We start from the raw sequence: 237,803 nt of genomic DNA on the forward strand, positions 1-237,803 counted from the left end.
CGCTTAAATACCATCATCATCATCATTATTATTATTATGTCTGTTGTGTGAACTTGGACAAGTCACTTCTCTGAGCCTCAGTTCCCTCATCTGTCAAATGGGGATGAAGGCTGGGAGCCCCACGGGGGACAATCTGATCACCTTGTATCCTCCCCAGTGCTTAGAAAAGTGCTTGGCACATAGTAAGTGCTTAACAAATACCATCATTATTATTATTATTAATCTGCTGTGTGACCTTGGGCAAGTCACTTCTCTGAGCCTCAGTTCCCTCATCTGTCAAATGGGGATGAAGGCTGGGAGCCCCACGGGGGACAATCCGATCACCTTGTATCCTCCCCAGCGCTTAGAACAGTGCTTGGCGCATAGTAAGCGCTTAACAAATACCATCATTATTATTATTATATCTGCTTGTGTCACCTGGGGCATGTCACTCCTCTTAGCCTCAGTTCCCTCATCTGTCAAATGGGGATGAAGGCTGGGAGCCCCTTGTGGGACAACCTGATCACCTTGTATCCTCCCCAGCGCTTAGAACAGTGCTTGGCACATAGTAAGCGCTTAACAAATGCCATCATTATGATGATGATGATGATGATGACGATGGGATTTGTGAGGCCATTGTTTCCTCCCATGGGCCTGGACAGTTAGTAATCAAACTTCCCTTCAAAGCCCTACTAAGAGCTCCCCTCCTCCAGGAGGCCTTCCCACACTGAGCCCCCTCCTGCCCCCGCCTTACCTCCTTCCCCTCCCCACAGCACCTGGATATATGTATGGATGTTTGTACGGATTTATTACTCTATTTATTTTATTTGTACATATTTATTCTATTTATTTTATTTTAATATGTTTTGTTTTGTTGTCTGTCTCCCCCTTCTAGACCGTGAGCCCGCTGTTGGGTAGGGACCGGCTCCAGATGTTGCCAACTTGTGCTTCCCAAGCGCTTAGTACAGTGCTCTGCACACAGTAAGCGCTTAATTAATACGACTGAATGAATGAATGAATAATCAATGGCATCTCGCGCATGCGCCGGAGCCCTTGGCAGCTCGTGCCTGCGCCTCGACGGGGCCCGGGCTGGGGAAGGGGGGGATCGATCTGCGCCTGCTCATGGGCGGTGGCGTGGGTCCTGCGCATGCGCCGCAAGGGTGCCCCCTCCCGCCGGAGTGGGGGACGACCCTCGTTCTGCGCCTGCGCGCGGGTGCCGGGGCGGAGTTCGCGCCTGCGCCGAAGGAGGGGAGGCCCCTCGTTCTGCGCCTGCGCCGAAGGAGGGGCGGCCCCTCGTTTTGCGCCTGCGCCGAAGGAGGGGCGGCCCCCTCGTTCTGCGCCTGCGCCGAAGGAGGGGAGGGCCCCCCTCCTCGCTCTGCGCCTGTGCGCGGGTGCTGGGGCGGAGTTCGCGCCTGCGCCGAAGGAGGGGCGGCCCCTCGCTCTGCGCCTGCGCGCGGGCGGCGGGGCGGGGCGGGGAGGGGAGCCCCGCTCGGCCATCGCTTCTGCGCCTGCGCGCGCGAGGACCCGGATTTAAAGGGCCCGCGGCCCCCGGAGGCGCGTGCGGTGGGGCCCGTCGACGCGCGGCCTGCAGAGGTCACGACCCCCCGGTGACCCCCCGGTGACCCCGGGACCCCCCCAGGACCCCGGACAAGGTGGGCGGGATGGGTGGGGGAAGGGTGGTCCTCCTGCCCCCCCCCCCAAGCTGGGGGGTTGCCCCTGACAACGGGGCTTTTGTTGTTATTGTTGTTGTTGTTATTGTTATAACTAATATAATGATGGCATCTATTTATGTTTTTTCTAATGGCATTTATTAAGCGCTTACTATGTGCAGAGCACTGTGCTAAGCGCTGGGGAGGTTACAAAGTGATCAGGTTGTCCCACGTGGGGCTCCCAGTCTTCATCCCCATTTTCCAGATGAGGGAACTGAGGCCCAGAGAAGTTAAGTGACCCAGTCACCCAGCTGACAAGTGGCGGAGCTGGGATTTGAACCCATGACCTCCGACTCCAAAGCCCGGGCTCTTTCCACTGAGCCACGCTGCTTCTCCTTTATTTAAGCGCTTACTCTGTGCAGAGCACTGTTCTAAGCGCTGGGGCAGATACAAGGTGATGAGGTTGTCCCACGTGGGGCTCCCAGTCTTCATCCCCATCTTCCAGATGAGGTCACTGAGGCCCAGAGAAGTGTAGCGGCTCGCCCAAAGTCACCCAGCTGACCATTGGCGGAGGCGGGATTCGAACCCACGGCCTCTGACTCCGAAGCCCGGGCTCTTGCCACTGAGCCACGAGGCTTCTCTATTGTTGGGGAAAGGGAGGGGTCCCGGGGGTCCGGCCCAGAGGCCCGCCAGCCCGTTGTTGGGCAGCGCCTGTCCCTATCTTCACTTCTCTGGGCCTCAGTGACCTCATCTGGAAAATGGGGATGAAGACTGTGAGCCCCACGTGGGACAACCTCAGCACCTTGTATCCCCCCAGCGCTTAGAACAGTGCTTAATAAATGCCATCTTTATTATTGTTGTTATTCTCTGGGCCTCAGTTCCCTCATCTGTAAAATGGGGATGAAGCCTGTGAGCCCACGTGGGACACCTTGATCACCTTTTAGCCCCCCAGCGCATAGAACAGTGCCTTACACATAGTAAGCGCTTAATAAATGCCATCATTATTATTATTATTGTTCTCTGGGCCTCAGTTCCCTCATCTGGAAAATGGGGATGAAGACTGTGAGCCCCACGTGGTATACCCTGATCACCTTGCATCCCCCCAGCGCTTAGAACAGTGCCTTGCACATAGTAAGCGCTTAATAAATGCCATCATTATTATTATTATTGTTCTCTGGGCCTCAGTTCCCTCATCTGTAAAATGGGGATGAAGCCTGTGAGCCCCACGTGGGACAACCTCAGCACCTTGTATCCCCCCACCGCTTAGAACAGTGCTTTGCACATAGTAAGCGCATAATAAATGCCATCTTTATTATTATTGTTATTCTCTGGGCCTCAGTTCCCTCATCTGTAAAACGGGGATTAAGACTGTGAGCCCCACGTGGGACACCCTGATCACCTTGTATCCCCCCAGCGCATAGAACAGTGCTTTGCACATAGTAAGCGCTTAATAAATGCCATCCTTATTATTATTATTATCCTCTGGGCCTCAGTTCCCTCATCTGTAAAATGGGGATGAAGCCTGTGAGACCCCCGTAGGATAGCCTGACCACCTTGTATCCCTCCAGCGCTTAGAACAGTGCCTTGCACATAGTAAGCGCTTAATAAATGCCATCATTACTATTATTATTGTTCTCTGGGCCTCAGTTCCCTCATCTGGAACATGGGGGTGAAGCCTGTGAGCCCCCCGTGGGACAACCTCAGCACCTTGTATCCCCCCACCGCTTAGAACAGTGCTTTGCACATAGCGCTTAATAAATGCCATCCTTATCATTATTATTATTACTTTCTGGGCCTCAGTTCCCTCATCTGTAAAGTGGGGATGAAGCCTGTGAGCCCCCCGTGGGACACCCTGATCACCTTGTATCCCCCCCAGAGCTTAGAACAGTGCTTTGCACATAGTAACCGCTTAATAAATGCCATCCTTATTATTATTATTATTCTCTGGGCCTCAGTTCCCTCATCCGTAAAATGGGGATGAAGCCTGTGAGCCCCATGTGGGACAACCTCATCACCTTGTACCCCCCCTCAGCGCTTAGAACAGCGCTTTGCACATAATAAGCGCTTAATAAATGCCCTCGTGATTATCTGTTGCCCAATTGGACTTTCCCAGCGTTTAGTCCAGTGCTGGGCACATAGTAAGCGCCCAGTAAGTAGGATGGCATGCCTGAATGACCTATCTTAACTTCTCTGGGCCTCGGTGACCTCATCTGGAAAATGGGGGTGAAGATTGTGAGCCCCACGTGGGACCACCTCATCACCTTGTATCCCCCCCCATCGCTTTGCACATAGTAAGCGCTTAACAAATGCCATCCTTATTATTATTATTCTGTGGGCCTCAGTTCCCTCATCTGGAAAATGGGGGTGAAGCCTGTGAGCCCACCGTGGGACAACCTGATCACCTTGTATATCCCCCCAGCGCTTAGAGCAGCGCTTGGCACATAATAAGCGCCTAATAAATGCCATCATTCTTATTATCTGTTGCCCAATTGGACTTTCCCAGCGTTTAGTCCAGTGCTGGGCACACAGTAGGCGCTCAATAAGTAGGATGGCATGCCTGAATGACCCTCCCCTCCCCTGTTCTCTCGAAAGCGTAGGAGGAAGTGAGAGGGAGGGGAGGGGAAGCCCCGGCGGCCCTCCAGGTTTCCTGGTTACTAACAATCAGATTGATGGCCTTTGTTAAGCGCTCAAACCATGTGCCAAGCACTGTGCTAGACGCCCCGGGGGGATCCGAGGTGATCAGGTTGTCCCACGTGGGGCTCCCAGTCTTCATCCTCCATTTCACGGATGAGGGCACTGAGGCCCAGCGAAGGGACTCGCCCCAAGTCACCCAGCTGACAATAATCGTCATCATAATGGTGGCATTTGTTAAGCGCTTACTCTGTGCTAAGCGCTGGGGGGGGTCAGTACAGTGCTCGGCACACAGTAAGCGCCCAATAAATACGATTGGTGATGATGATGATGATCCAGGGTGCTCAGGTTGTCCCACGGTGGGGGGGGGGCTCCCAGTCTTCATCCCCATTTTACAGACGAGGGAATGGAGGCCCAGGGAAGCGAAGTGATTTGCCCAAGGTCACACAGCTGACGATTGGCGGAGGCGGGATTAGAACCCAGGACCTCTGATTCCCAAGCCCGTGATCTTTCCGCGGAGCCACGCCGCTTCTCTCAACATGGAGGCACTGGGAAGCGCTTACTGTGGCGCCGGGCACTGGACTAAGCGCTCTTCAATAATAATAGTAACGATGGTATTTGTTTGGCGCTTACTATGTGCCAAGCACTGATCTAAGCATTGGGGGGGATACGAGGTGATCAGGGTGTCCCACGGGGGGCTCACAGTCTTCATCCCCATTCTACCGATGAGGGAAGTGAGGCCCAGAGAAGTGAAGGGGCTTGCCCAGAGTCACACAGGGGACAAGTGACGCAGCCGGGATTTGAACCCGTGACCTGCAGCTTCTCCCGGGTTGCAGTAGTGTGGCTCATTGGAGTCAGAGGTCATGGGTTCAAATCCCGGCTCCGTCAATTGTCAGCTGGGTGACTTTGGGCAGGTCACTTCACTTCTCTGTGTCTCAGTGACCTCATCTGGAAAATGGGGATGAAGACTGTGAGCCCCCTGTGGGACAACCTGATCACCTTGTAATCTCCCCAGCGCTTAGAACAGTGCTTTGCACATAGTAAGCGCTTAATAAATGCTGTCATTATTATTATTATTATTATGTAGCGGGCTCCCCGCCCCCACTTTGCTCTGATTTTGCATCCCCCTCTCCAACCCCCCCACCATAAGTCCATTTGGTTGTATCCACCCCAGCGCTTAGTACAGTGCCTGGCACTTAGCGCTAAACCAATCCCGTCATCATCATCATTATTATTATTAGGAGGGGGTTGTATAATAATGGTAACGAGGGTATTTGTTAAGCGCTTACTATGTGCCAAGCACTGTTCTAAGCACTGGGGTGGATACAAGGTAATTGGGTTATCCCACGTGGGGGTCACAGTCTTCGTCCCCATTTTAGGGATGATGATGATGGCATTTATTAAGCGCTTAATATGTGCCAAGCACTGTTCTAAGCGCCGGGGAGGGTACAAGGTGATCAGGTTGTCCCACGGGGGGCTCACAGTCTCCATCCCCGTTTTCCAGATGAGGTCACTGAGGCCTAGAGAATAATGATAATGGCATTTGTTAAGCGCTTACTATGTGCCAAGCACTGTTCTAAGCCCTGGAGGAGATACAAGGTGATGATAATGATAATAATGATGATGGCATTTATTAAGCGCTTACTATGTGCCGAGCACTGTTCTAAGTACTAGGGTAGATACAAGGAGATGAGGTTGTCCCCCGTGGGGCTCACAGGCTTCATCCCCATTTGACAGATGAGGCAACCGAGGCCCAGAGAAGTTAAGTAATAAGGAGAAGGTAAGTGAGGCCCAGACAGGTCACACAGCAGCGTCGTGGCGGAGGTGGGATTAGAACCCACGACCTCGGCTCCCGGGCCCGGGCTCTTTCCATTCATTCATTCGTATTGATTGAGAGCTTACTATGTGCCAAGCACTGTTCTAAGCCCTGGGGGAGATACAAGGTGATTAATAATAATAGTGATGATGGCATTTATTAAGTGCTTACTATATGCCGAGCACTGTTCTAAGTACTAGGGTAGATACAAGGAGATGAGGTTGTCCCCCGTGGGGCTCACAGGCTTCATCCCCATTTGACAGATGAGGCAACCGAGGCCCAGAGAAGTTAAGTAATAAGGAGAAGGTAAGTGAGGCCCAGACAGGTCACACAGCAGAGTCGTGGCGGAGGTGGGATTAGAACCCAAGACCTCGGCTCCCGAGCCCGGGCTCTTTCCATTCATTCATTCGTATTGATTGAGCGCATACTATGTGCCAAGCACTGTTCTAAGCCCTGGGGGAGATACAAGGTGATAATAATAATAATGACGATGGCATGTATTAAGCGCTTACTATGTGCCAAGCACTGTTCTAAGCACTAGGGTAGATACAAGGAGATCGGGTTGTCCCCCGTGGGGCTCACAGGCTTCATCCCCATTTGACAGATGAGACAACCGAGGCCCAGAGAAGTTAAGTAATAAGGAGAAGGTAAGTGAGGCCCAGACAGGTCACACAGCAGCGTCGTGGCGGAGGTGGGATTAGAACCCACGACCTTGGCTCCCGGGCCCGGGCTCTTTCCATTCATTCATTCATATTGATTGAGCGCTTACTATGTGCCAAGCACTGTTCTAAGCCCTGGGGGAGATGCAAGGTGATAATAATAATAATGACGATGGCATTTATTAAGCGCTTACTATGTGCCGAGCACTGTTCTAAGCACTAGGGTAGATACAAGGAGATCGGGTTGTCCCCCGTGGGGCTCACAGGCTTCATCCCCATTTGACAGATGAGGCAACCGAGGCCCAGAGAAGTTAAATAATAAGGAGAAGGTAAGTGAGGCCCAGACAGGTCACACAGCAGCGTCGTGGCGGAGGTGGGATTAGAACCCACGACCTCGGCTTCCGGGCCCGGGCTCTTTCCAGTCATTCATTCAGTCGGTCAGTCGTATTTATTGAGCGCTTCCTGTGTGCAGAGCACTGTACTAAGCGCTTGGGAAGTACAAGTTGGCAACACCTAGAGCCGGTCCCTACCCGACAGTGGGCTCACAGCCTAGAAGGGGGAGCCCTGCTGCTTCTCTGCTTAGAGAAGCAGTGTGGCTCAGTGGAAAGTGTATGGGCTTTGGAGTCAGAGGTCATGGGTTCAAATCCTGGCTCCGCCACTTGGGCAAGTCACTTCACTTCTCTGGGCCTCAGTCCCCTCATCTGGAAAATGGGGATTAAGATTGCGAGCCCCCCGTGGGACAACCTGATCACCTTGTAGCCTCCCAGCGCTTAGAACAGTGCTTGGCACATAGTAAGCGCTTAACAAATACCATTATTATTATTATTATTATTATCCCTCCGTTCGTGGGGATCCCCCCCCTGCGTGGGCAGGGCAGGGTGGTGAGTTGGCATCCGGGGCACCTCCCACGTCGTCGGCCTGGGAGCTGCCCGGGGGCATCGCCGGCGTCCCTGCGGGCGGACCCCCGTGGGACCCTCCTGTCGGGGCGAGGGCCCTTATCATCAATCGTATTTATTGAGCGCTTACTATGTGCAGAGCACTGTACTGAGCGCTTGGGAAGTACAGCTTGGCAACATATAGAGACAGTCCCTACCCAACAGTGGGCTCATCATCATCATCATCATCATCAATCGTATTTATTGAGCGCTTACTATGTGCAGAGCACCGTACTGAGCGCTTGGGAAGTACAACTTGGCAACATCTAGAGACAGTCCCTACCCAACAGTGGGCTCATCATCATCATCATCATCATCAATCGTATTTATTGAGTGCTTACTATGTGCAGAGCACTGTACTGAGCGCTTGGGAAGTACAACTTGGCAACATCGAGAGACAGTCCCTGCCCAACAGTGGGCTCACAGTCTCAAAGGGGGAGACAGAGAACAAAACCAAACGTACTAACAAAATAAAATAAATAGAATAGATATGTACAAATAAGTAGAGTAAAAAAATATGTGCAAGCATATATACATATATCCAGGTGCTGTGGGGAAGGGAAGGAGGTAAGATGGGGGGGATGGAGAGGGGGATGAGGGGGAGAGGGAGGAAGGGGCTCAGTGTGGGAAGGCCTCCTGGAGGAGGTGAGCTCTCAGCAGGGCATAATAAATAGAGTAAAAAAATATGTGCAAACATATATCCATATATCCAGGTGCTGTGGGGAAGGGAAGGAGGTAAGATGGGGGGGATGGAGAGGGGGACGAGGGGGGAGAGGAAGGAAGGGGCTCAGTGTGGGAAGGCCTCCTGGAGGAGGTGAGCTTTCAGCAGGGCAAAATAAATAGAGTAAAAAAATATGTGCAAACATCTACCCATATATCCAGGTGCTGTGGGGAAGGGAAGGAGGCAAGATGGGGGGGATGGAGAGGGGGACGAGGGGGAGAGGAAGGAAGGGGCTCAGTGTGGGAAGGCCTCCTGGAGGAGGTGAGCTCTCAGCAGGGCCTTGAAGGCTCGCAGTCTAAACCTCCGCCCCTCCGCCCCGCGTCTCTCCCCGCTTCTCCCAGCTGCATGCGACGGGCGTTCCCGGCCCTCCTCCTCCTCGTCGTCCGGCCGACGGCCCGCGGCAGCCCCGGCGCCATGGCGGAGCAGCGCTACTGCGTGGACTACGCCAAGCGGGGCACGGCCGGCTGCAAGAAGTGCAAGGACAAGATCGCCAAGGGCGCCTGCCGCATCGGCAAGGTGGTGCCCAACCCCTTCTCCGAGTCGGGCGGGGACATGAAGGAGTGGTACCACGTCGGGTGCGTCTTCGAGAAGCTGGAGCGCGCCCGGGCCGCCACCAAGAAGATCGAGGACCTGACGGAGCTGGAGGGCTGGGAGGAGCTGCGCGGGCCCGAGAGGGAGCACATCCAGCGGCTGGTCGCAGGTGGGGGGGACCACCCGGGGACCCCCGGGGCGGCCCAAGGGCGAGGGGAGGGCCCCCGCCGCCCACGGTCTCTCTCCGCCCCCCCAGGTCTCGCCTCCAAGGTCGCGGGCACCCCCAAAAAGAAGGCGGCCACGGTCCAGGCCAAGCTGACGGCCTCCGGCGGGGTGGTGTCCCCGCAGAAGGGAGTCGCCCCCGTGACCAACAGCAACCCCCGCAAGTTCTCCGGCTTTACAGGTGAGGCTGCGGGATCGTGGGCCCAATAATAATAATGGCATTTATTAAGCTCTTACTATGTGCAAAGCGCTGGGGAGGTTGCAAGGTTGTCCCCCGGGGGGTTCACGGTCTTCATCCCCGTTTCACAGGTGAGGTCACTGAGGCACAGAGGGCCTAACTAGGATGGCATCTGTTAAGCGCTCGCTACGGTAAGCGGCGGGGCTCAGTGGCAGGAGAATCAATCAGTCGTATTTGTTGAGCGCTTCCTGTGTGCACTGGACTAAGCGCTTGGGAAGTCCAAGTTGGCAGCGTAGAGAGACGGTCCCTACCCAACAGTGGGCTCGCAGTCTAGAAGGGGGAGACAAAACCATCATCATCATCATCAATTGTATTTATTGAGCGCTTACTATGTGCAGAGCACTGGACTAAGCGCTTGGGAAGTCCAAGTTGGCGACGTAGAGAGACAGTCCCTACCCAACAGTGGGCTCACAGTCTAAAAGTCTAAAACCAAACGTACTAACAAAATAAAATAAATAGAATAGATAGGTACAAGTAAAATAAATAAATAAATAGAGTAATAAATGTGTACATACATATATACAGGAGAAGCAGTGTGGTTCAGTGGGAAGAGCCCAGGCTTCGGAGTCAGAGGGTTCAAATCCTGGCTCTGCCAACCGTCAGCTGTGGGGCTTTGGGCAAGGCACTTCTCTGGGCCTCAGTCACCTCATCTGTCAAATGGGGATTAAGACTGTGAGCCCCCCTGTGGGACAACCTGATCACCTTGTATCCTCCCCAGTGCTTAGAACAGTGCTTTGCACATAGTAAGCGCTGAGTAAATGCCATTATTATTATTATAAGAGCCCGGGCTTGGGAGTCAGAGGTCGTGGGTTCTAATCCTGGCTCCGCCACTTGTCAGCTGGATGACTTCGGGCAAGTCACTTAAATTCTCCATGCCTCAGTTCCCTCATCTGTAAAATGGGGGTGAAGACTGTGAGCCCCCTGTGGGACAACCTGATTACCTTGTATCTACCTCAGCACTTAGAACAGTGCTTGGCAAATAGAAAGCGCTTAACAAATACTGCAATTATTATTATTATTCTCTGGGCCTTAGTGACCTCATCTGTAAAATGGGGATGAAGACTGAGAACCCCACGTGGGACAATCTGATTACCTTGTATGTACCTCAGTGCTTGGCACATAGTAAGCGCTTAACAAATATGAACATTATTATTATTACATGCCAGGCATTATAGTAAGCGCTGGGGTGGATCCAAGCAAGTCCGGTTGGATAATAATAATACTAATGATGGCATTTGTTAAGCGCTTACTATGTGCAAAGCACTGTTCTAGGCGCTGGGGAGGTTACAAGGTGATCAGGTTGTCCCACGGGGGGCTCACAGTCTTCATCCCCATTTTACAGACGAGGGAACTGAGGCCCGGAGATGTGAAGTGACTTGCCCAAAGTCACACAGCTGACAGTTGGCAGAGTGTCGCGCTGCTCCATTCCCTGTCCCACGTGGGGCTCACATTTTGCCGATCCCCATTTGCAGATGAGGGAACCGAGGCCCAGAGAAGTGAAGTGACTTGCCCAAAGTCACCCAGCTGACAAGTGGCGATGCACATCTAGCTTTATTTCTATTTATTCTGACGACTTGACACCCGTCCACGTGTTTTGTTTTGTTGTCTGTCTCTCGCTTCTAGACTGTGAGCCCGTTGTCGGGTAGGGACCGTCTCTAGATGTTGCCAACTCGGACTTCCCAAGTGCTTAGAGAAGCCAGCGTGGCTCAGTGGCAAGAGCCCGGGCTTTGGAGTCAGAGGTCATGGGTTCAAATCCCGGCTCTGCCACTTGTCAGCTGGGTGACTTTGGGCAAGTCACTTCACTTCACCTGTATATATGTATATATACCTGTATATATGTATACATGTTTGTACATACTGTACATATCTATTCTATTTATTTTATTTTGTTAGTATGTTTGGTTTTGTTCTCTGTCTCCCCTTTTTAGACTGTGAGCCCACTGTTGGGTAGGGACTGTCTCTAGATGTTGCCAATTTGTACTTCCCAAGCGCTTAGTACAGTGCTCTGCACATAGTAAGCGCTCAATAAATACGATTGATGATGATGATGATGATGATTACTCTATTTATTTATTTATTTTACTTGTACATATCTATTCTATTTATTTTATTTTGTTAGTAGGTTTGGTTTTGTTCTCCGTCTCCCCCTTTTAGACTGTGAGCCCACTGTTGGGTAGGGACCGTCTCTATATGTTGCCACTCGTACTTCCCAAGCGCTTAGTACAGTGCTCTGCACACCGTAAGCGCTCAATAAATACGATTGATTGAGCGCTTAGTACAGTGCTCTGCACACCGTAAGTGCTCAATAAATACGATTGATTGATTGATTCACTTCTCTGTGCCTCAGTTCCCTCATCTGTCAAATGGGGATTAGGACTGTGAGCCCCACGTGGGACAACCCGATCACCTTGTAACCTCCCCGGCGCTTAGAGCGGTGCTTTGCACATAGTAAGCACTTAATAAATGCCATTATTATTATTAGTCCAGTGCTCTGCACACATCCTCATCATCATCATCAATCGTATTTATTGAGCGCTTACTATGTGCAGAGCACTGTACTGAGCGCTTGGGAAGTACAAATTGGCAACATCTAGAGACGGTCCCTACTCAACAGCGGGCTCACAGTCTAGAAGGGGGAGACAGAGAACAAAACCAAACATACTAACAAAATAAAATAAATAGGATAGATATGTACAAGTAAAATAAATAAATAAATAGAGTAATAAATATGTACAAACATATATACACACAGTAAGCGCTCAGTACGTACGATTGAATGAGTGAATGAATGACTTGCCCAAGGTCACCCAGCAGACGGGTGGCAGAGCCGGGATTAGAACCCATGACCGCCTGAGGCCCAGGCCCGGTCTCTAGTCCCTACGCCACGCTGGGAGGGTATGACTGTGTTTTAGACTGTGAGCCCACTGTTGGGTAGGGACTGTCTCTTTCTGTTGCCAATTTGTACTTCCCAAGCGCTTAGTCCAGTGCTCTGCACACAGTAAGCGCTCAATAAATACGATTGATGATGATGATGACGATGATGAAGCCGGGCGGGCGCCGCTGGTGACTCGGTGGGGGTCCCGTGACCGCTGTCTTTCTGTCTCTCTCTCTCTGTGTGTCTCTCTGCGGCCCCTCGGCCAGCCAAGCCCGGCCCGGCGCCCGCCGGCCCGGCCGGCTCGGATGCCCCCGGCCTGTCGGCCCAGCGCTGCGACGCCACCCACAAGGACTGCCTGCTGCGCGAGTTCCGCAAGCTGTGCGCCATGGTGGCCGACAAGCCCAGCTACAACGCCAAGACGCAGATCATCCAGCAGTTCCTGCAGAAGGGGGCGGGCGGAGGTGAGCCGCCGGGCCCGGGGCCCCCACGGCCTCCCCCAAAGCCGGCCGTCACCGACGGGGTCAGGCCAGACTCTTGGCGGGGCTGGGGGGGGGGGGGGGGGCCCGGCTGCCAAACGGTGCCACCGGGCAGAGAACCTCGCCGGCTCGGAAACGCTCTCGTCCCTAACCGCTGCGCGGCCTCTGCCCTCCCCAACTCTGAAATCCCCCTCTCTGACCACAGCCTCCTCACTCGCCTCCTGTCCCCCACACCTCCTCCCCGTAAATCTCTACCGTTCCCCCCCGGAGACCTCCGATCCCCGGACCCCCTCCAGTTTTCTCAACCCATCACGCCCCACTTAGCCTCCGTACCCAAACTACCCACCCTCGATGACCAAACGGCCGTCCTCGACACCACCCTCTCTGCCGAACTCACCTCCCTCGCTCCCCTCTCCCTCCGTGGATCCCGTACCACCGACCCACGGGGTGCTGCCGCCGGCGGAGATCTAAACATCAGGCCGACTTTGTCCGCTTCCAGTTCATCCTTACGTGCTGCCCGGCAAAACTATTTCTCCATCCTTACTGGCCCCCGTGCCCATCGCCCTCACCAGTTGTCCCTCCTCAGGGCCCTGGTCCACCCGCCCAGTCACCCAACCCCCTATTTTATTAAGAAAATTGACACCACCAGGCGTGAGCTCCCCTAAAATCGCTCCACAGAAACCGCCCTCTCCAACGTCACCAGTGATCTCCTTCTTGCCAAATCCATCCTGATCCTCCTCGACCTCTCGGCGACTTTCGACACCGTGGCCCGCCCCCTTCTCCTGACAACATTATCCAACCTCGGCTTCACCGAGTTTGTCCTTTCCTGGTTCTCTTCCTAACTTTCAGGCCGCCCCGTCTCCTTCGCGGGCTCCTCCTCTGCCTCCCACCCCCTAACTGTTGTGGGGGTCCCTCAAGGTTCAGTTCTGGGTCCCCTTCTATTCTCCCTCGACACTCACTCCCTTGGAGAACTCATTCGCTCCCACCTGTCTGCGGGTGATCCCCAAATCTCCCTCTCCAGCCCTGCTCGCTCTCGCCCTTTGCAGCCGCACATTTCCTCCTGCCTTCAAGACATCTCTACTTCATCATCAATCGTATTTATTGAGCGCTTACTATGTCCTCCCGTCACCTCGAGCTTAACGTGTCCAAAACAGAGCTCCTTATCTTTCCAGCCCAACCCTGTCCCCCCCCCGTGACTTTCCCATCACTGTAGACGGCACCACCAACCTTCCCGTCTCACAAGCCCGTAATCTTGGCATTATCCTGGACTCCTCTCTCTCGTTCAACCCACGTATTGAATCCACCACTCAGTCCTATCGGTCCCACCTTCACAGCATCGATTAAAACCGCTCCGCCCTTTCCTCTCCAATCAGTCGTATTTATTGAGCGCTTACTGTGTGCAGAGCACTGTACTAAGCGCTTGGGAAGTACAAGCTGGCAACATATAGAGACAGTCCCTACCCAACAGTGGGCTCACAGTCTAGAAGACTAGTTTCTAGGCCAAAGTGTGTTAACATGGTAATAATAATAATAATAATAATGATGGCATTTGTTAAGTGCTTACTATGTGCTAAGCACTATTCTAAGCGCTGGGGGGGGGATACAAGGTAAGCAGGTTGTCCCACACGGGGCTCACAGTCTTAAACCCCATTTTCCAGATGAGGGAACTGAGGCACAGAGAAGTGACTTGCAATCGCTCATGCATGGAGGCCACTGCATCAGCCTCCTGGCTGACCTCCCCGCCTCCTGTCTCGCCCCACTCCAGTCCAGGCTTCACTCCCGCTGCCCGGATCGTTTTCCTTCAGAAACGTTCAGGACGTGTCACACCGCTCTTCCCAAAACTCCAGTGGTTGCCCACACACCTCCGCAGCGAACAAAAACTCGTCACCGTTGGCCTTAAAGCAGTCCGGGACCTTGCCCCCTCTTACTTCACCTCGCCACTCTCTCGTCTTCTAACGCTAACCCTCTCCCTGGGCCTGGATCTCATCCATCTCACCGCCGACCCCTCGCCCAAGTCCCGTCTCCGGCCCGGACCGCCCTCCCTCCTCAAATCCGACAGACGATGACTCTCCCCGACTTCAAAGCCTTATTGAGGGCCCATCTCTTCCATTTCTTCCACCCTAAGCCTCCATTTCTTCCGCTCCCTCTGCGTCGCCCCGACTTCCTCCCTTTGTTCTTCCCCCCTCCCAGCCCCACAGCACCCGTGTACGTATCGGTCATTTATTCCTCCTCATCATCATCAATCGTATTTATTGAGTGCTTACTATGTGCAGAGCACTGTACTAAGCGCTTGGGAAGTACAAATTGGCAACATATAGAGACAGTCCCTACCCAATAGCGGGCTCACAGTCTAAAAGGGGGAGACAGAGAACAAAACCAAACATAGTAGAAAAATAAAATAAATAGAATAGATATCATCATCATCATCATCAATCGTATTTATTGAGCGCTTACTATGTGCAGAGCACTGGACTAAGCGCTTGGGAAGTACAAATTGGCAACATCTAGAGACAGTCCCTACCCAATAGCGGGCTCACAGTCTAAAAGGGGGAGACAGAGAACAAAACCAAACATACTAGCAAAATAAAATCAATAGAATAGATATGTACAAGTAAAACAAATAAATAGAGTAATAAATATGTACATACATATATACAGGTGCTGTGGGGAAGGGAAGGAGGTAAGATGGGGGGGATGGAGAGGGGGATGAGGGGGAGAGGAAGGAAGGGGCTCAGTGTGGGAAGGCCTCCTGGAGGAGGTGAGCTCTCAGCAGGGCCTTGAAGGGAGGAAGAGAGCGAGCTTGGCGGATGGGCAGAGGGAGGGCATTCCAGGCCCAGGGGCCTGATTTCTTTATTTACATTGTTTATTTGTTTTATTGATTTGTCGCCCCGACTTCCCCCCTTTGTTCTTCCCCCCTCCCAGCCCCACAGCCCCCGCGCACGCATCGGTCATTTATTGATTTGTATCATGTCCGTTTCCCTCCCTTAAGACCGCAAGCTCGCGGAGGGCAGGGAATGCGGCTGCTTATCGTCGCACCGGCCTCTCCCAAGCCCCTGCTTTGTGCAGAGCGTACGATTGAAAGGATGAGGGAGCAATCAATCAATCGTATTTATTGAGCGCTTACTGTGTGCAGAGCACTGTACTAAGCGCTTGGGAAGTCCAAGTTGGCAACATATAGAGACGGTCCCTACCCACCAGTGGGCTCACAGTCTAAAAGGGGGAGACAGGGAACAAAACCAAGCATACTAATAAAATAGAATAGATAGGTACAAGTAAAACAAAGGACCCGGGGTCGCCTGACGGGTCCCCCCCCCTCCCCTCCCGCAGACGGATTCCACGGCGACATGTACCTGACGGTGAAGCTCTTACTGCCGGGCGTCATCAAGAGCGTTTACAACCTGAACGACAAGCAGATCGTGAAGCTGTTCAGCCGCATTTTCCAGTGCAGCCAGGAGGACATGCTGCGCGACCTGGAGCAGGTCGGTGCTCCAAGAATCCCGCCCCGGAGCCCCGTTCCCCCAGCGAGGGGACTGGACGGAGACGATTCCCCTCGGCTCTCTGGCCCTCTTTGGGGGAGGAGGCGAAAAGTGGACTCATCCCCGAGCGCGAGAGAGAGGGGGCCGGAGCGGCCCCGCGGGCGTCCGGCCCCCGCCCTGACGGCCGGGTCCGCGTGTGGCCGGCAGGGAGACGTCTCGGAGACGGTGCGCATCTTCTTCGAGCAGAGCCGCGCCTTCCCGCCGGCGGCCAAGAGCCTCCTGACGCTGCAGGAGGTGGACGCGGGGCTGCAGCAGCTGTCCAGGCTGACCAAGGAGGATGACCAGCAGACCCTGCTGAGGGACCTCGCCTCCAGGTGGGAACCGGCCGGGGCCCCACGGCGGAGCCGGCCGGGGGCCGGGGGGAGCGGGCTGACCCTCGCTCCCTCCCCGTCCCGCCAGGTGCACGGCCAACGACCTCAAATGCATCGTGCGGCTCATCAAACACGACCTGAAGATGAACTCGGGGGCGAAGCACGTGTAAGTGGCGTCGCGGGTGGCCGAGGACGTCGGGGAGCCCCCTGCGCCGCCCCCACACCCGGCGAGGGCGGTCGCCACGGTCCACTCATTAATTAGTGATGGCATTATTAAGCGCTTATAATGTGCAAAGCACTGTTCTAAGCGCTGGGGAGGTTGCAAGGTGATCGGGTTGTCCCACGGGGGGCTCCCAGTCTTAATCCCCGTTTTACAGATGAGGTAACTGAGGCACAGAGAAATTAGTGACTTGCCCAGAGTCACACAGCCGGCAATCGGCGGAGCCGGGATTTGAACCCATGACCTCTGACTCCAAAGCCCGGCCTCTTTCCACTGAGCCACGCTGCTTCTCTAGGGCCTCAGTGGCTGAGGCTGGGCCTCATTCATTCATTCATTCAATCGTATTTATTGAGCACTTACTGTGTGCAGAGCACTGTACTAAGCGCTTGGGAAGTCCAAGTTGGCAACATATAGAGACGGTCCCTACCCGACAGTGGGCTCACACTCTAGAAGGCCTTACCCGCGTCCCTTCGTCGATGAGGTCCAAGACAGAACTTCGACTGTGAGCCCACTGTCGGGTAGGGACTGTCTCTGTATGTTGCCAATTTGTCCTTCCCAAGCGCTTAGTACAGTGCTCTGCACATAGTGAGCGCTCAATAAATACGATTGATGATGAGGAGGTTGGCTCTCGCCTCGGGTCACGCGGCCGGCCGCCTCGTTACGGTGAGGACGAAGTGACGGCGGGCACGGCCGGTTACGCGGCGGCTCGGGCGCTTCCCCCACCCCTTGGGCGGTCCGTTGGCCTTCCCGCCGGGCGGGAGGGAGCTGAGAGACCGCGGCCCCCGGCAGGCTGGACGCCCTGGACCCCAACGCCTACGAGGCCTTCAAGGCGTCCCGCGACCTCCGCGACGTGGTGGAGCGCGTCCTGCACAACCAACAGGAGGCCGAGAAGGGGCCGGGCCTCCGGCGGACCCTCAGCGTGCAGGCCTCGCTCCTCACCCCCGTGCAGCCCATGCTGGTGAGCCGCGGGCTCCCGGGGCGGGGGGCGGCGGGAAGGGCCCCTCCGCCGACCCGATCGGTCCCCCCCCAACCCACCAGGCCGAGGCTTGCAAGTCCATCGAGTACGCCATGAAGAAGTGCCCCAACGGCATGTACTCGGAGATCAAATACGATGGCGAGCGCGTCCAGGTGCACAAGAGCGGCGACCGCTTCAGCTACTTCAGCCGCAGCCTCAAGCCCGTCCTCCCTCACAAGGTGAGAGCCGCCCCGGGTCCCTCCCGCTCCCCTCCGCCCCTTCCCGCTTCCGCGGCCTCCCCCCGATCGGGATCGGGACACTCTCTCTCGGCTCATTCCTTCGTTCAGTCGTGTTGATTGAGCGCTTAGCGCGTGCAGAGCGCTTGGGAAGCCCAAATCACCAACGTCTAGAGGCGGCCCCTGCCCGACAGCGGGCTCACAGTCTAGAAGGGGGAGACAGACCACGAGACCAAACATGTGGACGGGTGTCCAGTCGTCAGAACAAATAGAGTTAAAGCTAGATGCACCTCGTTAACAAAATACATAGAATAGGAAATATGTACAGGGAAAATGGAGTGGTAAATCTGTAGAAATATATATCCAGGGGCTGTGGGGAGGGGAAGGAGGTAAGGCGCGAGGGGTGGGGAGGAGAGGAAAAAGGGGGCTCAGTGTGGGAAGGCCTCCTGGAGGAGGTGAGCTCTCAGTAGGGCTTTGAAGGGGGGAAGAGAGCGAGCTTGGCGGATGTGCGGAGGGATTGGGGGCATTCCGGGCCGGGGAGGACGTGGGCCGGGGGTCGACGGCGGGACGGGCGAGGACGAGGTACAGTGAGGAGGTGAGCGGAGGGCGCGGGCTGCGATGGAGAAGGACAGAAAGGAGGTGACGTAGGAGGGGGCAAGGGGACGAGAGTGAGGAGTTTAACGTCGCTGCCTCCTCCCGTGCCCGAGAGACGCCAGGGTGAGAAGACCAGTGTCATCCCCGCTCCTTTGAATCCCCTTATTCCTGCTCCCTTCCCGGCCCCCACTCATCTCCCCCATCCTGCTCGCTTCCCCACCGGCGGGCCTTAATCCTCCTCACCCAGCTTGTCCCGGCCCCATTCGCTCTCCCGTGCCCATTCGTTTATTCAGTGTTACTTATCGAGCGCTTACTGTGGGCAGACCGCTGTGCTAAGCACTTGGGAGAGCACAACAGAACAGTAAATGGGCGCATTCCCTGCCCACAACGAGCTCGTGGAGGCGGACGCGAATAGAAGTAAAGGACAGATCCGGTTGGGAGGGGGGGATGAATGAAGGGAACAAGTCGGGGCGACGCAGAAGGGAGGGGGAGAAGAGGAAGGCTTCTTAGAAGCCGTCACTAAATTCAGAGAGGGGAAGAAAAATAATTGTCCGATATGAGGAGGGAGGGCGTACCGGGCCAGGGGCAGGATGCGGGCGAGATGGACGGGATTGAGGTACGGCGAGGAGGTTGGCATTAAGAGGAACGAAGCGTGCGGGCAGGGTTGGAGCAGAAGAGCAGCGAGGCGAGGTAGGAGGGGGCGAGGTGACCGAGTGCCTCGAAGCCAACGGCAATGCGGAGGCGGCTGGGCAACCGCCGGGCTCCCTCGAGGAGCGGGGAGACACGGTCTGAATGTTTCCGTAGGAAAAGGATGCGGTCCGCAGAGCGGAGACCGACGGGAGGCGGGGAGGTCAGCAAGGACCTCCTGTCCCGCCTTGATTAGTGTAAGTGCTTGTGTGAGCGGGGCGGCAGTCTGGGTGGAGAGAAAGGGGCTGGTGTTAGCGACGCTGCGAAGGTGGAACTGACCGCGTTTGGTGACGGCTCGAGGGCGTGGGTTGAACCGAGAGAGAGAAGTCAAGGGCGATGCCAAGGTTACGGGCTGGTGAGATGGGAAGGATTAAGTCTCCGCCCTTACTGACACGCTGTGTCCATCTGCCTCGCCAGTTGTTCCACACATTTAACTCTGGCCTCGGGCTCCCTGTCCCCCGCCGCCTCCCCCAGTCACCTGGCCACCAGATTGTCTCGATAAAGTGACATTGTCAAGCGCGAGCTCCCGAAAATCTCCTCCGCCCCCTCTTCAACTCTGCCATCCTTCCCAGCAGTGTCTGTGGAGGAGATCTGCCTCCTCACAAAAGCTAATCCCTCCACCTGCGCGGCGGACCCCAGTCCTTCGCACCTTATCAAAACTCTCTCCCCCCTCCCTGACAGCCATCTTCAACCGTTCGCTCTCCAATGACTTCTTCCCCACGGCTTCCTTGTCTCCCCATCCTAAAAATACCCTCCCTTGACCCCAAGGCTCCTTCTGGCTATTGGCCCATCTCCCTCCTACCGTTGCCGTCCAAACTCTTTGACCAAGTTGTCTACACCTGCCGTCTCAGTTGGAGAGGAATTTCTCTCCTTGACCCCCCCCAATCTGGCTCCCCTCCCCTTCGCTGCACAAAAGCCGCCCTCTCAACGGTCCCCCGTGATCTGCTTGCCAGATCCAACGGCCTCTACTCCATCCTGATCCTCCTTGACCTCTCAGCTGCTTTGGACACTGTGGCCCACCCCCTTCTCCTGGAAACGTTATCCAACCTCGGCTTCACAGACCCCGTCCTCTCCTGGTTCTCCTCTCATCTCTCTGGCTGCACACTCTCAGTCTCCGCTGGCTCCTCCTTTGCCTCCCACCCCCTAACTGGAGGGGTCCCTCAAGGCTCCATTCCTGGTCCCCCTCTATTCTCCATCTCCACCCACTCCCTTGGAGGACTTATTCGCTCCCACGGCTTCAACTCCCAATTCCCAATTCTCCCCCTCCAGCCCTGATCCCTCACCCCCTCCGCAGTCTCGCGTCTGCCTTCAGGAGATCTCTACTTGGATATCCTCCCGTCACCTCAGACATGTCCAAAACAGAACTCCTTATCTTCCCACCCAAACCCCGTCCGCCCCCCCGTGACTTTCCCATCACTGTAGGCGGCACCCCCAGCCTTCCCGTCTCACAAGCCCGTAACCTTGGCATTATCCTAGACTCCTCTCCCTCGTTCAACCCACGTATTGAATCCAGCACTCAATCCTGTCGGTCCCACCTTGACAGCATCGCTAAAATCCGCCCTTTCCTCTCCATCCAAACTGCTACCGCGTTAATACGATCACTCATCCTCTCCCGCCTGGGTCACTGCGTCAGCCTCCTTGCTGACCTCCCAGCCTCTGGTCTCACTCTAGTCCAGGCTTCACGCTGCTGCCCGGATCATTTTTCTACAAAAAACATTCAGGACGCGTCTCCTCGGGCCTCAAAAAACTCAACCTCCTTATCAGACAAAAACTCCTCCCTGTTGGCTTTAAAGCAGTCCACCACCTCACCCCCTCCGACCTCACCTCGTTACTCTCCTACTCCAACCCGGCCCGCACGCTTCGTTCCCCTAATTCTGACCTTCTCGCCGCACCTCAGTCGAGTCCATCTCACCGGCGACCTCTCGCCCACGTCCCGCCTCTGGCCTTGAATGCCCTCCCTCCTCCAACCCTACAGACAGTTACTCTCCCCCTCTTGAAATAATAATAATAATGATGATGATGGCATTTATTAAGCACTTACTATGTGCAAAGCACTGTTCTAAGCGCTGGGGAGGTTACAAGGTGATCGGGTCGCCCGCCCGTGGGGCTTACCGTCTTAATCCCCTTTTTACAGATGAGGTAACTGAGGCACAGAGAAGTTAAAAGTGACTTGTCCAAAGTCACACAGCTAATCGGCGGAGCCGGGATTTGAACCCGTGACCTCTGACTCCAAAGCCCGGGCTCTTTCCACTGAGGCTGCTTCTCAAATTGAAAGTCATCATCATCATCAATCGTATTTATTGAGCGCTTACTATGTGCAGAGCACTGCACTAAGCGCTCAAAGGCACGCCTCCTCCAAGGAGCCGTCCCAGACTAGGCCTCCCCCCTTTCCTCTTTTCCCACTCCCTTCTTCGTCACCCTGACGTGCTCCATTTGCTCCCCCCCAACCCCACAGCACTTATTAATAGAAATAAATGACAGATGAGGACATGCCTGTCTCCCCTCTAGACTGTGAGCCCACTGTGGGCAGGGAATGTGCCTGTTCATTGTTATATTGTGATCTCCCAAGTGTTTAGTACAGTGCATTTTGCCCGCAGAAAGCGCTCAGGAAACGGGAATGGAGGAATGGCACCGTCTACAGCGACGGGAAAGCCAGCGGGACGACGGGGTTCGGGTGGGAAGACGAGGAGCTCCGTCTTATCCCTAAGTTTGAGGTGACGGGAGGACATCCAGGTGGAGATGTGAGACTGCAGAGAGGGAGAGAGATCCGGGCTGGAGATCAATCAATTGTCTTTATTGAGCGCTTACTGTGTGCGGAGCACTGTACTAAGCGCTTGGGAAGTACAAGTCGGCAACGCCTTGGAGATGGAGATTTGGGGATCATAAAGAGCCCTGAAGGCTCCCACAGTTAGGTGGTGGGAGACAGTTCAATTCCCCGCCCTGCTCGCTCTCCTCAATCCTTCCCAATCCCCTTCATCCCGGCCCCGCTTGCTCCCCCGTGGCCCTTGTACCTTGTATAGAGAAGCAGCGTGGCTCAGTGGAAAGAGCCCGGGCTTTGGAGTCAGAGGTCCTGGGTTCAAATCCCGGCTCCGTCCCTTGCCAGCTGGGTGACTTTGGGCAAGTCACTTCACTTCTCTGGGCCTCAGTCACCCGTTGCCGCCCCGATTCCCGTCAGCCTCTCGCCTCGCCCTCCGCTCAGCGCCCTTCAATCAGTCAATCAATCAATCGTATTTATGGAGCGCTTCCTGTGTGCAGAGCACTGTACTAAGCGCTTCATTTCCCTCCCTGGCCTCTCCTCCCGCTTCCGACGTGCCCCTCGCTTCTGCTCCCTCCTCCGTGGCCTGGTCACATAGAGCACGGTCATGGCTTCTCATCCTGGCCCCACCACCCGTCTGCCCTCGGGCGAGTCACTTCACTTCTCCGTACCTCAGTTCCCTCGTCGGGAAAATGGGGAGACTGCGAGCCCCGTGTGGGACAGGAACGGTGTCCAACCCGATTATCTTGTATAGAGAAGCCGCGTGGCTCAGTGGAAAGAGCCCGGGCTTTGGAGTCAGAGGTCGTGGGTTCAAATCCCGGCTCCGTCACTTGCCAGCTGGGTGACTTTGGGCAAGTCACTTCTCTGGGCCTCAGTCACCTCATCTGCAAAATGGGGATGAAGACTGAGCCCCACGTGGGACAACCTGATCACCTTGGAACCTCCCCAGCGCTTTGCACATAGTGAGCGCCTAATAAATGCTATCATTATTATTATTATCATCTCCCCCAGGGCTTAGAACGGCGCCTGGCACACGATAAGCGCTTAACGAATACCATTATTATCATTGTTGTTATACTACCGGGCCCCACTCTTGTCTCCACTGGGCACAGTTGCTCTTCCCAGCCCAAATCGCTGCCCCTCTCCCCGATTCCCCCTTGTCCTGATTCATTCAATCGTATTTATCGAGCGCTTACTGTGTGCAGAGCACTGTACTAAGCGCTTGATTGCTCCCCTGAGCCTAGCCCTTCTCCAGTTACTCCCCTCCAACCTTTCCGATTCATCCCTTTCCCCCCGCCCCGACTCTATCGGCTGGGGGAGAGTCTATTCCTCCAGGAGGCCTTCCCAGACTGAGCCCCTTCCTTCCTCTCCCCCTCGTCCCCCTCTCCATCCCCCCCTTCTTACCTCCTTCCCTTCCTGTATATATGTTTGTACATATTTATTACTCTATTTAACTTGTACATATCTATGCTATTTATTTTATGTTGTTAGTATGTTTGGTTTTGTTCTCCGTCTTCCCCTTTTAGACTGTGAGCCCGCTGTTGGGTAGGGACTGTATATGTTGCCAATTTGTACTTCCCAAGCGCTTAGTCCAGTGCTCTGCACATAGTAAGCGCTCAGTAAATACGATTGATGACGACTGATGATGATGATGATGGGTCCCCCCGGCCCGCCTCGCTCTGTCCGAGCCTCCCGCGGCTCCCGGGTGCTCAGGGCTGTTCCCGTCGCAGGTGGCCCACTTCAAGGACTACATCCCCCAGGCCTTCCCCGGGGGCCAAAGCATGATCCTCGATGCCGAAGTCCTGCTCATCGACACCAACACGGGCAAGCCCCTGCCCTTCGGCACCCTCGGGGTGCACAAGGTGAGGCCCGTCCGGGGGGCGGGGGCGGATTTGGGGTCGGTTGTCGAGGCGGCAGGCCCGCCGCCTCGTCCCGGGCCCGATTGCCTTCCAGAAAGCCGCCTTCCAGGACGCCAAAGTGTGCCTGTTTGTGTTTGACTGCATCTACTTCAATGACGTCAGCTTGATGGACAGGTGGGATCGCACGGGGGTCCGTCCGTCCCGCCCCCCCCAAAACCGGGCATTTCCCGTGAACGGTTGACCGGGGCGTGAGGGAGCCTCTAGGGAGGGCGGCACCAGGGGCCCGCGGCGCATCCCGGGACTCCGGCCCCCGTGTCCTCGCTCCGCCACCTGCCCACCGCCCGGGCGACCCGGGGAAGGGGGACGGGGACCCGCCCGGGCCGAGGGACGAGCCGGGGGCGGCCGTCCCCAGCCTCCTCTCCCCACAGACCCCTGCGAGAGCGGCGGAGATTCCTCCAAGACAACATGGTGGAGATCCCCAACCGCATCCTCTTCTCGGAAATGAAGCACGTCACGGTGAGCCGGGGCGGGGGCGCGCCCGGCCCCACGGGACCCCGCGGGCGGCGAGGGGCGTGGGCGTCCTTGGGGGGCCGGCCCGGGATGGGGAGCCCACCTCCGGCCCGTCTGCCCTCGTCCAGAGAGCGTCGGACCTGGCCGACATGATCAACAGAGTCATCCGGGAGGGGCTGGAGGGGCTCGTGCTCAAGGACGTCAAGGTGAGGGGGCTGCCGGAGCGACCGAGGCGGGTGGGCGGCCGCGAGACCCCTCCGTCCTCCTCACGAGGGGGGCGCGGGGGCCCGCTAACGCCCGCCCTCCCGCTCCCAGAGCACGTACGAGCCCGGAAAGCGGCACTGGCTGAAAGTGAAGAAGGACTATCTGAACCAGGGCGCCATGGCCGACACGGCCGACCTGGTGGTCCTCGGCGCCTTCTACGGCCAGGGCAATAAAGGTCGGTGGGCCGGGGCAGACTCTCCCCGGGGGAACGTGGGCTGCTTGTTTCCTTCCCGAGGCGATCCCGACCCCCCCCGTTCCCTCCCTGTGCCCGTCCAGGCGGCATGATGTCCATCTTCCTCATGGGCTGCTACGACCCCCAGGCCCAGCGATGGTGCACGGTCACCAAGTGCGCCGGGGGCCACGACGACGCCACCCTCGCCCGCCTCCAGACGGAGCTGGACGTGGTCAAGATCAGCAAGGTGAGGGGCCCGGCGGGGTCCCCCCCAACCCCAGCGTAGACTAGTCCGTGACCGCTGCTCCTCCCGCCCCCTCTCCCTGGCCCGAGTCCTCCGCCTGCGGAGGTCCGCGGGACCCCGAACGGCTACGCTCTGACCCCAGAGAAGCAGCGGGGCTCAGTGGAAAGAGCCCGGGCTTTGGAGTCGGAGGTCGTGGGTTCCAATCCCGACTCCCCACTTAGCTGGGTGACTTGGGGCAAGTCACCTCACTTCCCTGGGCCTCAGTTCCCTCATCTGGAAAATGGGGATTAAGATCGTGAGCCCCCCTGTGGGACAACCTGATCGCTTTGTAACCTCCCCAGCGCTTAGACCGGCGCTGTGCACGTAGTAAGCGCTTAATAAATGCCATTATTATTATTATTAAGATAACGGGGGTCGGCCTGAGGGACCGGGAAGCGCCCCGTCCGACGCCAGGCCAGGGCCGTCCCCCTGCCCGGTCACCTGTAGACGGTGACCACCCCCGTGAGGTGACGAGCCGACCCGTCATCCGAGCCCCGCCTCACGGGCTGCCGTGCTCTGGCTTGCCAGGACCCCGCTAAGATCCCCGCCTGGCTGAAGATCAACAAGATCTACTACCCCGACTTCATCGTTCCCGATCCCAAGGTACCCGCCGCTCTCGGGGCGGCTCTCGGGTCTCCCTGCCCTCCTCCTCCCGGTGGGGGGCCGGGCGAGGGGAGACCCTCATCCCCAGCGCCCGCCTGCGCCCGCAGAAAGCACCCGTGTGGGAGATCACCGGCGCCGAGTTCTCCAGGTCGGAAGCCCACACGGCCGACGGCATCTCCATCCGCTTCCCGCGCTGCACCCGCATCCGCGACGACAAGGATTGGGAGTCGGCCACCAACCTCCAGCAACTCAAGGTGCCCGCCGGGCCCCCGCGCCCCGAGGGGGAGGACGTCCCGGCCCCGGGTCTCGGGTGGGAACGGGGAAGGGAAGCCCACCTCACGGGGCCGGGGGGTCTCTCCTTGGGCACCAGGAGCTGTACCAGCTCTCCAAGGAGAAGGCCGACTTCACCGTAACGGCCCCGGAGGACGGCGGCTCGGGCAGCGGCGGGGAGGGGGATTCGGGACCCTCCCCGCCCCCCCGGGCCGCCGAGACGGCGGCTGGCGAGCCCCCCGTCCGGACCCAGAAAACTGCCAGGAGACCGGGCCCCGCCCGGAGCAGAGAGGGTGAGGACGGCGCCTATCGCCTTGGGACCACCCAAGGCGGGATGGGGGGGGCTGTGGCCAGACTTGTTCTGTGGGATGACATCTTGGGGGGGAGACCCGGGCACTAGGCCACCTCGAGCCCGTGCCCCTTCCCCCCAGGCGCCGCCGTGAAATCCTCCGCCAAGGCGGCGCCGGAACCGCGAGGGGAGAAGCGAAAAGCCCCCGAGGACGAGGAAGGTGGGGTCGAGGTAAGGGTCCCGCGGGCGGCTCGCCCCCGCCTCATTTCTGGGTGTCGGGTTCCTGGGTCTGCGAGCGGAGAGGAAGGCGGCCCGGGGTTGGGGGGCGGATGGATGTGAGCCCACTGTTGGGTAGGGACTGTCCCTAAATGTTGCCAACTTGTACTTCCCAAGCGGTTAGTACAGTGCTCTGCACACAGTAATCGCTCAATAAATACGATTGATGATGATGATGATGATGGAGGACAGCCAGGCGGCCGTTAAATGGGCCCTGCCCAGAGAGGTGGGGGGCCAACGGCAAATAGTGGTTCCTCATGGGGGGCGGCGGGGCAGTCTGGAAGCAGCCAGAACCCCCCCGGGAGCGGTGGCGGCTCTCGCCCCGACCCGGCCGGCACGTGGCTCTGAGGTTCTGGGCCGGGCCTCGCGGTCCGGAGGAGGAGGATGCTACCAAGTCCAACTCGCCTCACCGGGCATCGACCGGGTGGGAGTGGGGAGGGCGGCACCTCCCTAGCCGCGTGCTAGCCCACCCACCTGCTGAGGCGACGGGGAGACGGGGACCCTCCCCAGAGCGGCCCAAGGCAGCATCTCCGCCACCAAGCCGAGCGCCCTCGGTCTCCCTCGCTTTCCCCGCCCAGAAAAATCAACCTGGAGGGGGTGGGATCCCGGCGTCGGCTTTCCGAGACCCCCGCCCGACTCGGTCCCGGGGGTGTGGGGCCTCCGGGTGGTCCGCGGAGGTGGCTGGGGTGGAGAGGGAGGCGCGGCCCTGCCCGAACCTGGGGGAGAGCCCCCCGGGAAATGACGGGAATGGGGCCTCCCGCTCCTCTCTGTGCGTCCGCAGACGTTACTGGACATCTTCACGGGGGTCCGGCTCTACTTGCCCCTGTCCACCCCGGACTTCGGACGGCTCCGGCGCTACTTCGTGGCCTACGACGGGGACCTGGTCCGGGAGGCGGACGCGGCGTCGGCCACGCACGCGGTGGGCGCCGGGGACGGGAGCCCCGGGGCCCGGCGCGTCTCTCCCGAGTGGATCTGGGCCTGCGTCCGCCAGCGCAGGCTGGTGGCCCCCCGCTGAGGCCGGGGTCCCGTCCGGCTCTGACCGCCCCCGGGGGGGCCGGTGGTCTGCACCTCACCCCGGGGGAGGGGGCAGCGGGGTTGGGGAGGGACCCGTTCCCACCTGGATGGGTTGGGAGTTTTTTTGAGACGGACGAGAGCCCGCTCCTGCCATGAATTGAAGCTGTTTTCTACAAGGACGGGGCTCTGTGGCCCACCCGGGGGCTCGTCCCAGGACAAAATAAACTCCCCCTGAAGAAGCCGGGCGACCCCCGTTTCTGGTTTGTCCACCGGGTCTTTTGGGGGTGGGAGGGCCAGTTGGCACCCGGCCTGTGGAGGCCCGGAATCGGCCCGCGTCGACAGGGATGTGGGGGATGGCCCGGGACCCTCCACCGGTCAAGATCCCGTCCCCCCCCGACCGTTTCCACCGGTCCCCTGGTGCCGCGTCCCCCCCACCCCCAGGCCGAGGTCGGACCCCGGGTCAGCAGGCGAGGCGGGCGGAGGCCGGACCTCTGAGGCGGAAATCGCCAACTTTATTCCAAAATCAGAGCGCGGGACCCCCCCCCCCCCCCACCAAAAACGCCCGTCGGGCGGCCGGCCGCTGCGGGTCGGGGGCCCGCCCCGTCCGAAGCCACAGCGCTCCCCGCCTGGCCCCCCAAAAGGAGCGGGGGCCGGAACCACAAAACCCAGCGTGAGAAAGGCACGGACTCGTGGACGACGGGACTCCCGAGGTCCCGCGGCCCGATCTGGCCCCGCCGGGCCGGCCGCGGGCAGAGGGGCGGGGGAGGTTGCCTTTGCGCCCATGAGGTAGGGGGGCTTGCTTGCATAGTCAGGGCCCGTGGCGGTGGGCTGCTCTAGGCCCAGGCGGGGAATCGGACCCTCGGCAGGCGGTCACATCCCACCGGACCCAGGGGAAAAGGAGCGGAGCGGCCGGACGCGGGCGTGCCTCTCCGGGACTCCGCGAGGAAAAGGGCCAGGGCCGGCAAGCAGGGGAGGCCGCGGGAATCCTCGGGGCCGGGGGAGAGGACCTTCTCCCTTCCCAACTGCCGCCCTTCCCCGAGAAAGGCCGGGAGGGTGGGGGGGGACGCTCCCCGCCCCCCGCCCCGAGTCTGTCCGGTCACGGCGCCGCCCGTGCCGTCAGGAGCGGAAGACGTGGACGGCGCGGATGACGTACTGGCGGCAGATGGGGCATTCGCTCATGCGCTTACCGCACTTGGTGCAGGTGACCATGTGGCCGCACTCGAGCAGGACGCAGTCGATGGGCGAGTCCATGCAGATCTTGCACAGGTTCTCCTCCAGGCCCAGCGCGGCCACCCTCCCTACGCGCGCCGGACGCAAGGGACGGGGGTCGGGCCGGGGTCCGGATCCTCCCCGCCCCGTTGGCCCGCGGGCTCTGGCCGTCGCCGGGGGCGGGGGGGGGGGCGGTCCCGGCCAGGGGCCCAGCCGGCCGTACGTACCGTTCTGGAAAGGGAGAGAGGCTGGGCGCCGGGGGGCCGCGGGTCCCCCCCCCTTACCCAGGTGCTGGAGTTCCCTGTGCCGGTCCTGGAACAGGCGGGTGACCCTCTCCATCAGCTCCCGCTTCTCGCAGCAGCCCTTGTAGTTGACGAAGTTGCGGGCCAGGATCTCCTTCAGCTGGCGCACGCTCAGGGCCTCGACGTCCTCCTCGCGGCCCAGGTCCGACAGGGAGGCCCGGCGTCCGGCCGCCGGGGCCTCGTCCGAGTCCGCGGACTGCGGGAGAGCCGGGGCCGTGAGGACGCCCGCCGGGCCCGCCGGCCGTCCCCCCGCCCGTCCCGACGTACCGAAGCGTCCACCTCCGGCTCCGCGCCCGCCTCGCGGGGCTCGTCCTCCTCGGCCGCCGCCGGACGCTCGGTCTCGTCTCCGTCCCGGGGTACGTGCCCGGCGGGCCGAACCGGGCCGGGGGAGGCGGGGGGCACGGCCTGCCGGGAGAAGGCGGTGGACGCTGGGGCGGGGGTCCCGGCTCCCCCTTTTCCCCGCCTACGTCCGTGAGACCGGCGTCGTCCAGCCTCCCCACGTCCGCGCTGGAAGCGAGGACCTCTAACCGGCCCCGGGTCGGGAAACTCCCTTCTCTTGGGAAACCGGGCCCTGGGGGACGGGTCCGGGATGCGTGGCCCGAATCCGGCCCCCCCACCCGCAGCTGAGGAGCCTGTGGTTCCGTCGAGAAGCAGCGTGGCTCGGTGGAAAGAGCCCGGGCTTTGGAGTCAGAGGTCGGGGGTTCAAATCCCAGCTCCGCCACTTGTCGGCTGGGGGACTTTGGGCAAGTCACTTCTCTGGGCCTCAGTTTACCTCAACTGTAAAATGGGGATTAAGACCGGAGCCCCCCGTGGGACAACCTGATCACCTTGTAACCTCCCCAGCGCTTAGAACAGTGCTTTGCACATAGTAAGCGCTTAATAAATGCCATCATTGTTATTATTATTCTCTGGGCCTCAGTTTACCTCATCTGTAAAATGGGGATTAAGACTGAGAGCCCCCCCGTGGGACAACCTGATCACCTTGTAACCTCCCCAGCGCTTAGAACAGCGCTTTGCACATAGTAAGCGCTTAATAAATGCCATCATTGTTATTATTATTCTCTGGGCCTCAGTTTACCTCATCTGTAAAATGGGGATTAAGACCGTGAGCCCCCCGTGGGACAACCTGGTCACCTTGTAACCTCCCCAGCGCTTAGAACAGTGTTTTGCACATAGTAAGCGCTTAATAAATGCCATCATTATTCTTATTATTCTCTGGGCCTCAGTTTACCTCATCTGTAAAATGGGGATGAAGACTGGGAGCCCCCCGTGGGACAACCTGATCACCTTGTAGCCTCCCCAGCGCTTAGAACAGTGCTTTGCACATAGTAAGCGCTTAATAAATGCCATCATTATTATTATTATTATTATTATTCTCTGGGCCTCAGTTTACCTCATCTGTAAAATGGGGATTAAGACTGGGAGCCCCCCCCCCATGGGGCAACCTGATCACCTTGTAACCTCCCCAGCGCTTAGAACAGTGCTTTGCACCAAGTAAGCGCTTAATAAATGCCATCATTATTATTATTATTCTCTGGGCCTCAGCTTACCTCATCTGTAAAATGGGGATTAAGACTGGGAGCCCCCCGTGGGACAACCTGATCACCTTGTAACCTCCCCAGTGCTTAGAACAGCGCTTTGCACATAGTAAGCGCTTAATAAATGCCATCATTGTTATTATTATTATTATTATTATTATTATTATTATTATTATTATTCGGTTGGTTCTATTTACTGAGCGCTTACTGGGGCCAAAACGCTTTCCTAAGTACGTGGGAGAGCGTGTTGTAGACGCATTCCCTGCCCACAATGTAACAACAAAGGGGCGCAGTTTGGGCCACTAGCTGATGTTTGAGACGCCGCGTGGCTTAGCGGAAAGAGCCCGGGCTTGGGAGTCGGAGGTCGTGGGTTCTAATCCTGCCTCCGCCACTTGTCATCTAGGTGACTTTGGGCAACTCGCTCAGTAATAATGTTGGTATTGGTTAAGCGCTTACTATGTGCCAAGCACTATTCTACGCGCTGGGGGTGGGGGATACAAGGTTGTCCCACGTGGGGCTCACAGTCTTAAACCCCATTTGACAGATGAGGCAACTGAGGCCCAGAGAAGCAAAGCGACCTGCCCCAAGTCACCCAGCTGACAAGGTGGCGGAGCCGGGATTAGAACCCACGACCTCCGACTCCCAAACCCGGGCTCCTTCCACTGAGCCACGCTGCTTCTCAACTCCTCAGTGCCTCAGTCACCTCATCTGTGAAACGGGGATTAAGGCTGCAAGCCTCACGCGGGACAACCTGAGAAGCTCGTATGTCCCCCAGCGCTTAGCACCTAGTAAGCGCTTAGCAGAGACCGTCATTATTACGTTTCCCGTCATCGTCGTCATCATCAATCGTGTTTATTGAGCGCTTACTATGTGCAGAGCACTGGACTAAGCGCTTGGGAAGTACAAATTGGCAACATCTAGAGACAGTCCCTACCCAACAGTGGGCTCACAGTCTAAAAGGGGGAGACAGAACAAAAACCAAACATACTAACAAAATAAAATAAATAGAATAGATATATACAAATAAAATAAATAGAGTAAAAAAAAATATGTACAAACATATATACAATATTCCCATTTTGTCAGTCCTCAGCTGGGATGGAGTATTTCATCGCGGGCGCCCCAGGCCGGGCTCGCTCTTCACCCCGTCCCGCCCGCCGTGGCCTCCCGTGGGGCGAGTCTGGACTGCGAGCCCGCTGTTGGGTAGGGATCGTCTATGTTGCCAACTTGGACTTCCCGAGCGCTTAGTACAGTGCTCTGCACAGAGTAAGCGCTCAATAAATACGATTGAATGAATGAATGGGTGAGTCCGACCTCCACCAGGCCACCGCGCCGGGTCAGCGCGGTCCCCAGATGGGGGTTCGGCGGAGGATCCGTGCCAGTCCCGTTCTCCGTCGGCCCTCGGACCGGGCATCGGGTGCCCTGCTCTCTATACGTTGCCAACTTGTACGTCCCAAGCGCTTAGTACAGTGCTCTGCACACAGTAAGCGCTCAATAAATACGATTGATTGATTGAATGATTGATTTCCGGCCCAGGCCCGCGTGTGTCCGCCGGCCCCCGAGACGCCCGTGCCCGCCGCTGAGAGAGAGCGGTCGTACCTGGGGGTCTTCCTGAGTCCGGGGGAGAGGCCCGGGGGCGGTGGGCGGGCCGGCGGCGGGCCGCTGGGCGGTCACCAGGTGGACCAAATCCTCCTTCTCGCGGCAGGTCTCGGAGGAGACGCCGTGGCGGGCCAGGTAATCCCGCAGCTCCTTCACCTTCATCTTCATCAGCTCGTCGCGCCGGAAGGCCGTGGCCCGGACCCGCCGGCACGGGGGGCAGAGGAGGGGCCCGGCCTCGGCCGGCCCGCAGCAGGACGGGCACAACGTCTGTCTGCAGTCCAGGCACACGAGCTGGCCGGGAGGCGGAGCGGGGGCGAGGCGGAGGGTGGGGTGGGGAGGGGTCCCCCACCCTCCTTCCCTCGCCTCCGCGGCCGGGAGTCGTCCCAAGGGGCGGCTCGGCTCATTCCCACCTCCGCCTCGGATGCCACCTCTGGCCCGGGGCTCTCGTGCTCAACGGGAAGGGCAGGTGCCCGGGCAGAGACCCCAAGGGACCGTCCTCTGATGGATCCCTTCCATCGCGCCGGCGAGCTCTCCGAGCCAGAAGGGCCCCCGCGCCCTCTCCGATATCGGGGTACCCTGTCCCGGTCTCAATTCGGGCCGAGCTGGGGCGGGAAGGGCCTAGGCCTGCTGGGACTCCCCCGTCATCCCGTGAGGCCCGTACCCCGCGGGGCCAGGACGCCTCAAATCGGCAGCGTGCTCGGCCCCCGGACTTCGGTCTCCTCCCCGTCTCCCAGCCGAGGATTCCCGCACTCGGGAGGTTGGGCTGCGGGGGGTCTACCGTGCTGAAGATTAACGGGCCACCCCTGACCCTAGGGTCATCCGGTCCCGCTGCCCGGCCGCTGGGGTCCGGCAGACGGTACGACCTCGCCGACGCCATCCTCGGGCCGGGTCGTGGCCGTCTCGGACGCCCACGGTCCCTTCTGGCCTGTCGCACGGGGCCGCCCCCGGGGATTTGGAGGCTCACGCCCCCGGCCCACCTGAGGCCGGGGCGTCCGAGCGAGCGCCGGGCCTCACCGGGTGGCTTCCACCCTCCCCTCCCGCTTACCTCCAGCGCTTCGCCTCCACGGGGCCGTCCGCAGGCCCGGCAGGCCGGCTCGGCCTCGGTCGGGGACGGGTGGGCGCTGAAGCCGGGGTTGGAGTAAGCCCGGGCCCGGGCTCCCAGGGGCTGCGGGGGCGGCTCCGGCTGCCCGTCCAGGCAGAACCAGTTGCAGCAGGCTGCCCACATGGTCCGAAGCCTGGCCGCGGGACAGAGAGAGAGAGAGAGAGAGGGAGAGAGAGAGGAATCCAGTTAAGACCCGCCTCCCCCAGGGCTCGCCGGCTGCGGATGGGGCCTCCCCCGTTACATCTCGCCCTCCCCGCTTCCCGACCCAGGGGCACGAGTGGCACGGGCACAGACGGCCCAGTTCCCAGGCAGATGCAGCAGGAGGGGGCAACGTAGACGGGGATGTTCCGTCGGGGCTAGCGATTGAGGTTTTGGCCATTCGGGCCCCCGGGGCCCGGCGGTCCGCTTCTTGACCGCTCGGGAGAAGTCGGCCCCGGGCACCCGCGGCGAGCAGAGCACCGTGCCTTCTCTTGTCGGGGCTGAGGGATGACAAACCGGCAGGGGAGGATTGGGGTCCCGCCGGCGGAGGGTGAGAGGGACCCGATCGAGCTCTCCGGCCTTCGGGTACCTTCTCGAGCCGACGAGGCGGCTCGGCTCTCCGGGCCGGTGTGGGGAGAGGGGACACCGAGGCCTTTGAGATGCCCGAGGTGGGCTCTGCGGGGTCCCCGAACCTCCAGAGGGGTTGAGGTTCCATACGAGACCGCTCCCCACCCCTGATCGGGCCTGGAGGGCATCGCCCCCATCCCGGGGTTGCCACCTTCCCGTTTTCCCCCCGAGACGTGAGCGTTTAACAAATACCATCATCCCCCCTCCGTCTCTGGTATAGTCCCGTGTGATTCGAGGACAACCCGAGTCCACCGTGAGAGCGGGCCGGAGGAGGCCGGACCGCTCATGGAGAGATGGACCCGGGCCTTCCCGGTGATCCCGGGGCCTCCGGCCGCCCGCCCCTCCCGAAGGCCCCTACGTCTCGCCAGAGGGACGGGATGTAGCCACCTGTTTCTACGGCAGAGGACTGGGAAGAGCGTAAGGAGTGGGTCGCGGGGGGCGGCGAGGCCGGATCAACGGAAGGACACAACTTGTTTTTCCCATCGCCGCCGAGGCCCGGAGGTCACGTGAACCCAGAGCGCACTCTGATCAGTGACTCGCTTCCTCTTTTGTGGGGCTTTCGGCGACGGAGGCCGAGTCCTCAGGAAATAGCCCCGAGTGCGGGACGGCACCATTTAGCTCCCGACTGCCTTCCTGCAGAGTCGGGCTCCAGGACGGGGATTTGGCCAGTCAACGTAAAGGCCCACCCTGGGGGAGGCCGGAGAATCGGGGCTGAGATGCGTGAAAGGTTTCAGAGGCATCTGGGATGGAGAAGGAAGGGTGGTCCTCCCATCCCATGGACTTGTGCGACGAGAGGACGGCGGGAGCGGCCCCACCCCCGGTGACGGACTTCCATTCGGAAACTTGGATGAGCGGGCAGACGTTCCCTCTGTGGCCCGAGTGGTTCAACTTGGACAAGACAACTGGCCGCGTGTCTGGTTCACGCGTAGTAGAGCCATGGTGGAGGAGGAGAGAAGACCCGGGAGACAGTCAACTTATGTCTCTGGCCCGGGAATCCCGGATCTATCGGGCAGCACGGCCCAGCTGCTCCCGATCAATCGGGGAAGGCTCCGTCTGCCTCCTCCCCCGGAGCCGACCCCAGTCGGACTCACTCTAGCTGTCCCTGCCCGCTCTGGCCCTGAAAAATCACCGTCATCACAAAGTCTTCGGCTTCTGGGAACGGTTTCCCGCTGCCAAGCGGGAAAGGCGGTCACCTGCCGCCGTGACAAGCCACCCTTGTCGTCCACCCGGGAGGCCAAGGATCCCGGGGCCCGACGGAGCCCGTCCAGCCCACCGCCGATCTCTGGGAGATCCCGGGAGGACGGAGCGGCCGGACAAACAGAAGACCCCGTCAGAAGCCCGCGAGCCACCCATCTTAGGTCCCCGCTCTCCTCCGAGCCGGCCGGGAAGGATCCGCTGCTTTCCGGACATCCCCGTCCAGTCGGGAAACGGGTCTTGCCTATCCCACCCTACGTTCTCTCCCGCAACTGATGGTCCGGGCCTTCTCACATCCATCTCCTCCCTGCCCGAAACGGATGGGTGATGGGAGCCCGGGGGAGACCCGCATCGGCCCACCCTCCGTGTGTCAGGGAGGGACGCCCGCCCGAGAGGCTCAAGCGGTGTCCTCCGCTCGCCGACTTCGGACCGATCCAAGCCGGGTCAGGATTCCCTCGGCGGGATAGAGGCGTTCACCTCTCGCCGTCGACCGGCTGGATATTTTGAAAGCCGAAAAACAGTATCGTCCTGTGGAAAACCTGCCGCGTGACGGCGGAGCCGTCCATCGCGGCCTTGTCTTTAACACTTTTACGGACGCGTGCCGGGCCGTCCCTGAGCTTCACCGCTCTCTTCCCCCCGTTCCTGAAGAGGGGGTTCGTCCGTGAGAAGGCGAGAGGGGAGGGAGAACCCCGCAGAAGCATCCGAGGCCCGGACGGACGCGTGATACAGGAGGGGGCCGCTCGGGGAACGGAGGCCTCTGGGATTGGGGACGTCTTCCCTGGGAGAAGCATTGTCCCAAAAGCCCCAGGTGGAGCGGCCACTTAGGGGGAGGGAAGTAACCCCGTGAGGATGTCAAGGCCGACGGGGAGTGTCCCCCGGATCCTCGATACGTCTGTGACGGGCTCGCCCGCGGGGGAGGCGCGCCCTTATCGTGCCCGGCGGGGAGACGACCGGCCTTGTCTGCAGAGATAAAGAGTCCAAGGGCATCGCCCGGCCCGCTTTGGGAGTCGCTCCGTGCGACGGCCTTCAAGTAGATTAGGCTTCAAAGCCTCCCGGAGCCCGGGGTCTCCCGAACGAGCCCGGGTTAACGACGTTGGACGTTTCCCTGGTGTCTCCCGACAGACGTCCCGAGGCCCGGGGGCTGCCCTTCCTCCCCCGTCCCGCCGCGGTACCATCGTACCGGAGATCTTTTCAAAGTCCGCCGGGGTATCAGCCTTCCCCAACGGACGGGCCCGTGGGGAAGCGGCGTGGCTCACTGGAAAGAGCCCGGGCTTTGGAGTCGGAGGTCATGAGGTCAAATGCCCGCTCTGCCAACTGTCAGCTGTGTGACTTTGGGCAGGTCACTTCACTTCTCTGGGCCTCAGCTCCCTCATCTGTAAAATGGGGATTAAGACTGTGAGCCCCCCCCCCCCCCGGGACAACCTGATCACCTTGTAATTTCCCCAGCGCTTAGAAAAGTGCTTTGCACATAGTAAGCGCTTAATAAATGCCATTATTATTATTATTATTTTACTCGTACATATTTATTCTATCTATTTATTTTATTCTGTTAATATGTTTTGTTTTGTTGTCTGTCTCCCCCGTCTAGATTGTGAGCCCACTGTTGGGTAGGGACCGTCTCTAGATCAATCAATCAATCAATCGTATTTATTGAACGCTTACTATGTTGCCAACCTGGACTTCCCAAGTGCTTAGTACAGTGCTCTGCACACAGTAAGCGTTCAATAAATACGATTGAATGAATGAATTATTATTATTATTATTATTATTATTATTATTATTATTATTATTATTATTATTATTATTATTATTATTTAGGACAATGCTGACGGCCAGGACGGTGCCCGCCGCTCACCCCCACCCCGGCCAATCCTCACCGGGGGCCCCGGGCGTGCCAGCTGGAGGCCGTGGGGTAGTGCCTCCCCCGGGAGATGCCTCTGCGTTTCCATGACCTCCTTCTGGCCGGGGAGATGCCGGGGCCAGGAGGTGGGGAGAGCCCGCCGCTGACCCGAGGCGGAAATCACGGGAAGTCTGCGGCCGGGCCGGCCCGCCGCGGACCCCAACCACCCAGGGCCTCGGCCACCATCACCCCTTCCCGGCCTCCCGCTCCCACCCGCCTCCTCGGGCCCGGGGGGTCTCGGCCTCACGTCCGGCTTCCCGATCGGGTCCGAGGCGCTGACGGTAACCACGCGGAATAGGAACGGAGGCTCAGCCTTGCTCTCGCACCTAGGCCGGCAGGAATTTCCGCCTCCTCATCCTTCTCGGGATTGCCTCACGGCCCCCACCGTCGCCCCGGACCCAGCTTTCATCCCCCAACCCCTTCCCAGATCACTCCCATCTCTCTCCCCGGGAGCCCCGATCTCTCTCCCTCTCTGCAATCTAGAGATTTCCTCCTGCCTTCAAGACATCTCCACCTGGCTGTCCTCCCGTCACCTCAAGCTTAACAAGTCCAAAACAGAGCGCCTTCTCTTCCCACCCAAACCCCGCCCTCCCCTTGACTTGCCATCACTGTAGACATCACCACCAACCTTCCTGTCCCATAAGCCTTGGCGTTACCCTTGACCCCACTCTCTCGCTCAACCCACCCATTCGATCCGTCACTAAACCCTGTCGGTTTCCCCCTTCAGAACATCGCTAAAATCTGCCTTTTCCTCCCCCTCCACACAGTTACCACATTAATACAATCACTCACCCCTCACCAGGAGTACTGTATTGGCCTCCTCCTGGCTGACCTCCCCGCCTCACCCAGTCTATACTTCACTCTGCGGCCTGGATCGTTTCTCTACAAAGACGTTCGGGACACGTCAGCCTGCTCTTCCGAAAAACCCCGGCAGCTGCCCATCATTCATTCAATCGTATTTACTGAGCACTTACTGTGTGCAGAGCACTGTGCTAAGCACTTGGGAAGTCCAAGTCGGCAAGTCCAAGTCGCTCCAGCGCTTAGCACAGTGCTTTGCTAAGCGCTGGGGCGGTTACAAGGTGATCAGGTTGTCCCACGGGGGAGCTCACAGTCTTAATCCCCCTCTTACAGATGGGGGAACTGAGGCACAGAGAAGTTAAGTGACTTGCCCAAAGTCACACAGCTAAGTGGCGGAGCCGGAATTTGAACTCATGACCTCTGACTCCAGAGCCCGGGCTCTTTCCACTGAGCCACGCTGTGTCTCTTCCCCCCTCCACCCCGATCCCAGCCCCACCCCACGTAGGTCCATATCCCCCCCGCCTTACCTCCTTCCCTTCCCCCCAGCACCTGTCTCTATGTACATATGTTTGTACGTATTTATTACTCTATTTATTGATTTATTTTACTTGTACATATCTATTCTATTTATTTTATCCTGTTAATATGTTTGGTTTTGTTCTCTGTCTCCCCCTTCTAGACCGTGAGCCCGCTGTCGGGTAGGGACCGGCTCTAGATGTTGCCAACTTGGACTTCCCAAGTCCAGTGCTCTGCACGCGGTAAGCGCTCAATAAATATGCTTGAATGAATCTGTCATTTTATTTTCATTCATTCGTTCGTTCAATCGTATTTATTGAGCCCTTACTGTGTGCAGAGCACTGGACTAAGCGCTTGGGAAGTACAAGCACCTGTATATATGTATGTACATATTTATTACTCTATTTATTTTCCTTGTACATATCTATTCTATTTATTTTATTTCGTTAGTATGTTTGGTTTTGTTGTCCGTCTCCCCCTTCTAGACTGTGAGCCCGCTGTTGGGTAGGGACTGCCTCTATATGTTGCCAATTTGTACTTCCCAAGCGCTTAGTCCAGTGCTCTGCACACAGTAAGCGCTCAATAAATACGACTGATGATGATGATTTATTTATTTATTTATTTAGCGCTTAGTCCAGTGGTCTGCACCCGGTAAGCGCTCAATAAATACGACTGAATGAATCTGTCATTTTATTTATTTGCATTGACATCCGTCTCCCGCCCTCTAGACCCTGAGCTCGCTGTGGGCCAGGGCACGTCACTGTTTATTGCTGTCATTTCCCAAGCGCTTAGTGCCGTGCTCTGCACACAGTAAGTGCTCAATAAATACAATTGAATGAATGAATGAATGAAAATAAAAGGGTCAGCACTTCGTTCATTCAGTCGTATTTATTAATGAGAGGCGGGGAGGTCGGCGAGGAGGCTGATGCAGTAACCCGGGGGGGACAGGATGAGCGACTGTATTACGGTGGTGGTAGTTTGGACGGAGAGGAAAGGGCGGAAAGTCCTAATGGACCCCCCCAGTCTGGGAAGACACGGGTTTCGGTCCGGAGGCAAGAATGACCGCGATGTTCCCGGAGGGCCGGTCATCATCATCATCAATCGTATTTATTGAGCGCTTACTGTGTGCAGAGCACTGTACTAAGCGCCCGGGAAGTCCAAGTTGGCAACATATAGAGACAGTCCCTACCCAACAGTGGGCTCACGGTCTAAAAATAGGTGGGTTGTCCCAGTGGCGAACAAATAACAGTTAGCGCTCGGCACGGCCGAGGTATCTGAGTCGGACACGGTCTCTGCCCCCGCCGAGGGTGCGATTTGATGGAGTTTGCCCTCCCTGGCACGCCGAGTGCCTACCGAGTACTCGGGACTGTAATAAATGTCATCGGTGGTAAACAGTCGGCCCAGAGAGCCAACCCCCCACCCTTTCCTCCTCTGTAAACGGGGAAGTGAAGCGATCGGCTTGGGGAACTACCGTTCCCCTGACTCCCAGGAGGAAAGGACGTGTGTCCGGGAGTTCAAAGACCTGGGTTCAAATCCCCTGCTTCTCTCAATCAATCGTATTTATTGAGCGCTTACTGTGTGCACAGCACTGGACTAAGCGCTTGGGAAGTCCAAGTTGGCAACATACAGAGACGGTCCCTACCCAACAGCGGGTTCACAGTCTAGAAGGGGGAGACAGACAACAAAACAAAACATATTAACAAAATAAAATAAATTATTGTTAAGCGCTTCCCCTGTGCCAAGCACTGTCCTGAGCGCTGGGGTAGTTAGAAGCAGCGTGGCTTGGTGGCAAGAGCCCGGGCTTGGGAGTCTGGGGTTGTGGGTTCTAATCCCGGCTCGGCCGCTTATCAGCCGTGTAACTTTGGGCGAGTCACTTGAATTCTCTCTCTTAGAACAGTGCTTTGCACATAGTAAGTGCTTAATAAATGCCATCATTATTATTCGTATTATTATTCTGTGTGCCTCAGTCACCTCATCTGTAAAATGAGGATTAAGACCGTGGGACAACCTGATGGCCTTGTATCCACCCCGGCGCTTAGAACAGTGCTTGGCACCTAGTAAGCGCTTAACAAATACCGTCATTATTATTATTACTACAAGGTTATCGGGTTGTCCCACATGGGGCTCACCATCTTCATCCCCATTTTACAGATGAGGTGACTGAGGCCCAGAGAAGTGAAGTAGCTTGCCCCAGGTCACAGGGCAGACAAGTGCGCATTTAAGTCCTCTGTGCCTCAATTCCCTCACTCCCCATTTTACAGCTAAGACCGTTGGGGGGATACGAGGTGATGAGGTTGTCCCATGGGGGGCTCACAATCTTCATCCCCATTTGACAGATGAGGGAACTGAGGCCCAGAGAAGTGAAGTGACTTAATGATGGGATTTATTAAGCGCTTACTATGTGCAAAGCACTGTTCTAAGTGCTGGGGAGGTTACAAGGTGATCAGGTTGTCCCACGGGGGGGCTCACAGTCTTCATCCCCATTTGACAGATGAGGGAACTGAGGCCCAGAGAAGTGAAGTGACTTAATGATGGCATTTATTAAGCGCTTACTATGTGCAAAGCACTGTTCTAAGCGCTGGGGAGGTTACCAGGAGACCAGGTTGTCCCAAGGGGGGGCTCACAGTCTTCATCCCCATTTTACTTTACTTTACTAAGCGCTTAGTACAGTGCTCTGCACACAGTAAGCGCTCAATAAATACGATTGATGATGATGATTTTACAGATGAGGGAACAGAGGCCCAGAGAAGTGAAGTGACTCACCCAAAGTCACCCAGCTGACAAGTGGCAGAGCCGGGATTTGAACCCACGACCTCTGACTCCAAAGCCCGGGCTCTTTCCACTGAGCCATGCTACTTCTCTATAGATGAGGTAACTGAGGCACAGAGAAGTTAACCTGTCATTTATTAAGCACTTACTATGTGCAAAGCACCGTTCTAAGCGCTGAGGAGTTTACAAGGTGATCAGGTTGTCCCACGGGGGGCTCACAGCCTTCATCCCCATTTTACAGATGAGGTCACTGAGGCCCAGAGAAGTGAAGCGACTCGCCCAAAGTCACCCAGCTGACAATTGGCAGAGCAGGAATTTGAACCCATGACCTCTGACTCCAAAGCCCGGGCTCTTTCCACTGAGCCAAGCTGCTTCTCTACAGATGAGGTAACTGAGGTACAGAGAACTTAAGCTGCCATTTATTAAGCGCTTACTATGTGTGAAGCACCGTTCTAAGCGCTGGGGGAAGTTACAAGGTGATCAGGTTGTCCCACGGGGGGCTCACAGTCTTCATCCCCATTTGACAGATGATGGAACTGAGGCCCAGAGAAGTGAAGCGACTCGCCCAAAGTCACCCAGCTGAAAATTGGCGGAGCTGGGATTTGAACCCAGGTCCTGTGACTCCAAAGCCCGGGCTCTTTCCACTGAGCCACGCTGCTTCTCTACAGATGAGGTAACTGAGGCCCAGAGAAGTTAAGCTGGCATTTATTAAGCGCTTACTATGTGCAAAGCACTGTTCTAAGCGCTGGGGAGGTTACCAGCAGATCGGGCTGTCCCACGGGGTGGGGGCTCACAGTCTTCATCCCCATTTTCCAGATGAGGGAACTGAGGCCCAGAGAAGTGAAGCGACTTAATGATGGCATTTATTAAGCGCTGACTATGTGTGAAACACCGTTCTAAGCGCTGAGGAGGTTACAAGGTGATCAGGTTGTCCCACGGGGGGCTCACAGTCTTCATCCCCATTTTCCAGATGAGGGAACTGAGGCCTGGAGAAGTGAAGCGACTCGCCCAAAGTCACCCAGCTGACAATTGGCGGAGCCGGGATTTGAACCCACGACCTCTGACTCCAAAGCCCGGCCTCTTTCCAACTGAGCCACGCTGTTTCTCTACAGATGAGGTAACTGAGGCCCAGAGAAGTGAGGTGACTTGCCCCAAGTCACCCAGCTGACAGTTGGCGGGGGTCGGGATTCGAACCCACGACCTCTGACTCCAAAGCCCGGCCTCTTTCCAACTGAGCCACGCTGCTTCTCTACAGATGAGGTAACTGAGGCCCAGAGAAGTGAGGTGACTTGCCCCAAGTCGCCCAGCTGACAGTTGGCGGGGGTCGGGATTCGAACCCACGACCTCTGACTCCAAAGCCCGGCCTCTTTCCAACTGAGCCACGCTGCTTCTCTACAGATGAGGTAACTGAGGCCCAGAGAAGTGAGGTGACTTGCCCCAAGTCGCCCAGCTGACAGTTGGCGGGGGTCGGGATTCGAACCCACGACCTCTGACTCCAAAGCCCGGCCTCTTTCCAACTGAGCCACGCTGCTTCTCTACAGATGAGGTAACTGAGGCCCAGAGAAGTGAGGTGACTTGCCCCAAGTCACCCAGCTGACAGTTGGCGGGGGTCGGGATTCGAACCCACGACCTGGGACTCCCAAGCCCGGGCTCTTTCCACTGAGCCCCGCTGCTTCTCTAAGTGAAGTTTGGTGGGTTGGCGGTTATTTGTCGAAGTTGTGGCGGGCCACTTCCGGGCCCCCAGAAGCCTTTGGGCGGCTTGCCCAGGTTTGTTCATTCATTCATTCCTTCAATCGTATTTATTGAGCGCTTCCGGTGTGCGGAGCACTGGACTAAGCGCTGGGGAAGGACAAGTTGGCAACAGAGAGAGACGGGCCTGGTCGCCCGAGGGGCTGACAGGTTCTCTGAGGGGGGCAGGGGCGGTTGGCCCTCCCTGACCTCTGACCTCTGACCCCGCGGCGGCCCCCCCCCCACCCACCGTGCTCGCGCTCCTCACCTGCCTCGGCGGGTCGGGGGTCAGGGGTCAGGGGTCAGGAGGGCGGCCCGTCCATCATCCTCCTCATCATCCTCCTCATCGCCATCGCCGCCGCCTCAGGCCAGGAAACCCCCTCCTCTGGCCCCGCCCTCACGGTGGACACGCCCAGGGGCTCGAGACGGCCACGCCCCCTGACGCATGCCCCCCCCTCACTTGACGCACGGCCCCCGACGATGGCCCCGCCCCTCGCACGCTGGCCCCGCCCCCTGACGCACGGCCCCTCCTCATTTGACGCACGCCCCCTCGACGTCGGCCCCGCCCTCGCACGCTGGCCCCGCCCCCTGACGCACGCCCCCCCCTTGACGCACGGCCCCCGGCGTCGGCCCCGCCCGTCGCACGCTGGCCCCACCCCCTAACGCACCCCCCCTTGACGCAGCCCCCCCGACGCTGGACACGCCCCTCGCCACGCTGGACACGCCCCTCCTCTGACCCCCCTCCCCGACGAGGGCCCCGCCCCTCGCACGCTGGCCCCGCCCCCTGACGCACGCCCCGACGTCGGCCCCGACGCTGGCCCCGCCCCTCGCCACGCTGGACACCCCCCTCCTCTGACCCCCTCCCCGACGAGGGCCCCGCCCCTCGCACGCTGGACACGCCCCCTCTGACCCCCCTCCCCGACGTGGCCCCGCCCCTCGGCACGCTGGCCACGCCTCCTGAGGCACGGCCCCCCCGACGCACGCCCCCCCTTGACGCACGCTTCCGACGTTGGCCCCGCCCCTGGTACGCTGTACACTCCCCCTGACGCACGCCCCTCCGACCCATCCCCCACGTTGGCCCCGCCCCTCGCACACTGGACACGCCCCCTACTTCCGGCCCCGCCCCTCGCCTCGAGACGGACACGCCTCTTGCGACTCTGGTCACGCCCCCTGACGCAGCCCCCGACGTCGGCCACGCCCCCTCGTGACGCTGAGCACGCCCTTAGGCGCACGGCCCCCCCCCTTGACGCAGCCCCCACCCCGACGGCGGCCCCGCCCCTCGCCTCGAGACGGACACGCCCCCGCGAAGCCGGCCACGCCCCCTGACGCAGGCCCCTCCCTTCCCGACGCTGGCCACGCCCCCCGGCGCAGTCACGCCCCGACGTAGCCACGCCCCTCACGACGCAGGCCCCGCCTCCTGGAGGCCGCGCCCCGTCGCCTTGGAAACGCGGCCCCTCTGGGCGGCGAGGGCTCGGCGCGCCCCCTGGTGGCTCGGGCCGAGAAGCGCGAAGGCCCCCACCCGCCTTCCCTCAGTCGCTCCGGCCTATTTACTGAGCGCTCCCGGTGGGCACAACAATCAATCAATCAATCAATCGTATTTATTGAGCGCTTACTATGTGCAGAGCACTGTACTAAACGCTTGGGAAGTACAAATTGGCAACACATAGAGACAGTCCCTACCCAACAGTGGGCACTGTACTGAGCGCTTGGGCGAGGACAATAATACATAATGTCTCCGACTTGGACTTCCCAAGCGCTTAGTACAGTGCTCTGCACACAGTCAGCGCTCAATAAATACGATTGAATGAATGAATGAATCCCCCCCGCCTCACCTCCTTCCCCTCCCCACAGCCCCTGTATATATGTTTGTACATCTTTGTTACTCTATTTATTTTACTTGTACATATTGACCATCCTATTTATTATATTTTGTTCATATGTTGTGTTTCGTTGTCCTTAACTTCTCTGGACCTCAGTTCCCTCATCTGTAAAATGGGGATGAAGACTGTGAGCCCCCTGTGGGACAACCTGATTGCCTTGTAACCTCCCCAGCGCTTAGAACAGTTTCATTGCATGTAGTAAGCGCTTAATAAATGCCATCGTTATTATTCCCCCTCGTCCCCCTCTCCATCCCCCCATCTTACCTCCTTCCCTTCCCCACAGCACCTGGATATATGGATGTTTGTACAGATTTATTACTCTATTTTATTTTGTTAGTATGTTTGGTTTTGTTCTCTGTCTCCCCCTTTTAGACTGTGAGCCCACTGTTGGGTAGGGACTGTCTCTATATGTTGCCAACTTGGACTTCCCAAGCGCTTAGTACAGTGCTCTGCACACAGTAAGCGCTCAATAAATACGATGGATTGATTGATTGTCCGTCTCCCCCTTCTAGACTGTTGAGCCCACTGTTAGGTAGGGACCGTCTCTAGATGTTGCCAACTTGGACTTCCCAAGCGCTTAGTACAGTGCTCTGCACACAGTAAGCGCTCAATAAATACGATTGATTGATTGATTGATTGGGACATAGTAAGAACTTAACAAATATCATTATTATCGTTATTATTACTAACTCTCCTGCCCCCCCTCAGCCTTTAGTGGCATCTCCATAGCCTCCCTTGCTTCCCTTATTTTAAGATCTTAGTCAGGAGCAAGATTCCTTTATGCCACTCTGTAAATTCTCTCTAGACCGTGGGCAGGGAAGGTGTCTGTTTATTGTTGTATCGTCGTCTCCCAAGCGCTTAGTACAGTGCTCTGCACTAAGTGCTCAATAAATGACCGAATGAATCCCTTGAAGGCAGGAAGCCAAGACCACAAGGCTGGGCGTCACAGGACTTGGCTTCTAACCCCGGCTCCGTGACCTTGGCCCGGCCACTCGGCTTCTCTGGGCTGCAGCCTTCTCATCTGGATTCCTTCATTCAATCGTATTTATTGAGCGCTTACTGTGTGCAGAGCACTGTACTAAGCACCGTGCTGTACCACCTTCTGGATAAAAGGTATCGCATAATCCCCATCCTCCCTCCCACCCGGGGCTGACAACGGGAAGAAAGACGGGGACCGTGTCCAACCTAAAGCTGGGGTTGATGCTAAATTTTCGGCGCGTAGCGTGCCAGTGAAGTGGACGTTCCTGAGGTCCCCAGTGAATCCCATCCCGTTCCCTTTCATTTGTGTTTCATTGCTATTTATGGAGCCCAAGCTCCTCGTCTCCAAGGCACAAATCACTTCCAAAAAATGAGACCGGGCAGGGGATGGGTCTTTGACGGAGTCCAAGAAATCCCTCGCCTGGAGCCGGCGGGCGATGGGGATGACCGTACGACCCCGGTTGGGACCCCCAGGCCCGCCTCGGGTGGGCCCGAGATCCTTTTTCCAAGTCTGGGCATTCCCGGATCCCGCAGGGCACCCACCGCGCTTGGGGGAGGTCAGCGGGGGCCCGGCCGGTCGGACTAAGTTGGCGCCAAACAAAAAGCGGCGAGAATCGGGGGAGTGAGAACATTGTTATTGGCAGGACCCCGGCCCTTCCCATTCCCACCCCCTCAGCGGGTCGAGGAGGGAACCCGGAGGGAGGACTGACGTCCCGGGAGCTGTCCTTGTGCCCGGCCTCGTCTTCACCACGGGCACGGGGGATGCACTTCTTGGTTCTGGCTTGGTTGCCCCACGCCACAGCGGGCCGGACGTGTACACACCCAGGCACACATCCACCCCAGCCCCGGCCAAGGAGCAGGCCGTAGCCATCCCTCCTGCGGGATTTGACCCTGGAAGCGTGGGAGGATCCCGGCCTTCCACAGGAGGCCCGCTCCCTGTCCACGGGCCTCAGGCGGGGCGGATCCCATTTACCGTAGAGGGAGCCGGGGGAAACCCGTCGGGTCATACCTCGGAGACGCCGGCCCAGCCCATCCAGGAGGCTCCGGCGGCATCCCCCTCCCGACTCGGTTTCAGGGCCGGGGGCTTACGGCAGAGAGCACGTGAGGTCCGAGCCCCCGGGGCCGGGGGCTTCCCCTCCCGGCCCCCCGCCACGCCTCCCCGTTTTCCCTTCTGGAAGGAGTCCAGGGCCAGAGATGGAGATTTGGGTAATTGAAGCTGGAACCAACCCCCACAGTCGACGTGGCCACCGCAGGTGGGAGTCCAGGGCCCCGAGGTTGGGGTGGCTCGGCGGGGACGCGGTCCACCCCCTCGGCCTTCAGGAAGCCTCTGGCGACGGATTCGTTGCCGGGGTCCCCCAGGAGTCCAGATCCAGCGCCTCTTGGATGCCCGTTGGCTGGCGGGGGATGGAGAAGCGGTCAGTGGGGGCCGGGCGTCCCCATCCCCGGATCGGGAAGGGGGAGACCGAGGCCCCGAGAGGAGACGGGGGCAGAGCGGGATGTCACAGAGAGCCCAGGGAGGATGCAGCCGTGACCCTCGGCCTCCTCCGCCCAGGACGTCGCCCGCTCCCCACCTGGATGGCGCCCCAATTCGCGCCAGTGCCTTTTCTCCCAGCGCAAGGCACCGACCGCACGGGTGGGCCGCGATCCCGGGGCCGAGCCGTCCCTCTCCCCGGCCCCGAGCGCGGCCCACCTGGCGTGGCGACTTGGCGAGGCGGGCCGTCCGCCGGGGCCCGGCCCCCTCCAGGACCACCCGGGTGCTGGGCACGAAGCTCCAGGAGCGGCCCAGCCCTGGCCGCGGCCGCCCCGTCTCTCTGTCTCTGGTCACGTGGTTGGTCACCTGAAGCGGCAGGGGGGGGACGGCCCGGCCTCGTCCGCTCGGGACGAAAACTCGCCCCCCGCCTCTCCCCGCCCCGGCCTTCCTTCGCTCCAACGGCGAGGAGTCGGTCCCCGGGGCTGGGGTGGTTGGACCACCCGCCCCACTCACCATCACGGCCACGCCAAACTCCCGGGCCAGGGTCTTCAGCTCCCGGGCCAGCTGCATCATCACGGCCAAACCTAGAGGTCAGGGGCCGTCGGTCAGGGGGTCGGGCCGCCCCGGGGTCCGGGCGACCGCCCGGCCGGCCCCGCTCACCTTCGCTCTGTCGGCCTCCCAGGAGCGGGGAGATGACGGCCGACACCGAATCCACCACCACCATCTTCACCGGGCCCGCGGCGTCCATCCCCTGCGAGAGGGTGGCGACCCATCGACCACCTTGGAGCGCTCAGCACGTGGAGAGCACTCAACTGAGCACTTGAGAGACGCCCCCCTGCCCTCCCTCCCTACCCGGGTAAGGCGTTACTCCCGGAAAGTCTCTGGGACGCGGGGCTGGGACTCATCTCCACCCCCGGCATCTGGGGGCGGGTCATTCATTCATTCATTTAGAGAAGCAGCGTGGCTCAGTGGAAAGAGCCCGGGCTTTGGAGTCGGAGGTCATGGGTTCGTATCCCGACTCCGCCACATGTCTGCTGTGTGACCTTGGGCAAGTCACTTAACTTCTCTGAGCCTCAGTTACCTCGTCTGTAAAATGGGGATTAAGACTGTGAGCCCCACGTGGGACAACCTGATCACTTTGTATCCCCCCAAGCGCTTAGAACAGTGCTTTGCACATAGTAAGCGCTTAACAAATACCAACATTATTATTATTATTCATTCAATCGTATTTATTGAGCGCTTACTGTGTGCAGAGCACTGTACTAAGCGCTTCAGGGATGAGACCCAGATTGACCGTTAAAGGGCGTAAACAGCAGAGAAGCAGCGTGGCTCCGTGGCAAGAGCCCGGGCTTTGGAGTCAGAGGTCATGGGTTCAAATCCGGGCTCCGCCACTTGTCAGCTGTGTGACTTTGGGCGAGTCACTTCTCTGGGCCTCAGTTCCCTCATCGGCAAAATGGGGATGAAGACTGAGCGCCGCGTGGGACAACCTGATCACCTTGTAATCTCCCCAGCGCTTAGACCAGTGCTTTGCACATAGCAAGTCCTTAATAAATGCCATCGTTATTATTATCATTAGAACGGTGCCCCAGTGCTCGGCGTGTAGTAAGCGTGTAACGGATACCGTGATTATTCTATGTTTTATCCATCCACAGCTCTAGCTACTTTCTGCCGCTCGCAGAGGGCGAGAGGGGGGCCACGAAGGGCAGTCGGTTTTGTCCATCCGTCTGTCTCTCTCCCCCGTTTGGGACGGAAGGTCCTCGGCCTTTCGGGGGCCACGGACCACGCCGGCTCTCCCCAAGAGGGTCCCGGGCACGGGGCCGGTGGTGGCCTCCCTCGGCCGATGCCCACCCCGCCTCGCCGGCCCCGGGGGCGGGCCCACCTGCTGAGAGAAGCTGCCCCGCAGGTCCTGGAGGGCGTCCAGTACCCCGAAGGCGTCGAACGACCGCACCACCCGAATCCGCCGCAGTGCCCCGGCCTGAAGGGAAGGCGGGGAGGGGTCTCGACGGTCCCCGGAGAGACCCGACCTCACCCCGCGGACGGAAGCGGGCCCGTGGGGACCCCCCCGTCCCCCCCGCCGCCCGCCTCCGGGACCTGCTCCTCCTCATCCCGGGTCCGGGCCCGCAGCAGCTGGAGGAGCCGGGTGGCCGTGAAGCCGCCCGTCGAGTCCACGAACAGGACGTCCCGGCCGAGGCCGTGGGCCACGCTGGCCGCCGCGCACAGGCACACCTGGGGAGGGGGGCACAGGGGACGTCGGAGACTCCCCCCACCCCGCCGCTCACCGAGAGGCCGAGCGGACCCTCCCGATCCTTAGCCGGCCGGCGGGCGCTCACCTGTGTCTTGCCGCTCCCGGGGGCTCCGGTGAGCTCGGCCACCTCTCCGGTGTACAGGCCCGAGTCCAGAATCTGGTCCAGGCTGGGGACCCGGCGGACAGTCGGTTGGGGGTCGGAGGAGGAGGTGGCCGCCTCTGCCCACCCCGGGCCCGATTCCTGAAATCCACCCGCCCTCGACCCGGCCTCCGACGGGAACGCGCCCGGGAGAGCGGGATGCGTGTCTGCCCGAGGCTAGATGGAGCGATGCGGCCCAGCGGACGGAACCCATTTCTGAGCCATCGGCGTGACCTCGGGTGAGTCCTTCCTTCTGCGGGCCTTACTCTCCTCAGTAAAATGAGGACAAATAATGACAATAATAATGACGGGATTAATAACGATAACAACGACGATGGCATTTGTCAAGCGCTTACTACGTGCCAAGCACTATTCTAAGCCCTGGGGGAGATACAAGGTGAAACACACAGTAAGCGCTCAATAAATACGATTGATGATGATGATGATGATGAGGTTGTCCCACGGGGGGCTCACGGTCTTAATCCCCATTTGACAGATGAGGTCACTGAGGCGCAGAGAAGCAAACCGACTTGCCCGAAGTGACCCAAGCTGACAAGTGGCGGAGGCGGGATAATAATGATAATAGTGGCATTTATTAAGCGCTTACTCTGTGTAAAGCACTGTTCTAAGCGCTGGATTAGACTGGATTAGATTAGCCTTTTAGACTGTGAGCCCACTGTTGGGTAGGGACTGTCTCTATGTGATGCCAATTTGTACTTCCCAAGCGCTTAGTACAGTGCTCTGCACATAGTAAGCGCTCAATAAATACGATTGATTGATTGATTGATTGATTGATTGATTAGAACCCACGGCCTCTTTCGCCCAAGCCCCGGCTCTTTCCACTGAGTCCCGTTGCTTCTCCACAGATCCTCAGAGCAGGTGAACCAGGGGGACGGTTGCCTGGGTTCTGCCCCCGCGCCTACCCCGGTGCCCGGCAGGCGCCCGAGGAGGCGACGTCCGTCCGGCCTGGTCCGGTGGGCACGTACCCGGGGAGGCCCGTGGGCAGGATGGCGGTGGTCTCCGCCAGCTCCTCGTAGACGTCCGCCCCGCTCAGGGGCAGCGCCGAGAACTGGGCCAGCAGCAAGCGCCTCGCCGCCACCAAGGTCTGCGGGCAGACGGGCACCGGCTGAGCGGGCGGGGAGGACGGGGCCGGGATTGACACGGAGCCCCTCGCCCCCCACCCCGGGGGGCAGCAGGGCGACCCCCCGGCTTCCTCACCTTGTAAGACAGGCCGCATTTCTGAGACACCTCCTCCAGGCGGGCCGAGACCAAGTCCACCACTGCCCGCGGGACGGACAGACACACGCGGCCCCTCTCAGGGCGGGGGACGGAGCCCGGAGACCGTCCCCGCTCCGTCGGGGGGGGGTCCGGGCGCCGTCTCCCGACCCCCCGCCCCGTGCCAGCCACCCTCCCGGACCCCCTGGTTTTACCTGTCCTGATCCCATTTTCCCTCAGGAGGTGGACGGAGCGCTCCGTGAGGCCCGGGCACAGCTCCGGCCGGAGGGTCACCATGGTCGCCCTGGAAGGAATGAGGATGGGGGTTAGGTGCCACTCCCATGCCACCGCCCAGCCTCCATCCTCACGCTACTAGGCCCCCCGCCCCCTAGTAGTAGGAGGTGTAGACCCCTCCCGGACCCAGGGGGCCGAGGGGAAGACCCCCCTCAGAAGGGGGCTGCTCTGGAGGCCGTGGTGCGGCCTAGAGAAGCAGCGTGGCTCAGTGGAAAGAGCCCGGGCTTTGGAGTCAGAGGTCATCTGTTCAAATACCGGCTCCGCCAACTGTCGGCTGTGTGACTTTGGGCAGGTCACTTAACTTCTCTGGGCCTCAGTTCCCTCACCTGTAAAATGGGGATTAAAACTGTGAGCCCCCCGGGGGACAACCTGATCACCTTGTCACCTCCCCAGCGCTTAGAACGGTGATTTGCACATAGTAAGCGCTTCATAAATGCCATCATCGTTATTAGCGGATTAGCCGTGGGTGTAAAGGATGGCACGCAGGTGGATGCCACATCCAGCGAAGTGGTCCAGCTGCCCCTCGCCCTCCACCCTGCCCCTTAGGGTGGACTGATCTCTGCCCCACCCCAAAAGGAGGGTGAGGGGGTGAGAAGACCCCTATTTCCTCTCCTCCCACCATGGGGGGGGACTGGTCCAAACAGTCCTGAAGCTCATTTTTGGCCTCTTTCCTCCTGCCCCTCCATCTCCCGTCCCCCTCCAACATCCTCCAGGCCGCAGCCCGGGCCTGCGAGTCGCAAGGCCCTGGGTTCTAATCCCGCCACCTGTCTGCAGAGTGACCTTGGGTAAGTCACTTCATAGTAATAGTAATAAGGCTGGCATCTGTGTGCAATGCACTGCTCTAAGCGCTGGGGAGGTTACAAGGGGATCAGGCTGTCCCACGGGGGCGGCTCACAGTTTTAATCCCCATTTTCCAGATGAGGCAACTGTGAAGTTAAGTGACTTGCCCAGAGTCACCCAGCTGACAGTTGGTGGAGCAGGGATTTGAACCCATGACCTCTGACTCCAAAGCCCGGGCTCTTTCCACTGAGCCACACTGCACTTCACTTCTCCGGCCCCCTCATCTGGAAAATGGGGACCGTCTCTAGATGTTGCCAACTTGTACTTCCCGAGCGCTTTGTACAGTGCTCTGCACACAGTAATCATCATCATCATCAATCGTATTTATTGAGCGCTTACTATGTGCAGAGCACTGTACTGAGCGCTTGGGAAGTACAAATTGGCAACATCTAGAGACAGTCCCTACCCAACAGTGGGCTCACAGTCTAAAAGGGGGAGACGGAGAACAAAACCAAACATACTAACAAAATAAAATAAATAGAATAGATATGTACAAATAAAATAAATAAATAGAGTAATAAATATGTACAAACATATATACATATGTAATATTTATTTATTATTATTATTTATTTATTATTATTATTTATTGAGTAATAGCTCAATAAATACGATTGAAACCCTGATTATTATTATTATTATTGCTATTATTAGCAGCTGTGACGGCCCCAAGTCGGGAGGCCCGAGGGGATCCTCGCCACTGGCTTTTCCCCCCTTTCTCCCTAAACCCATCCTTACCCTCCTGCCCTTTCCCGCCTCTCCAAAGCTTGCTTCACTACGTCACTTCCGCTTCCGGTCCCCCGGACACCCCCCCCCCTCCCTCCCACCATAGAGTTGTCTTTGCCTCTACCTCCCCCTCGCGGACGGGCGGGGCACGCTCCGTCCCCCTTAATTCGATAGCTTGGCTCCATTCATAATAATAATGAATAATAATAATGGTATTTATTAATAATAATCTGTAAAAATGGGGATGAAGACTGTGAGCCTCAAGTGGGCCAGGGACTCTGTCCAGCCTGATTAACTTGTATCTACCCCAGCACTTAGAACAGTGCTTGGCACCTAGTAAGTGCTTAAATACTTTTATCATAATAATTATGAACAACTCCCGCCTGCCCTCTCCAGCCTCCTTCCCAGGTTGGCTCCCGTCACCAGGCCAGGAAAGTGGGAGACAGCCCGGTGGACGGAAGGCGAGTGACGGAAGATAATAATAATAATAATAATAATAATAATAGCATTTATTAAGCATTTACTATGTGCAAAGCACTGTTCTAAGTGCTGGGTAGGCTACAGAATAATGATGATGATGATGGCATTTATTAAGCGCTTACTATGTGCATAATAATGGCATTTATTAAGCACTTACTATGTGCAAAGCACTGTTCTAAGTGCTGGTAGGCTACAGAATGATGATGATGATGGCATTTATTAAGCGCTTACTATGTGCAAAGCACTGTTCTAAGCGCTGAGGAGGTTACAAGGCAATCTGTCTCTCCCCCTCGTCCCCCTCTCCATCCCCCCATCTTACCTCCTTCCCTTCCCCACAGCACCTGTATATATGTATATATGTTTGTAAAGATTTATTACTCTATTTATTTTACTTGTACATATCTATTCTATTTATTTTATTTTGTTAGTATGTTTGGTTATGTTCTCTGTCTCCCCCTTCTAGACTGTGAGCCCACTGTTGGGTAGGGACTGTATATGTTGCCAATTTGTACTGCCCAAGCGCTTAGTACAGTGCTCTGCACACAGTAAGCGCTCAATAAATACGATTGATGATGATGTTGTCCCACAAGGGACCCAGTCTTCATCCCCATTTTCCAGATGAGGGAACTGAGGCCCAGAGAAGTGAAGTGACTTGCCCGAAGTCACCCAGCTGGCAATTGGTGGAGCCGGGATTTGAACCCACGACCCCTGACTCCAAAGCCCGGGCTCTTTCCACTGAGCTATGCTGCTTCTCTAAATGGTAACAGACTGGATCAGAGATCCTGGCGGCCGGAGGCTTAGTGCAGTGCCTGGCACGTAGTAAGCGTGTAGCCCCCTCTTTCCCCTCCCCATAGCACCTGTATATATGTATATATGTTTGTATATATATGTGTATATATATATATATATATTTGTACGGATTTATTACTCTTTATTTATTTTATTTATTTATTTATTTATTTTATTTGTACATACTGATTCTATTTATTTTATTTTGCTGGTATGTTTGGTTTCGTTGTCTGTCTCCCCCTTCTAGACTGTGAGCCCACTGCTGGGTAGGGACCGCCTCTATATGTTGCCAACTTGGAGTTCCCAAGTGCTTAGTACAGTGCTCTGCACACAGTAAGCGCTCAATAAATACGATTGATTGATTGATTGAACATATTTATTACTCTATTTATTTATTTATTTTACTTGTACATATCTAGTCTGTTTATTTTATTTTGTTAACATGTATGGTTTTGTTCTCTGTCTCCCCCTTCTAGACTGTGAGCCCACTGTTGGGAAGGGACTGTCTCTATATGTTGCCAACTTGGACTTCCCAAGCGCTTAGTACAGTGCTCTGCACACAGTAAGTGCTCAATAAATACAATTGATTGATTGCACACAGTAAGCGCTCAATAAATACGATTGATTGATTGATCACTTGGTCCCACTGGTGGCTCACAGTCTTCACAGGCTTAGAGAAGCAGCATGGCTCAGTGGAAAGAGCCCGGGCTTTGGAGTCAGAGGTCATGGGTTCGAATCCCAGCTCCTCCACGTGTCTGCTGTGTGACCTTGGGCAAGTCACTTCACTTCTCTGCGCCTCAGTTACCTCATCTGTAAAATGGGGATTAAGACTGTGAGCCCCATGTGGGATAACCTGATCACCTTGCATCCCCCCAGCGCTTAGAACAGTGCTTTGCACATAGTCAGCGCTTACCAAATGCCATTATTATTATTATTCATCCCCATTTGACAGATGAGGGAACTGAGGCCCAGAGAATAATAATAATGATAGCATTTACTCATTCATTCAGTCATTCGTTCAATCGTATTTATTGAGCACTTACTGTGTGCAGAGCACTGGACTAAGCGCTTGGGAAGGCCAAGTTGGCAACATCTAGAGACGGTCCCTACCCAACAGCGGGCTCACAGTCTAGAAGGGGGAGACGGACTACAAAGCAAAACATATTAACAAAATAAAATACATAGAATAAATATGTACAAATAAAATAGAGTATTTATTAAGTATTATTAAGCGCTTACTATGTGCAAAGCACTGTTCTAAGCGCTGGGGAAGTTACAAGGTGATCAGGTTGTCCCACAAGGGGTTCACAGTCTTAATCCCCATTTTACAGCTGAGGTCACTGAGGCCCAGAGAAGTGAAGTGATTTGCCCAAAGTCACGCAGCTGGCAACTGGCGGTGCTGGGATTTGAACCCATGACCTCTGACTCCAAAGCCCGGGCTCCTTCCACTGAGCCATGCTGCTTCTCCATTTGTCAAGCACTTACTATGTGCCAAGCACTGTTCTAAGCCCTGGGGTAGATACAAGGTAAGCAGGTTGTCCCACGTGGGGCTCACAGTCTTCATCCCCGTAATAATTATAATAATGATGATGGCATTTGTTAAGTGCTTACTATGTGCCAAGCACTGTTCTAAGCGCTGGGGGGATACAAGGTGATCAGGTTGTCCCATGTGACATTCACAATCTTCACCCCCATTTTACAGATGAGGGAACTGAGGCACAGAGAAGTGATTTGCGCAAGGTCACACAGCTGATAATAATAATGATGGTATTTTGTTAAGCGCTTACTAGGTGCCAAGCACTGTTCTAAACGCTGGGGGGATACAAGGTGATCACGTTGTCCCACGGGGGCCTCCCAGTCTTCATCCCCATTGTACAGGTGAGGGAACTGAGGCCCAGAGACGTTAATAGTAATAATGGCTTTTGTTAAGCGCTTACTATGTGCCAAGCACTGTTCTAAGCGCTGGGGGGGATACAAGGTGATCAGGTTGTCCCACGGGGGGCTCACAGTCTTAATCCCCATTTTACAGATGAGGGAACTGAGGCACAGAGAAGTGATTTGCGCAAGGTCACACAGCTGATAATAATGATGATGGTATTTGTTAAGCACTTACTAGGTGCCAAGCACTGTTCTAAGTGCTGGGGGGATACAAGGTGATCAGGTTGTCCCACGGGGGGCTCATAATCTTCACCCCCATTTTACAGATGAGGGAACTGAGGCACAGAGAAGTGATTTGCTTAAGGTCACACAGCTGATAATAATAATGATGGTATTTGTTAATAGTAATGATGGTATTTGTTAAGCGCTATGTACCAAGCACTGTTCTAAGCACTGGGGAGGTTACAAGGTGATCAAGCTGTCCCACGGGGGGCTCACAGTTTTAATCCCCATTTTTCAGATGAGGGAACTGAGGCCCAGAGAAGTGAAGTGACTCGCCCAAAGTCACGCAGCTGACAATTGGCGGAGCGGGATTTGAACCCACGACCTCTGACTCCAAAGCCCGGGCTCTTTCCGTGTTAAGCGCTTCCTAGGTGCCAAGCACTGTTCTAAAGGCTGGGGGGATACAAGGTGATCAGGTTGTCCCACGTGAGGCTCCCAGTCTTCACCCCCATTTTACAGATGAGGGAACTGAGGCCCAGAGAAGTGACTTGCGCAAGGTCACAGAGCTGATAATCATAATGATGGTATTTTATTAAGCGCTTACTAGGTGCCAAGCACTGTTCTAAACGCTGGGGCGATACAAGGTGATCAGGTGGTCCCACGTGGGGCTCACGGTCTTCATCCCCATTTGACAGATGAGGGAACTGAGGCCCAGAGAAGGGACTCGACTTGCCCAAAGACACACAGCCGGTAAGTGGCAAAGGGGGGATTAGAACCCACGACCGGGCTCTTGCTACTAAACCAGGCTGCTTCTCCATTGTGAGCTGAGCACTCATTCCTTCCTTCAGTGCTATTTATTGGGCGCTTACTGTGTGCTGAGCGCTGGGGAGAGGACAATGCAGCAGTAAAGAGGGGCGATCCGATGGGGATTTGTGGGCTTTTCTTTTTTTGTGGACAACAGGAGATACTGGAGGTCAGCCTAAGTTCTTGAAGGGGAGCTTATTCAGTAGTCGTATTTATTGAGCGCTTACTAAGTGTGTACTAGAGGCCAGCCTGAGTTCTTGAAGGGGAGCTCATTCAGTAGTCGTATTTATTGAGCGCTTACTAAGTGCGTACTAGAGGCCAGCCTGAGTTCTTGAAGGGGAGCTCATTCAGTAGTCGTATTTATTGAGCGCTTACTAAGTGCGCTAAGTGCTTGGGAGAGTGTTTATGGTTCCATTGCTATGGACACATATACATAAACTATGTATAGATGTTTGTACAGATTTATTACTCTATTTATTTATTTATTTTACTTGTACCTATCTATTCTATTTATTTTATTTTGTTAGGATGTTTGGTTTTGTTCTCTGTCTCCCCCTTCTACATATTTATTTATTTTACTTGTACCTGTCTATTCTATTTATTTTATTTTGTTAGGATGTTTGGTTTTGTTCTCTGTCTCCCCCTTCTACATATTTATTTATTTTACTTGTACCTATCTATTCTATTTATTTTTTTTTTGTTAATATGTTTGGTTTTGTTCTCTGTCTCCCCCTTCTAGATATTTATTTATTTTACTTGTACCTATCTATTCTATTGATTTTATTTTGTTAGGATGTTTGGTTTTGTTCTCTGTCTCCCCCTTCTACATATTTATTTATTTTACTTGTACCTATCTATTCTATTGATTTTATTTTGTTAGGATGTTTGGTTTTGTTCTCTGTCTCCCCCTTCTACATATTTATTTATTTTACTTGTACCTATCTATTCTATTTATTTTATCTTGTTAGGATGTTTGGTTTTGTTCTCTGTCTCCCCCTTCTAGATATTTATTTATTTTACTTGTGCCTATCTATTCTATTTATTTTATTTTGTTAGGATGTTTGGTTTTGTTCTCTGTCTCCCCCTTCTACGTATTTATTTATTTTACTTGTACCTATCTATTCTATTTATTTTATTTTGTTAGGATGTTTGGTTTTGTTCTCTGTCTCCCCCTTCTAGATACTTATTTATTTTACTTGTACCTATCTATTCTATTGATTTTATTTTGTTAGGATGTTTGGTTTTGTTCTCTGTCTCCCCCTTCTAGATATTTATTTATTTTACTTGTACATAGCTATTCTATTGATTTTATTCTGTTAGTACTTTTGGTTGATGAGCCCCCATTTTAGACTGTGAGCCCACTGTTGGGTAGGGACTGTCTCTAGATGTTGTCAGCTTGGACTTCCCAAGCGCTTAGTCCAGTGCTCTGCGCACAGTAAGCGCTCAATAAATACGATTGATTGATTGATTGCACAAGTATATATCGGTAATTTATTTATATTAATATCCCCCGTCTCGACTGTGAGCCCGTTGTCGGGTAGGGACCATCTCTATATGTTGCCAACTTGGACTTCCCAAGCGCTTAGTCCAGTGCTCTGCACACAGTAAGCGCTCAGTAAATAATAATAATAATGGTATTTGCTAAGCGCTTACTGTGTGCAAAGCACTGTTCTAAGCGCTGGGGAGGTTACAAGGTGATCAGGTTGAATGAATGAATGAATCTATAGATCACCCTCCATCCTCATGGACAGATAACTGCTCTCCCCCACTTCAAAACCTTATCGAAGGCCCGTCTCCTCCAAGAGGCCTTCTCTGACTAAACTCTCCTCTCATAATAATAATAATAATAATAATAATAATGGCATTTATTAAGCGCTTACTATGTGCAAAGCACTGTTCTAAGCGCTGGGGAGGTTACAAGGTGATCAGGTTGTCCCCCGGGGGGCTCACAATCTTAATCCCCTTGTGGGAACTGAGGCACAGAGAAGTGAAGTGACTTGCCCAAAGTCACACAGCTGACAATTGGCAGAGCCAGGATTTGAACCCACAACTCTGACTCCAAAGCCCGGGCTCTTTCCACTGAGCCACGCTGCTTCTCCCACTCCCACCTGCTCCGCTCTTACTTGTGCCTTCATTCATTTAAGTTGCCAACTTGTACTTCCCAAGCGCTTAGTCCAGTGCTCTGCACACAGTAAGCGCTCAATAAATACGATTGAATGAATGAATTTATCCTCCCTCCCAGCCCCACAGCACACATGGATAGGCCTATAATAATAATAATAATGGCATTTATTAAGTATTTACTATGTGCAAAGCACTGTTCTAAGCGCCGGAGGGATACAAGGTGATCAAGTTGCCCCACGGGGGCGCACAGTCAATCCCCATTTTATTCATTCATTCAATCCTATTTATTGAGCGCTTACTGCGTGCAGAGCGCTTGGGAAGTACAAGTTGAGGGAACTGAGGCCCAGAGAAGCGAAGTGACTGGCCCAAACTCACACAGCTGATAGTGGGCAGAGCCGGGATTTGAACCCATGACCACTGACTCCAAAGCCCGGGCTCTTTTCCGCCGAGCCACGCTGCTTCTCTTTTAATAATGATGGCATTTATTAAGCGCTTACTATGTGCAAAGCACTGTTCTAAGCGCTGGGGAGGTTACAAGGTGATCAGGTTGTCCCACATGGGGCTCACAGTCTTTATCCCCATTTTACAGATGCGGTATGCTGTTGGGTAGGGACCGTCTCTAGATGTTGCCAACTTGTATTTTCCAAGGGCTTAGTCCAGTGCTCTGCACACAGTAAGCGCTCAATAAATACGATTGAATGAATGAATGAATGAATGACGTGACTTGCCCCAAGTCACCCTGCTGACAATTGGCGGAGCCGGGATTTGAACCCATGACCTCTGACTCCAAAGCCCGGGCTCTTTCCGCCGAGCCACGCTGCTTCTCTTTTCAATCAATCGTATTTATTGAGCGCTTACTGTGTGCCCCCCCTCCCCTTTTAGACTGTGAGCCCACTGTTGGGTAGGGACTGTCTCCATATGTTGCCAATTTGTACTTCCCAAGCGCTTAGTACAGTGCTCTGCACATAGTAAGCGCTCAATAAATACGATTGATGATGATGATGGTTAAGAACTTACTACATGCCAGGCACTGCACTAAGCGCTGGGGCGGAGACAAGCAAATTGGGTTGGACACAGTCCCTGTCCCACGCGGGGCTCACAGTCTCCAGCCCCATTTTACAGATGGGGTGACTGAGGCTCAGAGAAGCCAAGTGACTTGCCCAAGGCCACACAGCCTATAAGTGGCAGGGCTGGGGTTTGAACCCACGACCTCCGACTCCCAAGCCCGGGCTCTTTCCACTGAGCCACCTTCATTTACCCCACAGAGAATCTTTCATGTGGACATGTCGGCCTCCCCCCTCCTCCGCTTTGTGGTCAGGGACTGTGTTCATAATAATAATAATAATAATAATGGCATTTATTAAGCGCTTACTATGTGCAAAGCACTGTTCTAAGCGCTGGGGAGGCTACAAGGTGATCAGCTTGTCCCACCGGGGGCTCACAATCTCCATCCCCATTTCACAGATGAGGGAACTGAGGCCCAGAGAAGTGCAGTGACTTGCCCAAAGTCCCCCAGCTGACAATTGGCAGAGCTGGGATTTGAACCCATGGCCTCTGACTCCAAAGCCCGGGCTCTTTCCACTGAGCCACGCTGCTTCTCTATAAAAACACAGTGAAGGAGGGCCTAGTGAGATTTGAACTCACGACCCCTGGTTTACAGGACCAGTGCTCTAACCCCTGAGCTTTACGGTCACTTTACATCAGATGTGTGTGCTAATCGTGGCATTTAAGCGCTTCCAACAGGCCAGGCACTGTACTAAGCGCTGGTCACCCTCTTCCAAGCGCTTATTAGCACACACGGTAGCAATTAGTCGTATTTATCATCATCAATCGTATTTATTGAGCGCTTACTATGTGCAAAGCACTGTTCTAAGCGCTGGGGAGGCTACAAGGTGATCAGCTTGTCCCACCGGGGGCTCACAATCTCCATCCCCATTTCACAGATGAGGGAACTGAGGCCCAGAGAAGTGCAGTGACTTGCCCAAAGTCCCCCAGCTGACAATTGGCAGAGCTGGGATTTGAACCCATGGCCTCTGACTCCAAAGCCCGGGCTCTTTCCACTGAGCCACGCTGCTTCTCTATAAAAACACAGTGAAGGAGGGCCTAGTGAGATTTGAACTCACGACCCCTGGTTTACAGGACCAGTGCTCTAACCCCTGAGCTTTACGGTCACTTTACATCAGATGTGTGTGCTAATCGTGGCATTTAAGCGCTTCCAACAGGCCAGGCACTGTACTAAGCGCTGGTCACCCTCTTCCAAGCGCTTATTAGCACACACGGTAGCAATTAGTCGTATTTATCATCATCAATCGTATTTATTGAGCGCTTACTATGTGCAAAGCACTGTTCTAAGCGCTGGGGAGGCTACAAGGTGATCAGGTTGTCCCACCGGGGGCTCACAATCTCCATCCCCATTTCACAGATGAGGGAACTGAGGCCCAGAGAAGTGAAGTGACTTGCCCAACGTCCCCCAGCTGACAATTGGCGGAACCGGGATTTGAACCCATGGCCTCTGACTCCAAAGCCCGGGCTCTTTCCACTGAGCCACACTGCTTCTCTATAAAAACACAGTGAAGGAGGCCCTAGTGAGATTTGAACTCATGACCCCTGGTTTACAGGACCAGTGCTCTAACCCCTGAGCTTTACGGTCACTTTACATCAGATGTGTGTGCTAATCGTGGCATTTAAGCGCTTCCTACAGGCCAGGCACTGTACTAAGCGCTGGTCACCCTCTTCCAAGCGCTTATTAGCACACACGGTAGCAATTAGTCGTATTTATCATCATCAATCGTATTTATTGAGCGCTTACTATGTGCAAAGCACTGTTCTAAGCGCTGGGGAGGCTACAAGGTGATCAGGTTGTCCCACCGGGGGCTCACAATCTCCATCCCCATTTCACAGATGAGGGAACTGAGGCCCAGAGAAGTGAAGTGACTTGCCCAACGTCCCCCAGCTGACAATTGGCGGAACCGGGATTTGAACCCATGGCCTCTGACTCCAAAGCCCGGGCTCTTTCCACTGAGCCACACTGCTTCTCTATAAAAACACAGTGAAGGAGGCCCTAGTGAGATTTGAACTCATGACCCCTGGTTTACAGGACCAGTGCTCTAACCCCTGAGCTTTACGGTCACTTTACATCAGATGTGTGTGCTAATCATGGCATTTGTTAAGCGCTTCGTACAGGCCAGGCACTGTACTAAGCGCTGGTCACCCTCTTCCAAGTGCTTATTAGCACACACGGTAGCGATTAGTTGTATTTAGAGAATACGACTAGAACACGAGAAAAGCAGCATGGCTCAGTGGAAAGAGCCCAGGCTTTGGAGTCCGAGGTCATGGGTTCAAATTCCGGCTCTGCCAATTGTCAGCTGTGTGACTTTGGGAAGTCACTTCCCTTCTCTGGGCCCATTACCTCATGTGTAAAATGGGGATAATAATAATAATAATGGCATTTATTAAGCGCTTACTATGTGCAAAGCACTGTTCTAAGCGCTGGGGAGGTTACAAAGTGATTTCGTTGTCCCACGTGGGGCTCACAGTCTTCATCCCCATTTTACAGATGAGGGAACTGAGGCACAGAGAAGTGAAGTGACTTGCCCAAAGTCACACAACTGACAAGTGGTGGAGCCAGGATTTGAACCCATGACCTCTGACTCCAAAGACCGGGCTTTTTCCACTGAGCCACGCTGATGAAGACTGAGAGCCCCCCGTGGGACAATGCCATCACCTTGTAACCTCCCCAGCGCTTAGAACAGGGCTTTGCACATAGTAAGCGCTTAATGAATGCCATCGTTATTAGCACACATGGTAGCAATTAGTCGTATTTAGAGCATACAACTAGAACACGCTGCTTAGAGAAGCAGCATGGCTCAGTGGAAAGAGCCCGAGCTTTGGAGTCAGGGGTCATGGGTTCAAATCCCACTCCGCCCACTGTCAGCTGGGTGACTTTGGGCAAGTCACTTCTCTGGGCCTCAGTGACCTCATCTGGAAAATAAGGATTGACTGGGAGCCCCCCGTGGGACAACCTGATCGCCTTATAACCCCCCCAGCGCTTAGAACAGTGCGCATAGTGAGCGCTTAATAAATGCCATAATCATCATTATTATTATTTAGCGAGTGCTTAGAGTGTTTCTATCAGTTACCTCCTCTGTAAAATGGGGATTAAGACCGTGAGCCCCCCCGTGGGACAACCTGATCACCTTGTATCATTATTATTATTATTATTATTTAGCGAGTGCTTAGAGTGTTTCTATCAGTTACCTCCTCTGTAAAATGGGGATTAAGACCGTGAGCCCCCCGTGGGACAACCTGATCACCTTGTCAGTTCCCCAGCGCTTAGTACACTGCTCTGCACATAGTAAGTGCTTAATAAATGCCATCATCATCATCATTATTATTATTATTACAATGGTTGTGCCAGGAAATCTCCACTGGGGCCACGGGGCTCATCATCATCAATCGCATTTATTGAGCGCTTACTATGTGCAGAGCACTGGACTAAGCGCTTGGGAAGTACACATTGGCAACGTAGATATTATTGATTTAGCCGCATCCCCATCTGGGATGCTGGAGGGGAGGGACCACCTGGGCCCCCCATCACCATTGTGATATCATCTTCATCGGCCACCAATCAGGAAGGGGGATGCTGCCTTTGTGGCATCCAAGGGGGTGTCACAGTGGCGGTCACTACAGCCCCATCCCACCCCCCCCGGGACCCCTGACCTCGTCGTGGAGGGTCTCCTTGGGTGGGAATGGCCCTGAGAAGCCCGGGGGCACGACCCCGAAGGGCCCCCCGTTCCCCCCATCGGCCCTCGTGGGGGGCGAGGCAAGAAGATGCCCCGGAGGACCGCTGGACCACGAAGGGCCGCGTGGCCCAAGATGCTTTCAGGGAGACCATCTGGGAGGAGGACGACCCCATTATCCTGTAAGAACCACCCCTGTCCCCCCCATTTTAGAGAAGCAGCGTGGCTCAGTGGAAAGAGCCCGGGCTTTGGAGTCAGAGGTCATGGGTTCGAATCCCGGCTCCGCCACATGTCTGCTGTGTGACCTTGGGCAAGTCACTTAACTTCTCTGAGCTTCAGTTCCCTCATCTGTAAAATGGGGATGAAGACTGTGAGCCCCACGTGGGACAACCTGATCACTTTGTATCCCCCCAAGCGCGTAGAACAGTGCTTTGCACATAGTAAGCGCTTAACAAATGCCAACATTATTAGAGAAGCAACGTGGGAAAGAGGCCGGGCTTTGGAGTCGGAGGTCACGGGGTCAAATCCCGGCCCTGCCACTTGTCAGCTGGGTGACTTTGGACAAGCCACTTCACTTCTCTGGGCCTCAGTTCCCTCATCTGGAAAGTGGGGATGAAGACTGGGAGCCCCCGGTGGGACAACCTGCTCACCTTGTATCTCCCCAGCGCCGTGCACAGAGTAAGCGCTTAAGAAATACCGTCGTTATCTTGGAAAGCAGCGTGGCTCAATGGAAAGAGCCCGGGCTTTGGAGTCAGAGGTCATGGGTTCAGATCCCGGCCCCTCCACTTGTCAGCTGGGTGACTTTAGGCAAGCCACTTCACTTCTCTGGGCCTCAGTTCCCTCATCTGTACAATGGGGATGAAGACTGGGAGCCCCCAGTGGGACAACCTGATCACCCTGTATCTCCCCAGCGCTGTACACAGAGTAAGCGCTTAACAAATACCGTCGTTATCTTGGAAAGCAGCGTGGCTCAGTGGAAAGAGTCCGGGCTTTGGAGTCGGAGGTTGTGGGTTCAAACCCCAGCCCCTCCACTTGTCAGCTGGGTGACTTTAGGCAAGCCACTTCACTTCCCTGGGCCTCAGTTCCCTCATCTGTACAATGGGGATGAAGACTGGGAGCCCCCGGTGGGACAACCTGCTCACCTTGTATCTCCCCAGCACTGTGCACAGAGTAAGCGCTTAACAAATACCGTCATTATCTTGGAAAGCAGCGTGGCTCAGTGGAAAGAGGCCGGGCTTTGGAGTCGGAGGTTGTGGGTTCAAATCCCGGCCCCGCCACTTGTCAGCTGGGTGACTTTGGGCAAGCCACTTCACTTCTCTGGGCCTCAGTTCCCTCATCTGGAAAATGGGGATGAATAATAATGATAATGATGGCATTTATAAAGTGCTTACTATGTGCAAAGCACTGTTCTAAGCACTGGGGAGGTTACAAGGTGATCAGGTTGCCCCACAGGGGGCTCACGGTCTTAATCCCCATTTTACAGATGAGGGAACTGAGGCACAGAGAAGTTGGTGACTTGCCCGAAGTCACACAGCTGACAATTGGCAGAGCCAGCATTTGAACCCATGACCTCTGACTCCAAAGCCCGGGCTCTTTCCCACGTTGCTTCTCTAATAATGTTGGCATTTGTTAAGCGCTTACTATGTGCAAAGCACTGTTCTACGCGCTTGGGGGGATACAAAGAGATCAGGTTGTCCCACGTGGAGCTCACGGTCATCATCCCCATTTTACAGATGAGGTAACTGAGGCTCAGAGAAGTTAAGTGACTTGCCCAAGGCCACACAGCAGACGTGTGGCGGAGCCGGGATTCAAACCCATGACCTCTGACTCCAAAGCCCGGGCTCTTTCCACTGAGCCACGCTGCTTTCTGGGATGAAGACTGTGAGCCCCCGGTGGGACAACCTGACCACCTTGTATCTCCCCAGTGCTTAGAACAGTGCTGTGCACAGAGTAAGCGCGTAACAAATACCATCGTTATCTTGGAAAGCAGCCTGGCTCAGTGGAAAGAGCCCGGGCTTTGGAGTCGGAGGTCGTGGGTTCAAATCCCGGCCCTGCCACTTGTCAGCTGGGTGACTTGGGCAAGTCACTTCACTTCTCTGGCCCTCAGTTCCCTCTTCTGGAAAATGGGGATTAAGACTGTGAGCCCCACATGGGACAACCTGATCACCTTGTAACCTCCCCAGCGCTTAGAACAGTGCTTTGCACATAGTAAGCGCTTAATAAATGCCATCATTATTATTATTGGAAAGGCCCGAGCTAGGCCCCAGGGTCCCCGTCCCTCGGGGATCCCTCTATGGGGCAGCAGGTGGCTGTGAGCCCGCGGTTGGGTAGGGACCATCTCTATATGTTGCCAATTTGTACTTCCCAAGCGCTTAGTCCAGTGCTCTGCACACAGTAAGCGCTCGATAAATACAATTGATTGATTATGGTGGACGGGTCAGTGCCCTCCCACCCAGCTCCGCGGAGCCCCCACTCGTGCCCCCTTCTTTTCCGCCGCCGCCCCCAGGAATACGGCTAGCGCCAGCTCGACCGCCAGCTCGGATGCCAGCAGTGCCACCAGGGCCTCGCTGTTGGACGCCCCCTTCCACCAGTACGATCTCAAACTGGCCCCAGCGGGCAGCTGGCCGGACTTGGGTGGGCTGCCCTCCTGCCCCCACCCCCGCCGGGCCCGCCGCCCGCCGCCCCTGGACCTGGACGACGCCGACGTGGATACGGAGACCACCTCCACGCCCTCCGAGTCCACCGTGGCCCTGGAGGTGCCCGACGCGCCCTTCGTCCACAAGCACACCGTCGACGACGTCACGGCCACGGTGCGACCCCCTGACCCGGCGGGGTGGGACGGGGCGCGCGGACCCCCGGCCTCTCCACGGGCCGAAGCCACCCCGGGGAGGTTGGGAGCGGGCAGAGATCGAGGTCACACACGCTAAGGGCGGCCAAAAAAGGCCCGGGTTCTAGTGATAACCATCGTCATTACAGTGTCCGTTAAGCGCTTAATCGGTGCCGAGCGCCGGACAAGTTGTTGCCAACTTGTCCTTCCCAAGCGCTCAGTCCAGTGCTCTGCACACGGTGAGCGCTCAATAAATACGACTGAATGAATGACTGGACTAGACGCTGGGGTGGATACAGGTGAATCGGGCGGGACGCGGTCCCCGTCCCATGTAGGGCTCAGTCTCGAGGTCACGCACAGTAAGGGCGGCCAAAAAGGGCCCGGGTTCTAGTGATAACGGTTGTAATTACGGTGTCCGTTAAGCGCTTAATTGGTGCCGAGGGCTGGACAAGTTGTTGCCAACTTGTCCTTCCCAAGCGCTCAGTCCAGTGCTCTGCACACAGTAAGCGCTCAATAAATACGATTGAATGGACTAAGTGCTGGGGTGGATACAAGTGAATCGGGTGGGATGCGGTCCCCGTCCCATGTTGGGGCTCAGTTTCGAGGTCACGCACAGTAAGGGCGGCCAAAAAGGGCCCGGGTTCTAGTGATAACGACTGTGATTACAGTGTCTGTTAAGCGCTTAATCGGCGCCGAGCGCTGGACAAGTTGTTGCCAACTTGTCCTTCCCAAGCGCTCAGTCCAGTGCTCTGCACACGGTAAGCGCTCAATAAATACGATTGAATGAATGACTGGACTAAGCGCTGGGGTGGATACAGGTGAATCGGGCGGGAGGCGGTCCCCGTCCCACATGGGGCTCAGTCTCGATCCCCGTTTTGCAACGGAGGCCGCTTCTCCGCCGCGTGACCCTGGGCAAGTTGCTTCCCTTCTCCAGGCCTCGGTCTCCTCCATTCCCACTTTACAGCCCCGTGAGGGAGAGGGATCATGTCCCCCTTGATTTAGTTGTATCCGCCTCAGCGCCGAGGGCCTCGGTTTCCTCCATCATTCCCGCTTTACAGCCCCGTGTGGGACGGGGATCGTGTCCCCCTTGATTTAGTTGTATCCGCCTCAGCGCCGAGGGCCTCGGTTTCCTCCATCATTCCCGCTTTACAGCCCCGTGTGGGACGGGGATCGTGTCCCCCTTGATTTAGTTGTATCCGCCTCAGCGCCGAGTCCGGCGCCTGGCGTAGAATACTAGCAGCGGAGCAGTTATCAGGTCCCCCAGCGGGAGGGGAAACCGAGGCCCGCGGGTCCCTCCGCTCTCCCCTAGATCACCTGGAGCGGCCCGGAGGCCAAGCAGCGGGTCAGTTTCTACCAGGTGACGCTGCGGGTGCTGGAGACCCCCGACGGGCTGGGGGCCGTGGACGCCCCGGACCCCTGGGTCTTCAACCAGGTCGCGGGCTCCACTATCAAGCTGACGGACCTGCAGCCCAGCACCAAGTACTGCCTCGGCGTCCGGGCCGCCAACACCGCGGGGGCCGGCGAGTGGTGCCCCCCGTACAAGGTGGGCTTCCCGGAGCGGAGGGGGCCGGCGGGCCAGCTCTCTGGGGGCGGGAACGGGGAGGGCCAAGGCGGCTCCGTTCGCCTCCTTCCCAGTTCGCCACCTTGGCCGGGGCCGAGAAAGGCTTCGGGACCAGCCCCGTCCGGGTCACGGTGCGGAGGGCCAGGGAGACGCCGAGGAGGACCGTCCACTTCGGGGGTGGCGAGGAGGAGGAACCGAGGTGGCAGCCCCCCGAGCTGGAAGACGGGTGGCACCTCCCCCGGGAAAGCCCGCGGTGGTGTCCCCGGCCGCCGTCGGGAACCACGCATTAAACGATAATTCGCTACCCCGACTCCTCCGCCGCCCGCGGGACCCGGGGAGCAATCCGGGAGCCCGGATGCTTCCTCCCTGGGGGTGGCCATTCCACGATCCCCCGGGATGGGCGAGGTGGGGGACACGTGCGGGCCTCCCCAAGGACAGACGGCGGGCCCGGCTTCGGAGCCAATGTGGCCGGGAGCGCGGCCCCTGGCCCGCGGGCGGCCGGCTCGGAGCCTTTTATTGGGGTCGGCAGGACGACGAGAGGGAGGGGACGGCTCCTTCGGGCCGGCCGCGCCTCGGAGTTTTCACGGTCCGGTGTTGGGCGGCCTCCCCCGGCGTGCGGCCCGAGGGGGCCGGAGTCCAGTCTGTCCCCTCTCTACCGCTGGACGGGGGGGTCCCCTCCTCCTCTCACCTCCTCCATCTGCGAGTCAAAGGGACGCGGGCCATCGGGGTGAGGCCACCAGCGGGCACAGGGGCAGACCCGCGGCCTCTCCCGCCCCTTCCCCAAGCGCGGCCGGACCCCCCCGGAGACCACTTACATCCGCAGACACTTGTCCTTCCCGCCACTTGCCACCCTCTGGCCGTCGGGGCTCCAGTCGACGGCAAACACCTGCGCCCGCGACATCTTAGCGAGGACCGCGTCCCCTCCTCGGCGGCCGTGCTCCGCAAATCCTGCGGGATCGCCCCGGGAACCCACCCTGTCGGTCCCCCCCGCCCCCCCGTACCTCGTCGGCGTGCCCGGGGAGGTCCGCGCTCAGCTTCCCGGCCTTCACGTCCCAGACTTTGAGCGTGCTGTCGCTGCTGCCGCTCACGAGCAGCCGGCTGTCGGCGGACCAGGCTACCTGATAGACGGCCGCCACGTGGCCCCGCAGGGATGCCAGGTACCTGGGGACGGAGGGGCGGAGGGAGATGATGGCGAGGGGGCACGCTGCCCCTTCCCCGCCTCCCGCGGGGGCCGGCGTCGGACGGGAGGCGAGGGGACGTGTCCGCTCAACCGGTTAGTTGTGTCTGTTAATTGTTGTATCGTCCTCTCCCGAGCACTTAGTACAGTGCTTTGCACATAGTAAGCGCCCAATAGATACAATTGAATGAACTTGCGGACCCCCCCCCCGGTTCACCCAACCACCCTGACCCCAAACTGCAAGCTCGCTGTCTCTATGTGTACTTCCCAAGCGCTTAGTACAGTGCTCGGCACGCAGTAAGCGCTCAATAAATACGACCAAATGAATGAAGGAGCGTAGCCGAGAAGCAGCGGGGATCAGGGGAAAGAGCCCGGGCTTGGGAGTCAGAGGATGCGGGTTCTAATCCCGGCTCCGCCACCCGTCTGCTGTGTGAGCTTGGGCAAGTCCCTTAGCTTCTCTGGGCCTCAGTGACCTCGTCTGTAAAATGGGGATGAAGACTGTGTGGTTCTGGGCAAGGCGCTTAGCTTCTCTGTGCCTCAGTGTCCTCGTGTGTAAATTGGGGATGAAGGCTGTGTGACTTTGGGCAAGTCGCTTCTCTGTATCTCAGTGACCTCGTCTGTAAAATGGGGATGAAGACTGTGTGACTCTGGGCAAGTTGCTTAGCTTCTCTGTGCCTCAGTGTCCTCGTGTGTAAAATGGGGATGAAGGCTGTGTGACTTTGGGCAAGTCGCTTCTCTGTATCTCAGTGACCTCGTCTGTAAAATGGGGATGAAGACTCTGTAACTCTGGGCAAGTCGCTTAGCTTCTCTGTGCCTCAGTGACCTCGTCTGTCAAATGGGGATTAATACTGACTTTGGGCAAGTCACTTAGCTTTCCTGTGCCTCAGTGACCTCATCCGTAAAATGGGGATTAAGACTGACTTTGGGCAAGTCGCTTAGCTTTCCTGTGCCTCAGTGACCTCGTCTGTAAAATGGGGATGAAGACTGTGTGACTCTGGGCAAGTAGCTTAGCTTCTCTGTACCTCAGTTACCTCGTCTGTCAAATGGGAATTAAGACTGTGTGACTCTGGGCAAGCCACTTAGCTTCTCTGGGCCTCAGTGACCTCGTCTGTCAAATGGGGATTACGACTGTGTGACTCTGGGCAAGCCGCTTAGCTTCTCTGGGCCTCAGTGACCTCGTCCGTAAAATGGGGATTAAGACTGTGTGACCCTGGGCAAGCCGCTTAGCTTCTCTGGGCTTCAGTGACCTCGTCTGTCAAATGGGGATGAAGACTGTGTGACTCTGGGCAAGTCGCTTAGCTTCTCTGTGCCTCAGTGATCTCGTCTGTAAAATGGGGATTAAGACTGACTTCGGGCAAGTCGCTTAGCTTTCTTTCCTGTGCCTCAGTGACCTCATCTGTAAAATGGGGATGAAGACTGTGTGACTTTGGGCAAGTCGCTTAGCTTCTCCGTACCTCAGTGACCTCATCTGTCAAATGGGGATTAAGACTGTGTGACCCTGGGCAAGCCGCTTAGCTTCTCTGGGCTTCAGTGACCTGGTCTGTCAAATGGGGATGAAGACTGTGTGACTCTGGGCAAGTCGCTTAGCTTCTCTGGGCCTCAATGACCTCATCTGTCAAATGGGGATGAAGTCTGTGAGCCCCACGTGGGACAACTTGATCACCCTGTATTTACCCCAGCGCTAAGAACAGTGCCTGGCACATAGTAAGTGCTTAAATACCATCGTCATTATTATTATCATCTGCTAATTCCGCTTTATCACAATCTCTGTGCCGCTTAGTACAGTGCTTTGCACATAGTAAGCGCTCAATAACAACGGTGTTTTGTTAAGCGCTTACTGTTCCAAGCGCTGGAGCAGGTACCAAGTAATCAGGGTGGGCACGGCCCCTGTCCCAAATGGGGCTCCCGGTCTTCACCCCCATTTTACAGATGAGGGAACTGAGGCCCAGAGAAGGGAAGTGACTTGTCCAAGTTCACGCAGGGACCCGTTATATGTTTTGTTGTCCGTCTCCCCCTTCTAGACTGTGAGCCCGCTGTTGGGGAGGGACCAGCTCTATATGTTGCCGACTTGTACTTCCCAAGAGCTTAGTACAGTGCTCTGCGCTCAATAAATACGATTGAATGAATGAATGAATGAAAGGACCCAGGTCCTTCCGGGTCCCAGGCCCGGGCTCTATCCGATCGCCGGATAATAATAATAATAATAATGATGGCATTTATTAAGCGCTTGCTATGTGCCAAGCACTGTTCTAAGCGCTGGGGAGGATACAAGGCAATCAGGTTGTCCCACAGGGGGCTCACAGTCTTCATCCCCATTTTACAGGTGAGGGAACTGAGGCAGAGAGAAGTGAAGTGACTTGCCCAAAGTCACCCAGCTGAACAACTGGCAGAGCCGGGATTTCATTTATTCATTTTACTTGTACATCTCTATTTATTTTATTTTGTTAGTATGTTTGGTTTTGTTCTCTGCCTCCCCCTTTTAGACTGTGAGCCCGCTGTTGGGTAGGGACTGTATATGTTGCCAACTTGGACTTCCCAAGCGCTCAGTCCAGTGCTCGGCACACAGTAAGCGCTCAATAAATACGACTGATGATGATGATGATGTTGGGTAGGGACTGTAGATGTTGCCAACTTGGACTTCCCAAGCGCTCAGTCCAGTGCTCTGCACACAGTAAGTGCTCAATAAATACGATTGATGATGATGACGATGACGATTTGAACCCACGACCTCTGACGCCAAAGCCGGGGCTCCCTCCGCTGAGCCAAGCTGCTTTTCTAACGGCATCAGCGGATCCTTTTTCGGGGGCCCGACACTCACCGGCCCGTGCGGCCGTCCCACAGCTTGACGGACTTGTCGAAGGAGGCACTGGCGAGGAGGCGGGCGTCGGGGGAGAAGAGGACTTGGTTGATGAGGGCCTGGTGTCCCGTCATCCGGCCCCGCGCCTTCTTGTCCTCGCCGGGCGCCCACAGGAACAGCGTGAAGTCGTCCGAGCCGGACACCAGGCGCTCGGGGCCCTGGCCCTGCGGGGCGGAGGGACGGGGCGCGGGCCCGGGTCAGCCCGCGGGCACCCAAGGGGCAGGGCAGGCGGCCCACCCACCGCGCACTCACCCGCACGAGGTTGTAGCGGTCCAGGGCTTTCTGCTTCAACTCCGGCACTGCACGGGGGAGAGGGGGGCTGGAAGTCGCGGCGGACGGGGCCGGACCCCGGGGGAGGCCCGGAGTGGGCCCGCAAAACGGAGCCCCCCGACCCCTCCCTCCCGCCCCGCCGGGCCGCTCACGGGAGCCGCGCAGGTCCTGGGGGTTGACGGAGGCGTCGGCGGGCTCGAAGGCGGCCGTGCGCAGGACGTAGTCGGTGCTGAGAGCCAGGGTGTTCACCCAGTGCGCGTGGCCCTGCAGCGTCCGGCACAGGACGCCCTGGGGGGCGAGGGGAAGGATGGCACGCTGCCCGGCCCCGCGGCCCCCGCGCCCGCCCGCCCGGCCGCCCGGCCGCCCGCCGCTCACGTCGTGCGCCCTCCAGACTTTGACGGTGCGGTCCTGGGAGCCGGAGTAGAGCAGCCCGTCGCCGCCCCAACGGAGGCAGGTGACGGCCTGCGTGTGGCCCGTCAGGATGCGGTGGCAGCGCCCGGACGACGAGTCCCACACGCGGACGCTGCCGTCCTTGGAGGCGCTGGCCAGGTAGCGGGCCTCGGGGTTCCTGCCGGGACGGTCTTTCCCGTCTCCTTCCCTCTTCTCCCACTCCCTTCCGCGTCCCCCACCTCCCAGCCCCACCCTACTGACGTCCGCCTCCCGGATTTATTTCTTTCTATTCACGTCCGTCCCTCCAGACTACAAGCTCGTTGTGGGCGGGGAACGCGTCTGCTTACTGCTGCAGCGGGCCCGGTACGGCGCCCTGCCCGCAGTAAGCGCTCAGTCAATCCGACTGAGCCCCCGAACGTCGCTGTGGGTCCACCCCGTCCCTCCCCGCGACGGGCACCTACAGATGCAGCGGTTCCCAACACAGGGAGGTGATCCACTTGCTGTGCCCGGTCAGGGCTCGGCCCAGCTGTTTGCCCGTCCTCGGGTCCCACAGGAATATCTGCGGAGACGGGGACGTCGGCCCGGTCGCCCGCCGACCCCTCGCGGCCCCCCGTCCCACCCCCCTCCGCTCACCTGGCCGTTCTTGCACCCCGAGGCGAGCTTCTTCCCGTCCGGGGACCAGGCGATGCTGAGGACCCAGTGCCTGTGGCCTGTCGGGGCGAGAGCCGGGGAGGGGACGTCCCGTCACCCGAGGGGCGCCTCGCTCAGAGCCGCGTCCCCGGGGACTGTGCTGGACACACGCAGGTAAAAGGGGAGTTTGGGGACGGTAGCGGGAACCCAGGACTAATCGAGCCTGTCGGGGGCCAAGCTGACTCTCAACTTGTCTGCTGGGTGACCTCGGGGAAGTCACTTCCCTTCCCTGGGCCTCGGTTTCCCCACCTGTAAAACGGGGGCTCACGCGGGCCGGGGACCGTGTCCGACCTCACGAACTTGTATCCACCCCAACGCTTAGCACAGAGTAAGCGCTTAACGAATACCATCATTATTCTATAGAGAAGCAGCGTGGCTCCGTGGAAAGAGCAGGGACTTTGGAGCCAGAGGTCATGGGTTCAAATCCCGACTCCTCCACTTGTCAGCTGTGTGACTGTGGGCAAGTCACTTCACTTCTCTGGGCCTCAGTTCCCTCATCTGTAAAATGGGGATTAAGACTGTGAGCCCCCCGTGGGACAACCTGATCACCTTGTATCTCCCCCAGCGCTTAGAACAGTGCTTTGCACATAGTAAGCGCTTAACAAATACCATCATTATTATTATTATTATTATTACGCTGCCAACTTGGACTTCCCAAGCGCTTAGTGCAGCGCTCCGCACACAGTAAGCGCTCAATAAATACGATTGGATGGATGGATGAATGAATGAACGAGGCGGGGGCCGGGGATAACCGGGAGGGATCCGAGATGGCGCCCGGGACTCACCCCGGGCCGTGTAGAGGGGCGTCTCGGTGCTCAGGTCCCAGAAACGCACGGTGGTGTCCCCGGAGCCGCTGGCCAGGTACCTGGGGATGGAGTGGACGCCCCCGTCAGCCCCGTCCCGGCCCCCCGGCGCCCGCCCCGGCCCGCCCCCGGCCCCGGCCGTACTTTCCGGTGGGGCTGAAGGCCACGGAGATGACGGCTTCGGTGTGGCCCTCGAGCGAGCTCGTGCAGCGGGTGACGGCCCGCACGCGGAAGGCGGCCTGGGGCTGGTAGACGACGTCCAGGACCTTCTCCGTCTCCACCGCCCGCCCCGCCAGCGTCTGCCCCAGGGACGCGACGATCTCCGCGTCGTCCACGTAGAAGGCCAGGGGCAGCGGCTCCTCCTGGGGCGGGAGGTTGCGGGGGGCTGGAGGTCACACCCCGGCCCTCTGGACTGGAAGCTCCTTGAGGGCAGGGAGCGGGCCTGCTGCATTGCTGTGCTACACTCGGGACAGCGCTCTGCGCACAGCGGGTGCTCAATAAATACAACCGACTGACCGTCGACGGGGGCTCACAGGTGCCCGGGGCCCGGCGGGGCGGGGGGCTCCGTCGGCCGGACCCGGATTTCATCTCTAAAATTGAGCCGTAAAACGGGGGTGAGGTCCTCCCTCTTCCTCCCCGCGTCTGACAGATTAAGATCTCCGCTCGCCGCGGAAAGAGCCCGGGCTTGGGGGTCAGAGGTCACGGGTTCAAATCCCGGCTCCGCCACTTGTCAGCTGGGTGACTTTGGGCAAGTCACTTCTCTGGGCCTCAGTTCCCTCATCTGGAAAATGGGGATGAAGACCGTGAGCCCCCCGTGGGACAACCTGATCACCTTGTAACCTCCCCGGCGCTTAGAACAGTGCTTTGCACATAGTAAGCGCTTAATAAATGCCATTATTATTATTATTTGCAGGGGTTCATTCGGCGCAGGCCGGGTGCTGGGGCACAGTTGGCACCTTATGACGGTTGAGGCATCGATAAGCACGTTACGGGGTGCTTAGTTGGGTGTCGATCCTCAACAATCCATGAGCTTTTAACAAATACCATTGTTATTAATTATGATCCCCGCCTTCCCTGACTAAACCCTGGTTTCCTCTTTTCCCGCTCCCTTCTGTGCCGCCCTCCCACTTGGATTTCTAGACTGTGAGCCTGCTGTTGGGTAGGGACCGTCCCTATACGTTGCCAACGTGTACTTCCCAAGCGCTTAGTCCAGTGCTCTGCACACAGTAAGTGCTAAATAAATACGACTGAATGAATGAATGACGAGAGTCTGTTGGGGGCACGAGGCGCTTGGGAGAGGGGGACAGCGAGGGTGGGGAACGTCCGCTGTTTGAGCAGTTGAGGCCGTGTCTCCCCACTCCTCGTGGGACTCCTCATCAAACGATAAACCCTTTTAGACTGTGAGCCCACTGTCGGGTAGGGACTGTCTCTATATGTTGCCAATTTGTGCTTCCCAAGCGCTCAGTACACTGCTCTGCACACAGTAAGCGCTCAATAAATACGATTGATGATGATAAACTCCTCAAAGTTGGCTTTAAGGCCGTCCATCCCCTCGCCACAGCCCACCTTCTCACCGGGCGTCCATCTGGTCCATCTCACCTCCGACCTCTCCCCCGCATCCCGCCTCTGGCCTGGGATGCCCTCCCTCCTCAAACCCGCTTCCCTCCTTCAAATCCTTACCTAAGGCCCATCTCCTCCGAGAGGTCTTCCCTGACTAAGCCCCCCCTTTTCTCCCACTCCCTTCCTGGTCACCCCGACTCTCTCCCTTTGTCCAGCTCCCCCGTCCTTATGTCCTTATTGATAGCGATGTCTGTCTGTCTGTCTGTCTGTCCCTCTAGGCTGGGGGGGCCCGTCCCCCCCACACCTGGTGCAGCAGGAGAGCATTGCAGACGAGCTGCAGGCGTTGGGGGGTGATGTCCAGGGGCACGTCGAACGGGGAGCCCAGGGCCTCGCCCGCCTCATCCTTGAACTGGATCAGCAGCCGCTCCACGTCGTTGCCGGACATCTTCTCCTCGGCCTGTGAGGGAGGCAGGGATGGATGGGTGGATGGATGGAGGGATGGATGGATGGATGGGTGGATGGCTGGAGGGATGGCTGGATGGAGGGCAGGGGGGAAGAGGGATGTGGGGGGGAGAGGATGAGGGGGTCAGAGGGAGGCAGGGGATGGGTGGAGGGATGGAGGGGAGCAGGGGGGTGAGAGAAGAAGGGGTGAGGGGGCAGGGGAGGGATTTGGGGGTGAGGGGAGTAGGGGAGGGATGGAGGGGATGAGGGGGGCAGGGGGTGAGAGGAAGAGGGGGAGGGATGAAGGGGGCAGGGGAGGATGGAGGGGGTGAGGGGGCGAGGGAGTGGGGGGAAGGCAGAGGATGAGGGGGACAGGGGCGGGGGGAGAGAGGAAGGGGGTCAGAGGGAGGCGGGGGGGGAGGGATGGAGGGGAGCAGGGAGGTGAGAGGAAGGGGGTGAGGGCGCAGGAGAGGGATTTGGGGGGTGACGGGAGCAGGGGAGGGAGGGGTGAGGGATGGAGGGGGTGGGGGAAGCAGGGGGTGAGAGGAAAAGGGTGGGGGGGCAGGGGAGGGATTTTGGGGGTGAGGGAGGAAGGAGGCAGGGGAGGGATTTTGGGGGTGAGGAGGGCAGGAGACGGATGGAGGGCGTGAGGGAGGCAGGGGGTGAGAGGAAGAGGCTGAGGGATGGAGGGAGGCAGGGGAGGGATGGAGGGGGACAGGGGGTGAGAGGAAGAGGGGGAGGGATGGAGGGGGTGAGGGGTTGAGGGGGACGGGGGTGAGAGGAGGAGGAATGGAGGGGGTGAGGGGTTGAGGGACGCAGGGGGTGAGAGGAAGATGGGGAGGGATGGAGGGGGGCAGGGGAGAGATGGAGGGGGTGACGGGGACGGGGGTGAGAGGAGGAGGAAAAGGGATGGAGGGGGGCGGGGGGATGGAGGGGGTGAGGGGAGATGGGGAGGGATGGAGGGGATAAGGGGGTGAGAGGGACAGGGGAGGGATGGAGGGGGTGAGGGGAGCAGGGGGGAGAGGGGGAGGGATGGAGGGGGTGAGGGGTTGAGGGGAGGGGGGAGAGAAAGAGGGTGATGGATGTAGGGGGTGAGGGTCCCCTCCAGGCCCTGGCCCCTGCCCCCTGCCCTCTGCCCCCAGCCAGGGGTCCCTGACCCAGGCCGACGCTCCCACCGCAGGCTCCGCCGCCATGTGCGCCCGCCTGCCCGCCCGCCAGGAGCAACGAGAGCCGCGAGGGCTAGAGCGCCGCCCACCCCCCCAGCCCCGCCTCCACCAGCCACGGCCCGACAACGAGCCGCGCGGCCTAGAGCGCCGCCCCCTGGGCCCCGCGGGCCCCGCGCCGCCCCCGACACCGACCCCTGCCGGACAGCGCCCGCTACGGCGGCGCTGCTCCCAGGGGCTCGACGCTAATACTAATGATGGGGGTATTTGTGAAGCGCTCACTAGGTGCCAAGCGCTGTTCTAAGCGCTGGGGGGGGGGGGGGGGGGGGATACAAGGTGATGAGGTTGTCCCACGGGGGGCTCACAGGCTTCATCCCCACTTTACAGATGAGGTCACTGAGGCCCAGAGAAGAAGAATAATAGTAATGATGGCATTTATTAAGCGCTTACTCTGTGCCAAGCACTGTTCTAAGCGCTGGGGGAGATACAAGGTGATCAGGTTGTCCCACGGGGGGCTCACAGGCCTCATCCCCATTTTACAGGTGAGGTCACTGAGGCACAGAGAATAATAATGATAATAATAATAATAATGGCATTTTATAAAGCGCTTACTATGTGCTAAGCACTGTTTTAAGCGCTGGGGAGTTTACAAGGTGATCAGGTTGTCCCACGGGGGGCTCACAGGCTTCATCCCCATTTTCCAGATGAGGCAACTGAGGCCCGGAGAAGTGAAGTGACTTGCCCAAAGTCAAGCGCTGAAGACTGGGAGCCCCCCGTGGGACAGCCTGATCACCTTGTATCTACCCCAGAGCTTAGAACAGTGCTTTGCACATAGTAAGTGCTTAATAAATGACATTATCATTATTATTATTATATTCTGGGCCTCAGTTCCCTCATCTGTAAAATGGGGATGAAGACTGTGAGCCCCCCGTGGGACAACCTGATCACCTTGTAACCTCCCTAGTGCTTAGAACAGTGCTTTGCACATAGTAAGCGCTTAATAAATGACATTATTATTATTATTATATTCTGGGCCTCAATTCCCTCATCTGTAAAATGGGGATGAAGACTGTGAGCCCCCCATGGGACAACCTGATCACCTTGTAACCTCCCCAGTGCTTAGAACAGTGCTTTGCACATAGTAAGCGCTTAATAAATGACATTATTATTATTATTATATTCTGGGCCTCAGTTCCCTCATCTGTAAAATGGGGATTGAGACTGTGAGCCCCACGTGGGGCAACCTGATCACCTTGTATCTACTCCAGCGCTTAGAACAGTGCTTTGCACATAGTAAGCCCTTAATAAATACCAGCATTATTATTATTATATGCCCCGTGGAACAGCGGGTGGAAGGTGGGGTGGGAAATGCTTGGCCTGGCTCTGCCACTTTTCTGCTCAGTGACCTTGGGGCAGTCACTTGACTTCTCTGGGCCTCAGTGACCTCATCTGTAAAACAGGGATGAAGACTATAAGCCCACTGTGGGATAACCTGATCACCTTGTAACCTCCCCAGTGCTTAGAACAGTGCTTGGCACCTAGTAAATGCTGAACAAATGCCATCATTAATTATTATCAAATACCGTAATTATTATCATTTGAGGTCAGATACTCATGGCTCTTCTGGAAGGCTCCACGGAGGAGGTGGTGGTTTATTTCCCAGCTCCGTCAACTGTCAGCTGTGTGACCTTGGGCAAGTCACTCAACTTCTCTGAGCCTCAGTGACCTCAGCTGCCAAATGGGGATGAAGACTGTGAGCCCACCGTGGGACAGCCTGATCACTTTGTATCCCCCCAGCGCATAGAACAGTGCTTTGCACATAGTAAGCACTTAACAGTCTTCTTGACTGTGAGCCCACTGTTGGGTAGGGACCGTCTCTAGATGTTGCCAACTTGGACTTCCCAAGCGCTTAGTCCAGTGCTCTGCACACAGTAAGAGCTCAATAAATGCGATTGAATGAATGAATGAATGAATAAATACGATGGAATGAATGAATGAATGAATAAATACGATTGAATGAATGAACAAATGCCATCATTATTATTATTATTATTGTTATTCTCTGTGCCTCAGTTCCCTCATCTGTAAAATGGGTTAAAACTGGGAGCCTCCCATGGGACAACCTGATCACCTTGTATCCCCCCAGCACTTAGAACAGTGCTTTGCACATAGTAAGCGCTTAACAAATGCCATTATTATTATTATTATTATTATTATTGGTGGGGAGGGGAGGCTGCCGTGGGAGCCGGGACAACCTGATCACCTTGTATCCCCCCAGCGCTTAGAACAGTGCTTCGCACATAGTAAGCACTTAACAAATGCCATTATTATAATTATTTTTGGTGGGCAGGGGGGCTGCCGTGAGAGCTGGGCTGTAGAGGTTGGGGAGAGAGGTGTGTACTGGAAGCGGTGACACCCCTCCGCCCCCCACCAAAGAAGTCATCAGCGCGGTGGTCCAGGGGCTACCACTGGCCTAACCCAGATTTTTCCGGCCCTTTCTAGAAGCTGCTTCCCCGGCCGGTCCTTTCCCATTCCCACCCCCAACCCCGTCTCCCGCCCCCACCCCACCTGCCGAAACCTCAGCTGTCCCGATTCCCAGAATAGCCGCGCTCCCGGCGCGCCTGGGAGAGCCGGGATGGACGCCAGGGCCTTCCCTGCGGCCTGCTCATTGGGCAGGGAGCCCCCGGCCCGTCCTCCGGCCCCGCTCGGGAGGGGAGATGGATTAACCCCAGCCCCCCACTCCCCACCCCCAAACCCTGACCTCTTTCCCCGCTCCGGGGAGCCTGGCGGGGCCAAAGGGGGTGGGAGAGGTGACCCCTCTGGCATCTGGGACCCCACCACCACCGCCCCCCGGCCCAGTTGGCCTGTGGGAGCAGATTGTAACGAATTCGTCGCGCTCGGAGACAAGTGTTGTCGATAACAGGCCCCAGAGACCCCCTCGCCTTCACCAAATATGGTGAGGGAGAGCGGGGCCTGGAGATAAAGGGTCCGGAAAGCGGAGAGGAGACCCCCGTGTCCTCTGCATCTTCAGAAGACCTCCATCCTCCTGCCCTACTGACGACGACGACGACGACGTCCCTGCCGCCGCCACTGAGGTCTCCTGCGCGTCGAGGGTGGGCAGGGGACGGGAGTCGGGGAGCAGGCCGGGGCCGGTTGCTTTTTTCGGGGTGGGGGGACGGGACTGGGTCACCTCATCAATCAATCAATCAATCAATCAATCGTATTTATTGAGCGCTTACTGTGTGCAGAGCACTGGACTAAGCGCTTGGGAAGTACAAGTTGGCAACATCTAGAGACGGTCCCTACACAACAGTGGGCTCACAGTCTAAAAGGTGGGGTCATCAACCTCTGGATAATAATAGTGGTATTTATTAAGCACTTACTATGTGCCAAGCACTGTTCTAACCACTGAGGGGGGAGACAAGGTGATCAGGTGGTCCCACGGGGAGCTCCCGGTCTTCATCCCCATTTGACAGATGAGGGAACTGAGGCCCAGAGAAGTGAAGTGACTTGCCCAAAGTCACCCAGCTGACAAGCGGCGGAGGCAGGAGTTGAACCCACGACCTCTGACTCCAAAGCCCGGGCTCTTGCCACTGAGCCACGCTGCTTCCCTCCCAGTCTTCATCCCCATTTGACAGATGAGGGAGTGAGGCCCAGAGAAGTGAAGTGACTTGCCCAAAGTCACCCAGCTGACAAGTGGCGGGGCAGGGATTTGGACACACACACACACACACACACACACACACACACACACACAGAGACGTCAGGCAACGCTAGGTTTTGAGGGTTTTTATATACAACACTAGGTTTTTATATACACCTGTATATATATATGTTTGTGCATATTTATTACTCTATATGTATATATGTTTGTACGTATTTATTACTCTATTTATTTTATTTGTACATATTTATTCTATTTATTTTATCTTGTTAGTATGTTTTGTTTTGTCGTCCGTCTTCCCCTTCTCGACTGTGAGCCCGCTGTTGGGTAGGGACCGTCTCTCGATGTTGCCAACTTGGACATCCCAAGCGCTTAGCACAGTGCTCTGCACACAGGAAGCGCTCAATAAATGCGATTGAATGAATGAATGAATGAATGTTGCCAACTTGTACTTCCCAAGCGCTTAGTACAGTGCTCTGCACACAGTAAGCGCTCAATAAATACGACTGAATGAATGAACGAACAAGTGGAGGAGCACACACACACACACACACACACACACACACAGAGACACAGACGTCAGACAACGTTAGGTTTCGAGGGTTTTTACATACAACGCTAGGTTTTTATATACACCTGTATATATGTGTATATGTTTGTACGTATTTATTACTCTATTTTATTTGTACATATTTATTCTATTTATTTTATCTTGTTAATATGTTTTGTTTTGTTGTCTGTCTCCCCCTTCTAGACTGTGAGCCCGTAAGCGCTCAATAAATTCCCCTCTCCATCCCCCCCACCTTACCTCCTTCCCCTCCCCACAGTACCTGTATATATGGATATACGTTTGTACGGATTTATTGCTCCATTTATTTTATTTGTGCATATTTATTCTATTTATTTTATCTTGTTAGTATGTTTTGTTTTGTTGTCCGTCTCCCCCTTCTAGACTGTGAGCCCTCTGTTGGGGAGGGACCGGCCCTATATGTTGCCAACTTGGACTTCCCAAGCGCTTAGTACAATAAGAGCTCAATAAATCCCCGTCTCCATCCCCCCGCCTTACCTCCTTCCCCTCCCCACAGCACCTGTATATATGGATAGATGTTTGTACGGATTTATTACTCTATTTTATTTGTACATATTTATTCTATTTATTTTACCTTGTTAGTATGTTTTGTTTTGTTGTCCGTCTCCCCCTTCTCGACTGTGAGCCCACTGTTGGGGAGGGACCGTCTCTGTATGTTGCCAGCTTGGACTTCCCAAGCGCTTAGTCCAGTGCTCTGCACACAGTGAGCGCTCAATAAATACGATTGGATGAATGAATGAATGAATGTTGCCAACTTGTAGTTCCCAAGCGCTTAGTCCAGTGCTCTGCACACAGTAAGTGCTCAATAAATACGATTGAATGAATGAATGAACAAGTGGTGAGCCCACTGTTGGGTAGGGACTGTCTCTATATGTTGCCAATTTGTACTTCCCAAGCGCTTAGTACAGTGCTCTGCACACAGTAAGCGCTCAATAAATACGATTGATGATGATGAAGCCGGGATTTGAACACACACACACAGACACACACACACACACACACACACACACAGACGTCAGACAACCTTAGGTTTCGAGGCTTTTATATACAACGCTAGGTTTTTATATACACCTGTATATACGTATACATGTTTGTACGTATTTATTACTCTATTTTATTTGTACATATTTATTCTACTTATTTTATTTTGTTAATATGTTCTGTTTTGCTCTCCGTCTCCCCCTTCTAGCCTGTGAGCCCACTGTTGGGTAGGGACCGTCTCTAGATGTTGCCAACTTGGACTTCCCAAGCGCTTAGTCCAGTGTTCTGCACACAGTCAGCACTCAATAAATTCCCCTCTCCATCCCCCCTGCCTTACCTCCTTCCCCTCCCCACAGCACCTGCATATATGTATATATGTTTGTACATATTTATAACTCGATTTTATTTGTACATATTCATTCTATTTATTTTATCATGTTAATATGTTTTGTTTTGTTGTCCATCTCCCCCTTCTAGACTGTGAGCCCGCTGTTGGGTAGGGACCGGCTCTCTATGTTGTCAACTTGTACTTCCCAAGCGCTTAGTACAGTGCTCTGCACACAGTAAGCGCTCAATAAATCCCCGTCTCCATCCCCACGCCTTACCTCCTTCCCCTCCCCACAGCACCTGTATATATGGATATATCTTTGTACGGATTTATTACTCTATTTTATTTGTACATATTTATTCTATTTATTTTATCTATTCTATTTATTTTATTTTATTTCGTTAATCTGTTTTGTTTTGTTGTCTGTCTCCCCCTTCTAGACTGTGAGCCCGCTGTTGGGTAGGGACCGTCTCTAGATGTTGCCAACTTGGACTTCCCGAGCGCTTAGTCCAGTGCTCTGCACACAGTAAGCGCTCAATAAATACGATTGAATGAATGAACGAATGGATGAATGTGGCCGACTTGTACTTCCCCGGGGCCTAGTCCAGTGCTCTGCCCACCGTAAGCGCTCAATAAATATGACTGAATGAGTGAATGAGTGAATAGTAAGTGCATGATGATGATGATAATAATAACTGTGGTATTTGTTATTTCCCACCGCCAATCTGGAGCAGGGCGGGGGGGAACTGAGGCAGCAAGGTCAGGCAAGAGGCCTGCGATTCGTTCCCTCAATTGCATTTATTGAGCACTCACTGAGAAGCAGCGTGGCTCAGTGGAAAGAGCCCGGGCTTTGGAGTCAGAGGTCATGGGTTCGAATCCCGGCTCTGCCACATGTCTGCTGTGTGACCTTGGGCAAGTCACTTCACTTCTCTGAGCCTCAGTGACCTCATCTGGAAAATGGGGATTAAGACGATGACTGTGAGCCCCCCGTGGGACAACCTGATCACTTTGTATCCCCCCCAGCGCTTAGAACAGTGCTTTGCACATAGTAAGCGCTTAACAAATGCCAACATTATTATCCCACCCTAGCCCCCCCACGAACTTAGTTATATCTCCTTAATATATATAATACATACTTGTACTTCCCAAGCGCTTAGTACAGTGCTCTGCACACAGTAAGCGCTCAATAAATACGATTGAATGAATGAATGAATATGTATACATATATATGTACACAGAGAGGGAGAGAGAGAGAAGCAAAATGATCTAATTTTAGATCCCTCCTTCCCTTCCCCACAGCACCTGTATATATGTATATATGTTTGTACATATTTATTGCTCTACTTATTTATTTATTTGACTTGTACATATCTATTCTCTTTATTTTATTTTGTTAGTCTGTTTGGTTTTGTTCTCTGTCTCCCCCTTCTAGCCTGTGAGCCCACTGTTGGGTAGGGACCATCTCTACATGTTGCCAACTTGGACTTCGCAAGCGCTTAGTACAGTGCTCTGCACGCAGTAAGCGCTCAATAAATACGATTGAAGGAATGAATGAATACATATACATATATATGTACACAGAGAGGGAGAGAGAGAAGCAAAATGACCCAATTTTAGATCCCTCCTTCCCTTCCCCACAGCACCTGTATATATGTATATATGTTTGTACATATTTAATACTCTATTTATTTGACTTGTACATATCTATTCTATTTATTTTATTCATTCATTCATTCATTCAATCGTATTTATTGAGCGCTTACTGTGTGCGGAGCACTTGTACTAAGCGCTTGGGAAGTCCAAGTTGGCAACGTATAGAGACAGTCCCTACCCAACAGCGGGCTCACTCCTTCTAGACTGTGAGCCCACTGTTGGGTAGGGACCGTCTCTACATGTTGCCAACTTGGACTTCCCAGGCGCTTAGTACAGTGCTCTGCACATAGTAAGCGCTCAATAAATACGATTGATTGATTGATTGATTGTTATTGTTACTCGCTGTGTGCAGGGCGACTCAGACCCGGGCCTCTCGCCCCCTCCCGAGTCTGGCCGCCCTCCCGGGGGACGGGGGGCTAGTAGTAGCCACCGCCCCCCGACTCCAAGCGTCCGTCCGCTGGCAGATGGGGGATCCGCTGCAGCTGAAGGAGGAGGGGAACCAACGCTTCCAGGCCAGAGACTACGATGGCGCCGCGCAGAGCTACTCCAAGGCCTTGGCGTTGGGCCCGGACCGGCCGCTGCGGGCCGTCCTCTACCGCAACCGGGCGGCCTGCCACCTCAGACGGGTCCGTGCCCGGGACGGGGGACGGGAGGGAGGGTCCTGCCCATCACGTTGGCCATCCCCCTGCCCCCGTGGCGGTTCGGGTCATCGGACGGCGGCGGGTGCCCACCTTGGGGAAGACCAAGGGACGGACGCCTCCCCGGCTCCCTGCACATATTTACTATTCTATTTTCATTCATTCAATCGTATTTATTGAGCACTTACTGTGTGCAGAGCACTGGACTAAGCGCTTGGAAAATACAGGTTGGCAACACATAGAGACGGTCCCTATCCAACAGTGGGCTCACAGTCTAGCATTCTATTCTAGGACTGTCTCTATATGTTGCAAACTTGTACTTCCCAAGCGCTTAGTACAGTGCTCTGCACACAGTAAGTGCTCAATAAATACGATTGATGACATAGAGCCCAACTGTGGGCTCCCAGTCTAGAATTCTATTCTATTTTGTCAATCAATCAATCAATCGTATTTATTGAGCGCTTGCTGTGTGCAGAGCACTGGACTAAGCGCTTGGGAAGTACAGGTTGGCAACACATAGAGACGGTCCCTACCCAACAGTGGGCTCACAGTGTAGAATTCTATTCTATTTTGTCAATCAATCAATCAATCGTATTAATTGAGCGCTTACTGTGTGCAGAGCACTGTACTAAGCGCTTGGGAAGTACAAGTTGGCAACAGATAGAGACGGTCCCTACCCAACAGTGGGCTCCCGGTCTAGAATGCTATTCTATCTTGTCAATGCTGTGCATCTAGCTTTATTGCTATTTATTTTGATGACTTGACACCCGTCCACAGGTTTAGTTTTGTCGTCCGTCTCCCCCTTCTAGGCTGCGCCAACTTGTAATAATAATAATAATGGCATTTGTTAAGCGCTTACTATGTGCAGAGCACTGTTCTAAGCGCTGGGGGGGATACAAGGTGATCAAGTTGTCCCACGTGGGGCTCACAGTCTTCATCCCCGTTTTACAGATGAGGGAACTGAGGCTCCGAGAAGTGACTTGCCCAAGGTCACACAGCAGACATGTGGTGGAGTCGGGATTCGAACCCGTGACTTCTGACTCCAAAGCCCGGGCTCTTTCCACTGAGCCACGCTGCTTCCCAAGGAGCAGCTTGTACTTCCCAAGCGCTTGGTACCGGGCTCTGCACACAGTAAGCGCTCAATAAATACGATTGAATGAATGACTGCGAGCCCGCTGTTGGGTAGGGACCGTCTCTATATGTTGCCAACAAGCGCTTAGTCCAGTGCTCGGCACACAGTAAGCGCTCAATAAGTACGGTTGAGCGAGTGAGTGACCCTCGTCCGTCTCCCCCCTGGCAGGAGAGCTACGCCCAGGCCGCCGCTGATGCCTCCCAAGGTGAGTGACGGCGACTTCCGTAGCAACCGGGCTGCCCCACGGCATCCCAAACTTCATTATTCATCCGTTCAATGGTATTTATTGAGCGCTTACTGTGTGCGGAGCGCTGGACTAAGCGCTTGGGAAGTCCAAGTTGGCAGCATATAGAGACAGTCCCGAAAGCGGGCTCACAGTCATCGACGGATCGTATTTACCAAGCGCTTACCGTGGGCAGAGCACCATGTTGAGCGCTTAGAAGAGACAGATTCAGGAGGTCACGGGTTCTAATCCTGGCTCCTCCACTCATCATCATCATCAATCATATTTATTGAGCGCTTGCTGTGTGCAGAGCACTGGACTAAGCGCTTGGGAAGTACAAATTGTCAACATATAGAGACAGTTCCTACCCAACACTCGTCTTCTGCGTGGCCTTAGACAAGTCACTTCACCTCTCTGCGCCTCAACTGCCTCATCTGTAAAATGAGGATTTGAGACTGTGATCCCGGGGACGGGGAATGTGTCCATCCCGATTTGCTTGGATCCAACCCCGGCGCTTAGTACAGTACAGGAGAAGCAGCGTGGCTCAGTGGAAAGAGCCCGGGCTTTGGAGTCAGAGGTCATGGGTTCAAATCCCGACTCCGCCAATTAGCTGGGCGACTTTGGGCAAGTCACTTCACTTCTCTGGGCCTCAGTTCCCTTATCTGTAAAATGGGGATGAAGACTGTGAGCCCCCCATGGGACAACCTGATCACCTTATAACCACCCCAGTGCTTAGAACAGTGCTTTGCACATAGTAAGCGCTTAATAAATGCCATCATTATTATTTATTATTTATTTACAGTGCCCACACATAGTAAGTGCTGAAGGCATACCATTCTTATTATTACTATTAATAATAATAATGGCACTTGTTAAGCGCTTACTATGTGCAAAGCACTGTTCTAAGCGCTGGGGGGATACAAGGTGATCAGGTTGTCCCACGTGGGGCTCACAGTCATAATCCCCATTTTACAGATGAGGCAACTGAGGCTCAGAGAAGTTAAGTGACTTGCCCAAGGTCACACAGCAGACAGGTGGAGAAGCTGGGATTCAAACCCATGACCTCTGACTCCAAAGCCCGGGCTCTTCCCACTGAGCCACGCAGACACATTCCCTGCCACCCAAAGAGATTCTAGACTGTGAGCCCGCTGTTGGGTAGGGACCGTCTCTAGATGTTGCCAACTTGGACTTCCCGAGCGCTCAGTACAGTGCTCTGCACACAGTAAGCGCTCAATAAATACAACTGAATGAATGAATAAATAAATACGATTGAATGAATGAATAAATACGATTGAATGAATGAACGCATTACGGTCCAGACGGAGAGACGGCTGTTAATAGAAATAAATAAATTAGAGCTGCGGACATAAATGCCGTGGGGCCGAGGTGGAGAAAGGGAGTGGATGTTTTGTTGTCCATCTCCCCCTTCTAGACTGTGAGCCCGTTGTCGGGTAGGGACCGTCTCTCTATGTTCTCAAGCGCTTAGTACAGTGCTCTGCCCACGGTAAGCGCTCAATAAATATGATTGAGTGAATGAATGAATTACGGTCCAGATGGAGAGACGGATATTAATAGAAATAAATAAATTAGAGCTGCGGACATAAGTGCCGTGGGGCCGAGGTGGAGAAAGGGAGCGGATGTTTTGTTGTCCGTCTCCCCCTTCTTGACTGTGAGCCCATCGTCGGGTAGGGACCGTCTCTCTATGTTGATGACTAGTACTTCTCAAGTGCTTAGTACAGTGCTCTGCCCACGGTAAGCGCTCAATAAATACGATTGAGTGAATGAATGAATTATGGTCCAGATGGAGAGACGGATATTAATAGAAATAAATAAATTAGAGCTGCGGACATAAGTGCTGTGCGGCCGAGGTGGAGAAAGGGAGCGGATGTTTTGTTGTCCAGCTCCCCCTTCTCGACTGTGAGCCCGTCGTCGGGTAGGGATTGTCTCTCTATGTTGACGACTAATACTTCTCAAGCGCTTAGTACAGTGCTCTGCACACAGTAAGCGTTCAATAAATACAATTGAATGAATGAATGAATTACGGTCCAGACAGAGATATGGATATTAATAGAACTAAATAAATTAGAGCTGCGGACATACATGCCGTGGGGACGAGGTGGAGAAAGGGAGTGGATGTTTTGTTGTCCGTCTCCCCCTTCTAGACTGTGAGCCCATTGTCGGGTAGGGACCGTCTCTCTATTTTGATGACTAGTACTTCTCAAGCGCTTAGTACAGTGCTCTGCCCACAGTAAGCGCTCAATAAATACAATTGAATGAATGAATGAATTATGGTCCAGACGGAGAGGTGGATATTAATAGAAATAAATAAATTAGAGCTGCGGACATAAGTGCTGTGGGGCTGAGGTGGAGAAAGGGAGCGGATGTTTTGTTGTCCGTCTCCCCCTTCTCGACTGTGAGCCCGTCGTCGGTTAGGGACCGTCTCTCTATGTTGATGACTAGTACTTCTCAAGCGCTTAGTTCAGTGCTCTTCCCACGGTAAGCGCTCAATAAATACGATTGAATGAATGAATGAATTATGAATGAATTAATAGAAATTAATAAATTAGAGCTGCGGACATAAGTGCCGTGGGGCCGAGGTGGAGAAAGGGAGCGGATGTTTTGTTGTCCGTCTCCCCCTTCTCGACTGTGAGCCCGTTGTCGGGTAGGGACCGCCGTCTCTCTATGTTGCCGACTTGGACTTCCCAAGCGCTTAGTCCAGTGCTCTGCGCACTGTAAGCGCTCAGTCAATACGATTGAATGAATGAATCAGGGCGATGCGGAAGGGAGCGGGAAAGGAGGGCGCAGTCAGGGCCTTCGGTGTGGCTTCCAAGGTGAGGAGAGTGGTCGTCCGCGGGCTGCGAGGAGGGAGGGCGTCCCGGGCCAGAGGCGATGCCGCGGGTGGGCATCGGAGCCCCCAGCCGCGCCCCGTCCCGTCCCCAGCGATTGACGTGGACGCGTCGGACGTGAAGGCCCTGTTTCGACGCTGCCAGGCCCTGGAGAAGCTGGGCCGCCTGGACCAGGCCTTCAAAGACGTGCAGCGCTGCGCCACCCTGCAGCCGCGCAACGGAGACTTCCAGGAGACCCTCCGGCGCCTCAGCTCCGGCATCCAGGAGAAGGTCTGCACGGAAACTGGGCCCCCGCGTCCCCCACCTCGTGTCTCTCCCCACTTCAATCCATACTTCATGCTGCTGCCTGGATTATCTTTGTCCAGAAACGCTCTGGGCATATCACTCCCCTCCTCAAAAATCTCCAGTGGCTACCAATCAATCTGTGCATCAGGCTGAAACTCCTCACCCTGGGCTTCCAGGCTGTCCATCCCCTGGCCCCCTCCTACCTCACCTCCCTTCTCTCCTTCTACTGCCCAGCCCGCACCCTCCGCTCCTCTGCCACCGCTAATCTCCTCACCGTTAGGCCTCGTTCTCGCCTGTCCCGCCATCGACTCCCGGCCCACGTCATCCCCCGGGCCCGGAATGCCCCCAATCCCTCTGCCCATCCGCCAAGCTAGCTCTCTTCCTCCCTTCAAGGCCCTACTGAGAGCTCACCTCCTCCAGGAGGCCTTCCCACACTGAGCCCCTTCCTTCCTCTCCCCCTCGTCCCCCTCTCCATCCCCCCATCTTACCTCCTTCTCTTCCCCACAGCACCTGTATATATGGATAGATGTTTGTACATATTTATTACTCTATTTATTTATTTTACTTGTACATATCTATTCTATTTATTTTATTTTGTTAGTATGTTTGGTTTTGTTCTCTGTCTCCCCATTCTAGACTGTGAGCCCACTGTTGGGTAGGAACTGTCTCTATATGTTGCCAACTTGTACTTCCCAAGCGCTTAGTCCAGTGCTCTGCACACAGTAAGCGCTCAATAAATACAATTGATGATGATGATGATGATGATGGGGCCACCGGGGGACGGGGCGCATGCCGGAGACCACCCTCAGGACGCCCAGAGCTCTGACCGTGTTCCCTCTTCTCCCAGCTGCACGTCCAGTTCTCCACGGATTCCCGGGTGCAGTCCATGTTCGCCATTCTGCTGGACGAGAACAGCGAGGCGGAGAAGCGTGAGAAGGTGATGCCCCCCATCCCCCTGGGCCCGCTGGGCGGGGGGCTCCAGCCCCTCCGGCCCTTCCACTTCCTCTTCTAGACCGTGAGCCCATTGTGGGGTAGGGACCATCTCTCTATGTTAATAATAATAATAATAATTATGGCATTTATTAAGTGCTTACTATGTGCAAAGCACTGTTCTAAGTGCTGGGGAGGTCACAAGGTGATCAAGTTGTCCCACGGGGGGCTCGTAGTCTTCATCCCCATTTTACAGATGAGGGAACTGAGGCACAGAGAAGTGAAGTGACTTGCCCAGAGTCACCCAGCTGACAGTTGGCAGAGCCGGGATTTGAACCCCTGACCTCTGACTCCAAAGCCCGGGCTCGTTCCACTGAGCCACGCCGCTTCCCCGATTTGCCGATTTGTACTTCCCAAGCACTTAGTACAGCGCTCTGCGCACAGTAAGTGCTCAATAAATACGATTGAATGAATGAATGTTCTCCCCACTCCACAGAGACGCCCCCCCACCAAACCCACCCTCGCCCACCTTCTTGCCGACCCCCCTTGGTACTCATTCATTCAATCGTCTTTACTGAGCGCTTGCTGTGCGGGACTCATTCATTCATTCTTTCAATCGTATTTATTGAGCGCTTCCTGTGTGCAGAGCACTGTACTAAGCGCTTGGGAAGTCCAACTGGGCAACATCTAGAGACGGTCCCCACCCAACAACGGGCTCACAGTCTCGAAGGGGGAGACGTACAACGAAACAAAACATGTTAGAGAAACACTGTGGCTCAGTGGAAAGAGCCCGGGCTTTGGAGTCAGAGGTCATGGGTTCAAATCCCGGCTCCGCCACTTGTCACCTGGGTGACTTTGGGCAAGTCACTTCACTTCTCTGGGCCTCAGTGACCTCATCTGGAAAATGGGAATTAAGACTGTGAGCCCCCTGAGGGACAACCTGATCACCTTGTAACCTCCCCAGCGCTTAGAACAGTGCTAGGCGCATAGTAAGCGCTTAATAAATGCCATCATTATTCTTATGTGGACGGGTGTCAAGTCATCAGAATTGTCCACCCTAATTTGCTTGTGTCCCCCCCCAGCGCTTAGTACAGTGCCCGGCACATAGTAAGTGCTTAATGGATACCGCAATTATTATCAGCTACCACGTCTTACTTAGAAGGGTGCTTTGCACATAGTAAGCGCTTAACAAACGCCCTCATTATTGTTACTATTTGAGCCCGGGACTGGGAGCCAGAAGGACGTGGGTTCTCATTCCGGCTCCGCCGCTTGCCCGTTGTGTGACCTTGGGCGAGTCACTTTACTTCCCTGAGCCTCAGTTACACGTGGGACAGGGACTGGGTACAACCCAACTCGCTTTCAGCCCCCTCAGAGCTTAGTGCGGTGCCTGGCACGTAGTAAGCTCTTAATACATCCATTCAGTCGTATTGATTGATTGATTGATTCATTCAATCGTATTTATTGAGCGCTGACTGGGTGCAGAGCACTGGACTATGCGCTTGGGAAGTACAAGTTGGCACCGTATTCATTCATTCAATCATATTTATTGAGCGCTGACTGGGTGCAGAGCACTGTACTAAGCGCTTGGGAAGTACAAGTTGGCAACATATTCATTCAATCATATTTATTGAGTGCTGACTGGGTGCAGAGCACTGGACTAAGCGCTTGGGAAGTCCAAGTTGGCAACATATTCATTCATTCATTCAATCATATTTATTGAGCGCTGACTGGGTGCAGAGCACTGTACTAAGCGCTTGGGAAGTACAAGTTGGCAACGTATTCATTCACTCAATCATATTTATTGAGCGCTGTGTGCAGAGCACTGTACTAAGCGCTTGGGAAGTACAAGTTGGCAACATATTCATTCATTCATTCAATCATATTTATTGAGCGCTGACTGTGTGCAGAGCACTATACTAAGCACTTGGGAAGTACAAGTTGGCAACATATTCATTCATTCAATCATATTTATTGAGCGCTGACTGTGTGCAGAGCACTGTACTAAGCGCTTGGGAAGTCCAAGTTGGCAACATAGGGAGACGGTCCCTACCCAACAGCGGGCTCACAGTCTAGAAGGGGGAGGCAGAGAACAAAACCAGACATATTAACAAAATACTCATCTGTAAAATGGGAATGAAGACTATGAGCCCCACGTGGGACAACCTGATTCATGGAGATGGAGAATGATTGATGATTGATTGATTCATTCATTCATTCAATCAATCGTATTTATTGAGCGCTTACTGTGTGCAGAGCATTCATTCATTCATTCATTCAATCGTATTTATTGAGCGCTGACTGTGTGCAGAGCACTGTACTAAGCGCTTGGGAAGTACAAGTTGGCAACATATTCATTCAATCATATTTATTGAGCGCTGACTGGGTGCAGAACACTGGACTAAGCGCTTGGGAAGTACAAGTTGGCAACATATTCATTCATTCATTCAATCATATTTATTGAGCGCTGACTGTGTGCAGAGCACTGTACTAAGCGCTTGGGAAGTACAAGTTGGCAACATATTCATTCATTCAATCATATTTATTGAGCGCTTACTGTGTGCAGAGCACTGTACTAAGCGCTTGGGAAGTCCAAGTTGGCAACATGTAAAGACGGTCCCTACCCAACAGCGGGCTCACAGTCTAGAAGGGGGAGGCAGAGAACAAAACCAAACATATTAACAAAATACTCATCTGTAAAATGGGAATGAAGACTGTGAGCCCCACGTGGGACAACCTGATTCATGGAGATGGAGATTGATTGACTGATTGATTGATTCATTCATTCATTCAATCGTATTTATTGAGCGCTTACTGTGTGCAGAGCACTGGACTAAACGCTTGGGAAGTCCAAGTTGGCAACATCTAGAGATGGTCCCTACCCAACAACGGGCTCACAGTCTAGAAGGGGGAGACAGACAACACAACAAAACATATTAACAGAATGAAATAAATAGAATAAATATGTACAAGTAAAATAAATAAATAAGAGCACTGTACTAAGCGCTTGGGAAGTACAAGTTGGCAACATTATAGAGACGGTCCCTAACCAACAGTGGGCTCACAGCCTAGAAGGGGGAGATGGACGACAAAACAAAACGTATTAACAGAATAAAATAAATAGAATAAATACGTACAAGTAAAATAAATAAATAAGAGCACTGTACTAAGCGCTTGGGAAGTACAAGTTGGCAACATTATAGAGATGGTCCCTACCCAACAGCGGGCTCACAGCCTAGAAGGGGGAGACAGACAACACAACAAAACATATTAACAGAATAAAATAAATAGAATAAATATGTACAAGTAAAATAAATCACCATCATCATCAATCGTATTTATTGAGCGCTTCCTGTGTGCAGAGCACTGTACTAAGCGCTTGGGAAGTACAAGTTGGCAACATTATAGAGGCGGTCCCTACCCAACAGTGGGCTCACAGCCTATAAGGGGGAGACAGACAACACAACAAAACATATTAACAGAATAAAATAAATAGAATAAATATGTACAAGTAAAATAAATAAAGCACTGTACTAAGTGCTTGGGAAGTACAAGTTGGCAACATTATAGAGACGGTCCCTACCCAACAGTGGGCTCACAGTCTAGGAGATCACCTTGTATCCTCCCCGGCACTTAGAACGGCGCTTTGCACACAGTAAGCGCTCAACAGATGCCATTGAGCGCCGGCTGTGTGCAGAGCACTGTACTGAGCGCTTGGGAAGTCCAAGTTGGCAACTTATAGAGATGGTCAATAGATCAATCAATCAATCGTATTGATGGAGCGCTTACTGTGTGCAGAGCACTGGACTATGCGCTTGGGAAGTCCAAGTTGGCAACTTCTATAAGTTAGAAGGGGGAGACAGAGAACAAAACAAAACATATTAACAAAATAAAACGAATAGAATAAACATATGCAAATACTTGAATATAGTAATAAATATGTACAAACATATATCCATCTATAGATGGTCAATCGATCAATCAATCAGTCGTATTGATTGAGCGCTTACCGCGTGCAGAGCACTGGACTAAGCGCTTGGGAAGTCCAAGTTGGCAACGTAGAGAGACGGTCCCTACCCAACAGTGGGCTCACAGTCTGGAAATGGGTATTTCCCTCCCTCTCGCCCGTCCTCCGACCCTTCAAGGCCGCCAACAACCTCATCGTCCTGGGCCGGGAGGAGGCGGGGGCCGAGAGGATCTTCCAGAACGACGGGCTGGGCCTGCTGCTCAAACTGGTGGAGACCAAGAGGCCGGAGCTGGTCCTGGCCGCCGTTCGGACGTCGGCGGGCATGTGCGGCGGCCACCGAGCCCGGGTGAGGCCGGCGGGCCCCCGCGCCCAGCCCCGGGAGGGAGGCCAGGGCGGCGGAGGCCGAGGATGAAGGCCGGGTCGGGGCTCGGGGGGGGCGTCTCTCCCAGGCCACCGCCGTCCTCCACGGGATGCGCCCGGACCGGCTGTGCGGCCTGCTGGCGGCGGACGACGGGGAGACCGCGCTGGCCGCCTGCGCCCTCCTCCAGGCCATCACCGACTCCCTGACGGGCGAGGACAAGACGGAGCGGCGGGGCAAGGAGGCGGCCCTGGTTTTGGGTAAGGGGCCGCCGCCGGAGATTTTCCGGGCCTCATCATCATCATCATCATCATTCGTATTTATTGAGCGCTTCCTGCGTGCAGAGCACCGGACTAAGCGCTTGGGAAGTCCAAGTTGGCAACACCGAGAGCCGGTCCCTACCCAACAGCGGGCTCACGGTCTAAAAGGGGGAGACGGAGAATAAAACCAAACATACCGACAAAATAAATAGAATAGATATGTACAAGTAAAATCAGCATCATCATCAATCGTATTTATTGAGCGCTTACTGTGTGCAGAGCACTGGACTAAGCGCTTGGGAAGTCCAAGTTGGCAACACCGAGAGACGGTCCCTACCCAACAGTGGGCTCACAGTCTAAAAGGGGGAGATGGAGAACCAAACCAAACATACTAACAAAATAAAATAAATAGAATAGATATGTACAAGTAAAATCATCATCATCATCATCATCATCAGTCGTATTTATTGAGCGCTTACTGTGTGCAGAGCACTGGACTAAGCGCTTGGGAAGTACAAGTTGGTAACATATAGAGACAGTCCCTACCCAGCAGCAGGCTCACAGTCTAAACGGGGGAGATGGAGAACAAAACCAAACATACTAACAAAATAAAATAAATAGAATAGATATGTACAAGTAAAATCATCATCATCATCATCATCAATCGTATTTATTGAGCGCTTACTGTGTGCAGAGCACTGTCCTAAGCACTTGGGAAGTCCAAGTTGGCAACATCTAGAGACAGTCCCTACCCAACAGTGGGCTCACAGTCTAAAAGGGGGAGACGGAGAACCAAACCAAACATACTAACAAAATAAAATAAATAGACTAGATATGTACAAGTAAAATAAATAAATAAATAGAGTAATAAATCTGTACAAACATATATACATATATCCAGGTGCTGTGGGGAATCAATCAATCATCAATTGTATTTATTGAGCGCTTACTGTGTGCAGAGCACTGGACTAAGCGCTTGGGAAGTCCAAGTTGGCAACATCTAGAGACGGTCCCTACCCAACAGTGGGCTCACAGTCTAAAAGGGGGAGACGGAGAACAAAACCAAACATACTAACAAAATAAAATAAATTGACTAGATATGTACAAGTAAAATAAATAAATAGAGTAATAAATCTGTACAAACATATATACATATATACAGGTGCTGTGGGGAAGGGAAGGAGGTAAGATGGGGGGACAGAGAGGGGGACGAGGGGGAGAGGAAGGAAGGGGCTCAGTGTGGGAAGGCCTCCTGGAGGAGGTGAGCTCTCGGTAGGGCCTTTAAGGGAGGAAGAGAGCTGGCTTGGCGGATGGGCAGAGGGATTGGGGGCATTCCGGGCCCGGGGGATGATGTGGGCCGGGGGTCGATGGCGGGACAGGTGGGAACGAGGTATGGTGAGGAGATTAGCGGCGGAGGAGTGGAGGGTGCGGGTCGGGCTGGAGAAGGACAGAAGGGAGGTGAGGTAGGAGGGGGCCAGGGGATGGACAGCCTGGAAGCCCAGGGTGAGGAGTTTCTGCCTGATGCAAGAAACTCCCGCCTCGGGGCGGGAGACGTCGCGCTTCCCGGGAAGGCCGACCCACGGCGTCCGGGCCCTTCCTCCAGACTCCAAGAAGGACCTCCGGCAGATCACGGACCACCTGCTGGACATGCTGGTCAGCAAGAAGGTGTCGGGCCGCGGGAAGGACCAGGCCCTCAACCTCCTCACCAGGAACGTCCCGAGGAAGGATCTGGCCGTCCAGGACAACTCCCGCACCATCTACGTGGTGGACCACGGTGGGTTGAGGGGACGGCGGGGGCGGCGGGAGGCGGAGAGGGGGAGGACGTCAAGCCCCGCCATCCCCGCTAGGCCTGAGGAAGATCCTGAAGGTGGTGGCGCAGGTGCCCGAGCTGCCGTCCTGCCTGCCGCTGACCGACGACACCCGCGCGCTGGCCTCCGTCCTCCTCAGCAGGCTGTACGACGACCTGCGCTGCGACCCCGAGAGAGACGCCTTCCGCAAGATCTGCGAAGAGTTCATCACGTGAGCCGCGGGGCGGCCTCCCTCCGCCATGCGTTCGGTCGTATTTAATCATTCAGTCATTCAATCGTATTTATTGAGCGCTTACTGCCCTCTGCCCATCCTCCAAGCTCGCTCTCTTCCTCCCTTCAAGGCCCTGCTGAGAGCTCACCTCCTCCAGGAGGCCTTCTCCCCCTCGTCCCCCTCTCCATCCCCCCATCTTACCTCCTTCCCTTCCCCACAGCACCTGTATATATGTATATATGGTTGTACATATTTATTACTCTGTTTATTTATTTATTTTACTTGTACATTTCTATCCTATTTATTTTATTTTGTTGGTATGTTTGGTTCTGTTCTCTGTCTCCCCCTTTTAGACTGTGAGCCCACTGTTGGGTAGGGACTGTCTCTATGTGTTGCCAATTTGTACTTCCCAAGCGCTTAGTACAGTGCTCTGCACATAGTAAGCGCTCAATAAATACGATTGATTGATTGATTGATTGATTGATTACTGTGTGCAGAACACTGGACTAAGCGCTTGGGAAGTCCAAGTTGGCAACATCGAGAGACGGTCCCTACCCAACAGTGGGCTCACAGTCTAGAAGGGGGAGGCAGAGAACAAAACAAAACATATTAACAAAATAAAATGAATAGAATAAACATATACAAATAAAATACATAAATGAATATAGTAATAAATATGTACAAACATATATCCATATATACAGGTGCTGTGGGGAGGGGAAGGAGGTAAGGGAGGGGGAAGAGGGGGAGAGGAAGGAGGGGGCTGAATCTCCATTTTGCAAATGGGGAACTGAGGCAGAGAGAAGTGAATCCAACAAGGATCGATCAACCGATCCGTCGTATTCATTGAACGCTTCCAGTGTGCATAACACTGTGCTAAGCGCTTGGGAGAGTACACTACAACAGAGTTGGTCGATACGTTCCCTGCCCATAACCACCTTACGGTCAGTCCGTCCGTCAGTGGTATTTAGCGCTTACTGTGTGCAGAGCGCTGGGCTAAGCGCTTGGGAAGTACAAGTTTTTTTTATGGCATCTATTAAGCACTTACTATGTGCAAAGCACTGGGGAGGTAACAAGGTAATCAGGTTGTCCCACGGCGGGCTCACAGTCTTCATCCCCGTTTTTACAGATGAGGTAACGGGGGCACGGAGAAGTGAAGTGACTCGCCCAAAGTCACCCAGCTGACAATTGGCAGAGCTGGGATTTGAACCCATGACCTCTGACTCCAAAGCCCGGGCTCTTTCCATTGAGCCAAGTTGCTTCTCTAATGCCTGTTTTGCCGTCTGCCTCCCCACTTCTAGACTGTGAGCCTGCTGTGGGCAGGGAGGGTCTCTCTTGGTTGCTGAATTGTCCAAGAGCCCGGGCTTTGGAGTCAGAGGTCATGGGTTCAAATTCTGGCTTCGCCAGTTGTCAGCTGGGTGACTTTGGGCAAGTCACTTCACTTCTCTGGGCCTCAGTGGCCTCATCTGGAAAATGGGGATGAAGACTGTGAGCCCCCCGTGGGACAACCCGATCACCCTGTAACCTCCCCAGCACTTAGAACAGTGCTTTGCATATAGTAAGTGCTTAATAAGCACTTAATAAGCGCTGTTCCCCTCCTCCCCCTCCCCATTCCCCCCGCCTTACCTCTTTCCCCTCCCCACAACACCTGTATATATGTATATACGTTTGTACGGATTTATTACTCTATTTATTCATTTATTTTATTTGTGCAGATTTATTCTATTTATTTTATTTTGTTAATATGTTTGGTTTTGTTCTCCGTCTCCCCCTTCTAGCCTGTGAGCCCCCTGTTGGGTAGGGACCGTCTCTAGATGTTGCCAACTTGTACTTCCCAAGCGCTTAGTACAGTGCTCTGCACACAGTAAGCGCTCAATAAATACGATTGAATGAATGAATGAATAAATGCCATCATTATTATTATTATTATTATTATTATTACCAAGCGCTTAGTCCGGTGCTCTGCACACGGTAAGCACTCAATAAATATGATTGAATGAATGAATGAATGAATGAATGCCATTATTATTATTATTCCCAAGTGCTTAGTCCAGTGCTCTGCACACGGTAAGTACTCAATAAATACGATTGAATGAATGAATGAATAAATGCCATTATTATTATTATTATTATTACTATTATTATTCCCAAGCACTTAGTCCAGTGCTCTGCACACGGAAAGGCTCAATAAATCCGATTGAATGAATGAATGAATAAATGCCATTATTATTATCATTATTCCCAGATGCTGAGTCCGGTGCTCTGCACACAGTAAGCGCTCAATAAATACGATTGAATGAATGAATGAATGAATGCCGTTATTATTATTATTATTATTATTCCCAGGCGCTTAGTCCGGTGCTCTGCACACGGTAAGCGCTCAATAAATACGATTGAATGAATGAATGAATGAATAAATGCCATTATTATTATAATTCCCAAGCGCTTAGTCCTGTGCCCTGTACACAGTAAGCACTCAATAAATACGATTGAATGGATGAATAAATGAATGAATAAATGCCATTATTATTATTATTCCCAAGCGCTTTGTCCAGTACTCTGTACACGGTAAGCACTCAATAAATATGATTGTATGAATGAATGAATGAATGAATGACTACATACCACTATTATTATTATTATTATTATTCCCAACCGCTCAGTTCGGTGCTCCGCACACGGTAAGCGCTCAATAAATACGATTGAATGAATGAATGAATAAATAAATGCCATTATTAGTATTATTCCCAAGCGCTTAGTCCAGTGCTCTGTACACGGTAAGCGCTCAATAAATACGATTGAATGAATGAATGAATGAATGAATACATGCCTTTATTATTATTATTATTATTCTCAAGCGCTCAGTCCGGTGCTCCGCACACGGTAAGCGCTCAATAAATACGATTGAATGAATGAATGAATGAATGAATGAATACATGCCATTATTATTATTATTATTATTCCCAAGCGCTCAGTCCGGTGCTCCGCACACGGTAAGCGCTCATTGTATACGTTGCCAACTTGTACTTCCCAAGCGCTTAGTCCAGTGCTCTGCACACAGTAAGCGCTCAATAAAGAGTGCTTAGAACAGTGTTTTGCACATAGTAAATGCTTAACAAATGCCAATTATTATTATTATTATTATTGAAGACGATTGAATGAATGAATGAGTGAATGAATAAATAGGATAGAATGAATGAATGAGTGAAATAGCTCTCCAAAAAGGAAGGCAGTGGGGGCGGGGGGGGGGGAATAGGATAGAATGAATGAATGAGTGAAATAGCTCTCCCAAAAGGAAGGCAGTTGGTGGGGAGAGAGGGGGTTTCCCAGCAGGGAAGGCTTCCCCAGGAACCCCCCCTCCGCCCTCCTGCCCACTTCCAGGGGCAGGTTCGACCCCCAGGACCCGGATAAGAGCGTGAGTGCCATCCAGACGGTGTCGGGCATCCTGCAGGGCCCCTTCGACCTGGGCAACAAGCTGCTGGGCCTAAAGGGGGTGATGGAGCTGATGGTGGCCCTGTGCGGGTCGGAGCGCGAGGTGGACCAGCTGGTGGCCGTGGAGGCCCTGATCCACGCCTCCACCAAGCTCAGCCGCGCCACCTTCATCATCGCCAACGGCGTGGCCGCCCTCAAGGACATCTACAAGACCACCAAGAACGAGAAGATCAAGATCCGCGCCCTGGTGGTACGTCCGCCCCTCACCGGGCCTCGTCCTCGCCCGTCCCGCTGTCCCTTCCCCCCGTAATAATACTACTACTAATCTTGGTTCATTCATTCATTTGTACATATTTATTACCTTATTTATGCATTTATTCATTCATTCATTCATTCAATCGTATCTATTGAGCGCTCACTGTGTGCAGAGCACTGGACTAAGCGCTTGGGAAGTCCAAGTTGGCAACATATAAAGACGGTCCCTACCCAACAGCGGGCTCCCAGTCTAGAAGGGGGAGACAGACAACAGAACGAAACATATTAACAAAATAAAATCCTCTTTATTGAGCACCGACTTTTAGACTGTGAGCCCACTGTTGGGTAGGGACTGTCTCTAGATGTTGCCAACTTGGACTTCCCAAGCGCTTAGCACAGTGCTCTGCACACAGTAAGCGCTCAATAAATACAATTGATTGACTGCGTGCAGAGCACTGGACTTGTATCTAGATTACAAGATTAGCTTGTATCTACCCCAGCGCCTAGTACGTTTAACAGACACCACAATTATTATCCCCCTTCTAGCCTGTGAGCCCACTGTTGGGGAGGGACCGTCTCTATGTGTTGCCAACTTGGACTTCCCAAGCGCTTAGTACAGTGCTCGGCACACAGTAAGCGCTCAATAAATACGATTGATTGATTGATCGATTGATTGATTGATTGGACTAAACGCTTGGGAAGTACAAGTTGGCAGCATACTCTCCCAGACTGTGAGATTTATTTATTTATTTTACTTGTACATATCTATTCTCTTTATTTTATTTTGTTAGTATGTTTGGTTTGGTTCTCTGTCTCCCCCTTTTAGACTGTGAGCCCGCTGTTGGGTAGGGACTGTCTCTAGATGTTGCTGACTTGTACTTCCCAAGCGCTTGGTATGGTGCTCTGCACACAGTAAGCGCTCCATAAATACGATTGATTGATTAATTCAATCGTATTTATGGAGCGCTTACTGTGTGCAGAGCACTGGACTAAGCGGCATTCATTCAATTGTATTTATTGCGCGCGGAGCACTGGACTAAGCCCTTGGGAGGTCCAAGTCGGCCACATCTAGAGACGGTCCCCACCCGACAGCGGGCTCGCGGTCTAGAAGGGGGAGACAGACAACACAATCAAATATATTAACAAAATGAAATAAATAGAATAGATATGTACAAGTAAGATAAAAAGATAAATCAATCAATCAATCATATTTATTGAGTGCTTACTGTGTGCAGAGCACTGGACTAAACGCTTGGGAAGTCCAAGTTGGCAACATATAGAAACGGTCTCTACCCAACAGCGGGCTCACAGTCTAGAAGGGGGAGACAGACGACAAAACAAACCATATTAACAAAATAAAATAAATAGAATAAATATGTACAAGTAAAATAAATAGAGTAATAAATCCGTACAAACATATATACATATATACAGGTGCTGTGGGGAGGGGAAGGAGGTAAGGCGGGGGGGATGAGAAGGGGGAAGCTTACTATGTGCCAAGCACTGTTCTAAGTGCTGGGGTAGATACAAGGTCATCAGGTTGTCCCACGGGCTCACAGTCTTCATCCCCATAATAATAATAATGGTGGCATTTATTAAGCGCTTACTATGTGCAAAGCACTGTTCTAAGAGACCCGTCCCAGGGTCTCTGCAAGCTGGGCGCCACTCTGCTTCTCAATCTCGTAGTTACTAATCAATACCATCATTATTATTGTTATTATCCCGCCCCCGCCCCAGGGTCTCTGCAAGCTGGGCGCCACTCTGCTTCTCAATCTCATCTTTACTAATAAATACCATCATTATTATTATTATCCCGCCCCCGCCCCAGGGTCTCTGCAAGCTGGGCGCCACTCTGCTTCTCAATCTCATCGTTACTAATCAATACCATCATTATTATTATTATATTATTATTATAGAGAAGCAGCGTGGCTCAAGGGAAAGAGCCCGGGCTTTGGAGTTCGAATCCCCGCTCCACCACATGTCAGCTGTGTGACCCTGGGCAAGTCACTTAACTTCGCTGAGCCCCAGTTCCCTCATCTGTAAAATGGGGATGAAGACTGTGAGCCCCACGTGGGACAACCTGATCACCTTGTAACTTCCCCAGCGCTTAGAACAGCGCTTTGCACATAGTAAGCGCTTAACAAATGCTGTCATTATTATTATTATTATTATTGTTATTATTATTATTATTATTATTATTATCCCGCCCCCTTCCCAGGGTCTCTGCAAGCTGGGCGCCACTCTGCTTCTCAATCTCATCGTTACTAATAAATACCATCATGATTATTATTATTATTATCCCGCCCCCGCCCCAGGGTCTCTGCAAGATGGGCGCCACTCTGCTTCTCAATCTCATCGTTACTAATAAATGCCATCATGATTATTATTATTATTATCCCACCCCCGCCCCAGGGTCTCTGCAAGCTGGGTGCCACTCTGCTTCTCAATCTCACCGTTACTAATCAATACCATCATTATTATTGTTATTATCCCGCCCCCGCCCCAGGGTCTCTGCAAGCTGGGCACCACTCTGCTTCTCAATCTCATCATTACTAATAAATACCACCATTATTATTATTATATTATTATTATAGAGAAGCAGCGTGGCTCAAGGGAAAGAGTTCCCTCATCTGTAAAATGGGGATTAAGACTGTGAGCCCCACGTGGGACAACCTGATCACCTTGTATCCCCCCAGCACTTAGAACAGTGCTTTGCACATAGAAAGCGCTTAACAAATGCCGTCATTTCTTCTTCTTCTTCTTCTTTTTCTTCTTTTTCTTCTTCTTCTTCTTCTTCTTCTTCTTCTTCTTCTTCTTTTCTTCTTCTTCTTCTTCTTTCTTCTTCTTCTTCTTCTTCTTCTTTCTTCTTCCCACCCTCACCCCAGGGTCTTTGCAAGCTCTGCTTCTCAATCTCATCGTTACTAATAAATACCGTCATCATTATTATTATTATTATTATTATCCCGCTCCCGTCCCAGGGTCTCTGCACGCTGGGCGCCACTCTGCTTCTCAATCTCATCTTTACTAATAAATACCATCATTATTATTATTATTATCCCACCCCCGTCCCAGGGTCTCCGCAAGCTGGGCGCCACTCTGCTTCTCAATCTTATTGTTACTAATAAATACCATCATCATGATTATTATTATTATCCCGCCCCCGTCCCAGGGTCTCTGCAAGCTGGGCTCGGCCGGGGGCACCGACTACGGCCTGCGCCAGTTCGCCGAGGGCTCCACGGAGAAGCTGGCCAAACAGTGCCGCAGGTGAGCGCGGCGGGCAGGGCCCGGGGACCCCGGGGCCGCCCCCCAAACCCGCCCCGTCCGACGCCCCTCGCCCTCCCGCCTGCCCACAGGTGGCTGTGCAACCCCGCCATCGACACCCGCACGCGCAAATGGGCGGTGGAAGGCATGGCCTACCTCAGCCTGGACGCCGATGTGAAGGACGACTTCGTGCAGGACGGGCCGGCCCTGCAGGCCATGTTCCAACTGGCCAAGGTGCGGCCTTCCCCGCGCCCCCAACCCCTTCCTCCTCCTCTTCACCCACTCCCTTTATTCACTCGTTCACTCAATCGTATTTATGGAGCGCTTACTGTGTGCTGGACTAATCAATCAATCCATCAATTGTATTTATTGAGCGCTTACTATGTGCAGAGCGCTTGGGAAGTCCAAGTTGGCAACATCTAGAGACGGTCCCTACCCAACAGTGGGCTCCCAGTCTAGAAGGGGGAGATGGAGAACAAAACCAAACATATTAACAGAATAAAATAAATAGAATAGATATCATCAACATCAATCGTATTTATTGAGCGCTTACTGTGTGCAGAGCACTGGACTAAGTGCTTGGGAAGTACAAATTGGCAACATACGGAGACAGTCCCTACCCAACAGTGGGCTCACAGTCTAGAAGGGGGAGATGGAGAACAAAACCAAACATATTAACAGAATAAAATAAATAGAATAGATATCATCAACATCAATCGTATTTATTGAGCGCTTACTGTGTGCAGAGCACTGGACTGAGCGCTTGGGAAGTACAAATTGGCAACATACAGAGACAGTCCCTACCCAACAGTGGGCTCCCAGTCTGGAAGGGGGAGATGGAGAACAAAACCAAACATATTAACAGAATAAAATAAATAGAATAGATATCATCATCAGCAATCGTATTTATTGAGCGCTTACTGTGTGCAGAGCACTGGACTGAGCGCTTGGGAAGTACAAATTGGCAACATATGGAGACAGTCCCTACCCAACAGTGGGCTCACAGTCTAAAAGGGGGAGACAGAGAACAAAACCAAACATACTAACAGAATAAAATAAATGGAATAGATATGTACAAGTAAAATAAATAAATAAATAAAGAGTAATAAATCTGTACAATCATATATACAATTTGTACTTCCCAAGTGCTTAGTACAGTGCTCTGCACATAGTAAGCGCTCAATAAATATGATTGATTGATTGATATACATATATACAGGTGCTGTGGGGAAGGGAAGGGATCAGACTGTGAGCTCACTGTTGGGTAGGGACCGTCTCCATATGTTGCCAACGTGTACTTCCCAAGCGCTTAGTCCAGTGCTCTGCACACGGTAAGCGCTCAATAAATACGATTGAGTGATTGATTGATTGATCGGATTGTCCCACCGGGGGCTCCCAGTCTTCATCCCCATTTGACAGATGAGGGATCGGAGACGACGACCGCGAGCCCCCCGTGGGACAACCTGATCATCATCATCATCAATCGTATTTATTGAGCGCTTACTATGTGCAGAGCACTGGACTAAGCGCTTGGGAAGTACAAATTGGCAACATATAGAGACGGTCCCTACCCAACAGTGGGCTCACAGTCTAAAACCTGATGACCTTGTATCCCCCCCCAGCGCTTAGAACAGTGCTTGGCACGTAGTAAGCGCCTAAGAACGACCAGACTTGTTATTATTATTATCATTTTCACCTTCCTGGGGCCTACTCCGGCCTCGCCCCCGGACGAGGGGCGAGGGGTGGGCGAAGGTCACTGTTTGGGGCCCTCCTTAGGAGAGCGACAAGACCATCCTCTACTCGGTGGCCAGCACGCTGGTGAACTGCACCAACAGCTACGACGTCCAGGAGATTGTGCCCGAACTGGTGCAGCTGGCACAGTTCTCCAAGCAACACGTGCCCGAGGAGCACCCCAAGGTGGGCAGGGGCCTGGGGGAGACCCCCAATCCACCCAAATCCACCCCAATCCACCCAAATCCACCCAAATCCGCGCCATCAGCGAGGGGCCGCGAGTGCCCGCAGGGCAAGGCCGGGGTTGGCATCGGGCACCGTGCCCTCTCCGGGCAGGTGGCCGCTTGAGAATAAATACAGCCATTGGAATTGGGTTCTGACTAGGTGGTGAGCACTGTCCTAAGGCACTGTACTAAGCGCTGGGGCAGATCCAAGCAAATCCGTTTGGACACAGTCCCTGTTCCACGTGGGGCTCACACAGCTTAGGTAATAATAATAATAATGGTATTTGTTAAGCGCTTACTATGTGCCAAGCACTGTTCTAAGCAATCAATCAATCCATCAGTCGTATTTATTGAGCGCTTACTGCGTGCAGAGCACTGGACTAAGCACTTGGGAAGTCCAAGTTGGCAACATTATAGAGACAATCCCGACCCAACAGTGGGCTCACAGTCTAGAAGGGGGTGACGGAGAACAAAACAAAACATATTAACAAAATAAAATAAATAGAATAAGTATGTACAAGTCAAATAAATAAATAGAGTAATAAATATGTACAAACATATTTCCATATATATACGTCAAATAAATAAATAAATAGAGTAATAAATCTGTACAAACATATATCCATCTATACAGGTGCTGTGGGGAAGGGAAGGAGGTAAGATGGGGGGATGGAGAGGGGGACGAGGGGGAGAGGAAGGAAGGGGCTCAGTCTGGGAAGGCCTCCTGGGGGAGGCACTGTACTAAGCGCTGGGGCAGATCCAAGCAAATTTGTTTGGACACAGTCCCTGTTCCACGTGGGGCTCATACAGTTTAGGTAATAATAATAATAATAATAATAATAATAATAATGATAATAATAATAATATTTGTTAAGCGCTTCCTATGTGCCAAGCACTGTTCTAAGCACTGGGGGAGATACAAGGTGACCAGGTTGTCCCACGGGGGGCTCACGGTCTTCATCCCCATTTGACAGATGAGGGAACTGAGGCACAGAGAAGTCAAGTGACTTGCCCAGGTAGGAGTAGCCTCTCCCTCAGTTTCCCGAGATTGTAAGCGCCTTGAGGGCAGGGACCAACTTGTACTTCCCAAGCGCTCAGTCCAGTGCTCTGCACACAGTAAGCGCTCAATAAATACGATTGAATGAATGAAAGGGACCGTGTCTGCCGACTGTTATATCGTCCTCTCCCTGGTTAGTAGTACAGTGCTCCGCATACGGTCAATGCTCAATAAGTAATCATAATAATAATGGCATTTTAAATCAATCAATCAATCAATCAATCGTATTTATTGAGCGCTTACTGTGTGAAAAGCACTGTACTAAGCGCTTGGGAAGTCCAACCTGGCAACATATAGAGACGGTCCCTACCCAACAGTGGGCTCACAGTCTATTAAGCGCTTACTATGTGCAAAGCACTGTTCTAAGGGCTGATAAATAGAACTGTGCTTTGCACATATTAAGCGCTTAATAAATGCCATCACTATTATAAATAAATACGATTGATAAATCAACAATCATATTTATTGAGTGCTTACTGTGTGCAGAGCACTGTACTAAGCGCTTGGGAAGTCCAAATTGGCAACATATAGAGACAGTCCCTACCCAACAGTGGGCTCACAGTCTAAAAGGGGGAGACAGAGAACAAAACCAAACATACTAACAAAATAAAATAAATAGATATGTACAAGTAAAATAAATAAATAAATAAATAGAGTAATAAATATGTACAAACATATATACATATATACATTTATTTATTTATTTATATAAATAAATAAAACGGGGATGAAAAGGCAGGACCGGGATGAGCCCAACAGTGCGCTCACAATCTATTAAGCGCTTACTATGTGCAAAGCACTGTTCTAAGGGCTGATAAATGGAACAGTGCTTTGCATATAGTAAGCGCTTAATAAATGCCATCACTATTATAAATAAATACGATTGACAAATAAAGAAAACGGGGATGAAAAGGCAGGACCGGGATGAGCCCAACAGTGGGCTCACGGTCTGTTCAGCGCTTACTATGTGCAAAGCACTGTTCTAAGCGCTGATAAATAGAACAGTGCTTTGCACATAGTAAGCGCTTAATAAATGCCATCATTATTATAAATAAATACGATTGACAGATAAATAAAACGGGGATGAAAAGGCAGGACCGGGATGAGCCCAACAGTGGGCTCACAGTCTATTAAGTGCTTACTGTGTGCAAAGCACTGTTCTAAGCGCTGCTAAATAGAACAGTGCTTTGCACATAGTAAGCGCTTAATAAATGCCATCACTATTATAAATAAATACGATTGATAAATAAATTAAACGGGAATGAAAAGGCAGGACCGGGTTGAGCCCAACAGAGGGCTCACAGTCTATTAAGCGCTTACTTTGTGCAAAGCACTGCTCTAAGGGCTGATAAATAGAACAGTGCTTTGCACATAGTAAGCGCTTAATAAATGCCATCACTATTATAAGTAAATACGACTGACAAATAAATAAAACGGGGATGAAAAGGCAGGACCGGGATGAGCCCAACAGTGGGCTCACGGTCTATTAAGCGCTTACTATGTGCAAAGCACTGTTCTAAGCGCTGATAAAGCAATAGTAAGTACAGTAAGCAATAAATGCCATCATTATTATAAGTAAATACGATTGACAAATAAATAAAACGGGGATGAAAAGGTAGGACCGGGATGAGCCCAACAGTGGGCTCACGGTCTATTAAGCGCTTACTATGTGCAAAGCACTGTTCTAAGCGCTGATAAAGCAATAGTAAGTACAGTAAGCAATAAATGCCATCATTATTATAAGTAAATACGATTGACAAATAAATAAAACGGGGATGAAAAGGCAGGACCGGGATGAGCCCAACAGTGGGCTCACGGTCTATTAAGCGCCTACTATGTGCAAAGCACTGTTCTAAGCGCTGATAAAGCAATAGTAAGTACAGTAAGCAATAAATGCCTTCATTGTTATAAGTAAATACGATGGATAAATAAATAAGACGCAGAGCAAGCAGCGTGGCTCAGTGGAAAGAGCCTGGGCTTTGGAGTCAGAGGTCATGGGTTCAAATCCCGGCTCCGCCAATTGTCAGCTGGGTGACTTTGGGCAAGTCACTTCACTTCTCTGTGCCTTAGTTCCCTCATCTGTAAAATGGGGATTAAGACTGTGAGCCCCACGTGGGACAACCTGATCACCTTGTATCCCCCCAGCACTTAGAACAGTGCTTTGCACATAGTAAGCGCTTAACAAATGCCATTAAAAAAAAAAACAAAAAACAAAAAACAAAAACGCAGGACCGGGATGAGAACTCGGCTGCTTCTCCGCCGGGCCTCGGGCCTCGAGCGGGCCTTCTCGGAGGTGAGGTTTCGGGTGGGAAGGAAGGGCAGGCCGGGGCCGGCGGAGGGGCCGATGCCCGTCGTCGCCGCCCGCTTCGGCCCGGACGGGAGGGCAAGGCCTCACCCCCATCTTCTTCATGTCCGGTCCACCCCCAGGACAAGAAGGATTTTGTGGAGATGCGGGTTGTTGTCCACTAGCGGACTTGACATGACTGACTCCATTTTGTGTATGCTGACAGTAGCCCTCCATTTTGCGCAGGCCGAGAGAACAACTCCTTTTTGTATTTTATGCAAGGCTCGGCAACAGATGTCTTCAAGGCCAGTAACAAGTAGCATCTATGCAAGGCCATAGGGCAGATAACAACCTGCACAAGGCGGTGAGAACGGAGAATAACGAGAATTTGTAACATCTTGTCGGTCCTAATCGGATTCCCGAAATTCCTCAATGCACCCCCAGGACAAGAAGGATTTCGTGGAGATGCGGGTGAAGCGGCTTCTGAAGGCGGGCGTGATCTCCACCCTGGCCTGCATGGTGCGGGCGGACAGTGCCATCCTCACCGACCAGACCAAGGAGCTGCTGGCCAGGTGCCCTGGGGACGAGGGCGGCGCGGGGGTGGCGATGGCATCAGCGGGTCAGGGGTCACTTCCACCCATCAATCAGTCGTATTTATTGAGCGCTTACTGTGTGCAGAGCGCTGGACCGAGCGCTTGGGAAGTCCAAGTTGGCAACATAGAGAGACGGTCCCGACCCGACAGCGGGCTTACAGTCGAGAAGGGGGAGACGGACCACAAAACAAATTAATAAGTAATTCCCGAGGAGGGGAACGATGGGTTAGAAATGGGTCGGGGGTCTCCGGGGGTTGAGCGGGCATCTTCGCCCTGTCCCGCCTTGCCCCCGCAGGGTGTTCCTGGCCCTGTGCGATAACCCCAGAGACCGAGGCTCCATCGTGGCCCAGGGCGGCGGCAAGGTGAGGAGGGGGTCGGCCCGCTCTCCGGCCTGGGGATGTCCACTCGTTCACTCATTCATATTATATCATCTATCACATATCACATCATATCGTATCAGGTGTTAATTTTATTCATAATATATCAAGAAAATATTATATGGTACTATGCCATATTTATTAAATCATTATAATATTGCTATGAATACTGTACTGATCAGCATATATTACATAATATTATGATATTATAAAATGTTAATATTGATATGATAATTGGATTTTCGGAGCGCTTACTGTGCGCGGAGCACCGGACTAAACACTTGGGAAGTCCAAGTTGGCAACATCTGGAGCCGGTCCCTACCCGACAGCAGGCTCACAGTCTAGGAGGGGACGTATTCATTCATTCATTCATTCATTCATTCATTCATTCATTCATTCAGATTTATAATAATCAATCAATCAATCGTATTTATTGAGCACTTACTGTGTGCACAGCACTGTACTAAGCGGTTGGGAAGTCTAAGTTGGCAACATATAGAGACAGTCCCTACCCAACAGTGGGCTCACAGTCTAGAAGGGGGAAACAGAGAACAAAACCAAACATACTAACAAAATAAAATAAATAGAATAGATAGGTACAAGTAAAATAAATAAATAAACAACATTTATTTGGCAACATTATATGGCAACATATAGAGACAGTCCCTACCCAACAGTGGGCTCACAGTCTAGAATAATAATAATGATGGTATTTGTTAAGTGCTTACTATGTAACCCTCCCCCTTTCCATCCCCCCCCACCGCCTTACCTCCTTCCCTTCTCCACAGCTCCTGTATATTTGTATATATGTTTGTACGGATTTATTACTCTATTTTACTTGTACATATTTATTCTATTTATTTTATTCTGTTAATATGTTTGGTTTTGTTGTCTGTCTCCCCCTTCTAGCCTGTGAGCCCGCTGTCAGGTAGGGACCGTCTCTATATATTGCCAACTTGGACTTCCCAAGCGCTTAGTCCAGTGCTCTGCACACAGTAAGCGCTCAATCAATACGATTGAATGAATGAATGAATGAGTGAGACCAAACATATTAACAAAATGAAATAAGTAGAATAAATGTGTACAAATAAAATAGAGTAATAAATCTGTACAAACATATATCCAGGTGCTGTGGGGAAGGGAAGGAGGTAAGGCGGGGGGGATGGAGAGGGGGAGGAGGAGGAGAGGAAAGAGGGGGCTCAGTGTGGGAAGGCCTCCTGGAGGAGGTGAGCTCCCAGTAGGGCTTTGAAGGGAGGAAGAGAGCTAGTTTGGCGGATGGGCAGAGGGAGGGCATTTCGGGACGGGGGAGGATGTGGGCCGGGGGTCGACGGCGGGATGGGTGAGGACGAGGCCCGGTGAGGAGATTAGCGGCAGAGGAGCGGAGGGTGCGGGCTGCGATGGAGAAAGAGAGAAGGGAGGTGAGGTAGGAGGGGGCGAGGTGACGGACAGCCTTGAAGCCCAGGGTGAGGAGTTTCTGCCTGACAAGTAGGTTGATTGGTAGCCACTGGAGATTTTTGAGGAGGGGAGTAACATGCCCAGAGCGTTTCTGGACAAAGACAATCCGGGCAGCGGCGTGAAATATGCGTTGGAGTGGGGAGAGACACGAGGATGGGAGATCACAGAGGAGGCTGATACAGGTGGGGGGCCCGGTCCGGCCTGATCCCGGGCGCCCTCGGCCTCTCTGTGCCCACAGGCCCTGGTCCCGCTGGCCCTGGAGGGCACCCACGTGGGTAAGATCAAGGCCGCCCACGCCCTGGCCAAGATCGCGGCCGTCTCCAACCCCGACATCGCCTTCCCCGGAGAGAGGGTGGGTGCCGGGACGTGGGGGGACGGGGCGAGGGGAGGGCGGGAGGGTCCCGAGCCCCCCGTCACCCCCTTGGCACCCCCGCGGCAGGTGTACGAAGTTGTCCGGCCCCTGGTGCGCCTTCTGGACACGGAGCGGGACGGGCTGCAGAACTACGAGGCCCTTCTAGGCCTCACCAACCTGGCCGGGCGGAGCGACAAGCTGAGGTGATGGGCGCAGGCGCCGGGGGACCCCGACCGCCCCTTCCCTGCCCACCCCGTCCGCCCACCGGGATGCAGCGGGAAGGATAATAATAATAATGATGGCATTTATTAAGCGCTTACTATGTGCAAAGCACTGTTCTAAGCGCTGGGGAGGTTACAAGGTGATCAGGTTGTCCCACGGGGGGCTCACAGTCTTCATCCCCATTTTACAGATGAGGGAACTGAGAGAAGTGAAGTGTCTTGCCCAGTCACACAGCTGACAACTGGCAGAGCCAGGATTTGAACCCATGACCTCTGACTTCAAAGCCCGGGCCCTTTCCACTGAGCCACGCTGCTTCTCTGGGATTAGAGGCGTAGCGGGGTCGGAAGGCCCTGGGTTCTAATTCCGGCTCGTCTGCTGTGGGACGTGTCGCTTGGCGGCCCGCCCACCGCCGTGGCTTAAGTGTGGCCTGAAGCAGCATGGCTCAGTGGAAAGAGCCCGGGCTTTGGAGTCAGAGGTCATGGGTTCAAATCCGGGCTCCGCCAATTGTCAGCTGGGTGACTTTGGGCAAGTCACTTCACTTCTCTGGGCCTCACTGACCACAGAGAAGTTACCTTAGAGAAGCAGCGTGGCTCAGTGGAAAGAGCCCGGGCTTTGGAGTCAGAGGTCATGGGTTCAAATCCTGGCTCTGCCAATTGTCAGCTGGGTGACTTTGGGCAAGTCACTTCATTCATTCAGTCATATTTATTGAGCGCTTACTGTGTGCAGAGCACTGTACTAAGCGCTTGGGAAGTCCAAGTTGGCAACAGATAGAGACAGTCCCTACCCAATGGTGGGCTCAGAGGCTAGCAGAATCCGGGGAATCTAGGGATTCATTCATTCATTCATTCATTCATTCATTCAATCGTATTTATTGAGTGCTTACTGTGTGCAGAGCACTGGACTAAGCACTTGGGAAGTCCAAGTTGGCAACATCTAGTGACGGTCCCTACCCAACAGCGGGCTCACAGGCTAGGAGAATCTGGGGATCTAGGGATTCATTCATTCATTCATTCAATTGTATTTATCGAGCGCTTACTGTGTGCAGAGCACTGTACTGAGCGCTTGGGAAGGCCAAGTTGGCAACATATAGAGACGGTCCCTACCCAACGGCGGGCTCACAGGCTAGAAGGGGGAGACAGAGAACAAAACCAAACATACTAACAAAATAAAATAAATAGAATAAATATGTACAAACAGAGTAATAAATCCGTACAAACATATATACATATTCATTCATTCATTCATTCAATCGTATTTATCGAGTGCTTACTGTGTGCAGAGCACTGGACTAAGCACTTGGGAAGTCCAAGTTGGCAACAGACAGAGACGGTCCCTACCCAGTAATTCAATTCAATCGTATTTATCGAGTGCTTACTGTGTGCAGAGCACTGGACTAAGCGCTTGGGAAGTCCAAATTGGCAACAGATAGAGACGGTCCCTACCCAGTAATTTGATTCAATCGCATTTATTGAGCGCTTACTGTGTGCAGAGCACTGTACTGAGCGCTTGGGATGTTCAAGTTGGCAACAGATAGAGACGGTCCCTACCCAACAGCGGGCTCAAAGGCTAGAAGAATCTGGGGATCTAGGGATTCATTCATTCATTCATTCAATCGTATTTATGGAGCGCTTACTGTGTGCAGAGTACTGTACTGAGCGCTTGGGAAGTCCAAGTTGGCAACATCTAGAGACGGTCCCTACCCAACAGCGGGCTCACAGGCTAGAAGCAGCGTGGCTCAGTGGAAAGAGCATGGGCTTTGGAGTCAGAGGTCATGGGTTCGAATCCCTACTCCGCCACATGTCTGCTGTGTGATCTTGGGCAAGTCACTTAACTTCTCTGGGCCTCAGTTCCCTCATCTGTAAAATGGGGGTTAAGACTGTGAGCCCCACGTGGGACAACCTGATCACGCTGTATCCTCCCCAGTGCTTAGAACAGTACTTTGCACATAGTAAGCGCTTAATAAATGCCAATTATTATTATTATTAGAAGAATCTGGGGAGCTAGGGATCCATTCATTCATTCATTCAGTCATATTTATGGAGCGCTTACTGTGTGCAGAGCACTGTACTGAGCGCTTGGGAAGTCCAAGTTGGCAACATCTAGAGACAGTCCCTACCCAACAGCAGGCTCACAGGCTAGAAGGGATCCGTCTTCGGGTGACCCCCGACTCTTGGGTCCCTCTCCATGCCCCCCCCCGGACACCCCCTGTCCTCCTCGCACACCAGGCAGAAGATCATCAAAGAGAAGGCCCTGCCCGACATCGAGAACTACATGTTTGAGAACCACGACCAGCTGCGCCAAGCTGCCACCGAGTGCATGTGTAACCTGGTGGTCAACAAAGAGGTGGGGATTCATTCATCTATTCATTTCATCGTATTTATTGAGCGCTTACTGTGGGCAGAGCGCTGGACTGAGCGCTTGGGAAGTCCAAGCGGGCAACATCTAGAGCCGGTCCCTACCCGACAGCGGGCTCACAGGCTAGAAGGGGGAGACGGACGACAAAACCAAACATATAAACCAAATAAAATAGAATATTCAATCGTATTTATTGAGCGCTTGCTGTGTGCAGAGCACTGGACTAAGCGCTTGGGAAGTCCAAGTGGGCAACACCTAGAGCCGGTCCCTACCCGACAGCGGGCTCACAGGCTAGAAGGGGGAGACGGACGACAAAATGAAACATATAAACCAAATAAAATAGATAGAATATTCAATCGTATTTATTGCGCGCTTACTGTGTGCAGAGCACTGGATTAAGCGCTTGGGAAGTCCAAGTTGGCAACATACAGAGACGGTCCCTACCCAACAGCGGGCTCACAGTCTAGAAGGGGGAGACGGACAACAAAACAGAACATGGAGACGGGTGTCAAAATGGTCATTCATTCATTCATTCATTCAGTCATTCAATCTTATTTATTGAGCACTTACTGTGTGCAGAGCACGGGACTGAGCGCTTGGGAAGTCCAAGTGGGCAACATATAGAGACGGTCCCTACCCAACAGCGGGCTCACAGTCTAGAAGGGGGGAGACGGACAACAAAACAAAACATATAAACCAAATGAAATAGATAGAATATTCAATTGTATTTCTTGAGTGCTTACTGTGTGCAGAGCACTGAACTGAGCGCTTGGGAAGAACAAGTTGGCAACATATAGAGACGGTCCCTACCCAACAGTGGGCTCACAGTCATTCATTCAGTTGTATTTATTGAGCGCTCACTGTGTGCAGAGCACTGGAATAAGCGCTTGGGAAGTCCAAGTTGGCAACAGAGACGGTCCCTACGCAACAGCGGGCTCCCAGTCTAGAATGGGGAGACGGACAACCAAACAAAACAGATGAACAAAATAAAATAAATAGAATAAATATGTACAAGTAAAAGAAATAGAGTAATAAATCTGTACAAACATCTATACATATATACAGGTGCTGTGGGGAAGGGAAGGAGGTAAGGCGGGGGGGATGGAAGGGGGATTTATTGAGCGCTTACTGTGTGCAGAGCACTGGACTAAGCGCTTGGGAAGTCCAAGTTGGCAACAGATAGAGACCGTCCCTACCCAACAGCGGGCTCACAGTCTAGAAAGGGGAGACGGACAATCAATCAATCAATCAATCGTATTTATTGAGCGCTTACTGTGTGCAGAGCACTGGACTAAGCGCTTGGGAAGTCCAAGTTGGCAGCATATAGAGACAGTCCCTACCCAACCAAACAAAACAGATGAACAAAATAAAATAAATAGAATAAATATCAAGTAAAATAAATCAATGTTACTCTATTAAGTAGTATTATTATAGGAGGGCAGGGAGCCCCAGTGTGCTGGCAGAGGGGGGACAGACCCGCACCCCCGACATCCTCTCCCAAGCGGCCCGCACACGGCGGGCGCTCAGTAAGTACCACCGGCCGAGGCCTTCGGTAGAGTCGGTGGGTCCACGACCGGGGCGGCCGCGGGGAGGAGAGGGCAGGGATGACTGTGAGCCGGCTGTTGGGTAGGAACCGTCTCTATATGTTGCCAACTTGGACTTCCTAAGCGCTTAGTACAGTTCTCTGTACACAGTAAGCGCTCAATAAATACGATTGATTGATTGATTGGTGACCCCTGCCCCCCGTCCCTGCCGTAGGTGCAGGGCCGCTTCCTGGCCGACGGCAACGACCGTCTGAAGCTGGTGGTGTTGCTGTGCGGGGAGGACGACCCCAAGGTCCAGACCGCGGCGGCCGGGGCCCTGGCCACACTGACCGCCGCCCACCAGGAGCTCTGCCACAAGATGACCCAAGTGGTGAGGTTCTCCCTTGGCCCGGGAAGCTGGAAGGCCCTGGGTTCGAATCCCGCCTCCGCCGCTCGTCCGCCGTGTCGCCCTGGGTTCGAATCCCGCCTCCGCCGCTCGTCCGCCGTGTCACCCTGGCCCGGTCACTTCACTTCGGGAAAATGGGAGCCCCATGGGGGACCACCTGATCACTTTGTATCTTGTAGAACGGTGCTTGGCACGTAGGAAGCGCTTAACAAATGCCATCATCAATCAATCAATCAATCAATCAATCGTATTTATTGAGCGCTTATTGTGTGCAGAGCACTGGACTAAGCGCTTGGGAAGTCCAAGTTGGCAACATATAGAGATGGTCCCTACCCAACAGTGGGCTCGGAGTCTAGAAATTATTAATTATAATTATATTATATTATTATTTATTACTCTATTTTGCTTGTACATATCTATTCTACTTATTTTATTTTCTTAGTATGTTTGGTTTTCTTCTCTGTCTCCCCCTTTTAGACTGTGAGCCCACTGTTGGGTAGGGACTGTCTCTAGATGTTGCCAACTTGGACTTCCCAAGCCCTTAGTACAGTGCTCTGCACACAGTAAGCACTCAATAAATACGATTGATTGATTGATTCATAGAAATGATGATGATCATCATCATCAAATACCATTATTATTATTACAGTGCCTGGCACATAGTAAGCACTTAACAAATACCATTATTATTATTATTATAGTGCCTGGCACATAGTAAGCACTTAACAAATATTATTATTATTATTATTATTATTATTATTATTATTATTATTATTATTATTACTATTATTACATTGCCTGGCACATAGAAAGTGCTTAACAAGTACCATTTTTAATAATGATGTATTTGTTAAGCGCTTACTACGTGCCAAGAACTGTTCTTCTTCATTATTCTTATTCTTATTACAGTGCCTGACACGTAGTAAGCGCTTAACAAATATGGTTATTTTTGTTATTAATAATAATAATAATAATAATGGCATTTATTAAGCGCTTACTATGTGTGAAACACTGTTCTAAGCGCTGGTGAGATACAAGGTGATCAGGTTGTCCCACGCGGGGGCTCCCAGTCTTCATCCCCATTTTCCAGATTCATTCATTCATTCATTCAATCGTAATCAATCGTAGAGGAGCAACGTGGCTCAGGGAAAGAGCCCGGGCTTTGGAGTCAGAGGTCATGGGTTCAAATCCCGACCCCGCCACTTGTCAGCTGGGTGACTTTGGGCAAGTCGCTTCACTTCTCTGGGCCTCAGTTCCCTCTTCTGTCAAATAGGGATGATGACTGGGAGCCCCACGAGGGACAACCTGATCACCTTGTAACCTCCCCAGCGCTTAGAACAGTGCTTTGTACATAGTAAGCGCTTAACAAATACCAACATTATTATTATTATTAACAGTGCTTTGCACATAGTAAGCGCTTAATAAATGTCACTATTATTATTATTATTATTCATTCATTCATTCATTCAATTCAATCATATTTATTGAGCGCTTACTCATCATCATCATCATCATCAATTGTATTTATTGAGCGCTTACTGTGTGCAGAGCACTGTACTAAGCGCTTGGGAAGTACAAGTTGGCAACCTATAGAGACAGTCCCTACCCAATCAATCGTAGAGGAGCAGCGTGGCTCAGTGGAAAGAGCCCGGGCTTGGGAGTCAGAGGTCATGGGTTCAAATCCCGACCCCGCCACTTGTCAGCTGGGTGACTTTGGGCAAGTCACTTCACTTCTCCGGGCCTCAGTTCCTCATCTGTAAAATGGGGATGACAACTGTGAGCCCCACTTGGGACAACCTGATCACCTTGTAACCTCCCCAGCGCTTAGAACAGTGCTTGGCACATAGTAAGCGCTTAACAAATACCAACATTATTATTATTATTATTATTATTAACAGTGCTTTGCACATAGTAAGCGCTTAATAAATGCCATTATTATTATTATTATTATTTATTCATTCATTCATTCAATTCAATCATATTTATTGAGCGCTTACTCATCATCATCATCAATCGTATTTATTGAGCGCTTACTGTGTGCGGAGCACTGTACTAAGCGCTTGGGAAGTACAAGTTGGCAACATATAGAGACAGCCCCTACCCAACAGTGGGCTCACAGTCTAATCATCAATCGTACTTATTGAGCGCTTACTGTGTGCAGAGCACTGTACTAAGCGCTTGGGAAGTACAAATTGGCAACATATAGAAACAGTCCCTACCCATCAGTGGGCTCACAGTCTAAAAGGGGGAGACAAAACCAAACATACTAACAAAATAAAATAATTTATTTCTAATGGGTGCAGAGCACCGGACTAAGCGCTTGGGAAGTACAAATTGGCAACATCTAGAGACGGTCCCTACCCAACAGTGGGCTCACAGTCTAAAAGGGGGAGACAAAACCAAACATACTAACAAAATAAAATAATTTATTTCTAATGTGTGCAGAGCACTGGACTAAGCGCTTGGGAAGTCCAAATTGGCAACATCTAGAGACAGTCCCTACCCAACAGTGGGCTCACAGTCTAAAAGGGGGAGACACAACCAAACATACTAACAAAATAAAATAATTTATTTCTAATGGGTGCAGAGCACTGGACTAAGCGCTTGGGAAGTACAAATTGGCAACATCTAGAGACGGTCCCTACCCAACAGTGGGCTCACAGTCTAAAACGGGGAGACAAAACCAAACATACTAACAAAATAAAATAATTTATTTCTAATGGGTGCAGAGCACTGGACTAAGCGCTTGGGAAGTACAAATTGGCAACATCTAGAGACAGTCCCTACCCAACAGTGGGCTCACAGTCTAAAACGGGGAGACAAAACCAAACGTACTAACAAAATAAAATCATTTATTTCTAATGGGTGCAGAGCACTGGACTAAGCGCTTGGGAAGTACAAATTGGCAACATCTAGAGACAGTCCCTACCCAACAGTGGGCTCACAGTCTAAAAGGGGGAGACAAAACCAAACATACTAACAAAATAAAATAATTTATTTCTAATGGGTGCAGAGCACTGGACTAAGCGCTTGGGAAGTACAAATTGGCAACATCTAGAGACGGTCCCTACCCAACAGTGGGCTCACAGTCGAAGAGGGGGAGACACAACCAAACGTACTAACAAAATAAAATAATTTATTTCTAATGGGTGCAGAGCACTGGACTAAGCGCTTGGGAAGTATTCATTCATTCATTCAAGTATAAGTTGGCAAGACCAAGGTGAGGCCCAGGGAAGGGAAGGCCTAGAAGCAGCATGGTTCAGTGGAGAAGAGCCCGGGCTTTGGAGTCAGAGGTCATGGGTTCAAACCCCGGCTCCACCAATTGTCAGCTGTGTGACTTTGGGCAAGTCACTTAACTTCTCTGTGCCTCAGTTACCTCATCTGTAAAATGGGGACTGAGACTGTGAGCCCCACGTGGGACAACCTGATCACCTTGTAACCTCCCCAGCGCTTAGAACAGTGCTTTGCACATAGTAAGCGCTTAATAAATGCCATTATTAAGGGAAGCGGCTCGCCCCAGGTCGCGCAGCCGATAAGCGGCGGAGCCGGGATTAGAACCCAGGACCTCGGCCTCCGAAGCCCGGGGCCTTTCCAACCGGGGGGGGCGTCCAGCTGACGTCCGCCCCTCCATCCCGCCGCAGACGCCTCAGTGGCTGGAGATCCTACAACGCCTCTGTCTTCACGACCACCCGCCCGTCCAGCACCGCGGCCTGGTCATCGCCTACAACCTGCTGGCGGCCGACGCGGAGCTGGCCCGGAAGCTGGTGGACAGCGAGCTGCTGGAGATCCTCACCGTCGTGGCCAAACAGGAGCCGGACCCCAAGAGGACGCCCGTCCTGCAGGCCGCACGCGACTGCCTGCTCAAGTGCATGGACTACAAACTCATCAGGCCCCTCTCCTGAGACCGGCCGGGCCCCAGGGGCGTCCAGACCGTCATCATCATCAGTCGTATTGATTGAGCGCTTACTGTGGGCAGAGCACTGGACTAAGCGCTTGGGAAGTACAAGTTGGCAACATATACCGTCCCCTCGGCTAGGCCCCATCCCACCAGGGCCGGTCAAGCCAACTCTTCCGAGGGGGTGATTTTTGGTTTTTAGTCTTTTAACCGCGTTGGGAAAACAGGGTCGCTCATTCACTTTCACTCATTCACTCATTCAATTGTATTTATTGAGCGCTTACTGTGTGCAGAGCACTGTACTAAGCGCTTGGGAAGTACAAGTTGGCAACATATACCGTCCCCTCGGCTAGGCCCCATCCCACCGGGGCCGGTCAAGCCAACCCTTCCGGGGGGCGATTTTTGGTTTTTAGTCTTTTAACCGCGTTGGGGAAACGGGGTCGCTCATTCACTTTCACTCATTCAATCATTCAATCATATTTATTGAGCGCTTACTGTGGGCAGAGCACTGTACTAAGCGCTTGGGAAGTACAAGTTGGCAACATAGACCGTCCCCTCAGCTAGGCCCCATCCCACCAGGGCCGGTCAAGCCAACCCTTCCGGGGGGGCGATTTTTGGTTTTTAGTCTTTTAACCGCGTTGGGGAAACGGGGTCGCTCATTCACTTTCACTCATTCAATCATTCAATCGTATTTATTGAGCGCTTACTGTGTGTGCAGAGCACTGGACTAAGCGCTTGGGAAGTCCAAGTTGGCAACATCTAGAGACGGTCCCTACCCAACAGCGGGCTCACGGGCTAGTAGGGGGGAGACAGAGAACAAAACAAAACGTATCAACAAAATAAAATAAAGAGAATAAATATGTACAAATAAAATAGAGTAATAAATACGTACAAACGTATATACAGATATACAGGTGTTGTGGGGAGGGGAAGGAGGTAAGGGGGGGATTCATTCAATCGTATTTATTGAGCGCTTACTGTGTGCAGAGCACTGGACTAAGCGCTTGGGAAGTCCAAGTTGGCAACATATAGAGACGGTCCCTACTCAACAGCGGGCTCACAGTCTAGTAGGGGGAGACAGAGAACAAAACCAAACATATTAACAAAATAAAATAAAGAGAATAAATATGTACAAATAAAATAGAGTAATAAATACATACAAACATATCTACAGATATACAGGTGCTGTGGGGAGGGAAGGAGGTAAGGGGGGATTCATTCAATCGTATTTATTGAGCGCTTACTGTGTGCAGAGCACTGTACTAAGCGCTTGGGAAGTACAAGTTGGCAACATCTAGAGACGGTCCCTACTCAACAGCGGGCTCACAGTCTAGAAGGGGGAGACAGACAACAAAACAAAACATATTAACAAAATAAAATCCTCTTTATTGAGGCCCGACTTTTAGACTGTGAGCCCCCTTTAGACTGTGAGCCCACTGTTGGGTAGGGACTGTCTCTAGATGTTGCCAACTTGGACTTCCCAAGCGCTTAGTACAGTGCTCTGCACACAGTAAGCGCTCAATAAAAATGATTGATTGACCGCGTGCAGAGCACTGGACTTGTATCTAGATTACAAGATTAGCTTGTATCTACCCCAGCGCTTAGTACGGTTAACAAACACCACAATTATTATCCCCCTTCTAGACTGTGAGCCCACTGTTGGGTAGGGACTGTCTCTAGATGTTGCCAACTTGGACTTCCCAAGCGCTTAGTACGGTGCTCTGCACACAGTAAGCGCTCAATAAATACGATTGATTGATTGACTGATTGACTGCGTGCAGAGCACTGGACTTGTATCTAGATTACAAGATTAGCTTGTATCTACCCCAGCGCTTAGTACGGTTAACAGACACCACAATTATTATCCCCCTTCTAGACTGTGAGCCCACTGTTGGGTAGGGACCGTCTCTATATGTTGCCAACTTGGACTTCCCAAGCGCTTAGTACAGTGCTCAGCACACAGTAAGTGCTCAATAAATACGATTGATTGATTGATTGGACTAAACACTTGGGAAGTATAAGTTGGCAACATACTCTTCTAGACTGTGAGCCCGCTGTTGGGTAGGGACCGTCTTTGTATGTTGCCAACTTGGACTTCCCAAGCGCTTAGTACAGTGCTCAGCACGCAGTAAGCGCTCAATAAATATGATCGATTGATTGATTCATTCATTCATTCAATCGTATTTATTAAGCGCTTACTGCGTGCAGAGCACTGTACTAAGCACTTGGGAAGTCCAAGTTGGCAACATACAAAGACGGTCCCTACCCAACAGCGGGCTCACAGTCTAGAAGGGGGAGACGGACAACAAAACAAAACATGGAGATGGGTGTCAAAATGGTCATTCATTCAGTCAGTCAGTCAGTCAGTCATTCAATCATATTTATTGAGCGCTTACTGCATGCAGAGCACTGGACTAAGCGCTTGGGAAGTCCAAGTTGGCAACATAGAGAGACAGTCCCTACCCAACGACGGGTTTACAGTCTGGAAGACTTCGTTCATTCATTCAATCATATTTATTGAGTGCTCACTATGTGCAGAGCACTGTACTCAGCACTTGGGAAGTCCAAGTTGGCAACATATAGAGACAGTCCCTACCCAGCGACAGGCTCACAGTCTAGAAGGCTTCATTCATTCGTTCAATCGTATTTGTTGAGCGCTTACTGTGTGCAGAGCACTGGACTAAACGCTTGGGAAGTCCAAGTTGGCAACATATAGAGATGGTCCCTACCCAACGACAGGCTCACAGGCTAGAAGACATCATTCAGTCATTCAATCGTATTTATTGAGCGTTTACTATGTGTAAAGCACTGTACTAAGCGCTTGGGAAGTCCAAGCTGGCAACATATAGAGACAGTCTCTACCCAACGACAGGCTCACAGTCTAGAAGGCTTCGTTCATTCATTCATTCAATCGTATTTGTTGAGCGCTTACTGTGTGCAGAGCACTGGACTAAGCGCCTGGGAAGTCCAAGTCGGCAACATAGAGAGACGGTCCCTACCCAACAACGGGCTGACAGTACCTGCCCGAAGTCACATGGCTGACAGGCCGCATGAGCCGTTAAAGATAAGCGGCATGGCTCAGTGGAAAGAGCCCGGGCTTGGGAGTCCGAGGTCGTGGGTTCTAATCCCGGCTCTGCCAATTGTCAGCTGTGTGACTTTGGACGAGTCGCTTCACTTCTCTGGGCCTCAGTTACCTCATTTGTCAAATGGGGATGAAGACTGTGAGCCCCCCAGGGACAACCTGATCACCTTGTGAGCTCCCCAGCTCCCCAGCACTTAGAACAGTGCTTGGCACAAAGTAACCACTTAATAAATGCTATTATTATTATTATTATTAGAGAACCCCGTCGTGAGCTCCAGGGGCACAGGCTGATTCCACCGAATTCATTCATTCATTCGTTCGGTCGTATTTATTGAGCGCTGACTGTGTGGGGAGGACTGTACTAAGCGCTTGGGAGAGGATGATATTCATTCATTCATTCATTCAATCGTACTTATTGAGCGCTTACTGTGTGCAGAGCACTGTACTAAGCGCTTGGGAAGTACAAGTTGGCAACATCTAGAGACGGTCCCTACCCAACAGTGGGCTCACAGTCTAGAAGGGGGATACAACATGATATGATACAACAATAAACAGACACGTTCCCTGTCCGCAATGATTTTACGGCCTAGAGGGTCTTAGAGATGGGAAGGTGGGGTCCCGGTTGGGTGATTTTCCCAAGGATGCCCAGCTGACCGGAAGGGGAGCTGGGATCGGAACCCAGGCTTCCCGATTCCCGGTCCCACGGCCTTCCCACACTAAGTCTGCCGTCTAATTTTACAAGCGTGTCCTAGCGGGAGGGAGTCAGAGGACCCGGGCTTTAAACCCGGCTCCGCCACTTATCTGCTGTGTGACCTTGGGCGAGTCACATTCCTTTCCCACAGCCCCATGCTGCTTTCCTTGCTGCCACCACCCATTCCCGGCCCCACAAGGATGGGGGAGACAGACAGAAAAATGTGACGGATTTTGGGTACCGCAGACGAGGGAAGGAGCGCGGCGTAGTGGATAGAGCCCGGGCCTGGTCGTGGGTTCTAATCCCGGCCCCGTCACTTGTCTGCTGTGTGACCTTGGGCAGGTCGCTTCACTTCTCTGGGCCTCAGTTACCTCGTCTGTGAAACGGGGATGAAGATTGCGAGCCCCATGTGGGACAGGGAACGGGTCCAACCCCTTCTGCTCGGTTAGTAACGGTAACGATGGTATTTGTTAAGCGCTTAACGTGCGTCAAGCGCTGTTCTAAGCGCTGGGGTAGATACAAAGTAATCAGGTTGTCCCACGTGGGGCTCACAGCCTTCATCCCCATTTTCCAGATGAGGGAACTGAGGCCCAGAGGAGTGAAGTGATTTGCCCAAAGTCACCCAGCTGACAAATGAGCCCGATGTTGGGTAGGGACCGTCTCTATATGTTGTCAACTTGTACTTCCCAAGCGCTTAGTACAGTGCTCTGCACACCGTAAGCGCTCAATAAATACGGTTGAATGAATGAATGAATGTACCTCGCTCTCGCCTGTCCCGCCATGGACCCCCGGCCCACGTCATCCCCCGGGCCTGGAATGCCCCCGATCCCTCTGCCCATCCGCCAAGCTCGCTCTCTTCCTCCCTTCAAGGCCCTGCTGAGAGCTCACCTCCTCCAGGAGGCCTTCCCAGACTGAGCCCCTTCCTTCCTCTCCCCCTCGTCCCCCTCTCCATCCGCCCATCTTACCTCCTTCCCTTCCCCACAGCACCTGTATATATGTATATATGGTTGTACATATTTATTACTCCATTTATTTATTTATTTATTTATTTATTTTACTTGTACATTTCTATCCTACTTATTTTATTTTGTTGGTATGTTTGGTTCTGTTCTCTGTCTCCCCCTTTTAGACTGTGAGCCCACTGTTGGGTAGGGACTGTCTCTATGTGATGCCAATTTGTACTTCCCAAGCGCTTAGTACAGTGCTCTGCACATAGTAAGCGCTCAATAAATACGATTGATTGATTGAATGGAGGTGGAGCAGCGCGCGTGCGCACCACTGTCCCGGGAGGATTTCCCCCTCCCGCCGAAAAAGTAGAGCAGCGTGTGCGCCTGCGCACAGTTCCCCCGAGGGACTCTCCGCCCGCCGAGGAAGGTGGAGCAGCGCGCATGCGCACGTCCCTCGGGAAGATGCTCGCCCCCTCCTTCCTCTCCCCCTCCTCCCCACCTTATCTCCTTCCCCTCCCCACATCACCTGTATATATGTACATATATTTGTACGTATTTATTACTCCCCTTCCTTCCTCTCCCCCTCGTCCCTACTCCATCCCCCCCGTCTTATCTCCTTCCCTTCCCCACTGCACCTGTATATATGTATATATGTTTGTACATATTTGTTACTCTATTTATTTTACTTGCACATATCTATTCTATTTATTTTATTTTGTTAGTATGTTTGGTCTTGTTCTCTGTCTCCCCCTTGTAGACTGTGAGCCCACTGTTGGGTAGGGACTGTCTCTATATGTTGCCAACTTGGACTTCCCAAGCGCTTAGTACAGTGCTCTGCACACAGTAAGCGCTCGATAAATACGATTGATGATGATGATGATTACTCCATTTATTTATTTTATTTGTACATATTTATTCTATTTTATCTTGTTAATATGTTTTGTTGTCTGTCTCCTCCTTCTAGACTGTCAGCCGCTGTTGAATAGGGACCGTCTCTAGATGTTGCCAACTTGTACTTCCCAAGCGCTTAGTAATGTGCTCTGCACACCGTAAGCGCTCAATAAATACGATTGAATGAATGAATGAATGAAGGTGGAGCAGCGCGCGTGCGCACCACTCTCCCGGGAGGATTTCCCCCTCCCGCCGAAAAAAATAGAGCAGCATGTGCGCCTGCGCACAGTTCCCCCGGGGGACTCTCCGCCCGCCGAAGAAGGTGGCGCAACGCGCATGCGCACGGCTGTCCCGGGACGATTGCCCCGCCCGCCGAAGGAGGTGGAGCAGGGCACATGCGCACGGCTGTCTAGCGACGATTTCCCCGCCCGCCGAAGGAGGTGGTGCAGCGCGCGTGCGCACCACTCTCCCGGGAGGATTGCCCCCTCCCTCCGAAAAAGTAGAGCAGCGTGTGCGCCTGCGCGCAGTTCCCCCGAGGGACTCCCCGCCCGCCGAGGAAAGTGGCGCAACGCGCAGGCGCACGGCTGTCCCGGGACGATTTCCCCGCCCGCCGAAGGAGGTGGGGCAGCGCGCGTGCGCGCGGATGCCCCGGCCGGGTTCCCGCCCACCGGAGGAGGCGCTGCAGCGCGCATGCGCGAGCGAGGGGCGTCTCGCTCAGAGCCACGTGGCAGGGGACTGTGCTGGACACGTGCAGGTAAAAGGGGGATTTTTGGACGGTAGCGGGGAGGGGAGGGAACCCAGGACTAGTCGAGCATGTCGGGGGCCAAGCTGACTCAAAACTTGTCTGCTGGGTGACCTTGGGCAAGTCACTTCCCTTCTCTGGGCCTCAGTTTCCCCATCTGTAAAATGGGGGCTGAGGGCGTGAGCCCCCACGTGGGCCGGGGGACCGTGCCCAACCTCACAAACTTGTATCCACCCCAACGCTTAGCACAGAGTAAGCGCTTAACAAATAATAATAATAATAATAGCATTTGTTAAGCGCTTACTATGTGCTAAGCGCTGGGGGGAGTACAAGGTGATCAGGCCGTCCCACGTGGGGCTCACAGTCTTCATCCCTGTTTTACAGATGAGGTAGCTGAGGCACAGAGAAGTTAAGTGACTCGCCCAAGGTCACACAGCAGAGGCGGGATTCGAACCCATGGCCCCCTGACCCCCAAGCCCGGGCTCTTTCCACTGAGCCACGCTGCTTCTCGTACCATCATTATTATTACTGTTGCCAACTTGGACTTCCCAAGCGCTTAGTCCAGTGCTCTGCACACAGTAAGCGCTCAATAAATACGATTGAATGAATATTATTATTATTACTAATGATAAAGTCAGTGTGGGCGGGAAGGTGTCCATAATAATAATGGCATTTGTTAATAATAATAATAATAATGATGGCATTTGTTAAGCGCTTACTATGTGCAAAGCACTGTCGCTTACTAGATGCAAAGCACTGTTCTAAGCGCTGATCAACCCTAAGCACTGTGGCTCAGCGGATAGAGCATGGGCTTGGGGAGTCAGAGGTTGTGGGTTCTAATCCCACCTCCGCCCCTTGTCAGCTGGCTGACTTTGGGCAAGTCACTTCACTTCTCTGGGCCTCAGTTCCCTCATCTGTAAAATGGGGATTAAGACTGTGAGCCCCACGTGGGACAACCTGATTACCCTGTATCTACCCCAGCGCTTAGAACAGTGCTTGGCACATAGTAGGCGCTTAACAAATACCAACATTGTTATTATTATTATTATGTGCAAAGCACTGTCGCTTACTATATGCCAAGCACTGTTCTAAGTGCTGATCAACCCTAAGCATTGTGGCTCAGATAATGATGGCATTTGTTAAGCGCTTACTATGTGCAAAGCACTGTTCTAAGCGCTGATCAACCCTAAGCATTGTGGCGCAGCGGATAGAGCATGGGCTTGGGGAGTCAGAGGTTGTGGGTTCTCATCCCACCTCCGTCCCTTGTCAGCTGCTGGCTGACTTTGCGCAAGTCACTTCACTTCTCTGGGCCTCAGTTTACCTCATCTGTAATGATAATAATAATAATGGCATTTATTAATCGCTTACTATGCACCAAGCAGTGTCCTAAGCGCTGGGGAGGTTACATGGTGATCAGGTTGTCCCAAGGGGGGCTCACAGTCTTTATCCCCATTTTACAGATGAGGGAGCTGAGGCCCAGAGTAGTTAAATGACTTGCCCAAAGTCACGCAGCTGACAATTGGCGGAGTCAGGATTAGAACCCATGACCTCTGACTCCAAAGCCCGGGCTCTTTCCACTGAGCCACACTACTTCTCTAATGCCTGTTTTGCTGTCTGTCTCCCCCCTTGGAGATTGTGAGCCCGCTGTGGGCAGGGAGGGTCTCTCTTTGTTGCTGAATTGTCCTTCCCAAGCGCTTAGTACAGTGCTCTGCATACAGTAAACGCTCAATAAATACGATTAAATGAATGAATGATGCCTATTACGTGTTTTGCTGTCTGTCTCCCCACTTCTAGACCGTGAGCCCGCTGTGAGCAGGGAGGGTCTCTCTTTGTTGCTGAATTGTCCTTCCCAAGCGCTTAGTACAGTGCTCTGCACACAGTAAGCACTCAATAAATATGATAGAACGAATGAATGATGCCTGTTACATGTTTTGCTGTCTGTCTCCCCCCTTCTAGACTGTGAGCCCGTTGTTGCTGAATTGGCCTTCCCAAGCGCTTAGTCCAGTGCTCTGCACACAGTAAGCGCTCAATAAATACAATAGAATGAATGAATGATGCCTGTTACATGCTTTCCTGAGACTGAGCCCGCTGTGGGCAGGGAGGATCTCTCTTTGTTGCTGAATTGTCCTTCCCAAGCGCTTAGTCCAGTGCTCTGCACACAGTAAGCGCTCAATAAATACGATTAAATGAATGAATGATGCCTGTTACATGTTTGGCTGTCTGTCTCCCCCCCTTCTAGACTGTGAGCCCGTTGTGGGCAGGGATGGTCTCTCTTTGTTGCTGAATTGTCCTTCCCAAGCGCTTAGTACAGTGCTCTGCACACAGTAAGTGCTCAATAATTACGATAGAATGAATAAATGATGCCTGTTCCATGTTTTGCCGTCCCCTTCTAGAGTGTGAGCCCGCTGTGGGCAGGGAGGCTCTCTCTCTTTGATGCTGAATTGTCCTTCCCAAGCGCTTAGTCCAGTGCTCTGCACGCAGTAAGTGCTCAGTAAATACGATTGAATGAATTGTGAGGGAGCGGGGCTTGACCAGAGAGATTCCCTTCAAGGCCCTACGGAGAGCTCCCCTCCTCCAGGAGGCCTTCCCAGACTGAGCCCCTTCCTTCCTCTCCCCCTCGTCCCCCTCTCCATCCCCCTCATCTTACCTCCTTCCCTTCCCCACAGCACCTGTATATATGTATGTACATATTTATTACTCTATTGATTTATTTTACTTGTCCATATCTATTCTATTTATTTTATTTTGTGAGTATGTTTGGTTTTGTTCTCTGTCTTCCCCCTTTTAGACCGTGAGCCCACCGGTGGGTAGGGACTGTCTCTAGATGTTGCCAACTTGGACTTCCCAAGCGCTCAGTACGGTGCTCTGCACATAGTAAGCGCTCAATAAATACGATTGATTGACTGATTGGGAATCGTACACGCCTAAATGCAGTGATGAGCGGAAGTATAGTTTGACCCGGTAGAGCCACAGTTTCCCACATTTGGCCCTGACCAGGAGATGATCACTTAATCTTCTCTCTGAGCTGGCGTGTGCCACCCTCGAGAAACAATTTTATTGGGGATATTATACCTTATAGAGAAGCAGCGCGGCTCAGTGGAAAGAGCCCGGGCTTTGGAGTCGGAGGTCCTGGGTTCAAATCCCGGCTCCGCCGACTGTCAGCTGGGTGGCTTTGGGCAAGTCACTTTGCTTCTCTGGGCCTCAGTGACCTCACCTGGAAAATGGGGATGGAGACTGAACCTCCTCTGGGACAACCTGATCACCTTGTAATCATAATAATAATTTTGGTATTTGTTAAGCGCTTACTATGTGCTTACTAAGCGCCGGGGTAATAATAATAATAATGATGGTATTTATTAAACGCTTACTATGTGCAAAGGTGATGAGGTTGTCCCACATGGGGCTCACAGTCTTCATCCCCATTTGCCAGATGAGCTGAGGCCCAGAGAATAGTAATAATAATAATAATAATGATGGCATTTATTAAGCGCTTACTATGTGCAAAGCACTGGGGTAGATACAAGGTGATGAGGTTGTCCCACGGGGGGCTCACAGTCTTCATCCCCATTTGACAGATGAGCTGAGGCCCAGAGAATAATAATAATAATAATGGCATTTATTAAGCGCTTACTATGTGCAAAGCACTGGGGTAGATACAAGGTGATCAGGTTGTCCCACGTGGGGCTCACAGTCTTCATCCCCATTTGACAGATGAGCTGAGGCCCAGAGAATAATAATAATAATAATAATGATGGCATTTATTAAGTGCTTACTATGTGCAAAGCACTAGGGTAGATACAAGGTGATGAGGTTGTCCCACGGGGGGGTCACAGTCTTCATCCCCATTTGCCAGATGAGCTGAGGCCCAGAGAATAATAATAATAATAATAATAATAATGATGGCATTTGTTAAGTGCTTACTATGTGCAAAGCACTGTTCTAAGCGCTGGGGAAGATACAAGGTGATCAGGTTGTCCCACGTGGGGCTCACAGTCTTCATCCCCATTTGACAGATGAGGAAACTGAGGCCCAGAGAATAGTAATAATAATATAATAATGGCATTTATTAAGCGCTATGTGCAAAGCGCTGTTCTAAGCGCTGGGAAGGATTCAGGATGATCAGGTTGTCCCACGGGGGGCTCCCAGTCTTCATCCCCATTTTACAGATGAGGCCACCGAGGCACAGGGAAGTGAAGTGACTTGCCCAAAGTCACACAGCTGACAATTGGCGGAGCCGGGATTCAAACCCATGACCTTTGACTCCAAAGCCCGGGCTCTTTCCACTGAGCCGCGCTGCTTCTCCTCGGCGGGGGGTAATAATAATAATAATAATGATGATGGCATTTGTTAAGCGCTTACTATGTGCAAAGCACTGTTCTAAGCGCTGGAGAGGATATAAGGTGATCAGGTTGTCCCATGTGGGGCTCACAGTCTTAATCCCCATTTTACAGATGAGGGAACTGAGGTAGGTGGTAACGACTTTTAAATAGCAGCGTGGCTGCAGCGGAAAGAGCCCGGGCTTTGGAGTCAGATGTCATGGGTTCAAATCCCGGCTCCACCAATTGTCAGCTGTGTGACTTTGGGCGAGTCACTTCACTTCTCTGGGCCTCAGTGACCTCATCTGTAAAATGGGGATGAAGACTGTGAGCCCCCCCGTGGGACAACCTGATCACCCTGAATCCTTCCCAGCGCTTAGAACAGTGCTTTGCACATAGTAAGCGCTTAATAAATGCCATCATTATTATTATTATTATTACTATTCTCTGGGCCTCAGCTCATCTGTGAAATGGGGATGAAGCTGTGAGCCCCACGTGGGACAACCTGATCGTCTTGTATCCTCCCCAGCGCTTAGAACAGTGCTTTGCACATAGGGAAGTGCTTAATAAATGCCATCATTTTTAATTATTATTATTAAATAGCGACCGGCTATCAATGTTGGTTTCCGAAATGTGTCCTCTCGTAGATTTCCGGGCGGGTGCCATCGCCGAGAAGCGTCGTTGAAGAGACGGGAGCGTCCGGTTCAGCGTTCTGGAGTTCCCTCGTTGGGAGTAGGGTCAAACATCCCGACCGTCTACAGTACTTCCAGCGGACTACCACCTAACCGCTGTTGGGATATAACAACAACAATATATCTGATTTATATGATATCAGATTATCTGATATCAGAAAATATATCCGATTTATAGAATAATTCTGGTATTTATTAAGCGCTTATGCCGGATGTTAGACTGTGAGCCCACTGTCGGGTAGGGACTGTCTCTATATGTTGCCAATTTGTACTTCCCAAGCGCTTAGTACAGTGCTCTGCACATAGTAAGCGCTCAATAAATACGATTGATGATGATGATGAGGTTAGAAAGAATGTCAGCGGGAAAGCAGGATATTTACAAGGAACGGATTTGTTCCCCGTTAGAAAGGATGTTAATGGATACGCACAAATATTTGCAAGTAACAGATTCATTCATTCATTCATTCTATCGTATTTATTGAGCGCTTACTGTATGCAGAGCACTGTACTAAGCGCTTGGGACGGACAATTCAGCAACAAAGAGAGACCCTCCCTGCCCACAGCGGGCTCACAGTCTAGAAGGGGGGAGACAGCCGGCAAAACATGTAACAGGCATCATTCATTCATTCTGTCGTATTTATTGAGCGCTTACTGTGTGCAGAGCACTGTATTAAGCGCTTGGGAAGGACAATTCAGCAACAAAGAGAGACCCTCCCTGCCCACAGCAGGCTCACAGTCTAGAAGGGGGGAGACAGGCAGCAAAACATTTAACAGGCATCGTTCATTCATTTAATCGTATTTATTGAGCGCTTACTGTTGCACGTTAGAAAGGATGTTAGCAGGTACGCACAAATGCTTCCAAGTAACAAATTTGTTGCACGTTAGATTTGCAAGTAACAAATTAGTTGCACATTAGGATGTGAACGGATAAGCACTGATATTTCCAAGATACAAATTTGCTTCACGTTAGGACGTTAACAGGTAAGCACAAATATTTGCAAGTAACAGTAGTGTGGCAGACTTGTACTTCCCAAGCGCTTAGTACAGTGCTCTGCACACAGTAAGCGCTCAGGCTAGAATTCGATTTGTTCTGACGATTTTGACACCTGTTTGCATGTTTTGTTTTGTTGTCTGTCTCCCCCTTCTAGACTGTGAGCCCGTGGTTGGGTAGGAACCGGCTCTAGATGTTGCCGATTTGTACTTCCCAAGCGCTTAGTACAGTGCTCTGCACACAGTAAGCGCTCAAATAGGAATGAATGAATAACAAGTTTGTTGCACGTTAGGATGTTAACAGGCACACACATATTCGCAAGTAACAAATTTGTTGCGCATTAGATGGGATGTTAACAGGTAAGCACTGACATCATCATCATCATCAATCGTATTGAGCGCTTACTATGTGCAGAGCACTGTACTAAGCGCTTGGGAAGTACAAATTGGCAACATATAGAGACAGTCCCTACCCACCAGCGGGCTCACAGTCTAAAAGGGGGAGACAGAGAACAAAACCAAACATACTAACAAAATAAAATAAATAGAATAGATATGTACAAGTAAAATAAATAGAGTAATAAATCTGTACAAACATATATCCATATATCCAGGTGCTGTGGGGAGGGGAAGGAGGTAAGATGGGGGGGATGGAGAGGGGGACGAGGGGGAGAGGAAGGAAGGGGCTCAGTCTGGGAATTTCCAAGATACAAATTTGTTTCACGTTAGAAAGGGTGTTAACAGGTAAGCACAAATTTGTTGCCCGTTAGGATGTTAGCAGGTAAGCACAAATGTTTCCAAGTAACAAATTGGTTGCACATTAGATAGGATGTTAGGTAAGCACAGATATTTACAAGGAACAAATTTGTTCCCCATTAGAAAGGATGTTAACCAACCAGTAAGCACAAAATATTTGCAAGTAACAAATTTGTTGCAGTTAGAAAGGATGTTAGCAGGAATGCACAATTATTTGCAATAACAAATTTGTTCCCCATTAGGATGTTAACCAATAAGCACAAATATTTGCAAGCAACAAATCTGTTGCATGTTAGAAAGGATGTTAGCAGGCAAGCACAAATGTTTCCAAGTAACAAATTTGTTGCACATTAGATAGGATGTTAGCAGGTAAGCACAGATATTTACAAGGAACAAATTTGTTCCCCATTAGAAAGGAAGTTAACCAACCAGTAAGCACAAAATATTTGCAAGTAACAAATTTGTTGCAGTTAGAAAGGATGTTAGCAGGAATGCACAATTATTTGCAATAACAAATTTGTTCCCCATTAGGATGTTAACCAATAAGCACAAATATTTGCAAGTAACAACTCTGTTGCATGTTAGAAAGGATGTTAGCAGGTAAGCGCAAATGTTTCCAAGTAACAACTTAGTTGCGCATTAGACAGGATGTTAACAGGTAAGCACGGATGTTTACAAGGAACAAATTTGTTCCCGTTAGAAAGGATGTTAACCAGGAAGCACAAATATTTGCAAGTGACACATTTGTTGCAGTTAGAAAGGATGTTAACAGGTACGCACGGATATTCGCAAGTAACAAATTTGTTGCACATTAGATGGGATGTGAACAGGTAAGCACTGATATTTCCAAGATGCAAATTTGTTTCACGTTAGAAAGGGTGTTAACAGGTAACCACAGATTTGTTGCCTGTTAGGATGTTAGCAGGTAAGCACAAATGTTTCTAAGTAACAAATTGTTTGCACATTAGATAGGATGTTAGCAGGTAAGCACAGATATTTACAAGGAACAAATCTGTACCCCATTAGAAAGGATGTTAACCGGTAAGCACAAATATTTGCAAGTAACAAATCTGTTGCACATTAGAAAGGATGTTAGCAGGTAGGCACAAATATTTGCAAGGAACAAATTTGTTCCCCGTTAGGATGTTAACCGGTAGGCACAAATATTTGCCAGTAATAAATCTGTTGCACATTAGAAAGGATGTTAGCAGGTAAGCACAGATATTTGCAAGTAACAAATCTGTTGCACATTAGAAAGGATGTTAGCAGGTAAGCACAAATATTTGCAAGTAACAAATCTGCTGCACGTTAGAAAGGATGTTAGCAGGTAAGCACAAATGTTTCCAAGTAACAAATTCGTTGCACATTAGATTTGCAAGTAACAAATTAGTTGCACATCAGATGGGATGTTAACAGGGAAGCGCGGATATTTCCAAGATACAAATTTGTTTCACGTTAGAAAAGATGTTAGCAGGCAAGCACAAATATTTGCAAGTAACAAGTTTGCTGCACGTTAGAAAGGACGTTAACAGGTAAGCACAAATGTTTCCAAGTAACAAATTCGTTGCACATTAGATAGGATGTTAGCGAGTAAGCACGGATATTTACAAGGAACAAATTTGTTCCCCATTAGAAAGGATGTTAAGGTAAGCACAAATATTTGCAAGTAACAAATCTTTTGCACCTTAGAAAGGATGTTAGCAGGTAAGCACAAATGTTTCCAAGTAACAAATTTGTTACACATCAGATAGGATGTTAACAGGGAAGCGTGGATATTTCCAAGATACAAATTTGTTTCCCGTTAGAAAAGATGTTAGCAGGCAAGCACAAATATTTGCAAGTAACAAGTTTGCTGCACGTTAGAAAGGATGTTAACAGGGAAGCACAAATTTGTTGCACGTTAGAAAGGATGTTAGCAGGTAAGCACAAATGTTTCCAAGTAACAAATTCGTTGCACATTAGATAGGATGTTAGCAAGTCACATCCTATCTAATTGGGCAGTAATTGTGCTGCCCAATTGTCAGCTGTGTGACTTTGGGCAAGTCACTTCACTTCTCTGGGCCTCAGTGACCTCATCTGTAAAATGGGGATGAAGACTGTGAGCCCCCCGTGGGACAACCTGATCACTCTGTAACCTTTCCAGCGCTTAGAACAGTGCTTTGCACATAGTAAGCACTTAATAAATGCCTTCATTATTATCATTATTATCACAATTCTTAACTTTACGGTCCAGGAATTGGGACTGGCCCACTGATCTCCCTGCAGTGCTTAGTACAGCACCTGGAATATAGTAAGCGCTTAAGTACCACAAGGGTTTATTATGATGGTTATTATTATTGCAGTTATTAACATATGGTCCAGAGATCGGGACTGGCCCGCCGATCTCCCCGCAGCACTTAGTACAGCGCCTGGAACATAGTAAGCGCTTAACAAGTACCACAAGGTTTTATTATGATGGTTATTATTACTGCAATTCTTAACATGCGCTCCAGGGATTGGGACCGGCCCGCTGATCTCCCCGCAGCGCTTAATACAGCGCCTGGAACATAATAAGTGCATAACAAATGCCACAAGGGTTTATTATGATGGTTATTATTATTGCAATTTTTAACATATGGTCCAGGAATTGGGATTGGCCCGCTGATCTCCGCAGTGCTTAGTACAGTGCCTGGAACATAGTAAGCGCTTAGCAAATGCCACAAGGGTTTATTATGATGGTTATTATTACTGCAATTCTTAAGATATGGTCCAGAGATTGGGACTGGCCCGCTGACCACCCTGCAGCGCTTAGTACAGCGCCTGGAACATAATAAGTGCTTAACAAATGCCACAAGGGTTTATTATGATGGTTATTATTATTGCAATTCTTAACATACGGTCCAGGAACATAATAAGCGCTTAACAAATGCCACAAGGGTTTATTATGATGGTTATTATTATTGCCGTTATTAATATACGGTCTAGAGAGCTGGTCTGGCCTGCTGATCTCCCCGCAGCGCTTAGTACAGCGCCTGGAACATAATAAGTGCTTAACAAATGCCACAAGGGTTTATTATGATGGTTATTATTATCGCAATTCTTAACATATGGTCCAGGAACATAATAAGCGCTTAACAAATGCCACAAGGGTTTATTATGATGGTTATTATTATTGCCGTTATTAATATATGGTCCAGAGATCTGGTCTGGCCCGCTGATCTCCCCGCAGCGCTTAGTTCAGTGCCTGGAACATAAGTGCTTAACAAATGCCACAAGGGTTTATTATGATGGTTATCATTACTGCAATTCTTAAGATATGGTCCAGAGATTGGGACTGGCCCGCTGACCACCCTGCAATGCTTAGTACAGCGCCTGGAACATAATAAGTGCTTAACAAATGCCACAAGGGTTTATTATGATGGTTATTATTGCAATTCTTAACATACGGTCCAGGAACATAATAAGTGCTTAACAAATGCCACAAGGGTTTATTATGATGGTTATTATCATTGCAGTTATTAACATATGGTCCAGAGATCGGGTCTGGCCCGCTGATCTCCCCACAGCGCTTAGTACAGTGCCTGGAACATAGTAAGCGCTTAACAAGTACCACAAGGGTTTACTATGATGGTTATTATTATCGCAGTTCTTAAACATACGGTCCAGGAACATAATAAGTGCTTAACAAATGCCACAAGGGTTTATTATGATGGTTATTGTCATTGCAGTTATTAACATACGGTCCAGAGATCGGGTCCGGCCCGCTGATCTCCCCGCAGCGCTTAGTACAGTGCCTGGAACATAATAAGCGCTTAACAAGTACCACAAGGGTTTATTATGGTGGTTATTATTATTGCAGTTATTAACATACGGTCCAGAGATCGGGACTGGCCCGCTGACTGATCTCCCCGCAGCGCTTAGTACGGCGCACTTAGCAAGCGCTTAACGACGGCCATTATCATTGCAGTTATCAGGAGCAGCGTGGTTTAACGGAAAGAGCCCAGGCTTTGGAGTCAGAGAAGGTCACGGGTTCAAATCCCGGCTCCGTCAGCTGTGTGACTTTGGGCAAGTCACTTCTCTGGGCCTCAGTGACCTCATCTGGAAAACGGGGATGGAAACGGTGAGCCCGCCGTGGGGCAACCTGATCATCTTGTCGCCTCCCCAGCGCTTAGAACAGTGCTCTGCACATAGTAAGCGCTTAACAAACGCCATCATTATTATTATTATTAACATACGGCCCAGGGAGCGGGTCTGGCCCGCAACCTGATCATCTTGTCACCTCCCCAGCGCTTAGAACAGTGCTCTGCACATAGTAAGCGCTTAACAAACGCCATCGTTATTATTATTATTATTATTATTATTAACATACGGCCCAGGGAACGGGTCTGGCCCGCAACCTGATCATCTTGTCACCTCCCCAGCGCTTAGAACAGTGCTCTGCACGTAGTAAGCACTTAACAAACGCCATCATTATTATTATTATTCAACCTGATCATCTTGTCACCTCCCCAGCGCTTAGAACAGTGCTCTGCACATAGTAAGCGCTTAACAAACGCCATCATTATTATTATTATTATTAGCATACGGCCCAGGGAACGGGTCTGGCCCACAACCTGATCATCCTGTCACCTCCCCAGTGCTTAGAACAGTGCTCTGCACATAGTAAGCGCTTAACAAACGCCATCGTTATTATTATTATTATTAACATACGGCCCAGGGAACGGGTCTGGCCCACAACCTGGTCATCTTGTCACCTCCCCAGCGCTTAGAACAGTGCTCTGCACATAGTAAACGCTTAACAAATGCCATCATTATTATTAACATACGGGTCTGGCCCGCAACCTGATCATCTTGTCACCTCCCCAGCGCTTAGAACAGTGCTCTGCACATAGTAAGCACTTAACAAACGCCATCGTTATTATTATTATTAACATACGGGTCTGGCCCGCAACCTGATCATCTTGTCACCTCCCCAGCGCTTAGAACAGTGCTCTGCACGAAGTAAGCGCTTAACAAACGCCATCGTTATTATTATTATTATTAACATACGGCCCAGGGAGCGGGTCTGGCCCGCAACCTGGTCATCTTGTCACCTCCCCAGCGCTTAGAACAGTGCTCTGCACATAGTAAGCGCTTAACAAACGCCATCGTTATTATTACTATTATTAACATACGGCCCAGGGAGCGGGTCTGGCCCGCAACCTGATCATCATCATCAATCGTATTTATTGAGCGCTTACTGGGTGCAGAGCACTGTACTAAGCGCTTGGGAAGTACAAATTGGCAACATCTAGAGACAGTCCCTACCCAACAGTGGGCTCACAGTCTAAAAGGGGGAGACAGAGAACAGAACCAAACATACTAACAAAATAAAATAAATAGGATAGATATGTACAAGCAAAATAAATAGAGTAATAAATACGTACATACATATATACAGGTCTTGTATATCTTGTCACCTCCCCAGCGCTTAGAACAGTGCTCTGCACATAGTAAGCGCTTAACAAACGCCATTATTATTATTATTATTATTATTAACATACGGCCCAGGGAACGGGTCTGGCCCGCAACCTGGTCATCTTGTCACCTCCCCAGCGCTTACCTTGTATCTACCCCAGTGCTTTGCACATAGTAAGCACTTAATAAATGCCATCTTTATTATTATTATTGCTATTATATCACTATATTATTATACTATATTAATATTATTATATTAGTATTATATAATAATGTATCACTATATTATACTATATTAATATTATTATGTTATTATTGTATAATAATAATATATACATATTATATGTATATATGCTTGTACATATTTTTACTTTATTTATTTATTTTATTTGTGCATATCTATTCTATTTATTTGATTTTGTTAGTCTGTTTGGCTTTGTTCTCCGTCTCCCCCTTCTAGACTGTGATGCCACCGTCGGGTGGGGACTGTCTCTAGATGTTGCCAACGTGTACTTCCCAAGTGCTTAGTACAGTGCCCTGCAGTAAGCGCTCAATAAATACAATTGATTGATTGATTGATTGATATGATTATTATTCTCTGGGCCTCAGCTCATCTGTCAACTGGGGATGAGGACCGCGAGCCCGCCGTGGGACAACCTCGTCACCTTGTATCCACCCCAGCGCTCAGGACGCCCGCCGGCGTCCAGTCCAGCGTCCCCTGGGCGATAAGGCAGGTGGGAGAAGACCTCACCTTCATCCGTCCGGGGCGTAGAGCCGGACGAGATGCTGCACCTCGGTGGCGTAGCCGGTGACGGGGCAGGCCCGGTGGTGGTGCACGTAGGTGTAGACGCAGCGGTAGCAGAAGACGTAGCCGGAGGTGGCCAGGGCGGTGGCGTTGGCGCGGACCTTGTGGCACAGCGGGCAGGCGGTCCTCAGCTTGGGCAGCAGCGGGGCGTCGGGCCGGTGGGCCAGGTGGACGGGGGGCGGCGGGGCGGGCGGCCCCGCCGCCGGGCCCCCCGCGGCCTCCCGCCCGTCCGACGCGTACCACCAGTCCAGGAACTGGAGGAAGAAGACGGCCGCCGACAGCGAGGCCCCCGCCGCCCGCGCCAGGCCCTGCTGCAGCTTGGCCCGGGCGCTGCGGACAGGTGGGGAAACTGAGTCACGCGCGGGACCGGAGGCGGCACAGAGAAGGCCCTTCCTAGGGAAACCCTAAGCTCCCTGCGGGCAGGGCACGCGGCGGTTTAGAGAAGCAGCGGGGCGCCGGGGGGAAGAGCCCGGGTCAAATCCCGGCTCTGCCAATTGTCAGCTGGGTGACTTCGGGCAGGTCACTTAGAATAATAATGATAATGATGGCATTTATTAAGCGCTTACTATGTGCTAAGCGCTGGGGAGGTTACAAGGACATCAGGTTGTCCCACCGGGGGCTCCCAGTCTTCATCCCCATTTTCCAGGTGAGGGAACTGAGGCCCAGAGAAGTGAAGTGACTTGCCCAGAGTCACCCAGCTGACAATTGGCAGAGCTGGGATTTGAACCCATGACCGCTGACTCCAAAGCCCGGGCTCTTTCCACTGAGCCACTTCACTTCTCTGGGCCTCAGTTCCCTCATCTGGAAAACGGGGAATAAGACTGGGAGCCCCCCGTGGGACCAGCTGATCACCTTGTAACCTCCCCAGTGCTTAGAACAGTGCTTTGCACATAATAAGCGCTTAATAAATGCCATCTTTATTATTACTATTATTGTTATTATTATTATTCTCTGGGCCTCAGCTCATCTGTAAAATGGGGATTAAGACTGCGAGCCCCCCGTGGGACAACCTCATCACCTTGTATCTCCCCCAGCGCTTAGAACAGTGCTTTGCACATAGTAAGCGCCTAATAAATGCCATCATTATTATTATTATTCTCTGGGCCTCAGCTCATCTGTCAAATGGGGATGAAGACCATGAGCCCCCCGTGGGACAACTTGATCACCTTGTATCTACCCCAGTGCTCTGCACATGGTAAGTGCTTAATAAACGCCATCTTTATTATTATTGCCCTGGCACTTAGAACAGTGCTTAGCACATAGTAAGCGCTTAATAAATGCCATCATTATTATTATTATTATTCCCTGGGCCTCAGCTCATCTGTCAAATGGGGATGAAGACCGTGAGCCCCCCGTGGGACAACCTCATCACCTTGTATCTACCCCAGTGCTTTGCACACAGTAAGTGCTTAATAAGCGCCATCTTTATTGTTATTACCCCAGCGCTTAGAACAGTGCTTGGCACATAGTAAGTGTTTAATAAGCGCCATCTTTATTGTTATTACTTTGGCGCTTCGAACAGTGCTTGGCAGTTAGTAAGCGCTTAATAAGCGCCATCTTTATTGTTATTACCCCGGTGCTTCCAACAGTGCTTGGCACATAGTAAGTGATTAATAAACGCCATCTTTATTGTTATTACCCAGCGCTTAGAGCAGTGCTTGGCACATAGTAAGCGCTTAATAAGCACCATCTTTATTGTTATCACTCTGGCACTTCGAGCAGTGCTTGGCACATAGTAAGTGCTTAATAAACGCCATCTTTATTGTTATTACCCCAGTGCTTAGAACAGTGCTTGGCACATAGTAAGTGCTTAATAAATGCCACCATTATTATTATTATTATTATTCCCTGGGCCTCAGCTCATCTGTCAAATGGGGATGAAGACCGTGAGCCCCCCGTGGGAAAACCTCATCACCTTGTATCTACCCCAGTGCTCTGCACACAGTAAGCGCTTAATAAACGCCGTCTTTATTGTTATTACCCCGGCGCTTAGAATAGTGCTTTGCACAGTAAGCGCTTAATAAACGCCATCTTTATTGTTACTACCCCAGTGCTTCCAACAGTGCTTGGCACATAGTAAGTGATTAATAAACGCCATCTTTATTGTTATTACCCAGTGCTTAGAGCAGTGCTTGGCACATAGTAAGCGCTTAATAAGCGCCATCTTTATTGTTATTACCCTGGCGCTTAGAACAGTGCTTGGCACGTAGTAAGCGCTTAATAAGCGCCATCTTTATTGTTATTACCCTGGCACTTTGAGCAGTGCTTGGCACATAGTAAGTGCTTAATAAACGCCATCTTTATTGTTATTACCCCAGCGCTTAGAACAGTGCTTGGCACACAGTAAGCGCTTAATAAGTGCCATCTTTATTGTTATTACCCCGGCGCTTCGAACAGTGCTTGGCACTTAGTAAGCGCTTAATAAACTCCATCTTTATTGTTATTACCCTGGCGCTTCAAACAGTGCTTGGCACATAGTAAGTGATTAATAAACGCCATCTTTATTGTTATTACCCAGCGCTTAGAACAGTGCTTGGCACATAGTAAGCGCTTAATAAGTGCCATCTTTATTGTTATTACTCTGGCACTTTGAGCAGTGCTCGGCACATAGTAAGTGCTCAATAAACGCCATCTTTATTGTTATTACCCCGCGCTTAGAGCAGTGCTTTGCACATAGTAAGCGCTTAATAAGCGCCATCTTTATTGTTATTACTCTGGCACTTCGAGCAGTGCATGGCACATAGTAAGTGCTTAATAAACGCCATCTTCATTGTTATTACCCCAGCGCTTAGAACAGTGCTTGGCACATAGTAAGTGCTTAATAAGCGCCATCTTTATTGTTATTACTCTGGCACTTCAAGCGGTGCTTGGCACATAGTAAGCGCTTAATAAACGCCATCTTTATTGTTATTATCCCGGCGCTTAGAACAGTGCTTGGCACATAGTAAGCGCTTAATAAATGCCATCATCATTATTATTATGATTATTATTCCCTGGGCCTCAGCTCATCTGTCAAATGGGGATGAAGACCGTGAACCCCCCTTGGGAAAACCTCATCACCCTGTCTCTGCACATAGTAAGCGCTTAATAAACGCCATCTTCATTGTTATTACCCCGGCGCTTAGAACAGTGCTTGGCACATAGTAAGCGCTTAATAAGCGCCATCTTTATTGTTATTACCCCGGCGCTTCGAACAGTGCTTGGCACATAGTAAGTGCTTAATAAACGCCATCTTCATTGTTATTACCCCAGCGCTTGGCACATAGTAAGCGCTTAATAAGCGCCATCTTTATTGTTATTACTCTGGCACTTCGAGCAGTGCTTGGCACATAGTAAGCGCTTAATAAACGCCATCTTTATTGTTATTACCCTGGCACTTCGAGCAGTGCTTGGCACATAGTAAGTGCTTAATAAGCGCCATCTTTATTGTTATTACCCCGGCGCTTCAAACAGTGCTTGGCACATAGTAAGCGATTAATAAACGCCATCTTTATTGTTATTACCCAGTGCTTAGAGCAGTGCTTGGCACATAGTAAGCGCTTAATAAGCGCCATCTTTATTGTTATTACCCCGGCGCTTAGAACAGTGCTTGGCACATAGTAAGCGCTTAATAAGCGCCATCTTTATTGTTATCACCCTGGTGCTTCAAACAGTGCTTGGCACATAGTAAGCGATTAATAAACGCCATCTTTATTGTTATTACCCAGCGCTTAGAGCAGTGCTTGGCACATAGTAAGCGCTTAATAAGCGCCATCTTTATTGTTATCACCCCGGCGCTTCGAACAGCACTTGGCACGTATAGTAAGCGCTTAGTACATGGCGTTATCGTGACGAGGGCCGGGCATACCTGCGGGGCGTCTCCTCCGCGGGCCGGACGTCGTCCGGGGTCAGCCGAACGAGGCGCACCCCGGCGAGGCCCAGCAGCGGCGAGTGGCGCCCGGCCGGGCCCAGCGTGTAGCCCAGCCGCTGGCCGAGGAACCAGGCCTCCCAGGCCAGGTGGGCGAAGGGGTAGGCCGCCAGGAAGGCCCGGCGCAGCCGGCCGCGCCGGGAGGCGGCCGGCCGGATGGAGTAGTCGTCCTCGTCCCTGAGGCCGCACGCCAGCTTGTCCAGCTTCCCGCGGAGGTAGGGGACCAGGACCAGGAGCAGGAGCGACCGCCGCAGCTGCTCCGGCGGGAGGCCCGGCCTTCCTCCGCCCGCCGCGTCCGCCGTCCTCTTCAGCCCGTAGAAGTTTTCCGAGAAGGAGGCGCCGGCCGTGGACAGGTAGTGCCGCTGGACCAGCAGGTCCAGGAGGGCGAACAGCTCGTCGAACCACCGCCACAGGACGCCGTAGCGGGCCGGGTCCCGCCCGGCCGCCACCTGAGGCGCGGGGACGGCGTAAGTCGCCGGCTCGGACTTCCCGAGCGCTTAGTACGGTCGCTCTCGGCGGGGAGAGCCCGGGGTTCGGAGGCGGAGGGCGTGGGTTCGCCGCATCATCATCATCATCAATCGTATTTATTGAGCGCTTACTAGGTGCAGAGCACTGGACTAAGCGCTTGGGAAGTACAAATTGGCACCATCTGGAGACAGTCCCTACCCACCAGTGGGCTCACAGTCTAAAAGGGGGAGACGGAACACAAAACCAAACATACTAACAAAATAAAATGAATAGACTAGATAGGTACAAGTAAAATAGAGTAAAAAAATATGTACAAACATCTATCCATATATCCAGGTGCTGTGGGGAAGGGAAGGAGGTAAGATGGGGGGACGGAGAGGGGGACGAGGGGGAGAGGAAGGAAGGGGCTCAGTGTGGGAAGGCCTCCTGGAGGAGGTGAGCTCTCAGCAGGGCCTTGAAGGGGGGAAGAGAGCGAGCTTGGCGGATGGGCAGAGGGATTGGGGGCACTCCAGGCCCTGGGGGAGGACGTGGGCCGGGGGTCGACGGCGGGACGGGCGAGAGCGAGGTACGGGGAGGAGATCAGCGGCGGAGGAGCGGAGGGTGCGGGCTGGGCTGGACAAGGAGGGAAGGGAGGTAAGGTAGGAGGGGGCCAGGGGATGGACGGCCTGGAAGCCCAGGGTGAGGAGTTTCTGCCTGATGCGCAGACTGATCGGTAGCCATTGGAGGTTTTTGAGGAGGGGAGTAATATGCCCAGAGCGTTTCTGGACAAAGATAATCCGGGCAGCAGCATGAAGTATGGATTGAAGTGGGGAGAGACAAGAGGATGGGAGATCGGAGAGGAGGCCGATGCAGTAGTTCAGACAGGATAGGATGAGAGCTTGAATGAGCAGGGTAGCGGTTTGGATGGAGAGGAAATAAATCCCGCGAGCCCGCCGGCGGGTCGGGACCGTCTCCGTAAGCTGCCGGCTTGGACTTCCCGAGCGCTTAGTACGTTCGCTCTCGGCGGGGAGAGCCCGGGGTTGGGAGGCGGAGGGCGTGGGTTCGCCGCATGGCTGCTGGGTGACCGTGGGCAGGGCCTCGGTGACCTCATCTGGGAAATGGGGGTTAAGACGGGGAGCCCCCCCCGCCCCACCGTGGGACGACCTCATCACCTTGTAAGCTCCCCGGCGCTTAGAACAGTGCTTGGCACAGCTTGGCACAGAGTAAGCGCTTAATAAATGCTATCGTTATTAGTATTATTCATTCAGTCAATCGTATTAATCGTATTTAGTGTGCAGAGCACTGGACTAAGCGCTTGGGGAGTACAAGTTGGCACCATTCATTCATTCATTCAATCGTATTTATTGAGCACTTACGGTGTGCAGAGCACTGGACTAAGCGCTTGGGAAGTACAAGTTGGCACCATTCATTCATTCATTCGTATTTATTGAGCGCTTACGGTGTGCAGAGCACTGGACTAAGCGCTTGGGGAGTACAAGTTGGCACCATTCATTCATTCATTCAATCGTATTGAGCGCTTACGGTGTGCACAGCACTGGACTAAGCACTTGGGAAGTTCAAGTCGGCACCATTTATTCATTCAATTGTATTTATTGAGTGCTGACTGTGTGCAGAGCACTGGACGAAGAGCTTGGGAAGTACAAGTTGGCACCATTCATTCATTCAGTCGTATTTGAGTGCTTACGGTGTGCAGAGCACTGGACTAAGCGCTTGGGAAGGACAAGTTGGCAACATTCATTCATTCAATCATATTTATTGAGCGCTGACGGTGTGCAGAGCACTGGACTAAGCCCTTGGGAAGTACAAGTTGGCGCCATTCATTCATTCAATCATATTTATTGAGCGCTGACGATGTGCAGAGCACTGGACTAAGCCCTTGGGAAGTACAAGTTGGCACCATTCATTCATTCATTCAATCATATTTATTGAGCGCTGACGATGTGCACAGCACTGGACTAAGCGCTTGGGAAGTACAAGTTGGCACCATTCATTCATTCATTCAATCATTTATTGAGCGCTGACGATGTGCAGAGCACTGGACTAAGCCCTTGGGAAGTACAAGTTGGCACCATTCATTCATTCATTCATTCAATCGTATTTATTGAGCGCTGATGGTGTGCAGAGCACTGGACGAAGCGCTTGGGGAGTACAAGTTGGCACCATTCATTCATTCATTCAATCGTATTTATTAAGCGCTTACTGTGTGCAGAGCACTGGACTAAGCGCTTGGGAAGTACAAGTTGGCACCATTCATTCATTCATTCAATCGTATTTATTGAGCGCTGACGGTGTGCAGAGCACTGGACTAAGTGAACATCTAGAGCCGGTCCCTACCCAACAGGGGCTCACAGTCTAGAAGGGGGTGACAGACAACAAAACATATTAACAAAATAAAATAAACAGAAAAAATATTTACAAATAAAATAAATCAATAAATAGAGTAATAAATCTGTACAAACATCTATCCATATATCCAGGTGCTGTGGGGAGAGGAAGGAGGTAAGGCGGGGGGAGGGGAAAGGGGGAGAGGAAGGAGGGGGCTCAATACAGTGCGGTACAGTGCAGTACAGTGCTCTGCATTCATTCATTCATTCAATTATATTTATTGAGCGCTTACTGTGTGCAGAGCACTGGACTAAGCGCTCGGGAAGTACAAGTTGGCAACATATAGAGTAAGCACTCAGTAAATACGACTGAATGAATGAATGAATTAAAATAACCAGGGTGCGGGAAAGAGAAAGAAATAATAATACAAAAAAACCCCACACAATGGAGCAGCTTGGCTTAGTGGCAAGGACCCGGGCTTTGGAGTCAGAGGTCATGGGTTCAAATCCCCGCTCTGCCAATTGTCAGCTGGGTGACTTGGGGCGAATCACTTCACTTCTCTGGGCCTCAGTTCCCTCATCTGGAAAATGGGGATGAAGACTGTGAGCCCCCCATGGGACAACCTGATCACCTTGTAACCTCCCCAGACACTTAGAATAGTGCTTTGCACATAGCAAGCGCTTAATAAATGCCATCATCATCATTATTATTATTATTCTCTGTGCCTCAGTTCCCTCATCTGTCAAATGGGGATGAAGACGGTGAGCTTCCCGTGGGACAACCTGATCACCTTGTAACCTCCCCAGCGCTTAGAATAGTGCTTTGCACATAGTAAGCGCTTAATAAATGCCATCATTATTATTATTATTATTATTCTCTGTGCCTCAGTTCCCTTATCTGTAAAATGGGGAGGAAGACTGTGAGCCCCAAGTTGGACAAGTATCCCAGCCCTTAAGAACAGTGCCTGGCACAGAGTAAGCGCTTAACAAATACTTCTTATATTATATATAATGTATTATATTACATTATTATTAATATATGACACAAATTTTAAGTTTCATTAAATTTTAATTTATTACTTTAATTTTAATTAATTTTTCAATGCAGAATGCAAGTCTTCTTCATTTAAGCACTCCCTATGTGCCAGGCACTGTGCTAAGCGCTGGGGTTGGACACAGTCCCTGTCCCTCATAGGGCTCCCCTGCTTCCCACCCCCGGAATAATAACTAATAATTATGGCATTTCTTAAGCGCTTACTATGTGCCAGGCGCTGTACTAAGTGCTGGGGAATGATGTGCCTATAACTTTGATTCTATCTGTTCTGACGATTTTGACACCTGTCTCCATGTTTTGTTTTGTTTTCTGTCTCCCCCTTCTAATAATAATAATGATGATGGCATTTATTAAGCGCTTACTATGTGCAAAGCACTGTTCTAAGCGCTGGGGGAGATACAAGGTGATCAGGTTGTCCCCCGGGGGGCTCACAGTTTTAATCTCCATTTGACAGATGAGGGAACTGAGGCCCAGAGAAGTGAAGTGACTTGCCCAAAGTCACACAGCTGACAGCTGGCGGAGCCGGGATTTGAACCCATGGCCTCTGACTCCAAAGCCCGGGCTCTTTCCACTGAGCCACGCTGCTTCTAGACCGTGAGCCCGTTGTCGGGTAGAGACCGTCACTAGATGTTGCCGACTTGGACTTCCCAAGCGCTTAGTACAGTGCTCTGCCACAGTAAGCGCTCAATAAATATGATTGATTGATTGATTAGTACAGTGCTCTGCCACAGTAAGCGCTCAATAAAGACGACTGAATGAAGGAATGAATCAGGACTGACTTCTAGCCTGTGAGCCCACTGTTGGGTAGGGACCGTCTCTACATGTTGCCGACTTGGACTTCCCAAGCGCTTAGTACAGTGCTCTGCACACAGTAAGTGCTCAGTAAATACGATTGATTGATTAGTACAGTGCTCTGTTGCAGTAAGCGCTCAATAAAGACGACTGAATGAAGGAATGAATCAGGACTGACTTCTAGCCTGTGAGCCCACTGTTGGGTAGGGACCGTCTCTATATGTTGCCGACTTGGACTTCCCAAGCGCTTAGTCCAGTGCTCTGCACACAGTAAGCGCTCAATAAATATGATTGATTGATTGATTAGTACAGTGCTCTGCCACAGTAAGCGCTCAATAAAGACGACTGAATGAAGGAATGAATCAGGACTGACTTCTAGCCTGTGAGCCCACTGTTGGGTAGGGACCATTCACTCATTCATTCAGTAGTAGTATTTATTGAGCGCTTACTCTGGGCAGAGCACTGTACTAAGTGCTTGGAAAGGCCATCTCTAGATGTTGCCGACTTGGACTTCCCAAGCGCTTAGTCCAGTGCTCTGCACACAGTAAGTGCTCAATAAATACGATTGATTGATTAGTACAGTGCTGTGCCACAGTAAGCGCTCAATAAAGACGACTGAATGAAGGAATGAACCAGGACTGACTTCTAGCCTGTGAGCCCATTGTTGGGTAGGGACCATCTCTAGACGTTGATGACTTGGACTTCCCAAGCGCTTAGTCCAGTGCTCTGCGCACAGTAAGCGCTCAATAAAGACGATTGATTGATTGATTAGTACAGTGCTCTGCCACAGTAAGCGCTCAATAAAGACGACTGAATGAAGGAATGAATCAGGACTGACTTCTAGCCTGTGAGCCCACTGTTGGGTAGGGACCATTCATTCATTCATTCAGTAGTAGTATTTATTGAGCGCTTACTCTGGGCAGAGCACTGTACTAAGTGCTTGGAAAGGCCATCTCTATATGTTGCCGACTTGGACTTCCCAAGCGCTTAGCACAGTGCTCTGCACACAGTAAGCGCTCAATAAAGACGACCGAATGAAGGAATGAACGGGGTGGAGACAGGCAAAGCGGGTTGGCTGCAGTTCCCGTCCCCCTTGGGGTTCACCGTCTCCATCCCCATTTTCCAGATGAGGGAACTGAGGCCCAGAGAAGTGAAGGGATTTGCCCAAGGTCCCGCGGCGGGATTGGAACCCAGGCCCGGGCTCTTTCCGCTGACGGGTCGGGGGAGGGCGGGGTGGCCTTACCTTGGCCACGTGTTGAAGCGCCGGTTTCAGGGCGCTCATCAAGTTGTCCTGGGCCACCAGCTCGAAGATGGAGGGTCGGTCGGCGGCGGCCGAGGCCGTGGTGAGGTGGGCCCCGTGTTCGGCCATCGCCCCCGGGGCCGCTGGGCGCCTCCTTTTTGGGAATTGTTAAAAGAAGAAAAAGCCTTATTTCAACGGGCTGAATGGAGAAATAATAATAATAAATAATAATAATAATAATGGCATTTGCTAAGCGCTTACTATGTGCAAAGCCCTGTTCTAAGCGTTGGGGGGGATACAAGGTGACCAACTTGTCCCACGTGGGGCTCACAGTCTTCATCCCCATTTTCCAGTCGAGGTCACTGAGGCCCAGAGAAGTGGAGTGACTTGCCCAAGGGGCAGGATTCGAACCCATGACCTCTGACTCCCAAGCCCAAGCTCTTTCCACTGAGCCACGCTGCTTCCCAGAAAGGGAATAATACCGCTTGTGAGGATGATGAGCGCTCACTATGAGCGCTGGGTTGGAGACAAGAGAAGCAGCGTGGCTCAGTGGGAAGAGCCCGGGATTGGGAGTCGGAAGGCGTGGGTTCAAATCCCGGCTTCGCCGCTTGTCAGCTGGGTGACTTTGGGCAAGTCCTTTCTCCGTGCCTCAGTGACCTCATCTGTCAAATGGGGATGATAGTACAGTGCTCTGCACATAGAAAGGGCTCAATAAATACGATTGATGATGATGATGATGAAGACTGTGAGCCCCCCGTGGGACAACCTGATCACCTTGTACCCCCCCGCAGCGCTTAGAACAGTGCTTTGCACATAGTAAGTGCTTACACATGCCATTATTATTATTATTATTATTATTATTCTCTGAGCCTCAGTTCCCTCATCTGTCAAATGGGGATGAAGACTGTGAGCCCCCTGGGGGACAACCTGATCACCTTGTACCCCCCACAGCGCTTAGAACAGTGCTTTGCACATAGTAAGCGCTTAACACATGCCATTATTATTATTATTCTCTGAGCCTCAGTTCCCACATCTGTCAAATGGGGATGAAGATTGTGAGCCCCCCGTGGGACAACCTCATCACCTTGTACCCCCCCCCCCCCAGAGCTTAGAACAGTGCTTTGCACATAGTAAGCGCTTAACACATGCCATTATTATTATTATTATTATTATTATGGGGATGAAGACTGTGAGCCCCCCGTGGGACAACCTCATCACCTTGTACCCCTCCCCAGCGCTTAGAACAGTGCTTTGCTCATAGTAAGCGCTTAACACATGCCATAATTATTATTATTATTCTCTGAGCCTCAGTTCCCTCATTTGTAAAGTGGGGATGAAGACTGTGAGCCCCATGTGGGACAACTTGATCACCTAGTATCCTCCCCAGCGCTTAGAACAGTGCTTTGCACATAGTAAGTGCTTCACAAATACCATCATTATTATTATTTTTATTTCTCCGGCTGCCATTCAGCCCCCCGTGGGACAACCTCATCACCTTGTATCCCCCCCCAACGCTTAGAACAGTGCTTTGCACATAGGAAGCGCTTAACACATGCCATTATTATTATTATTCTCTGATCCTCAGTTCCCTCATCTGTAAAATGGGGATGAAGACCGTGAGCCCCCCGTGGGACAACCTCATCACCTTGTATCCCCCCCAGCGCTTAGAACAGTGCTTGGCACGTAGTAAGCACTTAATCAATACCATCATTATTATTGTTATTACTACTCTTTGAGCCTCAGTTCCCTCATCTGGAAAATGGGGGTGAAGACTGTGAGCCCCCCGTGGGACAACCTGATCACCTTGTAACCTCCTCCCAGCGCTTAGAACAGTGCTTGGCACGTAGTAAGCGCTTAATAAATACCATTATTATTATCATTGTAACCTCCCCAGCGCTTAGGACAGTGCTTGGCACATAGTAAGCGCTTAATAAATGCCATCATTATTATTCTTATGACTTATTCTTCTAGACTGTGAGCCCACTGTTGGGTAGGGACCGTCTCTATATGTTGCCAACTTGGACTTCCCAAGCGCTTAGTCCAGTGCTCTGCACACAGGAAGCGCTCAATAAATACGATTGATTGATTGACCGTCCCTATAAGTTGCCAACTTGGACTTCCCAAGCGCTTAGTCCAGTGCTCTGCACACAGGAAGCGCTCAATAAATACGATTGATTGATTGACCGCCTCTATATGTTGCCAACTTGGACTTCCCAAGCGCTTAGTCCAGTGCCCTGCACACAGTAAGCGCTCAGTAAATACGATTGATTGATTGACCGTCTCTGTATGTTGCCAACTTGGACTTCCCAAGCGCTTAGTCCAGTGCTCTGCACACAGTAAGCGCTCAATAAATACGATTGATTGATTGACCGTCCCTGTATGTTGCCAACTTGGACTTCCCAAGCGCTTAGTACAGTGCTCTGCACACAGTAAGCTTTCAATAAATACGATTGATTGATTGACCGTCTCTATAAGTTGCCAACTTGGACTTCCCAAGCGCTTAGTACAGTGCTCTGCACACAGTAATCGCTCAATAAATACGATTGATTGATTGACCGTCTCTATAAGTTGCCAACTTTGACTTCCCAAGCGCTTAGTACAGTGCTCTGCACACAGTAAGCGCTCAATAAATACGATTGATTGATTGATTGACTGTGACTGATGGAGTGACTGAAGTGATCCTCCAGCAAAGCGCCCTGGGGGCTGGGAATGGAGTCCCTCCCTTCCCCCCTCCCCCATAGTAGACGCCCCCCAGGGGAGTCCACTTCAGAGCCCCCCGTGGGGGGGGGAGGGGAGCGCCAGGGGAGCTCACACTTAGGCCCGCCGGTGGAGGCTACGACGCCCCGGAAGCGCGGGAAAAGCCAACCGGAAGTGGAGGGGCACAGGAGGGGGCGCTCTAGCCAGTCAGTCCGCCCCCCCGGCTCTAAATAGACGGCGACTCTATGGTTCCCGCGGGCGGCCTCCCGCCATTTCCGCTTCCGCCGGAAGTCGGGGCGCGCGGGCGCCCCCCCGCGGCCTGGCTTCTAGGGGACAGGCCGGCCGCCCTCCCTTCCTCCAAATAGGAGCGGCCCAGACGGAGAGGAAGCCGAGGGGCCTAGTCGTTCATTCAATAGTATTTATCATACTATTTATGTATAAATATCATACTATTTATGTATTTATTTACATGTGCATTTATATAATACATAAATACGATTGATTATTAATAATAATAATATATTCTTATTATTTATTAATTATTATTAACAATAATGGTATTTGTGAAGCGCTTACCATGCGCAAAGCACTGTTCTAACCGCTAATTCGTTCATTCATTCGATAGTATTCAACGTTAATATGGAATACTATCGTTGAATATCATTGAATACTAATAGTCAATACATGAATACTAATATTCAATACACGAATACTAATATTCTGTAATATACTAATATTCAATACTAGTTATTCGATACTAATACTAATGAAGGAATTATTCACTCGATATTATTGACTATAATAATGATATTTGTTCATTCATTCGATAGTATTCAATACTAATATGGAATACTATCGTTGACTATTATTGAATACTAATATTCAATACTAATTATTCAATACTAATAGTAATGAATGAATTATTCACTCGATATTATTGGCTATAATAATGATATTTGTTCATTCATTTGGTAGTATTCAATACTAATATGAAATACTGTTGAATGTTATTGAATACTAATATTCAATACTAATTATTCAGTACTAATACTAATGAATGAATTATTCAGTCGATATTATTGAATATAGTAATGATATTTGTTAAGAGCTTACTATGTGCAAAGCATTGTTCTAAGCGCTAATTCGTTCATTCAATAGTATTATTCAATACTAATATTAAATACTGTTATCGAATATTATTGAATGCTAATATTCAATACTAATTATTCAGTACTAATACTAATGAATGAATTATTCATTCGATATTATAATAATGGTATTTGTTAAGTGCTTACTATGTGCAAAGCACTGTTCTAAGCGCTAATTCGTTCATTCATTCAATTGTATTTATTATTCAATACTAATACTGAATACTATTAGTGAATATTATTGAATTCTAATATTCAATACTAATTATTCAGTACTAATACTGAGTGAATTATTCATTCGGTATTATAATAATAATGGTATTTGTTAAGCAATTACCATGTGCAAAGCACTGTTCTAAGCGCTAATTCATTCATTCAATTGTATTTATTATTCAATACTAATACTGAATACTACTAGTGAATATTATTGAATACTAATATTCAATACTAATTATTCAATGCTAATACTGAGTGAATTATTCATTCGATATAATAATAATGGTATTTGTTAAGCAATTACTATGTGCAAAGCACTGTTCTAAGCGCTAATTCGTTCATTCATTCAATAGTGTTTACTATTCAATACTAATACTGAATACTATTAGTGAATATTATTGAATACTAATATTCAATACTAATTATTCAATGCTATACTAATGAGTGAATTATTCATTCGATATTATAATAATGGTGTTTGTTAAGTGCTTACTAGGTGCAAAGCACTGTTCTAAGGGCTAATTCATCCATTCATTCAATAGTATTATACTATTATACTGTAATATTATTCATTAACAGCAGGTTCACAGTCTAGAAGGGGGAGACAGACAACAAAACATATGAACAAAATAAAATAAATAGAATAGTAAATATGTACAAGTAAAATAGAGTAATAAATCTGTACAAACATATGTACAGGGGCTGTGGGGAGGGGAAGGGGAGAGGTTGTTGGGTAGGGATTGTCTCTATATGTTGCCGAATTGTACTTCCCAAGCGCTTAGTACAGTGCTCTGTACACAGTAAGCGCTCAATATGAATGAATAAATATGGATTGTCTCTATGTTGCCGACTTGTACTTCCCAAGCGCTTAGTACAGTGCTCTGCACACAGTCAGCCCTCAATATGAATGAATAAATATGGATTGGCTCTATATGTTGCCGACTTGTACTTCCCAAGCGCTTAGTACAGTGCTCTGTACACAGTAAGCGCTCAATATGAATGAACAGTGTTCCAAAAATACCATTGAATGAATGAATTTATTCAGCGCTTAGTACAGTGCTAAGTAAGCGCTCAACAAGTGCCGTAATAATAATAATCATCATCATTATTACAGTAAGCAGAAGCAGTGTGGCTCAGTGGAAAGAGCCCAGGCTTGGGAGTCAGAGGTCGTGGGTTCAAATTCCGGCTCCGCCACTCGTCAGCTGTGTGACTTTGGGCAAGTCACTTCACTTCTCTGGGCCTCAGTTCCCTCATCTGGAAAATGGGGATTAAGACTGTGGGCCCCAAGTGGGACAACCTGATCACCTTTTCACCTCCTCGGTGCTTAGAACAGTGCTTGGCACATAGTAAGTGCTTAATAAATGCTATTATTATTATTATTCTCTGGGCCTCAGTTCCCTCATCTGTAAAATTGGGATTAAGACTGTGAGCCCCCTGTGGCACAACCTGATCACCTTGTATCCCCCCGCCCCCCACCCCCGGCGCTTAGAACAGTGCTTGGCACTTAGTAAATGCTTAATTAATGCTATTATTATTATTATTACTATTATTCTCTGTGCCTCAGTTCCCTCATCTGTAAAATGGGGATGAAGACTGTTAGCCTCCCATGGGACAACCTGATCATTCATTCACTCATTCAATCGTCTTTATTGAGCGCTTACTGTGTGCAGAGCACTGTACTAAGCACTTGGGAATTCCAAGTTGGCAACATACAGAGACGGTCCCTACCCGACAACGGGCTCACAGTCTAGAAGTAAGCGTATAGTACATAGTATTTTTCATTCATTCATTCAATCGTCTTTATCGAGCGCTTACTGTGTGCAGAGCACTGGACTAAGCGCTTGGGAAGGCCAAGTTGGCAACATATAGAGACGGTCCCTACCCGACGGTGGGCTCACAGTCTAGAAGTAAGCGCATAGTACATAATATTTTTCATTCATTCATTCAATAGTATTTGTTGAGTGCTTATTGTGTGCAGAGCACTGTACTAAGCGCTTGGGAAGTCCAAGTTGGCAACATATAGAGACAGTCCCTACACATACTACAGCACATAGTAAGCGCTTAGTAAATGCCATTATTATTATTACCCCAGCGCTTAGAACAGTAAGCGCTTAATAAATGCCATTATTATTATTATTACCCCAGCACTTAGAACAGTAAGCACTTAATAAATGCCATTATTATTATTACCCCAGAGCTTAGAACAGTAAGCGCTTAATAAATGCCATTATTATTATTATTACCCCAGCACTTAGAACAGTAAGCGCTTAATAAATGCCATTATTATTATTATTACCCCAGCACTTAGAACAGTAAGCGCTTAATAAATGCCATTATTATTATTATTATTACCCCAGCACTTAGAACAGTAAGCGCTTAATAAATGCCATTATTATTATTACCCCAGCGCTTAGAACAGTAAGCGCTTAATAAATGCCATTATTATTATTATTACCCCAGCGCTTAGAACAGTAAGTGCTTAATAAATGCCATTATTATTATTATTATTACCCCAGCGCTTAGAACAGTAAGCGCTTAATAAATGCCATTATTATTATTATTACCCCAGCGCTTAGAACAGTAAGCACTTAATAAATGCCATTATTGTTGTTATTACCCCAGTGCTTAGAACAGTAAGCGCTTAATAAATGCCATTATTATTATTATTACCCCAGCGCTTAGAACAGTAAGCGCTTCATAAATGCCATTATTATTATTATTATTACCCCAGCACTTAGAACAGTAAGCGCTTAATAAATGCCATTATTATTATTACTACCCCAGCGCTTAGAACAGTAAGCGCTTAATAAATGCCATTATTATTATTACCCCAGTGCTTAGAACAGTAAGCGCTTAATAAATGCCATTATTATTATTATTACCCCAGCGCTTAGAACAGTAAGCGCTTAATAAATGCCATTATTATTATTATTATTACCCCAGCGCTTAGAACAGTAAGCGCTTAATAAATGCCATTATTATTATTACTACCCCAGCGCTTAGAACAGTAAGCGCTTAATAAATGCCATTATTATTATTAGTACCCCAGCGCTTAGAACAGTAAGCGCTTAATAAATGCCATTATTATTATTACCCCAGCAATTAGAACAGTAAGCGCTTAATAAATGCCATTATTATTATTATTATTACCCCAGCGCTTAGAAGAGTGCTTGGCACATAGTGAGCGCTTAATAAATGCCATTATTATTATTATTATTATTACCCCAGCGCTTAGAAGAGTGCTTGGCACATCGTAAGTGCTTAATAAATTCCATTATTATTATTATTACCCCAGCGCTTAGAACAGTGCTTGGCACATAGTAAGCGCTTAATAAATGCCATTATTATTATTATTATTACCCCAGCGCTTAGAACAGTGCTTGGCACATAGTAAGCGCTTAATAAATGCCATTATTATTATTATTATTACCCCAGCGCTTAGAACAGTGCTTGGCACATAGTAAGCGCTTAATAAATGCCATTATTATTATTATTACCCCAGCAATTAGAGCAGTAAGCGCTTAATAAATGCCATTATTATTATTATTATTACCCCAGCGCTTAGAAGAGTGCTTGGCACATAGTAAGCGCTTAATAAATGCCATTATTATTATTATTATTACCCCAGCGCTTAGAAGAGTGCTTGGCACATAGTAAGCGCTTAATAAATGCCATTATTATTATTATTATTATCCCAGCGCTTAGAACAGTGCTTGGCACATAGTAAGTGCTTAAGAAATGCCATTATTATTATTATTATTATTACCCCAGCGCTTAGAACAGTGCTTGGCACATAGTAAGCGCTTAAGAAATACCGTTATTATTATTATTATTAAGCGCTTAAATACGGTCGAATGACTGAATGACTAACTGAGGGGGCGGGGCGGGAGAGGGCCGCCCCGTCTCCGGGGCAACGGGGGGTGGCGGCGCGCGGAGATGACGGCAGCAGCAGGACGGGGGCGGTGCGCTGTGATGACGTCGCGATATGGGGGTTGGCCCTATGGGGGGGTGCGCTGCGACGACATCCGCAGCGGACTGCGGTTGCGCAGTAGGGGGGGGGTCGCGCGTCGATGACGTCAACGCGTCGCTGGTCTGCTGGGGCGGCGCGCGGAGATGACGTCAGCTCCGCTGTAGCTTCCCGTCAGGGCTTCCGGTTGGCCATCTTTAAGCCGGGCACGGAGCGTTCGGCGCAGTGGCGGAGCCCGCGGGAGTGGTGACGGGCGGAGGGAGCCGTTCCTCCTCCGCTGCTCTGCCCCTGCGTCCGTCTTCGGCCGCCGCTGTCCGTCAGTCCGGCCGCCAGTCCGCCAGTCCGCCCTGCAGCCGACCCCCGCCGGCGGTGAGTCCGCGCCGCCAGGGGGCGCCGGGGTGGGGCCGCGCGGGACCGGACCGAACCGGCCCGGCCGCGGAGGCTGCCGGGAAAAGAGGCCAAGCTGGCCCTCAGGCCCTCAGCTCCGCCTGGGCGGGAAACGCTCAATAATTACCCTTTTACTGCTACTGCTTTTATAATAATAATGGTATTTTACCTGTATATATATATGTGTATGTATATATGTATATATTTCACCTGTATATGTCAATCAATCGTATTTATTGAGCGCTTACCGTGTGCTGGGCACTGGACTAAGCGCTTGGGAAGTCCAAGTGGGCAACATATGGAGACAGTCCCTATCCAACAACAGGCTCACAGTCTAGAAGGGGGAGACAGACAACAAAACCAAACACGCAAACAGGTGTCAAAATTACCAGAACAAATAAAATTACAGCCTGAGCGCTTCCTGAGAGCTCACCTCCTCCAGGAGGCCTTCCCACACTCAGCCCCTTCCTTCCTCTCCCCCTCGTCCCCCTCTCCATCCCCCCATCTTACCTCCTTCCCTTCCCCACAGCACCTGTATAGATGTATAGATGTTTGTACAGATTTATTACTCTATTTATTTTACCTGTGCATATCTATTCTATTTATTTTATTTTGTTAGTAGGTTTGGTTTTGTTTGCCAACTCCTCCTTTTAGACTGTGAGCCCACTGTTGGGTAGGGACGGTCTCTAGATGTTGCCAACTTGTACTTCCCAAGCGCTTAGTACAGTGCTCTGCAATCAATCAATCAATCGTATTTATTGAGCGCTTACTGTGTGCAGAGCACTGTACTAAGCGCTGGGGAAGTACAGGTTGGCAACATATAAAGACAATCCCTACCCAACAGTGGGCTCACAGTCTAAAGGGGGGAAGACTGAGAACAAAACCAAACATACTAACAAAATAAAATAAATAGAATAGGTACAAGTAAAATAAATATTAAATAAATTTATTTATTTATTTTATTCTGCACACAGTAAGCGCTCAATAAATACGATTGATTTTATTTTGTTAGTATGTTTGGTTTTGTTCTTCGTCTCCCCCTTTTAGACCGTGAGCCCACTGTCGGGTAGGGACTGTCTCTATATGTTGCCAACTTGGACTTCCCAAGCGCTTAGTACAGTGCTCTGCACACAGGAAGCGCTCAATAAATACGGTTGATTGATTGATTACTGTGTGCAGAGCACTGTACTAAGCGCTTGGGAAGTACAAGTCTCCCACACTACTGTTACTCGCAGGTGCTTACCTGTTAACGTCCTTTCTAATGTGAGGCAAATTTGTATCTTGGAAATATCAGTGCTTGCCTGTTCACATCCTAATGTGCAACTAATTTGTTACTTGCAAATCTAATGTGCAACAGATCTGTTACCTGGAAACATTGGTGCTTACCTGCTAACATCAATCAATCAATCAATCGTATTTATTGAGCGCTTATTGTGTGCAGAGCACTGGACTAAGCGCTTGGGAAGTCCAAGCCGGCAACATATAGAGATGGTCCCTACCAAGCAGTGGGCTCAGAGTCTAAAAGGAGGAGACAGAGAACAAAACTGAACATACTAACAAAATAAAATAAATACTAACAAAATAAAATAAATAGAATAGATCTGTACAAGTAAAATAAATAGGGTAATAAATATGTACAAACATGTATACTTTCTAACGCGCAACAAATGTGTTACTTCCAAATATTTGTGCATGCCCGTTCACATCCTTTCTAACGGGGAACAAATCCGTTCCTTGTAAATATCCTGCTTTCCCGCTGACTTTCTTTCTAACATCCAGCATAAGCGCTTAACAAATACCAGAATTATTCTATAAATCCGATAACCCAACAGTGGTTAGGTGGTAGTCCGCTGAAAGTACTGTAGAGGATCGGGTTGTTTGACCCTACTCCCAACAAGGGAACTGTTACTGTTTTTATAATAATAATAATAATAATAATAATAATAATAATGGCATTTTACCTGTGTGTGTGTATATATATGTATATATATATATATATATATTTCACCTGTATATATGTTTGTACATATTTATTACTCTATCTTGTACATATCTATTCTATTTATTTTATTTTGTTAGTATGTTTGGTTTTGTTCTCTGTCTCCCCCTTTTAGACTGTGAGCCCACTGTTGGGTAGGGACTGTCTCTCTATGTTGCCGACTTGGACTTCCCAAGCGCTTAGTACAGTGCTCTGCACACAGTAAGCGCTCAATAAATACGATTGATTGATTCTAGACTGTGAGCCCACTGTTGGGTAGGGACCGTCTCTAGATGTTGCCAACTTGGACTTCCCAAGCGCTTAGTCCAGTGCTCTGCACACAGTAAGCGCTCAATAAATACGATTGATTGATTGACTGATTTGTTAGGTGCTTACTTAGTACAGTGCTCTGCACACAGTAAGCGCTCAATAAATACGGTTGATTGATTGATATGTGCAAAGCACTGTTCTAAGCGCTGGGGGAATACAATAATAATAATAATGATGATGGCATTTGTTAGTCACTTACTATCAACAGATTCCACAATTATTATTCTTATTTCATTATTATTAACCTGATTGCTGTATGTCTACCCCAGTGATTAGAACAGTGCCTGGCACATAGTAAGCGCTCAACGGATTCCACAATTAATTATTATTATTTTATTATTATTAAGCTGACCGCTGTATGTCTACCCCAGTGCTTAAAACAGTGCCTGGCACGTAGTAAGCACTTAACTGGTACCACAATTATTATTATCATTTTATTATTATTAACCTGACCCCTGTATGTCTACCCCAGCGCTTAAAATGGTGCCTGGCACATAGTAAGCACTCAACAGATTCCACAATTATTATTATTATTTTATTATTATTAATCTGACTGCTGTATGTCTACCCCAGCACTTAAAACGGTGCCTGGCACATAGGAAGCGCTCAACAGATTCCACAATTATTATTCTTATTTCATTATTATTAACCTGATTGCTGTATGTCTACCCCAGTGCTTAGAACAGTGCCTGGCACATAGTAAGTGCTCAACAGATTCCACAATGATTATTATTATTATTCTTTTATTATTATTAACCTGATTGCTGTATGTCTACCCCAGGGCTTAGAACAGTGCCTGGCACATAGTAAGCACTTAACAGATACCACAATTATTATTATTATTTTATTATTATTAACTGACCGCTGTATGTCTACCCCAGCGCTTAAAACAGTGCCTGGCACATAGTAAGCGCTCAACAGATTCCACAATTATCATTATTATTTTATTATTATTAACCTGAGCGCTGTATGTCTACCCCAGCACTTAAACAGTGCCTGGCACTTAGTAGGCGCTTAACAGATGCCACAATCATTATTATTATTATTTTATTATTATTAACCTGACTGCTGTATGTCTACCCCACCACTTAAAACAGTGTCTGGCACATAGTAAGCGCTCAACAGGTTCCACAATTATTATTATTATTTTATTATTATTAACCTGGCCACTGTATGTCTACCCCAGCACTTAAAACAGTGCCTGGCACATAGTAAGTGCTTAACAGATACCACAATTATTATTATTATTATTATTTTATTATTAACCTGACTGCTGTATGTCTTCCCCAGGGCTTAGAACAGTGCCTGACACATAGTAAGCGCTTAACAAATACCACAATGAATATTACTATTTTAATTTTATTATTAATCTGATCACTTTGTGTCTACCCCAATGCTTAGAACAGTGCCTGGCACATAGTAACCACTTAATACCACAATTAATGTTATTATTTTATTATTTTTATTATTAATCCGATCACTTTGTGTCTACCCCAGCGCTCAGAACAGTGCCTGGCACAAAGTAAGCACTCCGGGCTCCACCACGGGTCTGTTGTGTGACCTTGGGCGAGTCACTTAACTTCTCTGTGCCTCAGTTACGTCCTCTATAAAATGGGGATAAGAGTGTGAGCCCCATGAGGGACAGGGACTGTGACCAATGTGATTAACTTACATCTACTGCAGCGCTTAGAACAGTGCTTGGCATATAGCAGGTGCTTAACAAGTACCATGATGATAATAAAGCACCATGGAAAAAAAGAAAAGTTGCACGGGGGGAGGTCACAAAGCGGAGGCAGCGGCCTCCATTTTGGGCCCTGCGGGTGTCGGGGCGACCCCGCGGCCGCTGAGCCAGCCGGATGTCTCCGCAGGTGCGCCTTAAGGAACCGGGACCATGACGGACTCTAAGTATTTCACCACCAATAAAAAAGGTAAGCGGGGAGTGGGGTGGGTCCCCCCCCAGGAGCTCTCCTCAGAGGGTCGGCACCCCGTCCTCCCCCAGGGACTTCTCCTTAGAGGCTTCTCTCTCCTGGCTCCCTGTCCTCCCCCAGGGAGCTCTCCTCAGAGGGTCCTCTCCCCCAGAGAGCTCTCCTCAGAGGGTCCTCACCCTTTCTCTCCCCCAGAGAGCTCTCCTCAGAGGGTCCTCTCTCTTCTCTCCCGCAGGGAGCTCTCCTCAGAGGGTCCTCTCCCTTCTCTCCCCCGAGAAGCTCTCCTCAGAGGGTCCTCTCCCTTCTCTCCCCCGAGGAGCTCTCCTCAGAGGGTCCTCTCTCTTCTCTCCCCCTGGGAGCTCTCCTCAGAGGGTCCTCTCCCCCAGGAGCTCTCCTCAGAGGGTCCTCTCCCCCAGGGAGCTCTCCTCAGAGGGTCCTCTCCCCCAGGGAGCTCTCCTCAGAGGGTCCTCTCCCCCAGGGAGCTCTCCTCAGAGGGTCCTCTCCCCCAGGGAGCTCTCCTCAGAGGGTCCTCTCCCTTCTCTCCCCCGAGAAGCTCTCCTCAGAGGGTCCTCTCCCTTCTCTCCCCCGAGGAGCTCTCCTCAGAGGGTCCTCTCCCTTCTCTCCCCCGAGAAGCTCTCCTCAGAGGGTCCTCTCCCTTCTCTCCCCCGAGGAGCTCTCCTCAGAGGGTCCTCTCTCTTCTCTCCCCCTGGGAGCTCTCCTCAGAGGGTCCTCTCCCCCAGGGAGCTCTCCTCAGAGGGTCCTCTCCCCCAGGGAGCTCTCCTCAGAGGGTCCTCTCCCCCAGGGAGCTCTCCTCAGAGGGTCCTCTCCCCCAGGGAGCTCTCCTCAGAGGGTCCTCTCCCCCAGGGAGCTCTCCTCAGAGGGTCCTCTCCCCCAGGGAGCTCTCCTCAGAGGGTCCTCTCCCCCTGGGAGCTCTCCTCAGAGGGTCCTCTCCCCCAGGGAGCTCTCCTCAGAGGGTCCTCTCCCCCAGGGAGCTCTCCTCAGAGGGTCCTCTCCCCCAGGGAGCTCTCCTCAGAGGGTCCTCTCCCCGCTCTCCTCAGAGGGTCCTCGCCCCTCTCTCCCCCAGGGAGCTCTCCTCAGAGGGTCCTCCTCCTCTCCCCCAGGGAGCTCTCCTCAGAGGGTCCTCTCCCCCAAGGAGCTCTCCTCAGAGGGTCCTCTCCCCCAAGGAGCGCTCCACAGAGGGTCCTCTCCCTTCTCTCCCCCTGGGAGCTCTTCTCAGGAGGTTCTCTCCCCGCTCTCCTCAGGGTCCTCTCCCTTCTCTCCCCCTGGGAGCTCTTCCCAGGGGGTTCTCTCCCCACTCTCCTCAGAGGGTCCTCTCCCCCAAGGAGCTCTCCTCAGAGCATCCTCTCCCCCAAGGAGCTCTCCTCAGAGGGTCCTCTCCCCCAAGGAGCTCTCCTCAGAGCATCCTCTCCCTCAAGGAGCGCTCCTCAGAGGGTCCTCTCCCCCAAGGAGTGCTCCACAGAGGGTCCTCTCCCTTCTCTCCCCCTGGGAGCTCTTCTCAGGAGGTTCTCTCCCCACTCTCCTCAGAGGGTCCTCTCCCTTCTCTCCTCCTGGGAGCCCTTCTCATGGGGTTCTCTCCCCACTATCCTCAGAGGGTCCTCACCCCTCTCTCCCCCAGGGAGCTCTCCCCAGAGGGTCCTCTCCCCATTCTGCCCCGGGGAGCTCTCCTCAGGGGGTCCTCTCCCCGTTCCCCAGGGAGCTCTCCTCAGAGAGCGTCTTCCTCCTTTAGACCCCACACGGTGTCCTGAAACCAGATTTAATGCCGGCCTGCCACCTCCTCCACCTGTCTGCTCTGTGACCTTGGGCAAGTCACTCCACTTCTCAGTTACCTCATCAATCAATCAATCAATTGTATTTATTGAGCGCTTACTGTGTGCAGAGCACTGTACTAAGCGCTTGGGAAGTCCAAGTTGGCAACATATAGAGACGGTCCTACCCAACAGTGGGCTACGGTCTAGAAGGGGGAGACAGAGAACAAAACCAAACATATTAATAAAATAAATAGAATAGGTATGTACAAGTAAAATAGAGTAATAAATATGTACAAACATATATCCATATATACAGGTGCTGTGGGGAAGGGAAGGAGGTAAGGCGGGGGCGGATGGAGAGGGGGAGGAGGAGGAGAGGAAGGAGGGGGCTCAGTCTGGGAAGGCCTCCAGGAGGAGGTGAGCTCTCAGTAGGGCCTTGAAGGGAGGAAGAGAGCTCACCTCCTTCAGGAGCTCATCTGTAAAATGGAGGATGAGGCTGTGAGCCCCACGTGGGACATGGATTGCGTCCAACCTGATTAGCTTGTGTCCACCCCAGCACTTAGTACAGTGCCTGCCACGCAGGAAGCGCTTAACAGATACTAGAATTATTATTATCACCTTGACAAGACTAGAGTGTTTCCAAGTCTGAGGCTACAACCTGCTCCTCATACACCCGGCTTCTCCAATTTCTGCCCCTCCCACTCTCACAGTGAAAAATTGGCATCTGTGCCCCCTTTCTGAGGAATTTTTGCTGCCCACCCACTTCCCCTCCCCTGGGGCCCCCCGTAATGCCACCCTTCCCTCGCTGCAGGTGAGATCTTCGAGCTGAAGGCCGAGCTCAACAATGAGAAGAAAGAGAAGAGAAAAGAAGCGGTGAAGAAAGTGATTGCAGCCATGACCGTGGGGAAGGACGTCAGGTGAGGCGACTTTCTCCAGAGACCCCCCCCAAAACCCCCTCTTCGGCCCTTCTCCCGCGGTCCTTCGACGCGTGGCGGGCGGCAAGAGCCCTGGCTGGAAAGTCACCGGCCTTTCCACTCCTTGATAATGCTTTGGATTTTTGTATCGCTCCTAATTATCGTTTTCATCGATTTATCTCCACTTCGTCATCATCATCAATCGTATTTATTGAGCGCTTACTATGTGCAGAGCACTGTACTAAGCGCTTGGGAAGTACAAATTGGCAACATACAGAGACAGTCCCTACCCAACAGTGGGCTCACAGTCTAACAGTCTCACAGTCTTCATCCTCACCACATTCCTGTGAGGCAGGAAGAGGCGGTCAGAACGATCCCCATTTGACAGATGAGGAACGTCGGGCCCAGAGAGATTCATTCATTGTCGTATTTATTGAGTGCTTACTGTGTGCAGAGCACTGTCCTAAGCACTTGGGAAGTACAAGTTGGCAACGTATAGAGACGGTCCCTACCCAACAGCAGGCTCACCGTCTTCAATGGGGAGACAGAAAACAAAACATATAAACCAAATAAAATAGAATAAATATCACTTCTCTGTGCCTGTTACCTCATCTGTAAAATGGGGGTTAAGACTGTGAGCCCTCCATGGGGCAACCTGATCACCTTGTAACCTCCCCAGCGCTTAGAACGGTGCTTTGTGCATAGTAAACGCTTAACAAATACTATTATTATTATTATTATTATTATTAAATACAAAAAGCCCCCACAGCGGGCCAGGGACAGGAGCCTGGATCTCCGAACTCCTAGCCCCTTTCCGCCAGACCCGGCGGGCCCGGGAGGGCAGACGCTGCCGGAGACATTTGGGGCATCCCGGCCCGGTGGCTCGGCCCCCCGAGCCGACTGACCCACGGAAGAATCCGTCATAAAACCGAAACAACCGAACCCCAGATGGAGCACCCTGGGCCAACCGGGGGGGGTCCGGCCAGAAATCGGCGTGGCTTGACCGTAAGCTCGTCGTGGGTAGGGACCGTCTCTCTATGTTGCCAACTTGTACTTCCCAAGCACTCAGCACAGCGCGGTGCGCACAGTAAGCGCTCAATAAATACGATTGAATGAACCGAGGGAGACGTCTCGGTGGGATTTCACCTGGGCCACGGGGTCTCGCCTCCCCGGCGGATCAGTCCCAGGCATTCGCTTCAAACCGCTCCCTTCCCTCCGGCCGGGTCCCAAAACGGGTCCCTCCGCCCCCGTGGCCGTGATACCTCCAAAAGAAACGGGCTCCGGCAGGGCGGAGGGGGTGGCGATCGGAAGCGCCCACCTTCCGGGCCTTATTGAAGGCCCATCTCCTCCAAGAAGCCTTCCCTGACTGAGCCCTCCTTTCCTCTTCTCCCACTCTCTTCCGCGTCGCCGACTTGCTCCCTTTATTCACCCCCGCTCACAGCCTCACACCCCTTACGTCCTCATCCGTCATTTATTTCTTTCCATTAATGTCTGTCTCCCCCTCTAGACTGTAAGCTCCTTGTGGGCAGGGAACCTGTCTGCCAACTCTGTTGTATTGTCCTCTCCCCAGCGCTTAGTACTGCACACAGTAAGCGCTCAGATTCGACTGAGCCCCTTCCTTCCTCTCCCCCTCGTCCCCCTCTCCATCCCCCCCATCTTACCTCCTTCCCTTCCCCACAGCACCTGTATATATGGATATATGTTTGTACATATTTATTACTCTATTTATTTTACTTGTCCATATCTATTCTATTTATTTTGTTAGTATGTTTGGTTTTGTTCTCTGTCTCCCCCTTTTAGACTGTGAGCCCACTGTTGGGTAGGGACTGTCTCTATATGTTGCCAATTTGTACTTCCCAAGAGCTTAGTACAGTGCTCTGCACATAGTAAGCGCTCAATAAATACGATTGATGATGATGATGATGACTGAGAGGCAGCTTCTCACTGCAACCGATCCCCGGTTTGGAAATCTTTTTCCGCCCATTTTCCCTTTTAGAGTTTGGGCTCTTCGTGGGCGGGACCTGGGGTCGCTCGCTTGTCCTAAGCGCCGTGGGCCTTCCTCCCCCGTGCCTCGGCTCCGGGTGATCGCTCCCGGCCTCCTCCCTCCCTTTTCCCCAGCTCGCTCTTCCCGGACGTGGTGAACTGCATGCAGACGGACAACCTGGAGCTGAAGAAGCTGGTCTACCTCTACCTGATGAACTACGCCAAGAGTCAGCCGGACATGGCCATCATGGCCGTCAACAGCTTCGTCAAGGTAACTGGGGCCCGAGGGGGGCCGCCTCGGGGCCTCCGGACGAGGGAGGCGCCGGGCCGAACTCTGCCCCGGACGGCCGGGCCGGCCTGAGTTGGGCAGGCGGGCCCACGGCCTGGGGAAGGGCGAGGATGCGCTTGTGGAGCGAGAATAATAATAATAATAATAATGGCATTTATTAAGCGCTTACTCTGTGCAAAGCACTGTTCTAAGCGCTGGGGAGGTTACCAGGTGATCGGGTTGTCCCATGGGGGGCTCGCGGTCTTAATCCCCATTTTCCAGATGAGGTAACTGAGGCTCAGAGAAGTGAAGTGACTTGCCCAAAGTCAGATGAGGTACCTGAGGCCCAGAGAAGAATAATAATAATGTTGGTATTTGTTAAGCGCTTACTATGTGCAAAGCACTGTTCTAAGCGCGGGGGGGGGGGGGGGAAACACAAGGAGATGAGGTTGTCCCACGTGGGGCTCACAGTCTCAATCCCCATTTTCCAGATGAGGGAACTGGGGCCCAGAGAAGGGAAGCGACTTGCCCAAAGTCACCCAGCTGACAGTTGGCAGAGCCGGGATTTGAACCCGTGACCTCTGACTCCAAAGCCCCTGCCCTTCCCGCCGAGCCACACTGCTTCTCACAGTGATGGCGTTTATTAAGCGCTCACTATGTGCAAAGCACTGTTTTAAGCGCTGGGGAGGGTACAAGGTGATCAGGTTGTCCAGTGGGGGGGGGCTCACAGTCTTAATCCCCATTTTCCAGATGAGGTAACTGAGGCCCAGAGAAGTGAAGTGACTTGCCCAAAGTCACACAGCTGACAGTTGGTGGAGCCGGGATTTGAACCCATGACAACAAAACAAAACATATTAACTAAATAAAATAAATAGAATAAATACGTACAAGTAAAATAGAGCAATAAATATGTACAAATATATATACAGGTGCTGTGGGGAGGGGAAGGAGGTAAGGCGGAGGAGATGGAGAGGGGGAGGAGGGGGAACATATAGAGAATGGGCGATGAGGGCGGGAAGACCTCTGTAGTAAACCCAAAAAGGGCCGGCAGACCATCGCGGGTCCCTGCCCCGAGATCATCATCATCATCGTCATCATAATAATAGCGATGGTATTTGTTAAGCGTTTACTATGTTCCAATCAGGTTGTCCCACGTGGGGCTCACGCTTTTAATCCCCATTTTCCAGATGAGGGAACTGAGGTCCAGAGAAATGACTTGCCCAAAGTCACACAGCTGACAAGTGGTGGAGCCGGGATTAGAACCCATAATAATAATAATAATAATAGTATTAAGCGCTATGTGCAAAGCACTGTTCTAAGCACTGGGGAGGTTACAAGGTGATCAGGTTGTCCCACAGTGGGCTCATAGTCTTAATCCCCATTTTCCAGATGAGGGAACTGGGGCCCAGAGAAGTGAAGTGACTTGCCCAAAGTCACCCAGCTGACAAGTGGCGGAGCCGGGATTAGAACCCATAATGGTAATAATAATAATGGTATTTCTTACGCGCTTACTATGTGCAAAGCACTGTTCTAAGCGCCGGGGAGGTTACCAGGTGATCAGGTTGTCCCACAGTGGGCTCACGGTCTTAATCCCCATTTTCCAGATGAGGGAACTGGGGCCCGGAGAAGGGAAGTGACTCGCCCAAAATCACCCAGCTGACAAGTGGCGGAGCTGGGATTTGAACCCACGACCTCCGACTCCAAAGCCCGGGCTCTTTCCGCTGAGCCACGCTGCTTCTCTTATTTATCTTGTACCTATCTATTCTATTTATTTTATTTTGTTAGTATGTTTGGTTTTGTTCTCTGTCTCCCGCTTCTAGACTGTGAGCCCGCTGTTGGGTAGGGACGGTCTCTATGTGTTGCCGACTTGTACTTCCCAAGCGCTTAGTCCAGTGCTCTGCACACAGTAAGCGCTCAATAAATACGATTGATTGATTAGCACGTGATCAGCCCATGGGGCGGGCGCGCGATCCCACCGGCGCTCTCCGCTCTCTCCGGCCAGGACTGCGAGGACCCCAACCCGCTGATCCGGGCTCTGGCCGTGCGGACCATGGGCTGCATCCGGGTGGACAAGATCACGGAATACCTGTGCGAACCGCTGCGCAAGTGCCTGAAGGACGAGGACCCGTACGTGCGGAAGACGGCCGCCGTCTGCGTCGCCAAGCTCCACGACATCAACGCCCAGATGGTGGAGGACCAGGGCTTCCTCGACTCCCTGCGGGACCTCATCGCCGACTCCAACCCCATGGTAACGCGGGCCACCCGGCCCGTCTGCCATTCCGGGCCGGGGGGGTTACGCGTGCCCATCGTTAATGTTGGTAGAATGACAGTTACGCGTGCCGTCTATTAATGTCGGTAATTAGAACGAGGGTTATGCGTGCTGTCTATTAATGTTGGTAGTTAGAATGAGGGTCATCCGTGCCGTCTATTAATGTTGGTGATTAGAATGAGGGTTACGCGTGCCACCTATTAATGTTGATAATTAGACTGAGGGTTGCGCGTGCCGCCTAGTAATGTTGGTGATTAGAATGAGGGTTACGCGTGCCACCTATTAATGTTGATAATTAGACTGAGGGTTGCGCGTGCCGCTTATTAATGTTGGTGATGAGAATGAGGGTTACGCGTGCCGTTTATTAATGTTGGTGATTAGACTGAGGGTTGTGTGTGCCGTCTATTAATGTTGGTGATTAAAATGAGGGTTACACGTACCGCTTATTAATGTTGGTGATGAGAATGAGGGTTACGCGTGCCGTTTATTAATGTTGGTGATTAGAATGAGGGTTATGCGTGCCGTTTATTAACGTTGGTGATTAGAATGAGGGTTACGCGTGCCGCTTACTAATGTTGGTGATTAGAATGAGGGTTACGCGTGCCGCTTATTAATGTTGGTGATGATGAGGGTTACGTGTGCCACTTATTAATGTTGGTGATGAGAATGAGGGTTACACGTGCCGTTTATTAATGTTGGTGATTAGATTGAGGGTTATGTGTGCCGTCTATTAATGTTGGTGATTAGAATGAGGGTTACACGTACCGCTTATTAATGTTGGTGATGAGAATGAGGGTTACGCGTGCCGTTTATTAATGTTGGTGATTAGAATGAGGGTTATGCGTGCCGTTTATTAATGTTGGTGATTAGAATGAGGGTTACGCGTGCCGCTTATTAATGTTGGTGATTAGAATGAGGGTTACGTGTGCCGCTTATTAATGTTGGTGATGATGAGGGTTACGTGTGCCACTTATTAATGTTGGTGATGAGAATGAGGGTTACGCGTGCCGCTTATTAATGTTGGTGATGATGAGGGTTACGTGTGCCACTTATTAATGTTGGTGATGAGAATGAGGGTTACACGTGCCGCTTATGTTGGTGATTAGAATGAGGGTTATGCGTACCGCTTATTAATGTTGGTGATTAGAATGAGGGTTACGCGTGCCGTCTATTAATGTCGGTGATGAGGATGAGGGTTACGCGGGCTGCTTATTAATGTTGGTGATTAGAATGAGGGTTATGCGTGCCGTCTATTAATGTCGGTGATGAGGATGAGGGTTACGCGGGCTGCTTATTAATGTTGGTGATGAGAATGAGGGTTACGCGTACCGCCTATTAATGTTGGTGATTAGAATGAGGGTTACATGTGCCGCTTATTAATGTTGGTGATTAGAATGAGGGTAACGCGTACCGCCTATTAATGTTGGTGATTAGACTGAGGGTTATGCGTGCCACTTATTAATGTTGGTGATTGGAATGAGGGTTACATGTGCTGCTTATTAATGTTGGTGATTAGAATGAGGGTCATGCGTGCCGTCTATTAATGTTGGTGATTAGAATGAGGGTTAAATGTGCCATTTATTAATGTTGGTGATTAGAATGAGGGTAATGCGTTCCGCCTATTAATGTTGGTAATTGGAATGAGGGTTACGCGTGCCATTTATTAATGTTGGTGATTAGAATGAGGGTTATGCGTGCCGCCTATTAATGTTGGTGAATAGAATGAGGGTTACACTGTGCCACCTATTAATGTTGGTAATTAAACTGAGGGTTATGCGTGCCGCTTATTAATGTTGGTGATTAGAATGAGGGTAATGCGTGTCACCTATTAGTGTTGGTAATTGGAATGAGGGTTACGCGTGCCACCTATTAATGTTGGTGATTAGAATGAGGGTTACGCGGGCCGCCTATTAATGTTGGTGATTTAGAATGAGGGTTACGCGTGCCGCTTATTAATGTTGGTGATTAGAATGAGGGTTATGCGTGCCGTCTATTAATGTTGGTGATTAGAATGAGGGTTACGCATGCCGTTCATTAATGTTGGTGATTAGAATGAGGGTTATGCGTGCCATTTATTAATATTGGTGATTAGAATGAGGGGTACACGTGCCGCCTATTAATATTGGTGATTAGAATGAGGTTTACGTGTGCCGCCTATTAATGTCAGTGATGAGGATGAGGGTTATGCGGGCCGCTTATTAATGTCGGTGATGAGGATGAGGGTTACACGGGCCGCTTATTAATGTCGGTGATGAGGGTTACGCGGGCCGTTTATTAATGTTGGTGATGAGGATGAGGGTTATGCGGGCCGCTTATGTTTGTGATGAGGATGTGGGTTGCGCAGGCCGCTTATGTCGGTGATGAGGATGAGGGTTGCGCGGGCCGCTTATTAATGTCAGTGATGAAGATGAGGGTTGCGCGGGCCGCTTATTAATGTCGGTGATGAGGATGAGGGTTGCGCGGGCCGCTTATTAATGTCGGTGATGAGGATGAGGGTTGCGCGGGCCGCTTATTAATGTCGGTGATGAGGATGAGGGTTACGCGGGCCACGTATTTATGTCGGTGATGAGGATGAGGGTTACGCGGGCCACTTATTAATGTCAGTGATGAGGATGAAGCTTGCACGGGCCGCTTATTAATGTTGGTGATTAGAATGAGAAGCAGTAATAACACAATAATAATGATAATAATAGTAATGAGAAGTAGTAGTAGTAATGGTAATGAAGCAGTAGTAACATTCATTCATTCAATCATATTTATTGAGCGCTTACTGTGTGCAGAGCACTGTACTAAGCGCTTGGGAAGTCCCAGTTGGCAACATATAGAGACGGTCCCTACTCAACAGTGGGCTCACAGTCTAGGAGGGGAAGACAAAGAACAAAACCAAACATATTAACAAAATAAAATAAATAGAATAGATATATACAAGTAAAATAAATAAATGAATAGAGTAATAAATACGATTTATTTGTTAAGCACTTACTATGTGCAAAGCACAGGCTAGAAGGGGGAGACAAAGAACAAAACCAAACATATTAACAAAATAAAATAAATAGAATAGAGAGAAGCAGCATGGCTCAGTGGAAAGAGCATGGGCTTTGAAGTCAGAGGTAATGGGTTCAAATCCCGGCTCCGCCAGTTGTCAGCTGTGTGACTTTGGGCAAGTCACTTCACTTCTCTGCGCATCAGTTCCCTCATCTGTAAAATGGGGATTGACTGTGAGCCCCACGTGGGACAACCTGATTACCTTGTAACTTCCCCAGCGCTTAGAACAGTGCTTTGCACAGAGTAAGCGCTTAATAAATGCCATCATTATTATTATTATATGTACAATCAATCAATCAATCGTATTTATTGAGCGCTTACTGTGTGCAGAGCACTGTACTAAGCGCTTGGGAAGTCCAAGTTGGCAACATACAGAGACAGTCCCTACTCAACAGTGGGCTCTCAGTCTAGAAGGGGGAGACAAAGAACAAAACCAAACATATTAACAAAATAAAATAAATAGAATAGATATGTACAAGTAAAATAAATAAATAGAGTAATAAATACGATTTATTTGTTAAGCGCTTACTATGTGCAAAGCACAGGCTAGAAAGGGGAGACAAAGAACAAAACCAAACGTATTAACAAAATAAAATGAATAGAGAGAAGCAGCATGGCTCATTGGAAAGAGCATGGGCTTTGGAGTCAGAGGTAATGGGTTCAAATCCCGGCTCCGCCAGTTGTCAGCTGGGTGACTTTGGGCAAGTCACTTCACTTCTCTGCACCTCAGTTACCTCATCTGTAAAATGGGGATTGACTGTGAGCCCCGTGTGGGACAACCTGATCACCTTGTAACTTCCCCAGCGCTTAGAGCAGTGCTTTGCACATAGTAAGCGCTTAATAAATGCCATCATTATTATTATTATATGTACAATCAATCAATCCCCGTCCCGCCAATTGTCAGCTGTGTGACTCTGGGCAAGTCACTTAACTTCTCTGTGCCTCAGTTACCTCATCTGTAAAATGGGGATGAAGACTGTGAGCCCCCCGTGGGACAACCGGATCACCTTGTAACCTCCCCAGCGCTTAGAACAGTGCTTTGCACATAGTAAGTGCTTAATAAATGCCATTAAAAAAAAATCAATCAATCGTATTGATTGAACACTTACTGTGTGCAGAGCACTGGACTAAGCACTTGGGAAGTCCAAGTTGGCAACATCTAGAGGCGGTCCCTACCCAACAGTGGGCTCACAGGCTAGAAGGGGGAGACAGAGAACAAAACCGAACGTACTAACAAAATAAAATAAATAGAATAGATAGGTACAAGTAAAATAAATAAATGTCTAGAAGGGGGAGACAGAGAACAAAACCAAACATACTAACAAAATAAAATCAATAGAATAGATATGTACAAGTAAAATAAATAAATATCTAGAAGGGGGAGACAGAGAACAAAACCAAACATACTAACAAAATAAAATAAATAGAATAGATAGGTACAAGTAAAATAAATAAATATCTAGAAGGGGGAGACAGAGAACAAAACCAAACATACTAACAAAATAAAATAAATAGAATAGATATGGACAAGTAAAATAAATAAATATCTAGAAGGGGGAGACAGAGAACAAAACCAAATGTAGTAACAAATTAAAATAAATAGAATAGATATGTACAAGTAAAATAAATAAATATCTAGAAGGGGGAGACAGAGAACAAAACCAAACATACTAACAAAATAAAATCAATAGAATAGATAGGTACAAGTAAAATAAATAAATATCTAGAAGGGGGAGACAGAGAACAAAACCAAACGTACTAACAAAATAAAATAAATAGAATAGATATGTACAAGTAAAATAAATAAATATCTAGAAGGGGGAGACAGAGAACAAAACCAAACGTACTAACAAATTAAAATCAATAGAATAGATATGTACAAGTAAAATAAATAAATATCTAGAAGGGGGAGACAGAGAACAAAACCAAACATACTAACAAAATAAATTAAATAGAATAGATATGTGAATTTTTCTTTTAGACTGTGAGCCCACTGTAGAGTAGGGACTGTCTCTATATGTTGCCAATTTGTACTTCCCAAGCGCTTAGTACAGTGCTCTGCACATAGTAAGCGCTCAATAAATATGATTGATGATGATGATGATATGTACAAGTAAAATAAATAAATATCTAGAAGGGGGAGACAGAGAACAAAACCAAACATACCAACAAAATAAAATAAATAGAATAGATAGGTACAAGTAAAATAAATAAATATCTAGAAGGGGGAGACAGAGAACAAAACCAAACGTACTTAACAAATTAAAATAAATAGAATAGGTACAAGTAAAATAAATAAATATCTAGAAGGGGGAGACAGAGAACAAAACCAAACATACTAACAGAATAAAATCAATAGAATAGATATGTACAAGTAAAATAAATATCTAGAAGGGGGAGACAGAGAACAAAACCAAACGTACTAACAGAATAAAATCAATAGAATAGATATGTACAAGTAAAATAAATATCTAGAAGGGGGAGACAGAGAACAAAACCAAACATACTAACAGAATAAAATCAATAGAATAGATAGGTACAAGTAAAATAAATAAATATCTAGAAGGGGGAGACAGAGAACAAAACCAAATGTACTAACAAAATAAAATCAATGGAATAGATATGTACAAGTAAAATAAATGAATATCTAGAAGGGGGAGACAGAGAACAAAACGAAACATACTAACAAATTAAAATAAATAGAATAGATAGGTACAAGTAAAATAAATAAATATCTAGAAGGGGGAGACAGAGAACAAAATCAAACGTACTAACAAATTAAAATCAATAGAATAGATATGTACAAGTAAAATAAATAAATATCTAGAAGGGGGAGACAGAGAACAAAACCAAACATACTAACAGAATAAAATCAATAGAATAGATAGGTACAAGTAAAATAAATAAATATCTAGAAGGGGGAAACAGAGAACAAAACCAAACATACTAACAGAATAAAATCAATAGAATAGATATGTACAAGTAAAATAAATAAATATCTAGAAGGGGGAGACAGAGAACAAAACCAAACGTACTAACAAATTAAAATAAATAGAATAGATAGGTACAAGTAAAATAAATAAAAAATCTAGAAGGGGGAGACAGAGAACAAAACCAAACATACTAACAAAATAAAATCAATAGAATAGATAGGTACAAGTAAAATAAATAAATATCTAGAAGGGGGAGACAGAGAACGAAACCAAACGTACTAACAAATTAAAATAAATAGAATAGATATGTACAAGTAAAATAAATATCTAGAAGGGGGAGACAGAGAACAAAACCAAACATACTAACAAATTAAAATAAATAGAATAGATATGTACAAGTAAAATATAAATATCTAGAAGGGGGAGACAGAGAACAAAACCAAACGTACTAACAAAGTAAAATAAATAGAATAGATATGTGAATTTTTCTTTTAGACTGTGAGCCCACTGTTGGGTAGGGACTGTCTCTATATGTTGCCAATTTGTACTTCCCAAGCGCTTAGTACAGTGCTCTGCACATAGTAAGCGCTCAATAAATGCGATTGATGATGATGATGATGATATGTACAAGTAAATAAATATCTAGAAGGGGGAGACAGAGAACAAAACCAAACATACTAACAGAATAAAATCAATAGAATAGATAGGTACAAGTAAAATAAATAGATATCTAGAAGGGGGAGACAGAGAACAAAACCAAACGTACTAACAGAATAAAATCAATAGAATAGATATGTACAAGTAAAATAAATAAATATCTAGAAGGGGGAGACAGAGAACAAAACCAAACATACTAACAGAATAAAATCAGTAGAATAGATTGGTACAAGTAAAATAAATAAATATCTAGAAGGGGGAGAGAGAACAAAACCAAACGTACTAACAAAATAAAATCAATAGAATAGATAGGTACAAGTAAAATAAATCTGTACAAACATATATCCATATATCCAGGTGCTGTGGGGAAGGGAAGGAGGTAAGGCGGGGGGGATGGAGAGGGGCTCAGTCCGGGAGGGTGTCCTTCCGCCGGGCCCCTCGGGGCCGCAAGGTGACCCCGTCCCCACCCTCCTCCCCTTCTCATCATCATCATCATCATCATCAATCGTATTTATTGAGCGCTTACTGTGCGCAGGGCACTGTACTAAGCGCTTGGGAAGTCCAAGTTGGCAACATCTAGAGACAGTCCCTACCCAACAGCGGGCTCACAGTCTAAAAGTATCAAGCACTTACTATGTTCTAAGCCCCGCGGGGGGTAATCCAAGGCGATCAGGTCGTCCCACGTGGGGCCCACCGCCGTCACCCCCATTTTCCAGAGGAGGGAACTGAGGCTCTGAGCAGCGAAGCGACTTGTCCAAGGTCCCACAGCGGACACGTGGCGGAGCGCGGATTGGAACCCATGACCCCGGGCTCTTTCCGCTGAGCCACGCTGCTTCTCCCGCCCCAGGTGGTGGCCAACGCAGTGGCCGCCCTGTCGGAGATCAGCGAGTCGCACCCCAACAGCAACCTGCTGGACCTGAACCCCCAGAACATCAACAAGCTGCTGACGGCCCTGAACGAGTGCACCGAGTGGGGCCAGATCTTCATCCTGGACTGCCTGGCCAACTACAACCCCAAGGACGACCGCGAAGCCCAGAGGTGGGCACCTCCCCGGGACCGGGGCGGGACAAGGAAGGGAGGCCGGCTCCCTCCAGGTGAACTTATTGAGCGCTTCCCGCGGGCGGAGCGCCGGGCCGAGCCCGCGGGAGAGGCCACCGTAAGCATCAGTCACTCAGTGCCGGGCCGCCGAGCCCGCGGGAGAGGCCACCGTAAGCATCAGTCATTCATTCATTCAATCGCATTTATTGAGCGCTTACTGTGTGCGGAGCACTGGGCTAAGCGCTTGGGAAGTCATCATCATCATCAATCGTATTTATTGAGCGCTTACTATGTGCAGAGCACTGGACTAAGCGCTTGGGAAGTACAAATTGGCAACATCTAGAGACGGTCCCTACCCAAGAGACGGTACTTGTTAAGCGCTCACCATGTTCTAAGCGCTGGGGGTGGATACAAGGTGATCAGGTTGCCCCACGTGGGGCTCCCAGTCTTAATCCCCATTTTCCAGGTGAGGGAACTGAGGCCCGGAGAAGCGAGGTGACTTGCCCAAAGTCCCCCAGCTGGCAGTTGGCGGAGCCAGGGTTTGAACCCGTGACCTCTGGCTCCAAAGCTCGTGCTCCTTCCACGGAGCCGCGCTGCTTCTCAGCGGGCACTGAGGCTTGTCAGTTGTATTTATTGAGCGCTTACTGTGTGCAGAGCACTTTACTAAGCGCTTGGGAAGTCCAAGTTGGCAACCTAGAGAGACGGTCCCTACCCAAGAGACGGTACTTGTTAAGCGCTTACCATGTTCTAAGCGCTGGGGGTGGATACAAGGTGATCAGGTTGCCCCACGTGGGGCTCCCAGTCTTAATCCCCATTTTCCAGGGGAGGGAACTGAGGCCCAGAGAAGCGAAGTGACTTGCCCAAAGTCCCCCAGCTGGCAGTTGGCGGAGCCGGGATTTGAACCCGTGACCTCCGGGTCCAAAGCTCGTGCTCCTTCCACGGAGCCGCGCTGCTTCTCAGCGGGCACTGAGGCTCTGAGGTCAGTCAGTCAGTCGTATTTATTGAGCGCTTACTGTGTGCAGAGCACCTTGCTAAGCGCTTGGGGAGTCCAAGTTGGCAACATAGAGAGACAGTCCGTACCCAAGAGACGGTACTTGTTAAGTGCTTACTGTGTTCTAAGCGCTGGGGGGGATACAAGTAAGTGCTTAATAAATTCAGTTGTATTTATTGAGCGCTTACTTTGTGCAGAGCACTGGACTAAGCGCTTGGGGAGTCCAAGTTGGCAACATATAGAGACAGTCCCTACCCAACAGTCTAAAAAACTGTGTTCCCAAGCGCGGCCCGGAGACGGGGGGAAGGGGGCAGGGCTCGTCCGTGGCGGAGAGCGTGGCAAACTCGGTCCGTCGGCCTCCTCCTTCCGATCCCTCCGCACGCCCCTCCGGGAGAGCCGGGAATTTGGGGATTCCTTTCACGGGGGGCGTCAGGCTAAGCGCTCAGGCGTCTCCCCCCAAGGTCTTTTCCCTGTTGGGAAAGCAACTGGGGTTCGGGTTGCGGGCCTTCGGACGCCAACCCTTTTCTTCTCCCCCGTGCCGTCATCGCGGTAGAGAAAACAGCGCCGGGCGCCGCGAAGGTTCGGTTCGACGCAACTCGGGGTGACCTTTTTGCGCGCCCCGGACGGTGGAACCCGCCTTGGCCCCCCACGCGCCCGGAGGTGAACTTCGCCGTCGGGGGACGGCTTGGGAAGGGCCCCGTCGCCGTGTCGGTGACGCATTCACCCTCTGCCAAGCGCTGGGGTAGACGGGAGAGGACGAGGCCAGACGCGGGCGTTAGCCCGCCCGGGTTTTGAAGTCTGAGGGCGAGGATTTTTCCAGAGGAGGAAACAGTGATGATCGTGGTACTCGTTAAGCGCCTCCTATGTGCCTAGCGCCGTTCTAATAATAATAATAATAGCATTTATTAAGCGCTTACTATGTGCAGAGCACTGTTCAAGGTGATCAGGTTGTCCCACGTGGGGCTCCCAGTCTTCATCCCCATTTTCCAGAGGAGGGAACTGAGGCCCAGAGAAGTGAAGTGACTCGCCCAAAGTCACCCACCTGGCAGTTGGCGGAGCTGGGATTTGAACCCGTGACCTCTGAGTCCAAAGCCCGGCCTCTTTCCACGGAGCAAGGGCTCTGCGCTGGAGTAGTCCCTGTCCCACGTGGGGCTCGCTCTCTTCATCCCCGTTTTGCAGCTGAGGCCCGGAGAAGCGAAGCGGTTTGCCCAGGGTGGCGGAGCCGGGATTAGAACCCAGGACCCGGCCACTGCCTGGCCCGGGCTCTGTCGCCTAAACCACGCTTCTGAGCCCCAAGGAGATTCCGGGGTTTGCCGGCAAGCCAGCGGTAGAGCTGGGATCCGCACCCGAGGTTTCCGGCTTCCGAAGGCTCGGCGTCGGGATTCCCGATCGTGCCGGGACGCACGGGGGTCGAAGGTGTTTTTTTGGATTCGGGGCGTCCACCTTCCTCCATCCGCCACACGGTATTTATTGAGCACCCACTGTGTGAAGAGCGGCGGACCGAACGCGTCCTTAAAGGAGGTGCGATTTAATAACCCGGGCGAAGCCGAGCGGAGCCCACGCTGGCCGAAAACACGTCGGGTGTGGCACCGGGGGAGCGGACGGTTGGCGCGATTTCACCTCACCACCCTAGGAGCTCCTCCACCCTGCCAACCGCCAGCCGGTCAGCCGATGCCAGGGGAGACGGAGCGGGCTCGGATTAACGATCGCGAGGGGTCCGATGGGAACGGGGGCACTTCCCGGGCATCCGGAAAATACTCTGTCGTCGTCGTCGACGTTAGGGTCCCCTCTCTTGGGGCACTGAAACCCGACCGCGGTCTCCCCCCCGAAGGGAAATGCGCCCGTCTCGCCCCCCGCCGGGGCTCCTGACCGATCAGCTCTGTTCTTCCCCCCTCCTCAGCCCGGCTCCTCCCCGATCCCGAGATGAGCCCCCTCACCCCCAAGTCGGGAGAGGTTCTCAGATGGCCCAGTTTGGCTTCGGTAGGCCGAGCGGTCAGGTGAGCGGGTGAGGCAGGCCGGCCCAGGGGACCGGGCCCCGCGGAAGGTCATCGGGCGTGAGCTTCCGGCGTGGCGGACCCGGCTTCGGTTTCTTCTCCGGCCCCCATCTCCCGTCCCCTCTTCCCGGGACCCGCCGCCGCTCTGCCTCGCTTGCTGGGAACCGGGCTTTCGCCACGTCGGCCCTCGGTCTCAACTAAGCCCGGGGCTCCGAGTCGTCTAACCGATGCTCTAATCCCCGACGGCGGGCGGCCGGGGGGCGCGGGGGGCCCCGCCGACACCCACCGGCTCCCTTTCCGCCGCCAGCATCTGCGAGCGGGTGACCCCCCGGCTGTCCCACGCCAACTCGGCGGTGGTCCTGTCGGCGGTGAAAGTGCTGATGAAGTTCCTGGAGCTGCTGCCCAAGGATTCGGACTACTACAACATGCTGCTGAAGAAGCTGGCCCCGCCGCTGGTCACCCTGCTGTCCGGCGAGCCCGAGGTCCAGTACGTCGCCCTGCGGAACATCAACCTGATCGTGCAGAAGAGGTGACGGGCGGCCCGGCGGAGCGGGGCCCCGGGAGACGGGGAGGGGTGGTCACTTTCGGGGGTTCGTCCGGTCATATCCCCGCGTAGGGGACGGGATTCCCCTCTCCCAACCTTCTCCGGATCCGAGGGGGTCCCGGTGGAGATTTGGCCGTCCGCCCGGCCTCCAACGCCCCCGGGGACCCCCGGTTCGGCTTCTCCCCCAGGCCCGAGATCCTGAAGCAGGAGATCAAAGTGTTCTTCGTCAAGTACAACGACCCCATCTACGTCAAGCTGGAGAAACTGGACATCATGATCCGCCTGGCGTCCCAAGCCAACATCGCCCAGGTCGGCCCCCGGGAGCGGGGGGGCGGCCCGGACCGGTAGTAGTCACGATCACGGGATGCGTCTTGGGTGTCGGGGTGATCCAAGATAATCAATCAATCAATCAGTCGTATTTATTGAGCGCTTACTGTGTGCAGAGCACTGGACTAAGGGCTTGGGAAGTACAAGTTGATCCAGGGATGCGGGCGGGGAGGGAGGAGTCTGGGCGCAGTCCCTGTCAATTAATCAATCAATCAATTGTATTTATTGAGCGCTTACTGTGTGCAAAGCACTGGACTAAGCGCTTGGGAAGTACAAGTTGATCCAGGGATGCGGGCGGGGAGGGAGGAGTCTGGGCGCAGTCCCTGTCAATCAATCAATCAATCAATCAATCGTATTTATTGAGCGCTTACTGTGTGCAGAGCACTGGACTAAGCGCTTGGGAAGTACAAGTTGACCCAGGGATGCGGGCGGGGAGGGGGGAGTCTGGGCGCAGTCCCTGTCAATCAATCAATCAGTCGTATTTATTGAGCGCTTACTGAGTGCAGAGCACTGCACTAAACGCTTGGGAAGTCCAAGTTGGCAACATCTAGAGCCGGTCCCTACACAACAGCGGGCTCACAGTCTAGAAGGGGGAGACAGACGACAAAACAAAACATGTGGACGGGTGTCAAGTCGTCAGAATAAATAGAATTAAAGTTAAATGCACAGCACTGACAAAATAAATAGAATAGTAAATATGTACAAGTAAAATAAATAGAGTAATAAATCGGTACCGACATATATACAGGTGCTGTGGGGAGGGGAAGGAGGTAGGGCCTGGGGGATGGGGAGGAGAAGAAGAGAAAGGGGGCTCAGTCTGGGATTGAAAGCTGGTTCATTCATTCACTCATTCAATCGTATTTATTGAACGCTTACTGTGTGCAGAGCACTGTACTAAGCGCTTGGGAAAGACAAGTTGGCAACATCTAGAGACGGTCCCTACCCAACAGCGGGCTCACAGGCTAGAAGGGGGAGACAGAGAACAAAACAAAACATATTAACAAAATAAAATCAATCAATCGTATTTATTGAGCGCTTACTGTATGCGGAGCACTGTACTAAGCACTTGGGAAGTCCAAGTTGGCAACATCTAGAGCCGGTCCCTACCCAACAGCGGGCTCACAGTCTAGAAGGGGGAGGCAGAGAACAAAACAAAACATGTTAACAAAATAAAATCAATCAATCGTATTTATTGAGCGCTTACTGTGTGCAGAGCACTGTACTAAGCGCTTGGGAAGTCCAAGTTGGCAACATATAGAGACGGGCCCTACCCAAATAGAATAGTTATGTACAAGTAAAATAAATAAGTATATAGAGTCCCACCGAGGGCTCACGGCCTTCATCCTGTTTCCCGGATGAGGGGACCGAGGCACAGAGAAGCGAGGTGACGTGACCTTGGTCTGTGTTTGGCACATAGTAAGCGCTTAACGGATGCCATAAAGTTTCAGCCTCGGCGTATGGGGGAGTCCCATTTTCTTTTTCTTTTTTAAATGGTATTTGTTAAGCCCTTACTATGTTCCAGGCGCTGTTCTAAGCGCTGAGGTCGATTCATTCAGTCATATTTATTGAGTTCTTACTGTGTGCAGAGCACTGTACTAAGCGCTTGGGAAGCATAAGTCGGCAGCAGATAGAGACAGTCCCTACCCAACAACGGGCTCACAGTCTGTGTTTGGCACATAGTAAGCGCTTAACGGATGCCATAAAGTTTCCGCCTCAGTGTAGCCGGGAGTCCCATTTTCCCACATCCCACGTGGGGCTTCCAGCCTTCGTCGCCGGTTTACGGATGAGAGAACCGTCCCGTTGGTCGGCGGGAGCGGAAAAGCATCCCTCCCTTCTCCGTCGCTGCGTCCTCGTCTTCCGGTCCGCACCCCTTCCGGCCTCGGCCCGGCCCCTCGTGCCCGGCCCGCGTCCTTCCCGTCCCATCCCATCCCATTCCCAAGACGGTCCCTTCCCGGTTCTCAACCCCCCCGCAGGTCCTGGCGGAGCTGAAGGAATACGCCACCGAGGTGGACGTGGACTTCGTCCGCAAAGCGGTGCGAGCCATCGGCCGGTGCGCCATCAAGGTGGAGGTGAGGACCCCGGAGCGGGTCGCCCGGAGCCTCCCGCGGCCCCCCGGGATGGGCCGGATTCAATAATGGCATTTTATTAAGCGCTTACTATGTGCCAAGCACTGTTCTAGGCGCTGGGGAGGTTACAGCGTGATCAGGTTGTCCCATGGGGGGGCTCACAGTCTTAATCCCCATCTTCCAGATGGGGGAACTGAGGCCCAGAGAAGTGTAGTGACTTGCCCAAAGTCACACAGCTGATTCGATCGTAATTATTGAGCGCTTACTGTGTGCAGAGCACTGTACTAAGCGCTTGGGAAGGACAATTCAGCAACAAAGAGAGACCCTCCCTGCCCACAACGGGCTCACAGTCTAGAAGGGGGGAAGACAGACAGCAAAACATGTAACAGGCATCATTCATTCATTCTATCGTAATTATTGAGCGCTTACTGTGTGCAGAGCACTGTACTAAGCGCTTGGGAAGGACAATTCAGCAACAAAGAGAGACCCTCCCTGCCCACAACGGGCTCACAGTCTAGAAGGGGGGAAGACAGACAGCAAAACATGTAACAGGCATCATTCATTCATTCTATCGTAATTATTGAGCGCTTACTGTGTGCAGAGCACTGTACTAAGCGCTTGGGAAGGACAATTCAGCAACGAAGAGAGACCCTCCCTGCCCACAACGGGCTCACAGTCTAGAAGGGGGGAAGACAGACAGCAAAACATGTAACAGGCATCATTCATTCATTCTATCGTAATTATTGAGCGCTTACTGTGTGCAGAGCACTGTACTAAGCGCTTGGGAAGGACAATTCAGCAACGAAGAGAGACCCTCCCTGCCCACAACGGGCTCACAGTCTAGAAGGGGGGAAGACAGACAGCAAAACATGTAACAGGCATCATTCATTCATTCTATCGTAATTATTGAGCGCTTACTGTGTGCAGAGCACTGTACTAAGCGCTTGGGAAGGACAATTCAGCAACGAAGAGAGACCCTCCCTGCCCACAACGGGCTCACAGTCTAGAAGGGGGGAAGACAGACAGCAAAACATGTAACAGGCATCATTCATTCATTCTGTCGTAATTATTGAGCGCTTACTGTGTGCAGAGCACTGTACTAAGCGCTTGGGAAGGACAATTCAGCAGCAAAGAGAGACCCTCCCTGCCCACAACAGGCTCACAGTCTACAAGGGGGGAGACAGACAGCAAAACAGGCATTAGAGAAGCAGCGTGGCTCAGTGGAAAGAGCCCGGGCTTTGGAGTCAGAGGTCATGGATTCAAATCCTTGCTCCGCCAGTTGTCAGCTGTGTGACTTTGGGCAGGTCACTTCACTTCTCTGGGCCTCAGTTACTTCATCTGGAAAATGGGGATAAAGACTGAGCCCCACGTGATAAGTGGCGGAGCCGGGATTTGAACCCGTGACCTCCAACTCCAAAGCCCGGGCTCTTTCCACTGAGCCGCGCGGCTTCCCAGTAGAAAAATGGACAGACACACACACCCCCGCCCACAAGGAGAAGCAGCGTGGCTCAGTGGAAAGAGCCCGGGCTCTGGGGTCAGAGGTCAGGGGTTCAAATCCCGGCTCCGCCAATTGTCAGCTGGGTGACTTTGGTCAAGTCAGTAATAATAATGGCATTTATTAAGTGCTTACTAGGTGCAAAGCACTGTTCTAAGCGCTGGGGAGGTTACAAGGTGATCCGGCTACTTCCCTGGGCCTCAGTTCCCTCATCTGGAAAATGGGGATGAAGACCGTGAGCCCCGCCGTGGGACAACCTGATCACCTTGTAACCTCCCCAGCGCTTAGAACAGTAGGCTTTGCACATAGTAAGCGCTTAATAAATGCCATTTTTTAAAAAAAGAGCTGACTTGAGTCTTGAGTTCCCGCTCTTAAACAGTCCCTGAATCGAAAGGGACTGCGAGGGGATGGGGCGGGGGGGGGTCTCGTGAGCTGTCGGCACTGTGTAGACGCCCCCCGGGAGGGGCCGGTCGCTGACTCTGCCGCCCACCCCAGCAATCCGCCGAGCGCTGCGTGAGCACCCTGCTGGACCTCATCCAGACCAAGGTCAACTACGTGGTGCAGGAGGCCATCGTCGTCATCCGGGACATCTTCCGCAAGTACCCCAACAAGTAGGCGCCGCGGCGGGGGCGAGACGGCAGCGGGGAGGAGGATGCAATGGTCAGGGCGACCAGTTCACTCCGAGGGCGGCGGAGGCCGGGCCTTCGGGGTGCCGGGCTTTTTATCGGTTAAAGCCGCCCCTCAGGATGGGCGAAGCCCAAAGGAGGACTGGCGAGGGGGAGAGAGACGCGCCCCGTCTGCCCCAAATACGCCACGTTCACTTTCACCCCTCGTCCCCACCATTCATTCATCCATTCAGTCGTATTTATTGAGCGCTTACTGCGTGCAGAGCACTGGACTAAGCGCTTGGGAAGTCCAAGTTGGCAACATCTAGAGCCGGTCCCTACCCAACAACGGGCCCACAGGCTAGAACGGGGAGACAGACGACAGAACGAAACATGGGGACGGGTGTCAAGTCATCGAAATAGAAATAAAGCTAGGTGCACATCATTAAAATAAATAGAATAGTAAATATGTACAAGTAAAATAAATAGAGGAATCATCATCATCAATCGTATTTATTGAGCGCTTACTGTGTGCAGAGCACTGTACTAAGCGCTTGGGAAGTACAAATTGGCAACATATAGAGGCAGTCCCTACCCAACAGTGGGCTCACAGTCTAAAAGAGGGAGACAGAAAAGAGTAATAAATCTGGACAAACATATATACAGCGTGGCTCAGTGGAAAGAGCCCGGGCTTTGGAGTCGGAGGTCATGGGTTCAAATCCCAGCTCCGCCAATTTTCAGCTGTTCTAAGTGCTTTTTCACTCAAGGGGCCCGAGTCGGCGGCTTTCCGTGCCAAATTAGACCACGCGCCCCAGCGTGTTTTCTGGGCTGGGGGCGGGCGGACGGGGGGCCGGCGCGTCCTCAGTCCGGCCCCCGCCGCGCCCGCAGGTACGAGAGCATCATCGCCACGCTGTGCGAGAACCTGGACTCCCTGGACGAGCCGGACGCCCGGGCGGCCATGATCTGGATCGTGGGCGAGTACGCCGAGAGGATCGACAACGCCGACGAGCTGCTGGAGAGCTTCCTGGAGGGATTCCACGACGAGAGCACCCAGGTTACCGCCTCTCCCTGCCTCTCCCAAGCGGAGATACCCAAGGGCAGCCAAGGGCAGGGAGCGGGACCCGCACCCGAGGCGGGCACGACCTGTACCCCTCTCGGAGCCCGGCGGTGACGACGTCGGGCCTCCGACGTTACCCGTCGGCCAACAGATCAATCAATCAGTCGTATTTATTGAGCGCTTACTGTGTGTGGAAGTCCAAGTTGGCAACATCTAGAGACAGTCCCTACCCAACAGTGGGCTCACACCTTGTAACCTCCCCAGCGCTTAGAACAGTGCTTTGCACATAGTAAGTGCTTAATAAATGCTATCATTATTTACTGTTATTATGGAGTCTATGGAGTCTAGAAGGGGGAGAAGCAGGTTCCAAACACGCACGGTGACACCTTCCCCTTGGCCTTTTTAAAAATTATTATTAATTATTAATATAGGAAGTGCTTACTAAATACTTATTAAGTGCTTATTATTATTGGTAAATCACTTCACAGTGCCTCAGTTCCCTCATCTGGAAGATGGAGATGAAGACTGTGAGCCCCACGTGGGACAGGGACTGCGTCCAACCCGATTGCTTTTATCTCCCCCAGCATCATCATCATCAATCGTATTTGTTGAGCGCTTACTATGTGCAGAGCACTGTACTGAGCGCTTGGGAAGTACAAATTGGCAACATAGAGAGACAGTCCCTACCCAACAGTGGGCTCACAGTCTAAAAGAAGTGCTGAGCCAGCACTTAGAACAGTGCCTGGCACATAGTAAGCACTTAACGAATACCACGGTTGTTGTCATTATTAAGTCACTTCACTTCTCAGGGCCTCAGTTCCCTCGTCTGGAAAACGGGGATGACGACTGTGAGCCCCACGTGGGACATGGACTGTGCCCAACCTGATGACCTCATATGTACCCCGGTGCTTAAAACAGTGTCCGGCACATAGCCAGCGCTTAATGAATACCATTAAACGGAAAATGGTATTTTTTTCAGCGTGGCTCAGTGGAAAGAGCATGGGCTTTGGAGTCAGAGGTCATGGGTTCAAATGCCGGCTCCACCACTTGTCAGCTGGGTGACTCTGGGCAAGTCACTTCACTTCTCTGGGCCTCAGTCACCTCATCTGTCAAATGGGGATGAAGACTGTGAGCCCTCTGTGGGACCACCTGATCACCTTGTAACTTCCCCAGCGCTTAGAACGGTGCTTGGCACATAGTAAGCGCTTAATAAATGCCATTAAAAAGAAAAAAACCCGCAGCCACCGTCCGTCCAGGCAAGGTAGCCGCCCCAGTTGTCGGCGGAGTCCCGTGGGCGGCGAGCCCGGCGGGCCCGGGGCCGGGAGGGCTAACGGGCCGCGACGCGTCCTTCAGACAGGTTGTGCTCTGCCCAGGTCCAGCTCACTCTGCTGACCGCCATCGTCAAGCTGTTCCTCAAGAAACCGTCGGAAACCCAGGAGCTGGTTCAGCACGTCTTAAGCCTGGCCACACAGGTGAGGCTCCCAATCAATCTGCGCATCAGGCAGAAACTCCTCACCCTGGGCTTCCAGGCTGTCCATCCATCCCCTGGCCCCCTCCTACCTCACCTCCCTTCTGTCTTCTCCAGCCCAGCCCGCACCCTCCGCTCCTCCGCCACTAATCTCCTCCCCGTACCTCGTTCTCGCCTGTCCCGCCATCGACCCCCGGCCCACGTCATCCCCCTGGGCCTGGAATGCCCCCGATCCCTCTGCCCATCCGCCAAGCTCGCTGTCTTCCTCCCTTCAAGGCCCTACCGAGAGCTCACCTCCTCCAGGAGGCCTTCCCACACTGAGTCCCTTCCTTCCTGTCCCCCTCGTCCCCTTCTCCATCCCCCCCCATCTTACCTCCTTCCCTTCCCCACAGCACCTGTATATATGGATATATGTTTGTACATATTTATTACTCTATTCATTTTACTTGTACATATCTATTCTATTTTATTTTGTTAGTATGTTTGGTTTTGTTCTCTGTCTCCCCCTTTTAGACTGTGAGCCCACTGTTGGGTAGGGACTCTCTATATGTTGCCAATTTGTACTTCCCAAGTGCTTAGTACAGTGTTCTGCACATAGTAAGCGCTCAATAAATACGATTGATGATGATGATGATGGGGGAGGTCAGCGTGTCCAACGGAGAGGGGGCCAGGGCAGGGGGTGACCCAAGAGCCCGCACCAGTAGCCGCTGTCCCGGCAGCTCGCTCCCTTTTCGACCGCCCGTCCCCGGAAACGGGCTGCACGATGTCCACTACCGGCCTGGGCATCCAGAGGGTCACTGTTCGAGCGGCTTTGAGTCATCTCCGGCCCCCCGGGAAAGAAGGAAATCATCGGGACCCCCTTAGCATCCTAGTTCCGTTCGCACGCGGAGTCCGCAGGGCCGTCTCTTGTGTTGGGCAGTCGGGGGGGACTTAGAGCCCACTGTTGGGTAGGGACCGTCTCTATATGTTGCCGACTTGGACTTCCCAAGCGCTTAGTACAGTGCTCCGCACACGGTAAGTGCTCAATAAATACGATTGATTGATTTGAATTCAGTCGCATTTATTCATTCGTTCATTCAATCGTGTTTATCAAGCACTTACTGTGTGCGGAGCACTGGACGAAGCGCTTGGGAAGTCCAAGTTGGCAACATAGAGAGGCGGTCCCTACCCGACAGCGGGCTCACAGTCTAGAAGGGGGAGACAGACAACAAGACAGAACGTATTACCAAAATAAAATAAATAGAATAATATGTAAAAATAAAATAAATAAATATTCATTCACTTAGTCGTATTTAGTGAGCGCTTACTGTGTGCAGAGCACTGGACTAAGCGCTTGGGAAGTCCAAGTTGGCAGCATCTAGAGACGGTCCCTACCCGACAGCGGGCTCACAGGCTAGAAGGGGGAGGCAGACAACGAAACAAAACGTATTAACAAAATAAAATAAATAGAATAGATAGGTACAAGTGAAATAAAGATGAAGACTGTGAGCCCCCCGTGGGACAACCCGGTCACCTTGTAACCTCCCCAGCGCTTCGAACAGTGCTTTGCACATAGTAAGTGCTTAATAAATGCCATCATTATTATTTAACAACAAGTCATCAGCTGTGTGACTTTGAGCAAGTCACTTCACTTCTCTGGGCGCTTAATAAATGTCATTATAATTATTGTTACCTGTATATGTGTTTGTACATATTTATTGCTCTATTTTACTTGTACACGTCTATTCCGTTTTATGTTTGGTTTTGTTCTCCGTCTCCCCCTTCTAGACTGTGAGCCCACTGTTGGGTAGGGACCGGCTCTCTGTGTTGCCAACTTGGACTTCCCAAGCGCTTAGTCCAGTGCTGTGCACACAGTAAGCGCTCAATAAATACAATTGATTGCTTGATTATTGTACTCTCGCCAGCTCTTCGCGCCGGACACGCGCGCCAAATCCGGTGGGCCGGCCGTTTTTATTTGGTTTTTTTCTCGCCCGGCAGGATTCCGACAACCCCGACCTGCGGGACCGGGGCTACATCTACTGGCGCCTCCTCTCCACGGACCCCGTGACGGCCAAGGAGGTGGTCCTGTCGGAGAAGCCCCTCATCTCGGAGGAGACGGACCTCATCGAGCCGACCCTCCTCGACGAGCTCATCTGCCACATCGGCTCCCTGGCCTCCGTCTACCACAAGCCCCCGAACGCGTTCGTGGAGGGCAGCCACGGCATCCACCGCAAGCACCTGCCCATTCACCACGGAAGGTGAGGGCGGCGGTGGCATTCAGGGCATCAATCAATCCATCGTATTTAGCGAGCGCTTGCTGTGTGCCGAGCACTGTACTAAGCGCTTGGCGAAGTCCAAGTTGGCAACGCGTAGAGACGGTCCCTACCCAACAGTGGGCTCACAGTCTAGAAGCAGCGGTCGGGGGTTCGAATCCCGGCTCTGCCAACTGTCCCGTGGGGCAACCTGATCACCTTGTAACCTCCCCAGCGCTTAGAACAGTGCGTTGCACATAGTAAGCGCTTAATAAATGCCAAAAAAAAGTCTCACAGCTGCTAGAGAAGCAGCAGGGCTCAGTGGAAAGAGCCTGGGCTCGGGGGTCGGGGGTTCTAATCCCGGCTCTGCCAATTGTCCCGGGGGACAACCTGATCACCTTGTAACCTCCCCAGCGCTTAGAACAGTGCGTTGCACATAGTAAGCACTTAATAAATGCCAAAAAAAAAAGTCACACAGCTGCTAGAGAAGCAGCGGGGCTCAGTGGAAAGAGCCTGGGCTCGGGAGTCGGAGGTCGGGGGTTCTGATCTCGGCTCTGCCTACTGTCCTCGTGGGACAACCTGATCACCTTGTAACCTCCCCAGCGCTTACAACAGTGCGTTGCACGTAGTAAGCGCTTAATAAATGCCAAAAAAAGTCAGCTGCTAGAGAAGCAGCAGGGCTCAGTGGAAAGAGCCTGGGCTCGGGAGTTGGAGGTTGGGGGTTCTGATCTCGGCTCTGCCTACTGTCCTCGTGGGACAACCTGATCACCTTGTAACCTCCCCAGCGCTTACAACAGTGCGTTGCACATAGTAAGCGCTTAATAAATGCCAAAAAAAAAAAAAGTCACCCAGCTGCTAGGGAAGCAGCGGGGCTCAGTGGAAAGAGCCTGGGCTTGGGAGTTGGAGGTCATGGGTTCTAATCCTGGCTCTGCCAATTGTCCCGTGGGACAACCTGATCACCTTGTAACCTCCCCAGTGCTTAGAACACTGCATTGCACACAGTAAGCGCTTAATAAATGCCAAAAAAAAAAAAAAAGTCACAGCTGCTAGGGAAGCAGCGGGGCTCAGTGGAAAGAGCCCGGGCTTGGGAGTCGGAGGTCATGGGTTCTTATCCCGGCTTTGCCAAATGTCCTGTGGGACAGCGTGACAATAATATTAATAATGATGGAATTTATTAAGCATTTACTATGTGCAAGGCACTGTTCTAAGTGCTGGGGAGGTTACAAGGTGATCAGGTCGTCCCATGGGGGGCTCACAGTCTTCATCCCCATTTTACAGATGAGGTAACTGAGGCCCAGAGAAGTGAAGTGACTTGCCCAAAGTCACACAACTGACAAGTGGCGGAGCCGGGATTTGAACCCACGGCCTCTGACTCCAAAGCCCGGGCTCTTTCCACTGCGCCACGCTGCTCCTCTGATCACCTTGTAACCTCCCCAGCGCTTAGAACAGTGCATTGCGCATAGTAAGCGCTTAATAAATGCCAAAAAAAAAAAAGTCACACAGCTGCTAGAGAAGCAGCGGGGCTCAGTGGAAAGAGCCCGGGCTTGGGAGTCGGGGGGCGGGGGTTCAAATCCCGGCTCTGCCAACTGTCCCGGGTGACAACCTGATCACCTTGTAACCTCCCCAGCGCTTAGAACAGTGCATTGCACAGAGTAAGCGCTTAATAAATGCCAAAAAAAAAAAAAGAAGTCACAGCTGCTAGAGAAGCAGCGGGGCTCAGTGGAAAGAGCCTGGGCTTGGGAGTTGGAGGTCATGGGTTCTAATCCTGGCTCTGCCAACTGTCCCGTGGGACAACCTGATCACCTTGTAACCTCCCCAGTGCTTACAACGGTGCATTGCGCATAGTAAGCGCTTAATAAATGCCAAAAAAAAAGTCACACAGCTGCTAAAGAAGCAGCAGGGCTCAGCGGAAAGAGCCCGGGCTTGGGAGTTGGAGGTCGGGGGTTCTAATCCCGGCTCTGCCAATTGTCCCGGGGGACAACCTGATCACCTTGTAACCTCCCCAGCACTTAGAACAGTGCATTGCACATAGTAAGCGCTTAATAAATGCCAAAAAAAAAAAAAGTCAGCAGCGGGGCTCAGTGGAAAGAGCCCGGGCTCGGGAGTCGGGGGTTCTAATCCCGGCTCTGCCAATTGTCCCGTGGGACAACTTGATCACCTTGTAACCTCCCCAGCGCTTAGAACAGTGCATCGCGCATAGTAAGCGCTTAATAAATGCCAAAAAAAAAAGTCACACAGCTGCTAGAGAAGCAGCGGGGCTCAGTGGGAAGAGCCCGGGCTCAGGAGTCAGAGGTCGGGGGTTCTAATCCCGGCTCTGCCAACTGTCCCCAGGGGCCAACCTGATCACCTTGTAACCTCCCCAGCGCTTAGAACAGTGCATTGCACATAGTAAGCGCTTAATAAATGCCAAAAAAAGTCACACAGCTGCTAGAGAAGCAGCGGGGCTCAGTGGAAAGAGCCCGGGCTTGGGAATCGGAGGTCATGGGTTCTAATGCCGGCTCTGCCAATTGTCCTGTGGGACAGCCTGACAATAATAATAATAATAATAATGATGGCATTTATTAAGTGCTTACTAAGTGCAAAGCGCTGTTCTAAGCGCTGGGGTGGTTACAAGGTGATCAGGTCGTCCCATGGGGGGCTCACAGTCTTCATCCCCATTTTACAGATGAGGTAACTGAGGCCCAGAGAAGTGAAGTGACTTGCCCAAAGTCACACTGCTGACAAGTGGCGGAGCCGGGATTTGAACCCATGGCCTCTAACTCCAAAGCCCGGGCTCTTTCCACTGAGCCACTGCTTCTCTGATCACCTTGTTACCTCCCCAGTGCTTAGAACAGTGCATTGCGCATAGTAAGCGCTTAATGCCAAAAAAAAAAAGTCAGCTGCTAGAGAAGCAGCGGGGCTCAGTGGAAAGAGCCCGGGCTCGGGAGCCGGGGGTTGGGGGTTCGAATCCCGGCTCCGCCAACCGTCCCGTGGGACAACCTGACAATAATAATAATGTTGGCATTTATTAAGCGCTTACTCTGCGCAAAGCACTGTTCTAAGCGCCGGGGAGGTTACAAGGTGATCAGGTCGTCCCATGGCGGGGGGGGGTCACAGGCTTCATCCCCATTTGACAGGCAGGACGATTTGCACGTAGTAAGCACTTAGTAAATGTTATTATTATTATCATTATTATTATTATTATCACTGTTATCATTATTATTATCATTACTACTATTATCGTTATTATTATCATTACTATTATTGTTCTTCTTATCATTATTATTATTAACTGAGGGTGCCCTCCCCTTTCTTTCTCCCCGGCGGCCGCAGCACGGACGCCGGAGACAGCCCCGTGGGCACCGCGGCGGCCGCCACCGCCAACCTGGAGCAGCCTCAGGTCATCCCGTCGCAGGGCGACCTCCTGGGTGACCTCCTGAACCTCGACCTGGGCCCGCCCGTCAACGTGCCTCAGGTGTCCTCCATGCAGATGGGGGCCGTCGACCTCCTCGGGGGAGGCCTCGACAGCTTGGTGAGTCCCGCTCCCGGACCGCTTCCGGGGAAAACTCGCCCGCTCCCGTCCTGGAGGATTGTGTTTTGTTGTTGTTGTTGCTCTTTGGTTCATTCAGTCGTACTTATTGAGCGCTTACTGCGTGCAGAGCACCGTGCCGAGCGCTTGGGAAGGACAAGCTGTTCACAAAGTGCTCAATAAATATGATTGATTGTATAAAACTTGGAAACGGCCCTTTCACCCCCCTTCTAGCCTGTGAGCCCACTGTCGGGTCGGGACCGTCTCTATATGTTGCCAACTTGGACTTCCCAAGCGCTTAGTACAGTGCTCTGCACACAGTAAGCGCTCAGTAAATATGATTGATTGACGAGGGGCGGTTGGTTCCTGAGGATGCACGGGCAGAGGCACCTAAACGCAAATGCTGCCCCTGACCTCCCACCCCAACGCCTCTATAATGATGATGATGGTATTTGTTAAGCGCTTACTACGTGCAGAGCACTGTTCTAAGCGCTGGGGGGGATACAAGGTGATCAAGTTGTCCCACGTGGGGCTCACAGTCTTAGTCCCCATTTTACAGATGAGGTAACTGAGGCCCAGAGGAGTTAAGTGACTTGCCCAAGGTCACACAGCAGATGTGGCGGAGTCAGGATTCGAACCGTTGACCTCTGACTCCAAAGCCCGGGCTCTTTCCACCGAGCCATGCTAATAATAGTAATGTTGGTATTAAGCGCTTACTATGTGCCGAGCACTGTTCTAAGTGCTGGGGCAGATGCAAGGTCATCAGGCGGTCCCCCGTGGGGCTCACAGTCTTCATCCCCATTTTCCAGATGAGGGAACTGAGGCCCAGAGAAGTTAAGTGACTTGCCCAAGGTCACACAGCAGACGTGGCGGAGTCGGGATTCGAACCGTTGACCTCTGACTCCAAAGCCCAGGCTCTTTCCACTGAGCCACGCTAATAATAGTAATGTTGGTATTAAGCGCTTACTATGTGCCGAGCACTGTTCTAAGCGCTGGGGTGGATGCAAGGTCATCAGGCGGTCCCCCGTGGGGCTCACAGTCTTCATCCCCATTTTCCAGATGAGGGAACTGAGTCCCAGAGAAGTGAAGTGACTTGCCCATAGAGAAGCAGCGTGGCTCAGTGGAAAGAGCCCGGGCTTTGGAGTCAGAGGCCATGGGTTCAAATCCCGGCTCCGCCACTTGTCAGCTGGGTGACTTTGGGCGAGTCACTTCACTTCTCGGGGCCTCAGTTCCCTCATCTGGAAACTGGGGATGAAGACTATGAGCCCCACGCGGGACAACCTGATCACCTTGTATCCCCCCCCAGCGCTTAGAACAGTGCTTGGCACATAGTAAGCGCTTAACAAATGCCATCATTATTATTATTAAGGGAAGGAGCTGGGATTTGAACCCACGACCTCCGACTCCAAAGCCACTGAGCCACCCTGCTTCCCCTCACGCCTGCCTTGCGTGGTGTGCGGGTCGCGGGGTTTATCCGGCCGTCACCCAACCCCGGTTCCGCCGTGATCCATCCCGCCCGCCGTCCCGCTCTTCTCTCTTGGTCTTCCCACCCATAATAATAATAATAATAATAATAATAATAATAATGGCATTTGTTAAGCGCTTACTATGTGCAAAGCACTGTTGTAAGTGATGGGGTGATACACGGTGAGCAGGTTGTCCCGCGTGGGGCTCACAGTCATCATCCCCATTTTCCAGATGAGGTCACTGAGGCTCTGAGAATGGCTCAGTGGAAAGAGCCCGGGCTTGGAGTCAGAGGTCATGGGTTCGAATGCCGACTCCACCACATGTCTGCTGTGTGACCTTGGGCAAGTCACTTAACTTCTCGGAGCCTCAGTGACCTCATCTGTAAAATGGGGATTAAGGCTGTGAGCCCCACGTGGGACAGCCTGATCACCTATCCCCGCCCAGCGCTTAGAACAGTGCTCTGCACATAGTAAGCGCTTAATAAATGCCATTTTAAAAAAAAATGATTTGCCCAACGTCACACAGCAGACGTGTGGCGGAGCTGGGATTCGAACCCATGACCTTTTAGACTGTGAGCCCACTGTTGGGTAGGGACTGTCTCTATATGTTGCCATCTTGGACTTCCCAAGCACTTAGTCTAGTGCTCTGCACACCGTAAGCGCCCAATAAATACGACTGATTGATTGATGACCTCCGACTCCGAAGCCCGGGCTCTTCCCACTGAGCCACGATGAGCTTCCAGGATTCTCCGACTCCAAGGCCGGGGGTGACCAGGGATTTGTGGGGGCCGCCGGGAGGAGGGATCGGGGGTCAGAGCCAGGCGGGGTCTTGGGTCAGCGTGGAGCTGGACGGGGGGGCGAGACGGGGAGGGAAGGGGAGGGACCGTCTCTCTATGTTGCCAACTTGTACTTCCCAAGCGCTTAGTACAGTGCTCTGCACACAGTAAGCGCTCAATAAATACGATTGATGATGATGATGATGATGAATGGCTGTACTCGGTGGTGGCCTGAATTATTATCCCTGGAGGCCTTTCCAGACTGAGCCCCTTCCTTCCTCTCCCCCTCGTCCCCCTCTCCATCCCCCCATCTTACCTCCTTCTCTTCCCCACAGCCGCTGTATATATGTTTGTACATATTTATTACTCTATTAATTTATTTATCTTACTTGTACATATCTATCCTATTTATTTTATTTTGTTAGTATGTTTGGTTTTGTTCTCCGACTCCCCCTTTTAGACTGTGAGCCCACTGTTGGGTAGGGACCGTCTCTCTATGTTGCCGACTTGGACTTCCCAAGCGCTTAGTCCAGTGCTCTGCACACAGTAAGCGCTCAATAAATACGATTGATTGATTACTCTATTTTACTTGTACATATCTATTCTATTTAGTTCATTTTGTTAATATGTTTGGTTTTGTTCTCCGTCTCCCCCTTCTAGACTGTGAGCCCGCTGTTGGGTAGGGACCGTCTCTATATGTTGCCGACTTGTACTTCCCAAGCGCTTAGTCCAGTGCTCTGCACACAGTAAGCGCTCAATAAATACGACTGATTGATTGATTGATCATCTCCAGTTTTTCCTCTGTGTGCCCACTGTTGGGTAGGGACTGTCTCTAGATGTTGCCAACTTGGACTTCCCAAGCGCTTAGTCCAGTGCTCTGCACACAGTAAGCGCTCAATAAATACGATTGATTGATTACTCTATTTTACTTGTACATATTTACTATTCTATTTTGTTAATATGTTTTGTTTTGTCATCTGTCTCCCCCTTCTAGCCTGTGAGCCCGCTGTTTGGTAGGGACCGGCTCTAGATGTTGCCGACTTGGACTTCCCAAGCGCTTAGTCCAGTGCTCCACACAGTAAGCGCTCAATAAATACGATTGATTGATTGATTGATTGATCCCCTTAGATTTGGCACCGGGAAGCCTCCCCCGGCTCCGGCTTCCCAACCCCGAGCCTTTGGCTAGCCGGCGGCCGTAGCGGACTCGTCCCCTTTCATAGCGGCCCCGTCCTCTGGCCTTCAATCAATCAATCAATCAATCAATCGTATTTATTGAGCGCTTACTATGTGCAGAGCACTGTACTAAGCGCTTGGGAAGTACAAATTGGCAACATATAGAGACAGTCCCTACCCAACAGTGGGCTCACAGTCTAAAAGCCTTCCTGACAAAGCCCTCCTCTTTCCCAACCCGAGCCCCTCCGGTCGCCCAAACCGACCCCGTCGCTGCCGCGGCCGGAACCCCGCTCCCAACCAATTGATCGGTGGTATTTATAATAATAATACGATCGGTGGTATTTATAATATTAATAATGACGTTTATTAAGCACTTACTATGTGCAAAGCACTGTTCTAAGCGCTGGGGAGGTTACAGGGTGATCAGGTGGTCCCACGGGGGGCTCACAGTCTTCATCCCCATTTGACAGCTGAGGGAACTGAGGCGCAGAGAAGTGAAGTGACTTGCCCAAATTCACACAGCAGACATGATGATGATGATGATAATGGCATTTATTAAGCGCTTACTATATGCAAAGCACTGGGGAGGTTACAGGGTGATCAGGTGGTCCCACGGGGGGCTCACAGTCTTCATCCCCATTTTCCAGATGAGGTAACTGAGGTGCCGAGAAGTGAAGTGACTTGCCCAAAGTCACACAGCAGACATGGTGATGATATGATGATGATGATGATGATAGTGGCATTTGTTAAGCGCTTACTATGTGCAAAGCACTGTTCTAAGCGCTGGGGAGGTTACAGGGTGATCAGGTGGTCCCCCGGGGGGCTCACAGTCTTCATCCCCATTTTCCAGGTGAGGTAACTGAGGCGCAGAGAAGTGAAGTGACTTGCCCAGAGTCACACAGCAGACATGGTGGTGATATGATGATGATGATAATGGCATTTGTTAAGCGCTTACTATGTGCAAAGCACTGTTCTAAGCACTGGGGAGGTTACAGGGTGATCGGGTGGTCCCACGGGGGGCTCACAGTCTTCATCCCCATTTTCCAGGTGAGGTAACTGAGGTGCAGAGAAGTGAAGTGACTTGCCCAGAGTCACACAGCAGACATGGTGATGGTATGATGATGATAATGGCATTTATTAAGCACTTTCCATGTGCAAAGCACTGTTCTAGGCGCTGGGGAGGTTACAGGGTGATCAGGTGGTCCCACGGGGTGGGGGGGCTCACAGTCTTCATCCCCGTTTGACAGATGAGGCTACTGAGGCCCAGAGGAGTGACTTGCCTAAAGTCACACAGCAGACATGGTGATGATATGATGATGATGATAATGGCATTTATTAAGCGCTTACTATGTGTAAAGCACTGTTCTAAGCGCTGGGGAGGTTACAGGGTGATCAGGTGGTCCCACAGGGGGCTCACAGTCTTCATCCCCATTTGACAGTTGAGGTAACTGAGGCGCAGAGAAGTGAAGTGACTTGCCCAAAGTCACACAGCAGACATGGTGATGATATGATGATGATGATAATGGCATTTGTTAAGTGCTTACTATGTGCAAAGCACTGTTCTAAGTGCTGGGGAGGTTACAGGGTGATCAGGTGGTCCCTGGGGGGGGGCTCACAGTCTTCATCCCCGTTTGACAGATGAGGCTACTGAGGCCCAGAGAAGTGACTCGCCCAAAGTCACACAGCTGACAAGTGGCGGAGTCGGGATTCGAACCCATGGCCTCTGACTCCAAAGCCCGGGCTCTTTCCACTACGCTGCTCCTCCGTCAGAGGGGGTGATTGGGGGTAAACTAAGTAGTCCTGGTGTGAATGCAAGTGCCCACAGCCATACAGACACCTCTGTCCCTCTTTGCCCCCGTCCCCAATTCCCCTCCCCAAACCTCCTCTGCATATATGTGTCTATGTTTGTCATATGTATATATGTTTGTACGTATTTATTACTCTAGATATTTATCTTACGTGTACATATTTATTCTATTTGCTTTATTTTGTTCATTTGTTTTGTCGTTTGTCTCCCCCTTCTAGACTGTGAGCCCGTTGTTGGGTAGGCACCATCTCTGTATGTTGCCAACTTGGACTTCCCAAGCGCTTAGTCCAGTGCTCTGCACACAGTAAGCGCTCAATAAATACCACTGAAAGAATGAATGAATTCATTACTCTATTTTACTTGTACATCTTTACTATTCCATTTATTTTATTAATGATGTGCATAGAGCTTAAATGGAGAAGCAGCGGGGCTCCATGGATAGAGCCCAGGCTTTGGAGTCAGAGGTCATGGGTTCAAATCCCGGCTCTGCCAATTGTCAGCTGGATGAATTTGGGCAGGTCACTTGACTTCTCTGGACCTCAGTTCCCTCACCTGTAAAATGGGGATTAAGACTGTGAGCCCCACGTGGGACACCCTGATCACCTTGTATCCCCCCAGCGCTTAGAACAGCGCTTTGCACATAGTGAGCGCTTAACAAATATCAGCATCAATTCCGTTTGTTCTGACGATTTTGACACCCGTCCGCATGTTTTGTTTTGTCGTCTGTCTCCCCCTTCTAGACAGTGAGCCTGTTGTGGGGTAGGCGCTGTCTTTATATGTTGCCAACTGGGACTTCCCAAGCGCTTAGTACAGTGCTCCGCACACAGTAAGCGCTCAATAAATATGATTGAATGAATGAATGATGAATTCATTACTCTATTTTACTTGTACATATTTACTATTCCATTTATTTTAGTAATGATGTGCATAGAGCTTTAATTCTGTTTGTTCTGACGATTTTGACACCTGTCCGCGTGTTTTGTTTTGTTGTCCATCTTCCCCTTCTAGCCTGTGAGCCCGTTGTTGGGTAGGCGCCGTCTCTAGATGTTGCCAACTTGGACTTCCCAAGCGCTTAGTCCAGTGCCCCGCACACAGTAAGCGCTCAATAAATATGATTGAATGAATGAATGAATGAATTCATTACTCGATTTTACTTGTACGTATATATACTATTCCATTTATTTTATTAATGAGGTGCATAGAGCTTTAATTCTGTTTGTTCTGACGATTTTGACACCTGTCCGCGTGTTTTGTTTTGTCATCCGTCTCCCCCTTCTAGACTGTGAACCCGTTGTTGGGTAGGCGCCGTCTCTATATGTTGCCAGCTTGGACTTCCCAAGCGCTTAGTACAGTGCCCCACGCACAGTAAGCGCTCAATAAATACGATTGGATGAATGAATGAGTAGTGAGTCCCCATTTGACAGAGGAGGAAACCGAGGCCCAGACTCGCCCGGCGGGTCTTTGCGTGAGGCCCGGAGGGTCCGGCCCCGCCAGCTGGGCTTGGCGATTTGGGACGTGAGCCTGGAATCCCGGAGCTCTCCGTTTATTCCCCCGTCGGTCTTCCGTGGGGAATAGCGGGCGGCTGAGAGCCAAGAGCAGCGTGGCTCAGTGGAAAGAGCCCGGGCTTTGAAGTCGGAGGTCATGGGTTCAAATCCCAGCTCCGCCACTTGTCAGCTGGGTGACTTTGGGCAAGTCACTTCACTTCTCTGGGCCTCAGTTCCCTCCTCTGTCAAATGGGGATGAAGACTGTGAGCCCCCCGTGGGACAACCTGATCACCTTGTAACCTCCCCAGCGCTTAGAACAGTGCTTTGCACATAGTAAGCACTCAATAAATGCCATTATTATTAGTAGTAGTAAGAGCGGAAGGGGGGAAGCGTTAGGATGGAGGGGACTCGGCCACCCTCCCTCCCCTTTCGAGTCGACGGGGCCCAAGATGTCGGGGAGACGGGGTCAGAAACAGCTCCTTCCCTCCGCCCTCGATCAATCAATCGTATTTATTGAGTGCTTACCAAGTGCAGAGCACTGTACTAAGCGCTTGGGCAGTACAAGTTGGCAACAAATAGAGACGGTCCCTACCCAACAGTGGGCCCACCCCGGGGCCACTCTTGACCCCGGACGTCGGCCGCGGCTCCGGTGAGCGAAGAGCACGTCCGTCCGGGGGCATCTAATACTTAGCTCTGGGGGCATCTACTACTTAGCTCACTGAACTCTGCCTGTCTCTCTCCTCTCTCCTTTCTGTCTTTCAGCTTGGCAGTGACCTTGGCGGGGGCATTGGAGGAAGTCCGGCAGTAAGTGCCATCCATTTTTTTCGCCCCGTCGCCCCCTCCGACCCCTGCCTTACCCCTCTAATAATAAGAGTAATAATGATGATGATGGGATTTAATAAGCACTTACTACGGGCTAGTCACTTCACTTCTCTGGGCCTCAGTTCCCTCATCTGTCAAATGGGGGTGAAGACTGTGAGCCCCCCCGTGGGGCAACCTCATCACCTTGTATCCCCCCAAGTGCTTAGAACAGTGCTTTGCACATAGTAAGGGCTTAGTAAATGCCATTATTATTATTCATTCATTCATTCAATCGTATTTATTGAGCGCTTACTGTGTGCAGAGCACTGGACTAAGCGCTTGGGAAGTTCATTCATTCATTCAATCTTATTTATTGAGCGCTTACTGTGGGCAGAGCACTGTTCTAAGCGCTTGGGAAGTTCATTCATTCAATCTTATTTATTGAGCGCTTACTGTGTGCAGAGCACTGGACTAAGCGCTTGGGAAGTTCATTCATTCATTCATTCAATCTTATTTATTGAGCGCTTACTGTGGGCAGAGCACTGTTCTAAGCGCTTGGGAAGTTCATTCATTCATTCAATCTTATTTATTGAGCGCTTACTGTGTGCAGAGCACTGGACTAAGCACTTGGGAAGTTCATTCATTCATTCAATCTTATTTATTGAGCACTTACTGTGTGCAGAGCACTGGACTAAGCACTTGGGAAGTTCATTCATTCATTCAGTCTTATTTATTGAGCGCTTACTGTGTGCAGAGCACTGGACTAAGTGCTTGGGAAGTTCATTCATTCATTCAGTCTTATTTATTGAGCACTTACTGTGTGCAGAGCACTGGACTCAGTGCTTGGGAAGTTCATTCATTCAATCTTATTTATTGGGCGCATACTGTGTGCAGAGCACTGGACTAAGCACTTGGGAAGTTCATTCATTCAGTCTTATTTATTGAGCGCTTACTGTGTGCAGAGCACTGGACTCAGTGCTTGGGAAGTTCATTCATTCAATCTTATTTATTGGGCGCATACTGTGTGCAGAGCACTGGACTAAGCACTTGGGAAATTCATTCATTCAATCTTATTTATTGAGTGTTTACTGTGTGCAGAGCACTGTACTAAGCGCTTGGGAAGTTCATTCATTCATTCAATCTTATTGAGCGCTCACTGTGTGCGGAGCACTGTACTAAGCGCTTGGGAAGTTCATTTATTCAATCTTACTGAGCGCTTACTGTGTGCAGAGTACTGTACTAAGCGCTTGGGAAATTCATTCATTCATTCAATCGTATTTATTGAGCGCTTACTGTGTGCAGAGCACTGCACTAAGCGCTTGGGAAGTTCATTCATTCATTCAGTCGTATTTATTGAGCGCTTACTGTGGGCAGAGCACTGTACTAAGCGCTTGGGAAGTCCAAGTCGGCAACATATAGAGACGGTCCCTACCCGACAGCGGGCTCACAGTCTAGAAGGGGGGAGACAGACAACAAAACAAAACATATTAACAAAATAAAATAAATAGAATATGTACAAGTAAAATAAATAGAGTAATAAATACGTACAAAGATACTCATCATTGTTATGGGCCAATCAATCAATCGTATTTATTGAGCGCTTACTATGTGCAGAGCACTGTACTAAGCGCTTTATAACGATGACATTTATTAAGCGCTTACTCTGTGCTAAGCGCTGTGGAGGTTACCAGGTGATTCCGTTGTCCCACGGGGGGCTCACAGTCTTAACCACCATTTTTACAGATGGGGTAACTGAAGCACCAGAGAAGTGAAGTGACTTGCCCAAAGTCACACAGCCGACAATTGATGGAGTCGGGATTTGAACCTATGACCTCTGATTCCAAAGCCCGGGCTCTTTCCACTGAGCCCTGCTGCTTCTCCAGGGCCAGGCACTGTACTAAGCAGTGGGGTGGACACAAGCACTGGACACAGTCCCCGTCCCGCGTGGGGGCCTCCGTCTCGATCCCCGCTTTGCAGATGAGGTAGCCGAGGCCCAGTGAAGTGACTTGGCCAGGGTCACGCTGCCGGCAAGTGGCGGAGCCAGGATTAGAACCCAGAACCTCGTGATTCCCGGGCCTGCGTCACGCTGCTGCTTCTCCGAGCCCGCCGCACAGACAGACACCCCCGCACGCTGTCTCGGCCTCCTGCGGTCGTTGACCGGGTGTAGGGGCTTCGGGCCGCGGTGTGGGGGTCGCTCTGAACCGTCCGGGGGTGCCAGCCGCAGTCCCTCCCGCCCCCCCGGGAATCCCCGCATCCTTCCGGCGTGAGCGATCCGGAGCTGGAAAACCCTGGAACTTCGGGATCCTCTAGCCGGAGACGGAGAGGGAGGTCTCGGGCCAGCGGCAGGAAGGACCGCGAGGGTGGGGGGTGGTGGCGGTGGCGAAGCCCTCCCTCCTTCCCGATCCGCCAAGCAGTGGAAAGAGCCCGGGCTTTGGAGCCAGAGGTCATGGGTTCGAATCCCGGCTCCGCCACATGTCTGCGGTGTGACCTTGGGCAAGCCACTTCACTTCTCCGAGCCTCCATCATCTCATCCGGAAAATGGGGATGAAGACCGTGAGCCCCACGTGGGACGACTTGATGGCCTTGTATCCCCCCCGCCAGCGCTTAGAACAGTGCTCTGCACATAGTAAGCGCTTAACAGATCAATCAGTCATATTTATTGAGCGCTCGCTGTGTGCAGAGCACTGGACTAAGCGCTTGGGAAGTCCAAGTCGGCAACATCTAGGGACGGTCCCTACCCGACAGTGGGCTCACAGTCTAGAAGGGGGTGACAGAGAACAAAACAAAACATATTAACAAAATAAAATAAATAGAATAGATATGTACAAGTAAAATAAGTAAATAAATAGAATAATAAATCCATACAAACATATATCCAGGTGCTGTGGGGAAGGGAAGAAGGTAAGGCGGGGGGGATGGAGAGGGGGAAGGGGGAGAGCAAATGCCATCATTAGTATTATTATTACCTCAGCCACCCCAAGGCCTTTTAGCCCGGAATAATAATAATAATAATGGCATTTATTAAGCGCTTACTATGTGCAAAGCACTGTTCTAAGTGCTGGGGGGGATACAAGGTGATCAGGCTGTCCCACGCGGGGCTCACAGTCTTCATCCCCACTTTCCAGATGAGGTCACTGAGGCCCAGAGAAGTGAAGTGACTTGCCCAAACTCACCCAGCTGACAAGTGGCGGAGCCGGAATTTGAACCCATGACCTCCGACTCCAAAGCCCGGGCTTTTTTCCACCGAGCCACGGAATCATGGAAGCTAAAATGGCAACGAGACCTCTGGGGCCCCCAGTCCATCCCCCTTCCCCTCGTGGGTGAGCTCCCCCTTTTAGACTGTGAGCCCACTGTTGGGTAGGGACCGTCTCTAGATGTTGCCAACTTGGACTTCCCAAGCGCTTAGTCCAGTGCTCTGCACACAGTAAGCGCTCAATAAATACGATTGATTGATTGTACATATTTATTACTCTATTTTACTTGTACGTATCTATTCTATTTATTTATTTTGTTAGTATGTTTGGTTTTGTTCTCTGTCTCCCCCTTCTAGCCTGTGAGCCCACTGTTGGGTAGGGACTGTCTCTATATGTTGCCAACTTGGACTTCCCAAGCGCTTAGTCTAGTGCTCTGCACACAGTAAGCGCTCAGTAAATACGATTGATTGATTGATTGTACATATTTATTACTCTATTTTACTTGTACGTATCTATTCTATTTATTTTATTTTGGTAGTATGTTTTGTTTTGTTGTCTGTCTCCCCCTTCTAGACTGTGAGCCCACTGTTGGGTAGGGACCGTCTCTAGATGTTGCCAACTTGGACTTCCCAAGCGCTTAGGCCAGTGCTCTGCACACAGTAAGCGCTCAATAAATACGATTGATGATGATGATGATGATGGGGGTGTGGTCTCGTTTCCGGGAAAGCCGGGTGAGCCGGGGCGAGAAGCGCCGAGGGTGTCCCGGGAATGCGGCCTGGCCCTCCGCCATCGCGTCCGCTCCTCCCGCCGGTCCGGCCCACTCCCTTCCCGCCTCACCCTCTTTTTCTGTTTTTGTCTTCTTTTCCGACCCCTTCCCGCAGGTGGGACAGTCCTTCATTCCCTCCTCCGTCCCGGCGACCTTCGCCCCCTCGCCCACCCCGGCCGTGGTCAGCAGCGGGCTCAACGACCTGTTCGAACTCTCCACCGGGATCGGCATGGCCCCCGGAGGATTCGTGGCTCCCAAAGCTGTAGGTATCGCCCACCCGGCTCTGCCCGGGGGACGGGCACCCCAGATAAACGCCCCCGCCACCCCGGCGTGGGACGGGTTGACGTTTGTCCTCCTCCCTGCTGACCGCGGCTCCGGGAGCAGGAAGTTCAGATCTGATCACCTTCTAACCCCCCCAGCGCTTAGAACAGCGCTTTGCAATCAATCAACCAACCAATCAATCAATCAATCAATCAATCAATCAATCGTATTTATTGAGCGCTTACTGTGTGCAGAGCACTGGACTAAGCGCTTGGGAAGTCCAAGTTGGCAACATAGAGAGATGGTCCCTACCCAACATCATCATCATCAATCGTATTTATTGAGCGCTTACTGTGTGCACAGCACTGTACTAAGCGCTTGGGAAGTACAAGTCGGCAACATAGAGAGACAGTCCCTACCCAACGGTGGGCTCACAGTCTAAAAGGGGGAGACGGAGAACAAAACCAAACATACTAACAAAATAAAATAAATAGAATAGATAGGTACAAGTAAAATAAATAAATAGAGTAATAAATATGTACAAACATATATACATATATGCAGGTGCTGTGGGGAAGGGAAGGAGGTAAGATGAGGGGGATGGAGAGGGGGATGAGGGGGAGAGGAAGGAAGGGGCTCAGTCTGGGAAGGCCTGGAGGAAAGAGGATCAATCAATCGTATTTATTGAGCGCTTACTGTGTGCAGAGCACTGGACTAAGCGCTTGGGAAGTACAAGTTGGCAACATCTAGAGACAGTCCCTACCCAACAGTGGGCTCACAGTCTAAAAGGGGGAGACAGAGAACAAAACCGAACCTCCTAACAAAAGAAAATAAATAGAATAGATGTGTACAAGTAAAATAAATAGAGTAATAAGTATGTACAAACATATATCCATATATGCAGGTGCTGTGGGGAAGGGAAGGAGGTAAGATGAGGGGGATGGAGAGGGGACGAGGGGGAGAGGAAGGAAGGGGCTCAGTCTGGGAAGGCCTCCTGGAGGAAAGGGGATGGAAAGGGGAAGGTAGGGGAGAGAAAAAGGTAATAATAATGGTATTTCTTAAGCGCTTACTTTGCACATAGTAAGCGCTTAAGCACGAGAAGCAGCTTGGCTCAGTGTTAAGAGCGCGGGCTTGGGAATCCGAGGTCGTGGGTTCTAATCCCGGCTCCACCACTTGTCAGCTTTGTGACCATGGGCAAGTCACTTCACTTCTCTGAGCCTCAGCTGTAAAATGGGGATTAAGACTATGAGCTCCACGTGGGACAGCCTAATTACCTTGTATCTCCCCCAGCGCTTAGACCAGTGCTTGGCACGTAGTAAGCACTTAACAAATGCCATCATTATCATCTTTTAGACTGTGAGCCCACTGTTGGGTAGGGGGACTGTCTCTATATGTTGCCAACTTGTACTTCCCAAGCGCTTAGTCCAGTGCTCTGCACACAGTAAGCGCTCAATAAATACGATTGATGGTGATGATCTTTTAGACTGTGAGCCCACTGTTGGGTAGGGACTGTCTCTATGTACTTCCCAAGCACTTAGTACAGTGCTCTGCACACAGTAAGCACTCAATAAATAACGATTGATTGATTAATAAATGCCATTATTTATTATTTATCCAGGAGGCCTTCCCAGACCGAGCCTTTTCCTTCCTCTCCCACCTCGTCCCCCTCTCCATCCCCCTCATCTTACCTCCTTCCCTTCCCCACAGCACCTGTACATATGTGTATATGTTTGTACGGATTTATCACTCTATTTATTTTACTTGTACGTATCTATTCTATCAATTTTATTTTGTTAATATGTTTGGTTTGGTGCTCTGTCTCCCCCTTTTAGACTGTGAGCCCGCTGTTGGGTAGGGACCGTCCCTAGACGTTGCCAACTTGGGCTTCCCAAGCGCTCAGCCCAGTGCCCTGCACAGAGTAAGCGCTCAATAAATACGACCGACTGACGGATTGATTCTCTCGATTAGGTCTGGCTGCCGGCGGTGAAGGCCAAAGGGCTGGAGATCTCGGGGACGTTCTCCCACCGGCAGGGCCACATCTACATGGACATGAACTTCGCCAACAAGGCGCTGCAGCACATGACCGACTTCGCCATCCAGTTCAACAAGAACAGGTGAGGGAGGTTTCCCACTCCGTGGCCCCGGCCTCCTTTCCGTGGTACGGGAGATTCCCGGCCTTTCCCGGGATGCGACTCGGTGAGCCGAACTCCCCCGGGCCCGCTCCGGAAGCCGCCTGCTCTTCCTCCGCGGGGACCGCGGGCTCGGTGGCAGAGGCCGCTTCTCGAACTCGGATCTCCGCGCCACGCGGGGAGCTTCTCCTCGGGTGGGAGGCGGCGGCTGGTGCCGAGTTTTCCCCCCCCGAAACGGGACGCCGGAGATCGGCGCCGCTTCTGGAGAGCCGGACCGGGGCCGGATGCGTCAGGGCGGATCGTGGGGAAAGGGAACGGCGGGGAGCCCTTCCTGGGCCACCCCCCACCCGGGCCTTTGGAGCAGGATTTGAATTCGGATCTCCGCGCCACGGCAGGGAGCTTCCTTGGGTGGGGGCCGTGATGGTTGGTGCCGAGTTTCGGGACCAGGGAGAGAAACCCAGGCGCGGTAGCCGAAAATGCAGAGGAAAAGGAGCCCGGCCCGGCGTTGGAATCAATCAATCGTATTTATTGAGCGCTTACTATGTGCAGAGCACTGTACTAAGCGCTTGGGAAGTACAAGCTGGCAACACATAGAGACAGTCCCTACCCAACAGCGGGCTCACAGGCTAGAAGAAAGATTTGGGTTCTAATCCCCGCTCCGCCACTTGTCCGCTGTGGGACCATGGGCGAGCCACTTCACTTCTCTGGGCCTCAGTTACTAATGGTGGCATTTATTAAGCGCTTATTATGTGCAAAGCACTGTTCTAAGCACTGGCAAGGTGACCAGGTTGTCCCTCGGGGGGCTCATCATCAATCGTATTTATTGAGCGCTTACTGTGTGCAGAGCACTGTCCTAAGCGCTTGGGAAGTACAAATTGGCAACATATAGAGACAGTCCCTACCCAACAGTGGGCTCACAGTCTTAATGAGAAGCAGCGTGGCTCAGTGGAAAGAGCCTGGGCTTTGGAGTCAGAGGTCATGGGTTCAAATCCCAGCTCCGCCAATTGTCAGCTGTGTGACTTTGGGCAAGTCACTTCACTTCTCTGGGCCTCAGTTGCCTCATCTGTAAAATGGGGATTAAGACTGTGAGTCCCCAGTGGGACAACCTAATCACCTTGTAACCTCCCCAGCGCTTAGAACAGTGCTTTGCACATAGTAAGCGCTTAATAAATGCTATCATTATTATTATTATTAATTCCCATTTTACAGATAAGGTAACCGAGGCCCAGAGAAGTGACTTGCCCACAGTCACACAGCTAAGTGGCGGAGCCGGGATTTGAACCCGTGCTCTTTCCACCGAGCCACGCTGCTCGGTTCCCTGTGAAAAGGGGATGACGACCGGGAGCCCCAGGTGGGCCGGGGGCCGGATCCGCCGCGCTGATCTTGTTTCTAAGCCAACGCTTACTGAGTAGCGTAAAAAAAGGAGGTGTGAGGCAGCCCCGCGGAGCCCACGCTCCGAGCGGCGTCGGGAAGCCGAGGACAGACGGCGTTCCGGTTTCCAAAGGCTGAGGCGCTAATTAGCGCGCGCGCCCGCGCTTCCCGTACAAGCCGCTCCTGTCGGGGCCGCCTTCTGCGCCCCAACGAGGGAGCAGATGGAGCAGAAAGGGGCCGGGGGGTCCCCATTCCTCCGGGGCCGCCGGCCTTCTCCGGCGGAAGAGACCCGGACTCGCCCCGTCGGGACCGGTAACTGTCAGGACACCGAATTTGTTCGGTGGTTTTGGTCCCTGGGCGCCGACCCTCCCTCTGCCCATCCGCCAAGCTCGCTCTCTTCCTCCCTTCAAGGCCCTACTGAGAGCTCACCTCCTCCAGGAGGCCTTCCCACACTGAGCCCCTTTCTTCCTCTCCCCCTCGCCCCCCTCTCCATCTTACCTCCTTCCCTTCCCCACAGCACCTGGATATATGTATATATGCTTGTACATATTTATTACTCTATTTTACCTGTACATATCTATTCTATTTATTTTATTTTGTTTAGTATGTTTGGTTTAGTTCTCTGTCTCCCCCTTTTAGACTGTGAGCCCGCTGTTGGGTAGGGACTGTCCCTATATGTTGCCAATTTGTACTTCCCAAGCGCTTAGTACAGTGCTCTGCACATAGTAAGCGCTCAATAAATGCGATTGATGATGATGATGATGACCCCTTTCCATCTCTCGTGTCTGAAAATGCATCCCAGCTTGGTGGGATAAATACGATTAATTGATTGGTGCGCAGATGGGAGGAGCCGACAAATCTGGCTTGCCCCCCCCCCCCTTTTTATTCCCTCCCTCTCTGCAAACCGTAATCCTTCAATCAATCAATCAATCGTAATAATAGTAATAGTGGCATTTATTAAGCGCTTACTATGTGCAAAGCACTGTTCTAAGCGCTGGGGAGGTTACAAGGTGATAAAGTTGTCCCACAGGGGGCTCACAGTCTTCATCCCCATTTTACAGATGAGGGAACTGAGGCTCAGAGAAGCAAAGTGACTTGCCCAAGGTCACCCAGCTGACAATTGGCTGAGCCGGGATACGAACCCACGACCTCTGACTTCGAAGCCCGGGCTCTTTCCACTGAGCCACGCTGCTTCTCTATCGTATTTATTTATTGAGCGCTTACTGTGGGCAGAGCACTGGACTAAGCGCTTGGGAAGTGCAAGTTGGCAACAAGTTCTGCCGTTTTCCTCCAGCTTTCAGCCACCACCACCCCCCCTCGCCGTGTTTCTCCGCGGACCACCAGGATTTCCACTGCCCCATTCCCTCCTCCTGCTTCCCTGCCATCCCTGTCCTCGGAGAGGGGGCATCTCTTCCAGCCTCCCCCCACCCCCTACCGCTGGCCCGGTGCTTCCCTGTCTGTCTTAGCAAAGAAGCAGCGTGGCTCAGTGGAAAGAGCCCGGGCTTTGGAGTCAGAGGTCATGGGTTCCAATCGTGCCTCCGCCGCTTGTCAGCTGGGTGACTTGGGGCCAGTCACTTCACTTCTCTGGGCCTCAGTCACCTCATCTGTCAATCAATCAATCAATCAATCAATCGTATTTATTGAGCGCTTACTATGTGCAGAGCACTGTACTAAGCGCTTGGGAAGTACAAATTGGCATCACATAGAGACAGTCCCTACCCAACAGTGGGCTCACAGTCTAAAAGGGGGAGACAGAGAACAAAACCAAACATACTAACAAAATAAAATCAATAGAACAGATATGCACAAACAAAATAAATAAATAAATAAAGTAAAAAATATGTACAACCATATATACATATATACAGGTGCTGTGGGGAAGGGAAGGAGGTAAGACGGGGGGATGGAGAGGGGGAGAGGAAAGAAGAGGCCCCCGTGGGACAGCCTGATCACCTTGCGACCTCCCCTGCGCTTAGAACGGTGCTTTGCATATAGTAAGCGCTTAATAAATGACATTATTATTATTGTTGTTGTTGTTATTGTTATTATTATTATTATTATTATTATTATTTGAGACCCGGCTCCAAGAGAGCCTCGGTGCTAAGGTTTGCCCCCCGCTAATCGTCCCTGGTCTGCCCAGCCCGGCTCCATCGTGGAGGGCACCGAGAGCGAGGGAGCCAAGATGGGAACGCTGCCAGGAAATAATCCCCTGGGCGGAGGGGGGCATGTTGTCGGGGTGACCGAACCAACGGAATCGTTCTGCCCTGCTTTACTTAGCCACTGCCGAGCTGCCCTATTATAAATTTATATCTATATGTATCTACATATATCTAGGTATATATAGATACATAGATCTATGTATAGGTAAAAGGTAGATACATAGATATACTTATATGTAGATACGTAGATATACTTACATGTAGATATATATAGATATACTTGTATGTAGATAGATATACTTGTATGTAGATAGATATACTTATATGTAGATATATATACTTATATGTAGATATATAGATATACTTATATGTAGATATATATAGATAGATATACTTATATGTAGATATATATATATACTTATGTAGATATATATAGATATATATAGATATGCTTTAGGTATATATATAGATATACTTATATGTAGATATATATAGATATACTTATATGTAGATATATATAGATATACTTATATGTAGATATATATAGATATACTTATGTAGATATATATAGATATACTTATGTAGATATATATAGATGTACTTATATGTAGATATATATAGATATACTTATATGTAGATATATATAGATAGATATACTTATATGTAGATATATATAGATATACTTATATGTAGATATATATAGATATACATAGATATATATACGTATATGTTGATATATACATAGATGTACGTATACGTAGATATATATAGATATACTTATACGTAGATATATATATAGATATATTTATATGTAGATATAGATAGATATACTTATATGTAGATATATATAGATATACTTATATGTAGATATATATAGATAGATATACTTATATGTAGATATATATAGATATACTTATATGTAGATATATATAGATATACATAGATATATATATATATATACGTATATGTTGATATATACATAGATGTACGTATACGTAGATATATATAGATATACTTATATGTAGATATATATATAGATATACTTATGCATAGATATAGATATACGTAGATGTATATAGATATACTTATATGTAGATACATATAGATATACTTATACATAGATACATATATATAGATATACTATTAAGGAGATATATATAGATATACTTATACGTAGATATATATAGATACGCTTATACATAGATATATATAGATACACTTATACGTATATATATATATATAGATACGCTTATATGTAGGTGTATATCTAGATATACTTATATGTAGATATGTATGTAGATATGCTTATATAGATTGATATATAGGTATACTTATATATTTATTTATATATGGATATACATACTTATATTTTTATTTATATATAAATAAATTTATATATAGATACACACAATGTTTATATTTATAAATAGTAAATATGATATTTAATTAATCTTATTAATTAAATCTATATTAATGTTAATAAAATGGTGATATATTATATTATACATGCAACACCTGTAATATATTATCAGAATGTATTAATATTATTTAATTAATTTAATATGTGGTATGTAAATAAATGTACGTTTATATTATATTTATATACGTGAATATTTATATTTATTTATATATATAGAAAGCGTGGCTCAGTGGAAAGAGCACGGGCTTTGGAGTCAGAGGCCGTGGGTTCAAATCCCACGCCCCGCCACTTGTCAGCTGGGTGACTTTGGGCAAGTCACTTCAATCAATCAATCAATCGTATTTATTGAGCGCTTACTGTGTGCAGAGCACTGGACTAAGCGCTTGGGAAGTCCAAGTTGGCAACGTATAGAGACAGTCCCTACGCAACAGTGGGCTCACTTCACTTCTCTGGGCCTCAGTTCCCTCATCTGTCAAATGGGGATGAAGACTGTGAGCCCCTCGTGGGACAGCCTGATCACCTTGTATCTACCCCAGCAGGTAGAACAGGGCTTTGCACATAGTAAGCGCTTAACAAATACCAACATTATTATTATAAATTCAGGATCCGTCCTTCCTCTCCCGTAAGGCTTGAGTCGGCCCCTCAAAGAAGGGGCGAGGAAAGGCCGAGTCGCAGCAATCGGTGGCATTTGAGCGCTTAGGCGAGAGAGAATAGAAGAGGAGCAGTCTTAAGAACGAGGCCCGGCTTCGCTCGGCAAAGGGGAAACTGAGGCGGAGAACGCGTGACCGCCTTCTAGCGCAGCAGGGGCGGGGCAGAATCTGGAACCCCTTTATCGGTTCTTCTGGTTGAGCCGGAGGCAGATGCTCGCCCAACGTCCGGTGGTTCTCAGAGCGTTAGCCCAGGGTGGTGGACGATGAAAAATGCCTGGGCTTGCGAGTCAGAGGTCATGGGTTCAAATCCTGCCTCCGCCAGTTGTCAGCCGGGTGACTTTGGGCAAGTCACTTCCCTGGGCCTCAGTTCCCTCACCTGTCAAATGGGGATGAAGACTGTGAGCCCCCCCCCCGTGGGACAATCTGATCACTTTGTATCCTCCCCAGCGCTTAGAACAGTGCTTTGCACATAGTGCTTAACAAATGCCATTATTATTATTATTATTATTATTATTATTATTATTATTACAAGTTGGCAACATATAGAGCCGGTCCCTACCCAACAGTGGGCTCACGGTCTAGAAGGGGGAGACAGAGAACAAAACCAAACATATTAACAAAATAAAATAAATAGAATAGATATGTACAAGTGAAATAGAGTAATGAATCCGTACATCGATATATCCAGGTGCTGTGGGGGAGGGAAGGCGGTATGGAGGGGGGAGGAGGGGGAATCAATCAATCAATCATATTTATTGAGCACTTACTGTGTGCAGAGCACTGGACTAAGCGCTTGGGAAGTCCAAGTTGGCAACATCTAGAGACAGTCCCTACCCACCAGTGGGCTCACAGTCTAGAAGGGGGAGACAGAGAACAAAACCAAACATATTAACAAAATAAAATAAATAGAATAGATATGTACAAGTGAAATAGTCATAAATCTGTACATCCATATATGCAGGTGCTGTGGGGAAGGGATGGAGAGGGGAAGGAGGGGGAATCAATCAATCAATCGTATTTATTGAGCTCTTACTGTGTGCAGAGCACTGTACTAAGCGCTTGGGAAGTCCAAGTTGGCAACATCTAGAGCCCGACAGCGGGCTCACAGTCTAGAAGGGGGAGACAGAGAACGAAACCAAACATATTAACCAAATAAAATAAATAGAATAGATATGTACAAGTGAAATAAATAGAGTAATAAATCCGTACAAACATATATCCATATATCCAGGTGCTGTGGGGAAGGGAAGGAGGTAAGGCAGTGGGGGGATGGAGGGGGGGGAATAGAGCGAAGGGGGCAACAGCTAATGGGTTGCACGCCCGCTTTCCTCTCTGCCCCACAGCTTTGGCGTCATCCCCAGCGCTCCCCTGGCCATCCACACGCCGCTGATGCCCAACCAGAGCATCGACATCTCCCTTCCCCTCAACACCCTGGGCCCGGTCATGAAGATGGAGCCGCTCAACAACCTGCAGGTGAGGGCCGCCGCTTCCTCCGCCCCGGGTGCCGTTCTCAGGGAACCCCGGGTCGGGAGTCTCCTCCTCCTCCCTGTCTATTTGGGGCATTCCCCACCGCCCTCCTCAAGTGAAGCCGCGTTGTAACGGCGGGCCGCGCCCGTCCCACTTAGGCGCAGCCGAGCGTGGGAGTCGGCAGTCTTGTACTTCCCAAGCGCTTAGTACAGTGCTCTGCACACGGTAAGCAGGATTGAATGAATGAATGAAAGGAAGGACCCGGGTTCCAATCCCGGCCCCGCCACGCGTCTGCAGGGCCACCGTGGGCAAGGCGCTTCCCGTCTCTGGGCCTCAGTCACCTCATCCGGAAAACGGGGATGAAGACTTGGGAGCCCCACGTGGGACAACCCAGTCGTCACGGGTCTACCCCGGCGCTTAGAACAGCCCTTGGCACATAGCAGCGTGGCTCAGTGGAAAGAGCCCGGGCTTTGGAGTCAGAGGTCATGGGTTCAAATCCCGGCTCCATCAGTTGTCGGGTGACTTTGGGCAAGTCACTTCACTTCTCTGGGCCTCAGTTTCCTCATCTGTAAAATGGGGATTAAGACTGTGAGCCCCCCGTGGGACAACCTGATCACCTTGTAACCTCCCCGATGCTAAGAACAGTGCTTGGCACACAGTAAGCGCTTAATAAATGCTATTATTATTATAGCAGGCGCTCAACAAGTACCACTGGTATTATTATTATCATTATTATTATTATTATCATCATCATCATCATTATTATTATTATTATTATTAGCAGCCGCGGGCTGAGACATCCGGGCTCAGAGGGAATCTGAGGCAGCTCGGGGAGACCCACTCACCAGGAAGACATCCAGTCAGAGCTCTTTAGATCCCCTCCTCCGTTCCCCGCCAAGCTGACCCTCAGACATTTTCCCCACCGGGCCACCAGAGAGTCGGCATCCGAGAGCCGGCCTGGAAGAGGAAGGCCGGGATCGGGCCTTCCCCACCCCGGATTCGCGCTGGGAGGGGCCGGGACTTTGCGTTTTCCGCTTCCTAGGTGCCAAGCACCCTACTAAGCCCTGGGATAGACAAGACAATCGGTCAGACTCAGAGTCTGCCCCACCTAGGACTTCCAGTCTGAGGGAGAGAGAGCAGGGATCTTATCCCCGCTTTGCAGTCGGGGAAACCGAGGCGCCGAGACGTTGCGTTAGGAGACTCCGGGGGCACTGCCGAAGTGGGAATCTGGGTCTCCAGACTGCCAGGTTCAGGGAGATGCAGGTGAAGGTGAAATCTGTGTTCCCTTACAGGATTGCTGGAGAGGCTCTCTTCCTCCCCTCTCTCTCTTTCTCCCCCTCTTTCTTCCTCTCCCGCTGTCCCCTTCCCAACCTTTCCGTAACATATCCGTTTCTCCTTCTATTCTCCCCACTCTTCGCTTCTTCTTTCCCTCTGTCCTCTTTCTCTCTCCCCGTCTCTGTGAAGGTCTGTGCCCCCAATTCTCTGGCCCTCTCTGGTCTTTGCTCCCCCCACCCCACACTCCGTTCTCTTTTCCACTTTGCTCCTTTTCCCACCATCTTCTTTTCCCATCTCCTCTCCTCCTCTTTGTCCCTCTGTTCCTCTCTTCCACCACCTCCCTTTCCTTTTCTTGTCCCTCTCCTCTCCCTCACCCCTTTGGCCTCTGCGTCTTCTCTTTCCCCCTTTTTCTCCCTCTCCCAGGCATATCATCTTTCTTTCCTTGGATGTCTTGGGAAGGCATCCCTGCCTGTCAATCAATCAATCAGTCATATTTATTGAGCGCTTACTGTGTGCAGACTAAGCGCTTGGGCAGTACAAGTTGGCAACACATGGAGACGGTCCCTACGCAACAGTGGGCTCACAGTCTAGAAGGGGGAGATGGAGAACAAAACCAAACATATTAACAAAATAAAATAGAATAGATATGTACAAGTAAAATAGAGTGATAAATCCATACAAACATATATACATATGTACAGGTGCTGTGGGGAAGGGAAGGAAGTAAGGCGGGGGGGATGGAGAGGGGGAGGAGGAGTGTGTGTGCTCAGTTCAGCCTCCTCTCCTCCTCCTCCTCTTCCTTCTCCTCCTTCTTGCCCTCCTCCTCCCTCTCTTCCTCCCGGCAAATGGTTTCTGAGCTGGCAGCTCCTTCAGGATAAGAATTCTGATTTACAAAGGACACGGCCCTACGCCCCATTTTGGTCTTTGAAGTTCAGGGGATCGGCCCCTGCCCCCAATCAGATTTCCCAATTGAGACGGTGCCGTTTCCATCCCAGCCTCGGCCGGGGGAGTCTTTGGGAACCCGGCTTCTAAATCGGGAAGCGAAGCCGGAGCGGTCTGACCTCTCCCCCGGGGGTCCGCGCGGTCTATTAATAGCGCCCGGTTTGGTCCCCAAAAAGGAAAATGGACCATCCCGATCCGGAACAAACGCCCGCTGCTAAATTTGAGCTTCCTCTGACTCAGTTGTCCTCGTTTTAATTTCATCAGCGTGGGTTGCCTAGGAACCTTTCCTCCGAGTACTCAGTCGTTGCCGCCCGCCCTTTGGCAAGCCACCCCGTCTTCCTCAATCAATCAATCAATCAATCGTATTTATTGAGCGCTTACTATGTGCAGAGCACTGTACTAAGCGCTCGAGCACTGTACTAAGCGCTCCTCCTTTCCCAAAGTTGGTTCCTCATGATGGCGAGCGGTAACGCCAGGGCGTCCGGCCGTGGCAAGCACCGGAGCGGAGCCGAGCTTCCGTGGACCGATTATCTGTAGTGTTTTGGTTGCCTGGATGCCCCCCCGTAACACCAGGGTTATTATTATTATTGCTGCTGTTGTCATTATTACGGTAGTCAATCAATCAATCAATCGTATTTGTTGAGCGCTTACTATGTGCAGAGCACTGGACTAAGTGCTTGGGAAGTACAAGCTGGCAACATATGGAGACAGTCCCTATCCAACAGTGGGCTGCAGCACTATGTGCCAAGCACTGTTCTAAGCACTGAGGTAATAATAATAATAATGGCACTGATTAAGCGTTTACTATGTGCAAAGCACTGTTCTATGCACTGAGGAGATCAGGTGGTCCTCAGGTGGTGAGCAGAGAAAAACTACCCTGACCGATTTAAAGACTAACGCTTAAAGAGAGCTAAGGGCATCTGCTAGGCCACCCCCCAAAAATAATAATAATAATAATAATAATAATAATAATAATAATAATAATAATAATAATAATAATGGCATTTATTAAGCGCTTACTACATGCAAAGCACTGTTCTAAGCGCTGGGGGGATACAAGGTGATCAGGTTGTCCCGCGTGGGGCTCACAGTCTTAATCCCATTTTACAGATGAGGTAACTGAGGCCCAGAGAAGTGAAGCGACTTGCCCAAAGTCACCCAGCTGACAATTGGCAGAGCCGGGATTCGAACCCAGGACCTCCGACTCCAAAGCCCGGGCTCTTTCCGCTGAGCCACGCTGCTTCTCTGCGGTAGCTACAAGGTCATCAGGTTGTCCCCCGTGGGGCTCACGGTCTTAATCCCCGTTTTACGGAGGAGGTAACCTGAGGCTCAGAGAAGCAAAGTGGCCTGCCCAAGGTCGCACAGCAGACGTGTGGCGGAGCCAGGATTAGAACCCACGTCATCGGTCTCCCAAGCCCGGGTTCTTGCCACTAAGCCGCGCTGCTTTGTCGTCATGGTGAGAGCATTTTTGAAGAGAAGCAGCGTGGCTCAGTGGAAAGAGCACGGGCTTTGGAGTCAGAGGTCATGGGTTCGAATCCCTGCTCCACCACTTGTCAGCTGTGAGACCTTGGGCAAGCCACTTAACTTCTCTGTGCCTCAGTTACCTCATCTGTAAAATGGGATTAAGACTGTGAGCCCCACGCGGGACAACCTGATCACCTTGTATCCCCCCAGCGCTTAGAACAGTGCTTTGCACGTAGTAAGCGCTTAATAAATGCCATTATTATTATTATTATTATTATTATTATTTTGGGGGGGGCGGCCTAGCAGATGCCTGTAACTCTCTTTAAGCGTTAGTCTTTAAATCGATCAGGGTAGTTTTTCTCTGCTCACCACAGGCCCCTCGTGATTCTGAAACTCGCAAAAGCCCTTTGTCAAACAAATGGGAAAAGTCAGAAACGAGACCCATCAATCAATCAATCAATCGTATTTATTGAGCGCTTACTGTGTGCAGAGCACTGTACTAAGCGCTTGGGAAGTACAAGTTGGCAACGTATAGAGACCGTCCCTACCCAACAGCGGGCTCACAGTCTAAAAGGGGGAGACAGAGAACAAAACCAAACATACCAACAAAATAAAATAAATAGAATAGATATGTACAAGTAAAATAAATAAATAAATTTACCACATCGGCCGCTTGGTTGCCCCGTCGAACGGCACTGAGCGGCCGGGATTCCCCGAATTTTCAAAATGGATCACTTGGCAAAGCGGCATTTGCCTGCAGAAGGAGCAGAGTTCAATCCCTGGGTGGGGACAGCGGGGCCGGCCTCACTTCATCATCAATCGTATTTATTGAGCGCTTACTATGTGCAGAGCACTGTACTAAGTGCTTGGGAAGTACAAATTGGCAACATATAGAGACAGTCCCTACCCAACAGTGGGCTCACAGTCTAAAAGGGGGTGACAGAGAACAAAACCAAACATACTAACAAAATAAAATAAATAGAATAGATATGTACAAATAAAATAAATAGAGTAATAAATATGTACAAACATATATCCATATATCCAGGTGCTGTGGGGAAGGGAAGGAGGTAAGATGGGGGGGATGGAGAGGGGGGCGAGGGGGAGAGGAAGGAAGGGGCTGAGGGTGGGAAGGCCTCCTGGAGGAGGTGAGCTCTCAGCAGGGCCTTGAATGGAGGAAGAGAGCGAGCTTGGCGGATGGGCAGAGGGATTGGGGGCATTCCAGGCCCGGGGGAGGACTTGGGCCGGGGGTTGATGGCGGGACAGGCGAGAGCGAGGTACGGGGAGGAGACCTCAGTTCCCCTCACTTCCTAGGGGAATTGCTTCATTCATTCAGTCGTATTTATTGAGCGCTTACTGTGTGCAGAGCGCTTGGGAAGTACAAGTTGGCAGCATCTAGAGACGGTCCCTACCCCACAACGGGCTCATTACTTGTATTCATTCATTCAGTCGTCTTTATTGAGCGCTTACTGTGTGCAGAGAGCTGGACTAAGCACTTGGGAAGTCCAACTTGGCAACATCTAGAGACGGTCCCTACCCAACAACAGGCTCATTATTTGTATTCATTTATTCAGTCGTGTTTATTGAGCACTTACTGTGTGCAGAGCACTGTACTAAGCGCTTGGGAAGTACAAGTTGGCAACATATAGAGACGGTCCCTACCCAACAGTGGGCTCACAGTCTAGAATTATTATTACCATGTGCAGAGCACCATAATCCCGGCTGCCCCGCTTTTCTGCTGGGTGCCCTTAGGCGAGTCACTTGGCCTCTCTGGGCCTCATCTGTAAAATGGGGATTGAGACCGTGAGCCCCATATCAATCAATCAATTGTATTTATTTAGCGCTTACTGTGTGCAAAGCACTGTACTAAGCGCTTGGGAAGTCCAAGTTGGCAACATCTAGAGACGGTCCCTACCCAACAGCGGGCTCACAGGCTAGAAGGGGGAAACAGAGAACAAAACCAAACACATTAACAAAATAAAATAGAATAGATATGTACAAGTAAAATAAATAAATAGAGTAATAAATCCGTACAAACATATATCCATATATCCAGGTGCTGTGGGGAAGGGAAGGAGGTAAGGCGGGGGGGATGGAGTGGGAGAGGAATCAATCAATCGTATTTATTGAGCACTTACTGTGTGCAGAGCACTGTACTAAGCGCTTGGGAAGGCCAAGTTGGCAACATATAGAGACAGTCCCTACCCAACAGCGGGCTCACAGTCTAGAAGGGGGAGACAGATCAAAACAAAACATATTAATAAAATAAATAGAATACATATGTACAAGTAAAATAAATCAATAAACAGAGTAATAAATCTGTACAGAAAACATATATACATATATACAGGTGCTGTGGGGAAGGGAAGAAGGTAAGGCGGGGGGGTGGAGAGGGAGAGGAATCAATCGTATTTATTGAGCGCTTACTGTGTGCAGAGCACTGGACTAAGCGCTTGGGAAGTACAAGTCGGCAACACAGAGACGGTCCCTACCCAACAGCGGGCTCACAGTCTAGAAGGGGGAGACAGACAACGAAACAAAACATATTAACAAAATAAAATCATTAGAATAGATATGTACAAGTAAAATAAATAAATAGAGTAATAAATCCATACAAACATATATCCATATATCCAGGTGCTGTGGGGAGGAGAAGGAGGTAAGGCGGGGGGGAAGGGAAGGCCTCCTATGGGACCGGGACCGGGTCCAACCCGATTTACCTGTATTCATCCCAGCGCTTAGTACAGTGTCTGGCACAAATGGTTTTGTTGTCTGTCTCCCCCTTCTAGCCTGTGAGCCCACTGTTGGGTAGGGACCGTCTCTAGATGTTGCCAACTTGGACTTCCCAAGCGCTTAGTACAGTGCTCCGCACACAGTAAGCGCTCAATAAATACGATCGATTGATTGATTGATTGGCGCAATTATTATTACTTCCCGGAAGGGCAGATGGGGGGGAAGCGCTTCGGAAAGGCCTCCCTGCCCACACCCTCCTTCCCCCCGCACCGTCGGATTCCCAAGGCGTCCCCTCATCCTCCCGCTCCGTTCTCCCGGCAGGTGGCCGTGAAGAATAACATCGACGTCTTCTACTTCAGCTGCCTCATCCCGCTCAACGTGCTCTTCGTCGAGGACGGCAAGATGGGTGAGAGATGCGAGCGGGCCCGCCGGCCCCGGGGTCCCTTCCCTCTGCGGCCCCCCGACCTCCCGGTGGGGTCGGCCCCGGGTGAGATGTTCCCCAGCTTGGACTTCCCAAGCGCTTAGTCCGGCGCTCTGCACACAGTAAGCGCTCAATAAATACGATTGATTGATTGGAGCCCGGGCCTGGGCGGCTGAAGACCCGGGTTCTAATCCCAGCTCCGCCACGGGTCTGCCCTGTGACCCTGGGCAAGCCGCTTCCCTTCTCAGCGTGGCTCAGTGGAAAGAGCCCGGGCTTGGGGATCGGAGGTCTGGGTTCGAATGCCGGCTCCGCCGCATGTCTGCTGTGTGACTTTGGGCAAGTCACTTCTGTGGGCCTCAGTTCCCTCATCTGGAAAATGGGGATTAAGACTGTGAGCCCCCCCCCCCCAGGGACAACCTGATCGCTTTGAAACCTCCCCAGCGCTTCAAACAGTGCTTTGCACATAGTAAGCGCTTAATAAATGCCATTATTATTATTATTATTCATCACCATCATCAATCATGTTTATTGAGCGCTTACTGTGTGCAGAGCACTGTACTAAGCGCATGGGAAGTACAAGTTGGCAACACATAGAGACGGTCCCTACCCAACAGCGGGCTCACAGTGTAAAAGATAATAATAATAGTGATAGCATTTGTTAAGCGCTTACTATGTGCAAAGCACTGTTCTAAGCGCTGGGGAGGTTACAAGGGGATCAGTTTGTCCCACGGGGGGCTCTTAGTCAATCCCCATTTTTACAGATGAGGTAACTGAGGCTCAGAGAAGTTAAGTGACTTCCCAGACTGAGCCCCTTCCTTCCTCTTCCCCTCGTCCCCCTCTCCATCCCCCCCATCTTACCTCCTTCCCTTCCCCACAGCACCTGGATATATGGCTATATGTTTGTACATATTTATTACTCTATTAATTAATTAATTTATTTATTTATTTATTTTACCTGTACATATCTATTCTATTTATTTTATTTTGTTAGTATGTTTGGTTTTGTTCTCCGTCTCCCCCTTTTAGACCGTGAGCCCACTGTTGGGTCGGGACTGTCTCTATATGTTGCCAATTTGTACTTCCCAAGTGCTTAGTACAGTGCTCTGCACACAGTAAGCGCTCAGTAAATACGATTGATGATGAAGTGACTTGCCCAAGGTCACACAGCAGACATGTGGCGGAGCCGGGATTCGAACCCATGACCTGTGACTCCAAAGCCCGGGCTCTTTCCACTGAGCCACGCTGCTTCTCTATATAAAGATAGCGTGTATTAAGCATGTATTATTACCATCGGCTTTTCCCGGGGGAAGTAATAATAATGATTGTGGTGTACGTGAAGCTCTTACTACGTGCTAAGGGCTGGGATAGATCCAAGATAATCGGGACCGACTCAGTCCCCGGCCCCCCAGGCCGCTCCGTCGAAGGTTGCGGGGAGGACGGGTTTTGAATCCCCAACGTACAGATGAGAAAACTGAGGCCCAGAGAAATCAGGCGGCTCCCCCGAGGTCCCGCGGCCGAGCCGGGATTAGGACACCCGGCCTCTGACTTCGAGGCCCGGGCCCCTCCCCCTAGAAGCAGCGTGGCTCAGTGGAAAGAGCCCGGGCTTTGGAGCCAGAGGTCGTGGGTTCAAATCCCGGCTCCGCCAATTGTCAGCTGGGTGACTTTGGGCGAGTCACTTCACTTCTCTGGGCCTCAGTTACCTCATCTGGAAAATGGGGATGAAGACTGTGAGCCCCCCGTGGGACAACCTGATCACCTTAGAGAAGCAGTGTGGCCCAGTGGAAAGAGCCCGGGCTTTGGAGTCAGAGGTCACGGGTTCAAGTCCCGGCTCCGCCAGTTGTCAGCTGGGTGACTTTGGGCTAGTCACTTCACTTCTCTGGGCCTCAGTTCCCTCATCTGGAGAATGGGGATGAAGACTGTGAGCCCCACATGGGACAACCTGATCACCTTGTATCCCCCACCAGCACTTAGAACAGTGCTTTGCACATAGTAAGTGCTTAACAAGTACCATCATTATTTATTTATTATTTATTGTAACCTCCCCAGCGCTTAGAACAGTGCTGGGCACATAGTAAGCGCTTAACAAGTACCACCATTATTTATTTATTATTTAGTGTAACCTCCCCAGCGCTTAGAGCAGTGCTTTGCACATAGTAAGCACTTAACAAGTACCACCATTATTTATTTATTATTTATTGTAACCTCCCCAGCGCTTAGAGCAGTGCTGGGCACATAGTAAGCGCTTAACAAGTACCATCATTATTTATTATTTAGTGTAACCTCCCCAGCGCTTAGAACAGTGCTGGGCACATAGTAAGCGCTTAACAAGTACCATCATTATTTATTTATTATTTATTGTAACCTCCCCAGCGCTTAGAGCAGTGCTGGGCACATAGTAAGCACTTAACAAGTACCATCATTATTTATTTATCATTTATTGTAACCTCCCCAGCGCTTAGAGCAGTGCTGGGCACATAGTAGGCAATTAACAAGTACCATCATTATTTATTTATTATTTATTGTAACCTCCCCAGCGCTTAGAGCAGTTGCTGGGCATATAGTAAGTGCTTAACAAGTACCATCATTATTTATTAATTATTTATTTTAATCTCCCTAGCGCTTAGAACAGTGCTGGGCACAGAGTAAGCGCTTAATAAATGCCATTACTATTATTATTATTATTATTATTAGACCTTGCTAACTTCTCGGGGCTGCTGCGTGGGGGGTCCCCAACTTCCTTACGAAAGCGTCGGCAGCCGGCCCCAGGGAAGACCCTCTCCCTGTGGCCCCCGGACTCCCGGGCAGGCGGGAATTTGGGGAGGAAGTGGCAGGGGGGGAAACCGAGGGAGAGTAGTCCCCTTCTATTCTCCCTCCTGCAGAGCGCCAGGTCTTCCTCGCCACCTGGAAGGACATTCCCAACGAAAACGAGCTCCAGTTCCAGATTAAGGAGTGCCACCTGAACGCCGGTGAGTGGTCAGGCGCCCCTTCCATACCCTCCCCGCGGGCCCTGGGGACTCGAATCACCCTGGAAAAGTCCCTCCCCCAAGCCCAGGCCATTGATTTCCCACCGGATCAAGGGGCCCGCCTCTTCCAGAGAAGCGGCGTGGCTCGGTGGAAAGAGCCCGGGCTTTGGAGCCCGAGGTCGTGGGTTCGAATCCCGACTCCACCCCATGCGTGACCTTGGGCAAGTGACTTCTCTGAGCCTCCGTTCCCTCATCCGGAAAATGGGGATTGATTGCGAGCCCTCCCCGTGGGGCAACTTGATCACCTTGTATCCCCCCCAGCGCTTAGAACAGTGCTCTGCACATAGTAAGCGCTTAATGCCATCACTATTATTATTATTATTATTATTATTATTATCATTATTATTATTCCAGGCTCCCGGAACGAAGCCTTCCGTCTAAATCGCGCATCCACCTCCCGCTAATGATCCTTAATAATTGTGGTATTTAGACCGTGAGCACACTGTTGGGTAGGGGCCGTCTCTATATGTTGCCAACTTGGACTTCCCAAGCGCTTAGTCCAGTGCTCTGCACACAGTAAGCGCTCAATAAATACGATTGAATGAATGATTGAATGAATGAATGAAACGCGGGCTGCCCCGGCTCCCTGGGTTGCCACGGTGACCAAGGCTGCGTCCGAGCCACCAGCCGGTACTTGGGGTAACCTCCGGCGACCTTCGGAGCCGGCCGTCTCGGGACCAGCGCGGCGGCTGCGGGGATCCCCTACTGAGATGCCCTACTGAGAGCTCTCCTCCTCCGGGAGGCCTTCCCAGACTGAGCCCCCTCCTTCAATCAATCAATCAATCGTATTTATTGAGCGCTTCCTGTGTGCCGAGCACTGGACTAAGCGCTTGGGAAGTACATTCTCCCCCTCCGCCTTACCTCCTTCCCTTCCCCACAGCACCTGGATATATGGCTGTATGTTTGTACGGATTTATTACTCTATTTATTTTACCTGTGCATATTTATTCTATTGATTTTATTCTGTTAATATGTTTTGTTCTCTGTCTCCCCCTCCTAGACTGTGAGCCCACTGTTGGGTAGGGACCGTCTCTTATCTGTTGCCGAACTGTATTCCCAAGCGCTTAGTCCGGTGCTCTACTGCTCTTCAAGGCCCTACTGAGAGCTCACCTCCTCAATCAATCAATCAATCAATCGTATTTATTGAGCGCTTACTGTGTGCAGAGCACTGGACTAAGCGCTTGGGATGTACAAGCTGGCAACATATAGAGACAGTCCCTACCCAACAGTGGGCTCACGGTCTAGAAGGGGGAGACAGAGAACAAAACCAAACATACTAACAAAATAAAATGAATAGAATAGATAGGTACAAGTAAAATAAATAAATAAATAGATAAATAAATAAATAGGCCTCCAGGAGGCCTTCCCAAACTGAGCCCCTTCCTTCCTCTCCCCCTCGTCCCCCTCTCCATCCCCCCCATCTTACCTCCTTCCCTTCCCCACAGCACCTGTATATATGTATATGTTTGTATATATTTATTACTCTATTTTACTTGTACACATCTATTTATTTTATTTTGTTAGTGTGTTTGGTTTTGTGCTCTGTCTCCCCCTTTTAGACTGTGAGCCCGCTGTTGGGTAGGGACTGTCTCTATATGTTGCCAACTTGGACTTCCCAAGCGCTTAGTCCAGTGCTCTGCACACAGTAAGTGCTCAATAAATACGATTGATGATGATGATGCTCTGCACACAGTAAGCGCTCAATAAATACGATTGAATGAATGAATGAATGAATCCCCCTTCCCGCCTCGCCCCCGGATTCCCCCCGGGTCCGACGGCTCCCTCTGCGCCCTTTCCCTTCCGAACCCCCTCAGGCCCGGTGGACGTCGCCCGCCTTTGGAGCGGAAGCTCCTTGCGGACAGAAACCACGTCAACCCTCGGCCTCGTCCCTCCCACGCGCTTAATTCGGGACGATGCCCGAGGAGGAGCTCAGTAAATCCCATTCCCGCCGCCCCTCCGAGGCCCGGCTTGATGCCGTCGGGTGTTTCCTAGACGCCGTGTCCAGCAAGCTGCAGAACAACAACGTGTACACCATCGCCAAGAGGAACGTGGAAGGGCAGGACATGCTCTACCAGTCCCTCAAACTCACCAACGGCATCTGGATCCTGGCCGAGCTGCGGATCCAGCCGGGGAACCCCAACTACACGGTGAGCCCCGGAGGCGTCCCCCCCAGCCCTCCCGGGGTCTCCTGGCCTCGCCGCGAACCCGGGAAGGGTGGAGGGGTTGGGATGACCGCCGGTTCACAGACGGGCACGCTGAGGAGGTCCCGGGGCAGCGGCGGGGGGCGGGCCTGGGGACCGTCTCTATATGTTGCCAACTTCCCAAGCGCTTAGTACAGTGCTCTGCGCATAGTAAGTGCTCAATAAATACGATTGATGATGATGATGAAAGGCCACAGGATGGAGACCCCCCCGGGGGAGTGTGCTGGGTGACCTCGGGGAAGGCTGGGAAGCAGCGTGGCCTAGTGGGTAGAGCCCGGGCCTGGGAACCAGAAGGACCTATATTATATTAATGGCATTTATTAAGCGCTTACTACATGCAAAGCACTGTTCTACGCGCTGGGGAGGTTACAAGGCGATCAAGTTGTCCCACAGGAGGCTCACAGTCTTCATCCCCATTTTGCAGATGAGGGAACTGAGGCCCAGAGATGCGACTTGCCCAAAGTCACCCAGCTGACAGTTGGCGGAGCCGGGATTTGAACCCATGACCTCCGACTCCAAAGCCCGGGCTCGTTCCACTGAGCCACGCTGCTTCTCCACTGAGAAGCGGTAGACCTGCGTTCTAATCCCGGCTCTGCCACTTGTCTGCTGGGTGACCTTGAGCAAGTCACTTCACTTCTCTGGGCCTCATTTCCCTCATCTGGGAAATGGGGATTAAGACCGGGAGCCCCTTGGGGGACAGGGACCGTGTCCAACCTGATTATCTCGTCTCTACCCCTGTGCTTGGAACAGTGCTTGACGCATAGTAAGTGCTCAGTGTTTAGTATAGTTCCCGGCACATAGTAAGCGCTTAACAAATACCGTGTAATTAGTATTATTAATAACAAATATCATTCATTCATTCAGTCGTATTTATTGAGCGCTTACTGTGTGCAGAGCACTGTACTAAGCGCTTGGGAAGTTGGCAACGTATAGAGACGGTCCCCCATCACGATCTGCACTTCATTGTCTTCTCCTGTAATAACGCTAATGATAATAACCGTGGTATGCGGTAAGCGCTTATTATGTGCCAAGCACTGTACTAAGCACTGGGGTAGATAGAAGATAATCAGGCCCCACTTGGGGCTCCCAGTCCAAGCAGAAGAGAGAACAGGGGTTGACTCTCCATTTTGAAGACGAGGGAACTGAGGCACGGAGCAGCGAAGTGACCGGCCCAAGTTCCCTCAGCAGATGAGTGGCAGGGCCGGGATTAGAGCCCCGACCTGTGCTCTTTCCACTCGGCCACGGTGCTTTCTCAAATGTAAAATCAATCAATCATATTTATTGAGCACTTACTGTGTGCAGAGCACTGGGCTAAGCGCTTGGGAAGTCCAAGTTGGCAACATCTAGAGACAGTCCCTACCCAACAGTGGGCTCACATCATCAGTCGTATTTATTGAGCGCTTACTATGTGCAGAGCACTGTACTAAGCGCTTGGGAAGTACAAATTGGCAACATCTAGAGACAGTCCCTACCCAACAGTGGGCTCACAGTCTAAAAGTGGGCTCACAGTCTAAAAGGGGGAGACAGAGAACAAAACCAAACCTACTAACAAAATAAAATAAATAGAATAGATATGGACAAGTAAAATAAATAAATGAGTAATAAATATGTACAAACATATACAGGTGCTGTGGGGAAGGGAAGGAGTTAAGACGGGGATGGAGAGGGGGACGAAGGGGAGAGGAAGGAAGGGGCTCAGTCTGGGAAGGCCTCCTGGAGGAGGCAGGGAGGGTCCCTCCCTCCCCGTCCCCGAAACCAGAAGCGACATCTACAGCGCCTTCCGCCCCCGAGGGGGTTCCCAGATCCAGGGGGCACCGACCTGCCCACCCCGCGTGGGATCGCTTCCCGCATTCATTCCTTCGGTCGTACTCATTGAGCGCCCACCACGTGTTGTAAGCGCCCGGGAGAGTGGGCCGCGGGGTCGGTCTCCGCTCACCACCCCTTTTCCCCCCCCTCCGCAGCTGTCTCTGAAATGCCGGGCTCCCGAAGTGTCTCAGTACGTCTACCAGGTCTACGACGGCATCTTGAAAAACTGACCGGCCCCCCACCCCCGGCGCCGGTCCCAGACTCGCCAGACCGGCCGCCCCGCCCAGGTAGCCATTAGTCTAACGTCCACCAGTACCAACCTGTTTGATATTTTTAGCGTCCCGTGGAAGTTTGTAACCACTGCTCCGACCGGCCCCAGAGCGTCCCCCCGGCCCCCGTGCTGACGGCCGGCGGCTTTCCGACGGGAGCGTCGTCGGGTACTTTGTCACTGAGAGCTCATTTCACGCCTGAAAAATCGGAAAGGGGGAGGAATACAAACCAAACATTCAAGGGAGGAAAAGTAGCACCGAAACCCGACCGGCACAAAAATAGCGTTTTATATCTTTATACCTCCGGGATCGTTGGGGAGGCGCAGGGCCTAAGCGGCTGAGGAGGAGGAGGAGCCCCCCGCCTCCCCAGAGCAGACCCGGGGTCGGAAATTACTCGACTACGGCCCTTTGGAGGGTCCGGCCTCTGCAGCCAGCCCTTTCTTCAGGTGGCTGGGGTCTTCCCCAAGCCCCTGCCCCCGCTTTCGCCATCTCCCCGTGGCCCTGCTGCTCCGTCACCCAGCAGGTGGGCGTTAAGAGCTGCCCACCCTGAGCCCTCGGACCCCCGGATCCCGGCGGGGATAGGGATTCCAGGGAATCCGAGCGGAAGCAGCTTGCCCCGTTCCACGGCCCGGTCTCCCGGGCTCGGCCCCAGCTGTACGCAGGGAGGAATGAGCGCTCAGTTACCCGTCAAAGCCCCTCGGCCCTTCCCAGTTGGAATTGCGGCCCCTTCCCCGACCACCTTCCTAGTTCCCGGAGCCCCGAGGAGCCAAATGCCCCAACAGGTTGCCATCGTCCCCGGGGCCCCGCGGAGGCCGGGAGAGGGGAGGTGGGGTGGTGGGCCCTAGCCCTTGCCGGCCGATCCTGCATCCCACCTCCGCAGGCTCGACCCCTGAGGCGGGAGGCCCCCCCCAAACCTGTTCGGACCCCCCGAAAAAGCCGAAGGGGCAGGGGGGCGGTTGGAGAGGCCCAGCGAGCGCGTGGTCCTGTCACGGCGGCCGTCGGAGTTGGGGGGCGGTGGGGCCGGGCGTCGGCGAGCAAGGAGAAGCCGTTGAAGTCGGGGGGCTTCTCCGTGGGGTGAGGGGAGCCGGCTTTCCCCCCTTTAAGGGGGCCGGTCGAGGAGGGAGGAGCGCGGAAGTGGGCGGCCCCAGGGACCAAAGGCCAGCTGGCCTGGAAGGACCACAGCGGAGGAGAAATCCCGCGCCCCCCGCCCTCCCACACCCCGCTAGCCCAAGGCCAGCTGACCCTGGGCCGAGCCCCCTCCACCGTCCCCCGTCTAACCATGTCCGGACCCTCACAGATGGCTGGACCCTGGGGGGCCCCGGCTCACCAGGCCGGAGGCCGGACACGAGAGAGAAAAAGTAAAAGCCGCTATCCCCGGGGACTCTTGCGGGGCGAGGGTCCCTCCGGGGGACCCCCGGGCCCCCGTGGCGGCTGCAGCAGGGGAGGGAGAGGAGGGGAAGGGAGGGAAGGAGCGGGGCAGTGTGATAACCACTCAGCATTCTGTTGTTCCCTGTCGAAGCCTGCCAAGGTAGGGCTTGGTTCTGTGTCCTTGTCAATAAACTGTCATTTACACCAAAGGCCCCGACCACCTGTGTTTCATCTGGCGGGAGACATGGGGAGGTGGTCCCCGGCCCCCGTGGCCAGGAGAATAATAATAATGATGGCATTTATGAAGCGCTTACTATGTGCAAAGCACTGTTCAATCAACCGTATTTATTGAGCGCTTACTGTGTGCAGAGCACTGTACTAAGCGCTTGGGAAGTACAAGTTGGCAACATATAGAGACGGTCCCTACCCAACAGTCGGCTCACTGTTCCAAGCGCCGGGGAGGTTACAAGGTGATCGGGTTGTCCCACGGGTGGGGGCTCACGGTCTTCATCCCCATTTGACAGATGAGGGCACTGAGGCCCAGTGAAGTGACTTGCCCAAAGCCACCCAGCTGACAATTGGCGAGCTGGGATTTGAACCCATGACCTCTGACTCCAAAGCCCGGGCTCTTTCCACTGAGCCAACCTGCTTCTCGTGAAGCCCCTACATGACTGGGCGGAAGGGTGGGGGCCTCAGCGAAACCTTCCTCCCCTTACTGTTGCTCCTGCTCTTTTTTTTTTTTATGGCATTTAAGCGCTTACTATGTGGCAGGCGCTGTACTAAGCGCTGGGCTAGACACAAGCTAATCAGCTCGGACACAGTCCCCGTCCCACCCGGGGCTCGCTGTTTTAATCCCCATTTTACAGACGGGGGAAGCGAGGTGCAGAGAAGGGGAGTGACTCGCCCAGGGTCACACTGCAGACAACGGTTTGTATGTATTTATTACTCTATTTTATTTGTACATATTTATTCTATTTATTTTGTTAATATGTTTTATTGTCCATCTCCCCCTTCTAGACTGCGAGCCCGCTGTCGGGTAGGGACCGTCTCTAGATGTTGCCAACTTGGACTTCCCAAGCGCTTAGTCCAGTGCTCTGCACACAGTAAGCGCTCAATAAATACGATTGAATGAATGAATGAATGAATATGTATTCATTCAGTCGTATTTATTGAGCGCTTACTGTGTGCAGAGCACTGGACTAAGCACTTGGGAAGTCCAAGTTGGCAACATCTAGAGCCGGTCCCTACCCGACAGCGGGCTCGCAGTCAAGAAGGGGGAGACGGACAACAAGACAGAGCATAGTAACAAAATTAATAGCGTAAATTTGTAAAAATTAAATAGTCATTCATTCAATCGTATTTATTGAGCGCTTACTGTGTGCAGAGCACTGTACTAAGCGTTTGGGAAGTCCAAGTCGGGAACATCTAGAGCCGGTCCCTACCCAGCAGCGGGCTCACAGTCGAGAAGGGGGAGACGGACAAGACAGAACATAGTAACAAAATTAATAGAATAAATATGTAAAAATTAAATAGAGTAATAAATACGTACAAACATAGGTGCTGTGGGGTGGGGAATGGAATGGAACGGACAGGTCTCTGCTTGATTCTCCCTCCTTCAGTCGAGACCGGTGGAGGACTGTAAGCTCTCCAGGTGGCATCCTGAGAGGAATAATAATAATAATAATAATAACGGCATTTATTAAGCACTTACTACGTGCAAAGCACCGTTCTAAGCGCTGGGGAGGTTACAAGGTGATCAGGTTGTGCCACGGGGGGCTCACAGTCTTAACCCCCATTTTACGGATGAGGTAACTATAGGCCTCACTCACCCAGAAAGAGGATCCGGAGGCTACAGGGGGGATGTCCTGAACGCCGCGCCCCGCTTCGAAGGCCTCCCCACAGCGGGGGGCTGGCCGAGGGCACCGCGGAGGGCCCCCGTGCCACCCACGCCCCACGGACTCCCCCCGGGAAGCATCCCCTCTCTCGGATTAAACCTGAGCCGTGGCAGTGGACGTCGCCCCGGTGACCGAGGAGGGCATCTCCACCGTAACAGGTGGGCAGCACCGACCAGGACGAGGTTTATTAATAATAATAATAATAATAATGATGGTATTTGTTAAGCGCTTACTATGTGCAAAGCACCGTTCTAAGCGCTGGGGTGGATACAAGGTGATCGGGTTGTCCCGCGGGGGGCTCCCAGTCTTCGTCCCCATTTTCCAGATGAGGTCACTGAGGCCCAGAGAAGTGAAGTGACTTGCTCAAAGTCACACAGCTGACGAGCTGTTGTGAAATAATAATGATGGCATTTATTAAGCGCTTACTATGTGCAAAGCACTGTTCTAAGCGCTGGGGAGGTTACAAGGTGATCAGGTTGCCCCACGGGGGGGCTCACAGTCTTCATCCCCATTTTCCAGATGAGGGAACTGAGGCCCAGAGAAGTGAAGTGACTTGCTCAAAGTCACACAGCTGATGACTTGTTGTTAAATAATAATGATGGCATTTATTAAGCGCTTACTATGTGCAAAGCACTGTTCTAAGTGCTGGGGAGGTTACAAGGGGATCGGGTTGTCCCGTGGGGGGCTCCCAGTCTTCATCCCCATTTTCCAGATGAGGGAACTGAGGCCCAGAGAAGTGAAGTGACTTGCCCAAAGTCACCCAGCTGACAAGTGACAGAGCTGGGATTTGAACCCATGACCTCTGACTCCAAAGCCCGGGCTCTTTTCCACTGAGCCACGCTGCTTCTCTTGTTAAATGTCCAACAGCAGCTGAGCAAGATCAGGCAATCAATAAATTGTGTTCCTTGAGTACCATGTGCAGAGCACTGAGTGGGAGAATATAACACAATAATAATGACGGCATTTGATAAGCGCTTACTATGTGCAAAGCACTGTTCTAAGCGCTGGGGTGGATACAAGGTGATCGGGTTGTCTCGTGGGGGGATCACAGTCTTCATCCCCATATTCCAGATGAGGTAACTGAGGCCCAGAGAAGTGAAGTGACTTGCCCGAAGTCACACAGCTGACGAGGTGTTGTTAAATGTCCAACAGCAGCTGAGCAAGATCAGGCAATCAATTAAATTGTATTCCTTGAGTACCACGTGCAGAGCACTGAGTGGGAGAATACAACACAATAATAATAATAACAATGACAGCGTTTGTTAAGTGCTTACTATGTGCAAAGCACTGTTCTAATAATAATAATAATAATAATGGTATTTGTTAAGCACTTACTATGTGCAAAGCACTGTTCTAAGCGCTGGGGGGATACAACGTGATCAAGTTGTCCTACGTGGGGCTCACAGTCTTACCCCCCATTTTACAGATGAGGTAACTGAGGCTCAGAGAAGTTGTGACTTTTTTTAATGGCATTTTATTAAGCACTTACTATGTGCAAAGCACTGTTCTAAGTACTGGGGAGGTTACAGGGTGATCAGGTTGTCCCATGGTGGGGGGGCTCACAGTCTTTAATCCCCATTTTCCAGATAAGGTAACTGAGGCCCAGAGAAGTTAAGTGACTTGCCCAAAGTCACCCAGCTGACAATTGGCAGAGGCAGAATTTGAACCCATGACCTCTGACTCCAAAGCCCGGGCTCTTTCCACTAAGCCACGCTGTATCTATTCTATTTCTATTCTAAAATAGAAATAGTACTCCAACTTATTCATGTGCAACCTGAATATCTTGCATCCACTCCGGTGCTTGAATTGGTATATGCTTTCCCTACCCACAATAATAATAACGGCATTTATTAAGCGCTTACTACGTGTAAAGCACTGTTCTAAGCGCTGGGGAGGTTACAAGGTGATCAGGTTGTCCCGTGTGGGGCTCACAGTCTTCATCCCCATTTTCCAGATGAGGAAACTGAGGCCCAGAGAAGTGAAGTGACTTGCCCAAAGTCCCGCAGCTGGCAAGTGGCGGAGCGGGGATTAGAACCCACAACCTCGGACTCCCAAGCCGGTGCTCTTTCCACTAAGCCGTGCCGCTTCTGATCAGTGCTTTGCACATAGTAAGCGCTTAACAAATGCCATTATTATTATTATTATTATTATTATTATTATTATTATTATTATTCTGATATCCCCCAGAGGCTCTCTTTCAACCTAATAATAATAATCCAGTCATTCAGTCATATTTATTGAGCGCTTACTGTGTGCACAGTACTGTACTAAGCAGTTCAAAAGGACAAGAGACAATCCCTACCCAACAACGGGCTCAGAGTCTAGAAGATATTAATAATAATAATAATAATAGAAGATGGTAATAATAATTGTGGTATTTGTTAAGCACTTCCCGAGTGCCAAGCACTGTACTGAGCACCGGAGGAGGGCCAAGATTTTCAGGACGGACACGTTCCCCGCCACCCGTGGCTGTTGATGATCTGAAGGGGCGGCGTGGGGAAACGGATATCGGATACCCGGAAAGGTAAGTGACTTACCCAAGCTCTCGCATCAGGCAAGACCAAGACTCGAACCCAGGTCTCAATGAATCAATCGTATTTATTGAGCGCTTACTGTGTGCAGAGCACTGGACTAAGCGCTTGGGAAGTACAAGTTGGCAACACATAGAGACGGTCCCTACCCAACAGCGGGCTCGCAGTCTAGAAGGAGGAGACGGAGAACAAAACCAAACGTACAACAAAATAAAATAAATAGGAAAGATATGTACAAGTAAGATAAATAAATAGAGTAATAAATATATACAAACATATATACATATATACAGGTGCTGTGGGGAAGGGAAGAGGTAACTCCCAGCCCGTGCGCTTTCCCCCCGGGGTCTCTTGGGTTTCTCCTCGGGTTGGAGGCAGGCTGGGGGTTCAAGTAAGACAAGGCCCAGCGCTTAGAACAGTGCTTTGCACACAGTAAGCGCTTAATAAATGCCATTATTATAAGGCCCAGAAGCCCCCAGCCCCTCCTGATCTTAATTAATTAATGATGGTATTTGTTAAGCGCTTATTATGTGCAAAGCACTGTTCTAAGCGCTGGGGAGGTTACAAGGTGATCAGGTTGTCCCACGGGGGGCTCACAGCCTTCACCCCCATTTTCCAGATGAGGGAACTGAGGCCCGGAGAAGTGAAGTGACTCGCCCAAAGTCACCCAGCTGACGGTTGGCGGAGCCGGGATTTGAACCCATGACCTCGGACTCCAAAGCCCACGCTCTTTCCACTGAGCCATGCTGCTTCTCCATAGTTACTTTACTGGTCCTTGGGAAGTCGGCGAAGAGCCCCCCCGATTGAGACCAGAAAGGGGGTCTTCCCTAATAATAATTGTGATGGTTGGGTAGGGACCGTCCCTATATGTTGCCGACTTGCACTTCCCAAGCGCTTAGTACAGTGCTTTGCACACAGTAAGCGCTCAATAAATACGATTGAATGAATGAATATCCATTAAACACCTACTATGTGCCAGGACTGTTCTAAGCGCTGGGGTATTCATAAATTCATTCAATCGTATTTATTGAGCGCTTACTATGTGCAGAGCACTGGACTAAGCGCTTGGGAAGTCCAAGTTGGCAACATATAGAGACGGTCCCTACCCAACGGCGGGCTCACTGTTGCCCTCCACTGAGGCACAGAATAACCACTTAACAAGTATTATTATTATTATTATTATTACTATTATTATTATTATCACAGTATGGCTTAGTGGCAAGAGCCCGGGTTTGGGAGTCAGAGGTTATGAGTTCTAATCCTGGCTCTGCCACTTGTCATCTGCGTGACTTTGGGCAAGTCACTTGGCTTCCCTGTGCCTCAGTGACCTCATCTGTTAAATGGGGATGAAGACTGTGAGCCCCAAGTGGGACAGCCCGATTCCCTTGTCTCTCCCCCGGCAAGGCACAGAATAACCACTTAAGTATATTATTATTATTATTATTATTATTATTATTATATCACAGTATGGCTTAGTGGAAAGAGCCCGGGCTTGGGAGTCAGAGGTTATGAGTTCTAATCCCGGCTCCGCCACTTATCAGCTGTGTGACTTTGGGCAAGTCACTTGGCTTCCCTGTGCCTCAGTGACCTCATCTGTTAAATGGGGATGAAGACTGTGAGCCCCAAGTGGGACAACCCGATTCCCTTGTCTCTCCCCCGGCGAGGCACAGAATAAGCACTTAACAAGTATTATTATTATTATTATTATTATTATTACAGTATGGCTTAATGGAAAGAGCCTGGGCTTGGGAGTCAGAGGTTATGAGTTCTAATCCCGGCTCTGCCACTTATCAGCTGTGTGACTTTGGGCAAGTCACTTCACTTCTCTGGGCCTCAGTTCCCTCATCTGTAAAATGGGGATGAAGACCGTGAGCCCCAGGTGGGACAAGCTGATCACCTTGTAACCTCCCCAGCGCTTAGAACGGTGCTTTGAACATAGTAAGCGCTTAATAAGTGCCATCATTATTATTAGTAGTAGTAGTAGTGGTAAGCGCTTAACAAATACCATCATTATTATTAGTAGTAATAGTAGTAAGTGCTTAACAAATACCATCAGTATTCATTCATTCAATCGTATTTATTGAGAGCTTACTGTGTGCAGAACACTGTACTAAGAGCTAGGAAAGTCCAAGTTGGCAACGTATAGAGACGGTCCCTACCCAACAGCGGGCTCACAGTCAGTATGATTATTATGATTATTATCACAGTGCCTAAGCGCTTAACCAATCCCAGAATTAGGATTTTTGGTATGATCAGAAGTGTAGGGATGGGGTGGGGGCCGTAGCCCTGGCCTGTCCCGGAGGGTTTTGCAGGTGGGGCTTGGCTCTGCCAAACTAGCTCTCTTCCTCCCTTCAATCAATCAATCAATCGTATTTATTGAGCGCTTACTGTGTGCAGAGCACTGTACTAAGCGCTTGGGAAGTACAAGTTGGCAACCTACTGAGAGCTCACCTCCTCCAGGAGGCCTTCCCACACTGAGCCCCCCTTTTTCCTCTCCTCCTCCTCCCCATCCCCTCTTCTGCCCTCCCCCTTCCCCTCCCCACAGCACTTGTGTCTATTTGTACCTATTTATTACTCTATTTTATTAATGATAGTGTCTATAGCTATCATTCTATTTATTCTGATGCTATTGATGCGATTCATTCAATCGTATTGATTGAGCACTTACTGTTCTAGACTGTGAGCCCACTGTTGGGTAGGGACTGTATAATGTTGCCCATTTGGACTTCCCAAGCGCTTAGTACAGTGCTCTGCACACAGTAAGCGCTCAATAAATACGATTGATTGATTGATTACTGTGTGCAGAGCACTGTACTAAGCGCTTGGGAAGTCCAAGTGGGCAACGTAGAGAGACGGTCCCTACCCACCAACGGGCTCACAGGCTAGAAGGGGGAGACGGACCACAAAACATATTAAGAAAATAAATAGAATAGTAAATATGTACAAGTAAATATTCATTTATTCATTCATTCATTCAATCGTATTTATTGAGCGCTTACTATGTGCAGAGCACTGTACTAAGCCCTGGGGAAGTACAAGTTGGCAACATATAGAGACTGTCCCTGCCCAGCAATTCAATTGTATTTATTGAGCGCTTACTGTGTGCAGAGCACTGTACTAAGCGCTTGGGGAGTCCAAGTTGACAACATATAGAGACGGTCCCTACCCAGCAATTCAATTCAATCGTATTTATTGAGCACTTACTGTGTGCAGAGCACTGGACTAATCGCTTGGGAAGTCCAAGTTGGCAACATATAGAGAAGGTCCCTACCCAGCAATTCAATTCAATCATTTATTGCATGCTTACTATGTTCAGGGCACTGTA

At 51.4% G+C, this 237,803-nt stretch overlaps 8 protein-coding genes and 1 non-coding gene across 11 annotated transcripts; 5 read left to right on the forward strand and 4 right to left on the reverse strand.

The window, feature by feature from the left end:
* The first annotated feature begins 1,528 nt into the window (after window positions 1-1,528).
* On the forward strand, window positions 1,529-27,807 carry LIG3 (DNA ligase 3). Its single transcript, XM_038759667.1, has 20 exons — window positions 1,529-1,631; window positions 8,732-9,090; window positions 9,178-9,324; window positions 12,523-12,717; window positions 16,060-16,211; window positions 16,416-16,582; window positions 16,668-16,745; window positions 17,589-17,757; window positions 17,838-17,993; window positions 23,757-23,888; window positions 23,980-24,059; window positions 24,314-24,401; window positions 24,524-24,601; window positions 24,711-24,834; window positions 24,936-25,078; window positions 25,643-25,717; window positions 25,825-25,971; window positions 26,088-26,280; window positions 26,419-26,507; window positions 27,334-27,807. Exons 2-20 carry the CDS (start codon window positions 8,736-8,738, stop codon window positions 27,565-27,567), a joined length of 2,802 nt encoding a protein of 933 aa, XP_038615595.1. The 5' UTR covers window positions 1,529-1,631; window positions 8,732-8,735; the 3' UTR covers window positions 27,568-27,807.
* A 336-nt stretch (window positions 27,808-28,143) lies between these two features.
* Window positions 28,144-43,234, reverse strand: RFFL (ring finger and FYVE like domain containing E3 ubiquitin protein ligase). Of its 2 annotated transcripts, none has more exons than XM_038759375.1 (6): window positions 43,096-43,234; window positions 33,260-33,449; window positions 32,215-32,505; window positions 29,345-29,482; window positions 29,060-29,273; window positions 28,144-28,864 (listed from the first exon to the last, which is right to left on the reverse strand). In XM_038759375.1, the coding sequence occupies exons 2-6, from the start codon at window positions 33,437-33,439 to the stop codon at window positions 28,683-28,685; spliced, it is 1,005 nt and encodes a 334-aa protein (XP_038615303.1). In that variant the 5' UTR covers window positions 33,440-33,449; window positions 43,096-43,234; the 3' UTR covers window positions 28,144-28,682. The 2 variants fall into 2 exon arrangements, with proteins under 2 accessions (XP_038615303.1, XP_038615304.1); XM_038759376.1 differs by lacking the exon at window positions 43,096-43,234 and adding an exon at window positions 34,310-34,644.
* Window positions 43,235-46,906: 3,672 nt separating this feature from the next.
* RAD51D (RAD51 paralog D) lies at window positions 46,907-52,645 on the reverse strand. Its single transcript, XM_038759345.1, has 11 exons — window positions 52,628-52,645; window positions 50,971-51,059; window positions 50,759-50,820; window positions 50,527-50,645; window positions 49,487-49,568; window positions 49,248-49,382; window positions 49,036-49,131; window positions 47,817-47,907; window positions 47,670-47,740; window positions 47,376-47,522; window positions 46,907-47,079 (listed from the first exon to the last, which is right to left on the reverse strand). The coding sequence occupies exons 2-11, from the start codon at window positions 51,050-51,052 to the stop codon at window positions 47,002-47,004; spliced, it is 963 nt and encodes a 320-aa protein (XP_038615273.1). The 5' UTR covers window positions 51,053-51,059; window positions 52,628-52,645; the 3' UTR covers window positions 46,907-47,001.
* Window positions 52,646-63,604: 10,959 nt separating this feature from the next.
* FNDC8 (fibronectin type III domain containing 8) lies at window positions 63,605-68,359 on the forward strand. The gene is made up of 4 exons (XM_038759233.1): window positions 63,605-63,833; window positions 66,158-66,461; window positions 67,788-68,021; window positions 68,114-68,359. Exons 1-4 carry the CDS (start codon window positions 63,661-63,663, stop codon window positions 68,327-68,329), a joined length of 927 nt encoding a protein of 308 aa, XP_038615161.1. The 5' UTR covers window positions 63,605-63,660; the 3' UTR covers window positions 68,330-68,359.
* A 141-nt stretch (window positions 68,360-68,500) lies between these two features.
* NLE1 (notchless homolog 1) lies at window positions 68,501-77,432 on the reverse strand. The gene is made up of 13 exons (XM_038759232.1): window positions 77,385-77,432; window positions 76,091-76,243; window positions 74,371-74,588; window positions 74,209-74,288; window positions 73,367-73,443; window positions 73,195-73,292; window positions 72,719-72,911; window positions 72,496-72,631; window positions 72,326-72,372; window positions 72,035-72,237; window positions 69,041-69,200; window positions 68,855-68,925; window positions 68,501-68,736 (listed from the first exon to the last, which is right to left on the reverse strand). The coding sequence occupies exons 1-13, from the start codon at window positions 77,418-77,420 to the stop codon at window positions 68,724-68,726; spliced, it is 1,485 nt and encodes a 494-aa protein (XP_038615160.1). The 5' UTR covers window positions 77,421-77,432; the 3' UTR covers window positions 68,501-68,723.
* Window positions 77,433-80,115: 2,683 nt separating this feature from the next.
* Window positions 80,116-121,409, forward strand: UNC45B (unc-45 myosin chaperone B). Its single transcript, XM_038759687.1, has 20 exons — window positions 80,116-80,485; window positions 85,070-85,231; window positions 86,544-86,580; window positions 89,539-89,714; window positions 90,577-90,666; window positions 94,802-94,969; window positions 95,073-95,241; window positions 96,845-97,015; window positions 97,089-97,260; window positions 100,642-100,942; window positions 104,117-104,211; window positions 104,301-104,442; window positions 105,985-106,125; window positions 109,949-110,076; window positions 110,393-110,459; window positions 112,168-112,281; window positions 112,369-112,484; window positions 114,729-114,846; window positions 116,617-116,772; window positions 120,429-121,409. Exons 2-20 carry the CDS (start codon window positions 85,070-85,072, stop codon window positions 120,687-120,689), a joined length of 2,784 nt encoding a protein of 927 aa, XP_038615615.1. The 5' UTR covers window positions 80,116-80,485; the 3' UTR covers window positions 120,690-121,409.
* Window positions 121,410-129,963: 8,554 nt separating this feature from the next.
* LOC119939894 lies at window positions 129,964-130,063 on the forward strand. Its single transcript, XR_005454848.1, has one exon. It is a non-coding gene; the product is annotated as a Z30 small nucleolar RNA (small nucleolar RNA).
* A 1,988-nt stretch (window positions 130,064-132,051) lies between these two features.
* PEX12 (peroxisomal biogenesis factor 12) lies at window positions 132,052-149,963 on the reverse strand. Its single transcript, XM_038759283.1, has 4 exons — window positions 149,819-149,963; window positions 143,878-144,386; window positions 139,977-140,360; window positions 132,052-132,139 (listed from the first exon to the last, which is right to left on the reverse strand). The coding sequence occupies exons 1-3, from the start codon at window positions 149,942-149,944 to the stop codon at window positions 139,979-139,981; spliced, it is 1,017 nt and encodes a 338-aa protein (XP_038615211.1). The 5' UTR covers window positions 149,945-149,963; the 3' UTR covers window positions 132,052-132,139; window positions 139,977-139,978.
* Window positions 149,964-158,021: 8,058 nt separating this feature from the next.
* Window positions 158,022-228,929, forward strand: AP2B1 (adaptor related protein complex 2 subunit beta 1). 2 transcript variants are annotated; one of them, XM_038758950.1, is made up of 22 exons: window positions 158,022-158,212; window positions 162,407-162,466; window positions 165,044-165,149; window positions 167,265-167,400; window positions 169,400-169,645; window positions 177,149-177,339; window positions 180,632-180,853; window positions 181,057-181,177; window positions 183,169-183,264; window positions 185,252-185,367; window positions 186,250-186,415; window positions 187,792-187,890; window positions 189,864-190,123; window positions 193,430-193,628; window positions 201,095-201,136; window positions 205,209-205,355; window positions 207,323-207,468; window positions 214,427-214,556; window positions 221,286-221,370; window positions 224,265-224,351; window positions 226,401-226,555; window positions 228,571-228,929. In XM_038758950.1, exons 2-22 carry the CDS (start codon window positions 162,430-162,432, stop codon window positions 228,643-228,645), a joined length of 2,862 nt encoding a protein of 953 aa, XP_038614878.1. In that variant the 5' UTR covers window positions 158,022-158,212; window positions 162,407-162,429; the 3' UTR covers window positions 228,646-228,929. The 2 variants fall into 2 exon arrangements, with proteins under 2 accessions (XP_038614878.1, XP_038614879.1); XM_038758951.1 differs by lacking the exon at window positions 201,095-201,136.
* Window positions 228,930-237,803: the final 8,874 nt, after the last annotated feature.

Source organism: Tachyglossus aculeatus, chromosome 17 (genome assembly GCF_015852505.1).
Source record: "Tachyglossus aculeatus isolate mTacAcu1 chromosome 17, mTacAcu1.pri, whole genome shotgun sequence".
Taxonomy (NCBI): domain Eukaryota; kingdom Metazoa; phylum Chordata; class Mammalia; order Monotremata; family Tachyglossidae; genus Tachyglossus; species Tachyglossus aculeatus.

Coding starts and splice junctions, on each gene's coding strand:
- LIG3 (XM_038759667.1), top strand. CDS start 8,736: ATGCGACGGGCGTTCCCGGCCCTCCTCCTCCTCGTCGTCCGGCCGACG. Junction 16,583..16,667: donor CTGAGGGACCTCGCCTCCAG/GTGGGAACCGGC, acceptor CCGTCCCGCCAG/GTGCACGGCCAACGACCTCA. Junction 25,972..26,087: donor CCAACCTCCAGCAACTCAAG/GTGCCCGCCGGG, acceptor CTTGGGCACCAG/GAGCTGTACCAGCTCTCCAA.
- RFFL (XM_038759375.1), bottom strand. CDS start 33,439: ATGTGGGCAGCCTGCTGCAACTGGTTCTGCCTGGACGGGCAGCCGGAG. Junction 29,483..32,214: donor GGACTCAGGAAGACCCCCAG/GTACGACCGCTC, acceptor TTCTCCCGGCAG/GCCGTGCCCCCCGCCTCCCC. Junction 28,865..29,059: donor CAGGGAACTCCAGCACCTGG/GTAAGGGGGGGG, acceptor CGGCGCGCGTAG/GGAGGGTGGCCGCGCTGGGC.
- RAD51D (XM_038759345.1), bottom strand. CDS start 51,052: ATGGTGACCCTCCGGCCGGAGCTGTGCCCGGGCCTCACGGAGCGCTCC. Junction 50,821..50,970: donor GGAAAATGGGATCAGGACAG/GTAAAACCAGGG, acceptor TCCCGCGGGCAG/TGGTGGACTTGGTCTCGGCC. Junction 49,569..50,526: donor CTGCCCACGGGCCTCCCCGG/GTACGTGCCCAC, acceptor CCGGGTCCCCAG/CCTGGACCAGATTCTGGACT.
- FNDC8 (XM_038759233.1), top strand. CDS start 63,661: ATGGCCCTGAGAAGCCCGGGGGCACGACCCCGAAGGGCCCCCCGTTCC. Junction 63,834..66,157: donor GAGGACGACCCCATTATCCT/GTAAGAACCACC, acceptor CGCCGCCCCCAG/GAATACGGCTAGCGCCAGCT. Junction 66,462..67,787: donor TCGACGACGTCACGGCCACG/GTGCGACCCCCT, acceptor GCTCTCCCCTAG/ATCACCTGGAGCGGCCCGGA.
- NLE1 (XM_038759232.1), bottom strand. CDS start 77,420: ATGGCGGCGGAGCCTGCGGTGGGAGCGTCGGCCTGG. Junction 72,912..73,194: donor TGTTGGGAACCGCTGCATCT/GTAGGTGCCCGT, acceptor CCGTCCCGGCAG/GAACCCCGAGGCCCGCTACC. Junction 72,238..72,325: donor ACCGCTACAACCTCGTGCGG/GTGAGTGCGCGG, acceptor TCCGCCCCGCAG/GGCCAGGGCCCCGAGCGCCT.
- UNC45B (XM_038759687.1), top strand. CDS start 85,070: ATGGGGGATCCGCTGCAGCTGAAGGAGGAGGGGAACCAACGCTTCCAG. Junction 95,242..96,844: donor GGAGGCGGCCCTGGTTTTGG/GTAAGGGGCCGC, acceptor CCCTTCCTCCAG/ACTCCAAGAAGGACCTCCGG. Junction 116,773..120,428: donor GCCACAAGATGACCCAAGTG/GTGAGGTTCTCC, acceptor ATCCCGCCGCAG/ACGCCTCAGTGGCTGGAGAT.
- PEX12 (XM_038759283.1), bottom strand. CDS start 149,944: ATGGCCGAACACGGGGCCCACCTCACCACGGCCTCGGCCGCCGCCGAC. Junction 144,387..149,818: donor CGCTTCAACACGTGGCCAAG/GTAAGGCCACCC, acceptor CCCGCGCCTCAG/GTGGCGGCCGGGCGGGACCC. Junction 140,361..143,877: donor GCGGAGGAGACGCCCCGCAG/GTATGCCCGGCC, acceptor ACCTGTCCGCAG/CGCCCGGGCCAAGCTGCAGC.
- AP2B1 (XM_038758950.1), top strand. CDS start 162,430: ATGACGGACTCTAAGTATTTCACCACCAATAAAAAAG. Junction 186,416..187,791: donor TCCACGACGAGAGCACCCAG/GTTACCGCCTCT, acceptor TGCTCTGCCCAG/GTCCAGCTCACTCTGCTGAC. Junction 221,371..224,264: donor CGTCGAGGACGGCAAGATGG/GTGAGAGATGCG, acceptor TCCCTCCTGCAG/AGCGCCAGGTCTTCCTCGCC.